The sequence below is a fragment of the Salvelinus namaycush genome, chromosome 12 (assembly GCF_016432855.1).
Source record: "Salvelinus namaycush isolate Seneca chromosome 12, SaNama_1.0, whole genome shotgun sequence".
NCBI classification, from domain to species: Eukaryota; Metazoa; Chordata; class Actinopteri; order Salmoniformes; family Salmonidae; genus Salvelinus; species Salvelinus namaycush.
Window position 1 is genome coordinate 50,268,877 of NC_052318.1, and position 220,736 is coordinate 50,489,612.

General features: G+C 43.0%; 2 protein-coding genes across 3 annotated transcripts; one reads left to right on the forward strand and one right to left on the reverse strand.

Moving 5' to 3' along the window:
- The first annotated feature begins 5,730 nt into the window (after positions 1-5,730).
- ruvbl2 (RuvB-like AAA ATPase 2) lies at positions 5,731-15,285 on the forward strand. The gene is made up of 14 exons (XM_039005996.1): positions 5,731-5,808; positions 6,361-6,415; positions 6,575-6,630; positions 6,795-6,936; positions 9,290-9,419; positions 9,620-9,686; positions 10,158-10,264; positions 10,560-10,653; positions 10,859-11,077; positions 11,281-11,399; positions 13,507-13,626; positions 13,828-13,957; positions 14,309-14,426; positions 14,783-15,285. Exons 1-14 carry the CDS (start codon positions 5,797-5,799, stop codon positions 14,803-14,805), a joined length of 1,392 nt encoding a protein of 463 aa, XP_038861924.1. The 5' UTR covers positions 5,731-5,796; the 3' UTR covers positions 14,806-15,285.
- A 21,906-nt stretch (positions 15,286-37,191) lies between these two features.
- Positions 37,192-167,919, reverse strand: spns2 (spinster homolog 2 (Drosophila)). Of its 2 annotated transcripts, XM_039005998.1 has the most exons (13): positions 167,468-167,919; positions 126,585-126,650; positions 97,574-97,710; positions 86,292-86,443; positions 78,082-78,148; positions 69,416-69,558; positions 68,949-69,101; positions 68,621-68,810; positions 65,479-65,544; positions 64,215-64,313; positions 59,017-59,180; positions 50,941-50,977; positions 37,192-40,489 (listed from the first exon to the last, which is right to left on the reverse strand). In XM_039005998.1, the coding sequence occupies exons 1-13, from the start codon at positions 167,697-167,699 to the stop codon at positions 40,481-40,483; spliced, it is 1,515 nt and encodes a 504-aa protein (XP_038861926.1). In that variant the 5' UTR covers positions 167,700-167,919; the 3' UTR covers positions 37,192-40,480. The 2 variants fall into 2 exon arrangements, with proteins under 2 accessions (XP_038861926.1, XP_038861925.1); XM_039005997.1 differs by lacking the exon at positions 50,941-50,977.
- Between the last annotated feature and the right edge of the window lie 52,817 nt (positions 167,920-220,736).

A 220,736-nucleotide genomic window follows, 5' to 3' on the forward strand; every position in this document is an offset into this window, starting at 1 on the left:
TTTTCTCAATATCAATTCCTGAGAGGGACACCAAAAGTAGTGTTGTACCTACGTTGTAATATGTTAAATGTATATTTAGGAACCATAATCACTACTACTGGATAATTGATAGGTAGTTAACTGAAGGGTTGTCCCAACTTGCTAAAATCATTATAATACTACTACTAATAATAGTTATAGCAGTGTTCCTTATCAGTCCAGAATTTGTATGCAGGTATTTGTATTTACAACCAGCAATACCAAGAAAGGCCAGTAGGTGGCAATGGTACTGTACACTGTATGGGTGCAGTTTTCGTAAATACATTGAGCATGGTGCGATCTCATCTAAAAGAATCTCCATTGAGAACCATCACAAAGTTGGTCTCAGTATTAAATGTACCTTTTTATTTGACTTTTTCTGATACATTTATATAGTCATTAAAAATGTGCCACTGGCCTGAGTCTACTACAATAGCTTTACAAAAACAAAAAGCTCAAAATAAGTACAGTTCTAAAAGCGAAAGAACTACTTCAATGAATAATCCAAATAAATCAAACAAAATATCCTTCAAAAATACTTATTCATACTTATTCTCAACTCTTCAAACAACAGCTATGGACAAGTATGTCACACAAAGTATGACATTTTAAATTAAATAAAATAAGATAAATAATTAGTAAGTGTACTGTCATGTACTAAAAACGGAAAACGACTAAACAAAAGAACAAATATCATACTATACACCAGGGGGTTCTCAAACAGGGGTCCGTGGTGTAATTGCAAGGGGTCCGTGAAATAAAAAGTGTAATGAACGTATTCAGTACCACATGGTTTCCAGTAACTTTACATATAATATAGAGGGGGTGGGGGTCCCTAAAGACCGCTCAAAACCTTGCCTGCCTTGCCTCAAAATATGCAGGGGTTCCAGTACCCAAAAAAGGTTGAGAACCACTGCTATACACACTACTGAACTAATGAACAAAAGAACCAAACATATATTTGCGGGTTTCAATGAATCCAACAAATTGCTGGCAGATATTTTCCCTCTTTATGTACATTACAGCCTCTCTTGGCCCATGCTAGCCCGTAGCCAAGTCTTCAACCTGCGGAGTGCACTGAAACTCCTCTCAGCCTCACATGAAGACACTGGCACCACAAACAAAATTCTGATCAGCACCTCAACTCGGTCAAACAACCCCGTACCTCTACTGGAAGCCTCCTGAGGACCCCTGCTTAACTCTCCACTGCTGCTACAGGGGTATTTCTTGCGAAAGAGAGGCAACTGCACTGAAAGAGAATCTATGTTCAGCTCAGGGTACTGATCTAGAGGCTCATCCAACTCCCCCGTGAGAAGTGTTCTTTCCAACTTTTGCAGGACGTTTAGACTATCTTGGTCAAAACGGTCGCCAAACTGAACCTCCACACCATCCAACATTTAAACAAATTATGCTCTGATCCACTGCTTTGCCAGCAAATCATCTTGAGTGTGTCTCAATAGATTCAATGGATTCAGTGGTCAGTCAATGTTGTTGCTTTCTCATACAGCGCAAGGTAGCTTTCGTAATTTCTCTTGCCCCTAAGAGATGACTGCACACACTCGACTGCAGCCTGCATACCAGAGACAGTCTGAGTTTTCTTCTGCAGTGAAATGTTTAGGCTTTCAAGCTCTCCAAGAACATGATAGGCAAGTGTGAGGCCCAACACAGTCTTGCCCTTGCTGAAGTGCTCAAATAAGCCACTGGCAGTTGAAGCTGTCTTGCATGCAGTTTTTGCCATCTCCTCTAGGCTGCTTAGTACCCGCTCATACTGCCCTAGCACAGCTCTAATAGCAGTATTCCGCACAGTCCACCTTGTTGGACATAGGGGTTTCAGGGTGGTCAGATGTGTATCTTCGGACATGGCAATTGATTCAAACATGCTCTTAAACTTTCCCGACTGGCCATAGAGGACACCTAACTGATGGACCCAAGAAAGGGAATCCCGGATCAGTGGGGAGGCTGAGCAGCCTTCCTGTGTAATCAGATTTACACAGTGTGCTCCACAATGCACATAGAGGGCTAATGGCTGCTGCCTCCTCACAATTGCCTGTGCACCTGTGTATTTTCCTGCCATGTTTGAGGCACCATCGTAACTCTGCCCACGTAAGCCAGACATGGGCAAATTGAGCCTCAACAACACATCAGTTGCCACTTTCGCAATGCCCTCGCCTGTTGTCTCCGACACCCTGTATGGCCCAATAAACTCTTCGTGAGGGACAAGGTCATGGTCAACGTAACGCAGGCAGACACTCTCCTGTTCAGCACCAGAGACATCTTGAGTACCATCAACAATTACTGAAAATTGTACAATCGCAAGAGATCTTATCTCAGCTGCAATGCCTCGAATGACTGTATTGGCCATGATGTTCAGAATTTCCTTCTGTGCTTTGGGGCCTGTGTACATTGTGGTACGCTCTGTTAACCACTTCAGTAAAAATGGGATCATCCTCTTCTGCCCTAAGTTTCAAAAGCTGGTATAAAATCCTACTGTCATCCGTGTGGCTTCTAAAGGCTTGTCCCTATCTTGCTACATACCGGACCAAACTAACAAGTTTCATCAAGCAATGCCTTGCGTCCTCCTGCTGTTTACCCCACGTGCTGGATAACTGAGCACTGATTGGATTTAGCTGGTGTGCTGTTACAGTTACGAAGTAGCGGTGGGTTTGGCGGTTTTGATGTGCTGTGAATTTGACAATGGCTTTTCTCCAGTTCCTAAATCCTGTACTAATGAAGGCAGCATCCGGTCTTTGGCCAAAAGATTGCTGGCTTGAAACCCCTTGGCTACAGGGAAAACACAACACTCCTTTGATGGATTATAATGTAGCCAGGGGAAATCGCGAAACCATTTCTCTTGAAACATCAACACACAGAGTTTGCGGTTCTATAAATTGTGGGTGTGGCTGATATGGTTTTGTGCCATCACTGAGGTAACTGGACAATGCTGTGCCACTGTCCCCTATACTGGTGCTGCTGGCAACAAGGTTGACACCTGGTTCTGTTGTGGCTGTGACACTGTCATCTGAAGTCTCTATCCCTGGCTCTTTCGCTTTCACCGCCCTCACTGACTCACAGTCTGTCTCCTAGAAAATAAATACGGTGTTTGCCGTACTCGTAACTACCGGTACCCAAAACTACACAATTAATCACAACAGTAATACCATTGCCGTAAACAAATCTTGATTCAGTCACCAGTTTAAGTTGAGAGTGGGGGAATCCATGGCATTGTCCAATTATGTCCCTATTTTACAAGTCTAAAAAAGAGAGAACCATAATGTTGCCAAACAAAGACTCAACAAACTTACCTGAGACTCCCTGTCTCTGCCAGTCTGTCCCTGTCTATCTGTTCACAGCTCTGCTGTCTGTTTGCCATCTGTTGCCTGCTCTGTCTAATGACATCATTATGAAACATTTCCATTAGCATTTCACTTCTTTCTTATGAACATTTTATCAACTAGTCTTTGAGATATTAGACTACTAGGGTTTGTTGCATTTTGGTCTACTAAAAAATGCTCTGATGTCCGTCTTTTTTATTTTTTCTGCCATTTTTCTACCTGGCTGCCTGGCTACACACACACACACACAGTGTGCAGGTTATTTACAGTAGGAGATGGGCTTCTATCATCTATTATCTTCTATCATTTTATAATGGGCTTCGATCTACCAGGTAGCTAGCTAGTCAGCTAGCAAATGTGAAACAGATTGCAGTGACAAGGGTTGACAGCTGTATGAGTTCACCATTTACACAATGTAAGCTGCAAACTTTTGTAATTTTAATATAGTTTATGTTTTCGTTTTATATTGGCTGGCTTCCCACAATAGCTGAATTTGCAGAGCTAGTGAGCACCAATTCCGTTTCTGTGGTGTTTGCTATAATATTTGCTATCGTCAGTTTATTCAGGTGCTTCAAAGTCCCCTAGCGACAATTTAGCTTTTGCTACGAGACCATTAAAGATAGTTAAGACAATGGTAGAAGAGTGTAGTTCTGTTCAGTTTGGAGTTCAGTTTATCGCTAACCTTATCACAGGGACTTCGAAGCACTACAGCTGCATGCTGATTGTGGAATAAACTGATGATAGCAAAGATAGATGCCCTAACCAACTTGCCAAAACAATAGTTTGTTAACAAGAAATTTGTGGAGTGGTTGAAAAACGAGTTTTACTGACTCAATCCTAAGTGTATGTAAACTTCCAACTTCAACTCTGTGTGTGTGTGTATATATTTATGTGTGTGTGTGTGTATATATGTATGTGTGTGTGTGTGTGTGACCAATACATGTTCACCCGTGACCAATACGTGTTCACCCGTATCCCAATTTGGCTAGAAAATCGCGAACATGGCAACACTGCCCTGAACTGGTTCCAACCCCTGACTTTAAGCATGTAGTGTGTAGGGGCGGAGCGTATGATTGACAGACACTGCTCCTCCTACCTCTGTGACTGTGCACTCCTCATAATGAAAAGCTCAACTTTTGAATTGAAGAGACACATTTGAGTCATTTAACAGATGCTCTTGTCCAGTGGTGGAAAAAGTAGACAATTGTCATACTTGAGTAAAAGTAAAGATACCTTAATAGAAAATGACTCAAGTAAAAGTGAGTCACCCAGTAAAATTCTACTTGAGTAAAAGTCTGAAAGTATTTGGTTTTAAATATACTTGTAATTAAATATACTTGTAACTAAGAGTACATGTTATTGCAAAAAATATACTAAAGTATCAAACGTAAAAGTAAAAGTATAAATAATTTCAAATTGCTTATATTAAGGGAACCAGACAGCACAATTGTTTGAATTTTCTTTTATGGATAGCCAGGGGCACAATCCAACACTCATTTTCTCATTTACAAACAAAGCATTTGTGTTTAAAGAGTCCGCCAGATGAGAGGCAGGGATGACCAGAGATTTTCTGTTGTTGAGTGTGTGAATTGGACCATTTTCCTGTCCTGCTAAGCATTCCAAATGTAATGAGTACTTTTGAGTGTCAGGAAAAATGTATGGAGTAAAAAGTACGTTGTTTTCTTTAGGAATGTAGTAAAGTAAAAGTTGTCAAAAATATAAATATTAAAGTACAGATACCCCAAAAAACTACTTAAGTAGTACTTTAAAGTACTTTTACATAAGTGCTTTACACCACTGCTCTTATCCAGAGCGTCTTATGGTGCTATTGCCACGTTAAAAAAAACTGGGAGCTCGGAAATCTCCGACATCCGACTTCAGTGCGTTCAAGACTGGCAACTCAGGAAAAACTATATTTTTTAAAGCATTGGAGTCGGAGTTTTCCGAGTTCCCAATTGTTTTGAACGCAGCATTAAAGTTGCGTGCATAAAAAAAAATAATCGTAGACTACATGAGGACGTTAACTCCCGAATATAAACCCCGTAGCTCGAATGTGATATGCGCAGCCACATAATCATTGGCATTATTAGCCTAGGCCCACTCAAGCAATGCGATTTTGGCATTCAAATTCAATTGTTATTGGTCACATACACGTGTTTAGCAGATGTTATTCGAGGTGTCTTTATGTTATTGTTATTAACTACAGAGCCCTTTACTTGCACCGACTCTTTATTATACGACGTGTGAATTATATAGTCGAAAATAGAATACAAAAAAATCATAGTATTTGGGTAATTTGTTATTCACTTAACAGTTTGAATTTTTTTTTTTTATCGCCTGCTCCAAATCGTGGTTATGCACGCGGAACCTTTCCCATCGATTCAGGTGGCACATCGGATGAATTTTCTCTGTGCACTCACTCAGCAAGCGCCGCATTTTTGCGAACATGGCAGCACAGGTGAGTCGGCATCATGCATTTGTCAAAATAATTAGCAATGTCATCCCCTCTTCTTGAGACTGTAAACTATAGCAATGTTACATTTATTATGCGAATATGTTAGACTTCTTCGCTTTCTCAGGTCCTGCCCTGAACAGGATGATAGTGTTGGGAAGTTATATGAATGAAGCTAGCTACCGTTAGCTAGCTAACGTGCAACCGTAAGCGTGCTAGCGCTTGCAAACGGTATTGTACCTTTTTAGGAGTCAACATAGGAAAAGTGTACTATTATAATGGCGCAGATAATGTTATTGCTGCAAAGTTGACTACCAGCTTGAGATGCAATGTAATGTTGACAGTTGGCTTAGCAAAGCTAATGTTAGTTATCATTGAAGGGCCAGCGGTTTACGGTTTGGGCGAACTTTGTTGTGGGTAGGTTATATCACTATGACAACCAATTGACCGACTGAACATATCTAGTTAAGCTCATCGTTTCTAAACTTCTCAGCGTTAGTTTACTTGCCCAAACTTACCTCAATAATCAGAACTCAAACGTTATCACAATTGTAACAGATGGCGACTACGAAGGTTCCAGAAGTCCGTGACATCACCAGGATTGAGAGAATCGGTAAGGGCCACGAAGTAACAACGTTAGTAAATTGAACTCTGCTAAGTCCAGAGATGTGTTTTGCATTGTATTTAGACAAGTATCTAAATCATTAACTCAATATTTCACCGTTTTTCCACCTCTTACCTGATGTGACTACATTTTTGTATTCCCCTTTAGGAGCTCATTCTCACATCCGTGGGCTTGGGTTGGATGATGCCTTGGAACCTCGTCAGGTAAACAACCAACAATCATAATCAGCCTTTCTCAAACTACTGTGACACCGCTCAGACACTGGCCCCATGTTTTGTTGTCCCCCTTACATCATCCGACCTGCTTCTCATTCTCTTCCTTCTCTCTCTCCCCCCCCCCCCCCCCCCCCCCCCCCCCCCTCCTCCAGGTGTCCCAGGGGATGGTTGGCCAGCTGGCATCCCGTCGTGCAGCTGGTCTCATCCTGGAGATGATTAAAGATGGCCACATCGCTGGCAGGGCTGTCCTGATTGCTGGCCAACCTGGCACTGGGAAAACTGCCATCGCTATGGGTACTGATGGATGGCTCATATTATTATGTTAACCTCTCTAGGGTACGTGAGACGGTAGCGTCCCACCTCTTCAACAGCCAGTGAAACTGCAGGGCGCCAAATTCAAAACAACAGAAATCCCATAATTAAAATTCCTCAAACATACATGTATTTTACACCATTTTAAAGATAGACTTGTTGTAAATCCAGCCACAGTGTCCGATTTCAAAAAGGCTTTACCACGAAGGCAAACCAAAGGATTATGTTAGGTCAGTGTTAGGTGAGTGCCTATTCACAGAATAACACAGCCATTTTCCAGCTAAAGAGTGGAGTCACAAAAAGCAGAATTAGAGAAAATTAATCACTAACCTTTGATCTTCATCAGATGACACTCATAGGACATCATGTTACACAATACATGTATGTTTTGTTCGGTAAAGTTCATATTTATATTTAAAAAATCTCAGTATACATTGGGCGCGTTATGTTCAGTAGATCCAAAAACATCCGGTCATTTTGCAGAGAGCCACATCAATTTACAGAAATACTCATCATAAATATTGATAAATACAAGTGTTATACATGGAATTAAAGATATTCTTCTCCTTAATGCAACTGCTGTGTCAGATTTCAAAAAAAAGCTTTACGGAAAAAGCAAACCATGCTATAATCTGAGAACGGTGCTCGGAGAACAAATACATATATCCGCCATGTTGGAGTCAACAGAAGTTAGAAATAACATTATAAATATTCACTTACCTTTGATCTTCATCAGAATGCACTCCCAGTTCCACAATAAATGTTTGATTTGTTCGATAATGTCCATTTATGTCCAAAGAGCTACTTTTGTTAGCGCGTTTGGTAATCAAAACTCACGAAGCGCGTTCACTGGTTGCAGACGAACTGTCAAAAAGTTCCGTTACGGGCAGTAGAAACTTGTTAAACGATGTATGGAATCAATCTTTAGGATGTTTTTAACATAAATCTTCAATAATATTCCAACCGGAGAATTCCTTTGTCTTGTAAAAGATAGTACCCTTGTAGTTAGAGGTAGTTCAACTTCTCGGGTGGTTCAAAGCCATGCCACTTTGAGGATTAGGGGCGAGGTGGGGGGAGGGATTTTCTGTTATAAATATGAACTTTATCAAACAAAACATGCATGTATTGTGTAACATGAAGTCCTATGAGTGTCATCTGATGAAGATAATCAAAGGTTAGTGATTAATTTTATCTCTATTTCTGCTTTTTCTGACTGCTATCTTTCGCTGGAAAAATGGCTGTGCTTATTGTGGTTTGATGGTGACCTAACATAATCGTTTGTAGTGCTTTCGCTGAAAAGCATATTTGAAATTGGACACTTTGGTGGGATTAACAACAAGAATACCTTTAAAATGATATAAGACACATGTATGTTTGAGGAATTTTAATGATGAGATTTCTGTTTTTTGAATTTGGCGCCCTGCACTTTATCTGGCTGCTGTCATATCGATCCCGGTAGCGGGATGCAGCCATAAGAAGTTTTGGCAGTGCTACCAAATACTAATTGAGTATGTAAACATCTGACCCACTGGGAATGTGATGAAAGAAATATAATCTGAAATAAATCATTCTCTACTATTATTCTAACATTTCACATTAGAATAAAGTGGTGATCCTAACTGACCCAAGACAGGGAATTTTTACTAGGATTAAATGTCAGGAATTGTGAAACTGAGTTTAAATGTATTTGGCTAAGGTGTATGTAAACTTCCGACTTCAACTGTGTGTGTTTGTATATGTTTAAGTCGAGCAGCACACACAATCTCGGTTTACCAACAACCTAACCAAACATTCGACCAGTCGACTAATTGGGGGCAGCCCTATTGCAGTTTTAAATCTCTCTTGATTACAGTTTTCTGATTTGATGTTTACTTCATCAACTGTTATTCAGTTCCTGGTTTTCTTTCTCATCATTCTAATGACTTTTTTTGTGTTTCATTAATGGGACTTGCGAAAGAGAAAGTCCCCACTTTAAATATTTTAATCATTTCTGACTTTACTGTTATTCAGCACACTACTCTTAAACCGTTTTAAGCTTTAAAACATTTAGACTGGTATTAAGTTACTATTATTCAACTTTTTTCACTGTCATTTTAACCACTTCCCCGTCAAGTTAGAGCGCATTAAATAGAGCGTTAAATCTTAGTCTGCTTTTCAAATTTGAAATCAGAACACTTCTTCCACTACCACAAATAATTTTATAAAGCTAACTCAAGTCCCAACATTTTTCTTCATGGTGGGTTAAGCATCATCAAATAGATTTTATAAATTATTTGGATTTACCTGTTTTATTTGACTGTTGTTGATGATGGTGATCCCTCTCCTGCCTGTCCAGGTATTGCCCAGTCCCTTGGCACAGACACCCCCTTCACAGCCATGGCCGGCAGTGAGATTTTCTCTCTGGAGATGAGCAAGACCGAGGCCCTCAGCCAGGCCTTCAGGAAAGCCATCGGAGTCAGGATCAAGTGAGTTTAGGCTTCTTCTCAGTTGACTTTATTGGCCTAATTTAGGAATTTGTCGTGTTTTTAAGTTAACAATCAACATTTATATACCACAGTGTGTGAGAACGAGGGAATGGAGTATACATTAGTATTTCGTTTTGGTATGTTTTTGTTCTCAAATTAATTGATAATCATGATGTGTGTGTGTGTGTGTGTGTTTGCAGAGAGGAGACTGAGATCATTGAAGGAGAAGTGGTGGAGATTCAGATTGACAGACCAGCCACTGGAACGGTGAGTTCTGACTCGGCTCAACTCTCTCGATGTGCTCTGTCTCTCTTTGTTTAGTTTGAGTCATACTCATAAGGTGTATATTGGAGAGATGTACTGATGGACCAATTGAATTTCAGTCTGTGATTGTCTTCTAATAAGACTCTATCCTTTAGAGAGACAGATTGGTGATAAGAGAGAGACGGGTCTGTTAGTATTTAATTTAACAGCAGCAGCCTTATTATAGATGCGTATCACAGTGAACGGATATTCATTTTAGGGAGTTGATAATATGATTTCTGGGTGGGATATTTTGGCTGCACTCAATGTTTCATAAGTTATTGAAACTTCAGTGTTCATTCGTTGCTCAATACATCACACAGCGCCAGAGTTTTTAGCACACCTGAGTTTAAAGTATCAAACTAAATGTTTTGTCACACATACCATCTTTCCCACTTCCCAGTACACTTTCTAACCTGTTGTTGCTGCTTGTAGGGTGCTAAAGTGGGTAAGCTGACCCTGAAGACTACAGAGATGGAGACTATCTATGACCTGGGCAGTAAGATGATCGAGAGCCTCAGTAAAGAACGAGTTCAGGCAGGGTGAGTTCTTCTAAGGTGTAGTGCACACTCAGCATCCAGTAAGGGCTGTAGTACACACTCATCACTAGGGGCTGACCATGGTCGTGCTCATTGAGACATAACAATTAAAACAGCGTTAGTTATTGGACAGGTCTGGGTAGACCCTTCTGGTTTCGGTCGGTTTTCCTTCACTTGGTGCCTAATAAACACGATAAAGATCTTTATTCTGCACGCTGTGGTAGTATGACTTTGAGTTCATTCAGCTCTATAAATCCAAAGACTTGACCTAATGTGCTGATCTCCCACTCTTTCCCAGGGATGTAATCACCATTGATAAAGCCACAGGGAAGATCAGCAAGCTGGGCCGCTCCTTCACCAGAGCCAGAGACTACGATGCTATGGGAGCACAGGTACACATTGGTCCTAGACACTTGTGTTTACAGTGGCGCGATACAACTGAACATTGAATTAAGCTCCACTGAGTTAGTCAGCAGCACTGCTACCATGACTTTCTCTGCATTAAAGTGAATTCACGATTGCCTAGGATTCATGTTTAATTATGGCTTCTGTGAGAGAATTTTTAAATAATCTACTGTTTGCTTTGTGCTCCTCCAGACACAGTTTGTCCAATGTCCTGAGGGGGAGCTACAGAAGAGGAAGGAGGTGGTGCACACAGTGTCCCTCCATGAGATAGATGTCATAAACAGCCGTACACAGGGGTTCCTGGCCCTGTTCTCTGGTGATACCGGAGAGATCAAGTCTGAGGTCCGCGAACAGATTAATGCCAAGGTGTCTGAGTGGAGGGAGGAGGGCAAGGCTGAGATCATCCCTGGGGTGAGTGTGTGTGTTTGGTGGTATCCCGGACACAGACTAAGCCTAGTCATGGACTTAAAAAGCTTGCTCAATTCTCCATTGACAGTGCTTTTTAGTCCAGGACTAGACTTAATCTATGTCTGGAAAACTGGCCCGACATGGTCAGTGTTTAATGTTCAATTCAAAGCCTTCCTTGAGTGAGTTCTTCATTTGTGTCATTCCAGGTGCTGTTCATCGACGAGGTGCACATGCTGGACATGGAGTGTTTCTCTTTCCTGAACCGAGCCCTGGAGAGTGACCTTTCACCTGTCCTCATCATGGCCACCAACAGAGGCATCACACGGTAATTTTCTACCCTACAGTCTTCGACTGCTCCCACTATCATCTGGGTGTGGTTATGGGTCTAAGAAAGAACATGATGTTGGTGGCATGTTTAGAACCAGCGTAAAGATAACATGTAATTTTGCCGGTAGTTTAAAGAAGCAATATGTGATTGGTTCATCCATTTTTTTAGAAGTTTAAATAATGATACTGTTTATACCATTGATTCTTGGAAGAATATAACTTAAGTCTAGCCTCATTAGTTTAGAACCCAAAATATAAGCTTGTTTTACTCCATAGTTTGTGAACAATGGGTCAATCATATATGATTTCAATCCATTTCTGACTGACACCCCTTTTGATTTGAACGAAACCTTCCATACATGTTTGCCCATGATAGAAGTGGTCAGAAAGTTACTTTTCTGACCTAAATGCCAAAACATTCAGGAGAGTGCTCAAAGTTGACCCATTTTGCATACCCCACCCTACCATGAGACATCCATGTCTTCATCACTGAAGAAGATAAACAGTTAGGTTTGATATAATTTGAAAGTTTTTGAACTGGGTAATCAAGACTATTTTAGATTTTTTATTTTAATTTTATTATTATCATTTTTATTTATTAAATTTTTAATTAACATCCATTATCTAAAACGTTCGTTCATATACAGTTCAGTGAAAAAGCATTTGCCCCCTTTCAGATTTTTTAAAATATTTTAGCATGCTTTTTACAGTGAATGTTATCAGATCTTCAACCAAAACCTAATATTAGATAAAGGGAACCTGAGTGATCAAATAACATAAACGTGATACTTAATAAACAAAGTTATGCAACATCCAATGCCCCTGTGTAAAAAGTAATTGCCCCCTTACATTCGATAACAGGTTTTAATGACTGCAACCAAACGCTTCCTGTAGTTGATCAGTCTCACATCGCTGTGGAGGAATTTTGTCCCACTCTTCCATGCAGAACTGCTTTAACTCAGACATTTGTTGGTTTTCGAGCTTGTTTCAGTTCCTGCCACGACATCTCCATCGGTTTAAGGTCTGGGCTTTGACTAGGCCCTTCCAAAATTTGAAATGTGTCTTTTTGGGCTTGTCTTTTGGATCATTGTCTTGCTGCGATTCAGCTACCGGACGGATGGCCTGACATTCTCTTTAAGAATTCTCTGATGCAGCCTCCCGAGTGGCGCAGAGGTCTAAGGCAATGCAATGCAATGCTAGAAGCGTCACTACAGACCCGGGTTCCATCCCAGGCTTTGTCCCAGCCGGTTGTGACCGGGAGACCCATGAGGCTGTACACAATTGGCCCAGCATCGTCCGTGTTAGGGGAGGGTTTGGTCGGCCGGGATGTCCTTGTCCCATCGCGCTTTAGCGACTCCTTGTGGCGGGCCGGGTGCACGCACACTAAATTTGGTCACCAGCTGTACGGTGTTTCCTCCAACACATTGGTGCGGCTGGCTTCCGGGTTAAGCGAGCAGTGTGTCAAGAAGCGGTGCGGCTTGGTAGGGTTGTGTTTCGGAGGACGCATGGCTCTCGACCTTCGCCTCTCCCAAGTCTGTACAGGAGTTGCAGCGATGGGACAAGACTGTAACTACCAATTGTATATCATGGGGTAAAGGGATACACATTTAAATAAAATTATTCTGATGCAGAGCAGAATTCATGATACCTTCAATGATGGAAAGTTTTCCAGAGGTAGCAAAGCATCTCCAAACCATGAGGTTTTTACTGTAGATTCAATGTTTGGTTTTCGCGAGACATAACGGGACCCATGTCGTCCAGTTCTAACACGGGCAAATATGTATGGAAGGTTTTGTTCAAATCAATAGGAAATTCATATAGAACGACCCCGATGAAATTATAAACAAACACTGTATAGCCTCAAACATGGTTAACTATGATATCATGGATGGTCCTTACATCGATAGCCCTGTCTATGAATTTGAGATTGATTACATTTCTCCAGCCCCATCCCTCAGCTGTTTACTGAAACAGAGGTGGGGTGGTGAACGCTTTATTGTTTGGACTGCAGATTGTCCGTTTTAAAGTAGTGCTTCTCAAGAACTTTCCTTGGCCTCAAACCGTATGTGTGGTAAATACTTTCTCTAACCCCTCTGTTCTGTCAGTATCCGAGGCACCAACTACCAGAGTCCCCATGGTATCCCCATAGATCTACTGGACCGCCTCCTCATCATTGCTACCTCCCCCTACACTGAGAAAGAGACACGGCAGATCCTCAAGATCCGGTGAGAATCACCCCTCTAACACTCCAAGCCTGTGCTTTAGCAAGCAAACAAGCTGCACCATGACTTACATGATTTAAGTTTGCAGACGGTCTGCATAGTGATTGAAAATTATGTTCACGGCTGATTCCGGATGAAAACCTATTCCCATATTGGACTGAAACACCATCTGAAATTATGTTTCTATTCTGTGTCCCTGTCCAGGTGTGAGGAGGAGGATGTGGAGCTGAGTGAGGAGGCTCACACTGTCCTGACACGTATCGGCCAGGAGACATCGCTGCGTTACGCCATCCAGCTCATCAGCACCGCAGGCCTGGTGTGTCGCAAGCGCAGGGTGAGTTTCAGCCAATTCATTCATATACACACTTACCTAGTGATGCACGGCATGAGCCAAGCCTCTCACATCCATACACACACTGATGTAAGAATTTCTCTGCATTCCAAACAGTCACATAGTATGCATTCTCATGTTTGTTTCTCCTTATATATCCTTATTTTACCTGCTTCATTGTTTAATGCAATTATATTCATTCAAGTCGAATTCATTTATTGAAAGACAGAACTAGCAGATATCTGGGCAGGGCACCCCTAGTCTCCTTGATTACTGCGTTCTTGCTGTGGAACCATTTCGATGTTGATGCTGGGAGTTGCCAGTGCGTGATAGATGTTTGTGCTTCTCTCTCAGGGAACGGAGGTGCAGGTGGAGGACATTAAGAGGGTCTACTCTCTCTTCCTGGACGAGTCCAGATCCTCACAGTACATGAAGGAGTACCAAGATTCCTTCCTTTTCAATGAAACAACACGTGAGTCTGCTGTTTATCTGTCTGTTTGTCATAGAGCCGTGTTTCTTAACCTTGGTCCTGGGGACCCAAAGGGGTGCACATTTGTTTTTTGCCCTGGCACTACACACCTGGTTCCACTCGGACCCAGTTCCAAAGCTGATGAAGTTCCTGTATTGTGTGAGGTGGACATTTTGATTCTTAAAGCAACTTTGATAGAAGTTGGGAGACGTTTTCACTGTAAGTTGATAAGGTCATAAACTGCTACTGCATGAGCCGATGCCTAACCTACATCTATGGGAAATGCACCTCTTAGATGTACTTTGAGGGCAGGTATAATGGGTGTAGTGACTCTTACTGTATCTCTCTTTGATTTTCAGAACCTACAATGGACACCTCTTAATTGATACGGACTGCAGATCATTTTTATAGCACGTTCTCCTGTGAAGTTCTTCTGTTTTGTTGCCATACTCCATTTCTCTGATACTGTGTTGACTTGGCTTTGTCTTTAAATGCCGTTTATTGTTTCATTGAATTTAAATGTACATGAAACCTACTTTTTGATTAGATGTTTTTTTTGTCATAGATTTTATGTAATTGCCTAAACTGTAGTGTTGTCGTGCATTGATTTACAACGCTTAACTTCATGAAACAAAGGCAATGTAGATGTTGGCAATGTTCTTTTAAAGAGTTGAGAAATGTTTTTGATTTGAAAGAAATACATTTTCTCTGTCACAAAGACCTCAAGTGCTATGTACAGTACATCCACCTTCTCCCTACTACAAAGCCAGCCTCATGGGGTACCCCTTTTGTTACATCAGGATGTGGTGTGCTTTTTATTTTTTGTTTATTTTTTGGAAATAAAATGAGTATCTCAAAGACCGAAGTTGGCACCGCCTCTTTCGTCTGTGCATCTCTGTACTGTAGATGGCAGTGAAGGACCATGTCTCATGTCCATCTTCCCGAAGCTCAAGGGGCCTCAATGGCTCGTTACAGGTTCTTCATTAGAGCTGGAAATTGCCACGGACCTCACAATATATTATCACAGTACTTGGGTGCTGATACCAGTGGTGGAAAAAGTACCCAATTGTCATACTTCAGTAAAATTAAAGATACGTTAATAGAAAACGACTCAAGTGAAAGTCACCCAGTAAAATACTAGAGTAAAAGTCTAAAGGTATTATTTTTTTTTTATATACTTAAGTATCAAAAGTAAATGTAATTCATAAAATGTACTTAAGTATCAAAAGTAAAAGTATAAATCCTTTCAAATTCCTTATTAAGCAAATCAGACGGCACCATTGCTTGTTTTTTTTAAAACAGTTACGGATAGCCAGGGGCACACTCCAACACTCAGACAATTTACAAACAAAGCATTTGTGTTTAGTGAGTCTGCCAGATCAGAGGCAGTAGGGATGACCAGCTAAGCATTCAAAATTTAAAAAAATTGGTGTCAGGGAAAATGTATGGTGTAAAATGTACATTATTTTCTTTAGGAATGTAGTGAAGTAAAAGTTATCTAAAAATATTAAAGTACAGATGGCAAAAAAAACTACGTAAGTAGTACTTGAAAGTATTTTTACTTAAGTACTTTACACCACATTTGATGTTCTGAACCTACTGCTCACTGTTTGCAGCAGAGAGATGAGAGCTCATGAGAAAATGTGTTTATCAGTCATGGAAATAAAAGTGCTAAAAAGGATGACAAATACTGAAGTTTTGGCGCAGGTAGAGCCGACTAGCGCTAGCTAATGCTACCTAGCAAAAAATATATATAAATATGTCCAAAAATAATAGGGTGTTATGTTACTATCGATTTTGTTTTATCACTATTCATTATAGGTGTTAATTGAAGTATATCCTTTGATTCATGTGTTGGCATTTAATTACTGATTAATTACATTAAGTGGATGGAGGTTAACTATATTTGGTTTATGTGTTGCAAAGCGCATAGTATCTACTGTGATATGAGAAAGACCATTCATAATGGGCCAAGACTAGCTAATATTCTAAAGGAAATAGCTTAAATTGAATTAAATCTGTACTAACTATGAAGTTAGTATTGAATGCATTATTTCATGTAATCCAGTTTGTAAAGGCAAGACATGATCTTAGTTGTGGTTTTGATCTTTGATTTGAGGTATATAAGGTTTTACCCATGCAGTTAAATTGACCCCCACTACCTTCAGCGATATTGTGGATTGATAGACGGACACAGGGATGCTTTAAGATGTTCCAACCGAGGATCATTTGGCTATTTTATTTAGAATTTTAGACCCTTGCAGGTATCCCCAAAAAGTTTTTTTGATGAAACATTGAATCTGGCCTTAACACTATAAGCCTATAGGAATGCATTGAATGACAGATTCATAAATCGAAAAACGGTCCAAAATAAAGAACTGTTTTGAAGTGTCTGTCCTATATCTAAAAGAAATAAGGTCATGATTTGTCTAATCTAATATAACTGGAATTACTATCCGTTTACCTTTGGACGTGGAAATGACCCATCCACTTCCATTCAATTTTCGGTCCGGTACCAGGTTACTTTCAAACGAGTCGAGTCCCTTGACACTTGTACAGTAAAATCGTACAGCAAAATGGAGACCACTCTTTCCATAGAAACACTACAGACATTTTCGTTAGAAGACCGATTTTCGGGATATCTCCTGGTCTAACTGCGCTGTGGAAGGCTGACATCGGTGGATTGAGACACCCTGCAAAAAAAAACGTCTCTAATTTAAACATATATTTTTTATGGGGATTTTTTTATGACGCTAATTAGATTTCCGCGGGGGCACGGATATCGAATATGGTGCCAAGTGTGTTAAAAAATAACCATGCGGAACAAAGGGCCATACTGCTTTGAACGGAAAGAGGAATTGTGTAAAAAAGATAATCCTGCAGCCTACACATTTATTGGGAGGGAGGGGGGCTTGCGGGAGACAGTGAAGGAAGGCATCTGACCGACAGGATGGCAGGGGGAGACACTGACAGGCTGGCTGCGAGGGAGGCAGAGGGGGGGGGGGGACAGTGGGTGGTGAATGGGTTTCAAGGATGAGGTAAGGGTAGGTCTTGGAGTGTGTAGTAAGCTATAGGGTTTCCCCAGTGTCACTGAGATAAGAGTACCTCTCTAAACCAACCATTAACGTTCCACAGTGAATGGCTCAGTCAGCAGTAACATGAATGGTAATGATGGGAATTATTTACAGAGAGAGAGGGATCTCCTGGTCAGGACTCAGAATAAAGAACATCAGTAAGAAAATAGTACACAGATAAGAGCATACTGAGTATGCAAAACATTAATAGCACCTGTTCTTTCCATGACATAAACTGCCCAGGTGTATCAAATTTAATTTGTCACATGCGCTGAGTACAACATGTGTAGACTTTACCGTGAAATGCTTACTTACAAGCTCTTAGCTCTTAACCAACAATGCAGTTCAAGAAGAAGAAAATATTTACCAAGTAGACTAAAATAAAAAAGTAACAATAACGAGGCTGTATACAGGGGGCACTGGTACCGAGTCAGTGTGCAGGGGTACAGGCTAGTTGAGGTAATCTGTACATGTAGGTGGGGGCGAAGTGGCTATGCATAGGTAACAAACAACCAGCGAGTAGCAGCAGTGTACAAAAGGGAGGGTGGGGTAAATTTTAATTATCCGGTGGCGATTTTATGAATTGTTAAGCAGTCTTATGGCTTGGGGTAGAAGCTGTTGAGGAGCCTTTTGGTCCTAGACTTGCCGCTCCGGTACAGCTTGCCAAGCGGTAGCAGAGAGTCTGACAATTTTATGGGCTTTCCTCTGACACTGCCTATTATATAGGTCCTGGATGGCAGGAAGCCTGGCCCCAGTGATGTACTGGGCCGTTCGCACTACCCTATGTAGCGCTTTACGCTCACATACTGAGCAGTTGCCATACCAGGCGGTGATGCAACCGGTCAGGATGCTCTCGATGGTGCAGCTGTAGAACCTTTTGAGGAACTGTGGACCCATGCCAAATCTTTTCAGTCTCCTGAGGGGGAAAAGGTTTTATCGTGCGACTGTCTTGGTGTATTTGGACCATGTTAGTTTGTTGGTGATGTGGACACCAAGGAACTTGAAACTCTCAACCCGCTCAACTACAGCCCAGTCGATGAGAATGGGGGCCTGTTCGGCCCGCCTTTTCCTGTAGTCCACGATCAGCTCCTTCGTCTTGCTCACATTGAGGGAGAGGTTGTTGTCCTGGCACCACACTGCCAGTTCTCTGACCTCCTCCCTATAGGCCGTCTCATCGTTGTCAGTGATCAGGCCTACCACTGTTGTGTCGTCAGCAAACTTAATGATGGTGTTGGAGTCGTGTTTGGCCACGCAGTTATGGGTGAACAGGGAGTACAGGAGGGGACTAAGTACACAACCCTGAGGGGCCCCAGTGTTAAGGATCAGCGTGGCAAACGTGGTGTTGCCTACTCTTACCACCTGGGGGTGGCCCATCAGGAAGTCCAGGATCCAGTTGCAAAGGGAAGTGTTTAGTCCCAGAGTCCTTAGCTTAGTGATCAGCTTCGTGGGCACTGTGGTGTTGAACACTGAGCTGTAGTCAATGAACAGCATTCTAACATAGGTGTTCCTTTTGTCCTGATGGAAAAGGGCAGTGTGGAGTGCAATAGAGATTGCGTTATCTGTGGATCTGCTGGGGCGGTATGCAAATTGGAGTGGGTCTAGGGTTTCTGGGATAATGGTGTTGATGTGAGCCAAGACCAGCCTTTCAAAGCACTTCATGGCTACAGACATGAGTGCTACAAGTCGGTATTCATTTAGGCAGGTTACCTTAGCATTCTTTGGCACAGGGACTATGGTGGTCTGCTTGAAACATGTTGGTATTGCAGACTCAGACAGAGAGAGGTTGAAAATGTCAGTGAAGACACTTGCCAGTTGGTCAGCGCATGCTCGGAGTACACGACCTGGTAATCCTTCTGGCCCGGCGGCCTTGTGAATGTTGACCCGTTTAAAGGTCTTACCCACATCGGCTGCGGAGAGCGTGATCACACAGTCGTCCGGAACAGCTGATGCTCTCATGCATGTTTCAGTGTTACTTGCCTCAAAGCGAGCATAGAAGTTATTTAGCTCATCTGGTAGGCTTGTGTCACTGGGCAACTCTCGGCTGTGCTTGCCTTGGTAGTCTGTAATAGTTTGCAAGCCCTGCCACATCGGTTAGGCCGGCTTTCTCACTGACTTGCACAGTTAAATAAAGGTTCAATACATTTTTATTTTTAATTTTTTTACATCCTATGAGCGTCGTAGCCAGTGTAGTACGGTTCAATCTTAGTCTTGTATTGATGCTTTGCCTGTTTAATGGTTTGTCTGAGGGCATAGCGGGATTTCTTATAAGCTTCCGGGTTAAAGTCCCGCTCCTTGAAAGCGGCAGCTCTACCCTTTAGATCAGTGAGGATGTTGCCTGTAATCCGTGGCTTCTGGTTGGGGTATGTACGTACGGTCACTGTGGGGATGACATCATCGATGCACTTATTGATCGGATGGGGCCACAGTGTCTCCTGACCCCTCCTGTCTCAGCCTCCAATATTTATGCTGCAGTAGTTTATGTGTCGGGGGGCTAGCGTCAGTTTGTTATATCTGGAGTACTTCTCCAGTCTTATCCGGTGTCGTGTGTGAATTTAAGTAAGCTCTCTCTAATTCTCTCTTTCACTCTTTCTTTCTCTCGGAGGAGGACCTGAGCCCTAGGACCATGCGTCAGGACTACCTGGCATGATGACTCCTTGCTGTCCCCAGTCCACCTGGCCGTGCTGCTGCTCCAGTTTCAACTGTTCTGCCTGCGGCTATGGAACCCTGACCTGTTCACCGGACGTGCTACCTGTCCCAGACCTGCTGTTTTCAACTCTCTAGAAACCGCAGGAGCGGTAGAGATACTCTTAATGATCGGCTATGAAAAGCCAACTGACATTTACTCCTGAAGTGCTGACTTGCTGCACTCTCGACAACTACTGTGATTATTATTATTTGACCATGCTGGTCATTTATGAACATTTGAACATCTTGGCCATGTTCTGTTATAATCTCCACCCGGCACAGCCAGAAGAGGACTGGCCACCCCTCATAGCCTGGTTCCTCTCTAGGTTTCTTCCTAGGTTTTGGCCTTTCTAGGGAGTTTTCCCTAGCCACCGTTCTTCTACACCTGCATTGCTTGCTGTTTGGGGTTTTAGGCTGGGTTTCTGTACAGCACTTTGAGATATCAGCTGATGTACGAAGGGCTATATAAATAAATTTGATTTGATTGTTGATTTGATTTGATGAAGTCAGTGACTGATGTGGTGTACTCCTCAATGCCATCGGAAGAATCCAGGAACATATTTCAGTCTGTGCTAGCAAAACAGTCCTGTAGCTTAGCATCTGCTTCATCTGACCACTTTTTGGTCATTGGTGTCATTGGTGCTTCCTGCTTTAATTTTTGCTTGTAAGCAGGAATCAGGATGATATAATTATGGTCAGATTTGCCAAATGGAGGGCGAGGGAGAGCTTTGTACGCGTCTCTGTGTGGAGTAAAGGTGGTCTAGAGTTTTTTCCCTCTGGTTGCACATTTAACATGCTCTTAGAAATTAGGTAAAATTGATTTAAGTTTCCCTGCATTAAAGTCCCCGGCCACTAGGAGTGCCACCTCTGGATGATAGTTTTCCTGTTTGCTTATGGCCGTATACAGCTCATTGAGTGCGGTCTCGGTTTGTGGTGCATCGGTTTGTGGTGTTAAATAGACAGCTACGAAGAATATAGATGAAAACTCTCTAGGTAGATAGTGTGGTCTACAGCTTATCATGAGATACTCTATGTCAGGCGAGCAAAACCTTGAGGCTTCCTTAGATATCGTGCTGTTCATACCAGCTTTTGTTTACAAATATACATAGACTGCCACCCCTTGTCTTACCAGAGGTTGCTGTTCTATCCTGCCGGTACAGTGTATAACCCGCCAGCTGTATGTTATTCATGTCGTCGTTCAGCCACGAATCGGTGAAACATAAGATATTACAGTTTTTAATGTCCCGTTGGTAGGATATACTTGCTTTTAGTTCATCCATTTTATTATCCAGCGATTGTACGTTGGCCAATAGTACCGATGGCAAAGGTAGATTAGCCACCCGTCGCCTGATCTTCAAAAGACACCACGATCTCCTTCCGCGAGACCTCTGTTTCTTTCTCCTGCGAATGACGGGGATGAGGGCCTTTTCCGGTGTCCGGCTGGGCCCCTCAAGGACATTCAGAGACTTGTCACGAAGCCACTCCTGTGTTGTCTTGGCTGGGTGCTTAGGGTTGTTGTTCTGTTGCAAGGTGAACCTTTGCACCAGACTGAGGTCCTCTGTACTTTGCTCCGTTCATCTTTGCCTCAATCCTGACTAGTCTCCCAGTCCATGCCACTGAAAAACATCCCCACAGTATGATGCTGCCACCACCATGCTTCACCATAGGGATGGTGCCAGGGTTCCTCCAGACGTGACGCTTTGCATTCTAGGAAGAGTCTTGGTGGTTCCAAACTTCTTCCATTAAGAATGATGGGGCCATTTTTTGGTACCCTTCCCCAGATCTGATCCTTGACACAATCCTGTCTCGGACAATTCCTTCAACCTCATGGATTGGTTTTTGCTCTGTCAACTGTGGGACAGGTGTGTGCCTTTTGAAATCATGTCGAATTAATTGAATTTACCACTGGTGAATTTAACAATGAAGTTGTAGAAACATCTCAAGGATGATCAATGGAAACAGGATTCACATGAGCTCAATTTCAAGTCTCGTAGCAAAGGGTCTGAATGTAAATAAGGTATTTTGATTTTTGATTTTTGATACATTTGCAAACATGTCTAAAAGCCTGTTTTCGCTTTGTCATTATGGGGATTGTGTAGATTGCTGAGGAAAATTAATTTTAGAATAAGGCTGTAACGTAACAAAATGTGTAAAAAGTCAAGGGGTTTGAATACTTTCCGAAGGTACTGTATGTCATTTAATTTAAAGGGTAAAAAATAACTGTAAAAATCATTGAGTGGACCTTTAACTTCTTATGGCTGGGGGGCAGTTTTGAGTAGCTGGATGAATAAGGTGCCCAGAGTAAACTGCCTGCTACTCAGGCCCAGAAGCTAAGATATGCATATTATTAGTAGATTTGGATAGAAAACACTCTGAAGTTTGTAAAACTGTTTGAATGATGTCTGTGAGTATAACAGAACTCATATGGCAGGCAAAAACCTGAGAAAAAATCCAACCAGGAAATGGGAAATCTGAGGTTTGTAGGTTTTCAAGTCTTTGCCTATCCAAGATAGTGTAAATTTGGTCCGATTACACTTTCTAAGGCTTCCACTAGATGTCAACAGTCTTTAGGCTACAGGCTTCTACTGTGAAGGGGGAGCGAATAAGAGCTGTTTGACTAAGAGGTCTGGCAGAATGCCATGAGCTCAGACATGCGCGCGGCCGTGAGAGCGAGCTGCGTTCCTTTTCATTTCTAAAGACAAAGGAATTGTCCGGTTGAAACATTATTGAATATTTATGTTAAAAACATCCTAAAGATTGATTATATACATCGTTTCACATGTTTCTACGAACTGTAATATAACTTTTTTTACTTTTCGTCTGGACTAAGTGCCTGCGCCTCGTGAATTTGGATTTGTGAACTAAATGTGAGAACAAAAAGGAGGTATTTGGACATAAATGATGGACTTTATCGAACAAAACAAACATTTATTGTGGAACTGGGATTCCTGGGAGTGCATTCTGATGAAGATCATCAAAGGTAAGTAAATATTTATAATGCTATTTCTGACTTCTGCTGACTCCACAACATGGCGGGTACCTGTATGTCTTGTTTTGGTGCCTGAGCGCTGTACTCAGATTATTGCATGGTGTGCTTTTCCAGTAAAGCTTTCTTGAAATCTGACACAGCGGTTGCATTAAGGAGAAGTATATCTTTAATTCCATGAGTAACGCTTTTATTTTCATCAACATTTTATGATGAGTATTTCTGCAAAATCACCGGATGTTTTTGAAGCAAAACATTACTGAACATAACACGCCAATGTAAACTGAGATTTTTGGGTATAAATATGAACTTTATCGAACAAAACATACATGTATTGTGTAACATGAAGTCCTATGAGTGTCATCTGATGAAGATCATCAAAGGTTAGTTATTCATTTTATCTCTATTTCTGCTTTTTGTGACTCTCTTTGGCTGGAAAAATGGCTGTGTTTTTCTGTGACTAGGCACTGACCTAACATAATTGCATGGTATGCTTTCGTCATAAAACCTTTTTGAAATCGGACACTGTGGTGGGATTAACAACAAGTGTATCTTTAAAATGGTATATAATACTTGTATGTTTGAGGAATTTTAATTATGAGATTTCTGTTGTTTGAATTTGGCGCCCTGCACTTTCACTGGCTGTTGTCAAATCGATCCCGTTAACGGGATTTCAGCCGTAAGAAGTTAAAGATGCCTATTATTTATTACCACAGCCAATTAGGATGTCACCAGCACTATCAATCCTTCTCTATTTGTGAGGGTGAAGTTTCAGAGGTTTCAGAGCCAAATGAGATCAGATTTCAAGATGCCAGTGTCCATTGGTAGGATCTGCCTGCCTGGTTGCTGTCGGCCTCCTACGGGATATGAATATTTAACACATCTGGTTATCTATGGTGGGAAGGTGTGTGTGTGTGTGTGTGTGTGTGTGTGTGTGTGTGTGTGTGTGTGTGTGTGTGTGTGTGTGTGTGTGTGTGTGTGTGTGTGTGTGTGTGTGTGTGTGTGTGTGTGTGTGTGTGTGTGTGTGTGTGTGTGTGTGTGTGTGTGTTATCGTGCGAGGATGGGTGCTTGGATTATCCAGATTGTCCACATCCCATAAATCCCCTTCCTACCCATGCTGCCTAAGTGTGGGCCGCTGCTCGCTGCCTGTCTCCCTCCCACTGGGGCCTGATGGATCCTCTGCTGCTCGCTCCCTCCCTCCAACCGATGCCTCCCTGGGTTTTGGGCACCAATGTCATGGGGGATACATTTAACTGGGAGAAAGATGATTGGATAGATGGGTGGGTTTTTACAGGGAGGGAGATGATTGGGCAGATGGGTAGATGGTGAGGTGCAGAATGGTAGAAAGATAGACTACTGCCCTCCCTTCCCTGGTGGGCTATATGCTGATTTGAATATTCAGAAGCCCTGTGCTATCATTTTAAAAGGAGCGCATCATGCAGAGCTGGAGCACTGTGACTGTTATGCAATGGTGTTGGTGTACAGTAGGCACAGTGTGTGTGTGTGTGTGGGAAGTAACGGGAGATGTCCAGTGGCTGTCCAGAAGGGAAACAAGCAATCTGTTCCTCTGCAGCATCGATCAATCTCGCTCTCTCTTGTTCTAGCGCTCACTCTCTCTCTCTCTCAATCACTCTCTCTCTGGCCTTTTCTCAATTGGATTTGTTCAACTCCTGCCTCCTCTCTGACCTTCTTTTGAAAAAGGTCAAAGGTGATCGAGGCGATACGGTGACGAGAGGGAAGGTGGATGAAAATGTGCTTGTATGAAAGGAGACTCAATCGCGTGTCATCAGGCAAATTACGTTTACAGGGTGGAATCCCAAAATAAATGTATAATTATGTGATAAAAACAAATGTAGCCAGTTGTGCAAGACATTTTAGAGATAAAAGGATAAGTAGCATATCGTGTTTAAATGTTTGCATGCTTTTCTCCTTCGAGAAGACAATAGCTGATTCCAAGGGGGTGCGTCAGATTTCAAAACCCTTCTGCAAAGGACTCATGTAGGATACATTTGTGCTTCCAAAAGGAGGCTATTGTGCTGCCAAAAGGAGGCTATTGAGGAGGAGAGGACCGTCTTCCGTTTGCCTACTAATGAATTGCCGCTCTCTTCGTCCACTAGACCATTTATCGGTTACCAGGTCACGGAGTAGAGAGTGCGGAGTAAAGTATGTGTACAGTGTATATGGAGTGCAGACAGTGTGATGCAGTTCAAAGCTCCGATATCTAACACTGCCTACCTCCGTCTCATGCTGAAGCTATATGTGTTGTGAATTTTAAACTGCATTTAGGATCTATGGTGCTTCTCTCTCTGCACATCCCCCCTGACTATCCCCCCCACTGCAACGTGCCAAGTTTAGTTTATTGATGGACTGGGGAAAGGAACGGAATTTCAATCAACGTTTTAAAAGGGCTATTAGGGAGCACAAAAAAAGATGGATACCTGCGTACTGTTGAATGCGCCTGCAGTTTTATTATTAAATGTTTTAGTTGAAAGTTTTCATCAGGCATCAAAAATGTTGGGAATATTATATGTTGAGGCCTTTCGTCTTTCATCCTCAAAAACCTGCATCTTCATATAAGTGTTCAGTGCCCTGCTGTCCTGGTTTTGGTAGTCACAAAGTAGTATGAGTGCTGATCTAGGATCAGTTTAGCCTTATAGATCATAATGAGTATGATTATATGGACGGAGGACCTGATCCTAGATCGTCGCTTTTGAATAGGGGCCCTGCTATGTTCTCCTCTTTGCCCTGTTATCCTGGATTTGGTCCAGACCTGAATATAGGCCCTGGTTATGATCCAGACCTGCTATGTTTAGCCAAGGCCAGGCCCAGGAGGCCAGTGGGCACCACCAGCCAGCCAACAACCCAGTCCATGTGTAGGCTGTAGATAGGAGCTGTGGCTGGACACCAAAATATTTGTGCCGCTGAGGGCTGCCTGTTTTTGTCACTGGAGCGAGAACTTTGTTTTTAGTGTGGGAAAGCAAACAACACCTTTTTGCACCATCAAAGGTGTGACTCCATGTCCATTTGTGGGCTTTTCTCTCCTCCTATAAGAGATGGTGAATAGGTGAAATGTTCCTCTGTCAGCTCCACGCGTGGAAACAACGTTGATTTGACCAGTGTGTGCCCAGTTGGAACCCACACGAGCCACAACCCCATGGTCTGAAAGCAAGTGTGATATTTTTTACATAAAAAAATACAGTAGATCCGCTCTTTAATCTGCCCAGACACACTATAACTGGACTGCTATTTTTACACACCAACTCCGAAACCCTTTGGGAGTGTGATGGTTTTCCATTGATAGTCACATTTCTGACATTGCCTGCTTATGGGGGTTTTAGGGTGTATCTCTTTGACATGGTAAGCCTCTCTCCCACCCTTCCATATCTCACACATCCTTACACCTGGGCTTGGGTCAAAAGGAGAAAGAGGGGCTGTGGTCAGATTAACTTCAAACACCTGAGAGTTGCATGAGAAGAGAGATGGGAGAGAAAGCTCACGGACACTTTACTCTCCTCTAGTCGGATCTTTCCCTCTCTTAATCTTCTTCTCTCATTGATCCTCCTGGCTCTCTGCACCTTTACACTTCAACACATTCTTCCCCCTCCAGATATCACAGTGGGGTGCCAAGATGTGGTGGAGCACAGTGTGAAGCTGAGCATATCTATCATATCCCTCACTATACAGAATAGGAGAGGGGTTGAGTAGGGATAAGAGCCACGAAATTATTGTTTAAATGAAACATATACTGAGCTATTTTCGATGTTGACATTTAAAAAGAATATACAGAACCATCAAAAGTTTGGACACACCTACTCATTGCAGGGTTTTTCTTTTTTATTATTTTCTACATTGTAGAATAATAGTGAATACATCACAACTATGAAATAACACATATGGAATCGTGTAGTAACCATAAAAGTGTTAAACAAATATATTTAAACACATATAAGTAGCCACTCTTTGCCTTGATGACGGCTGGCCCTCACTGGCTCCAGGTCATCTATAAGTCTTTGCTAGGTAAAGCTCCGCCTTATCTCAGCTCACTGGTCACCATAACAACACCCACCCGTAGCACGCGCTCCAGCAGGTATATCTCACTGGTCATCCCCAAAGCCAACACTTCTTTGGCCGCCTTTCCTTCCAGTTCTCTGCTGCCAATGACTGGAACGAATTACAAAAATAGTTGAAGTTGGAGACTTATATCTCCCTCATTTACTCTAAGCATCAGCTATCTGAGCATCTCACCGATCGCTGCAGCTGTACACAGCCCATCTGTAAATAGCCCATCCAACTACCTACCTCATCCCCATATTGTTTTAATTTACTTTTTTCCCCCTCTTTTGCAAGTATTTCTACTTGTACATCATCATCTGCACATCTATCACTCCAGTGTTAATTTGATAAATTGTAATTACTTTGCTAATATGGCCTATTTAATGTATTACCTCCTTACCTCATTTGCACACACTGTATATACATTTTTCTATTGTTATTGACTGTACTTTTGTTTATCCCACGTGTAACTCTGTGTTGTTGTTTTTTATCGCACTGCTTTGCTTTATCTTGGCCAGGTCGCAGTTGTAAATGATAACTTTTTCTCAACTGGCCTACCTGGTTAAATAAAGGTCAAATATATATATATTTTTTTAAATGACAGCTTTGCACGCTCTTGGCAAAGCTGAAGTGCTCAGAATATGTGCGAACTCCTTCAAGACTGTTGGAAAAGCATTCCAGGTGAAGCTGGTTGAGAGAATGCCAAGAGTGTGCAAAGCTGTCATCAAGTCAAAGGGTGGCTACTTTGAAGAATCTACATGATTCCCTATGTGTTATTTCATAGTTTTGATGTCTTCACTATTATTCTACAATGTAGAAATTTGTCAAAATAAAGAAAAACCCTTGAATGAGTTGTTGTGTCCAAACTTCTGACTGGTGCTGAATATATATTTTATACTAATGTCATGGAAATTCTACATAGGGACACTCAAAGTCAATCTTAAGTGAATCATTCTTTATTATCAGTGTGCTGGAGAGGTTCCAACCATGTGTACACATGTCAATCAGGATCTCTACCCGGGGCAGTCCCGTAAGTTCTCTTATATACAGACAAGTTATATTTGCATGGTTTATCTTATTCATCATTCATAATTAATGAATCATTAACGTTTGCTTCCTTCATGTGACCGACCAATACTGGGTCATGCATGTGACAGACCAATACCTCACGAGGCTTCTTCTCTCTAAGCTGAGAACTTGAAACTGAGATATCCTTTCTCAAAACAAGGTTCTGGGCATACTACCAAATTGCAGATACTGATAGTGAGAATTCGTTCAATCAGTTACTAGCATGAACACAGAAATTAGTTAATAGATAAGCCCACGAATAGAACACAGAAACATAACATGTTCCACCACACTAATGCTATTGTTCAGAGAAAAAAAATGTGTTTAACAAGTAATACAAAAAATACCAAAAAGATACATCGCTGAGCCTTTAAAACAAACGTGATAAATTAACCATTATTTTGTGGATTTGTGTGCTTGGGGTACTTGCAAGAAGATCCACTTGCAGCCAAGTTTCAGCCTCCTGGCAAGAGGCAACCAGGTTTTTGGCTAAAATGTCCTGGTACTGGGTAAAGTTCATGATGCTGTTGACCTTAACAAGGGCCCCAGGACCAGTGGAACCAAAATAGCTTCATAACATCAAAGATCCACCACCATATTTTACATTAAATATTGGGTACTTTGCATTCTTCTTTCAATGGCAAACCACCACTGGTGTGCGTGGCCAAAAAGCTATATTTTCATGTCATAGAGCTCTTTGGCCACGCACACCAGTGGATTGAATAGAACATAGTACTTTATAACAATTATTATACTGTATATCCATATGGGTTGAAAGGTTGTGGGGCTGTATGTACTCTTATCCACTGTCAACCCATGGGCTACAAGTGCTCAAAAACACTCAAATTCATTATAACATTCTGCCTGTTGTGCTGATTTTGGATGTCCCCATTGCCACGGTCTCTTTCCACCCCTCTCATGTTGTGGGGACATTTGATAGTTTGATCGTTTTTGACATGATTCTATGCCTCCCCATTTCTATTCTGGCAGAGGTCAACAGCCCACTGACGATGAACTCAGCTCTCTGCCTGTAGCCAGGGAACAAATTGTCAAAAGTTGGCAAGGGAATGCTATTTGTGCCGGCAGGGAAGGGTATTAATAATGTATTTTTAGTTAACATCCCTCCTTAATTTGACCCCTGTGTGTAGCCTGTAGCTCCTCTCCCACCCAGATCCCCTATAGGTTCTCTCCCCCACACCCCAGATTCCAGCGGAGCAGACCCACACACACGCCATGTCTGTCAAACAGAGCGAACAGGCCTCAGTGCTTTTTAATGGTTTATTTTGGGCCTGGTAAGCAAGGGAGGCCAAGGGAGGCTAGGACAGTCAGGAACCAGGGGTCAGTGGAGCCCTTCTCAGTATTGATACACAGGTCACAGGCCATTGGTCTCTCACAGCACTCTGATACCCCTCAGCTAAATGGGCACTGGACTAGTCTTTATCATGAGTTACGGTATGAGTTCCATTAGTTTAATGTGCTTTCCCCGGGATCAATTGTGATGTCGTAAAATGTATGATTTATTAATTGATTGAATGGATTGAGACATTTCCAACAGGAAGGAGGGATAGAGGTTGCTAACTTGTTCACCCTGGATTTGACCAAATTCCCAAGAGAATGATGAAGGTTTCTGGTAGAGAAGTGTTTTGTCATCACCAGGAGTTGACAGCCGATACCCAACTGGAATCTACCTAGACTGGAATCTCAACACTCATATTTCCCCACCACCTCAAGGCATTACACTACAAAACGTACAGTATCTCAGCTTGAAACCTGAGTATGCCCTTGTATTGTTTAGCTAGTTAGCTAGCTAGCGGGAGAACAGAACAGAGAATCCCTACAGGGAGATGAGCCCAGTGTTATGGTTATGTTATTCCTCTCAAGGTGATTACATTCTCAGCTCCACCACACCAGCCCAGCAAAATACGCACACGCACACGCACACGCACACGCACACGCACACGCACACACACACACACACACACACACACACACACACACACACACACACACACACACACACACACACACACACACACACACACACACCCCCCCCACAGATAATAATCTGTCATTCTGCCCCTGAACAAGGCAGTTAACCCACTGTTCCTAGGCTGTCATTGAAAATACGAATTTGTTCTTAACTGACTTGCCTAGTTAAATAAAGGTATAAATAACACTTGCTCTTGTCTCTTTTTCCTAGCACCGACTTCTCTGATATCTATATACTTTATTGAGGAAAAATGTACTTAAGCCTGTGATTTGTGGTTGTCTTGCCTAGCTAACTTGAATGCACTGAAGGCTACCAGCGGAATAACATCTGACTGTTATGAATACTATATACAGTACATACATTTGATATGCGTATCTGTGCGTATTTTACTGTGTATACTACTCATGGACATAAATCAGATACGTGTATCTATCTGATTTGGTGACCTTGTACACTATGTGAGCCAAATGTTTCAAGTTTGCATCTTAAAATGACATATTCTCTACGCTCTATGATGGCACAAGCAATTATAGACTGCCATCAGTCTGTAAGTGTATTTGTCTGTATTCGTTTACTGGTTACCAGGTGTCTGTATGTGTCTGTATTTGTATCACTCTGTCCCTGTGCTTGTATTTCTGGGTCAAGAGAGTGAGAGTGAAATGGAGGGAGGGATGAGGGGTTGGAAAGGACCCTAAATGTGGCGCGTGCAACCTCGAGCCTCTCGAGCCATCTACAAGTTGAACCCGGCTCAGCCCTCGGTGTAGAGCTGAGAAAAACAAGGGCTAATGCCAAATGTAAACAGGGAGGAGTGGGCCCAGTGGGAGCAGTGCTGTGAATGCTCTGTTTGTCTGTGTGTGTGCGTGCGTGTGTGCGTGCGTGTTTTCCGGGCGTAGAGGGATTTTCAAACTTCTTGTATCAAATTTGGAAAAAAAGGTCAGTGAGTGATTAAGAGCGTTGGTGATTAAGAGCGTTGGGCCAGTAACTGTAAGGTCGCTGGTTCAAATCCCTGAAACGACTAGGGGATAAATCTGTCAATGTACCCTTGATCAAGACACTTAACTGTAATTGCTCCTGTTAAATTACCCCAAAAAGTCAAAACATAGGGGTTCATAACCATAAGCATGAAAATACTTATCTAAAATACAGCCCTGGTGTCAAGTGCAGACATACTTTATTCCCTGACTCTGCCTGGGAGCTTCATACACACTGGAAGCAGAGGAGGATGATATATGCCAGGTGAGTAAACTCTTACATTCAGCTTAATTATGAGTCTACGACTGTCGAACAGGCAGACAAGAGCTGTGTTGTATTTTATAGAAGGGGGAAGTTAGTAATTACTCTAGGCGTTTGTAGCCTCGGAAAGAAGCTATTTCTTTAGCTGTTAAAGTGATGTCTACAGTCAGACAGGCATATCTCTCTATTGAGCCGACCATAGGATTATTTCTCTCCCACTAACACACATGCACGCACACACACTCTGAGAAGCCTTGTCAGAGTGACTTACATTGGGTCTAGATGGGGAACGCCACATGAATGATGGGGACCAGAGCAGTTACGAGATGATGAGGAAAGCAGGTGGCAGGAAAAGGGCTATGTTGATCATCTACGCACACTTATTCAGCGTTCTTATTAAGAATGCTAGTATAATTTGAAACAACAATAAAAAAAGTAAATCTTATCATATATCAAATGTGCTGCTCTGTTCTGGGCTAACTGCAGCTTAGCTTTGTCCTTCTTTGCAGTTCTTGGCCATATGACTGGACAATAATCAAGATAAGATCAAACTAGAGCCTGCAGGACTTGCTTTGCACAGTGTGGTGTCTCTTTATCATAGACAGACCTCTCCCCACCTTTAGAACCATTGAATCAATATGTTTTGACCATGACAGGTAACACCAAGTCATTTACTCTCCTCAACTTGCTCAATAGCCACACCATTCATGACCAGATGCCAGTGGCAGGTCATTTGTAAAAATAGAAAAGAGTAGAGGACCAAGAGACCTGCCATGCTGGGGTACACCACATTTGTACGTGTTTAACATTAGAGAAGCTTCCATGAAATAAATAACTGTGTTCTATTAGATAGATGGCTCTGAATCCACGATATGGCAGAGGTTGAAAAGCCATAACACATACGTTTTGTTCAACAACAGGTTATGGTCAATAATATCAAAGGCTGCACTGAAATCTTTTTATTATCAATTTCTTTCAACCAATCACCTGTCATTTGTGTCAGTGCAATACATGTTGAGTCCTCACTAGCTTTCCATCTAAGATTTCAATCCCAGTTTTGTCATTATTGCTCGATAACAATAATGTTGACTCGAAAAAGTACAAGTTCTTGGAAAAGCTTCTAAATTACAGTAACAAGAGTTTTTGTAAATTCGTTACTTCCATCCCTGGATTCATCTTATACTTCACCTGAGGTACTTGTGATAAAAAAATAGAATCTTCAGAGCTAATCTTCAGAGCCAACCAATAGAATTCACTTCTGACCGAGTCAAGAGTTCATTCAAACTCGATGTTCAAGCTCAGCGACGTTCATTCACATACAGTATCTATCCATCTCTTTCCACACAACACTGAACTCAAAGCAGCCTACAACCGAAAGGAACATTGATAAAACGGATTCATTAATTGGGCAGACAAAGAGACGCAGACTGTGAAGGGGAGGAGGAGGACATATTTTTCTGTCTTCCCACACATGTCCTGCATACATTAAGAATGCAGCAGTGACCACAGATGGAAGGGACCAGATAAGAGCAGAGTCAGCCGCTCGTTCATGCAGTGTCGACTGACAGTCACAGGCAGCACCTCTATGCCACATACTGTATGATAGTTGGTTGGTTCTTCAGGGTTTAATGCTCATCCACACCAGGCTGGATAGGAAGGTCATGACCCGCTGAATTGCTCAACTACTGTGCGTATGTATGGATACATAGCCTGCATCCTTTGTCTGGTGTGTGGTGGATCTACTCATTTTCTGTAGTACATCTCAGTATATCTCAGAGCACAAATAATCCTATATTTTCTACTCACAACATGCATTTATATATTATAACCTGGGTGGTTCGAGCTATATTATATAACTTGGCAAACACAAACAACAGTCAACTTGGTTACATATGAATAGCCTTCAGTATAGAAGTGTCTCTTCTCTATCCAACTAGGCATCTTAAATCATGATATTGTGAACTCATTTATCTCCTCGAAAGAATAACATTTGTCAAGACAGGCGTTATGCCATGGCTTGGTATACAGTAGCTTTACACAGATATTATGTGGGAGAAAAAAAAAATGTGGGAAAAGAAAAATGTGTGGAAAAATGTGGAAAATAAATAAATAAAACGGTATGAGGATTTGATTTGTACTGTAAATGTATAGCGTAGAATAAAAAGGGTTTGTTTTATTTTTGTTTTGTCATTTGGTTTTTCCAAGTTTTGTGAACTGGCCTGACATTGCCACAGGGGTTCCGTGATGAGAAATTACTCATCTGTCTTCTTGATTGTGACTTTTTTGGAATGAGAATGGCTGGAACCCATCACAATCCTTCCCCAACCTCTCGTCATCTCTTTCCTCAATGAACCTCCGGTGATATGTAGTGCTTTAAGTTCTGTTTTTGTATTTCATTCTGTTTTGTTTGTTTCTATTTTTAGACCTGCCCCTATGTTTGATGCTGCCTGTGAAGAGGGAGAGGGGGAAGTACTAACTGTGTCCTTTGTAATAGTGGAGAATTTATTCAGTTCATTTCCCTTTCTGATAACTCATACCGTATACTGTATGTGGGTCCTTCCATAAAAAACCTACTATCAGGGGTATTGGACTTTCCTCATGAAAAAACACACCAGTGTTATATTCTCATTCGTTTTTCAAGGCATAATTCAACTGAAACCTAGAAGGGCCTCCTACTATGTAATGTGAGGCTACAACAGGGCTTCAGGCTTTTCACCTGATTCCAGTCTCTTATTGTGAGTTATTAAGCTGTTGCTTGAGAACTGTATTGAATTGGACTTCATGTCTGAGAGCTCTCAGCATTATGTCTTAAAACAGCATGATGTTAAATCTTTCACAGCATTCAATGCACCACTCAATAAAACAACAATGAAATGAATGATTCAGATAACACTGACACATACTCTTCCGACACCCTATGGAATAGAAAACCAAATCACAGTAAAGGCCTGAGAAAGATCTATGTTAAATCTCGTTTAGACTCTCTTCTAAATGAATATGCGTAGGTTTGTTCTATAGGGCGCTATACGGTTTAGCAGAGGTGTGTTTGTTCTTTACTATAGGATCTATCTAGGTTCCCAGGAAGAGGTATATCCCTGTGCTCCTTAGCTGGGTTTATTTTTGGAGTGTGGAGCCTCAGCAGGTTCAGAGGAGACGAGCGGCAGCAGGGAGTGTGCCAACACATTCACAGTGGAGGTGTGATGATGGCAGAGGGCAGATACTACACCACCATACAGTATTACCCTGTCTCTACTGTATAGGAGGGGAGTGGATGGTCAGCAATACTCCTTTTCATATTTCTTTACGACCTTGGTCTTCTCTTTTCTTCTCTCCTCTTCTCTTCTCAAGGGGTTTTGTATCAATCATGAGATAATGATGCGTAATTAGGGTAATCTGTGATGCAGTATCTGTCCCTCACGTCTTCTGTGTAAAAGCAGGCTGGACGGCCCCTGGACCCGAGCTAGCTCTTACATTCAAGCCTGTTCTCTCAAACTATGGTCTGTGGATGAGAGGGAGGGACTGTGTGTTGGATTACAGGACTAGAGAGCTGTCACTCAACCTGTCCTCAAGTCTTTGTCTCCGGTCAGTTCTGTTATTGTGTCTGGTAAACACTCTCATTGGAAAATGTCAGTTGTGTAAAGTACTTAAGGAAACATTTTTTTATGTACTACTTAAGTAGTTTTTGGGGGGGTATCTGTACTTTACTATTTATATTTTTGACAACTTTTACTTTTATTTCACTACATTCCTAAAGAATATAATGTATTTTTTACTCCATACATTTTCCCTGACACCCAAAAGTAGTCATTAAATTTGGAATGCTTAGCAGGACTGGAAAATGGTAAAATTCACACACATCCCTGGTCATCTCTACTGCCTCTGATCTGGCAGATTCACTAAATACATACGGTTCATTTATAAATTGTGCCTGAGTGTTGGAGTCTGTCCCTGGCTATCCGTAAAAATAAAAACACAAATTATGCCGTCTGGTTTGCTTAATATAAGGAATTGTAAATTATTTATAGTTTTACTTTTAACACTAAGTATATTTTAGCAATTACATTTACTTTTAATACTATATTTAAAGTATATTTAAAACCAAATACTTTAAGACTTTTACTCAAGTAGTATTTTACTGGGTGACTTTCACTTTTACTTGAGTTATTTTCTATTAAAGTATCTTTACTTTTACTCAAGTATGATATTTAGGTATGTTTCCACCTCTGGAAAATGTTCTGTTATTCTTCCCAACCCTCAGGGATAATCCATACTATTAGCCTATTTGCTTACGGAAGCAAGCCACTAATGATTTTGCCTTAAGTCAGTATATGTAATTCTACAGACGTAATAATACATAATGTTATGTAATAAAATGAATAGACCTTTTTAAATTTGTTATGAGTGACCTACATTTCTGTTGGCACAAAGACATAAGACACATTCATTTTTAGCTTGGTAAATAAACAAATTGGAAATTCTGATCTTTTTTAAAACTTTTGGTATTTGCTCAGGCCTTTGACCACATCCATTCCATATTGGTGGAGTAAGCTATATATTGTATGTGTGGTAGTACACTTGTATTTGTTAGAGTCAGATGTGGACAAGGTGCACTGCACAGTACCTAAAATGACTCAGTCAAAGGATTCTATTCTGTAGGTTTCAGTGGAAAAGAACACATGGAATTTCCAGGAGAGCTGACTGGAGTGCTGTGTGTGTCTCTCTGTTTCCTGTCTACACCCTCATGTAGACAGGAAACCCATTGTAGCTATATGTCACCCTTAACTACCCTTCGGTCAAGGACATGTAAATACTATGGTTGAACGTCAACATTTTGACATATTTCTAATGAAATATGTCTGCAAATGATACAACACTGAACGGTTTGGCCTTTTACTCCCTCCCTTTCCAGGCAAATATTGTGTTTTGACACTGTATATGTATGTAGATCTGGGGGGAAAAAGTCTCTCTGTGTACACCAGGTTCACTTTCTGCGTTGTACCTCAGCTAGTGTGTCTCTGACTGAACCACACGGTATAGTGACCACAGGCTTACCTAAACTCACGAACCAAAGAATCTCTGTCAGTGTCGTAGCATAGAGCTGTGTTGCCTGGCTACATGGTTGGTACACCTCACGGAACAATACAAGGCTTCATTGATTCAATGCTCCAAACTCAGCCATACTCTCTCTCTCTTACCTAGTTGGCCATGATTAAAATCAAGCCTTTGTGAGTCTGTCTCCCACTAAAAAGAGAGGGGGAAAAAAATCACCCCATAGCAAAATAGGTTCCTTGGCCCACTCCCCTTCCTGGGGTCCTTTCTAAATGGGCCTATGCATTACCTTCCTTTCAGGTGTCCTGGCCGTCTACTCTTCCTTGTCTGGTGTGTGTTTCTAGATACACAACTGTGTGAGGGAGCCTGTAAAGGGTTCTGGGCTCTGTTCTGAATGTTGGCTCATACTAAATGGCGCCATGTAATCTAATTTGACTACTTCAAAAGAGAAATGACTCGTCGGCTCATGTGATTCAACTGATTCTTAATGGTGATACTGTTATTGTTTAGTCATCTGCCTTCGCAAGTCAAAGATATTTTGAAAGATGAAATATATCTTCAAAGATATATATATTTTTTTAGAAAAAGCAGGAAACACACGAGAATCAGATGCAAATGATGACGCTGTGATACACTTTGATTAAATACGTTTATTTGATCATTTACATATAGGTGTACATTTCATATCACCCCCTGAGGGAGTGTCACAGTTAAGTTCTAGAATAATTTTGTTGATCGCTTGTATTTTCTTTTTCACTTATTTTTAACACAGTTATTCTAAAAATAAAAATAACCTCTGTTTTCTGCTCAATATCAGAAATAGGCCTCTTTTTACATTATTCTTGTATGACAAGAAAGAGCACATTCTCAATACATCACTCCTGTGATTATTCAAATAGAATTACTCCATACAAATTATGTTTTTACTTCTAAAGGATATTTGATCTAAATGATATAAATTTGGAATTGTGTGAACCTCCATTCATAACCCATCCAAACAAAACAATGTGCCCCTCTACTGTTGTTCTAAGACAGAATGCCAGCATGAAAGTGTTCTGTGCTCGGTGGGAGAGTGTTCTACAGAGTTCTATAGAATGTGTGAAGTGGATTCTAGAACAACATGCCAGTTATGGGTTACAAATAAATCCCTGAATATCACCTTCTCAATCAAATGAAAATTAACGTGCAAAATACTTTGATTTGTTGGTCTAGAAAAAGAAGCGACACTTTTGAAAATACAAAATGAAGCATTGAGCAATAGAGCATAGAACAATACTTCGGTTATAAAACGGTTAACGACGCAGTTCCCTGTGTATGTGTTTGTGTGTGTCTGTGCGTTTGCGCGTGTGTGTGTGTGTGATATCCAATTCATGATCACAGTAAACACAAGGATTCTCAGTGATGTAAAAAGGTATTGTGTTGTTTCATTGCAATACAATATGAATATGATGAATGCAGATGTAGGAGCCTTTCTTAACCCAAAGAGACAATAAAGTGTATACTTAAGAGTATACTTAAAACATCAACTTCCCTTTACGGATTCTTCTTCAATCTACTTTTAACAAACAAATAAATACATTGCATCCAAGCCATCATTTACAATATATTAAAATCACTGCATAATATAGCTATATATCTCTATTGCAGTCATATATAAAACTAATTTGTATAAAAAGAAAGTCCACAAAAGAAAGAAAAGAAAGATAAGAAACTTGATTAAGATGATGTTGCCGAGTAAACAGATCAGGTCGGATAGAATCACATTCAGAGAGCTCTCCTCCTCACAGTTTATGCCTGCTTCTGAAATAATACCCTATAGAGTGCACTACCTTTGATCAGAGCCCTATGGGCCCTGGTCAAAAGTAGTGCACTTGATAGGGTACCATTTGGGTCACATATCTAGCGAGGGAAGCTGAGACAAATTAACTGGCAATAGAGACACATCCATCATCCCACGACACCCCCCCCCTACACACACACACCAAGCCAAGATGAGTCAGATCCATACGTTACTACACAATAACCATTTAAAAGCCTATCCAATGAATTCAATCTACCACAAAATTTCCACACATTTTCGCATCAAGTTCTACAAGGTGCTTTCCTTTCAATAGAAAATATGAAGCCACATATTCCTTCTGTAGAGTTGTGCGCTGGAGAAAAGTTGCTTTCGTTGCGTTGTAAAGTACAGAATTCGTCCTACAAATGATTATTGTCTTCCTCTTTGACATATTATGTTTGCATGATAGATTAGATTGCATGATATTGCATAAACTTGCCAAATATGATGCCCAAACTGATGCATAGAATGGTCTACTAGTATATGACATAGGCAGTAAAGGATAATCTCCATTGTGTACATAGTGAATCCGAGATAAAAATGCATTTCCTTCTGTATCCTATGAAAGCAGTGCTTTTTTCCAATGCCACAACTCCTAGTCCCCATTTGAGGGTGAATAAGGGTAAAAACTCCTCCAATTTAACCTGGGCAATATGATGCCTTTCGAAGGGTTTGATTTCTGTGGCTAATTAACTTATGACTACAACCGACTGAGGCTCCCTCTTTTAAGGGTCCTTTTCTTTCCTCAACTCCAGGAATGGGATATCCACAAGGGGTAAAATAATCCCTGTGTGTGCACAAAGACAGCTATTGTGACTAGTTGGGGATAGTGAATCTTATCCACCATTAAAAGGTGCCACTGTCACTCTCTTTCAATGTGGGTGGTGTATCCAGTCCGGAACCTCAAATCCAACCATCTGAGATAAATTTGTTAAAAAGGAACATTGTTCACAGATAGGGCCAATACATGCTAGGCTCCTTCTCCCGATGTATAGAATGCATCGCTCCCTTCAAAGCCGGGTAAAAACAAGTATATCGTTCACCCCTTCAAAACTGCTTCTATAGGTTAAAATGGAGCATTTACATATTTTTTTGAAATTTACATTAGAATAACTATAAAAGATGTACTACTCCAGTGTCCTTTCATCAATGAGCTGGGCAGGTCTCACCTTAAGCCTACTGAAACAATCATAGGCAATCAAGAATTAACCTCCAGTTTCATATCCAACATCACATAGTAGAATAAACAAAATCTTTGATCACTTACTGAGTATGGTACGGTGTGGCCGGCACTGTTTAAATATAAGTGCTAAAAAGACATAGAAACAAAATATAACATGGAAGGGGGGGATGAAAAGAAAATAAGAAACCTGCCTGCACTGTGTGTCATTAATGTATACGCTCAAAGTCTTAAGGCTGGCTGGATGGATCATCAGACGTGACTGTCATGGTGGATGGAGAGAGAGAAATGGGGTCACTGACTTTGTTCACTATTTATACATTTTTTTGGCCTTTATTAAGTGACTTCCTGGTTTTGATGGTTGTTATAGTGACGGCAGTCAGTGCAGAACCTCTGTGTGGTGGAATGTCATGATATTGCACTTGGTGCAGATTGACAGGCCATGTGACAGACAGACATATGGACGGACAGACAGATAGGGCAGGTCCATGTTCAGCATTCAGTAGTATAGCACTGGGGGAGGGGCCAGGTGGTTCTGTGACTCGCTCTTAGTAGACAACCCGAAAAGGTCAGAGGCCATCAGCTGCCGAGCCGATTGGCTGGCTTCAGCACACTGCTTTGTGTGATTGGCCAGTCCATGGAGTGGTGTGACAGAGGCTTCTATAGGGTTAAACAAAGCGCTCCCTCTTTCCAGTTATAAACAGTAACAGCCTCCACACAACATGTTAAATAAGAAAAGTGATGATGAGGGTGGTGATGAAGAGGACGAAGAAGTTAAAGGTGGATGGCTCGGGTATAAAGACGTGGATCAGCTGCCCCTCTCTCTCTCGCTCTCTTTCATCCTCCCTCGTTCAGCGCAGCATGCAGAGCCTCTGCTTCCTCCCAAGGACGGCCCCTCCTCAGGAGACCTGGAGAGACATAAAGAAAGAGAGAGCGAAGGAGAAAGAGAGAAGAGAGAGAGACAGAAAAGAGAGAGAGAGAGAGAGAAGAGGAAATGGAGAGTGTGGTTAGGCTCTGGCCTCCCCACAGGATGTTCCCATGTAATTAGTGCTCCAGTGCTCCTCGGCTCGGCCATCTGTCTGGTGGCTCTGCTCTGCCTGCCTGGCTCTGGGTCGGCCTGGCTCTGCTCCGATACACCAACCCCACTGGGAGCAGCTATGGAGCTATGGACCTCCACACTACTCCATATAAACCTAAACACCACAAACACTGTCTGGTGGCTCTGCCTGGCTCTGCTCTGATACACTCGCTGCCCGCTGGGAATGATCCAGCAATAATGGACCTCTCCTTCACACCAAAACACGGCCACACTTGGGACCAGATAACCAGCTGATAGATCTCTCCACAGTCTACGCTAAAACATGAACACACACAGGCGTTTGCGTTTACTCCCTCAATTCGTGCCACATCGACACCTTTAAACCTACTACACTGAAACAGATGTATTGGGGGGGATATAACACCTGTCTCACTCAGCCAAAATGTTTGTTGTTGTTGTTCCCTCCCTCCCCACTGAATTAGAGAAGTGTGTGTGTGTGTGTGGATGCTCCAGGGCTCTGCTGTGAACCACAATAGGATTAGAGCAGTGGAGCAGGGGGCTTGGCTGGTTGCTGTTCCACTGTTTCTCCCTCATAGTACCACCAGCCTCCCATCCACAACAAGAGTAATTACCTTAAACGCTGCAAGATTATAGGATTTCAGAGAACAATGTGTTTGTGTGTGTGTGTGTGTGTGCCACAAAGGCAAAAACTCTTAGTATTGCAGCTTTATTATGGTAATTATTTCCAATGATTGTCTTACACAAAAAGAGGTTGGCAATAACATTCCCTTGGAAAGAAAGGATGCTTTGAAAACTGATACTGGCAGACTAGCAGGTGTAAGATACGTTTGCATTAGACACCAGTGGAGGCTGCTGAGGGGAGGACGGCTCATAATAATGGCTGGAATGGAATGGCATCAAACACATGGAAACCGTTTCTCACCAACCGCCTCTGTTAGACACAGCCCCACTGAAGCAGGTCTGGAGTGGTGGAATTCTACAGCAGTATTGCAGAACTAGCACCTTCTCCAAAGCTCTTTTGGTTAACATCGGGGGGAAGTGACCAGGAGGAAGATTAAGCAAGGACACATAATGATCAGCCTGAGTGCTGCCCCCAAAAAATGCAATCAAACCAATTGGAGAGGGTGTTGCTCAGGAGGGAGGCTGCAAATCATGGCAAAGGGAGGTTGGGAGGCAGCAAATAGACACAGAAGGCCTTGACTTGGCTGGCTACAAGCATAGTTTGCATACACCCAGCATGGTTTGGCTAGGCTTGACTGGCTACAATACCCAGGTTGGCTTGCCTGGGACGAATGGATAGGCTGCACTACTTAGACCCACAAAACAGCTTGGTAGTCATGAGTATAGACAGACACATTATGAAAAGGCACACTAGGAGGGCAGTATCTTGGCACACAGAACCACATCTTGTGCATGTGCTGGCTTCTCTTTGGCTGCTACATTTAACAGTGTCAACAAGAGTCTAGGAGGGCAGAAATGTGGATCAAATTCACCTACCCACCCCCACATTAACTGGAAGGAAGAGCCCCTTCCATGGCCTCATGTCTGGTCTGGTGCCCGATGGAGGGTAGACCACACTGGGGTGGGTGTACTACTACGGTATGTGTGGTCTGTGGTTATGCCTCTCTCTGTACCTTCTGGACCCTAAACCCAACCAGTAGAACCCTGTTGAGTACTCAAGGCTTTTGTTGAATGGAGAAAAAGATAGTCTGGATTCACTGTCTACAGCTGCAAAAACAGGTTTGAATAGAGGGGACGTTTGGAGCTGCACTGAAAAATGGACCACCTGAATAAATGGTCAACCACAAGGTGGAACTGGGAGAGCGAATGCTGAAAAAACATCCTGCTGTCAAATCTAACAGTGACATTTTGACAGTTTATAACATGTATTCTTCTGTGGGTTAACAAGCGCTAGCTGTCGATGTGAACCCACAGCCCTCTGTGGTTATCGTCGTCCACACTACTTTACCCCAGTGTAGACATTAATTGGATCCATGCTTATTTGATCTCTAGTGTTGAGCGATGAACTGAAATGTCTGTTATTTTTCTTTTTTTAAACAACCAATTGACCGATGTCGCTTCAATTATTTGAATTCCATTTTGTTCAGGTTTTTTCGGAGCTCAACGTGCAGCTTCTCTAGCGAAAAATCGATTCTAGCCCGATGTAGTAGGGTGTTGTAGTTTCCAACAAGCCAATATTCTACATAGTTTAGCGCAGAAAACGTGGTAATAAACTTCAATGACCACAATTCATTGCGTTCCTTGGCCGATCTATGTGGGCACGAAGAACGAGAGAAGAGAAAATAACGTGCGATCAAGAGGGATAGAAAGCAGTTGCTTCGCCATACATCTCTACCTGAAAATACATGATCTATTCTAAGTGATTGATAGTTGGTATCCAGCATTCATAACATTATGCCTTATTTACTTTAAAGAACTACTAAAATAGTGATTTGTCAGACAGGATAGGCCGCAGCTCTATAGAGATGAGATGACTTGGAATTAAGTAATAAAGTAATCAAATAAAACAAATGTACACACACACAACTGAAATATTTTATTAAAGTAATATGAATAAAGTATGGTTAAAGATGCACTATGCAGAAATCGAAATATTTTTTCCATAACCAAAAATATTGTATTTTCAGCTGTTTGTGGATTGTGTATAAAACAGAAAGTAAAAGAGGCAAAAACGAAACTTAAGCATAAAAATAGCCCACACAGAAGAAATCTACCACTTCTTAAACAATGACAGATCAGGATCTCAGCGATCACTGCCTCATTGCCTGCATCCGCAATTGATCCGCGGTCAAACGGCCACCCTTCATCACTGTCAAACGCTCCCTAAAACACTTCTGCGAGCAGGCCTTTCTAATCGACCTGGCCTGGGTATCCTGGAAGGATATTGACCTCATCCCGTCGGTAGAGGATGCCTGGTCGTTCTTTAAAAGTAATTTCCTCACCATCTTAAATAAGCATGCCCCTTTCAAAAAATGTAGAACTAAGAACAGATACAGCCCTTGGTTCACTCCAGACCTGACTGCCCTCGACCAGCACAAAAACTTCCTGTGGTGGACTGCACTATCATCGAATAGTCCCCGCGATATGCAACTTTTCAGGGAAGTCAGGAACCAATACACGCAGTCAGTCAGGAAAGCAAAGGCTAGCTTTTTCAAACAGAAATTTGCATCCTGTAGCTCTAACTCCAAAATGTTTTGGGACACTGTAAAGTCCATGGAGAATAAGAGCACCTCCTCCCAGCTGCCCACTGCACTGAGGCTAGGAAACACTGTTACCACCGATAAATCCACGTTAATCGAGAATTTCAATAAGCTTTTCTCCTGGCTACCCCAACCCCGGCCAACAGCTCTGCACCCCCCACAACTACTTTACCAAACCTCTCCTTCACCAAAATCCAGAAAGCAGATGTTCTGAAAGAGCTGCAAAACCTGGACCCGTACAAATCAGCTGGGCTAGACAATCTGGACCCTCTCTTTCTAAAATTATCTGCCGCCATTGTTGCAACCCCTATTACCAGTCTGTTCAACCTCTCTTTCGTATCGTCCGAGATCCCTAAAGATTGGAAAGCTGCCGCGGTCATCCCCCTCTTCAAAGGGGGTGACACTCTAGACCGAAACGGTTACAAACCTATATCCATCCTGCCCTGCCTTTCTAAAGTCTTCGAAAGCCAAGTTAACAAACAGATCATGGACCATTTCGAATCCCACCGTACCTTCTCCGCTGTGCAATCCGGTTTCCGAGCGGGTCACGGTGCACATCAGCCACGCGCTCAAGGTATTAAACGATATCATAACCGCCATCGATAAAAGACAGTACTGTGCAGCCGTCTTCATCGACCTGGCCAAGGCTTTCGACTCTGTCAATCACCGTATTCTTTTCGGCAGACTCAACAGCCTTGGTTTCTCAAATGACTGCCTCGCCTGGTTCACCAACTACTTCTCAGATAGAGTTCAGTGTGTCAAATCGGAGGGCCTGTTGACCGGACCTCTGGCAGTCTCTATGGGGGTACCACAGGGTTCAATTCTCGGGCCGACTCTTTTCTCTGTATATATCAACGATGTCGCTCTTGCTGCTGGTGATTCCCTGATCCAACTCTACGTAGACGACACCATTCTGTATACATCTGGCCCTTCTTTGGATACTGTGTTCACAAACCTCCAAACGAATTTCAATGCCATGTATGTATGTATGCTGTAGCAGTCCTTCTGTGGCCTCCAACTGCTCTTAAACGCTAGTAAAACTAAATGCATGCTTTTCAACCGATCGCTGCCCGCACCTGCCCGCCCGACTAGCATCACTACTCTGGACGGTTCTGACTTAGAATATGTGGACAATTACAAATACCTAGGTGTCTGGCTAGACTGTAAACTCTCCTTCAAGACTCATATTAAACATCTCCAATCTAAAATTAAATCTAGAATCGGATTCCTATTTCGCAACAAAGCCTCCTTCATTCAGGCCGCCAAACATACCCTCGTAAAACTGACTATCCTACCAATCCTTGACTTCGGCGCTGTCATTTACAAAATAGCCTCCAACACTCTACTCAGCAAACTGGATGCAGTCTATCACAGTGCCATCTGTTTTGTCACCAAAGCCCCATACACCACCCACCACTGCGACCTGTATGCTCTCGTCGGCTGGTCCTCGCTACATATTCGTCGCCAGACCCACTGGCTCCAGGTCATCTATAAGTCCTTGCTAGGTAAAGCTCCGCCTTATCTCAGCTCACTGGTCACCTTAACAACACTCACCCATAGCACGCGCTCCAGCAGGTATATCTCACTGGTCATCCCCAAAGCCAACATCTACTTTGGCCGCCTTTCCTTCCAGTTCTCTGCTGCCAATGACTGGAACGAATTGCAAAAATCGCTGAAGTTGGAGACTTATATGTCCCTCACTAACTTTAAACATCAGCTATCTGAGCAGCTAACTGATCGCTGCAGCTGTACACAGCCCATCTGTAAATAGCCCATCCAATCTACCTACCTCATCCCCATATTGTTTTTATTTACTTTTTGCTCTTTTGTACACCAGTATTTCTACTTGCACATCATCATCTGCACATCTATCACGCCAGTGTTAATTTTCTTAATTAAGATGTGTAGTGTTAGGGCAAAAACCAAAACATGCACCCGTTGGGGTCCCGAGGACCGAGTTTGGGAAACGCTGGCTTAGGGACATCCTCATAGACAGGACTTTTAACATGCAATATTTTCAACTTACATATTTGACACACAATTACATTTAGCATGCATTTCTAAATACTATTGTACTCACTTGGGATTTGAACTCACAACCTCTTGGTTCACAGCATTCTGATCTTCCTGCTACACCACCATGTCTGTGTCAATTATCAGTTAATCTGACTATACTCGCCTCATTGATTGGATTTACTTGTTCCAGCAATTTTCTGTATAATTGTCTGATGTTGGTGGGGCATATTACTCTGTTTTAATGTTACTCCTTATTCACTATGAGTGTACTTTTAACAGAGATAAGATTGTAGCAGTGTAGTAGTGCAGGTGAAAACAGCCATTGACACAGACATGTTTGCGTAGCGGGAAGATCGGAATGCTGTGAGCCAAGAGGTTGTGGGTTCAAATCCCAGGTGTTGAAAAATAATGACTGTATTAAATGAACATGCACAATGTAATCATGTATGGCAAATATGTACGTTAAAAAGCACTGTGTGAATGGATTGGTGGTTTGCCTTGATGGACTCGGCAACAGTAGCGTCTAATGAAACAAGTGAAATTTTTTTGGGGAGTGGCTGTGGTTCCGAATGTTCTGGAAACCTGATTTGCCATTGCTAAAGATATTAGATTTCTGAGCAAGTGGAGGATTTTTTTTACAAAGCGGTTTCCCACTTCGCAGCATACATAGCTGCTGCTCGGTACTCTGCTGCCGCTTCCCCCTCCTTGATCTGCAATTTGTCTGGTGTAGCCGACAAAATTAATGTTGTAGACAAAAGACATGGACAACGTGTTCGAAATATTGCATTCGATGACTCAATAGGCTATTAAGCATGAGCATATTTTTTTCACAATTCCTGACATTTAATCAGAGTAAAAATTCCCTGTCTTAAGTCAGTTAAGATCACCACTTTATTTTAAGAATATGAAATGTTAGAATAATAGTAGAGAGAATTATTTATTTCAGCTTTTATTTCAGCTTTCACATTTCCAGTGGGTCAGAAGTTTACAAACACTCAATTAGTATTTGGTGCATTGCCTTTAAAATGTTTAACTTGGGTGAAATGTTTCGGGTAGCCTTCCACAAGCTTCCCACAATAAGTTGGGTGATTTTTGGCCCATTCCTCCTGACAGAGCTGGTGTAACTGAGTCAGGTTTGTAGGCCTCCTTGCTCGCACACACTTTTTCAGTTCTGCCCACAAATTTTCTATAGGATTGAGGTCAGGGCTTTGTGATGGCCACTCCAATACCTTGACTTTGTTGTCCTTACGCCATTTTGCCACAACTTTGTAAGTATGCTTGGGGTCATTGTCCATTTGGAAGACCCATTTGTGACCAAGCTTTATCTTCCTGACTGATGTCTTGAGATGTTGCTTCAATATATCCACATAATTTTCCTACCTCATGATGCCATCTATTTTGTGAAGTGCACCAGACCCTCCTGCAGCAAAGCACCCCCACAACGTGATGCTGCCACCCCCGTGCTTCATGGTTGGGATGGTGTTCTTCAGCTTGCAAGAGTCCCCCTTTTTCCTCCAAACATAACGATGTTCATTATGGCCAAACAATTATATTTTTGTTTCATCAGACCAGAGGACATTTCTCCAAAAAGTACGATCTTTGTCTCCATGTGCAGTTGCTAACCGTAGTCTGGCTTTTTTATGGCGGTTTTGGAACAGTGGCTCCTCCTTTGCCGAACGGCCTTTCAAGTTATGTCGATATAGGACTTGTTTTACTGTGGATATAGATACTTTTGTACCTGTTTCCTCCAGCATCTTCACAAGGTCCTTTGCTGTTGTTCTGGGATTGATTTGCACTTTTCGCAAGAAAGTACGTTCATCTCTAGCAGACAGAACACGTCTCCTTCCTGAGTGATATGATGGCTGCGTGGTCCCATGGTGTTTGTACTTGCGTACTATTGTTTGTACAGATGAACGTGGTACCTTCAGGTGTTTGGAAATTGCTCCCAAGAATGAACCAGACTTGTGGAGGTCCACAATTTTTTTCTGAGGTCTTGGCTGATGTCGTTTGATTTTCCCATAATGTCAAGCAAAGAGGCACTGAGTTTGAAGATAGGCCTTGAAAAACATCCACAGGTACACCTCCAATTGACTCAAATGATGTCAATTAGCCTATCAGAAGCTTCTAAAGACATGACATAATTTTCTGGAATTTTCCAAGCTGTTTAAAGGCACAGTCAACTTAGTGTATGTAAACTTCTTACCCACTGGAATTGTGATACAGTGAATTATAAGTGAAATAATCTGTCTGTAAACAATTGTTGGAAAAATTACTTAGATGTCCTAAAAGTAGATGTCCTAACCGACTTGCCAAAACTGTTAACAAGAAATTTGTGGAGTGGTTAAAAAAACGAGTTTTAATGACTCCAACCTAAGTGTATGTAAACTTCCGACTTCAACTGTATACATTTGACTGGAGCTAGTATCAAGCAAGCAAAGAGGTTAATTAGCCGAGACAGGAGCACAAAGGGATAGATACATTCTTGACCCCATGTATAAACACGATAACCTTGAAAAGCCAAGTCACAATAACATGAAACACAAATCTTTGCCAATCAGTGGGTCAAGGTTTAATCTTGTTATTTTTAGTCTGTTACTCCCAAACCTCCCCATTGTCCTGCTGTGGAGAGTTGGCAATGCAGAACATTTCCCCTGTGTGTGTGTGTGTTTATTTTTTGGTGGGACGGGACGGGGGATTTGATAATTCATGTGAGAGGCTGAGCGGTGTGTGTGTCTGAGTGTGATAAGGGGAGGAAGGAGGGAGGTGTGTGTGTGTGTGATAAAGAGAGGAAGGAGGGAGGGTACCAAGGCCAATAATGCCCTGACGACTCCTCGACGACATCCCGTAATATACACAATAGACCTAGGAACCAAGAGGTACATCAAAGATCAATACGACGACATAATTATGTTTATCACTTTAAACATGAATGTTATCGCCATTTAAAAGGTCTATGGAAACTAGGGGAAAGTGCTTTCTAAGTATAATTAAAGTCTCCAATATTCCCAGTTCTTTCAAAGACCATTGAATCAAAGTCTCCCACTTAAAGGGTGATTGTAGACCATTGAGACAGTGTCTTATGGGCACTACAACTTGTTGTTAGTTAGAAGGAAAAACTATTTTCTTACCGGAGATTGAAAGTTACTTCAATTTTTAAACAGTCAAACACATCTGGCGTTAAGCCAGCGCAATTGTAAAACACACACTCGTTTGCAATTTCGACCTGTTTAAAGCTGGCACTCTATTTTCAAACCCTAGTGCCAGAATTGGTCATTTACCTGTCTCATACGAGGTGGGAGGGGTGGCAATATTTAAGGTGTGTCCTAAAAAACGTGCACCAAAGTGTCAATTTCAGTATGCGCTGGTGGGGATATTTAAGACCAACCGAAAGCTGGTCTTAAGCAGTAACCCGGTTGGTTATGACATGGATTTTGACAACTGAAGTGCATCCTATCCACCTGTAGCTTCTGCCAAGTCCCCAACAACTGGATGTTCTGGGAAATGAAAAGAGAGCCAAACTTAACAAGACTTCCACTTCTGGACATTAACAAGGCAACACTCCATCTTAACTCCTCCTCCACATTTACTCGATTGGTTGAACAGTGTAGAAGAGAACCTCCCCCAACAGGTTTTTTTCCTTCTCATTAAGACCAGTGTGTAGGGGATCTAGTTTCAGGTGTTTCTTTTACGCATGTTACGTTAGGGTTAATCCACCCATAAGGCACAGTGCCCATACACACATGGAACAAGAGAGATGTGCTTTTTGTGCCGGTAAACCTTGTGTTTAGAAACATTAAAAAAAACATGTATTTTTCCCATTTCGTTTCATATGATTAAAAAACAAGCATACCCCACCCCCTCTCAGTGAAGACATTTTTTTTTTGTCCTGCCCAATGCATTTGCCAAGTAGTCAAGACTATCAATAAAGGGGTTGGCTCGCAAGACCGCTTTGAAATAAATCTTAATCACCAATAATATCAAGTTTAGGAGCAGCATCAAAACAGTGAGCGGACATCTCCCAATTTTTTTGTATGTAGGCTATTGTACATTATTTTTGCCAGCTCCTGTTATTATTTTGGATGCGTAAAACCCCCTAAATGTAGATATAATCCACTGATACTCGTATTTAGAAAAATGTTAGTTATTTTCCTGTAAAAATTGATTGTCTTGTTTAGTTTGATTTAAAAGAAATTGCCCTTAGTAGGTTACCATTACCCTACTATAACAAAAGCTGGTTCTACAGCAATGCGTCTGGTGCCTTTCTTATACTGACCATGCATTAGCCAAGTAACCTATACATAAAAGGTTTCTAATGGTCTACTTGTGAGGCATTTGCCACAATGCTTTGCATTATTCACATAGGCCTACCTGCAGTGCATACAAACATATATACAAATTTGTCAGTTCTACTGTATAGCGCCATATCAACGGTAGGCCTAGGCTATACAGTATTTGTGCGTCTGTAACCTTCTCAGTCATCATTATTCCTGATTCATTCAGGATTATCTGTAATCATGGATGTAGAAGTGTTTGCAAACATGTTATATTCTTACTTACAATAAAAGTGACTCCAAAATGACACAATACATTATTTACCATTCATTTCTGTTCGGCACAAAATAATCTGAAACACAACCAAAACAAACAGAAAATGCATCCAACAAATTTGTAGAGTCACAAGCTTGATGTAGTCATTGCGTGATATGAATATGGGACCAAATACTTAACTTTTTAGTACTTTAATACACATATGAGTGAATTTGTCCGAATACTTTTGGTGCCCTAAAATGGGGGGGGGGGGACGACTATGTACAAAAAGTGCTGTACTTTCTAAACGGTTCCCCCGATATGGATGAGAATTCACTCAATTTAAAGCTGACAGTCTGCACTTTAACCTCATAGTCATCGCTTGATTTAAAATCAAAACGTTTGGAGTATAGAGCCAATATAAGAACAAATGTTTCACTGTCCCAATAATTACGGATGATAAACTGAATTGACATCTAACCTCTTAAGTGGTAGATACACAAACTCAGAGTGATATAAACGTAACTTGTCATACCTTTACTGAGGAGGGTGGTCGCGTCATTGCTGCCAATCTGAGAACAGAACAGAGAAGACCGTCAGGAACGATCCACAGACTCCACACGTACAGCTCAGTGAAACATCCAGAGGTAGGCCAAAAAACATGTCAGTGTGTGTGTGTGTATGAGGATAAAACGGAGGACTAATATAACTACCCTTGCCACACTATGCTTCACTCTCTTTTGCTGGCCCTTTTATTTCATTTTTTTCCCTGTCTCTCACGCCTTCTTCTCACACTTTCTTTCCTCACATGCCCCCCTGTCTCCCTGATGTCTTTTGGAGTCTGCACCCTTTCTCCTCTCTTCAAAGCACACTTCATGACAAATCTGGTCTCTTGCCTCGTCAGGCGGTCGTCCCAGAAGTGAGTTAAGCCGGGCCCGTACTGTACTCGCGAGGAGTCACCGATGTGCCAAGCTACGCCAGGGCTAACCAGGGCAGAGGACATAGATGAGCTCTCACGCCATGTGTGTGTATTTGTGCACCTGCGTGTGTGTGTAAGTCTAAGTTAGTGAATAATGTGTGTATGTGAATGTGTGGGGGCATCTGTGTGCCTTAGCTGAGCTATTAATGGTCTCCCCTCAGCCAAAAAAAGCTAACAACCTAGACATAATAAGTCTAGGAATAGACAGAGTCTTGCTCCAGTGAGTACACTCCTTCTGCTTCTTGGCTTTTAAAAATATCCCAGAATATTTAAGGACAGACTCGTACAAGAAAAAGGGCTGCAATTGTCAAGTCAGGAGAAAATGTGTAAATCATGGGGCATTTGAGCGTGAACGGACTGTTATATATATAGCTTGTTTGTGAATGTGGAAAAGCTAGGGCTGACCCCATTTAGTCGACTGGTCGATTGTTTGGTCGATAGGCTGTTGGTCAACCGAGATTTCTTTAGTTGAGCAGTAGCACAAAAATAAAAAAATATATCACGGTGTACAAGGAACCTGTCTGATTCGCACCTGAGTGGACTAATCCATTGTGGAGGCCGTGGGGATGGCACAGTCCATCACTCTAAGACATGTGCTACTGAAATTGTATATGGTTGTATTACATAAGAACAATGGTGCAACACTAATGAAACTAATATTATTTTATAATAAATGTGCTTCTCCTGCGTTGGATTGTGGCCGCTGTCCGCGGTTCTGAAATAAATCAGTGTGTGATTGCACTGTTGAATTGGCGCCTTTTCCTAGACCATGTTGCTATGTGCCAAAAAAGCAAAGTTAACCTCAGCGAGATCGGTGTCCCCCACAGGATGGTTGAGCTAATGTAGGCAAGTAACAAGAACATTTCCCAGGACATAGACATATCTGATACGCGCAGAAAGCTTAAATTCTTGTTAATCTAATTACACTGTCCAAGTTACAGTAGCTATTACAGTGAAAGAATACCATGTTATTGTTTGAGGAGAGTGCACAGTTATGAACTTCAAAATGTATCAATAAACCAATTACACACATTTGGGCAGTCTTGATACACATTTTGAACAGAAATGCAGTGGTTCATTGAATCAGTCTAAAACTTTACACATACACTGCTGCCATCTAGTGGCCAAAATCTAAATTGCGCCTAACCTGGGATAGTACAGTATGGCCTTTCTCTTGCATTTCAAAGATGATGATTTTTTTTTTTAAACTTTGTATTATCTTTTACCAGATCTAATGTGTAATATTCTCCTATATTCAATTCACATTTCCACAAACTTCAAAAGTGTTTCCTTTCAAATGGTATCAAGAATATGCATATCCTTGCTTTAGGTCCTGAGCTACAGGCAGTTAGATTTGGGTATGTCATTTTAGGGGAAAATTGAAAAAAAGGGTGCGATCCTTAAGAGGTGTTAACCAGCATATTGGTGTTGAGCACAATGCAGCGGAGGCAGCAGCAGAGTTAGGAGACGAGAAAACAGCCCTTGCCTTATTGTATAAGAAAAGTGAGGAGATAGGAAAGCCCAATTTAATTAGGTCTATAATCAATAAATAGCTGTTAAGCTGTTAAATGTGCCTGGTTTTATAAATCATCCATATATGTCTACAGAAATAAGACAGATCCTGCTTCTATTGAAAAATAATATTTATAATAATACTAATAACGGCTCAATTTTCTTGATCTCCTTCTTATTGTTATTATTACTATTATTATTATGATCGTCATTATAATAATAAGTAATGTCATTATCATTAGTAGGCTTAGTATTGAAGCCTTGTATAACCACTACTGAGCTGTAGGCCTAAGAGAGCATCCTGTTAAGTCTTAATACCTTAACTTCCTTAGGCCTATATTTCAATACTTATATAGCCTGCTGTATATCAATCAATCATTTATTTGTTCATGTCATCACACAGCATACAAGTCATTCATTATTTGAAATGCAATCAAGTATTTTAGTTTTAAAATAAAATGAAGCGAGCCTTGAATAATTAGCTTAAACAATAAATAAGCCGTTCCATTTAGGAACACAAACGAATGTGACTATTTTTTGTCTTTGCTGTAATAAAAGTTTAAGAAAAAAATACATTACAACCGACTCTCTGGTACGCTTATCATTTATTTAGTGTTTAAATTGTTCCAAACGGTAAGAAAAATGACATTGTAATCTATACACCACCTGTTTAGCACACATAATATGCACGCAGCGCTTGCTCCTAACCTTATTTTTCTTGATCTCCAGATTTTTCCACAACTATTCCAACTATTCCAATTTATTCCACACACCTTTACCCCACGAGCAACCATTCCCCCGTTTCAAGTTTATTTTGTCACGTCCTCTGCATCCATTTTGCTGTTACGGTGTTCAGAGTTTGTTATAACCAATTCATTGATGGGATTATGATATCCTATAGGTCAGGCCCTATTGGTCATGCGCATGCGATGCATACATGTGTCACGTAATGAGAACAAGGGTTGAGGGAATAGGGAATGTTTTTCCTTAACAAATGAGGGATTTCAGTGACAGAACTTTTCAGTCAGAAACGGCTGTAATTATGTTTTAGCTCCTGCAACACGGACAGCGCGATTAACACTTTGATGTTCTGTGGTGGTCGCTACAGCAGGGAGGAGTGAGCGACAACGGGTGCTAGTCGGTCACTCGCTGTCTTTTTCTTTTTAAACACAGCACAGCAAGTCTGAGCCCGGCCCGGCACAATCAAATCAATTGCTGGTCGGACTCCCTCTAGTCATTTGTGTGTCTTAATTATTTAATCAAACAGTGTGCTTAAATAATCAGACAAGCTCAGTGAATATAGTTGATTTGATTAAAAGACCTAGGATGTGTCTATATATGGAAAAATACACATTTTGACAGGACAGACTACACTTGGTTGACCAAGATACATTTTGTCTGGGGACAGCCCTAGGAATAACCGAAGTCGTCGTTGTTTCTGAGGATCCTGTTGTTGTTATCTGTGTAGTGCTATTCGAAGAGTGTTCCATAAGAGTGCTGCTAAGTTTAGCAGTCAGAACCCCTCTGCACTGGTAAATCAATAGCCCTACTCTATAAAGCACGCTATACATATACTGTATACGATTCATGAATGAACTCTATTTACAATCTAAAGATTATATAGAGAGAGGCTTCTGCAGAACAGGGAGGCTATTTGTAACCTGTAACATGACGAGAGTTCTGAAGCACGGTGGTACACGGTGATGGTGGTGGGACAGTACATTCACTGTAGGTAGAGCTGCATATCATCCAAGTATGTCCCTGGACACAAGTAGTCCTTCTGTAATGGTGGCCTACAGTATACAGCAGGGTTGGGGTCAATTCATAGACAAGCATTGAGGAGAGAATTGGAAATGTAATTTCAGTTTACCTCCTGAATTGACTGAATTGAAATGGAATTGACCCCAGCCCTGGATGGACGTTGTCTAATTTAACTGGTACCATATTGAACCATGTTCCTAGAAAAGTCATTTTCCTCCTTACTACACCATGCCCAAACCGGATGAGGGCGTGCGTCCGCCATCGTGCGCAAATTGATTTTGTCCCCCTACACCAAACGCTATTACGACACGCAGGTTGAAATATCAAAACAAACTCTGAACCAATTATATTAATTTGGGGACAGGTCGAAAAGCATTAAACATTTATGGCAATTTAGCTAGCTAGCTTGCAGTTGCTAGCTAATTTGTCCTATTTAGCTAGCTTGCTGTTGCTACCTAATTTGTCCTGGGATATAAACGCAGAGTTTTATTTTACCTGAAATGCACAAGGTCCTCTACTCCGACAATTAATCCACACATAAAATGGTCAACCGAATCGTTTCTAGTCATCTCTCCTCCTTCCAGGCCTTTTCTTCTTTGGACTTTAAATGACGATTGGCATCTAACTTTCATCATAAGGTGTATAACCACAACCGACTCACTGACTGACCTCAGTTCAACTTTCAATCACCCACGTGGGTTTAACCAATGAGGAGATGGCACATGGGTATATGCTTCTATAAACCAATGAGGAGATGGGAGAGGCAGGACGTGCACCGCGTTCAGCGTCACAAATAGAACTGACTTCTATTTTAGCGCTTGGTAATGCAGACGCTCATTGGCGCGTGCAAGCAGTGTGTGTGCAATGATTGAATAACATGTATGTGTAAATGAATTTTTCAATGCTTGCGTGGTCACTGCTTGCGCGCCAACGAGCGCCTGCGTTGCCAAGCGCTAAAATAGAAGTCCGTTCTATTTTAGAGCAGCACCCGAAAAGAGTGGATGACTGTTTGTCTTGACCTTTTATGGGTATGAGATGCCACAGTGCTATGCCCTCAAGGTATGTGTGTGCTTGGTGTGTTTTTATTTGAAAAGAGAGTTGGAGAATTTGAATGCTTGGGCGTTACATACACGAGGGGTGGTAGCTAATGAAAGGCAAAGTAAGCTAAGTGTTATAATGTGATGGCTTGTGGAACAGCTTGGGTCAGCTCTGCTTCGGATGGACAGAGCACTTTGCTCTTTTAGCTGACAGGGTTGAGTGGAGGGCACTATAGCGACAGTGTTTCTATTGGCCAGGGGACTCTCAGGGGGAGACCTCAGCGGCGTAGCAGCCAAGAGTGTTGTGCCAGTAACCGAAAGGTTACTGGTTCAAATCCCAGAGCCAGCAAAGTGGGAAAATCTGCTGTTCTGACCCTAATAACTGCTCCCTGGATGCCGATGATGTTAATTAAGGCAGCCCCCCACATCTCTCTGATTCAGAGGGGTCGGATTAAATGGAGAAGACACATTTCAGTTGAATACATTCAGTTGTGCAACTGACTAGGTATTCCCGCTTTCTCTGGCTCTGCATCTCGTTTGACAGGCCTGGCATGGCCTTCAGGTTCAAGGTAAAGAGTTGCATCCTCTCCCTCCCAGCAAATGACTGCATATATGAATGGACAAAGCCATTGGTCACGTGACACCATTCGTTCCTATGTGAAGACTCAATAGCGAATTGAAGCCAAATGAAGTCGGTTGAGATGGCGTCTCATGGAGACATTACACGCGCAGTTTGAGCTATTCCAGGGAGTGAAATTGCAGGCTAGCTCAGTGCTGCCCCTTCTCACTGAGTAACTCAAGTTGAAGGCTGACCGGGTTACTGCGGGCTGCCATTATCCACTAAATTATCCTCATGTGGGAGTGAACGTTATTTATAATAAGGGTTACATGGAGAAAATTGGACCGATCTGAAATGGTCCGATTTCCCTTCAGCAAAATATATTTGATCTAAACCCTCCCTGAAGGCTTGAAAAAGAGACCCTCCTTATACCCAAAATAATAATTAAAACAAAGTGAATAGCAGAGAACATGTCTACCGTTTACACACATTTTCTGGACAGACCAGAGCCTTAGATATGCTGTTTTAGAAACTGTTCTTCGTCCTGTAAGCATTACATGGCAACGCAGGAATTTTGATAGCACACAGGGCTGCAGGCCAGAAGGTTGTGGGTTGTCCTTGGACCACCGTGGACGAGAGTAGGGATGGAAAGATCTCCTTTATAGTAAAAGCATTGAATGAATCTCTCATCGTATTTGCAGGTTCGAAGAAAGTATATATTTTGAAATAAAAATGTCATGCAGTTCTACATCTTTTTCCGTTTTTCTTTTGTCATACCTCATTGGCAAGAAACCTATTGTTTTTTAATCAAATCAATTATAGTAGTAGCAAGCTATCAAAGTTGGCCTCAGGTCCTCCTTCTCATCTTTGCACTCTCCTTTTCAAACTGAACATGACATAGCCTATAGGCTAGTCCGCGTACAAGAAAGTACAAAAAAACGACAAAATCGGAAGAAGCCTTTGACTCTCCTCCTGAACTGCCACCGTAGGCCTACACAGCACAGCCATTGGTTAGGCAGCACACAAAACAGTTTTTGATCAGTAAGAACAGAGTAGGCCGGGGCTCAGGGTTGGAATACCCATTGCAGTGTGTAATACAGCCTAGTTGTATTTACACCATCCCAGCAGCTATATTAGAAATATAACTTTACTCTGTGGTTCTGCTAGCATGCACTTTGTACACTATAGCCTATAGGCTTTGGATCATTTGATTGATAACACACTAAATGGTCTATAGGCGCACCTGATATTGCGCACCCTGCGGAGAATCAGCGATGAGGGGCAGCATCAGGCACGCATTGCCTAATAAACAACTCATTCTAAAACACTGATAGATATTCACATTTCCTCAATTGAATGACCCTCCCCTGGACTAGATTTAAAAAATACTAAACCCTCCCCTTGACTGAAATTGAAAAGCAAGACCCTCCCCTATTTCCCTCCAGGTAACCATTCTGTACATTTCAATCCAGCACTAACTTCTTCTGTGTGCGATTTAAAATTAACCGGTTCAAGGACATACAGTACCAGCCAAAAGTTTAGACACACCTACTATTTCCATGGTTTTTCTTTATTTTGACTATTTTCTACATTGTAGAATAATAGTGTAGACATCAAAACTATGAAATAACACACATGGAATCATGTAGTAACCAAAAAAGTGTTAACAAATCTAAATATATTTTATATTTGAGATTCTTCAAAGTAGCCACCCTTTGCCTTGATGACAGCTTTGCACACTCTTGGCATTCTCTCAACCTGCTTCACATGGAATGCTTTTCCAACAGTCTTGAAGGAGTTCCCACATATGCTGAGCACTTGTTGGCTGCTTTTCCTTCACTCTGCAGTCCAACTCATCCCAAACCATCTCAATTGGGTTGAGGTCAGGTGATTGTGGAGGCCAGGTCAAATAGTTTTGATGTCTTCACTATTATACTACAATGAAGAAAACAGTAAAAATAAAGAAAAACCCTTGAATGAGTAGGTGTGTCCACACTTTTGACTGGTACTGTACATCTGGTGTATTAGAAGCAGTTCTTGGTACCATGATTGACTTTATTTATTATTATATTTTTTTAGGTGAAGATTGACCACGAAGATCGTAATTTTTCCATTCACTATAATGGGGGATCGTTTTCTGCTAACAATGCCTGCAGTACCGCGGTTGACCTTAAACTTCCATTGCTTCAATGAGAGAGTCTAGTCGTTGTCTGCTGCTCCCAGCTGACTCGAGCCCTTTTTGTCAAGGATAAAGCCTGGAACAATCTCTTTCCCCTGACCCTGATCGCTTCGTCTCTGTTTACCTCTCTGGGCGATTCAAGCGTTACGGACTTTACATTTCCACGTGGAATCACAACTTGATTGTCTTACAGAATGGACAAACAAAATATAAATGAAACTTTTGATGTGTGTGTGTCTATTGTACCCCTTGTGGGGAGTGTATACCCCAAAAAGCAGACTTGACATGTTGGAGAAATAAAGCAACTAAGAAGAATTATGGATGGTACATGAATGGACATGTAAAACCTTGATGAAAGTGAGCTTCACTGAGAACGTTTCAAGATGATCAGATGTAACTTTTCCTAAAAACTTTTCCTCAAAAAACGTTATGGATTTACTAACTTGCAATGATCGTGATATGAGGTAGCTTTGCCTATTGTAGAAAGCACTGATTGTAAGTCGCTCTGGATAAGAGTGTCTACGAAATGCTTAAAATTTCAATGTACTCTAGGTTATACAGAAGCAGGGCGAAAAGAGACTCACTGTTTCTCTGCTTTGTCCCTGTCGTCGAGGAAGAAGAGGGCGGTTGCCAAGAAGAACATGCCACCCAGGACGATGACGAAGGGACAGAGCATGAGGGCATAACCCAAACTGAGGAACTGCCATAGCACCGACCTAGTGTAGCTCTTCTGGAGGGCGTCCGATATCTGGACGGACACACACACACACACAGAGAGAAAGAGAAAAACAATAGTAAAGGAATACGAATATGCTATAGACATTATGCACACTGTTGTGTCTTTCCAAGTCACCAATAGTGATCACTAATATTACTATTTGGGCCGGTTTCCCAGATCCAGAGAAGCCCTATTCCTGTACTTACAAAGCATTCTCAATGAAGAATCCCCATTTAATGTACTTTTTAGTCAAGGGCTTATCTGTGTCCAGGAAACCGGCATATAACGTTTCTGCATCAATTATAGTGCGTTGCATAATTACAGTGTGTGTGACTCATTTAGCAAGAGATTCATTTGACTCTTATGTAAATTTATCAAAGCAGAAAAAAGCTAATCTCTGGACAGCACGCTCAGATCCTGCAACAGAGGCTAAAGGCTACAGTAGTAGTGAGTTACATGAGCTCCTCTGACTGCTACAGGCTACAGGGCTAATCCATACATATCGTTTCCGATCCATTAGGCAAATCAATAATGTAAAATAACACACTTAACCAATTAATATTTCAAACACAAAAAGGAGGCAATGTTACAAAACACACACGCAACATATTTCTGTACACACACACACACACACCAATGTCTATAAGAGTAGATATTCCAAGCAGCGTATTCAGTAATTTCAAGGTTAGAGTAGAGTTCTCCAGAGCTGAGTGTTGCCCTGGTCCGTCACGCAATGTGCTAAAGAAAATAACAGCGGGGAGATAGTCTAACTAAAGTGCTGACACACACACACTGTGCGTGCAGGATGGCCAGTGTTCCTCAAAGTGCTGTGGAGAATGGCAGATGGGGAACACAGAACACTCACTCCTGCCCTGACAGCCCAGGTTCCCTGACTTGCCTTTCTTAATTTCCCCTGAGAGGATAAATAGTTAGATTGAATGGAAAAAGGTAAAGACAGACAGGCATGAGGCTGGTGGTTATTACAGAGACTAGATTAGTGCTGCTGACAGTGCTGAGGTATTCCCTGTGACGACTGACAGGCTCCTCTCTCTCTCTCTCTCTCTCTCTCTCTCTCTCTCTCTCTCTCTCTCTCTCTCTCTCTCTCTCTCTCTCTCTCTCTCTCTCTCTCTCTCTCTCTCTCTCTCTCTCTCTCTCTCTCTCTCTCTCTCTCTCTCTCTCTCTCTCTCTCTCTCTCTCTCTCTCTCTCTCTCTCTTCCCCCCTAGGGAGGGGAGAAGTGCTGACAGGAGTGAGTGAGTGAGGGAGGGCGAGAAAGAGTGTAGGTGGGTGTTATAAGAGTGTTCATGTGAGAGTGTATAACTGCACAAATGTATGTGTGGGCTAGAAATACATAGTGCATGTCAAATTATCCATTGCAAGGCATTTCTTGCAAGATTGCAGGGAGATTGTTCCTGACATTACATCGCCACCCACTCTGCCTCTGGCCATTTGCCACTCACTCACACATCTACTCACTCACACATCTACTCACTCACTCACACATCTACTCACTCACTCACACATCTACTCACTCACACATCCACTCACTCACACACACATCCACTCACTCACACACACATCCACTCACTCACTCACTCACTCACTCACTCACTCACTCACTCACTCACTCACTCACTCACTCACTCACACATCCACTCACTCACACACACACACATCCACACACACACACACACACACACACACACACACACACACACACACACACACACACACACACACACACACACACACACACACACACACACACACACACACACACACACTTACATGTGTCTTTACACTAGTTCATTATATTCCTCCCTGAAGCTATGGTTTGTATTTGTCAGCCACTCTGGCCTACGTGCTGGTACAAGCGGGACTATATACTGTGGATGAATGGCTTGTCACTCAATAAGAAGGACCAGTACTGCAGGATACAGTGGGAGCCCAGTTCATTTTAACACACAACCTCCATCAATATACAAAGGCAATGCACTGTGGCTGCTTCGGTTCACGATCCTCTGAGGGCACGTCTCTAATGCAGGTCTAATATTTGGAACTTGGGCAGCACAAGTACTTGTAAAAAACTAATTCTGCACCAAGTGGGTGGCTCAAGGCTGCTTTATTCTGTAGTTGCTAAGCGATGAACGGCTGACATGTTTTCCTGTGATTTCAGATCTGCAGACTCTGTTCATTCTTGTGGTGGGGGGGGCGGGTGTGGAGGCAGGAGGGTTGTGGGTTGGTAGAGTGCGTCATGATGAGCCCATCACACCGGCCTGCTAAACCTCCGGGCCAGTCAGAGATAGAGGAGTCGCTGCATGGTGACGCATTCAGGGCATTCTGGGCCTGGTCTCCTTGGTCTGGAGGTCGGCGACATTCAGGGAGGGATGAATCACAGCAACCTGGTCTCAGAGCACTTCGTATTATTCTTTACATAAATCCGAGACGCTCTGTGTGAATTAGTATGATGAGGTTACATTTCGCACGGCATGTATTACATTTTGGATGTCCATCATCCATTTCGTAGGATATGTTACGAATTTACAAAATGTACAACATGTTAGAATTTTCGAAACATATGACATGTTACAAATTAGCTAGGTTAGGGGTTAGGGGCTAGGTTAGGGGCTAGGGTTAAGGTTAGGAGTTAGGTTAAAATGAAGGCTAAACACCAGTCTCAACATCAACAGCGAAGAGGCTACTCCGGGATGCTGGCCTTCTAGGCAGAGTTCCTCTGCCCAGTGTCTGTGTTCTTTTGCCCATCTTAATCTTTTATTTTCATTGGCCAGTCTGAGATATGGCTTTTTCTTTGCAACTCTGCCTAGAAGGCCAGCATCCTGGAGTCGCCTCTTCACTGTTGATGTTGAGACTGGTGTTTTGCGGGTACTATTTAATGAAGCTGCCAGTTGAGGAATTGTGAGGCGTCTGTTTCTCAAACCAGACACTCTAATGTACTTGTCCTCTTGCTCAGTCGTGCACCGGGGCCTCCCACTCCTCTTTCTATTCTGGTTAGAGCCAGTTTGCACTGTTCTGCGAAGGGAGTAGTACACAGCGTTGTACGAGATCTTCAGTTTCTTGGCAATTTCTCGCATGGAATAGCCTTCATTTCTCAGAACAATAGTAGACTGACGAGTTTCAGAAGAAAGTACTTTGTTTCTGGCCATTTTGAGCCTGTAATCGAACCCATAAATGCTGATGCTTCAGATACTCAACTAGTCTAAAGAAGGCCAGTTTAATTGCTTCTTTAATCAGAACATAATTGCAAAAGGGTTTTCTAATGATCAACTAGCCTTTTAAAATGATAAACTTGGATTAGCTAACACAACGTGCCATTGGAACACAGGAGTGATGGTTGCTAAGTGGGCCTCTGTACGCCTATGTAGATATTCCATAAAACATCTGCAGTTTCCAGCTACAATAGTCATTTACAACATTAACAATGTCTACACTTTACTTCTGATCAATTTGATGTTGTTTTAACGGACATTTTTGGGGGATTTTCTTTAAAAAACAAGGACATTTCTAAGTGACCCCAAACTTTTGAACGGTAGTGTATATACTCCCCCCCCCCCCCCCTTCTTAAATAACTGCTGTATCTGCTGCTCCACAGCCCCGTCTGTCACTGTTCCGCCTGTCCCCAGTGAATCCCCAGGCCTGAGTTTAATTCTCTAATCAAGACCAATGTTACTTTCGCTGTTGGCTCTTACTGTACACTGAGCCTGAGGGAGGACGGTAGAACAACAATGTAAATATCTACCACTAAGTAGAACAAGCTTTAAGAGCACTTTCTTTTCTCTGAACCATTTGCTAAAGCCAAAGCGTGCATTAAACATGAACAACTACTGCAGGTTTAGAGGTACAGCTTTGAGTAGCACTATAACCATTTGAATATTGTGTGAGAGATTCAGTACGGGAGATAACGGAACTCTGGTGAAACCACCTCACTTCATGGCATAAGGTCAAATGAAGCTTTGGAAGCACATCTTTGGCTAATAGTATATTGCGTAAGTTATTCCGTATTGGAGGAGATAAGGAACTTATTCATACCGAGATAGGCTACTCAGGGCAGTCCACCTCACCCTTTACCCCCTGCCACACGTATTTAGGCATGTGGTCATTGAGTGGGTATAACCTCCCAGCTCCAGGGCTCTCTCCCAGGTCGACCACAGTACAGCATACCATGCCGAGTAGAGGGGCACTTCCATTGGGTTACTGTTTAACTTGGAAAGTGCTCCTTCGATGCTTTCTCTCCGGAATGACTGGAATGCCAGTTGGCGGGTAGGGGTGAAATGTGTTTCCCCCCCCCCTTCTGTAATGGACCTGGAACGGTATAGTAATGTCATGGACGCTTGGCATATCTCTTTCATCTTGGTGAAACGTTCAGAAAACACGCCTGGAACTAGTGTCATCATGGCCACTGATAGGATGGTATAGGAGCGGGGCCGAAGCTATTGTCTATGCAAGGATGCAGTGGAAGGCCAGGCATTTAGGAGACCAGAGGGAACACTTAGAGAGCAGTGTGTGTCCTTGAGAATGTGAGTGCCAGTAAGAGCCATGTTCTCTGGTTCTGACTGCTAGTCATAATGGTGTCCCCGTGGGAACTGGGCTTACTGGAAAGTGGGTTGGCAGAAATTAGCGAACGACTGGCAAAGTGAAGTCACACCTCTGTTCACTACTCGTCCCAACGGGAGGTTTGTTAAAAGCTGTTGTGGTACCAACCTCGTTTAACCTTGCAATGGCATAGTTAGACAAAGGCTACTAAAAAGCATCAAGTGATGAGTGAATAGAGTGAACGTGTTACGATACATATGCAGTATTGCATGTAACGACCTATTCATTCACGCTACGGGACTATGGATCCCAAGTAACTGTCACACACAGTACTCGCATATAAATGTACACACACGCAAACGCATGCATACACACAAGTACACACACACTAGTACACACACACACACACACACACACACACACACACACACACACACACACACACACACACACACACACACACACACACACACACACACACACACACAAAGAGAGTGAGAGTAGAGTAGTCTTACCAGGCCTATGAGGTATGGGCTTCCAGCATCCCCCAGGAGATGGGAAGTGAAGCCCTGGAAGGCAACCGCTGTGGCCCTCCGAGTCGGGATGACAACATACTGCAGAGAGATGATAAGATCAGATGAGACTTGACTTGACTGACTTTTCGAGCAGACATTTATTTAGCTTCACTGTCACGTAGAAAAAAAAATATCGTCAAGGTCCGAATTCAATCACATACGATATAACACATCATCACGTGACAGAGAGAGATGGAGAGCGAGTTGAAACGAGGGCAGAAGTGGTGACTAGGGATGTAGAAGGAAGGATCTATCCATCACAGGAGGTTGGTAGGCACATTAATTGGGGAGGACGGGCTTGTGGTAAGGTCTGGAGCGGTACAGGTGGAATGGTCTCAAATACATCAAACACATGGTTTCCAGGTGTTTGATGCCATTCCATTTGCTCTGTTCCAGACGTTATTATGAGCCGTCCTCCCCTCAACAGCCTCCACTGCTATCCATACGTCCATCCATAGTAAAACAACAACAACTTCAGGAGACCTCAATTATGCAAGTTCAGTCCACCTCACTGCCAAAGACCTCCAGGCTTGTCATCTCCAGTTAGATTAGAACTGTGTGTGTGCGTGTGTGTCTAAAACAGTAGTCCAGTAAGTGCTGTATGGGCCTCTGCTCTGCAGCTGACTCTCCTCTCCCCTCCCCTCTGCAAGCTAACTCACCAGTGTGTCTATTCTAACTGGCAGATTCATGAGTCTGGCTGGTCCTTTCACTTCACAGGAAGTCCCATTTCATTTGGCTCACACGTGCAAACAAGTTCTAAGCTACCCTCCTCGATCATTGCTTGGGACTTGGGTTCAAATGCTATTTGATACCTTTTCGAATAAGTGTGGTGTTAACATTTAGCCTGCCTGGAGTTCCAGATGGGTTGATTTGCAGTTCTGCGACGATTGTATTGGCTCCATTGCACCAGGAAAGCTCAATTAAGTAGTATTTGGCCTGTCCGAAAAAGAGCTCTCCCATGCATTTTGTCTTTCCACGAGTGGTGTATGCGGCATGCATGGTCAAGGGCATAATTACGACGACTGAGCCCCATCCGATATATACAAGCTCCCCGTCCCTGTTACAGTCACGCATTTCATAACTCAAAATAAGAAACTCAAATGGCACCAGAAGAGATAACCACCATTTATTACAGTAGTGTAGTATTAGAAGATGCCAGTGGTAGGCAACAGAGGATAAGTGTCGTTTTTTTCTCAGTACGTACCATTAAAATGTCCGCCGTGATGGCCCAGTTCAGAAAGAGCAGCGTTTCCCCTATGAAGATACAGACCTGAAAAAGAGAGAGAGAAAGAAAGAAAGAAAGAGGGATATTAAATACCAACCATTAGGACTGTCTGATCTGAGTTTCACACTGCACGGACTAGGCCACAGCCAACGAGAGTGGAAAAAAGCGAAAGTCGAAAGGTGTCTCTTCTCTTGCAGATATCGGAAAAACACAGGGAATTAAAATGCTCCAGTTGCTGTGGTCTGTCTGAAAACATGCTATTACGCTCTGCTCACATTATACAGGAATGGACTGCTTCATTCTCTGCCATTGAACTGGGGTTAAGTATAAAATTGCACCCTATTCACTATATTGGGAATAGTGTGCCATTTGGGATGCGAGCCTAGGTGTTTGACCTCTGAGCAGGGAACCAGTGCAGAATGGTATGGAGAAAGTGGTTGCATCACGAATGGCACCCTATTCACTTTATAGTGCACTACTTTTGGCCAGAGCCTTACGGGCCCTGGTCAAAAGTAGTGCCGTATTTAGGGAGTACACTCTTACAAAAAAGGGTTCCAAAAGGGTTCCCCGCCTGTGCCCATAGGAGAACCCTTTTTGGTTCCATGTAGAACCCTCTGTGGAAAGGGTTCTACATGGAACCGAAAAGGGCTCTATCTGGAACCAAAAGGGGTTCAACCGGGAACCAAAAAGGGTTCTGCAAAGGGTTCTCCTATGGGGACAGCCGAAGAACCGTTTAGGTTCTAGATAATACTTATTTTTTTCTAGGAATGTAGGAATCTACTTGGGACACAGCCAGTCTCTGTAAATGTCTGTCAGCGAGGCTAGTGTATATTCCTCAAGTGGACAAAATGTTCTCACTCTTCTGGTCTCACAACAACAGATCAACTCAACAAGGGCTCTCACAAATTAACAACCATCGAGTCCATATCCCTGGCTCTCACTTTGTAACGATAACTTAAAATACAGATATTGAATAACATAGAGGGACTTGACATTCAGGAGAATGAGTACATAGTCTCCTGACGTCTGTAATCAAAGCAAGCCCTGAGCAGCTGGCAAGGCTGTGTGGCGACACAAACGCTTTCTAGTAATGGATCCAGAGAGATTTGGTTGCGATAGAATCCAATGTATCGCGGTGGGCAATGGAGGACTGGAGGATCTATGTCCAACTGACACACACACACACACACACACACACACACACACACACACACACACACACACACACACACACACACACACACACACACACACACACACACACACGCACACACACACACACACACACACACACACACACACACGGGTTTAGATTGACACTCTGGGTCTGGAAGTAGTGCAGACTGTTAAACTGCCATTCAGACACCGTGACTGACACACAGCCTCCTGGGAAACAGAAACAGAACCTCAAACGAACTCTCCTCAGATCGGCCGGCCAGCCTGCCTGTGAGGCAACAGTTGTCTGGATCTAGACTCCAAATCACACCCCAAACAGACAGAGAGACAGACATGGCTGCTGTGTCCTGCCTCACACCACTGGGGTGTCACTATCTTCAACACCACATCTGTCAGTGCTTAGCAATGTAACTTGAGTTGTCACAGTAACAGCCAGCATTAAACAAGAGGATATTTAATATGTACAGTTGTCTGGATATATCAGCCATGAATACTGCCCTGAACTCCAAGCCTGTATCATACCTCTCTACTGCTGTTTGTCTGGCTGCCCTGCTGCCAAGGTGTCCTCATATCTCCCTGAAATATGCTACCTCTCTATGGAGGCCTGACACATAAAAATGTAGGGCAGACCTGCTCCTGACCTGTAAAAGTGAACTCCTGTTGGGATTGTTGACTTCATATGAACCCACACAGGGCCCAGTAAATGGGCAGGAGGCACCTAGCCAGGCAAAGAGGCACACTGGTCTGTAAATAATGAATAGTCTAGGTTACTCTGGGATGGCTGTCCTCAGAAAGAAGCCATCTCTTAGCCTAGGCCCAGATCAGTTTGCGCTGTCTTGCCAACTCATATGCGTAACACTGGCCATAGGGGTCGGCAAGACAGTACACAAAGATCTGGGACCAGGCTAGCCATCTTTGTCAAGGCCAGGGGTTTATACTGTGTCTCTCAGGTCAAAAGGAAACGGACCCACAGGCCAGGGGCCCGCGGTGGGAATGCACAGGGTGTTTGCGTGTTTAATTGCCATGTAAAGCAGGAAAGAGTGCAGCTTTTAACAATCGCCGCTCCGGACAGGAACAATGCACTGTGGCATTTTTTGTGTGTGTGACTCACGGAGAACACATTTTTCGCTCTTATCGGAGACAAAAGAGTAGGAACTGACTTTCAACAACCTGAGCAATAATAATGACGGAGATGGAAAATATCCCTATTCCCATAAACAGGTTGGTTTGCACAGTCTTCCAGACAGAGAATGTGACCCTGTGTGCTACTGGAATGTCTGGCCCTGTATTCACAAAGAGTCTCGGAGTAGGAGTGCTGATCTGGGCTCATAGGGGTATACTACAAAGCAGGTTCAATCAGTTAGCCAGCTAACTTTGATCGACAACCAGCACTATTGATTTTCCCGGTTTATTAAGAAAGCTAAACTTAGAAGATGTGTTTTTGGTTGTTCAAACAATTAGACCATGCCCATTTCAAGCTTACCTTTCAACAATATAAGACGTTTCTTTTCTAGAATATTTTGGCAAGTTAGCTGGTCGATCCTGCTTTGTAGTATAACCCTCAGGTCTCCTCTGTCCATATAACCGTATTCATGATCATCGGAAAAGGTGGAACTGATCAAGTCGAATGTATTAAGTAAGGTATTTTTACATCAGTAGATGTCACAAAGTGCTTATACAGAAAACCAGCCTAAAACCCCAAACAGTAAGTGTAGAAGCACAGTGGCTAGAAAAAACTCTGTAGATCAGAACTCCTACTCTGAAACGCTTTATGAATACAGGCCCAGGCAGTAATGGTATGATGCATATTTGAAGCGATGACAGTAATGGTATGATACATATTTGAAGCGATGACAGTAATGGTATGATACATGTTTGAAGCGAAGACAGTAATGGCGTGATACATGTTTGTGAGTAAAGACAGATTTGTAACTAGACCACTCACATAAGCTCCTATGATGCTCTTCTTGGCCACAACGAAGATGAGGCAGACAAAGATGGCTGAGCCCAGCATGCTGACGGCACACACCAGGGGGTCCGCCCGCTCCGTCTTCTGACGACACAGGCGGGTGGTGGCCGCCCCGATCACCACCCCCAACAGCCCCGTAACACACGTGATCGCACCAAAGATCAGACTGCACAGAGACCAGGGAGAGAGGTGAGAGAGAAGAATACATTTCAGATCACTGTAACAAATTGTTATTGGACAGCAAGAGGTTATAAATGAATCAGGTCAGGTGAATAAAACGGAGAACTCAAGAGTAAACTCTGACCTGTCCTTGCTGCTGCAGATGTCTTTAGTGCAGGCCTCTGCTGTCTTCTGTACCACCTGAGCCCTGAACAGGTAGAGAGGGATCCACATGCCAAATGCCCCCGTGGCAAACGACACGGCAGCAGACGCCAGGGAGGAGAAGACATAGCTACGGCTAGAAGGGAGGAACACACACAACACCCTTTAGATAGTTATTTATTTACCTGCAGTATGCAATCTCAGATGCTGAAGGACAAAAGGAAAGCCTAAACAAATATTTTTTAAATCTGATCTAGCAGTATTTCTCTCACTCACACACACACACACACACACACACACACACACACACACACACACACACACACACACACACACACACACACACACACACACACACACACACACACACACACACACACACACACAGATAGATAGATAGATAGATAAGTAAAGGTACAGCAGATGAATGGAGGTTAACTGAGGTTTTACTTCTTGGCCAGGGCCTTCATGTCACAGAGCCAGGAGGTGCGATGTTTGATGCGCCCTCCTAGCTGGTCAGCATGGCCTCTCTTTGGCTCAGGCACGAAGAACAGGATCAGGGTCCCTGCTGTCATCCCCAGCACTGGAGATACCTATAGACACAACACAGTGGCTTATGAGGACAGGCATCCCATACTGAAACCTACAGACACACAACACAGTGGCTTATGAGGACAGGCATCCCATACTGAAACCTACAGACACACAACACAGTGGCTTATGAGGAAGTTACTGTGCCTGTAAGAATACCAGACGCATATAAAAGGCACAGATACAGGATAGCTCTGTAAGGAAATGTGGGAGGGATGTCTGGTACCTACTTTGCAATGTCAAAATAACAAGCGCTTTTATAAGTGCATGTTGAGTGACTGCAGAGCGGTCCTATTGTGTCTTGCGATATGCTTGGTGTCCTGTACAAGCCCTCTAGGTCTGATAGTGTTCTGTGTGTGTTTAGGGGAGGGAGTCTTTTTCCACTCTGAGAGCTCAGTTCTTTGTGTGATATGTGCCGTTGCAGCTACTAGTCTCTCTGGCAAGCCTCTATTTTCTCCATCATCTTTTATAAGACTCACTGCAGTGAGCAAACGCACACAGACAGAGAGAGAGAGAGAGAGAGAGAGAGAGAGAGAGAGAGAGAGAGAGAGAGAGTGTGTGTTTGTGGGAGTTGTTTGTCATTAGGCTGGGTTGCCCACATGAAAGAGGTGATAATACACGCAGTATTCATGGAAGAAAAACCAATTCTGTCTGCCAGATTAAATCCACCGCAATATTTTTTTTACGGCTTGTTGTAGAGGCACATCTGTATTCGGAACCAGCCGGCCGATGCAGTATGTGTGTGTGTGTGTTTGTGCGCCTGCCTGTGTGCATGCCCGAGCACGAGTGCATGAGCATGTTTTCGTAGGATTTTTTCATGTTCTCCAAATATATAACATCTGCAGCAGCCTTACCGCATAATTCAGTATAGAGGACTGTATCACTGCCTACTGAGGTGTTAGCAGTAATAAATACGGTTTCCTCTGCTCTGTCACATGAGAGTGTTCCATCTAATGCTATGATACATCCTCAGTGCCACAGCCAGTCCTGTAGCGCCTCAGCGGATAGCATGAAGCAGTAAAGTACAACACAGACAGACAGAATCTCAAATAACAGGTTGTTTTTCACGTGCACGTGCACATTCTTGTCTTGTTATCATATGATAATTGATTGAGATGAAAGCGGGGCCTTGTAAGTCACTATGGCCTCCGACCCTGACGCTATGCCAGTGGAATACCTCGCTGTAATCAAGAGGTCAAGGGTCAGGTTGCAGGTCCTAGTAGGTCTTTCCTGCCGAGTGTGGGAGGGTTAGCTGTCTAGCAACTATCTTCCTCCCTCCTTTCATCCATTTTTCCTGCCAAGAGTGTGAGGGTTGGGAGGGTTAGGCCCAGTGTATGAGGGTTAGCTGTCTCCGCCACTACTCCTAAATCCTCTCTATCCATCCATCTTGAGGGTTAGAGGGTAACTATTCAGAAACTCTCTCTCACTATAGTACTGTACATACCTTAACCACACACCCCTTTCCTGCCCAGTATGTGAAGGTACGTGGGTTAACTATTGAGCAACGCCGCTATCTATCTCTCCCTCCCTGCTAGTTCTCTACCTTCTCTATATCCCCCTCCCTCCCTCCCTCCCTCCACACCTCCAGGAAGGCGGCCAGTCCTGAGCAGCTCCGGGGAGTGGAAAACAAGCGGAAAGCGGTGCAAAGTGTTTTTTCCTCAAAGCAGGATATGGCTTCTGGTAAGAAAGGCTTTTCATGTGTTTGTTGTTTTTCTCTGTCCGAGCAATGGAGGACTGGAGGTGATTAATCTTTTTTTTCTCTCTCTCTCTCTCTCTCTCTCTCTCTCTCTCTCTCTCTCTCTCTCTCTCTCTCTCTCTCTCTCTCTCTCGTTTTATTGGAGGGTCAGCGTGACAACTTCGACTGGAACAATCCTCATGTCCCTCCATCCCCACGACACTTAGTTTTCCAGACATGTTCCTACTCCCTCAAAGCAACGGGACAAATGGATTTCCCGTTTACCCAAGGCAATAGAGCTGTCATGTCAAACAATATTTTATATGTTGGTGTTCTGGAAGGGATGGTTAATGCCCTCCTTAAATTTTTCCACGTAACATTCGGTCCTTGGTGATTGTTTTCAATGTCAGGCGACCTATAAATGTTAATGTGAGGAGGAGCTGTCACGTAAGGACTTTAACTGCTCAGACTCATGGCAGAGGCCTCCTCCAGGACTACTGGTATGGGCTGTTGTAGGATCTGTTAACTGTGCTATCTGACTGTTAAAATGTTATGGTAAGAGTCCTAAAGTGTTTCTATGCAATACAATTATGGGAATAGGAGTTCTAGGGCTCGAACGAACATAACACAATAGTAAACCTTAGCGCTGGCGGTAGTATTATAGGTTTGGGGGTGTGTCAGAAATATTGTAGCTATTTTCAGAAACAGAATTATGGGCGCAGTAGCTGGCGGTGGCACGAAAGGGCTGGGTGTTGATGAATAAACAAGTTGTGGGTGTGTCGAGGCCCCTCACTGGCCAATCAGAACGTGCTCCATGGCTAAATATGTGGTTGCTTCAAGTTGTGTATTCACAGTCTTTTATGTACTGCATTGTCATCAACTCCAATTCGAATGTTAGCCTATTATAGCATTTTTACATTGACATTTTAGTAATTTAGCAGATGCTCTTATCCATCGCGAGATACAGTTAGTGAATGAATCTTAAGACAGCTAGGTGAGACAACCACATACCGCAAGTAAGTCTATTCTCCCTCAATCAAGAAGTTATCGGCAAAGTCAGTGCTAGTAGGAAAAGTCAAGAAAGTAGATGGCCCTAGCTAGCAAAAGACAGTACTAGACAAACTTGTTTTATAGTTAACACTCCTGGAGAGAGCAGGGGTCCTCTAGCTACAGATTATAGTCTAGTTCGCTAAATAGCCTGCCCCATATTAGCTAAATATGATATGTTTTCAGTCCACATTGTTCTAATTGCATTGCTTCAATATGGAAATACATTGTTAAACATACAGTGCAGTGCATTCAGAAAGTATTCAGACCCCTTGACTTTTCCCACATTTTGTTACGTTACAGCCTTATTCTAAAATGGATTAAATTTATTTTTTCCCTCATCAATCTGCAAACAATACCCCATAATGACAAAGCGAAAACAGGTTTTAGAAATGTTTGCAAATGTATGAAATATAAAAAACATATGTGTTCATACCTTTTGCTATGAGACTCGAAATTGAGCTCAGGTGAATGCTGTTTCCATTGATCATCCTTGAGATGTTTCTACAACTTGATTGGAGTCCACCTGTGGTAAATTCAATTGATTGGACAACCAGGCACACACCTGTCTATATAAGGTCCATGTCAGTACATGTCAGAGCAAAAACCAAGACATGAGGTCAAAGGAATTGTCCGTAGAGCTCAGAGACAGGATTGTGTCGAGGCACAGATCTGGCGAAGGGTACTAAAAAATGAACACAGTGGCCTTTATCATTCTTAAATGGAAGAAGTTTGGAACCACCGAGACTCCTCCTAGAGCTAGCTGCCCGGGCAAACTGAGCAATCGGGGGAGAAGGGCCTTGGTCAGGGAGGTGACCAAGAACCCGATGGTCACTCTGACAGAGCTCCAGCGTTCCTCTGTGGAGATAGAAGAAACTTCCAGAAGGACAACCATCTCTGCATCACTCCACCAATCAGGTCTTTATGGTAGAGTGGCGGGACAGAAGCCACTCCTCAGTAAAAGGCACATGACAGCCCGCTTGGAGTTTGCCAAAAGGCACCTAAAGGACACTCAGACCATGAGAAACACGATTCACTGGTCTGATGAAACCAAGATTGAACTATCTGGCCTGAATGCCAAGTGTCACGTCTGGTGGAAACCTGGCACCATCCCTATGGTGAAGCATGGTGGTGGCAGCATCATGCTGTGGGGATGTTTTTCAGCGGCAGGGACTGGGAGACTAGTCAGGATCGAGGGAAAGATGAACGGAGCAAAGTACAGAGATGAATGATGAAAACCTGCTCCAGAGCTCTCGGTACCTCAGACTGGGGCGAAGGTTCACCTTCCAACAGGACAACGAACCTAAGGACACAGCCAAGACAACACAGAAGTGGCTTTGCGACAAGTCTCTGAATATCCTTGAGTGGCCCAGCCAGAGCCCGGACTTGAACCCGATAGAACATCTCTGGAGAGACCTGAAAATAGCTGTGCAGCAACGCTCCCCATCCAACCTGATAGACCTTGAGAGGATCTGTAGAGAAGAATGGGAGAAACTCCCCAAATGTGTGCCAAGTTTGTAGCGTCATACTCAAGAAGACTTGAGGCTGTAATCGCTGCCAAAGGTGCTTCAACAAAGTACTGTGTAAAGGGTCTAAATACTTATATAAATGTGATATTTCTGTTTTTTATTGAATAAATTTACAAACATTTCTAAAAACCCGTTTTTGCTTTGTCATATGGGGTATTGTGTGTAGATTGATGAGGAATAAAACTATTTTAAGCAATTTTAGAATAAGGCTGTAACGTAACAAAATGTGGAAAAAGTCAAGGGGTCTGAATACTTACTGAATGCACTGTAGGCTGTAGCATTCACACTGATATGCGGGCTAGGCCTACTGTAAATTGCAGTCTGGACATGGACACGCCAAACATAGCAAGATTAAATTCATTAGGCTATTGATGAGGCCTAAAAAGATGTAAGTGTATCATTTGAATTAAATTCTAGTAAAAACTAAACAACAACTTGTTTTAAATAGGATAAATATATGTCTAAATATAGTTACAGGCACTATAATTGCTCCCCGTGGGAATATAATACAGACAAGGCAACTTAGTATGTAAGGTTTTACGCACATCCAAACTGTTCACAGTAGCTGGGTAAAGATCCAGCAAAAAACGATCAATCTGTTTTTTTAAACAAAGAAGAACATTTCTAAATAGGATTGGGTCACAACCACGGTATCATAAATTGCATTTCTCGTTTCATGAGCATAAGGCACTGTGTGCATACGTAGGCCTAAGGGCTCTTCAGCATGAGGCATGGTTGTTTGTTCTATCCATTGAAGATAGTTTATTAGTACACACTAACCCTACAATAGGCCTAGCTATAACAAACATGTAGCCAATTTAGTTCTTTTTTTATTGGCTTCAACAACAATATTCATCTACACACATTGCATTCGCATTTCGAAAAATGAACTGCATGTTCGAGTCATTGCCAATTGGACATTGCACAAACGTTATAATAAGATTATCCTAATATCACCTTGATATGGCCTGTTAGTGCCTTTATCACGTGAAAGGTAAACAAACGAACAGGCAAATAGCTTAGGCTACAAGCAGATTCAGCACCAAGGACAGCAATGCGGAATTCCCGTGATTTGACAGTTCGGTCCAACAGATGAAAGTTGAAGATGCATTTTTTTTTTATGATAAAGGAAAAATAATAAGCAGGCTATTGTAATAACTTGATATTCCTAAACAGACTTCCTACAGGTCACTGACACCTTTCATTCAATGGCATCGCACATAGGCCTAATGAGTCCAAACTTTTCATAGACGCTGTGTGGCCAAAAATAACATCCAATATATATATATAAAAATGGGAATGTCTGTTGACTGCTTTGCTGCTCATGATATTTATATTATAGATTGTCCTGTGTTTTATATACTTTTCCACACTATAAGGTTAGAATAATAATGTGAAATTGTGAACGATGATAATACCCTTTTAGTGTAAGAGCTGTTTGAAAAGACCGCCTGAAATTTCTGCCTGTTTTGGTGGGAGGGAGTTTTGGCCTTCCATGTTGACATATCCATGCGGTAAATTACTTAATAGACCAATAAGAAAGAGAGTTCCAAACCTCTCTGCCAATAACAGCAATTTTTGCGTTTTCCCATTCTCACTCAGACCACGCCCAGACAGTCCTACTAAAATTCTTGCTTGAGAAATTGCTCTTTGCTAAGAAGCTATTTTTGTTTATTTTTTTTAATTATTATTATTATTATTATTTTTTTAATTTTATCCCATTTTCTCCCCAATTTTTCGTGGTATCCAATCGCTAGTAATTACTATCTTGTCTCATCGCTACAACTCCCGTACGGGCTCGGGAGAGACGAAGGTCGAAAGCCATGCGTCCTCCGAAGCACAACCCAACCAAGCCGCACTGCTTCTTAACACAGCGCGCCTCCAACCCGGAAGCCAGCCGCACCAATGTGTCGGAGGAAACACCGTGTACCTGGCCCCCTTGGTTAGCGCGCACTGCGCCCGGCCCGCCACAGGAGTCGCTGGAGCGCGATGAGACAAGGATATCCCTACCGGCCAAACCCTCCCTAACCCGGACAACGCTATGCCAATTGTGCGTCGCCCCACGGACCTCCCGGTCGCGGCCGGCTGCGACAGAGCCTGGGCGCGAACCCAGAGACTCTGGTGGCGCAGTTAACACTGCGATGCAGTGCCCTAGACCACTGCGCCACCCGGGAGGCCCCATTTTTGTTTATTTTTGACCATCACAATTGAAAACAATCACAGTAAGGTACTTAATTGTTACCCAGAAATGATTTGATATTGAGATAAAAAACGGCCACATTGAACTTTTAATAAAACATTGGTTGTAGGCTACTGATTAGGCTACTGCGCCTCAGCTGGCAAAACGTATACCATAACCAATTACGTTACCGCGAAAACCAGCATTTGGCGAGTCTTAAATATCACCAGTAGCACTGCTTGAAATTGGCACATTGGCACACGTTTTAAGGACACACCTCAAATATATCCACACCTCCCTCAGCACAAGCGAGCTGATATAAGACAGGAGAATAGCAGAGCGCTGGCTTTTACAAGTCGAAATTGCTAAGGGACATGCGTTTGACACTAGCACCGCCTTAACAGAGCCCCTAGTGTTTCAATGGTGGTGATGTAGCAATAAAGAAGCGCCATGACAAGAGATCTTCCCTGGTTAAATACATAATATGCACATGTATGCCAAGAGGAAAAATCATTTCCTCTTTATGACATGGCTCATTAAGGTACATCATTCCAGTTAAATCCAACAAATTCAGTCAGATGAATTAGCTCATGTTGCTAAAATGAGCTTTTGATTTAACAGTATACAGTTTGCTATTATTGGAGTTCCATAGGGTATTCGGTGGGCCAAATACCTGAAACAAGTGTCTCTTTGTGGCAGGCCAAACCTCCCCCAATGCACCTCCTCCCTACAAAGAACCCACTAAGAAAGAGACTGTGGCCAGGTTAGAGAGACCCTGTTATGTCATTAGAGTGGGATTTCATATGTCACTGGTAGGAAGGACCCCAGGGACCCAGAGGGTAATGGAACATTAACGTGTTTTCAGTCACTGAGATCAGGGTCAGGAGCTTCTATAAGCTTTGGGGTTTTGTCCCAAATGGCACCTTTTTCCCCATTAAGTGCACTACTTTTGACCAAAACCATATGGAACCTGGTCAAAAGTAGTGCACTAAATAGGGACGAGGTTGCCATTTGGGACACACTAACCTTGAACTACCATAAAAATCAACCCTCTCATTTTCTAGTGTCAGCGTTGGTCGTCATCTTTCACTCATCCATTCAGGGTTTCATTAAGTCAAGCGATGCCTTATCAGGAGTAACCAAGGTGGCCAAGGCAGATAAACAGAGGCATGATGTGTTTGTGTGAGTGAGTGGGTGTGTATACAGTATGTGCACGAGTGTATGTGCATTTCCTTAAGCCCCCCTTCTCTGTCACTGATGTCACTAGTAAACCCCCTCACCCCTGCCCTATACTATAGGCTCCCTGCAGAAGTGTGTGCGTCAGGAGAGGACTTGACGATGATGATGATGACGACAATAAGGAGGATGATGAGGGATAATGTCATGATGATGATGCTCTTACCCTGCCCCATACTGCAAACCCCCATCTAGCGTGTGGCGGGGGAGAACATGTAACGTGCTTACCAGAACGCTCGCGCGCTTGGATTTTGTCCCTCCACACCAGACGCGATCAGGACACGCAGGTTGAAATATCAAAACGAACTCTGAACTAACTGTATTCATTTGGGGACAGGTCGAAAAGCACTAAACATGTATGGCAATTCAGCTAGCTAGCTTGCTGTTGCAAGCTAATTTGTCCTGGGATATAAACATTGGGTTGTTATTTTACCTGAAATGCACAAGGTCCTCTACTCCGACAATCAATCCATAGATAAAAGGGTAAACTGAGTTTGTTTCTAGTAATCTCTTCTCCTTCAGGCTTCTTCTTCTTCTTCGGACTTTATATGGCGGTTGGCAACCAACTTTAAGGTGCATTACCACTACCAACTGGACTGGAGTGTGGACCTCAGTTCATCTTTCAATCACCCACGTGGGTATATGCTCCTAAAAACCAATGAGGAGATGGGAGAGGCGGGACTTGCAGCACGTCAAGCATCACAAATAGAACCAAGTTCTATTTTAGCGCCTGTATACGCAGACGCTCGTTGACGCACGCGAGCGGTGCAATGATTGAATAACATGCATGTGTACATTTATTTTGCAACGCGAGCGGTGTGGTCAGTATGCAAGGATGAGGTGATGATGGTGGTCTTACCCTCAATGCCCAGTGCCAGTCTCCTGCAGCCTCCTTTGCACTGGAGCCCAGGATGTAGCCTAGCCCGCTGGAGGACACAAAGAGGAGACAATAGGTTAGACATCTCTGCCTGGATAAAGAATAAGAACAATCCAATAAAACCAACCACAATCTACACTATAGCATTCAATAGACCTTTTCTTTCATCGATTTTTGATCACGCTCTCTAACAAAAAGGCTGAGGAGAGTCATAGGAATTCACGATTTACTCCAGAATGACCCACTAAGGTAGACAGATAGATAGCCCTTGCACTTGATAGCAGAGCAGGTTGGATGTTGGATGGCCAGACACACAGAGAGAGCGAGAGAGACAGAGACAGAGACAGAGACAGAGACAGAGAGAGAGAGAGAGAGAGAGAGAATTCAAATAGGGATGAGTTTCAGAAGGAGCAGAGCACACACACACATTCAAAGATAATGGATTAATACCAATGATGAAATGTCATACAACGTACTCTTCCTGATACACTTTTTTCCCTACTTTTCCTGGCATTGTTATCTGTTTTGGCTGCTGTCTGTTGACTTGCCGGAGGTAAATTATTAACAAGCCCCCATGTTGAGATGATGACCTCAGCCCATGACTTGGTGAGAGGCTGTCTGAGTGGGGAAGTGTCTGACTTTCTGCCTGACTATGTCTCTCTGCACTGTAAAAAATATATGTACAGTACCAGTCAAAAGTTTGGACACACCTACTCATTCAAGGGGTTTTCTTTATTTTTTACTATTTTCTACATTGTAGAATAATAGTGAATACATTGAAACTATGAAATATTACATATGGAATCATGTAGTAACCAAAAAAGTGTTAAACAAATCAAAATATATTAAATATTTGAGATTCTTCAAAGTAGCCACCCTTTGCCTTGATGACAGCTTCGCAAACTCTTGGCATTCTCTCAACCAGCTTCATGAGGTAGTCACCTGGAATGCATTTCAATTAACAAGTGTGCCTTGTTAAGAGTTCATTTGTTGAATTTCTTTCCTTCTTAATGCATTTTAGCCAGTCAGTTGTGTTGTGACACGGTAGGGGTGGTATACAGAAGATAGCTCTATTTGGTAAAAGACCAAGTCCATATTATGGCAAGAACAGCTCAAATAAGCAAAGAGAAACGACAGTCCATCATTACTTTAAGACATGAAGGTCAGTCAATGCTGAAAATTTCAAGAACTTTGAACGTTTCTTCAAGTGCAGTAGCAAAAACCATCAAGCGCTATGAAGAAACTGGCTTTCATGAGGACCGACACCGGAAAGGAAGACACAGAGTTACCTCTGCTGCAGAGTATAAGTTCATTAGAGTTACCAGCCTCAGAAATTGCAGCCAGAATAAATGCTTCACAGAGTTCAAGTAACAGATACATCTCAACATCAACTGTCGACTACGTGAATCAGGCCTTCATGGTCGAATTGCTGCAAAGAAACCACTACAAAAGGACACCAATAAGAAGAAGAGACTTGCTTTGGCCAAGAAACATGAGGGACATTAGTGGAAATCTGTATTTTGGTCTGATGAGTCCAAATTTTAGATTTTTGGATTCAATTGCCATGTCTTTGTGAGATGCTGAGTAGGTGAACAGATGATCTCCACATGTGTGGTTCCCACCGTGAAGCATGGAGGAGGTGTGATGGTTTGGGGGTGCTTTGCTAGTGAAACTGCCAGTGATTTATTTAGAATTCTAGGCACACTTAACCAGCATGGCTACCACAGTATTCTGCAGCGATACGCCATCCCATCAGGTGTGTGCTTAGCGGGACTATCATTTGTTTTTCAACAGGACAATGACCCAACACACCTCCAGGCTGTGCAATGGCTATTGGACCATGAAGGAGAGTGATGGAGTGCTGCATCAGATGACCTGAGTATTTAAAGCTGTCAAGACAAAGGGTGGCTACTTTGAAGAATCTAAAATATATTTTGATTTGTTTAACACTTTTTTGGTTAGTACATGATTCCATATGTGTTATTTCCTAGTTTTGATGTCTTCACAATTATTCTACAATGGAGAAAATAGTAAACAAAGAAAAACCCTTGAATGAGCAGGTGTGTCCAAACTTTTGACTGGTACTGTATGTTGATTCAATATAGGCTAACCAGCTGCAATAGGATTGTGAGTTTGCACAACACAATTTTAACACAGCGTTTTTGTTGAGCAAACTCACAACTCTATTGCAGCGTTTTGCCTTACAATTGTATGTTGAAGCAACCAATTATTTTTCCATAGTGTGTATGACTGTCTCTCTGTCTGTCTGATTCTCTTTCTCTGTCTGACTCCGTCTCTCTCTCCGAGACGTCAGCAGTGGGGAAGTAGTCTCGAAAATCTAGACCTAGGCAACAGCAGTGACTACGTCTGGGATTAATGACGGACACTCTTGCTAACGTCGAAAAAGGAGGGGGGAAAAATGTCATGGGGACGGTCCTCTCCAGACAGACAACTCCCCCGACAAATTACAGGTTTGGGTAGGAGGGGCTTAAAATGTCCGGGGGATGTTTACGCAGTGGTGTAGGGAAGCTGGATATCCCAACTCCGCCTTTTCCTCTACGCCAAACTGACGTTGTTTACATACAGACGTGTAAGCCAAGAACACTGGTACATTGCGGGAGGCAACCCATCTGTGTAGAGAGTTGTACTCTGCTGGTATGTCTGAACTGTCTATGGTCCCTCTAGGACACCTCTGTCAGGATGGCTGTCCTCACTTGTGAGTCATCAGGATGTCTGCATTTGTCTTCCACGTGAGACACACTCACGTACTGGGTGGAAAAGAAACATTCTTCTTGTGGTATGAATACATTCAGAACTGATGACTCAGAATCAGACTGCTGGATACTGTCACTAAGTGACCTAAAGCTCTATTGTCTTTTGTTTCACTCTCAGCCTCTGTATATCATGTTTATTCTCTGTTAAGAGGCTTAATGAGTGTGTCGTGTTAGATTGGGTTTGGGTCCTTGATGTGGACGGGATATGATGCTCGAAGCTCCAGTAGCTGCTTGTCTATCAATCTGTCACTGTGTGTGTGTGTGAGTGCGTACGTGCGTGCGGTTGTGTGTTTACAATTCCCGTCGGGATAACAAGCAGCCCATTTCTCATGATGCCTTGTGTCTCTGACGTTTGTCACTACTACACAACACACAGACAGGTAATACTAACTACATGCTATTATTCACCCAGTCACACCTCTGTCACTCTATTTATAAATGTTAATCAGAGCCCAGGCTGGTTTCTGCATCGGTCATTATTCTAGGTGTGTTTTTCAAGGAAGGGCGTGCTTCTTTAACATACAGTACACATCAATATGTATCTTTCATTAGTCAGCACCTCACCAGAATGTGTGATCCCACCTGAAGAATGTACTTCATTGACTTGATCAACACATGTCATCAGACAGGAGGTGTTCTGCCTGTTCTATCCGTTCCACAGTAGAATATTAACCATAACCACATGTTCTGAAGGAATTGACCCTAGATCAGATTAGATTACATCAAACCCCCTCTACTCCGAGCTAAACCCTTCAATAGCAGATACGTGCGCGCACACACGCGCCAAACTAATCCCTTCAGTAGCAGATAACATCGCCGTATTTCAAGGACAAAGACAAGAGGGCTCAATTTTCGGCTGCCGTTAAACCAGCGCAATTGTCAAAAGCACGCTTGTTTGCAATTTCGACCTGTTAAAGCTGGCGCTCTCCCCTAGCACCAGGATTGGTAATTGACTTGTTTTATAAGAGCTTGCTTGCGCTGAGGTGGGAGGGGTGACAAATATCTGAGGTGCCAATTTCAGTATGCGCTGGTTGGGATATTTATGACCACCCGAAATTTGGTTTTAGTGGTAACACGGTTGGTTATCGGATGGAAACGGAAGCGTAGCCAATCCAATGTCAAACAAGAGAGATGTGCCCGTAAACCTATTTAGAAATTTAGAAACATTAAAATAACCTATGTTCGTTTAATTTGATAAAGAAAATCAAGCACAGCGTCCCCTCCTCTCAATTGCAGTTCTTTTCTGTCATGCCCAATGCATTTGCAAAGTAGTCAAGACTATCGATAATGTCACGCCCTGACCTTAGAGAGACTTTTTTATTCTCTATTTGGTTAGGTCAGGGTGTGACTTGGGTGGGCAAATCTATGTGTTCTATTTCTTTGTTGGCCGGGTATGGTTCCCAATCAGACGCAGCTGTCTATGTTGTCTCTGATTGGGGATCATACTTAGGCAGCCTGTTTTCCACCTGAGTTTGTGGGATCTTGTTTTTTGTACTGTTACTGTGTAGCCTGCAGAACGTTACGGTCGTTTATCTATTTTTTTTATTTTTTTTTTATTTTTTGGTGTTCATCTAAATAAAGTAAGATGTACGCTTACCACGCTGCGCCTTGGTTTCCTCATTCTAACGACGGACGTAACAGATAAAGGGCTTGGCTTGTGAGACCGCTTTGAAATAAATCTTAAAAGATCAAGTTTGGCAGCAGCAAAACAGTGAGCAGACATCCTCTTGTTATCTATGTATGCTGTACATTATTTTAGCCATCTCCTGTTATTATATTGTAGGCTATATGCCTATCATGGAAAGAGAGATGAGATAATCAAGTGACACTTGTATTTACTGTAGAAATATTTCAGTTATTTTCCTGTAACAATTGCTTGTTTTTCATTTGATTTAAAAACAAGCCCTTATAGTAAGCTACCCATACCATACTATCACGAAAGCTGGTTCTACAGCAATGGGTCTGGTGTCTTTCTTCTCCTGGCCATGCATTAGCCAAGTAGCCTATCCATAAAATGTTACAAAATGGTCTACTCTTGTGGCTTTTGCAGACATGCTTTTTGCATTATTCACATAGGCCTACCTGCAGTGCATGCTCCATTCGGCTTGTATCATTCCCATTTCCAAAGAGCGCTTGTCTGGTTAACAAAGACGAGCTGCTCCAAAAAAAACTCAAATTTGTCAGTCCTATAACGCCATATCAACAGTAGGCCTAGGTTAAATCTGGCTTATTGAGAACGTGTCTCACACATACAATACATTTCACAGGAGTCTAGTATTTTTTTCAAGGAGAAGTGCAATGCGTAAAGGCCTTAAAGCTAACTACAACAATGTTGACTGTCAACATTCCAAACATACTGAGCAAACACAATGTTTATTTTTTATTTTTTTACTGTTGCTATCACTCGTTACTGTAGCCTATGCTATTTAATAAAATCCACAATGGACTAGCACAAAAATATTGATGACAACACATTTACATTACATTTAAGTCATTTAGCAGATGCTCTTATCCAGAGCGAACACAAAGATTGTCAATAACCTACAGAATTTGAGACAAACGCATGCAGTATTAAGCCATGGAACGCCTTGATTGGGTAGTTAGTGGCCAAGCCCTCGTCACAACTACAACTTGCTTATTCATCAAAACCCAGCCCTTTCACGCCACCGCCAGCTTTTGCGCTCATAATAACGGCTGTGAAAATAGCTAAAATATTTCTGTTACACCAACAAAACCTATAGCGTTTCTGTCAGCGCTTAGATTTACCATTGCGTTAGGTTTGATAAAATAAAGCCCAGAGGGTATAGAGAGGGAAGATAATCAATGAGGGCCAGACAGGGCTGTTCTGATTGACAGGTTTAGATGGGGAGATTATCTGATAAAACAGCCAATAGGATCATGATTAGCTGAAGTGGATGACCCCTTCAGATGTCCATGTTAGACCATTTTGTCCCCATTTCTCCAGCTTTGAAAAAAAGTAAATTTAGGCCTAAGGATGATGAGTTACTGATGAAATAAGGATGTCCCCTTGTTGTCAATATCTGATATCAATATCAAATATGTTTGAACAGTGGTCCACCTATTGCTGTCTTATTGGAAGTGTAGGAAGTCTAAGTTTATACTGGTCCGGACATGTTGGTACCCCGCTCGTCCCATAAAACCAGAATTGGGCATCCGCCATCTTTCTACTGTATCGGGCTCCTTGACTTGGGCGTTTCTCCCCGACCCAACATTCCATGTCACGCACACTTTCTACTTCCTGTGTTCCCAGAGCTCCTTGGGCCAGCCGGGCCAGCCTGTCTGTCTGTAGTGTACCACAGGACCATGGGCCGGACAGGAGACTGTGTGTTGACGATTAAGACCATTAGGAGGGATAGATTGATGGATGGTCTGGAGCAGCCAACAGGGCCATACAATGGGGTTCTTATCAGCATATTAGGCTTTCAAAAGGTTATGAGAGATTCAGTGGGCCTCTCTGTCTGGAGGGAGTGCAGACTCACGCAAACATAGGTGCGCGCATACACGCACACAGAGGGACAGGACGGGGACTAGGGGGGGAAACAGTCTACATTGTGCTAAACTGATTAGTGCTCCAGAAATAACAGTGGAACAGGCTCAGGCAGTACATTTTATTTCCACTGAGTGACTGCTAGCTAGATCATTTTTATCAGAGTCCACCCAGAGAGTGTTTGGAAAATTGAACACCACCACTAAAACTCATACAGGCATGAAAAATACTATCACCCCTCTAGCTCTGGCGAGGTAGGGTAGGACACCCAGGTTGTCACTAATGGCACCCTATGCTCTGGTCAAAAGTAGTGCACTATATAGGGAATAGGGTGCCATTTTGGACGCATCCCTATACTCTTCATAGGCCAAGTTTATAGATTAGGCTATTATGGTTAACTTGAGGGGTTTTACTGAGGGGTGAACCCATTTCCTGTAAACCCTGAGGTCACTTCCTGGAAACGGTCACAACAACCCTGGTAAAGATAAACAATCAGGGGGAGAGTGCTATAGGATGTTTGGGGGCTCTTCACTGAGGCCCGACTCTTTCACCTCCTATTGTTTCTGTTGCCGAGCGATATCAAAAGGCTCAGCATACCAGAACTCCTCAGGGGAAACATTTATGTTCTTTCCTGTCTGTCTCTCCAACTGCATTCAATCTGCCATCGATACTATTAGTTGACTGCATGTAATGTCATATTGGCATTTCCATAATAAAGGCTGATAGTGTTGCTGGTATTTGCTGGTTTCTCTTTCAAGCACTTCAATGACAGAGCAAGTTCAGTAACTGGGAACTTTTCCTATGAAATGTTGATGCAGAACAAACCGAACATTATATAGCAGTGGTATTATGTTAGCTACATTTGTATCCATCTTAAAATGCAGGTTCATTGACACATCATATGAACTAATAGGGCGATGTAGGTAATGCTTCAGGTGGACAAAAGTAAAATGATTGAAAGGACTGCAGCCAGAGATAGCCTAGCAATGGCCTGGCTCTGTGCGACTCTGTGCGACTGCAGTGTGTTTCTCATTCACATAGCGTCTCTCGGTGTGTCTGACTGTAGCTGCTTCTGTGTGAGATGGGAACAAAACAGTGTGCTGCCGCATCATTCAGCCGCATCTCCAGCAGAGGTTCTGAAGCAGTGCACTGTGGGGACTCTCCACAGTAAATAAGCCTAAACTCTGGGTGCCGCTCTGCTCTGCACCACATCCATCCATCCTTCCACCGACCGGGACTGAAAAGGCCAGAGATTTTTTAGCACTCCTCTGCTTTGTTTGTTTTCTTCCCCCTCTCTGTTTTTTCCAACTGAATGAACTGAAAAGGCCAGAGCTTTGTGCTTAATACCCCTTACTATCTAAAAAAAAAAAGACTCCCTCCGTCCCTTCCCCTCTGAGAACGTCTCTCAGCTATTTCATAATCTCTTCTTTATTTAAATCGCTCTCTTCTATTTCGTCCCTTGTTTGCCTGGGTGGGTTTTGTGTCTGTCTGGGTGGGTAGAGACAGACACAAAGAGGCAGACTGGCTAGATGGGGATGTCTGCTGACCTTCAGAGAGAAAGGACGATTTCACTGATAAACTTTCCGTCGAATTCTATTCGCCATGCCTTCCTCTCCTCGATTCCTCTCCCCTAAATGTCTGCGAGCTGACTGTCTGTCTCAGAGAGCTCAGCGATTGATATTCAGCATGCATTGGAATTCAAAGGGGGAAAAGACAATGCCCAACTGACATATTCTACATTGAATAGAAAATATTTATTTCAAAGACAGACCATCATCACTATCATCATCACTATCACCATTCACCTCCATTTCCTGTGACAGGTGAGGCCATAGAGATGTTATTATCACCATATTGTGACCATAATCTTATGTTTGGGGGTGGGGGGGTTGTTCTAAGGGACCACTTACCTTCCCAGGGGGATAGCCAGGTAGAAGACAGAGAGCATCATGGTTCGGCTATTATTGGTGAAGAGGTCTCCGATGATTGTAGGAGAGATGGAGGAGTAGCTGGATTCACCTATCCCCACCAGGCCTCGGGACAGGACGAACAGCCAGTAATACTGCAGAGCGAAGAGAGCAGTACGAGGTTAAGGAAAGATATACAGATCTATCTATACAGAGATGTTGCTTCATAACGGAACACGGACCTGGAGATAGCATGAAGTTTTGGGCTTCAATGTGCCTTAAGCATCATTTACTCGGGGGTACGCTAATAGTATGGATGACCCTGTGAAACACCTTTCACTGCACCTATCCAGTGTACTGTTTCTGACAATACAACATATCTTATTTTTTATGTTATGCGCTGTGTCATGTTATGCTACTAATTATTTTTTTTAAAGGAAAATAAAACATTTTAGACACAGAGGAAAACCACTCAGATTCACTCCGAGCCACATCACAGAAGAACACAGCTTCCTCCATGTTGTCGTCGAATAGATTTGTTCCTCTCTTCCACACTTCCCTTTCCCCCCTGAATGCTTACTCAGCAGTGTAGCATGTTCATAAATCTGTCCGTGTTGCTGTTAAAATCACGCTTACCAAACAAAGAGAACATCAACAAGATATATAGGGTGGCGATATGGGCTTTAGAGGCTCTGGAACAACCCTGAGTTCCTTTTAAAAAGGTACCGACACTGTGCCAAAATTATATTAAATTAGAAAGACACCTGCGCTATTTTTCAGGGTCACTAAAATGTGGGAGCTAACCTTTGCCCTCGGTTAGCTGTTTTATAGTAGGCGGAGACAGGAAGACAGAATGACACCCTGCCTTTCCCTCTGAACCTGGATTAAAACGTTGATATAAATAGCCATCTGACACGTTGTTAAAAATGTTCCTGTAGTCACATCCTTTAGTGATGCTCCGTGATAGAAATAAGAGTCATCCAACACAGACTATCTCCCCTGAGAGACTTTCATATAATTCCTATGACTCTCGTTCTGTTTATATCCTCCTCTCTGTCTCACTCGCTCTCTCTCTCTCTCTATTTCTCACACTCTCCGTCTTTATTTTTCACTCACACATTTTATCCTTGCTTTATCCTCCCTATCTACACATAGTGGGTCCACTAAGAGGGGATGTGTGGGTGCAGTACGGTTATTAACACTGGTGATGGGAGAATACGCTCAGAGGGGATCCCAGATGATGGGATTAGTGTCTGATGCAGCATGGAGAGAAAGATTGGAGAAAGAGGGAGAAGAGGAGAGGGGGAAAGAGAGAGGAGGGAGAGGGGGATGGGTATAGAAGGAGGAGAGAGAGAAAGGTGGATAAAGAGACAATTATGGATAGAAATGGAAAGAGAAAGAAATGCAGGGAGAGAAATGCAGGGAAAGAGAAAGAGAGTGAGAGAAAAATGGTTTGGGGTGACAATGGATTGGGGAGAGACCGTGTTTTATCAGAAATTTCAAATTTGGTTACACTTTCTGCGGAGCGCTCCGGTGCCTGTCAGTATTCTGACACAGAGACATGCTGTGAAAGCATTAGTCCACTTGGCACAGCCTGTCTACCCTGTCTGTCTCTCTTGTTATTGTGTCCTGTATTCAGCCAGTCAAATCTGCTCGCACATCCTGTCAAGACCAGCACCTGTGAAATGTCACCTACTGCGATATCTTTACACTGACTGACTGGAGGCTTTTCTGCCCCAACACTGGAATCAGCCTAGCAACAAGAACCACAACTCAATATATAAATATCAAGAAAAGAAAGCTTTTATCAGAAGGGTAATGCTGTTATTTCTGTCAAATAATGCATCTAAGTACAGTACACAGCAAGGGAGAAGAAAATACCAGAAATGTCAGCAAGCGTGAGGGGGTAAAAGGAGGGAAGGACGTTCTTTTCACGCTTGATAAAAGAGGACTATAGCATCGTGCCCTACGTTATACACCCACATTCCATTAGCACTTATTCTTCTCTCTCTCCCTACTTGAGTTTTCGGAAAGACTTTACTGTAGGTGCCATTATGCATGCATTGGATTCAGAAAGCCTTTATAACATCTATAAAACACATAACAGTTGTCATCAGCTGTCATAAGTAGTTTGGCATTAGATGTTATAAAACCGGTTATAATGTGTGTTAAAAATGTCTGTTCATATGCTCTAATGTCAACGGCTAATTACAAGTACTATCATACAGTCTGCATTACAACTTATTACATGCTACATAAGAGTACATAGCAGATGTTATAACATGGTCACTTACTAACCTGTGTCACATTATTACAATGAATGGAATGATGGGCTCCACAACCATGTCATATGCCCTTTTAAAGTGCACAGACACCTGAAGTAAAGTGACATTCATTTCAGATGTTATAAAACAGTTAAACCACGGGATGAGTTGAAAGTATCACAACACTTTACCATTCAAATGATTACCAAGAAACATGGGGAAATTGGAGCACAGATGTACGATTTGTTTTATTAAAAAAATGACACATTATAATACCAACAAGTTGCCAAGAAAATACAAACATGTTGAAACGAAATGGAAGCAAAAATAAGTTTACACAACTAAATCAACGTTACTGGGGCACAACAGGATTTGTGGCTGCTATATTATACAAAAAATGGGTAGGTAGTTATCTAATTAGCTAGCTAGTTAGTTAGGTAACTAGGAACTGGGTTGGAGAGCCCTGCTCTACACAGTCCAAACAATGTGTTTTGTTTGACGGTATACTTGAGAGTAGCTAGCTAGCCATTCACACCATAGTGGCATGACAGCACAAGCAGTGCCCCCATCGATGCATAGCTAGCTAGTTTGCTACCTAAAGGAGGAATTCTGAATTATAAAGCTTACTTTGCAGCATATCACATTGTTTAACTCAATCTAAATAACGTTAACATTATCCATGTGCTATTGGTTTGCAATGACGTGAACCTTTCGCTTCTGTGTTGTTGTTATGTTGGTAAGTCCCACCTTTCTTCTTCTGATTGCAGCGATATGATTCGCTGACACAAGAGCGCTCAATAACTTTTCATTGGATCGGCAAACTGTCTATTTGCTTCAGCAAATCATATAGCTGAAATGTCTTTAACAGTTTTGAGATCAAATGAAACTTTATTGAGAGTTCTTGTGCCAGTGAATCATATCGCTGAAATTGGAAGAAGGGTTCGGATTAATATAAGATGGTAGAAGAGAAGAGATGTCAGATCATCATGTGGAAAACCTAGCTAGCTAAAGCAAATAACATGGATAATAATAACATTAGTTAGTTTGAGTTAAATAACATGTATTAAAAGGTGGACTATGCACAAATCGCTCCGCCATTTCCTGGTTGCTAAAATTCGAATAGTTTGCCTAATTTCAGTTTATGTGACAAAACAAGTAAGTATAGTGTAGAGAATCATTCTACCATCCAAACCGCTGTGAAAAATCTTTTATTTTCAGCTTTCTGAAGCTGGTGTACAAAACCGAAAGTAAAAGATGCAAAAACAAAACTTAAGAACGGGAAGCATAGAAGTTGCGCACATAGAACAGGGACGGCAGGTAGTCAGGCGGGTAAGAGCGTTGGGCCAGTAACCAAAAGGTTGCTGGATCGAATCCCTGAGCTGACAAGTTAAAAATATGTTGTTCTGCCCCTGAGCAAGGCAGTTTAACCCACTGTTCCTGACTAGGTATCCCCCTTTACCACTTCTTAGCCTTGCTTTCAATGAGATGACAGATCTATTATTTATATTTCTATGTGAATCTGGTCAGGTTGGCCAAAAAAGTTACATATTGCAGCTTTAAGATGAAAAGGTAATTGCATTTAAAGTGCAAGTGAAAGAGGATGTTATAGGCCCAGTAGTACTGAGCAATTAACTGACATTTTGGTTATTTTCCTATTTTTAAAACAACTAATTGACCAATGTCAACTTCGAAATACCGAAATCGCAAACCGTGATTCTTTTTTAATAACTTGAACTGAAACAGAACTGACCTCAAAAAGCACTTATCGATCAGAACTAAGGCCCAGGGCAGTCACAAACGTGATTTTCCTGTGTTTTATATATATTTCCACACTATGAGGTTAGATAATACTTTTAGTAATAATGCCCTTTTAGTGTAAGAGCTGTTTGAAAAGCCCTCCGTGAAATTTCAACCCTATTTTGGTGGGATGGAGTTTTGGCCTACCTGGTGACATCACCAGGTGGTACATTTGTTAATATACCAGAAAAGAAAGAGTTCCAAATCTCTCTGTCCTGCCAATAATAACTACTGTAGTTTTCAGTTTTTCCCCTCACCACTCAGACCACTCCCAGACAGTCCTAGCAAAATTCTTGCTTGAGAAATTGCTCTTTTTTACCCTTATATTAAAAAGGTACATAATTATTACCCAGAAATGATTTTATATTGAGATAAAAGCGGATTGGACCTTTAATACGCTACTGAGAATGTTTTTTTTTATTCTACCTGTTGCTACTGAAGTTAGCTAGCTAGCGCAAAGCAGATTCATCAGTGGGCCAATGAAATGTTGCATTTGCAACATCAACTAGCTATTTATTTCATAACATAGCTGTCTGTCATTGTTACTGCATATCTTTCCTTTTTCACAGCTGTCACAAATCTTGTTGTGCCCCATCAATATTGATTTTGTTGTCTGTTTTTTTTAATTTTTTTAATTATGTGTTTTCGTAGCAAGTTGTTGGTATTGTGTGTCCTTAAATCAATACAAATCCTAAGTACATCTGTGCTCCCATTTGCCCATGTTTCTTGGAGATACTGTGAATGGCAAAGTTTTGTGATACTCTCAGCTAATCCTGTGGTATAAGCACATTCATAACCATTTTATAATTCATCAAATGATTGTCACTCTACTAAAGGTGTCTGTGCACACTCTATAAGGGCATATGACATGGTTATGACGCCCATCATTCCATTCAATGTAATAATGTGACACAGAGGTTGGTAAATAACATAAGACCATGTTATAACACCTGGTATGTAAGACTCTTATGCAGCATGTAATAACATATGACATAAGTTGTCATACAGTCTGTGTAATATCAAATCAAATTTTATTTGTCACATGCGCCGAATACAATAAGTGTAGACTTTACCGTGAAATGCTTACTTACAAGCCCTTAACCAACAGTGCAGTTCAAGAAGAAGAAAATATTCTCCAAGTAGACTAAAATAATAGCCATTGTGTCATTAACAGTTGACATGAGAGCATGTGACAATAGGATGAAAAGCCATTTTGAACACCCATTATAAACGGTTTAATAACATCCCATACAGTGACTCATAACTGAGTTGAGTTGTATCTTGTTATTACTGTTTTTATGACCCTTATCTAATGTAACAGAAGATTCTCTATGTCTCTCTCTCTCTCTGCATCTATAACTGCTGTCCCGAGGAGGCATTAGTGTGTGTGTCACGTGTGTGTGTGTGTTTGTGCCTGTGTGCGTGTGATCCTGCATGTGTGTGTATGTTCCTGCATATGTGTGTGTGTGTGTGTGTCGGGGGGTTGCCCTCTGTAGTGACAGCTCTGTGCATGGATTAATAAAAGGCAGTGAGCAAGGGATAGCGGGGTAAAACCCTTACCCCTAGGGTGACCTGTGTCTCATACTGCTGTCACACTCTGATCCAGGTGGATGACAAGCCACAGCACGGGGTCAAGCACACACACACACACACACATACTCACACACACAAGCTTTGGAACGCACACAATACACACACACTCTGGAGCATACAAAGCACAAAACATCATGTCAGCGATGAAATATGCTAGGGTTGAGTGGTATCCAGATTATCATACCGTTTCTCAGTCACCCAGTAAAATTCCACTTGAGTACAATTCTAAAAGTATTTGGTTTAAAATATACTTAAGTATCAAAACTAAATGTAATTACTAAAATATACTCAAAAGTAAAAGTATAAATGATTTCAAATTCAAACCAGACGGCACCAATTTCTTATTTATTTACTTTACAGATAGCCAGAGGCCCACTCCAACATCATTTACAAACAAAGCATGTGTGTTTAGTGAGTCCGCCAGATCAGAGGCAGTAGGAATGACCAGGGATGTTCTGTTGATAAGTGCGTGAATTGGACCATTTTCCTGTCCTGCTAAGCATTCAAAATGTAACGAGTACTTTGGGTGTCAAGGGAAATGTATGGAGTAAAAAGTACATTATTTTCATTAGGAATGTAGTGAAGTAAAAGTAGTCAAAAATATAGATAGTAAAGTACAGGTACCCCAAAAAACTACTTAAGTAGTACTTTCAAGTATTTTTACTTAAGTACTTTACACCACTGCCGTTTCTGTACCATCCCAGTGGACACTGTATTCCCGAATGTGCACACAAGGGGTGCTATTTCAAAAGAAAATATATATTTATAAGCAAGAAGCTTGATCTTGACATCTAGCCACTTACATGCTGACCAGACCGCACGCGTGCATGTTGATTTTGTCCACCCACACCAGACACGATCAGGACACGCAGGTTGAAATATCAAAACAAACTCTGAACTAACTGTATTAATTTGGGGACAGCTCGAAAAGCATGAAACATTTATGGCAATTTAGCTAGCGAGCTTGCTGTTGCTAGCTAATTTGTCATGGGGTATAAACATTGGGTTGTTATTTTACCTGAAATGCACAAGGTCCTCTACTCCGACAATTAATCCACAGATAAAAGGGTAAACCAAGTTTGTTTCTAGTAATCTCTCCTCCTTCAGGCTTCTTCATCTTCTTCTTTGGACTTTATATGGTGGTTGGCAACCAACTTTAAGGTGCATTACAACTGGACTGGAGTGTGGGCCTCTGTTCATCTTTCAATCACCCACGTGGGTACAGTTGAAGTCGGAAGATTGTATACACCTTAGCCAAATACATTTAAACTCAGTTTTTCACAGTTCCTGACATGTAATCCTAGAAACAATTCCCTGTCTTAGGTCAGTTAGGACCACCACATTATTTTAAGAATGTGAAATGTCAGAATAATAATAGAGAGAATTATCTATTTCTGCTTTTATTTCTTTCATCACATTCCAAGTGGGTCAGAAGTTTACATACACTCAATTCGTATTTGGTAGCATTGCCTTTAAATTGTTTAATTTAACTTGGGTCAAACGTTTCGGGTAGCCTTCCACAAGCTTCCCACAATAAGTTGGGTGAATTGTCTCACTCCTGGTGTAACTGAGTCAGGTTTGTAGGCCTCCTTGCTCGCACACGCTTTCTATCCACAAATGTTCTTTGTGATGGCCACTCCAATACCTTGACTTTGTTGTCATTAAGCCATTTTGCCACAACTTTGGAAGACCCATTTGCGACCAAGCTTTAACTTCCTGACTGAGGTCTTGAGATGTTGCTTCAATATATCCACATAATTTTCCACCCTCATGATGCCATCTATTTTGTGAAGTGCACCAGTCCCTCCTGCAGCAAAGCACCCCCACAACATGATGCTGCCACCCCCGTGCTTCACGGTTGGGATGGTGTTCTTCGGCTTGCAAGCCTCCCCCTTTTTCCTCCAAACATAACTATGCTCATTATGGCCAAATAGTTCTATTTTTATTTCATTAGACCAGAGGACATTTCTCCAAAGAGTACGATCTTTGTCCCAATGTGCAGTTGCAAACCGTAGCCTGGCTTTTTTTATGGCGGTTTTGGAGCAGTGGCTTCTTCGTTGCTGAGCGGCCTTTCGGGTTATCTTCACAAGGTCCTTTTGCTGTTGTTCTGGGATTGATTTGCACTTTTCGCATCAAAGTAAGTTAATCTCTAGGAGACAGAACGCGTCTCCTTCCTGAGATGTATGACGGCTGCGTGGTCCCATGGTGTTTATACTTGTGTACTATTGTTTGTAGAGATGAACGTGGTACCTTCAGGCATTTGGAAATTGCTCCCAAGGATGAAACAGACTTGTAGAGGTCTACAATTTTTTTTCTGTGGTCTTGGCTGATTTCTTTTGATTTTCCCATGATGTCAATTAGGCACTGAGTTTGAAGGTAGGCCTTGAAAAACATCGACAGGTACATCTCCAATTGAGTCAAATGATGTCAATTAGCCTATCAGAAGCTTCTAAAGCCATGACATCATTTTCTGGAATTTTCCAAGTTGTTTAAAGGCACAGTCAACTTAATGTATGTAAACTTCTGACCCATTGGAATTGTGATACAGTGAATTGTAAGTGAAATAATCTGTCTGTAAACAATTGTTGGAAAAATGACTTGTGTCATGCACAAAGTAGATGTCCTAACCGACTTGCCAAAACTATCATTTTTAACAAAAAATTTGTGGAGTGGTTGAAAAACAAGTTTTAATGACTCCAACCTAAGTGTATGTAAACTTCCGACTTCAACTGTATATGCTCCTAAAAACCAATGAGTAGATGTGAGAGGCGGGACTCTATTTTAGCACCTGGCTACACAGACGCTCGTTTACGCACACGAGCAGTGTGGGTGCAATGATTGAATAACATGTATATGTACATTTATTTTGCGCACACGACGCGAGCGGTGTGGTCAGCATGTTAGCTAGCAAGTTAGCAAACCAAATTAATGACAGTCCCATTCTTATGCATTGGACTGTAACAGTAGCCACATGCAGTGTTGTTTTGAATGAATTATGACTATGGTTACATCATTGTTATCTGTTGGACTGTTACAGTATGCAGTGTTGTTTTGAAATGAATCCCTGTACAGCAGAGCTATGTATTCCTCTTCTTAAAAGGGAAACTTCTGAACTTGTGGAAACCATTTGTATGTCTCTGCACGCAGTATGAAGGAAGTTAGACTTCCTAACTAGTGTTAGCGCAACGCTAACTAGTGTTAGCGCAACTACTGGAAGTCTACACTAGTTAGCAACTTCCTTCAAACTGAACGCAGAGACATAACACTGGTATCCACGAGTTCATCTGACTCTGGAGAAGTAGACAAAGTATCCCTTTAAGGGCGTGTCATTTAGTAGTGGATAATTATCCTCATATTGTTTTTTTGTGTGTGGTTGCTATACCGTGAGTGCTCCTTGGTTTAAATGAGGCAGTCATCGCAGCAGCAGCAAAAACAACAACATCAACACTTATCCTTGCATTCTGTCCCCCAGTCTAGGTTTATGAGATCAAAACTGAATGAAATGTAAAATAAAAAATAAAAAAAATAAAAAATCCTCTTCCTCTGGGACCAAATGAAAAATAAAAGATGCATTTCTGTAATACCAACATGTGCATAATTGGCGTCGCTCGCAGCACCCTGAGACATTTAGGCTTTTTGGTTTCCTGTCAGAGGCCGTAAAGGGATTAGGTTGGATTTGAAAGAGAGAATCCCTCTAATGACAAGACTTTGTTAATTAATAAATGAACTAACGAGGAACATTAACATGCTGTCTAATTTGAAGTCATCCTAGAAGTAATCCTTTGACGATGATAATTGGGAAACACCTCACAGTCATGCTTTCTATGGCAGCGGACAGCACACATAATTACTCAGGGAAAGCTACTATCAGCAGACATATATACCAGCTACATATGTCAAAACGGTCCGGCAGACTATCACGGCTCTGTGACTGTGGACTATAAATTCGGCTTTTGAGCTCTACACAGCCAAACTGACTATTTCCACTTATATACATTCCAAATGTAATTTTGGTTTTAAAAGCTTCCCGAAAATAAATACATCCAAAATGCCCAGAGTGGGTTTAATAAATGGCTAATGATTAGCATCAGTTGTGAGTGGTATTAATGTTGTATCTCGTGGTCTCTGCACTGGAGGCTGTTACGTAACAGACCACTGTGGTTCAGTTTGATTGACAGATTAGGGGACATCTCTGGAGATAAATTTGATGAGGGAGGGAGGGGAAGAGTGGAGATGAAGGGTGTGTGTGTGTGTGTGTGTGTGCGTGCGCTGGAGAAACCGCCCGATAACCTCATCAGGGATGGCCTTTATGGCATGATGTGTCAGAGGGAGATGGGCCAATGGGTGATGGTGGCTGGCTTTTCCTGTCAGCTCAGCCTTAGCAGTGACAGCAGAGAGCAGAGAGAGCCAGGCTGTATTCCCCCAGGGGCAGCTGGCGGCCATCGCAGCTCCATGGAGCAGGGCTACATATGAGATTAGTGTAGTCAGACTGTGGCCCCATGGGGCCATCAACCTAGGACAAACATACCTAAGCTGTCAGTCCTCTCCACTGATAACAGCTCTGGGCTGAACTAGCGCTCTAATTAACACTCATACCACTGGATCTCTGGATCTGAAAACTCTGGAGCACACATAGGGCCTAGATATACATCCACAGCCCTGACCTGAACTCATACACATGGACACAGACAAAGGTACACAAATTCAAACGAATACACTCCACAGATATACATGCACGCACGCACGCACGCACGCACACACAGTCAGCTGAATAAGACCCGTATATCTGATGGAAGGAGCCCCTCTTCCCCCCAAATCAGCTAGAGGTTAACCCCCCACAACACATAGCATGAGGCCAAACCAGAGAGGAATCAGACCACATGGCCTGCAGGCCATATCCTCTGATGCTCCATGATGCACTCGACTCTGTCCGCTATATAATACTGTAGTGACTCTCGTTCTCTCTCTCTCTGTCAGGTGCTTATTTTAGCCGATTGCCTAATGCCAATTTTAACTTCCATTTTCTGAGAGAGAGAGAGAGAGAGAAAGATAGAGGGGGCGGGAAAGAGAGAGAGAGGCAAAGAGAGAGGAGAAAGAAGACAGGCTGCCCCATAGAGACAAAGTGAGGGAGACAGAGCGAGAGAGAGAGAAAGAAAGAGAGTGTGGGAGAGAGAGAGAGAGAGAGGGAGAGAGACAGCGAGAGCCATTATAGAATGTCTACAAAGGCTGTGAAGTCAGCGTCACGCTAAATGAGCATGTCATCTAATCTACATTAGCAAGACAACTTTGTTTTGGCTGCACAGTACACGTCAGTGCACTTCAAACTGTGGTGCTGTGCGGTCACTAACCTTCATGTGCCGGAGATTATAACAAAACAGTTAGCCCACTCAGTGAAACGGCCCCTGGAGTTTCTCTCTTCTACTTACTTCTGATGTGTTGTACATCAAAGCATCAAACCTTCCCTCATAGGGGTCATTGTGGGTAATGATAGTAGAACTAAACTCCTGGATAATGCTTTTGTCTGTTCTTGAATTAGGTCTACAATTTGAGCAGTGGTCCTCTCTTACTGAAGAGGTTTTGGATATATGACTTCCTGTGTACTTCCTGTATGTAGAGGAAGTGGCATCATACCTCTTTGGTGATGAAGGAGCTGGAGAGGGTGACGGCGGACCAGAAGAAGATGCCACAGCTCAGGATGATCTTCCTGTTGAAACGGTCGCCCAGGTAACCGAAGATGGGCGCTGCCACCATGAAACTGCAGATGAAAACTGTGGAAGACAAAGAGGCCAAATGTTAAAATCACTGTAGCTTCAGTAGGCTATCACCACCCTTTTCTTTCCTCGCACAAAAGTAAATAAATATCATTGTGTGAGAACGTTGAGCGTCGCCGCACTGATGTGTTATTTTGTAATGATGAAATTGTCATAATTCCAATGACAATGAAGTAGGCAAAAGCACAAACAGATCTGGGACCAGGCTAGTAGTCTCCCTGGTTGGTATTGATAACGAGCCAGGCACTCGGGCATCCTGTGAAGGACTGCCAAAGGTCACCCAACCTTACCTCAGACCATGCAGGATCCCATTATACAGTCACATATTAAAGTGATATCACAGAGACAATGGAAGTCTATTAAAGAGCGGGTTATTTCAGCTCTCTCTGATAGCATTAGAAGAATGATGTCGTTATGCGAGTTACGCCGTTATACTATCACGTCTTCAGCATTAGCCTGTTATTGCCTCTGATCTGATTTGATGTAATATGTATCATCTAAGCTGGCCGAGCAATAAAAACAACGGTTGTTTTCTCTCTTTTACAGTCGTAGTAATCCTCTCACTGACATTGAGCATGAACCTCACTGAAGTACAGTAGGTTACAGTACATGAGTGGGTGGCTGAAAGTGCGCTTCACTAATCCTCTCACTGCTGACTTTATAAAAACAAAATCCGCGGGGGGCTTATGGCAGTATCTATCTATGAGAAAGAACACCCTCCCTAAACATCGTTGAATATTTAATGTTATCGGACAGAGGTGTATTTCTCCGCAGATATAAAGGGCAGAGGGATTACACTTGACAGCAGTACAGTCTGACAACAGGGCTTCGGAAGACGGGCACTCTCCAAGAGTGTTTTGACACTTCATCAGCATAAAGCTATCCTGGGGGGGGGGGGGTTATATAACATTAAAGGGGTCTGCAGCATCATCGAGAAACAGCCTGATAGGGAAGAGCAGAATGCTGACCTCAGTGTCTCTTTAACACTATACAGTATATTACCAAGGAAATATATTCCCTTGGCTGACAAAGAATTCAAAATCACAGTGCTATCCAATGTGGCCTAGCCAAAGGATGACCCAAGGGTGACGTAGCCAAAGGATGACCCAAGGGTGACGTGGCCAAAGAATGACCCGAGGGTGACGTAGCCAAAGGATGACCCAAGGGTGACGTGGCCAAAGGATGACCCAAGGGTGACGTAGCCAAAGGATGACCCAAGGGTGACGTGGCCAAAGCAGAAGCAAAAACATAACTAGATGGGGGGTTCCCCACACAGAGTATAGGCAACTGGGTTTGTCCTGCTATCATTGCCTCGACTGAACCAGGGGCTCCATTGTACAGAATATATACTGTAGTAGTAGATGGTGCAGTTGAGATATCACAGGGTTCCCTGCCAGATATCGATGCCCTCATCTTGATATTTAATAACTTCCAATTATAGGGGAAGAGAAAACGCTGAGGCAGCTTCATTATGGGATGTTACTGTTGGCACTGTTTCCAAGCCGACCGCTCTGCTCCTGTAACAGAGGAGGTGCTTCTCTCTGGAGCCACACCAAGCCTGTTAGGAAATCAACAGAATCATTTGGTACACCGAAACAAATTAGGGCTATTTCATAACTAATACTTGTTCTGTTTTATGGAGATTTATCTTTTGTAGGACCTACCGGGGACTTTGCTTTTATGATGATTTATAATTCATGTTGGGTATTTGTTTTGTCTGTGGCCAGGCTAAGGAGCTGACATCAATGTACTATTATATCAGGTTTTACCTGAGTCACAACCTATGTATTCTAAGTACAATGGATTGTAGCTAGATACATATAATACCTGTTGAGGGATGGGAACACACACAGGCACTCAAAATATTCACTCAAACACACACTCAGACACACACACACACACTCAGAACTGCCACTCGCCCATGCAGATCAAACACACCCTGCTAAAGAATGGTTGAACAATTCCTCTGTCAAGCTGATCTATTTGGGGAGATTTTGGTTTGGCACATCTTTCTCCCTCTGACATCATGATGAGTTTAGTAATTAGTTGAATAAACACACAGACTGGGTGGTTGCATCACTGAGGCATCCTCTACCAACCATTACCAGATAATGGCGCTTTGGTCTCTGTAGTCAGGTCTGTCAGGTTAGTCCCCCCCCCCCCCCTCTCTCAATTCAATTTAAGTGCTTTATTGGCATGGGAAACATATGTTTATATTGCCAGAGCAAGTAAAATAGACAATAAACAATAAAAAATGTACTGTAAACATTACACTTACAAAAGTTCAAAAAGAATAAAGACATTTCAAATGTCATATTACTCTCACACACACACACACACACACACACACACACACACACACACACACACACACACACACACACACACACACACACACACACACACACACACACACACACACTACTAACTAACGGCAGGGTGTCATACACAGAGATAAGATGGGGAGAGGCCCACAATCAGCCTCCGCCAGCAGCTGTACATGGGTTTAAATAGACAATCTCTCAGGGGTGATGGTGCTCGACAGAGAGCTGCCCCAGCCATATGAACTCAAAGTAGCAAGACGCCTGTCTGCTAACTAAGCAATTAAGAAGGAGACCACACATGGACAATCCTCTCCTCTCTCTCCCCCTGTTTCCTGTGAAATTGTGATTTATTTCTAAATTAACTGTGTTTGTTTTTACAGTGGCATCATTATCATCTCTCCTCTATTCAAAGCACCTTGGAGTGGAAGCTTTGTACTGTATGTGTGCGTGTGTGCGCGCGCATTCGTGCATGAGGGCTTATTCAGCGTGAGCCAATTAACCCCTAATTCACCCCAGTGTGTGTTTGAATTCCGGGCTAAGTTCTCTGTTAGCGCTAGTGATAATGATTGAACTCCCTGGGCAGTAGCACAGAGTTTACCTTCAGTTTAAACAAAAAGGAAAAGATTAAGGGGAAAATACCCAAGATATAGTACAAGGCGGTGCGTGTCTGCGTTTTGCGTGTGTGTGTGAGTACACGCCTGTGTGTGTGTGTGTGTGTGTGTGTGTGTGTGTGTGTGTGTGTGTGTGTGTGTGTGTGTGTGTGTGCGCCAATGAGGGCTATGAAACATTCAAGCCAGTATATTTCCATAATTAACTATGCATAATGAAAGGTGCTCTGGCGACACACACATTAGCGCTTAGATTGACTAGAATCTATTCCCCATGAGTATGAATGAGGCATTAGCCTGACACAATCAGTTAACTGGAACGGTTATATAGATTCCAGTGGAATTCCAGTGGAATGCAGTTGGCCCAAACACCTACTGGGTAGGTGTTCTAGTCAGCTAGTGTATGTCTATGGTACAGAGCAGGTGCAGTTATAACGTCTATGGTGACTAGTGAACACTGCCTCTGGCTATTTCCCCAGGCCCGGTTAGATTCCTTAAGATGTTGACTGTCACGAAACCATAAACAGATGAATTATGTCTGTTTTGTTTTTGTTAGAGATTGTCTTTGGTGGTTGAACAGGGGGACAGAAAGGCACGATTGGTTGTTTAGCCAAAATAGCCACACCTTTCCTTTCCATAGAATCAGAAACACCCACAGAATAAAATACTGTAGAACACTAATACATTGCATCTATATGGCCCACCCTTCCAACCACTGAATCAGGGCTGGTGAGTTCTGAGTTCCGCTAGCTGATCTAGGTTTTGTTCTCTATGTCTGTGGTTCCGTTTCTGGTTATCTACAATGACACACTACTCAATTTGAATAGGAGACAGGCGAAAAAGGCTTAATTTGGGGCAAAATTGAGTTCAAGACAATTCCCTTGGGCCCAATAAAAGGAAGCTGATACATATATTGGATTTATGATTTTTTTTGTATCCTCCTCCCAAAAAGCCTTATTATAGACTGTTGTTATCCATCTTCCTATAAAAACTGAACTGAAGGCACACGTGCCTTCAGAAAGTATTCGTACCTCTTGACTTATCCACATTTTATTGTGTTACAGCCTGAATTCTTTTTTTCTCCCCCATCTACACACAATCCCCCATAATGACAAACTGAAAACGTTATTTTTTTAAACATTTTTGCAATTTTATTGAAAATCAAATACAGAAATATCTCATTTACGTAAGTATTCACACCCTTGAGTCAATAGAAGCAGCTTCGGCAACGATTACAGCTGTGAGTCTTCCTATGAGAGCTTTTTATACTTGGATTGTACATTTGCCCATTATTCTTTTCAAAATTCTTCAAACTCTGTCAAATTGGTCTCTGCCAAATTTCAGGTCTTGCCATAGATTTTTAAGTCAAAACTGTAACTCGACGACTCATTGCGCTATTTCTATGCTTCCCGTTTCTAAGTTTTGTTTTTACTTTCGGTTTTGTATACCAGCTTCAAACAGCTGAAAATACAATATTTTGGGTTATGGGAAATATACACTGCTCAAAAAAATAAAGGGAACACTTAAACAACACAATGTAACTCCAAGTAAATCACACTTCTGTGAAATCAAACTGTCCACTTAGGAAGCAACACTGATTGACAATACATTTCACATGCTGTTGTGCAAATGGAATAGACAAAAGGTGGAAATTATAGGCAATTAGCAAGACACCCCCAATAAAGGAGTGATTCTGCAGGTGGTGACCACAGACCACTTCTCAGTTCCTATGCTTCCTGGCTGATGTTTTGGTCACTTTTGAATGCTGGCGGTGCTCTCACTCTAGTGGTAGCATGAGACGGAGTCTACAACCCACACAAGTGGCTCAGGTAGTGCAGCTCATCCAGGATGGCACATCAATGCGAGCTGTGGCAAGAAGGTTTGCTGTGTCTGTCAGCGTAGTGTCCAGAGCATGGAGGCGCTACCAGGAGACAGGCCAGTACATCAGGAGACGTGGAGGAGGCCGTAGGAGGGCAACAACCCAGCAGCAGGACCGCTACCTCCGCCTTTGTGCAAGGTGGAGCACTGCCTGAGCCCTGCAAAATGACCTCCAGCAGGCCACAAATATTTCACAGCGGTTTAGATGGTACAATGATTCTCTACACTATACTTGCTTGTTTTGTCACAAACTGAAATTAGGCGAACTATTTGAATTTTACCAGGAAATGGCGGAGCATTTTCTGCATAGTGCATGGTCAAAGGGACCATGCGGGTGTCTGGGAAATGTATTTATAAAGCCCTTCTTACATCAGCTGATATCTCAAAGTGATATCCAGAAATGTCTGCTTTTTTTTACCTATCTACCAATAGGTGCCCTTCTTCGCGAGGAATTGGAAAACGTCCATCTATGTGCACATTGATTGATTAATTGATCAAATACTATACAAAGATAATTAACTTACATTTTTCTAAACTAATCCAATCCGTAAGATGGTTATTAAGATGGTTGTTCCAGTTTAGATGGTTTAGGTAGTCTTGTTTGTCAAGTCCTTCACCATTCTTAAATGCAGGTTGTGGGTGATAAAATATTACATTTGTTGGATATAGTACCTCTGTCTGGATTCCGATAGGAATTACTAATCACTTCACAAACCAGATTATTGTGACTTGCAGATCTGATGTGGTCCATGAGACAAGGTTTTCAGACCACAATGTTGAGGACAACTAGGTCATAACTACCGGTCCTTATAAAATGTACTGTATAATAAATGGTCATAAAGGGTTTCCTTTTCATTCAAACACATTCACTTAGGTAGCCACTTGGGGAAGGCTTCAGGGCTAGAAATGATTGAATGCGACAACCATGACTCTGTCACTAACAAACAGAGTTAGGCATGAAGGGAGCTCAGCTGAGGTATTAAGCTTCCATAGAATCCTTTCTCTACCACTCACATTCCAAGGCTGAGCACCATTGTCCAGATGTATCTTTGTGATCGTCTCTCTCTCTCCACTTGTTGTTTATGGTCTGACGCAGCATGGGGCAAAACCATAGACATTGCATTATTGTATCTGAACCATTATGGTGTCTGTGAGAGCATGGGCAGCACCGTTGAGGCCGTCTCCATTTTGAAGTAGTCCATTTTCTTCTTCTACTACTTCTATGAGTTGCATACTGCCACCTAGAGTGTGTTGTTTGAACAGGTATAAAGCCAAGGTTGCCGATTTACTGCCACCTACAGTTGTGGATTGTTTGCTCACAAGTATAATTCATTGGCTGATCCCTCCCGATGACCTGGATGGAATATGAAGTCCCACCCAGTTGACTACTTCAAAATGGAGAAAGCCCTCAATGGCGCTGCCCATGCTAAAACAAGCTTTTGGGCACTAAAGTCTATTTTTGTTTATGCATTTTGTTTATGCTTTGCAATGATGGGAAGGAAATGTCTTTGATGAGATAATTTATAGGACAATGGGTTAGCTCTGACCACTAACATCTCTGACTGACTTTCCCTCTAAACAAGGTCAAGCCAGAGAGAGTTATAAGAGCCAGTCAATCCATATCTCCAGTGGAGTATAACACAGAGTGTATACTATGGGCTGACCTCTAACGAGTGGTGTTATACACACAAGCATGCACACATGCACACTAGCACACCTGCATGCACATACACATCGTGAGATTATGAATGCTTGAAAGGAACAATGGTGATTGACACACATCTGTGTGTTTTTTTGTCCTTAAAAGGGAAGCCACATTGAATGTCTTTATTGTAATGCCAAGTATTTGAGGCTATAACCGTAAGAACTTACAGAACAATCAGTGCAGTGGGTGAATGAATGAAATCTACAGACAGTTAATCAGTACCATACACTCTCCTTGTGTCAATCTTTATCAGGTCAGACCATGAGATGAATGGGCCCATCGGCTGAGTAGACCTAGCTACTTTACTGATGCTGCATGTTTGTGATAGCTGTCAGTGATAATGGAGTCCAAACACAGATATTTGTGACACACACACACACACACACACACACACACACACACACACACACACACAGTTGATACACCACCAATCAAACACACTGCTTCCCAATTCTTGTCATTAGAATTATGTAAGCTGTTTCCTTTTATTCGCCTATAGCCTGGTCCCACCCCATCTACTCTGACAAACACAGATCTCCATCTTTAAAGTCATTTAGTTGGTCATGATTGTGTGCCTTTTGTCCATTAACCTAATTACCAGTCATGTCTGTGGGATTCTGTTTGAATCACAATAGATTATGCGACGAAAGTCTCATTACTTTTTAACTCTTTTACATGAGTACATATTCTCTCTGGGGATGACCCATAGACTAATGACAAGGACATGGTTTCTGGATCAAAACATCATCTGCTTTCTTTCATAATGGATACTGCTTCACAGAGTCAAGAGTCGACTTAACCTCACAGAGAGGCCTTTTAATCAAGGAGATTGATGTCGACCGCTCGTCTCTCAGGGGAGATCTAGGCCTTTGAGGCCAGGCGAGGAGGAGCATTCTGACTTGTAGCCTATCTCACGTACGGTTTATGTTCTGTAGACTGAACGGATTATTCTTACTCAACTCTCATTTGTTCTCATTCAGACAACCTTGTGTGTGGAGTTGGTGTGTGTGGAGTGTGCAGTGCCTCGGGCACTCATAAAAACAGTCTTATAGTCTCTCCCGAACTCGCTTATTCTCTGTGTAGTTTGGCGAGGATTGCAACAGATGAAAGATAAGTCCATATTCCCATACTGGGTCCATATCCCCATATTGGGTAGACCTGTATGGCTACTGATGTTTTCATTTCAAACACCTATTCACGTGCCAAACCTAGACTGAAGATTCCTCAAATTCCTCATCGAATTCTCTTCGTGCCTGTCAGGTGAGCACCAGGCCAGGCCAGTTTGTCTCTCAAGGTGCATATTACCATCAATTACCGGGATTAGCTGCATTAGGACATTCCTTGGACGACAGGAGAACAAAGGCTGGGTGACAACCGGATAAAACAATAGCCTCTATTTTAGTGTCTGTTCTTGACTCACAGTAACCTGTGAAGTGAGTCTAGCAGACTGTAGCTAGTTTCGCTGTGCTGTTCTCAAGCTTGAGGCTGTTGAAACACACGTAATAATACACTTCCCATAGGCTACGTGGTAACCTCACTCAGACAAGGCTTAAGATGACGCCGATGAGGGGACTGCCCACCTCTCAGTGATGAGACATACTGTAAAACATGAGAGTGTTGGATGGATGTGAGGGGGCGGCACACCGCCACAGAGACTCCCTCTGACTAGGCATGCCGGACTGCTTTTGGCTGACCGTCATGGTGCCTGAGCTGCTAGCTAGCTAACCCATGGAGAGAGATGGAGACACAGTACAGTATACGCCTCCACTTTAAGATCTCAGTGTGTCCGTGAGATATACAGTGCAAAGTATTCAGACGCTTTCCCCCTTTCCACTTTTTGATACGTTACAGCCTTATTCTAAAATTGATTAAATACACTGTTTTGCTCATCAATCTACACACAATACCCCATAATAACAAAGCAAAAACTGTTTTTTCAGATATTTTTGCACATTTATTAAATATAAAAACAGAGATACCATATTTACACAAGTATTCAGACCTTTTGCTGTAAGACTAAAAATTGAGCTCTGGTGCATCCTGTTTCCATTGATCATCCTTTGAAATGTTTCTCCAACTTGACTGGAGTCCATCTGTGGTAAACTCAATTGATTGGACATGATTTGGAAAGGCACACTCGTCTATTTAAGGTCCCACAGTTGACAGTGCATGTCAGAGCAAAAACCAAGCCATGAGTTGGAAGGAATTGTCCGTACAGCTTGAAGACAGGATTGTGTTGAGGCACACATCTGGGGAAGGGTACGCAAACATTTCTGCAGCATTGAAGATCCCCAAGAACACAGTGGCCTCCATCATTCTTAAATGGAAGAAGTTTGGAACCACCAAGACTCTTCCTAGAGCTGGCCGCCCAGCCAAACTGAGCAATCAGGGGAGAAGGGCCTTGGTCTGGGAGGTGACCAAGAACCTGATGGTTACTCTGACAGAGCTCCAGAGTTCATCTGTGGAGATGGGAGTACCTTCCAGAAGGACAACCATCTCTGCATCACTCCACCAATCAGGCCTTTATGGTAGAGTGGCCAGACGGAAGCCACTCTTCGGTAAAAGACACATGACAGCCCGCTTGGAGTTTGCCAAAAGGCACGTAAAGGACTCATAGACCATAGGAAACAAGATTCTATGGTCTGATGAAACCAAGATTGAACTCTTTTGCCTGAATGCCAAGTGTCACGTCTGGAGGAAACCTGGCACCATCCCTAAGGTGAAGCATGGTGGTGGCAGCATCATGCTGTGGGGATGTTTTTCAGCGGCAGGGACTGGGAGACTATTCAGGATCAATGGAAAGATAAACGGAGCAAAGTACAGAGAGATCCTTGATGAAAACCTGCTCCAGAGCGCTCAGGTCCTCAGACTGGGGCGAAGGTTCACCTTCCAACAGGACAACGACCCTAAATACACAGCCAAGACAACACAGTAGTGGCTTGGGACAAGTCTCTGAATGTCCTTGAGTGGCCCAGCCAGAGCCCGGACTTGAACATCTCTGAAGAGACCTGAAAATAGCTGTGTAGCGACGCTCCACATCCAACCTGACAGAGCATGAGAGGATCTGCAGAGAAGAATGAGAGAAACTCCCCAAATACAGGTGTGCAAAACTTTTAGCTTTGTCATTATGGCGTATTCAGTGTATATGGATGAGGGAAAAAACTATTTAATTCATTGTAACGTAACAAAATGTGTAAAAAGTCAAGGATTCTGAATATTTTCCGAATACACTGTATTACAGTACTTCTACAGAGCACACAATATGTCTGGATATCACTTACATAGAGGTGGTGAAAACAGGGGAGGACAGAGAATGTGGTCACTGACAAACACTACTCATTCAAGGGTACATAGACATTTAATTGAGTTCTACTGAGTGGGCAAATGGAGGGATTGTCAATAGAAAGCACATGCAGTTGTCTGTTTACCACTGATGTATGTCCCAAAGCGAGTCACTCCTCACTAGCAGGTAATGGGCATAGTTCAGTTAAAGTACAATATCTACTGTAATATAGAGTGAAGATAGATATACAGTACCAGTCAAAAGTTTGGACACACCTACTCATTCAAGGGTTTTTCTATATATTGACTATTTTCTACATTGTAGAATGATAGTGAAGACATCAACACTATTAAATAACACATATGGAATCATGTAGTAACCAAAAAGGTGTTAAACAAATCAACATTTATTTTATATTTGAGATTCTTCAAAGTAGCCACCCTTTGCCTTGATGACAGCTTTGCACACTTTCTCATATCCAGCTTTACCTGGAATGCTTTTCCAAAAGTCTTGAAGGAGTTCCCACATATGCTGAGCACTTGTTGGCTGCTTTTCCTTCACTCTGCGGTCCAACTCATCCCAAACCATCTCAATTGGGTTGAGGTTGGGTGATTGTGGAGGCCAGGTCATCTAATGCAGCACTCCATCACTCTCCTTCTTGGTCAAATAGCCCTTACACAAGCTGGAGGTTTGTTTTGGGTCATTGTCTTGTGGAAAAACAAATGATAGTCCCACTAAGCGCAAATCAGATGGGATGGCGTATCGCTGCAGAAGGCTGTCGTAGCCACGCTGGTTAAGTGTGCCATAAATTCGAAATAAATCACAGACAGTGTCACCAGCAAAGCACCCCGCACACCATCACACCTCCTCCTCCATGCTTCACTGTGGGAACCACACATGCAGAGATCATCCGTTCACGTACTCTGCGTCTCACAAAGACATGGCGATTTGAACCAAAAATCTCAAATTTGAACTCATCAGACCAAAGGACAGATTTCAACCGGTCTCATGTCCATTGCTCGTGTTTCTTGGCCCAAGCAAGTCTCTTCTTCTTATTGGTGTCCCTTTAGTAGTGGTTTCTTTGCAGCAATTCGACCATGAAGGCCTGATTCACGCAGTGTTCTCTGAACAGTTGATGTTGAGATGTGTCTGTTACTTGAACTCTGTGAAGCATTTATTTGGGCTGCAATCTGAGGTGCAGTTAACTCTAATGAACTTATAGTCTGCAGCAGAGATAACTCTGTGTCTTCCTTTCCTGTGGCAGTCCTCATGAGAGCCAGTTTCATATTTCTTGAAATATTCTGTACTGACTGACCTTAATGTCTTAAAGACTGTCATTTCTCTTTGCTTATTTGAGCTGTTCTTGCCATAATATGGACTTGGTCTTTTACCAAATAGGGCTATCTTCTGCATACCATTCCTACCTTGTCACAACACAACTGATTGGCTGAAACGCATTAAGGAAATAAATTCCACAAATTAACTTTTACCAAGGCACATCTGTTAATTGAAATACATTCCAGGTGACTACTGCATGAAGCTGGTTGAGAGAATGCCAAGTGTGAAAAGCTGTCATCAAGGCAAAGGGAATAATCTCAAATATAATATATATTTTGATTTGTTTAACACTTTTTTGGTTACTACATGATTCCATATGCGTTATTTCATAGTTTTGATGTCTTCACTATTTTTCTACAATGAAGAAAATAGTAAAAATAAAGAAAAACCCTGAAATGAGCAGGTGTGTCCAAACGTTTGACTGGGTCTGTATACTGTACACACCTCCGCAGAGCAGAGCTCCTAGTCTTTAGAAAAGCTCCTGTCCTCTGACTCATCAGCACATGGCACCCCCGGACATCCCTTAGAATGTACAGAGATATTCCCCCCTCCCTAGGGACAATAGGAACACCCTGATGGGCATCCTGCCTACAGTGCCAGGCCTTTGATAAGGGGAAAGGAAGAATCCCCTCTGCCTGGCTGCTTCGCTAGGGAATGAGTCAACCAATGATTCAAATACGCTTTTCTATCTATTCCTATGAATAAAACATGTTGTATGGGGTATGTCTGTGTGTGATTGATATTCACTCAGTCTGTATGGATGATACATTTCCCTATGAAACAGCTTCCTACCCAACAGACCAGAGAACAGAGCACCTGCAAGGGACTGCTTTGTGTGCGTCCCCAATGGCACCATATTTCCTATACAGTGCACTACTTCTGATTGGGGCCCATAGGGCTCTGGTCAAAAGTACTACAGTATATAGGAAATAGGGTGCCATTGGGAACGCACACACACGATAGTGCACTATATAAGGACTAGGATGCCAGTTGGGACGCAGTCATGAATACGGCTTTGGGATGAGGGATACCAAACGCACAGCGGAGTGTGTTTGATCTTTTTCCTTTATCGACAGCAACTCGTTCGTATACTCCCGTGTATGTATTTTAATTGAGATAACAATGTTTTTTTATTTTTTATTATTCCCAAGTACTGTCCCTGTCTTGTGGCCCATGTGTTAGGGGGTGAAATGGTTGGAGGGGCTGGTGTAAAGGTGTTGGAAGGACGTTGAACATATTGGGATATTACCCCCTGCTAACACACACACACACACACACACACACACACACACACACACACACACACACACACACACACACACACACACACACACACACACACACACACACACAAATAGACAAACACGCAGACAGGCACGCAGACAGACACACACACACAGCTTGTCTGCTCTCTCCGTCCTTTCTGTCACTGCCAAGGTTATCTGGCCGGTGAAAGGGCTGCATGAGGTCCGGAGAGCCAACTAGCTATGATTCATTCTGATACATATGGAAATCAGATTACTGGTTTTCAACCCTCACTGTGATTTTCTTCAGCCAGCCCAGTATTATATAATTAAGTTGAAAATATATTTATTGACATTTGTGCAGAGGAATTGGCCTGATATAGTTTTGGTTGTTTGTTATTATATTTTATCTAATGGAATAATACATTTATTTCATTAGATACTTGATCTAATGACATCTCTGTAGACTGTTCGGTGAGTAACCTGCTGAGATGTCTGTCAGTTGCAGTTAAGACGTCGTTCATTTGTCGTTCTTCCTCTTCCAAACATATTTGATGTTTTATGTTTTATTTAGTACCTAGCACTAGGAGTGTCAATCTAAAACTCTCGTTACGTCTCATAACTCCAGAATGGGATTTGTTTGATATGACATGCTTAGATGATCTGGATAGAGTGCAAAGTTAGTCTGTTTACAGGGAGAAACCCAGTTGTACGTTTTCTCTCACTCAATCTCACTGGAATTAATAGCACTGAAGAAGCACAGCGGCTACACAAACAAACGCTGTGCTACTGTTCTGTGTCGCGCTGTGATTTTCTGAGAGGAACTGTAGCTACCTGGAGACATTAAACTCGGATGATCACACAATGTTGGCGAAACACTTCAGCTCAAAAGAAAAACCTTGAGATGTTATTACAGTTTCGACAGACCTCAAAGTCATCACGGTGACTCACCTTCTCGCTAACACGGGACTGTGGTCTACCTCACGGCAGACATTTTGTCACGCAAACCTTAAGACAATCGAAATAAAACAATACTCTCCCGATAGGCCCATTGGCAGCCACACCTACAAGAGGTTACAGGTTTGAACGCAGGGTGAGATCACCAGAAGGGTACACCAATAGCAATGTAGTGTGGAGGAAAGGAAACTCGCCCCAACAAGATGCCTCACACTAAAGCATCCGCTGCAGAAACAGAGAATATGTAAGGCAACTGTGTAAACTGTGAATGTCAGTCCGGCTACACACACACACACAAAAAAGGTGTTATCTAGAACCTTAAAGGGTTCTTCGGCTGTCCCCATAGGAGAACCCTTTGAAGAACCATTTTTGGTTGCAAATAGAACCCTTTTTTCTAGGAGTGTAGGCCACCAAAAGAAAGATAATACCACCACCTCTCTCATGCAGGAGTATTTGTTCCTAACACTTTGACATTTCGTCTACCTACGAAGAGACACGTAAGAGTCTCTGAAGAACAGAGAAAGACCAAAGACATTATGAAAGAAGCCAGAAGCATGAACCCAGTGCCAACTGAAGCTCAAACAGGAAACTTAGTGACGTATGACGTGACAATGCAGTGTTTTCAGGTATCTCCGGGCAAGCTTAAGCTCTCATTATGTCACACTAAAAACAGCCCGTAGACTGTGAATGGATTTGAGTTTCTGGTTGGTATTGGGTCTGTTGGAAAATGCATACAGTATATCGAGGAGCGGAAAGAAAGAAAGAATAACCCACAAAGCAAACAGATTAGCAGAGCAAAGAACTCACGATCAGGAGGAAGTTTAGCACTGTGTTAAGCTTGTGAATGGAGGAAGGAAAGAAGAGTACATAGAAGCATCCAGTGTCTTTTGTGTAGTACCATTCATTCAACATACATGTCAGAAAGAGGCAGAAACCAACTGCTATCTAAGCCTCACCTGGCTCTCCCTTCAGAAACCAATGGGCTCCCCATTCAAACTGGTTCTATGCATTTAATCGACTTCTCCACTACTTCAAAAGTATTCAGAGTTTCCACTGAGAATCTTTAAAGTAGCATCTCTCGTCTTGACAGACTTTCTAGCCAGGTAGGTAGCGCGAGACTTTCGCTACGTCTGAAATGGCACCGCACTCCGTCCATAGTGCACTGTTTTTAACCAGCCATTGATTACGGCTCGTGAGATGACTCGAACAGAGACAAACCTTTTCCTAGTGAGGTCTCAATGGATGCTGCCATGATGGTGCCAGAATCCCAATCAGATCATATCGCGGAAGGAAGAGGATGGAAGACACAGTGGTTTATATAACACTGTGGAAACTGGAACGGCTCCAGAGTGTCAATCTGAAACGCCATCCGGGTATAATCAGTTATCTATTGTTCTCTCCAGGTAAGAGAGTGGTGAGCTCAACATCTGGAAATGGCTGTGTGAATCATGGTGCATTGTGGCTTTGGGTGGAGGGTGGTGGCCCCTAATACCATAATTAGTCTACATTATTGCAATGTTGAGTGCAAATTGCCATGATGAGGAAGCCAACATACACAACACAGCTTGGCAGAGGGAGAGAGGAATTTCCTGGATTTTTTTGTGCAACACACATAGACGACCACACGAGAGGATATCTACTGTGTGTCTGTCTTTGTGTGTACATTTTTTTGTGGGGGGGGATAACAAATACACCAAAACAATGTGCTTACCAAGACAATACAAGGATAATTCTGTTATTTTGCGCTTGTGGAAAAGTTTTTTTCCCTCTGCCTCTCAGAAAGCCAATTTTACTGATTGGCTTACAGAGTGATGCCTTTTATCAAAATGTATTCGAGAGGGAAAGAGGGAGTGAGAGAGAGGGGGAGCGAGGAAATGAGAAAATGGGGTAAATTGCTACGAGACTCTCCCATTGGCTCACAAAGACTAAAGGTGAGAGCCCAGGGGAAAACATCTAAAATTAGCTCAGAGGGAAGTAGCAAAATGGGTCATGTAGGTTTTTACCAAACATCTGTGTTTGTGAGTGTGTAATTATAAAACATACAAAGAGAGAGAGTGAGAAGAGGAGGAGCAGGGTAAGAGGATTAGCAATGGTAGATGAAGGCTTTTCCCCTCAGGACCAGAGTAAAGACACAAAGCAGACAGACAACACACCAGTGTCATGTTCAGAAGGCACGAAACAGAAGAAAAAGTCTGAAAACGGTGTGAAACAGGGGAAGTATCGTCTTAACTTGGCCATTTTGTTTTCAAAACATTTTGTTACAGTTTTCCCGAATGAACATGACCCAGGCCTATACTAGGGATCTAATAGAGTTTGGGTGAGAGGTCTACTCCACAGTCACATTTAATAATGTTTCCGTATCTAGCATTACTCATCTCATATGTATAAACTGCACTCCACACTATTCTACGGTATCTTAGTCACTCACTTTTAAATTGTGTTTACATATTGCATCACCCATTTCATATGTATATACTGTATTGTGTTCTATACTGCACCACTGACTGTTAAACAGCCATCTCCAGCACATCAGAGGCTGCTGCCTATAGACATAGATTAGGAATCACTGGCCACTTTAAGGAAATGAATCACTAGCCACAGGGGTGCAACTCAATATTAGGAAGGTGTTCCAAATGTTTGGTATACTCGGTATATAGTCTCTCCTCTCCTCTAACCACAGTGACCTGTGCACTCTCGCTATCCCCCTGTATTGTGACAGAAGTGCACCTGTGTCACTACAAACAGTAGTGTGTTGTGTTGTTCTCTGTCTCTCAGGTGTAGAGTTGTGGTAGCCTACTGTAGGTGTGCCAGCCAGGTTAACACACTTAGACATGCTGTGGTTGTTGTTGTCCCCTTCTCTCCTTCAATGATGCCTGTTCCTACCTGGCTGCCTGAGGAGGGTGTGACACTGTGGTGACATAGCAGAGCTATGATCTGGAAACTGGTCTGGATAGGCCACCTCACCTTACTGTATTGTACCTCATACATTCCTTCATTCTCCCTCAATCTTTCATTCTTACTCCCTCCCTCCCTCCCCAGTATTGCCCTTCCAAACCGATACTAAGCTACACACTCATGCTTTCGGGTGAAGCTCCAAACATCCCCTACATTCCTCACATTTTTATGTTCACCGTCCAAAACGTTCCAGAAATCAAACAGCTCAGACTCCTTCCTCCTTCAGAAGTGTCGTGTTACTCTTACCGCCGTCTTGCCTATCATTTGATAAGTGCATTCCGCGCTCCGCGGCCTGGAAGCATGAGAGCTGCCCATGTAGGATTGTAGCCTGTTTAGGTGCAGAGGAATGCAGCGGTTGAGGATCTATGTGAAAGGCAGTGGAATGGAGAACGTGTGGAGCTGCCAAGTTCGGGGTTGAAACCCCCATGGTTTTCAGTGGACCAATCTGGAGTGCTGGGGAGTACTGATGGGAGTTAGCGCTCTCCTTGTGTGCATCCCAAATGACACCCTAATCCCTATGTGGTGCACTAGTTTTGACCCGCGCCCTATGGGCCCTGGTCAAAAGCAGTGCACTATGTAGAGAATAGGGTGCCATTCGGGACGTATTCCTTGTCACCAGGAGTGGCTTTGCTGCCTGTTAGCCTTGAGTTCCCCTCTCTGGCCTTTCACCAGGCTCTAGATTGAAGATGAGGGACCGGGGCTCTAAAGAGCCCTGCTGAAATCTGAGGCCTGGGCAGGGTGCTCTCCAGCTGGGCAGGATTAGCGACTGCTGCTGCCCGCTGGCACTGGGATGGAGTACGGAGAGTGTGTAGTACGAACCACAGACATACAGGATGCATATACATATGGTTCCAATGGGACTTACGTGGTGCTTAAAACACCAGGGATTGGTTCCCAAATGGGCCACGTACAGTACTTGATGTATGTGTTAACTAAGTCACTTGAGATAGTGTCTGCTAAATCCCCATGCATATTATATAAAAATACACATGACTATACAGCACTTTCAGTGCATTTGCATGCACAAAAACACTTACTAGAAATAGTCACACACACAAATATCCTCATTCTCCGTGGGCTCAGACTGAAATGTAAACTACGGTGTAGTAAGCTATCCTGTCATTTTCTTCTTGGGACACTTTCCCTTAGTTAGTGGCTTGTCTGTCACTGCTGTGGGATCTGACCGGCGACATATTTGTGTAGGGCGAGGAGTTTTTCTTTCCTGCCATTTTCCTGCCATAACTACAGGAGCAGGGGACTTAATGACAGGACATGGCTGAAATGACAGAGAACAAATAAAATGTGTCCTCGTTTGAGGGTGTTTGTGTGTTTGTGTGTGCTGCCAGCCATTGATGTGTTGGACACTGGAACAAAATAACTGTGGCACACATACAAACACAGTCACACACAGTCACACACAGTCACACACAGTCACACACAGTCACACACACACACACACACACTTGCCCAAGTAAATAACCATCCCTTTTCATGGGAATGAAAGTCGAGGCAAATGCATACACTACCCTCTATATCTCTGACCTTGACGATCTGAACACGTATGTAGCCTATGTAAATAGAGCATGGCTGTTTGACTGGAGGCTTGGAGTATTTTTTTCTGTGTTCCAAATAGCAATCTAATCCCTACATAGGGGAATGCAGAGGAATGCAGCGGTTGAAGTTCTATATAAAAGGCTGTGCACTACATTTGACCCTGGTCAAAAGTAGTGCACTAAATAGGGAAAAGGGTGCCATGTGGGATGCAACATATCTCTGTGTTCCTTATTGATCTGTTGATGTCAGTCAGAGCAGAAGAATAAACCAATCCGGCTCCCAGGGGCCCGGCCGTGTGTGTGTGTGTGTGTGTGTGTGTGTGTGTGTGTGTGTGTGTGTGTGTGTGTGTGTGTGTGTGTGTTTGTATACCCAGGTCTTCAGTCAGGCAGGCAGGCTGCAGGGGTATTGATCTAGTTCGAGCTCAAGGCTCAAGGACTGGAGAGGGAAAATATCACAACGTCTGTCAATTAGCATAAACAGAAGCTCCATCACTCCTCCGATGACGGAAGGGTAGAAGTAATCAGGGATGAAATAGAAATAGTCTGGTCCTATTTCCAGCCCAGCTGCCTCGGAGTAACATTTCCCAGTGATAGGCATACTCCTTAGAGTGGCATGGAAGCATATGGCAGGAGAGGGGCACACAGCAGACTTATACAGCAAATAGTTGTATTTTATTAGAAAATACCAACTTTTCAAATACTTGAGGCAGGCGAATATAGTTTATATAGAGTTAACTCAAAGGCAACTATTGTATTTGATATTCAAATACAGGTCTCTGAAAGCCAATAATATTTGAACGTATTTTGAACACCTCTCAGAAAACCAAATAATATTTGACGGTATTTGAATATATGCAAGTTATTTGAAAAAATATATATATATTTGACGGCTGACATATATTTGACGAAGAACCAAAAACTACAACAGTTAGTTGAATTAGTGTAAATATATGATCATTAGCACATGGTTTGGAGGGCTCTGAGATATGAATCTTAATATAGCCTATAGCCTAGAATTAAATACACGAGGGACATGGAACCGCCTCAACATTAGAGTGGACCACTTTTGCAGCTTCTAAATGACTAACATATATATTTGCATAATAAGTGAGACATAAGGTTATACTGTAACAAGTTCTCATAGGAATTTGGAAATTGCTTTATAATTGTATAATAATGGAGTTATTACATAAATGGAATAAGGAACAGTCACTATTCCTTTTGTGTACAGTAGTTACAAAACTCTCAGCTCATTGCTATGTAATTGGTACAATGCAATTACCAAAGTATTATGGAACAACAAAATAAAATGTTGCCACAAAGGTAATTACAGTTTTATTACAGACACAAGAACAATTTAATTTGAAGTGTTACTGAGAATGCTAACAGTAACAAAATATGGCTACTAAAAGGGATTCTCCCGGTACTTTTATATACTTTGTAGCCAGTAGTTCTAAAAGTAGCGTTCACGAGCCAAAAGTGGTCCCCAAAAATTGCGTCCTACGCCACATACGTGCAGACATGTTCACCACGTCATTGCTCTTTCTTTCTCACTCTGCTGTGGGCGCATCATGTGCATCTTGCATCAGCTGACACTCGTACAGCAAGGAGCTGAAGCTCAATAGTTGACCTCTAATTGCTACGAGGCTGGCCCACGTGGGGGGAAATGTAGGGAAAATGGCACAGCACAGCTTCCAGAAAAACTGTTATTTTCAAACTAGGGATTGTGTGGCTAATTGAGGTAAGACAGTAATTCTGCTCATTGATTAGGCATGTATGAACCACACATTGACACATCCAGCCCAAAGCGGGAGGTTTAACTTTTTTTTTGTGTGATATCCAATTGGTAGTTATTGTCTTGTCCCATCACAGCAACTGCCGTACGGACTCAGGAAAGGCAAAGGTCGAGAGCCATGCGTCCTCCGAAATACAACCCTGCCAAGCCGCACTGCTTCTTGACACACTGCTTGCTTAACCCGGAAGTCAGCCGCACCAATGTGTTGGAGGAAACACCATACAACTGGCAACCGAAGTCAGCGTGCACTGCGCCGTGCCCGCCACAAGGAGTCGCTAGAGCACGATGGGACAAGGACATTCCGGCAGGCCAAACCCTCCCCTAACCCGGATGACACTGGGCCAATTATATGCTGCCACATGGGTCTCCCGGTCGCGGCCGGCTGCGACACAGCCTGGGTTCGAACCCGGTTCTGTAGTGACGCCTTAGACATCTGCGCCACTCTGCAGTCGCCAAAGTTATGGAGAATGTATTTCAGTGTCGAAAGGAAACGATATCCAAAGACTGCCTTCTTGAATAAACTACAGCCAAGGTAGGTGGAAAATCAAGTTAGATTGTATTAGGATGAAACGATCCCTTTAAATATCTTATAGTGCGTGTTTTAAACAACAACATTTTCTCTCAGACGGACAAAGAGGTTAAACGTTTTTTTTTCAGGTATCATAAAAGGTATCGCAGCTTTTAACCTTTTCAGTAGCATGTTGAAAGAGCCGTACAGTAGTTGAGCGTCACAACTTATTTATAATTATCTGTATAAAATAGAAATGTTTCCTTGATTTGACTTGATTATGTACACCTGGGGCAATGGACATTCGGGGAGTATAGACAGAAATGGATTGTGAAGATGAAATATGACTGTTAGGTAGATTGGAATAGTGTAGAACATTGTGTGCGCTCTATTCATTTGATTTACACTTTGAAGATCCAGGTACAGCCCTGCCATTAGTTGAAATCAGCCAATCCAATAGTTTCTTAAAAGGAGTAATTTCCTTAAAAGTAGTTACTGTCTGAGATCTGTATTCAAACACACACACACACACACACACACACACACACACACACACACACACACACACACACACACACACACACACACACACACACACACACACACACACACACACGAGAGAACGAGAGAATGAGAGAACAATCGGCCACTATGTGAGCTCCTCTGCCCGCTTTCTCTCCTTGGCAACTTCCACCCACACCTGGTAGTCCAAACTGCCAACGTAGGTCATTGGTGGGGGGAGGGTTGTGGGTGTGTGTGGGGTGGGGGGAAAACTGATAGGGCATTTGCCACAGGTCAGATCTAGAGGATTTCCGCCCAGTGGCTCTTCATCGTGCCCTTGTTTTAATTGGCTCTGATCTCCTGATTGGATTGGCAGCCACTCCGTGAGAGAGAGTTTTGGCTCGGGGACAGGAAATGAAGGGAGAGGGAGGGGGGCGAGAGCGTAGGAGGGGTGCCAATCATCTTCTGGCAGCTCCCCTCCTCGGAGACATGGCCTGGTAAGAGAGCCGCAGAGGGATGGACAAGAGGAAGAGAGAGAGAGAGAGAGAGAGAGAGAGAGACAGAGAGAGAGAGACAGAGACAGAGACAGAGACAGAGAGAGACAGAGAGACACAGAGAGAGAGAGACAGAGAGACAGACAGAGAGACAGACAGAGAGACAGACAGAGAGACAGACAGAGAGAGAGAGAGAGACAGAAAGAGAGACAGAGAGACAGAGAGAGACAGAAAGAGACAGAGAGAGAGAGAGAGAGAGAGAGAGAGAGAGAGCCCTAAGGGGAGAAATCAAAGGGGAGAAAGACCATGTCAGTATGTAGGGTTGCACAATATACCGAAACTAGAACATGAAAAACAGTTCAGTAGTAGACTTTGTGTTACTTTCAGTACTTCTGTCAAATGTGTCTCACGTTGTCTCCTGATTGAGATTGGATGACATCTATCGATCAGCGCAGCCAATGTCCCTTTATAGCGCGTGCGCACCGTTCATGCCTCTTGCCTACTCTTCCACATTACTAAATAGCCTTCCATGAGGAACCACTGAACTCACCGGGAGTCCGGGCTGCATCACCATTCAGTTGAAACTGTGTGTAAATGACATCATGGGTCTTAAAGAGACAGCGCACACTTTTATCAAATTAGAGATCGCTTCTTCTAGGCAAATGTGGTTGATCAGTACAATAAAATAGAAGGTAAACAGATTGTTTTTCTTCTGTAGCCCCATGAAATCAGCCAAAACACGCTCAATTCACCTGTATTGTGAATAGGCCGAGGCCACATCTTGACTTAACCAGTTTATCAATAGAGATTTACGATTCAAATAAAGGATTACCATTTTGTTGTTAGGTAGTTAGATTGTAAAAGAAAAAAAAGGATAATTGATTGTGTGATTGTATAATTGATTTGTTAATGCATACAATAAAAATAAAAACATTTCAATGTAATTCATGATAATGAACTCAAAATATGTTTCTGGACAAAGTGCAAATCTGTGATTTCTTTTTGTTGCCTTGGTATGATTTTGGTATCAAGTATCGTGATGGTGTTGAGTATAGTGTTACTAAATCTGGTATCGAAGTCAAAATTGTGTTATCGTGACAACAATAAGGCTTGCAAACACTGCCAAACAGAGACACTGAACCTCCATAGAGCTGCTATGAAGTACAGTGAGTGTACAAAACATTAAGAACATGACAGACCGACCAGTGAATCCAGGTGAAGGCTATGATCCCTTATGAAGAGGCTGAATGGGCAAGATGAAAGATTTAGGTGCCTTCGAACGGAGTATAGGTAATACGTGCCTGGCACACCGGATTGTGTCAAGACTTGCAATACTGCTGGGTTTTTCACGCTCGACCGTTTCTCATGTGTATTAAGAATGGTCGACCACCCAAAGGACATCCAGCCAACTTGACACAACTACGGCAAGCACTGGAGTCAACATGGGCCAGCAGCACTGTGGAGCGCTTTCGACACCTTGTCGAGTCAATGCCCTGACGAATTGAGGCTGTTCTGAGGGCAAAAGGGGTGGGGTTCAACTCAATATTAGAAAGGTGTTCTTCATGTTTTGTATACTCAGTGTAGATATATGGTGTTTTTATAAATTTTACCCCCTTTTCTCCCCAATTTTCATGGTATCCAATCGCTAGTAATTACTATCTTGTCTCATTGCTACAACTCCCGTACGGGTTCGGGAGTGACGAAGGTCGAAAGCCATGCGTCCTCCGAAGCACAACCCAACCAAGCCGCACTGCTTCTTAACACAGCGCGCCTCCAACCCGGAAGCCAGCCGCACCAATGTGTCGGAGGAAACACCGTGCACCTGGCCCCCTTGGTTAGCACGCACTGCGCCCGGCCCGCCACAGGAGTCGCTGGAGCGCGATGAGACAAGGATATCCCTACCGGCCAAACCCTCCCTAACCCGGACGACGCTAGGCCATTTGTGCGTCGCCCCACGGACCTCCCGGTCGCGGCCGACTGCGACAGAGCCTGGGCGCGAACCCAGAGACTCTGGTGGCACAGCTAGCGCTGCGATGCAGTGCCCTAGACCACTGCGCCACCCGGGAGGCGATATATGGTGTTTTTACCGAGCTATTCCTTAGCTGTCTCAGTCGGGGCCAGAGCCATTGAACTCCAGATAAATGCTTTTGTTTTCATCTGGGAATCAATACTGTGCTGGGTGATTAAATCTCACAGCTCGCAGCCATGCAGGTGTCACCATTTATTTTACTTTCTTTACCCTCTCCTCCCTTTGTCTTTCACACCTCTTTCTTGTCTTTCATACCTCTTTCTTGTCTTTCATACCTCTTTCTTGTCTTTCTCTCTCCATCTCTGTGTCGGTCTTTCCCTCCTTCCCTCCCTCCCTCCCTCCTTCCCTCTCTCTCTCTGCCTTTCTCCCCCTCCATCGGGAATCTGAATCCCTCTCTGCTGTTGCCACAGACTCCTTTTCTGTGAGGTGTCCATCAGAGTGACAGCAGAGCAGCAACAGCTGCCAACCAGAGCTGAGAGGACAGCATGTCTTTTCATGCATAATCCCTTGCAGACAGACCACGGCAGGGAGAGAAGGATGGACAGAGTGAGACACCATCCCCCCCCAAAAAACGTGAAATGTGCAGCTTAAAATGTAAAACATTTTGTTTCACATGTGAAATGGCTGTTTTCACGTGTTGAGGTTAAACTTCACGTGAAAACATATTTTCTCATTTATTAAATTTTGAGTTCCCCACCTTTTCTCATGTGAGGAAAATAACATGTTTCACCTCACATGTGAATTGAAGTTTCACATGTGGAATTGCACGTTCAAAATCACATTGGCAGTTTCACATGTAAGAAAATTCCACATGTGCAAATATCACTTTCCCATGTGGAATTGCAAGTTCACATGTGGGGGTGAAATAGTGTTATTTTCCTCACATGTGAAAAGCAGGTGTTAACATGTTGCAGTAGCAAATTCTGTAATGCCATTCTGTAAAAAGGTTACTTAGCCTACCTGAGTATAATAGTACGTTAAAAATAGTTATTTCTTATTTCTGAGTCCTCCACTCCATTAGTATTAACAAAATCAGTGTCAATATTTTTTTTTAAATACAAAAATCTTAAATTACTGCTCAATTTGAGCAAATTAATCCAGTGATTAACCCGATAAAAAACCCCCAAAAATGTTTGTCCTCCGTATTTTGAATTGAACAGTCAATATTCTTAGATTGGGTTTCTTTTCCAATGTACATTTATTATTATTTTCACTCAGTGTCAGGTCTTTGGTCTAATGGTCAAGACAATGGCTTCTCCCATGGGAGACCTGGGTTCTAATCCCACCAGTTACAAAGCACATGTGAAGTTTAGAATAACACATGTGAAATGTTGGGAAACCATGTGAAAAACATGCATTAAAATCCACGCGAAACTTCACGTGTTCTAAAGCCAAGTTCATATAGTGTACGTGTCCGAAAAACATATTTTTTCCCCCACATTATTTTTGTCCTGTATGTTTTTAGTAAGGGACAGAGTGGGAGAGGAAAAAGAGATAGGGAAGAGGGAGTGAGAGAGAGGACTGCAGAGTTAAAGAGGGAGCGAACGAGAGAGGGGAGAGAGAGAGAGAGAGAGAGAGAGAGAGAGAGAGACTAAAGACAGAGAGAGGAGAAAGAAGGGATATAGGGAGAGAGAGCGAAAGTGGGGGGGGACACAGCAAACGAGGGAACGAAAGAGTGGAACGAAGGTATAGAGAGAGACACCGGAAAGCGAGAGCAGCTGTGAGGCAGCCGACAGACAGCACAGCTGATCAAGCACTGATAGCTTTACCAGAGTCCTATAACCATCTCCATTATAGAGTAACTCAAGCCTGTGACAAACACTGTCCATAAACATAGAAAGTTGGCCACACTTGCGACAGCCCCAGTTGCTAAGGGGTTTCAGGGTCAGAGCCACAACTCTAAGCCTCAGATCCTAAATCTTTATCCTCTCTTATCCACAAGAAAATCACAGGCATTAAATGTAAGTCCAGAAACGGGATATTGAGAAAATCTCCTGACAGAGAGAGAGAGACATAGAGAGAGAGAGGCAGAGAGGTGAGAAGACTGTATGTGGGTTAGGATCGGACGAGAGATTTTTTTAAAAACAAAAAAACTGTGAGCTGTATGTATGACATGAGTGTGTTAGTTAGTGGGGCTCAGAGAGCTGAGGGACTTCACAGCTCCAATGAATGGAAGGACTTCCCAGTTCCACCTGTGGCCCCATTCCTCAGTAAGTGTCTGGCCAGGCTGACACTCTGGTAAGGCTGGCTGGGCCTGGCTGTGTGTGTGTGTGTGGGTGTCGTGTTGCAAACCGAGACAGGACTGGGGTGGGCAGCCGGGCAGGGGACAGACGGAGGGAGCAGGGCACAGACACAGTCAACCCGACAGAGGTTGTGTCCCAAATGGCACCCTATTCCCTTCATAGTGCACTACTTTTGACCAGGGCCCATAAGGTTCGGGCCAAAAGTAGTGCGCTTTCTAGGGATTAGAGTGCCAATTGGGACGCAAGAAAAACAGTCTGTCTGCAACCTGGCAGTGATGAATGGAGGACAGCCTGCAAAACCAGGACGGACACTGGTCGGCTCCACCACACATCCATCCACCCAAGATGTATCCCGACTGAATATAAAACCTGCCCACATAAAAGATCAGTAATAATTAGTGGTTGCAGTCTGGAGAAACTGGACCGACACTAACCAGCTCCTTATTCACCCACCCAACCCATCTCACCACTTTTTAAAACCCTGCCAATATACTCGACTATTCATAATGGACAATAACAACACATCTACACAAAGCACACGTTCCTCTGTCTGCAGGCTCACCAACCAACCAACAGAGCCCTCCAGGCTCCTTCCAAACCTGTAGAAGGTGTAACATCACCCATGACCAAAGAGCCACAGGTCGTTCTCCCGCTCGCAGCACTCGGTCTTCATTTGGCCACAACCTCAGACTCATTAGCAAGGAGCCCTAAAAGAGGCCTGTCATATCCAATGGGAGCTTCCCCTTTGATCTGACAGGTCTTCTCCTCTCATCAGGAATGACAGTTCGTGTCAGATCTGCTCTGCTCTTTCTATGTGTGCAGTACATTCCTGGGGGCTGATCTGATGGACAGGCGTGAGCACCTGGGGCCAGAACACATGCCGTACTACCATACATCACCTGAGTGAAATCAACAGAGACCTGATCCTCTTACACGGGGCCTCTCCACTCTCTTTGGGCCTCACCCCTCAGGGAGTTACGTCACACACACCTATTAAAGGTGTGAACGTACGCACACGCACACACACACACACACACACCTCTAAATGTTTTGCTTTGTGTAATACCATTTTAACTTTGGTGTTGCCCCATAACTTAAGAAAGGTTACACCTTTCCATACGTTGAGTTGTGTGTGAACTTTAAAAACACAATTACAGACATAACCGCATGTAAAAAATTGCAAACGCTGTCGGGAACTTCTGCGGGTTTAAAGAGCAGCTCTAGTGACCAGTGAGGCCACTCTTGTCTCCAGAGTGGGCACAAAGAGTGGGCACAAAGCAATCTAGGAAAACCAGCCATAGTTCCAATACTCCAGACTTTGTCAGCCCAGGGATAACCCAAAGCCCCTCATCCACAGCCAAAGAAAAAGGCGAAGCAGAACCGAACCAGAACTCAAACAGAACTCTTATAAATAGACCAGTCAGTAACACTAGTGCAGGTGTGAGAAGTGACCGTAGCAGTACGTGGTCACTGCTCTCTGAGGTATGAATATAGTGAAGGTGAGCTGGGATCAGAGAGAGGCTGAATCAACTCCTCACACATCGCCCACTTACCACTACTTGCCCACCTACGTTGGCAGTTTGGACTACCAGGTGTGGGTGGAAGTTGCCAAGGAGAGAAAGCGGGCAGAGCCTGGATGCAGAAGCTCACATAGTGGGCGATTGTTCTCTTGTTCTCTCTGGTGTGTGTGTGTGTGTGTGTGTGTGTGTGTGTGTGTGTGTGTGTGTGTGTGAGAGAGAGAGAGAGAAATAAAGAGATGTAGGGGGTGAGGGGGGGGGGGGGGGGGGGGGTTGAGGATATAACAGCACACATGGACACCTACATGTGATCACCTGCCAACCCCCTAGCGCAGTTGTTCGCAAACCTCTCCTCAGGACCCCCAGTCATTCCATGTATTTGATCTATTCCAGAGCTCGCACACCTGATTCAACTTGTCAGCTAATCACCAAGCCCTTGACTAGGCAGGGGTCCCTGAGGGGAGATTTGAGAACCACTGCCCTAGCCAGCCGTTCACACGTAGGTTCCCAGTCTGGTCATGGCTGCTCTCAGCGGTCAGAGCTTCGGGCCGGCTGCATTCCTCAGGCCAGCGAGAGACTGGGGTCAGCTGGAGATCAGGGAACATGCCACACCACGCAGTCTGGCCCAAGACAGGACAGGACAGGCACACCACACACAGGCACATACTGCACGCACACACACAGGCACATACTGCTTTTAGCCCCAGCTACAGACAGCAGACAGGGGCAGAGGGCAGCTGTGGGTGCCATTCCACTTACTGACTGCCTGTGGGAGTGAGAGTCTGTTTGCATTATGTGCTGTGTGTTCTGCATGTGTATATGGGTTTTGTTTATTCAGCAACGCCAAAACGGCAACAACAAGCGCAACTGGGATTGGATTTCCTGTTTGCTATGTCAAGTCTTTTGAGAGATGGGTGAAACGCTATCAACCATGCACACTTCATCAAACACGACTTCACTTACGGGCGCATAAATCAGTTCACAGTTATCTTTGAGGAATCCGATCGTTCACCCCGTCACCTGAGAGATAATGGACATGTGGGTACCACCGTGAGATTTTCGAACTCAAAATCCATGACATTCAGCTTCAGGAAATACAGAACGTGCTAGGTCCCAGCAGCCTTGGCGTTGAAAGGTCAACTCAAAACTCCAGAAAGTGCCAGCCCTCCTTCTGATGCCAAACTAATAGACATGCACCTTTCCCTCACAAAAGTTTGGATTCAGTAAGGTCTATAGAGCGGGAAACCCTGCCCCATAGCCCTCAGACTCAGCCTCTAACCCACTGCCGCTCAACACCGTTTTCATTTTCACCAGGCTGCCTACTGGTGGAACTCACAGTATGAACGGGTTATTTCTGCGCTCCGTCTTAACCATCTACAACCTACAATCACTGGAACAGATCCATTGCGACTAGGTTACTGACCATGCAAAATGTTGCTTGAAATGTCAGACCCTAAGGATAAAATAATTTTTTAATTCATAAAGCTTGCATTCGCTAAATTGCAATATTTGGTTCATGTTTATTACTCCACGTGCATTATAACTTTTGTGATACTTTCTACCCGTCTAGTCAAGGAGAGCCTTTTGGCTGTCTGTCAATGAGCAAGGCAGAAGGGGCATGAGCCACCATCCCAAAAACAAGCCAGTGTGTCTGTTGTTGACTCAGTCAGTCTTCCGGTTTAGTTACAGTCAATTGCACAGGCTGCAGGGAGGAGGAGGAGGAGGGAGGATGAGGTATAGGGGGGAGGACAGGGAGGAGAGGGCTGGAGGCAGTAGGGGACTTTTATCCTTTTGTTGTCCCAATCTAAGAGGCCTAAGAGCAGCTTAGCGTGGACAGGTAATGGGCCTGTCGTGAGAGGAGGAGGAGGGTTTGAGTGGATGTTTGAGCTTTGCTAATCGTTGCTACATATGTGCCATTAAGGGATCAGGAGAGACTTACCTGTTTGCAACAAGCCCACTCCACTGTCCGATACATTGAAGTGTCTCTGGATGTCGAGCAAAACCCCTGCACAACAGAGAGAGAAGAAAGAGAGAGGGGAGGACAGCGATTAGTATTGTGTGGCAATGGTTGCGGTACAATAACCATACACGTTGTCATGAATATTTCATTGTTTTAATAACAGTTGAATGAATTAGGTTTTTGTGGCCTTGCGGTGGTTCTCTTTTATAGCTGCCGCAAGAATACTGTATTAAGGAGAGTAATACAGTATTAAGTGCTCTCTTGGCTGGCAGACAGACAGCACTAAACACTAAGATGGTGTTGCCTGCAGGGGGTTAGTGAAGGTGGCCAGGTGCCCTTTTAAAATCCCAAAAGCACCACACACACACACACACACACACACACACACACACACACACACACACACACACACACACACACACACACACACACACACACCACACACACACACACACACAGTAGTTTTTTTCCTTCTCTGTAACCGGAGGACAGTTATGCACACCAGTATGGAGGAAAGGAAATTCGAGAGAGAGGATCACGAACAGAACAGACCTCTTAGTCTATAGTGAGAACTTAACGAGGTGCAAGGCACTCTGTGGGGATTGAACGACTGAGCTCAAGACATGTGAGCAGCTGAATCCTGTCGTCATAACATTACCAAGACACCGCTTGTATCTCTGTAACCAATGGCGAGATTGAGATATTCACCTGTAGACCAGAGAAAATAAAGATGGATGTTGTGCGACCCGCAATATGACAGCTAGCACATTTGTTGATTGTATAGTCAAAAAAAAAAAGGTGTCCTGCTACTGCCCGTTCAATAACATAGAAATCTTTCTCAAAATAATTATCCTCGCATGAATTCCTTATCACAAATCGTTCATATCCTCCTGAGCCTCTCCCTACACATAACACACTACAGTGCTGTGTTCGGGCTCAGCGTGTGAGACCGACTGACAGGCTGGTCTGAGCAGAGCAGAACTCATGAATATAGAGTAGCAGTAACAGCAGCATCCCCAACATCCTAACAGCAGCAGCCACTGGCCCGGTATTATAACATGATGCATATCTTTCTTGCAAAAGAGATGCTTATAAAAAAGAAAGTTTTTAAACTAGGCAAGTCAGTTAAGAACAAATTCTTATTTACAATGACAGCCTACCCCGGCCAAACCCGGACAACGCCGGAGACAATTGGGCGCCGCCCTATGGGACTCCAGTCGCGGCTGGGTGTGATAAGCCTGGAATCAAACCGGGGACTGTAGTGACACTGCGATGCAGTGCCTTATACCGATGCGCCACTTGGGAGCCCTAGAAACTAATACCAGGTTGTATTTAATTATGCACTGTAGACCTCATCTGAACTCAAAGTCAGAGCGGCTCTCTCATAAATAGAATGAGATTCTACTAATATGGTCTCTCTACCCAAACTGTCTGCACTACAGTAACACTCAAACTATATTTAAAATGCTGTGTGTTTTGACAATATTAATGTACTCCAAAAAAATGGAGAGGGAGGAAGACTAAAAGAGAAGTGACAACTAAGCACATTCTTAAAGTATATTACTTTATTAATTTGATTGAGTGGCCACGTTTGAGGTTTCTATCCTCGGGCATTGTCATCACTCCATTCAGTCGTCAACAGATATAGTATAGGGCACATTTCAAAGGCAGCGAGGAGCGAGGTCTGGGCAGGTGCAGCTGGGGCTCTGAGCAGAGCAGGGACATAAGTGCCATTCCTGTCACATGAGACAAGCCACCTGCTCCCGTTCTCACACTTCAGGTTGCATTCCTGCACCACTGCAACACCAACAAGCCACAGCACTGAGGCTGGGTTCGCTCTAGGTTGGAACGACACACACATCAGGACTTCCATATCAATGCAGCATGGTTAAACTACTGCCTGGTTGGTGCATGGTAAAACTGGGAGAGGATTTAAATTAGGCTAACAACCCATTTCCCTTCAACATTGAACGACGCACACACAGAGGCCGAGACAGGGGCAGGCAGACACACACACACACACTGGCCGTTTGCTCTATTCTGGTTCAGTACAGACAGGTCGGCTCTCCCTTGTCTAGCCTGTCAAACATCGCCACGGTGACAGAGCTGTCACTCCGCTGAGGCTGTGCTCCAATTAGCCTGCCGGAAACACACACACTCAGTGTGCCCGCTGGGAGGGGGATCCCTGTGCCAGATGGTGGAACGTCCCTCCCGAGCAGATTCAGCACCTGCCTGCCTGGTACCACGCCCTGCCCGTCCCCTCTCGCTCGCACGATTACTGAACACCCTCCTACTAACCCTGCCCCCCCCCATTACACCACCACCTCACTGGGGTGACTGAGTGCAGGACCAATTTAGTCTCTATGTGGGTGTACATGTGCATACAAGTGTGACCGACTTTGCCCTACATGCTCCCTAATAGATTGCTGTGAAAATGTATATTTCAGTCTTTTGGGGCCAACTCACATGGAAGTGACATATTTTCTTTCTGATATGCAACAGTCACTATTATGTAAATGTTGTGTAAATACAGACCATATTCCCTAATTTGTGTTTATAACAATCAACCCGACTGTTCAGGTGGGCAAGTGTTTGACCCAAATGTCTTCAGATAAAAGCACACCATCCATTAAATTGTGTAATGTTGTATGATGTTGTGAAGTAATTGTTGTATTGTATTGAGTGCAGGTATACAGGTGTAATGCTCTATGTTATGGGCTGTCTTAATCTACGAGATTACAGACAGAAGGCTGCAGTGTGTCTGTGCAGCAGCATATCAGGCTAAACGTATATCTTCACTCTCAACGGGAGCTTTCAGTTTTACGGGCAGCTTCATGGCTTCAGACTGCGTATTTGAGGTTTGCCCTTGCCCTCAATTCAATCTCTCTTTCTCTCCTTCCAGCATTCCTCTCTCCTTATCCTCACCTTCCTTTCTCTCTCTCTGTCATCATCCTCCTCTCGTCCTTCCTCTTTTCTTCTTTGCTCATTATCGCCCTGTATAACCGGACCACCCTGTATCTATCTGTGTTTGGCGGGCACTGACACGGCTCTGACCAAAATCACCTAAAATACCACAAAAACATTGTCTGAGATGTTTAATTTCTATACAAGACACTAGTATTCGTCCTACATTAGCCGAAGGAGTCGTGATGAAATATATTTGACTGAGGTGCCACTGACAGCCCGCCAGTCTCTACCCGTCTCCCGCCTTAGTGGCGCCAGGGCTAGAGTTGCCATGGTAACGCCGCGTGGGCACACAAGGAGGAAAGGTCAAGAGACGGCGGCAAGAGGATGTCAGCTTGCGAAATCCGGAGGATTTACAAATCACCAGCCTCTTCCCTCTCCTCTCACTCTGTCTCTCTCCGTCTGCCTCCTGTGCTCTAGGCCTATATTTGACTGCATCTATATCTATTGTTGTCTGGCTTGGGTTCACTCTTTCTCTCTCTCTCCAGGTGTTTGTGTGAGGAGAATATACTGTATCCTACCACCGTGCTCAGTGAAATTACACTACATGAAGTCAATAACTTGCTTGTAACAGATGACATTCATACTCTGACTATCTCTGAAACTCACATAAACAATACCTTTGATGATACAGTGGTGATAACATCTACCGAAAAGACAGAAATGCCAGAGGCGGTGTTGCGGTCTACATTCAGAACCACATTCCTGTAAAGCTTAGAGACGATCTAATGTTAAATACTGTTGAAGTAATGTGGCTACAGGTTCATCTGCCTCGCCTAAAGCCCATTCTTGTGGGAAGCTACTATAGACCACCAAGTGCTAACAGTCAGTATTTGGATAACATGTGTGAAATGCTTGATAATGTATGTGGTATCAACAGAGAAGTATATTTTCTGAGTGATTTAAATAGACTGGCTATCATCAAGCTGCCCACTCAGGAAAAAAATGCAAACTGTAACCAGTGCCTGCAACGTGGATCAGGTTGTCAGTCAACCTACCAGGGTAGTTACAAACAGCACAGGAATTAAATCAACATGTATTGATCACATTTTTACTAACGCTGCAGATATTTGCTTTAAAGCAGTATCCAAATCCATAGGATGTAGTGATCACAATATAATAGCCATATCTAGGAAAGCCAAAGTTCTAATATAGTGTATAAGAGGTCATACAAGAAGAAGTTTTGTCGTGATTCATATGTTGATGATGTAAAGAATATTTGCTGGTCTGTGGTGTGTATCAAGGAGCAACCAGACGCTGCACTTGACGCATTTATGAAACTACTTATTCCAGTTACTAATAAGCATGCATCCATTAAGAAAATGACTGAAAAAAACTGTTAAATCCCTTTGGATTAATGGGGAATTTAAAAATTGTATGGTTGAAGAGGGATGAGGCAAAAGGTATGGCAATTAAGTCTGGCAGCCCAAATGATTGGCAAACATACTGCACATTAAGAAATCATGTGTCTAAACTAAATAAAAAGAAACTACACTACGAAACAAAGATGAATTATATAAAGAATGATAGTAAAAAGCTTTGCGGCACCTTAAATGACATTTTTTCGGCTCCTTTATTTATTGAATCAGATGGCTCATTTATCACAAAGCCCACTGATATCGCAAACTACTTTAATGACATTTTCATTGGCAAGATAAGCAAACTTAGGGATGACATGCCAGCAACAAACGCTGACACTACACATACAAGTATATCGGACCAAATTATGAAAACAAGAATTGTACTTTTGAATTCTGTAAAGTCAGTGTGGAAGAGGTGAAATGTTTATTGTTGTCTATCAACAACGACAAGCCACCGTGGTCTGACAATCTAGATGGAAGATTGTTCAATTTGGTTTAAATAATGCAAAAACACAGTGTTGGAGAAGAAAGTAAAAGTGCAATATGTGCCTTGTAAAAAAAACATTTAAGTTCCTTCCTCAGAACATGAGAACATATGAAAGCTGGTGGTTCCTTTTAACATGAGTCTTCAATATTCCCACTTAAGAAGTTTTAGGTTGTAGTTATTTTAGGAATTATAGGACTATTTCTCTCTATAACGTTCGTATTTCATATACCTTTGACTGTTGGATGCTCTTATAGGCACTTTAGTATTGCCAGCCTAATCTCGGGAGTTGATAGGCTTGAAGTCATAAACAGCGCTGTGCTTCAAGCATTGCGAAGAGCTGCTGGCATACGCAGTAAAGTGCTGTTTGAATGAATGCTTACGAGCCTGCTGCTGCCTACCACTGCTCAGTCAGACTGCTCTATCAAATCATAGACTTACTTATAATATAATAACACACAGAAATACGAGCCTTAGGTCATTAATATGGTCAAATCCGGAAACTATCATTTCGAAAACAAAATGTTTATTCTTTCAGTGAAATACGGAACCGTTCCATATTTTATTGAATGGGCGGCAACCCTAAGTCTAAATATTGCTGTTACATTGCACAACCTTCAATGTTATGTCATAATTATGTAAAATGATGGCAAATTAATTACGGTCTTTGTTAGGAAGAAATGGTCTTCACACAGTTCGCAACGAGCCAGGCGGCCCAAACTGCTGCATATACCCTGACGCGAATGCGCTTTTGTTAAATCATCACCCGTTTGGCGAAGTAGGCTGTGATTCGATGATAAATTAACAGGCACCGCATTGATTATATGCAACGCAGGACAAGCTAGTTAAACTAGTAATATCATCAACCATGTGTAGTTAACTAGTGATTATGTTAATATGGATTGATTGTTTTTATAAGATAAGTTTAATGCTAGCTAGCAACTTACCTTGGCTCTTTACTGCACTCGCGTAACAGGTGGTCAGCCTGCCACGCAGTCTCCTCGTGGATTGCAATGTAATTGGCCATAATCGGCGTCCAAAAATGCAGCTTAATCAGTCGATCTCTAATACACACACATGTATTTAGTACTGTAGATATGTGGTAGTGGTGGAGTAGGGGCCTGAGGGCACACAGTGTGTTGTGAAATCTGTGAATGTATTGTAATGTTTTAAAATTGTATAAACCGCCTTAATATTGCTGGACCCAGGAAGAGTAATGGGGATCCATAAGAAATACAAACTATTTCTACAAAAATACAAAATACAAACAATGGGATTAATTTTGCTCAATACAAAACGATAACCAACTCATCGCAGTGCTGCCACAAAAGTGGCAATTACTTTAAAGAAAAAGTTATGAATTAGTATGTCTGCCACCAATAAAATGTATTAATGTCTTAAAATTACTCATTTAAATGGTAAAATGTGTCAGTTACACTATGACAACTATACCGCATAAAATTCAAGATATTTGGGAACATGATTTCGATGTCCCGATACCATGGCATCGGGTTCATGAACTGATACACAAAACAACAAGTTAAGACATTATATAAAAGTCTCGCTACAAAAATAATGCTCAGTGTATGGGGCATTGAACAGTCAGAGCAGTTCAGACTGCCACGTGGAAACAGAATCAACAGAGCACATTTTAAGTACTTGTTCATCAGTGGCTTGTTTTTGGAGTCTGCTCCAGGAGTGGTTATGCCATAATATCAGGGCGAGGTTGGACCCACAAACTGTATTGTTGGGGGTTTTGGAGGACCACAGTCAGTCAATAGGAAATATCATTGTGCTCTTGGGTCAGTAAAAAAAAAATTTGGGGCAATTTCGGCAGAAATGTTGCAGACGGGGAGGTTCAAGACCCTGCCAGCGTCTCAGGTCGCCGCCACCGACCAGAGCGCCCACTGATGGGAGCAACCATTTGTATTGTCTTTGTATTATATTGTTGCTGTTTTAATAAAAAAATAACAATGGGATTCATTTCACGGAAAAAACGCAGCTCAGCTAGGTCAACTCTCCATGGGCTGTTTTCAGTCTATACTTGGGTGCATTTAATACAATTGCCTCAATGCAACATTCACAGGTGTCAGGCCTCCAGGGCCCTGTGTATTTAATGTACTGTGCCAGTCCAGTGACACTGCTGGCATAGGGGTATGGCAGGAATGCAGAAGTTCCCGATAACACATCATCCACTTCCAGCTAAACTAGAGTCAGGTTCTCACGAAGCTGCTGCAGATGAGAGCCTGCAGCAATACCTCAGTATTGTACTCTAAAAGCTTCTTTGTAGGCCACTCCCTCTGAGAAATAAGACTTCATAGACACACATACAAGCAGGCACGCACACACACACACACACACAGACATAATGAACAAGCCTAAGGGACAACAAACACAAAGTTTGGGACGTTTCAGAAGTAAAGTTTTTTCCTGGTGCAATCTGTCATGTTGGCTCTGTAGTTGTCCATAGGGAATTCCCCGCCTGATCATTTCAGGTGTAACAAATAAGCTCTCTGATAAAAAAAATGTCTTGTTTAATGCAGAGGACTAAAATAATTAAAGGACTACATGTGTACTGTATCGAACAGATAGAAGACACGTTGCTGTCAAGGAAACTAATACATTTTCGTCGGGGAACCCAATTACGGATGAAGACGCCGGAAGTTTACTGGAGTTGCCTGTGACATAGACAGGATGCTATATGTCTCTACTGATAGGATATTGTGACTACTGAGACGGCCCTGTCTGTGTGCAGCGTAGAGCTGACACTTATTCAGACCTTCTATAATGGATGCCTTCATGAGTGCTGCTTTGAATGGAGCTATATAGGCGTTACAACAGTCTCACAGACTGTCACAGAAAGAAAAACATGAAGAGTGAACAGCGAAGAGTTTATTTTGAAATGTGCTATAAATATCTACATTTAATATATTAGGAATGTTTTACACATTATACAGCGTTTGGTTCTACAAATAAGTGGCCTCCCTCACTATCGTATTGAGAATAACAGCAAGAGAGGTTAGTTAGGTGAGTTGAGGTCAGGCAGTTTCGATTTTCTAGATGTCTATCGTGTTCATTGGAGGTGGTGTTGTAAATGTTGATTTGCCTGTTTTGCATAGAAACCTGATTTGTTCACCTACAATTTTGTTCACCCTCAAATTGTTAGAATTCTTTGAAACCAATATACAGTAGCGGAATGCAGAACTCAAATCCAGATGAGATTTGAGAAGAGTTTACTATATGTACTGTATGTAATGCAGCTCTGTGAGGACTATGTTTTTGGGGGGTGTGAGTCATACACTGCCAGTCCTAAATGGTCCTTTGGGACACCTTACACACACACCAGAGGAGGCTGATGGGAGGAATATAGGAGGACGGGCTTATTGTAATGGCTGGAATGAATTAAATGGAACAAACATGTGGTTTCCATCCAGATATGTTTGATACCATTCCAGTTATTCCATTTCAGCCATTACAATGAGCCCGTCCTTCTATAGCTCATCCCACCAGCCTCCTCTGACACACACACACACACACACGAAAACAAGCACGCATGCACACGCTCACACATTTTCTTTCTCCCCACACACACACACACACACACACAAATAAAACCAGCCCATCAGCTTGCAGACCTACTTCATTTTCCAATCCCCACCAGGGACCCATGGATCTCCAGCCCCACGCTTCTATTTCCGACACTCTGGAACTAGGCTACGAGGAGGATGGGAAAAGAGACCCATTTAGCAACGCAGAGTGAAGTGTAGTGTGTGTGTGTCTGTTTTTGTCTGTAGAGAGAAGTGTGTAAAAGAGAAGAGTTGAAGAAGGAGAGGATAGAGGGGGGAGAGAGGTGGCTACATCAGGTCAGGCAGAACTCAAAACCTCTCTTGCCAAGCCTATATTTCCATAGTGTGTGTAACGCTACTCCTCGTGGTAATGTCTTACTTCCCCTTTCACTCAATATTCCTTATTTTCCCTGAGTGAGCTGCTCCGTCTGTGAGCTCTGGATGGAAGTAACTCATTCTCCCCACTGTTACAAGGGATACGTTCCAAACTGCACCCTATACAGTGCACTACTGTTGACCAGGGCCCATACGGCTCTGGTCAATATGCACTATAATAGGGAATAGGGTGCCAATTGGGAGGCAAGCAGGCAGGGTGGTGAACTGCTACTGTATGCTCTGCTGACGAGGGTCAATCCTGCTTCATGTGTCACCGCAAGGATCAATATAAATAGGCACAGCTCTGGGAAAAAACAGAAAGGGAGTTCTCTCTCTGGGATACACAGTAAGTGTGTTTTTGTGTCTGTCTGTGCGTGTGTGGAGGTGTGTGTGGTGGAGAGAGAGAAAGTGCATGCATGTGTATGTGTGATTGGGGAAAGCCAGGGCCACAGCAGAGGCAGAGAAAGGGCTGGTTGACCACAAATATGTCCGACTGCAGCCGGCCCGGCGGGCGCTCTCCTCCCGCTGGCTCGCCTTGCGGCTAGCGCCACTCTGCTCTAACAGACCAGGCAGGGGACGCTCTCTTTTTCCATGTGACTGTGCCCAATGTGTATTTGTGTGGTGTGTTTCTATGTGTACGTCTCTATTAATATGTTCTATGTGAATATGTATGTGAGTGTATCCAATGTCCTTTAGGGTCAAGTTGAATCACAGCCCTCTAATAACTATGACCTCATTTGTTTCCTAACTGACGGGAGGGAAACAGCCCAGATGAAAACGGAGCTCTATTGACACTCCAGAAGGATGCTCGACTGGGGGACTGAAACACACTAAAGCAGTGGCCATCTGAGAGGTGAAGCCAGACAATTTTACAGCAAAATAATCTGTGTCTATATTTATATTCAGCGTCATGTGGCTGGGCAAACATCTGATTCATCAAGGCACTGCCATCTAGGCTTTCTGTCGCCACCGCTGGGTCTCTCTGTCTGTCTAGGTGGCTGTGTACCTCTCCTGTTGACTCTCTGAAAACAGCAAACAACATGACTGCGTGACTCACATTGAAGGTGAGGTAGAAAGAGGTGGGGTGAGAAGAGGGGGCAGAAAGAGAAAGAGAAAGAGAGAGAGAGAGAGAGAGAGAGACAGAGAGAGAAAGAGCGAGAGAGAGAAAAAGACAGAAAGATATAAAGAAAGAAATAGGGAAGAGGAGAGAGAGAGAGAGAGACTGATAGAGAGAGAGAGATGTACGCTTGATGTACATCTCTCTGAGGGCTGCTGTACATCTCACCCAGCTAGCCAATAAGTGTTACATATTTCATAGCATTGGCGAGGATCCCTACAGCAGCTAATCAATAATAGATACTGTACAGCCCATTAGATGTATGGGTTGCATCCTAAATGGCACCCTATTCCCTATAAAGTGCACTACTTTTTAATATAATAGGGAATAGGGTGCCAAGTCATAAAATCTGTTTTTAAACCTAATCGTAACCTTAAAAACATTGCTAACCATAATGCCTAACCTTAACCTTAAATTTATTTACCAAAAAGCAAAAGAAATGTCATGAATATTTACAATATAGACAGTTTTGACTTTGCAGCTGGCCCATTTAGCGTTAAACACTCAGTTCTGGCTCCAGGGCAAGACTCATGAGAATAAAGGTGAACCTGCGTGCCACACAGGGAGAGAAACATGCACGCACAGTCATTGTACAACATTGTTAATGCAGTCGAGGAAAAACATACCTTTGAAAGCAGTTTTGATGGACATCGTTGAAAGTGGAGGATCACAACTTTTAACTTCTCACCTTCCGAAAATGAGTGAATTGCTTTTAGCAGCATTGTGGTTTATGCACAATAGCGCTCGCTAATGGCGTTGAATGGATAGGGGACACCGGGGCTAAATGTTACACGAATCAAGACTAACTGGTAGGCCTACATTATATTCACAGTACATGATCCTTGACTGAGTGCCAGTGGAACGTTTTTTGGGGATAATCAAGTCACCAATATGTTGCTAACTAGAAACAAGATCATGTTTAGAGTTTGTGATCTAGCTAATGATTAGGCTAATGGGGTAAATGCTGGAGCCTATTTATTTATAGCCACTATGCTGCATCAGTTGGGCTACAGTAGGTGATAATGCTTATTGCTAAATAGCACACCTGTCTGATAATATGGACCAATATGTTATTGGGTTCATTAAAAAAAATATATATATATAAAAAAAAAAAATGTAAAAAAAAAAAATGTATGTAAACATAATTCTATTTTCAATTATTTTGGAGTAGTGTCCTTTTTAAATAGTCACCAGAACTGACCTTCTCACAGTCATTCTACCCTCCAAAAATGTTTAGGTCCCTCCACGACCTGTAGTATGCTGTGATACAGCATGTGCTTATGTCAGTATATACTGTTCAGGCTAGTATATCATCGCACACCAGTGCGCCCCCAAACTAGGGACCCCACCCCCCCACACCTCCCAAAATAACCACTGCTCCCAACAATTCAGCACCACCATACTGTATGTCGACGCCAGGGACAAACACTCTCCATGCTCTCTTTCTAAATCGTGCAACCGCTCCCTGAATTCACTCTGGCCGCATCCCGCTGTGTGTGTCAGTGTGTGATGTACAACCAGTCGACCACACTGACAGCTACCATATAGCGTACCTGTCTCTCTGTCTCTCGGCACATGTGAAATTGAAAAGTCCCGTTGGTGGTAATCCTCTGCTTTTTTACATAACACAGCAAGGCAAAGGGATTAGAGTCATTATGTAGTGATTTTATTTTAATGACATTTCCTCTCTCTCTCTCTCTCTCTCTCTCTCTCTCTCTCTCTCTCTCTCTCTCTCTCTCTCTCTCTCTCTCTCTCTCTCTCTCTCTCTCTCTCTCTCTCTCTCTCTCTCTCTCTCTCTCTCTCTCTCTCTCTCTCTCTCTCTCTCTCTCTCTCTCTCTCTCTCTCTCTCTCTCTCTCTCTCTCTCTCTCTCTCTCTCTCTCTCTCTCTCTCTCTCTCTCTCTCTCTCTCTCTCTCTCTCTCTCTCTCTCTCTCTCTCTCTCTCTCTCTCTCTCTCTCTCTCTCTCTCTCTCTCTCTCTGGGATTCACTAAGGGGTCAATGATACTGACTAGCAGCATAATTAGCTCACACACAATCCGACCCGTGTAGTTTGACTATCTTAATTAGGGTCATGTACACACGAAGAGTTTCTTGGTATGCTTCTCTAACTACTCAGGGTTTCCAAGAAAGGGGCATAGTAATGTCTAATGGTAACGCTATTACACTACACACGATAACGTGTGCTGCCATCCAGAATATTACACTACACCAGATAACTGGTGTTGCCATACAGAATGTACAGGATATTACACTACACCAGATAACTGGTGCTGCCATACAGAATGTACAGAATATTACACTACACCAGATAACTGGTGCTGCCATACAGAATGTACAGAATATTACACTACACCAGATAACTGGTGCTGCCATACAGAATGTACAGAATATTACACTACACCAGATAACTGGTGTTGCCATACAGAATGTACAGAATATTACACTACACCAGATAACTGGTGTTGCCATACAGAACATTACACTACACCAGATAACTGGTTGTGCCATAGAGAATGTACAGAATATTACACTACACCAGATAACTGGTTGTGCCATAGAGAATGTACAGAATATTACACTACACCAGATAACTGGTGCTGCCATAGAGAATGTACAGAATATTACACTACACCAGATAACTGGTTGTGCCATAGAGAGTGTACTGAACTCCCTGGACGGGCCTGAACCGCCCAACCCCATCCCTCCTTCTCTTTGATTCCAACATGACTGAGCAGTGAAGCAGAACAATCAATACCCTTTTCAAACAGAATAGGAAGGAAGGCTATCTCCAGCCTTCACTCTCTGGAGATAAAAAAAGAAGGAGAGAGAGTAGAGAAAGAAACAGAGCGAAACAGAAGAGAGAGAAAAAGGCTAGCTCCGAGCGTGCCAGCCAGGTGCGTGAAAGCAGTAGAGAAAAATTGGTCTGGACTGGTGTTTCAAGCTCAATTCAGCATCAACAAGCTGCAGCAGTGCTAGCCTGTCATGCAGACCACAGAGCTTATAGACCCAAAACAATTGAGAGAGGTAGAAAGAGCGAGATAGAGAGAGAAAGACAGAGACAGAGTGTCTCTCTCTCTCTCTCTCAGAGAGGGGCAACTGGAGGCCTCTAAGTGAGGGGTTACGTAGATAACCTAACCCAATGGTGCGGAACAGAGAACACATAACACCAATACTCAATCACTAGGAACCCAGGTTGACAGGAAAAGAGGAGTTCAGAAGGCAGCCATTTTGTCTACTCCTTTCTTTGGCACGCCTGCCTGTGTAGTGATAGTGATAGTAATACACCTCAGCTGCAGCACTGGGCTGATAGAAGGAGAAGAGTAAAGCGGTATAGCTAGCTAATAATGACTGCTGAAGAGAAACGGGGCTCTCACAGGCTGTGTCTCAAATGGAACCCTATAGCGTTCTATTTTTTGACCATGGCTAGTAGTGCATTATATAGGGAATAGAATTATACTGGGACACAGGCACAATCTCACATCACACAACAGGAAACATCTGTCATAATTCCCCTTAAAGTCCACTATCTTAATGCACTCTAGTCCATGGGCCAGAGGGACACATTTCACATTCACTATATATACACAAAAGTATGTGGACACCCCTTCAAATTAGTGCATTCGGCTATCTCAGCCACACCCGTTGCGGAAAGGTGTATCAAATTGAGCACACATCCATGCAATCTCCATAGACAAACATTGGCAGTAGAATGGCCTTACTGAAGAGCTCAGAGACTTTCAACGTGGAACCAGCATAGGATGCCATCTTTCCATCAAGTCAGTTCGTCAAATATCTGCCCTGCTAGAGCTGCTCCGGTCAACTGTAAAAGGGCTCTTATTGTGAAGTGGAAATGTCTAGGGGCAACAACGGCTCAGCCGCAAATTGGTGGGCCACACAAGCACACAGAACGGGACCGCCGAGTGCTGAATCTCGCAGCGCGTAAAAATCGTCTGTTCTCGGTTGCAACATTCACGACCGAGTTCCAAACTACCTCTGGAAGCAACGTCAGCACAAGAACTGTTCAGGAGCTTCATGAAATTGGTTTCCATGGCCGAGCACCCGCGCGCACTCAACCTAGTCCCCATAGCCGTTTCAAATATACTACATTAAAACACAAAATGTTTTAGAAGCATTCACTGACATCTATTGATTAAAATGATATGCAATGCGATTCTATAATTTGTCTTAACATCAAGAAATGTGATGTGAACTCTGCCCTGTACATTCCACCCGATATGAAATCCCATTGGATTTACGTCCTGCAAAGTGCCTTCTTTATGAATGCACCACCTTTACATAATGCTAGGAAAAGTCTAAACGATGATGCCTAGCTATCTATTGCTGATTGAACCATAGGGTACACGTTTCAATATGGCCGCCAACAGGATTGTTCTGGCATTGATACAACTCTTTCAAAAACAGGTGGAATATGCCTAACGATAATTTAAAAAATATATTATAGTTATGCAGATAGCAAAACCAATTTAGCCAGGTTTGCAAAATATATAATCTTCGTAAAATATTACCAAAATTGTTTTAAAAAAATGTCAAAATTACTATTCGGCAAAAGTTGCTAAATAGATGGATTTTTTTCTAAACACCAATTGCAAAACTTCAATTATGTTTGACAACTAGCCACTGAACTAATGGCTACACAATTATTAGGTAACATATAGTATTTCATGAAATAACATTTTAAGATCACGATGGTCAGGGACAGAAGAACATACAATCACCAATGTTCCCTTTATGAAGAGACAATGCGTTTACCTAAATATCCGTGTTAACTTGCTGGGAAAACTCAACAAACGACAAACCACACCTTTCGTCCTAGCATGCGGAGTATTGCTATACAACAGACTATTATAGGTGGCAACTATAAAGCTAACATGCTACCAGATTTGGATCTCTTGGACTTCCCAGTGTGACCAATTTCCCTACAACAGATATGTAGTTCTGCTATTTGTAACATTGTTGTTTCAATGATGAGTCAGTCTATGTAAACCATTAGATCTGATCGAAAAAAATATATATATAAAAAATTCCATAGTTTTTAAGATGAGATCCACCCAATAGAATGTTCCATTGTTGTTTGATCCTGCGAACATTCCATTGCATAGACTCCAATACAACAAGAAATATACTTTTTTGGAGAGGTTATATTTCAATTTGACCAGAGGCTTGTGGGGAACATTTTAATACCATTCAAACCTTTGCTACCCCAAAGTGGACACATTTTCCCCACTGGCCTATGGACTACTCCATAGCGGCAGGAAGCCTACTGGTTAAAGTGTCGGCCAGTAACAAGTGACATCAATAAGAGTTCATAGCTTTCACTTGGATTCACCCGGTCAGCCTACATATGTCATGGATGTCATATTGTACACTCATATGTCATATATTGTACACTCGGTATATACAGTATATAAGTTCCATGCTATGATCAATCACAATTCCCTACAGTACAATATACTCCCAATAGGACAATAATGGAATACATCTGTCACATTTCCCCATACAGTAGATTTACATTAGAGATATGTCCTAATTGCCTATACTCAGTACTTTATGTACAGTATACTATTTTCTCCTAGTTCTCCCTATAACAGCTTATAATCTCAGCTCCATTATGAGTCCAGGGAGGGAGTTTACTGTATATACAGTGCCTTCGGAAAGTAGTCAGACCCCTTGACTTTTTCCACATTTTGTTACGTTATAGTCTTATTCTAAAATGGATATAAAAGAAAAAAAAATCCTCAGCAATCTACACACAATACCCCATAATGACAAAGCAAAAACAAGTTTTAAGACATTTGTTGAAAAAACTGAAATATCACATTTACACAAGTATTCAGACCCTTTGCTATGAGACTCGAAATTGAGCTTGAGTGGCCCAGCCAGAGCCCGGACTTGAACCTGATCGAACATCTCTGGAGAGACCTGAAAATAGCTGTGCAGCAACGCTCCCCATCCAACCTGACAGAGCTTGAGAGTATATGCGGAGAAGAATGGGAGAAACTCCGCAAATACAAGTGTGCCAAGCTTGTAGCGTCATACCCAAGAAGACTCGAGGCTGTAATTGCTGCCAAAGGTGCTTCAACAAAGTACTGAGTAAAGGGTCAGAATACTTATGTAAATGTGATATTTTTATGAACATTTAATTTTTTGCTAATTATTTTTTTTAAACAGTTTTTGCTTTGTCGTAATTGGGTAGTGTGTGTAGATTGATGAGGGGCATTTAAAAAAAAATCTGTTTTAGAATAAGGCTGTAATGTGGAATGTGGAAAAAGTCAAGGGGTCTGAATATTTTCCAAAGGCATATGAGTGACTGTCATAAAAGACTTTCCCATCCATAACCCATTTCCTGAACCCATTTCCTGAATTCCCTGCAGAGCTAAATGAAGGGGATGTTGGCCTGCTGTGAGTGAGGGGTGTGTACTGTGGGTGAAGGACAATCCAACATGTAATGGCCATTTCCTGGATGTTTATGGCTGTCATGCACATGGCCAATTCACAACATGAGCTCTTCCTCCTACCAGGCTGTCAACAATGGCTACTACACCCATAACCCCATGTCATCCACAAATCTTTCCTCCTCTTCCTCATCTTCAATCTCCTCCCCATCAACAACACAGGTCATCCACACATCCTCATTTTCAGAGACACAGATACTGGACTGGAGACTAAGAACTATTTTCAGACTTTGCACTCTTTTTTTGGGGAGAGTTCAGCCAAGGCTCTCAAATCCATTTATTTTTTTCATTCCTTATGAATAAGATATGCATCTAATTTCTTCTCTGGGTGATTTAATACACCACTCTGTGACTGAGATGGAGACCCAAATGTGTATTTTAATAATAAAAACGAATGACAAACGATCTCTGAGACTTGCTCGGCTTAATTTCATTTCATCCTCCACTAGTCTTGTCCTTATAAGTCACGAGTCAGCATAGGTAAGAGCCCCACATTGGTTAACTGTGGGTTAATAGTGGGTTAACTGCCTTGTTCAGGGGCAGAACAACAGATTTTTACCTTGTCAGCTTGGGGGATTCAATCCACCAACCTTTCGGTTACTGGCCCAACGCTCTAACCACTAGGCTACCTGCCGCCCCCGGAACTAAAGTTTTGCGTAATTTGTCAGCTGCTCAATTAAGTTCTGGGTCCATATGTGTTATTGCTGGGATCAAGAGATGCTAGAACAAGGAGCAGAACCGGAATCCACTCTCTTTGCAAGTTACGGGCTGAATGTCCCCCTCCCCTTCTGAAATTCGAATCGTGATTTGTCCAAATAACCAGTGATGAAAAACCCAAACACCAGAACTACTTCTGCTCGTTATCCCATGAATCACATTCCTTCCCGACAGATTCTATGGTACCAGTTATGTTTGCGTAGATCTGTCCATAAGAGATCATTCACTCGCTTACCCTCATATACACTGTACATATTAGCTGGATGTTTTTACTAGTTATGCTAGCTAGCTCCACATGCTCAAGGCCAGCCACAGCCTCAAACATACAATTCCGTCCATACATATCAGATGAATTCCACTGTCACCACCACATTAATGCAGATGAGTGTAAGCCTCATATTCAAACAATCTCTAAATGTACAGATGCTTCATTCCATATAAGTCAAGATGAATGCCATTGTTGAGTACTTTAATTTAGGTGAGCATATATTCACATTTCTGTAAGGTACTGATGCTTGTTAGTGAGATGCCCTATGAAGATTTGCCTGGATCAAAGGGCAAGGTGGTGATGAAGTTATTTAATTATGAAGTGGGTGTTAGATGATGGCGTAGGAAAACAAAACAGTCCTGTTTCCTCATTCCTCTCCTCTCTACCACGTCTGCATTCCTGCTCTGTCTTCATTAAGGGACAGGGACAGGGACAGGGACACACACACACACACACACACACACACACACACACACACACACACACACACACACACACACACACACCCCTGGGAGGTGAGGTGGAACCACCCACACACAAACACATATACACTCTGGTGCAACAACACCCTGCAGAAACAACACCGAAAGCCCAGCCTGTTAGTCCACTCCTAGTCCTAACCCCAACGCTCCTTTACATACCTGCATACAGTACCTATGTGGGTTGGGCTATTCCCTCCACTTCCAGGCAGAAAACACTAAAACAATGACACATTCTGACAGGTCTCTTCTTACAGCAGATACACTGTATCTGCGCGCACACGGCCCTCGGGACCGTTGATTATTTACTCTATCACATGTGAATGAGAGTAAAAGATGACACGTTTCCCTCCAGAAGAAAGACCTGGTGCGTGTCCCAAATGGCACCTTACTCCCTTTACAGTGCACTACCTTCGACGAGATAAAGGATATAGGGTGTCATTTGGGCTCGGGCCCCAGTAAACACAGAGCTGCTGTAAATAAGCAGTGTGAATGTTATTGTAGCCGTAGTGGAGGGCTTCCAGGAGTTGCTCTAAGGGGAGAGTTAATATTGCTGTAAACCGTGGGTCAGTGGGAGCGGGGGTCTGGTTTCCGGCCGACAACAGGCCCTGTGTGTGTGTCTTTGGCCCTGGGATCACAAACCAAACCAGGATGGAGGCTGAGGCTGCTGCAGCTGGGGCGCTATATATCTGATATGTAAATCCTGTGTAAATCCCATCACCGCCGCAATCTCATCTAATCTAATCTAGGAGGCGTTGATGTCACAGAGAAATATCCATTACGGAATACTGTGCTGTATTGTCATTAACCGTGTGGCTGATTCTGCTCTCTTCCTCTGTTTCTATATACAGTTCTGTACATCAAACAGCAAAAGTGTGTATTAATCTGCCAGTGAGGGGAAACATACACACACTCTCACATGTTCACACACACACAAACACACCCTCTCACAATGAGTGTGCCTCTAATGCATGTGTCAGCAGCCGGAACCAAAGCTCTGACAGGCATTTGAATATGACCTTCACAGAAGAGCTGTTGTCTCCAAAAACACTGGGTTTCATTTCCCCTTGGATGTGTGTGTGTGTGTGTGCGTGCGCGCGCCTGTGTGTGTGTGTGTGTGTGTGTGCGCGCGCGAGTGCATGTGCGCGTGCATGTGTGTGGAAATGTCACATTTTTGGGTCTAAATGGGGACATGACACAGGGTGAATGGCAGTCTTTGACACGCCTCCTCACAGCCATACTGCTCTACTACTACACCCTCTGTGTGGATCGGACCCACTATGAGACTCTAGTGTAGAAAATACCTTGATCAAAGCGACCACTGTGAAAATAGTGGGAAAGGGTAGAAGGGGAACTGAAGGGTGGTAGGAACTAGCAATGAGATAAGACGAGATTAGACGAGATAGGTTTGAATTATCTGTTTAAACATACATTTATTTCGCAACTTTTAAAAATGCAAAAACTGAATGCAGGGGGTATGTGGGAAATGACTGAGTAAAGAGCAAATTCCGTTTCTGCAATACGGGGGAGTGAGTTGTTATTTGACAGGGAGGCATCATCATCATAACACAGGAGTTTGTGACGTGTTCAGAGCACCTTTAAATCCCTCTCTCCTATACTTTCGGTAATGCTCCGGTGTCTTTCTGTACCTCTGTGAGGGAGTTTCAGGTCATTCAGGTAAACCCAGTTTAATCCCTTCAAACAACGAGAGGCACAGCTGATAAGGGAATCATTAGCTACAGCATGAGAGAGAGTAATCCTGCTGCTTATGGGACGGTTTGGAGGTTTGACTGGGATAGTCCCTAGCTATTAAAAGGCTGGGATAGTACCGACATACTATCTTAAAAGCCCATTCCCTAACACTAAAACCAAGAAGATGGCAATTCCGCCACTTGGTTTGCTGTGAAACTGAAGGATGGGGCTGCAGATACGTAAGCACAACTTTCAAATTCATACTTAAGGCTGGGGTATTCCCTCTCTATGATGCATTTTGTTGCCATCCAGAGTCAACAAACCATGGTGGTGTCCTTCTAGTACTGCTGTTTCCTGTCCACCACACCAATCCTTATACCTGAGAACTATAATCTAAAAGACAAACCATATAAGTAGAAGGGACAACACCCTCTCCTCCCTCTCCTTATTTCTACTTAGGTCCATTCCTCATCTCTCCCTTTGTGGGACTGTTTGAACAGGCATCAGAAGTGGCCACAAATGACATGGAACATGGACAGGGTGACTGATTATGACAAGGAAGGAAGGACTCTGTGTTAATGTGTCACGTTGAGATGAATAGAAACGTGTTGATTAGAGCCATGACAACATGATCAAACAGATTGGTCTCTTACTACTCATGATCTGTTTCCTGTTGTAAGAAAACAAAGGCTTATTTTTTAAACAATCCCTTTGTACTCAACCTCATCCTATTGACAGGTAGCTCTACCCATCACCACAGTTTAAAGTACACTGAACAAAAATACAAACACAACATGCAAAGGATTAGTCCCATGTCTCGTGAGCTGAAATAAAAAGGTCTCAGAAATGTTCCATACATACAAAAAAGCATATTTCTCTCAACTTTTGTGACTTCTGTTTACAACCCTGTCAGTGAGCATTTCTCCTTTGCCAAGATAATCCATCCACCTGACATGTGTGACATATCAAGAAGCATGATCATCACACAGGTGCTCCTCGTGCTGGGGAAAATGAAAGGCCACTCGAAAATGCCGTTTTGTCACAGAACACAATCCCACAGATGTTTCAAGTTTTGAGGGAGCGTTTAAATTGGCATGCTGAAGGCAGGAATGTCCATCAGAGCTGTTGCCAGAGAATTTTATGTTCATTTCTCTAACATAAGCTACCTCCTACGTCATTACAGAGAATTAGGCAGTACGTCCAACTGGCCTCACAACCGCAGACCAACCAAGGCCTCCACATCCGGCTTCTTCACCTGTAGGATCATCTGAGACCAGCCACTCAGACAGCTGATGAAACTTTGGATTTGCATAACAGTCAGAAACTGTCTCAGGGAAGTTCATCTGCTCGTCGTCCTACCCAGGGTGCAGTTTGGCGTCGTAACCGACTTCAGTGGGCAAATGCTCACCTTCGATGGCCACTGGCACACTGGAGAAGTGTGCTCTTCACGGATGAATCCCGGTTTCAACTGAACCGGGCAGATGGCGTGTATGGCGTCGTGTGGGAGAGCGGTTTTCTGATGTCAACGTTGTGAAAAGACTGCCCCGTGGTGGCAGTGGGGTTATGGTATGAGAAGGCATAAGCGTCGGACAACGAACGCAATGACATTTTATCGATAGCAATTCGAATGCACAGAGATACCGTGACGAGATCCTGTGGCCCATTAAGGTGCCATTCAGGTGCATGATAACGCACGGCCTCATGGGATGCTCTGGATCTACGTGTATGACAGCGTATTCCAGCTCCCGCCAATATCCGGCTACTTCGCACAGCCATTGAAGAGGAGTGGGAAAACATTCCACAGGTCACAATCAACAGCCTGATCAACTCTAAGCGAATGAGATGTGTCGTGCTGCATGAAGCAAATGGTGGTCACACCAGATACTGACTGGTTTTCTGATCCACACCCCTACCTTTACTTTTAAGGTATCTTTGACCAACAGACACATATCTGTATTCCCAGTCATGTGAAATCCATAGATTAGGGTTTTTATTTCAATTGACTGATTTCCTGATTTTACTGTAACTCAGTAAAACCTTTGAAATTGTTGCATGTTGCGTTTAAATATTTGTTCAGTATATACAGTGCCTTTGGAAAGTATTCAGACCCCTTGACTTTTTCAACATTTTGTTACGTTACAGCCTTGTTCAAAATGTTATTTGTATTTTTTAAATCCTCAGCAATCTACACACAATACCCCATAATGACAAAATGAAAACAGGTTTTTAGACATTTTTAGGCAAATGTATGAATGTATGTTTAAAAAAAACAGTAATATCACATAAGTATTCAGAACCTTTTCTATGAGACACGAAATTGAGGTCAAGTGCCTACTATTTCCATTGATCATCCTTGAGATGTTTCTACAAATTGATTGGAGTCTACCTGTGTTCAGTTGATTGGACATGATATGGAAAGGCACACTCGTGTCTATATAAAGGTCCCACAGTTGACAGTGCATGTCAAACCGTACAGCTCCGAGACAGGAATGTGTCGAGGCACAGATCTGGGGAAGGGTACCAAACATTTCTGCAGCATTGAAGGTCCCCAAGAACGCAGTCATTCTTAAATGGAAGAAGTTTGAAACAACCAAGACTGTTGCAATCGGGGGAGAAGGGCCTTGGTCAAGGAAGTGACCAAGAACCTGATTGTCACTCTGACAGAGCTCCAGAGTTCCTCTGTGGAGATGGGAGAAACTCCCAGAAGGACAACCATCTCTGCAGCACTCCACCAATCAAGCCTTTATGGTAGAGTGGCCAGACGGAAGCCTCTCCTCAGTAAAAGGCACATGACAACCCGCTTAGAGTTTGCCAAAAGGCACCTAAAGGACTCTTAGACCATGAGAAATAAGATTGGAGACCTGAAAATAGCTGTGCAGCAACGCTCCCCATCCAACCTGACAGAGCTTGAGAGGATCTGCAGAGAAGAATGGGAGAAACTCCACAAATACATGAGCGCCAAGCTTGTAGCGTCATACCCAAGAAGACTCGAAGCTGTAATCGCTGCCAAAGCTGCTTCAACAAAGTACTGAGTAAAGGGTCTGAATACTTATGTACATTTTACTTTTAATAAAAACATTTATACATTTGCTAAAATTTCTAAAAATCTGTCTTTGCTTCGTTATTATGGGGTATTGTGTGTAGATTGATGACGGAAAAAAACTATTTAATACATTTTAGAATAAGGCTGTAACCTAACAAAATGTGGAAAAAGTCAAGGGGTCTGAATACTTTCCGAAGGCACTGTAAATATCTATACTAGAATGTTACACCACGTACTACTGGCCTATTGTTGTGGTGAGGAATGCAAAATACCAGGTCAATGCTAAAATAACACAGACCCATTATTACACCAATGTCCCCCAGAGTCAACCCTCACCCCTCTGTGACCAAAACAAGAGGGCATGAGGTCGGATCATACTTAGGGAGCAAGGGGTGAGGGGTGATGGGGTGACTTGACCACATGAAAGCTTCGGTGGCTGACAGAGGAAGAGGCGGTGTGTAATTCCACTGCTTACTATTACAGACGTCGGCTAAATCTGAGCCCTAAAGAACACAGACTGTTTTCCCTCCGCAAAGGGAATCGCACGCTAGCAAGTGGGCTTTAACAGAACCCAGGGAAAACCAACTCGGGGAAAAAGAGCTCTGGCAGGAAATCAAACATTTTATCAAAACACAACTAGGCCTACTGTGTCTACTGTACAGCCTTTCTATCTGATTGTCTACAGTGAAAAAAGGTGCCTTGGATATCCACTAAGACATATTTTCCACTCAAATCCTATGCACGAAATGCTAGATTAACCCAATGTATAAATAGTGTTTCATACAATATAGTCTGTCACGAGAGACTATATCCCATATAATGGTGATGTACAGTGTGGCTTTTCTAACTCTTAGACCAACTCTGAGAGCCGAGCCACTCCCAAGCAGATGGAAAAAACCACTGTGGAGAGAGAAGGAGAGAGCGAGAGAGAGAGAGAGAGACAAGTCTATAAACAAAATTACTAGAGCTTTTTTCCATCTCTTTAATGCTTCTGTTGTTGTTTTGGGAGCCTTTAATGTGAACACTATAAAAAGAGAGGGAAGGAGAGAGAGGAGGACAGGAGGGAGATGACAGACAACAGCCAAGTCTGATGTGGCGGAGTCGGGCGGAGGCGGGGAGGCCTACCCCCAAACTTTCATTTAGTAGCATGACGTCCAATTTGTACAAGGCTTCTTCAGAGATACCAGACTTTGACACTTTGGGTTCTCTGTGACTGGTCTATAGAGGAAATCTGAAATAACACATTAGGATCCTCAGACGAGAAAATGTCACAAAAAACGTCCTCCATTTTAAGTTGTATGGCACTGAAATGGTTACGTGGTTCCATCTACTTTTTCTATGCTTAGGATTTGGACTATCTAAATGTAGTGCTACTGACAGGAACCTACAGAGCTACACCATGTTATGTGTTCTCTTTGGAATCTCTCTGAGGAGTTTTAAAATGGTGGATCATTTGGCCATGTTAAGATGGAGATGGACACACACAGGAGTAACAGAGCAACGGACACCCCGCAGCAATGTCTGGGAGGGTGTCTCGCCCAGACCTGCAAGACCCCCCCCCCCCCCCCCCCCCCCCGAAGGACCTGCACCGAGAGAATCCACAACAAGAGGACCTACACCCAGACCACAGCATCACCAGCCACACCCCAACCAGCTGAGACCACCCCAAGCAAACCCTGGCCACACCCATATAGGCCCCCATATCAGACCTACGCCCTATCTGCCCACCCCATGCACACCGCCCCTGCAGCAAGGACCTCAACATGACAGCAGGACATATGCCCAGGCTGTGAGCAGAGCAACAGGCCCAACCCCCACTATTACACCCGCCCAAGCCCCATCCTGTGACCTTAGAGGTATGTATCAGAGGCTCAACATGCTCTGCTCACACCTACTGTGATGGTCCGGGCCTAAACCACACAAAAACAACTCTAGACACTATGGAACACAAATGTTTACGATCTCATCTCAGAATTTACAAGGTCAGAGGTCATCTGCCATTGGCCTAAAGAGCAGGAACCCAGACTTCATCAAAGAAATTGGAAATACAGACATTGTCATCCTACAAGAAACATGGTATAAAGGAGATGGTTGCCCTCTAGCTGACAGAGAGCTGGTAGTCCCATCCACCAAACTACCAGGTGTGAAACAGGGAAGAGACTCAGGGGGGTATGCTAATTTGGTATAGAGCAGACCTAACCCACTTTATTAAATTAGTCAAAACAGGAACATTTTACATCGGGCTAGAAATTAATAAGGAAATTATCTCAACAGAGAAAGTATAAACTCATGTGTGCTACCTATATTCCCCCAATAGGATCCCCATACCCCATACCCCATAACAATAACAGCTTCTCCATCCTAGAGGGGAAGATCAACCATTTCTAGGCTCAGGGACATGTACTAGTCTGTGGCGACCTAAATGCCAGAACTGGACGAGAACCCGACACCCTCAGCACACATGGGGACAAACACCTACCTGGAGGTGACAGCAGTCGCTCCCCCATATGCCCCCTAGACACGACTACGACAACATAGCCAACAAAAACTCCTGTAGCTCTGTTGGATGCTGGGTATGTACATAGTCAACGGTAGGCTTTGAGGGGACTCCTATGGTAGAAGTACCTATAGCTCATCTCTTGGCAGTAGTACTGTCGACTACTTTATCACTGACCTCAACCCAGAGTATTTTAGAGTGTTCACGGTCAGTCCACTGACAATAAAACAATAGAGAAATACACAATGGAAAAAGGAGCAACACATCAGAAATCAGCTGAATTGTATTGAAGAATCCATAGAATGTAACCACTTCTGGGAAAATTGGAAAACTAAACAAACGACAACACGAAGAGTTATCTATCCAAAACGGATATGTAATGGTTAACCACTTCTCCAATCTTTTTGGCTCTAAAACAAAGAACAAAAAGCAAAAACATATACATGATCAAATACAAATATTTAAATAAACTATTAAAAGACTACCAGAACCCACTGGATTCTCCAATTACATTGAATGAACTATAGGACAAAATACCAACCCTCCAACCCAAAAAGGCCTGTGGGGTTGATGGCATCCTAGATGAAATGATAAAATATACAGACCACAAATTCCAATTGGCTACACTTAAACTCTTTAACATCATCCTCAGCTCTGGCATCTTTCCGAATATTTGGAACCAAGGACTGATCACCCCAATCCACAAAAGTGGAGACAAATTTGACCCCAATAACTACCGGGGGATATGCGTCAACAGCAACCTTGGGAAAATCCTCTGCGTTATCATTAACAGCAGACTCGTACATTTCCTCAGCGAAAACAATGTCCTGAGGAAATGTCAAATTGGCTTTTTTATCAAATTAGCGTACGACAGACCATGTATTCCCCCTGCACACCCTAATTGACAAACAAACAAACAAAAACAAAGGCAAAGTCTTCTCATGCTTTGTTGATTTCAAAAAACCTTTTGATTCAATTTGTCATGAGGGTCTGCTATACAAATTGATGGAAAGTGGTGTTGGGGGAAAAACAAATGACATTATAGAATCCATGTACACAAACAACAAGATTGAGGGTGTAAAATAGGCAAAAAAAACACACATTTCTTTCCACATGGCTATGGGGTGAGACAGGGATGCAGCTTAAGCCCCAACCTCTTCAACATATTTATCAACGAATTGGTAACGGCACTAGAACAGTCTGCAGCATCCGGCCTCACCCTACTAGAATCTGAAGTCAAATGTCTACTGTTTGCTGATGATCTGGTGCTTCTGTCCCCAACCAAGGAGGGTCTACAGCAGCACCTAGATCTTCTGCACAGACTCTGTTAGACCTGGGCCCTGACAGTAAATCTCATTAGGACAAAAATAATGGTGTTCCAAAAAAGGTCCAGTTGCCAGGACCACGAATACAAGTTCCATCTAGACACCGTTGCCCTAGAGCACACAAAAAAACTATACATATCTCGGCCTAAACATCAGCGCCACAGGTAACTTCCACAAAGGCCTTCGATGCCATCAAAAGGAACATCAAATTCGACATAACAATTAGAATCTGGCTAAAAATACTTGAATTAGTTATGGAACCCATTGCCCTTTATGGTTGTGAGGTCTGGGATCCGCTCACCAACCAATATTTCACAAAATGGGACAAACACCAAATTGAGACTATGCATGAAGAATTCTGCAAAACGATCCTCCGTGTACAACGTAAAACACATAATGCATGCAGTGCAGAATAACCGCAAATTATCAAAATCCAGAAAAGAGACGATAAATTCTACAACCACCTAAAAGGAAGCGATTCCCAAACCTTCCACAACAAAGCCATCACCTACAGAGAAATGAACCTGGAGGAGAGCCCCCTAATCAAGCTGGTCCTGGGGCTCTGTTCACAAACACAAACAGAGCACCAGGACAGCAACACAATTAGACCCAACCAAATCATGAGAAAACAAAAAGATAATTACTTGACAAATTTGGAAAGAATTTCCAAATAACCAGAGCAAACTAGAACGCTATTTGGCCCTAAACAGACAGTACATAGTGGCAGAATACCTGACCACTGTAACTGACCCAAAAGCTGCACTTCCTAACCTCCTGCCAAATGTATGACCATATTAGAGAAACATATTTCCCTCAGATTACACAGACCTACAAAGAATTTGAAAACAAATCCAATTTTGATAAACTCCCATATCTATTGGGTGAAATATCACAGTGTGCAATCACAGCAGAAAGATTTGTGACCTGTTGCCACAAGAAACGGGCAACCAGTGAAGAACAAACACCATTGTAAATACAACCTATATTTATGTTTATTTATTTCCCCTTTTGTACTTCAACTATTTGCACATCGTTACAACACTGTAAATAGACATAATATGACATTTGAAATGTCTTTATTCTTTTGGAACATTTGTGAGTGTAATGTTTACTGTTCATTTTTTATTGTTTATTTCACTTTAGTTTATTATCCATTTCACTTGCTTTGGCAATGTAAACATGTTTCCCATTCCAATAAAGCCCCTTAAATTGACATTGAATTGAGAGAGAGAGAGAGGGGAGAGAATAGAGAGAAGAGACAGACAGAGAGCGAGCGAGAGATACAGTAGGCCTACAGTACAGTAACAGTATGTTGCCACAGCCCAGGCCACTGTAGGTCTCTACTGACAGCTGGGTCAGTGAGGACCAGCCACTGAGAACCAGCCAGCAGCCACAGCCACAGGGGTCAAACCAGCAACTCCAGGGGTGGACAGGCAGGAAGAAGCAGAGCCTGTCAGACTGGCTCACCCAGTCCCCTGTGGCTGTCCCAACTCCCCTGAGTGGATCACCCTCACACAATGGCTGGCCCTCTCTTAGACCAATTAGACAGTGTCATAAACAGGTTATCTTAAAGAGGATTATTACCGTACAGTCATCTAAATGCCACCCTGCGTGTGTGTGCAAGGGTAAAATTGAGATTTGAGAGGTGAGGCGGCCCTACACCAGTGGCGAGCCGGGATGGGTGGGGAAGATGGGAGAGTTGGACATGGATCTATAATTGCATTTTCGTAGTGGCATAGAGTAGAGCAGAGGTATTTCTAGGATTTGGGCTATACACGAGGCACAGGTTTTAGAATTGCATGCAATTCTACGTGCAATTCTACGTATACTCCTACACAAAACGTTTTTTTCATGAGCACCAACAAGTGACGTTCAGAGCAGCATACAGCGCCTTCAGAAAGTATTCACACCCCTTGACTTTTTCCACATTTCGTTGTGTTACAATCTGAATTTAAAATGGATACAATTGAGATTTTTTTTGGTCACTGGCCTACACACAATACCCCATAATGTCAAAATGGAATTATGTTTTTCAAAATGTTGACGAATTAATTTAAAAAAGGAAAAGCTGAAATGTCTTAAAATCAATAAGTATTCAAACCCTTTGTTATGGCGAGCCTGAATAAGTTCAGGAGTAAACATTTGCTTAACAAGCCACATAATAAGTTGCATGGACTTATTATTACATGGACTTGTGTGCACTAATAGTGTTGAACATGATTTTTGAATGGCCACATCATCTCTGTACCCCACGCATACTATTACCTGTAAAATCCCTCAGTCGAGCAATGAATATCAAACACAGATTTAACCACAAAGACCAAGGCACCTACTGGTAGATAGATTTAAAAAAAGGATGCATTACATATCCCTTTTAGCATGGTGAAATGTATTAATTACACTTTAGATGGTGTATCAATACACCCAGTCACTACAAAGATACACGTGTCCTTCCTAGGGCTGCGGCGGTCACAAAATTGTGTCAGCCGGTGATTGTCAAGCAAATAACTGCCGGTCTCACGGTAATTGACCGTTTATGAACATAAACACATTTAGCATCAACTGGCTTCCACACATAGCCTACAAGCCACTGATGCTGACCTCTGGAACATTTACTGTAACCAGCATCCTCACCCAGTGAGCACTGACTGACAACCGGACGTCCACGGACGTTGAAAAGGAGTTGACATTTTGTCAGTCCACCCTGGCCTTTGTGTTAACGTCCAAATCTGAACCTATCATAGACATATTTCACAAATGTGTATAGGACAGTACAAGTGAGTAGAGCACAGTAGAGTACAGTACAATATGCGAGACCGAGTTAAGACCAAGGGGTCCGAGACCGAGTCGAGACCGAGACCAGAAAAATGCGAGTCCAGTTCAAGACCACGATTGCAATTGTGTCAAATCGCCACCATAACGAGTTCAAAATGATCATATTTCAGAAGAACATTCACGTATGGATACTTAAGACATTCAGAATGGTGGAAAAAAATACATGCTGAGGTCAATAGAGAGCTACTCTACAAATTATAGCTAACCCAAACAGGTCTATAAATAGATAAAAAGATCAAATAAGTTACAACTTCCTCCGGGCCCCCCTTACTAATAGTGAGGGCGCAACAATTTCGCAAACAATTTCCCCCACAAGGAAATTCTGATGAGTGCGACAAAGTTTGACGATATTTATCCAGTGAAAGTAAAGGACAGTAATGTTACCAGTAAAGTAGGAAGCCCAAGTTTCAATAGGCGATAAGAAATAAATGTGTCGTGAAAGTAGTGTGGATATTTAGCCTGGCGAAGCGTTTGTATGCACTGACTGAATGGGAGACCAAGTCATTATCCGAAACCGAGTCAAGACCGAGTAAAAATGTATCATAACACCGAGACAAGACCAAGACACTCAATATGTGGTCTCGTGACCGGGCTCGAGTACTACAACAAATCAAATCAAATGTATTTATATAGCCCTTCTTACATCAGCTGATATCTCAAAGTGCTGCACAGAAACCCAGCCTAAAACCCCAAACAGCAAGCAACGCAGGTGTAGAAGCACAACACTGCTGTTTAGTATAGATCAGGGACCCATGATGTAATTTCGTCACCGTAATTCCGTTACAGGGTGTAAATCCACTTCACTTACTGTAGTTCAATAACCAAAAGAGATCGATTCCAAACTCAAGGTGCCAGGTCATAGCTGAAACCCCATTGTTTCTGCAGACATCTTTGAATCTTAAAGGTGCTACACATATGATTTCTTAGAATGTTTGCATTGTAATTTAGTGTAGGGAAATATATTTTCAAAAAATATATATATATTTTTTACAGATACTGTATTTGAAGCTGGCAGACCAAAACTGAAAGTTACTTTTGGTTTTGGTCCACCAGCTTCAAAAAGCTGTAAAAACAATATTTTGTGTTATTGAAAAGATATTTCACACCGACTTGGATGGTACAATGATTTCCTACACTATTCAGTGCTTATTTTCTCACATGATCTGAAATTGAGCGAACAGTGTAACATTTTTGCAACCAGGAAATGAGAGCTATTTCCACTAGAAAACACAGCCACAAATTCAGAACAGCTTTCCCATTTTGACAACAGATGCCGCTCCGGAGAGAGAAATCAATAGGTGACTAACACCCAATCACAACAGTAACGGGTCATTCCACTATTACTGCAGATATATTATGGACATTTTCTGAAATTACAATGCAAAGATTATAACAAATCCTATGTTTAGCACCTTCAAATCGGAGCAAATATTTAACCGTTTTTGGAAAACATGGTCGCATAAATACCTGAGAGAGATTTTACCATAATTCCGTTACCAAAGTTTGTATCTGCACAGTTCTTCCAATAGCTTTTGTAAATGTTTCAGTGAAAATGTTTTAAAGTATTTCTTGTGCATAGACTTGTATGGTTTGGTAAACTTTGAAATCAAAGCGTAATTCCGCTAACATGGAATTGCCCTGTAGGCAAAATTTGCATAACCAAAGGTACTGGGGCTCAGCCCCCCTGGCTCTCGTTTGGATCACAGGTGCCGGTGAACAGCCCTGGCCCGGCACTGGCCCAAATGAATCTGTATGTGTGTGTGTGTGTGTGTGTGTGTGTGTGTGTGTGTGTGTGTGTGTGTGTGTGTGTGTGTGTGTGTGTGTGTGTGTGTGTGTATCCTGATCTGAATCTCTTCCTCTCCAGTCAACCCCTCTCCCCTGCAGCCTTCCTGCCAAGTCTGATGATACTGGACTGGGGCATTATTTAAGTCTCCAGGGGGTCCTTCAAGGTGCTAGATTATCCCCCATCATCACAGGCCCCTAATTAACAGTTTGACTGAGACTAAATAGAACCCGATGCCTTGAGAAAAACACTAATAATCTATCTGCCGAAACCCAGATTAGGCTGTTCAAAGGCCCCTCCAACCTGGCTGGGTTTGGGGTGAGGACAGAGCATCTAAATGGCTACTGGGGGGTGACACACACATATTTCAAATAAGTTTAAGTGCAGCCCAGCCGTCTGCCCCCCCCCCCCCCCCCCCCCCTCCTGGACCCCCATATTCCCCTAAACAGCTAATCCAGTCTTTATCATAATCTGCTGGGGAGCTTGGACTGTCTGCTAGGGGAATAGAGGAAAGACCACCGCTATGATTCTGGGTCTGAGAGCGTTGAGAGCGACGACGGCTAATTAAATCTAATTTAATGGGTCCTACACTCTCAGAGAGCACTCTAAATCCTAGTCTCCTAAAAACCAAGAGGCATAGAAACGTCTGGTGCTACAGTAGAATGGCTCCATCAGGACCCATAAACTCTGGACAGACTGTACAGAGTGACCTGAGACTGGCCATCGTAACTCATCTGGCTCTTACTCTCAAGGGGTAGGTCCCAAAGGGCACTCTATTCTCTACGTAGTACCCTTCTTTTTTTGGTAGTGCACTAAAGTAGTAGGGAATAGGGTGCCATTTGGGAGACAACCCTAGACTCCTCCACTCCAATCCCCTTCTCACTAATAGTCCTGTTGTATTCAGAATGATAACTCCGTGACAGTGTCACAAAGTAGATCACAAATCAACTAACTCTAAATTACAGAACAGAGCAATCAACCACAGCTTGCATCCCAAATGGAACCCTTTTACCTTTGTAGTGCCCTACTTATAGTGCCTTACTTTTGACCTGAGCCCTATGGGCTCATTTCAAACTCATGTTCTACAAATATACAGCGCTGCTGCCCCTTCACAGCCTTCTGTAAATAAAGTAGGAAGGGAACAACCACATCACAGGCTAAGAAATCAACCACAGTCAAGGATGCACACACACACACATCACAGACTGCTGTGTTTTTACCCAACAACACTCAAACCGTAACGGGCTTCCAGAGCGAGGTGGGCGGTGTTGCTCGTCGGTCTGGGTTTGAGTTACGGCTGAGAGAAAGACATAGACGACCCAGAACTTCCCAAAACAGTTGAGGCCTCACAGCCTAGAAGGCAGCAGGGTCAGCTGGCACCCTCCTCCTCTCCACCACCTCACAGCGAGACAGGGTGTGTCTGAACATTTTACTAGCTGTCAAATCCTTTCAAAAGTTCATTGGACGAAAGGTTCCAAGGTCCCTCCGTCGGACCTCCTCCTCCAATTTGCATTGAGAGGAATCGAGGTAGTAAGGACGTAGGAGGCAAGGATTTGACGGCGAGTACATTTTTCAGACGCAGCCGCAGACACATGGCAGGCCCGGGCCTTTGAGCATTTCTACATCACACGTGGTTTTGGCTCCTCACTCTGCCTGACTCAAAACAGATTACCATAACCGACCAACGTGTCTGCTTACAGACAGCCGGGAGAGCAAATAGTGGAGGTCACAGAAATTATAACTGTGTCCCAAATGGCACCATATTCCCTATATAGTGCATACATTTTGACCAGGGCCCATATGTAGGGTGCACTATGTAAGGAATAGAGTGTCATTTGGGACACAGCCCTGTGTGCTCCGCAGCACTCGCTCTAGTTCCCAGCATGTATTTCAATTAAACACAGAGCAGTGGGAAATTACAGAGCATTAACAAGAACGGAGGGAAACGGATATTATAAACATATATAATATAATAAATATTTATATCATACACATTTCAGGGAGGATTTTTTGATGTTGCATGGTCTAAATTTGAAGGCTGGAAAATATGAATTGATTGGATGGATGGGTGGGTTTGGTGATTCCAGTGGACGCAAATGTTTTTCCAGGGTATTAAGAGTGTTTTATATTATTATTATAATTAGAATCTAATTTTACGAGGCTGGGACATCTAAAATTCCCATGAGAAGGTATGTTGTTTTCTGTCGGCTCAGTAAGCCTATGTAAATGTGCTTTTCATTGCAAACCTGGACCAGTAGTATTCAGATCTAGAAATTCCTTTTTAAAACCTAACAGTTCCATTCGTTCTAATTGTGCTGTTCCAGGGCTGTCGGTCCTTGTTAACTGGCCACATTGGGTTGAAACGGCTTCTATAAAGAATATTGGCAGTAAAAGACATGACTTTGTTAAATTACTCAATCAAATCCAGTAGAGAACATCTGGCGACAGCAATCAACAAAAGCAGAAGTTTTCTTTCTTCTGTTCATGTTGGCAAGAGGTATATAATGAATAGCAGTTGGCTTACTGTGTTTGTTTTTGTACATACGTGTGACTTTGACTGAAACTGTACATGATGTGTGTGTGTGTGTGTGTGTGTGTGTGTGTGTGTGTGTGTGTGTGTGTGTGTGTGTGTGTGTGTGTGTGTGTGCCAGTCATTTTCTGATCATTGATGCAGAAAGAGGAGAATCAGGCGATGTGATGGGTGGCAGGCGCCAGGCAGCCCTCCGTCAGCCTGAGAGACAATGCAGCAGTGATAAAACAACAGAGAGCCCACTACAGTAATGTAATGGCTGGGAGCACAAGGACCTTTTGATGGAGGGGCAGGCAGGAGGAAGCTATGGCTAAACGCAGCCTGCATTCTGCTCTGTTTCCGCTCTCCTTTGACACCTCACCACTCAGCTACCGCTATACTGCAGTCAGCCCCTCCCTCACACAGCCACACTTGAAATGAGGGGAAAACCCCGAGTGTGTGTATGTATGGGGTGGGATACAGTACAATGGGCACCTGACACGAGGAGAGGGGGATTTAAGGGAGGGATAGATGGAGGGAAAAGGAAGGGAGTGGAGGAAGTGAGAGGAAGGGAGTGAAAGAGGGCGACTGGAAAATAATGGTCATCATGTGTCGCCGTTTCCAGGGCTGTTGTGTCCTCTGTACTGATCCATCCTACTTGGTCACACAATGGCAAAAGAGAGCGAGAGATGCTGTGGAGAGAGGGTGGCGGCATATACAGTCAGGAGTGAACCACACAACATTAACCACAGTACCCCTCCCCCTGGACACTTTACTACCAGCACCGAAGGCGTACAGCACACACTAATTACCCTAACACCAACACCATCAACCATCTCTGTCAGAACACAGCAGGAGAGGAGAGGAACTTTGGTGACGGTCCTTTTAGGTAAAGGCGGAGAGAGTATACGTTTCTGTTGTGTTCAGTAAATCAGCCCAGCCAGGTCACTGCGTCCTGCTCCCCTCCTTGCTCCCCCTCTTCTCCCTGCCTCTCTCTCTCCGAGGGTCTCGTGCACATGCTGCCCATGCATAATGCATCAGGCAGTGGTCAGGTGCAGTGAAGGGAACCCCTCTCCCTCTGCAGCACATGCACTCAATGGAGAGGAGACCCCCTCTGCACCACATACTGCACTCACCGATGCAGCTTCCCAACCAACAAGGGTTGGTTAGTGCTGAAATCCACCTGCAGCCCCTTCCCTCCATCTCTTCAATCTCTTTTTCTCTCTCTCTTCTCCTTCCTTCCTTCCCTCCCTCTATCCATCTCTCTCCATCTCTCTTCTGCTCCTGTCAGGGCACTAGAAGTGCCTCCCCAGTATTCATCTACAATATACTGTAGTGTCTGGGAAGAAAATTAAATTGTTTGATATTCACCTCGCCAATCATTATGTTCTCTACAGCACTGAAAGCGCAACGACCGGATGCACATGATGGAGGAAGGAGCGGAGTCACAAAAGCCAAATTGAGATGTTTTCCAGTCCACTAATCAAGTGTTTGTCATGAAAATCACATGTGCAGTTTCACATGTGAGAAAACTCCACATCTCAAAATTTCTATTTCACATGTGGAATTGCAGGTTCACTTTTTTTTTTTACAAACGAGGGCTCATATTGAGTGTATTTGCATATGTACATATGGACCGCGCTAATGGTTTAGAAGGTTACTTTTTATGAAATGTTTATCCAATGGCCTCACGCTAATTTCTAACTGCTAGCTAGCTTAGTGATTGGCGATATCTAGCCTTCCATTTCGTCCTAGCTAGCTATTTTTAGCTTCTGTCCATTGGTTTATGCTACATGTAATACACAGGACTAAAAAGGGATTTAAATAATGTTTTTGAAAATGTATGAATGTGTTTGCTGGAATTAATGTAAACTGATTCAACAATGCGATGTAAAAACAAATGGACATTGTGAGGTTAAAGAAAGTTTTGCGTCACTTAATGCAAAACCCCCGACTTCGGCGATGTCATTTACAAAATAGCCTCCAACACTCTACTCAACAAATTGGATGCAGTCTATCACAGTGCCATCCGTTTTATCACCAAAACCCCATATACCACCCACCACTGCAACCTGAACGCTCTCGTTGGCTGGCCCTCGCTTCATACTCGTCGACAAACCCACGGGCTCCAGGTCATCTACAAGTCTCTGCTGGGTAAAGCCCCGCCTTATCTCAGCTCACTGGTCACCATAGCAGCACCCACCCGTAGCACGCGCTCCAGCAGGTATATCTCACTGGTCACCCCCAAAGCCAATTCTTCCTTTGGCCGCCTCTCATTCCAGTTCTCTGCTGCCAATGACTGGAACGAACTGCAAAAATCACTAAAGCTGGAGACTCTTACCTCCCTCACTAGCTTTAACTGCAGTGACAGCACCAGCTGTCAGTGCAGCTCACAGATCACTGCACCTGTACATAGCTCATCTGTAAATAGCCCATCCAATCTACCTCAGCCCCATACTGTATTTATTTATTTATCTTGCTCCTTTGCACCCCAGTATCTCTACTTGCACATTCATCTTCTGCACATTCTACCATTCCAGTGATTAATTACTATATTGTAATTACTTCGCCACCATGGCCTATTTATTGCCTTACCTCCCTTATCCTACTTCATTTGCACATGCTGTATATAGACTTTTCTACTGTATTATTGATTGTATGTTTGTTTATTCCATGTGTAACTGTGTGTTGTTGTATGTGTCGAACTGCTTTGCTTTATCTTGGCCAGGTCGCAGTTGCAAATGAGAACTTGTTCTCAACTAGCCTACCTGGTTAAATAAAGGTGAAATTAAAAATAACATCCTGCCAGCCGTATATCTGCCTGCTTGAATGGCGAATAGATCAGATACACATGAAAACGTGAAATGACCGCGGGAATCGATAAAACATAGTTTAGAGAGGCATAAAAACAATTCATTCAAAATAGGTGAATCTTTCCTTTAAACCTCATACACTACCAACTTGGGGTCATTTTGACCCCAGAGGCATATTTGCTATCCTAGCCCAAAGGTGGTTTATTCAATGATTTTCCATTTTCATGACTTTGTCAATCAACTTGGCCTTAAAAAAATCTAAATCATTGTTTAGTGTTTCTGTATCAAAATGTACTTTGGGTTCATTTGACCCCAACCAAAAACACCTAATCCCACCTATAGTAAATTGATGGATAAGGCCTTTATTTAAATCAAGGTTTCTCTTCTCTGGAGACATAATAACAAGTTATCCATACCACCAGAGGGTGGAGGGGGACTAGTATCAGTGATTTTGCCCAGATACACAGTGCACCTGCAGAGATGGAGCCCCGTATGTACTTGCCAATGGTTATGACTGGTTATAACTAGGTATGATCATGTACAAAATCTAAATGATCTTACATATATGCTTAGTTGCAGTCAAAACGGCTCATAAAAGTCTGTCAGTGGTATGAATACTTGGTAGAACTGTAATATAGACACCAGCTACTCTCTGAATGTACACATAGTGCTGAATTGGTGTGTATTCCCCCCCGCCCAAAATAGTTATTCCTATAATTTCCTCCAATATTATATATGTGCAACTTGTTATGGTATTTGGGTTGCTCTAACATTTGGTTTGAAGTGACATTGAAGCTTTTTGAAGCATTTAGTCCTTTTTTTGTAAGGGCAGGAGAGGGAGGTGTGAATAGAAAACAGCTATGATGATCCGCTCACTCACTCCCATTGTTATTGTACTAGAACTATGTTTTACCTCTTAAGAGAAGATTGACAAGGATGTGGATTTCCAAACGACCTGCATTGTGTTTGAATGGTGCTTCCATATGCTGAGGTTAGATATGCAACTGTACATCGACACATTCTTGGCACAGGGAAGGAAGAGGCTACCTCGGCTAACTCTCTCTCCCATTGAGAATAGATCATTCAGAAGCTCGCCTTTGTTGTTCTGTCTCCAGTGGTGATATCTATCTAGCGTAAAATCAAAGGCAGAACCGCCTCTTAAACAATAACCCAACTGAGAAGAGATCCCCCCCTCGGTGTGAATCTGAATTTGATGATATATCCTTTGACAGAAGCCCTACATACTCACACCTACCTACTGACAATCTCCCTCCATCTGGTACACTTTGAAGACACGTGTTCACAGTAAAGCATAAGCCTTCATCTGTACATTTTGTTCTATCTGAACTGGTTGTCAACTGAAATACCTGGGCTACTAAATGTGAACGTGTTTGAATATAAAACACACTAAATATTATGCAAATTAATATCTAAATATATTATAAAATAGATGATATGGATGATATATTTAGTCAATGCAGTACTTTACTCTACAGTAGGCTACACAATATCACTCTCTCTACTATTGTATGTCCTCCTCGCAATGAACAGACTGCTCTCCTTGCTGAGTGCTGCGGCAGTATGTTTAGCCCCTTCCATACAAACCAACAAAGTCCTGCACGTGGTTCGGAAGAGATGCGTAAAGCTGAATTCTATTAGCATCTCCTTCACTTCCATTATGGAATAGAATGCGCAGGTCCAGCGATTGATTTTGCGCAATATGAGGACGACATTTGCACACCGCGCAATCTGCAGTGACAAACAACACATAATATAATCACAGCCTCATTACTAATGCATATACGTGTCAAAATGAATCTAACAATCCACATGGTGATATAACACGCCACTGCTATACTGTATCTGCTATAATTGATTATATTGGGGGGGACATCTCTTCTCCTATAGTCCACGGAAAAGGTACAGTGGAAACATCTGCAACATAATAAGATGGAGAGGATAGCTGTGCCAAAAATACTATCAACCTACAAATTAAACTCCCAACAAATAATGGATTCTTCAGACTTCATCTGATATTATAATGATGTTAAAAAAATGTACCTTAAATTTGGGGATTTTGGAGAGCCAGTTACGAGACGCATTCATTTTGATCATTTTAATTACTTTAATTACGTTCTATTAGTCACTGATGAAAACAATGAGAGTAAGACACTTCAAGGCCATTAGCAAACTGAAAATGACATCCTGATAATCATCCCAAGATTTATGTTAATATCTTCTTTTACACCTGAATAACTTAAGAGTCACAGTATTGCATTATTTTTGGACAGCTCATTGTAATATGCATCCTTTCACAAAGTAGTATTCCAGCACTTACTATAAGGAGGTGTATCATGCGTCAAATTTAATTGAGCACTCAAAGGAATGTATTGGTTAACTGCAGTGTGGTTTCTATGGAAACGTGGTAGGTCCAACCAGAGGCAGGGAGGGTTAGATTAAAGTAACTGTCCAGTGAAAATCTCATTTTTAAATTCTCATATCCGGCTTGCTCATACCAAATTAATGTTGTTGACTTTCCTTGTAGTTGTGGCCAAAGCATAAATTAGAGAAAAAAACACTCAATAAAACCCCATCTCAAACTTGTTTTTGAAACAAACTGTAAAAATAAAAAATAAATTTAAAAAAAGCTTGAAATTTGGAAGGAACATGATATCCTCTTTGGCCAAGACAGGCCTGTGATTGGTCCAGCAGCTTTTTCCTTTTTTTCCAAATTCTCTGGTGGGGAGAAGGATCTTTCTCGAGAATAGGGAAGACACAGGCTCGGAAGTGTGCACTCACTTCACACAAGCAAGCTAGCTAGCAAGCCACAGCTGGTGTTAGCAAAAAGGACAGAGCCAATGGAACAACTACTGTATCTCGCCAGTCACTTCTATCTCAAATGACGTGGTTTGTAAGAGTTGGCCTGCTGGCAATTTACAAGCAGTTTGCTAACGTTAGCTATCGTGACTAACTTAGCTTGCTGGCAAGCCAACAAGAAAGCAGGTCCTCCACACACCAACCATCTCATCACCATTCCCGTCTATTTTAAATCTTATTTGTAGGTAAAAGTTATATGTCAAGAGGAAACCTAATTAGCTGTTGTTGACTCATATAGGCAGCAGAAGTAGCTTCACGACTAGCAAGTTAGGTAGCTAACAACCAAAATATCAGGAATATAGTGATAAAGCAAAGGACAGAAATGAGTCTGCATTTATTGCTGTTCTAGTATAGTGTCCTAGTAGTTTCATTGTGCGTTTCCAAATCCTGAATCCATCCATACTATTTTACTTGGTGCAGCCGGGCTCGGGCAGGATGCCCCAGTAGCTCCATGTTGTAGCTAATTTGAATATCCAAGTGTATGTGTGTCTCATTGACTGAGCTGTGAAATCAAATATTTGTGCCCCAAGCAGGGGCACAGAGCAAAGCTGCTTTTGAACATCCTTAATTAACATTTCTTGCAAGTACATTTATTTAATTCATATTGTAACAAACTTGAAGGTAATATTTCATAGAAATCTGGAACACTTTAAAGTCTCATAGTAGGATTTGTTAATTATTCAAAAGTGTTTTTCAAAAGTATTGGTCTCGTGTGAAAACGCCAGCAGGGAAATCATGATCATATGCATAGGGAAGGCAACACTCTAGGAGAGAGAGGGTGCTTCACATTTCCAAGGAAGAGTATTTTCTTCCCCACATCTGATGTGACAGTTGTGGATGAATAAACACACACATTTTTCATAACTTTGATTAAAATGCAGCAAAGTTTAAAACACTTTCAGTGTGAGAAAACGCCATCTTGGGCTCTTTACGCAATAGATAAGACCTTTTTTTCAGTATTGTTGGTGCAACTAAAAGACACTAAATGGGCCAGAGACATAACATATGGACATCCTCTGGAAGGGTCATCAGAGAGAGAGGGAGCATATCAGAAACGCGGTAGGCTATGTGCACCTCTTTGTATATTTATCTATTTCGATATACACAACCTTGTAATTATAACCCTATTAATAATTAGCATGGGTGCTTTGGGTCTTATAGCGGGTATGCTCTCCCCCCTAATTCCAAAGCGCTTCAAATCCTCTGAACAGTAGCAACCGCACAACAGCAGCCTCCCTGAGTGTCACAAGGCGATGTGCGATTATTTAGGACAGTGCCAATCAATATCTTAAGGCCCCTGCTCTTTCCTGCCTGATACCCCACAAATAAAAGGAACTGATATATTTGATTGAATCACCTTTCACCATATCCTGCCAATAAACGATCTATGTGAGAATAGCCAATATTGAATATGGAGACTACATTGTTGCTTCTTTGTACAGTGAATAGCCACGACTGCCCACTGCGCGTGGGCAATCGAGTCATTGTTCGATTGCTCTCATTGGAGAGAGCAGGGTTTACACAAAGTAGGCTAATGTAGCCTGTGTTCTAATTTCACTGTACATGGGCTGTATAGAAGAAGAAGAAAAACATACAATAAACAACATTAATTCCACACTTGCGCGATGGTCCCTCATTGGGATGTGATAATTGCATTTACACAAAGATAAATGTTGGCCTCTTACCTGCCACAGTGTATCTGTCCATGTAATTGAGCACATTCCCAAAACTGAGAATCCCAGCCGCAGCGGCCGGAGACCGGCATCTGAGCAGCGCGGCTCGGAATTTCTGCCCGGGCTTGCAGGGATGGAGGTCCGGGTTGGATTTCAGTCCAGGACTCATGCTGCCCGAGAGAGTGTGCACCTCGTCAGAACTGCTGCAGCCCTCTATCTCGCATCCATCGCTCTCCACACACATCTTCTGACACGACAGATCCAGCGCAACAGAGAATCAGCCACAGCGCACAGAAGGAACAATTGATCAACGTTAGGTAGCCGAGTAAACGGTTAGAAATTCGCCAGCTGTGATAACTCGCAATACAAGATTAGACGCGTTGAAGATGTCGTCTTGTTAAGTGTTTGAGAGGGAGTCGCGTCTCGATCTGGTTCATTTTACCAGCACACTGACAGCACTGACCGGCTCTTGCACTCCTCAGGTTTTTCCCTGAGTACCATGAAGTCCTAGTGGAGGGGGTGTGACCTGGCTTAAAAACTCCGCCTCCTTGAGCCCCGCAGCGAATGAACATATTGGCACCTGATGTGTGGCGATAATGCGGGGAATTGCAATTTCAGTGAGGTGTAATTTCCAGTGGCGATTTTAGCATGTAAATCTTGGTGAGGCAAAAAAAACGCAACACTAAACAATACATTAATTGCACTATAACAGTGACCACAAACTGTTAGGGCCTACATAAAGCTGTCGCAACTGCAGTCCCAACACCTTACCACTGCTACAGTTCATTCAGCCTCATTTACTGCCTTTAAAAAAAAACATAGCTGATATGGCTGACATGCTTAAACAAATGTGGTTTCTACTGACAATTGAGATGTACAAACTATGGCATAAGGAGACGACAAGCGGATAAGAGGCAATCCGTCATTTCGATTAAGACAATGAGTGAGAGACGACAGACGTAGTCAATATAACTATTTGTTCAGCACGTTTGAAATGTACAGCGACAGAATGCAGAACATGGGACGTTCTTAGATTTAAACAGACAATGAAAGCTCTTACAATATTCGATGATTACATTTCTCTAAAACAGGTTATAGGGAAACAAGCACACTCCGGCAATGAACGATGTGTTTACAATATCGCCTTAGTGAAAATAGACTAAATTATTAGGGTGAGGCACATGGGCTACTAACAGCTTACTTCTCAACATACACTTAGTATTACTTTCTTAGCTACGGTATACATATCTCTCTGGCAAGTTCCCAGTTGTCTTGAACTCAGTTAGCCACTGATTCCTTCCCAAACCACTCATTGTTGAATTTGCGATTTCCAACTTGTGTAATATTTATGTCCAATGGCCGATGAGCACAGATACGTTTTGTCTCTAATTTCTCTTCATATGACTAGGATTGAAAACGATTTGACATAACCTGATTCATGGTTATGCTTGCTAGCTAAGATTTTGAAAGTATGATGTTGACATACTGCTGCAGCATCAGTCCAATCAAAGCTACTGTAGATATAACGTGATTTGATGTCATTCTATCTGTGGCCAATGACCTTGAGTCTTCTTGGATGGGCACTTCTAATATAACTCTATGGCAGAACCCAAGGGGCTAAAATTTTCGAGCTCTAACCTTAGAATTGGGGATGATGTACTGTCTCATGAGTGATAGAAAACTGAGCCAATCATCACAAAAAACTGAGCCAATCAGGCACAATTCTCTGTATGCTACTCTCTGTTATTATCTATGCATAGCCACTTTAATGACCCTACCTGCATGTACATAATTACCTCAATTACCTCGACCTGCCACATTGACACATTGACTCTGAACCTGTACCCCCTGTATATAGCCCCGCTATTGTTATTTACTGCTGCTCCTTAATTGTTTGTTTTTCTTATCTCTTACTTTTTTAAGGTATTTTCTTAAAACTGCATTGATGGTTAAGGGCTTGTAAGTAAGCATTTCACTGTAAGGTTGTATTCTGAATACCTGTTGTATTCGGCGCATGTGACAAATACAATTTGATTTGATTAGATTTATATTCTGCTGGCTAGCCCCACCACCACAGAAAGCACTGAGCTAGGCTGAAACTCCTGCATTTTGGAGCTGCCTTACTCAAGAAAGCAAAAAAACTTAGCATTGCAGACTGCTCCAATGACAATGAATGACTTCCTTCGGAACGCAAAGAGATTGATGCATCTGGTGGACAACATGATGCGGCAAAGAGACTGGTTGCATCATTACATTGCCGTAGTCTTCTCAATCCAACAAAAATAATCATGATACACTTTAGCGACTTCTTCAGTGGTTTATTTATTTACACAGGTGCCACACGCCACAAGCTAGTCCGGGAGAAATTTAAATTGTTGCTGGCATCCGGTCCGCTAATACAGGTCTAGTAAAGGTCCAGTGCACTACTTTTGTGAGATTTCTTTTTTTTGTTGTAATTATTATTTTGGGGTGATTCATATTTCTTTTTTTATTTATTTCAGGGGGTGCTGCAGCACCCTCAGCACCCCTACTTCCCGCGGCTATGGTTGCAGACTTGCAGATTGCCTCTCAATTAGAGGCTTTTGAGGTGTTCGGCAACAGAATGGAGCTGTTAGCCTTCAGGCATCTAATGTGGCAACAATGTAAAATGTGCTAGAATCAGTGACACACTACAGGTTTACTCGGGTTATACCAGCTGCAGTGGAGGCTTCTCAGAGGAGGAAGGGGAGGACCATCCTCCTCAGTGAATTTCAGAAAAATCTAAATAGTGAAACATTTAAAAAGTTATCCTTTTTGGATTAAACTATACAAAATATATTCACGTCACCAAATAATTGATTAAAACACACTGTTTTGCAATGAAGGTCTACAGTAGCCTCAACAGCACCATGGTGTAGCCGGAGGACAGCTAGTTTCCGCCCTCCTCTGGACACATTGGATTCATTACAAAATCTAGGAGGCTCATGATTCTCACCCCCTTCCATAGATTTACAAAGTAATTATGACAATTTCCGGAAGACGTCCTTCAACCTATCAGAACTCTTGCAGCATGAACTGACATGTTGTCCACCCAATTAAAGGATCAGAGAATGTAATACTGAATGCATACGCTACAGGTAGCTAGGACTGCAGTGCATAAAATGTGGTGAGTAGTTGACTCAAAGAGAGAGAAATACAATAGTTGAACAGTTTTGAACAAACTCATTTCTTTAAAAATTAAGGAGAAGCAAGAGAGAGAGAGCGAGAGAGAGCTAAATATATTTAATTTTGTTTTTACTGTCACTTACATAGCTGGCGAATGCAGCTATCTAGTTTAGCCTACTCAAACACCCGGCTTAAACAGAGAGGGATGCTATGTTACCTAGCTGGCTATGGCTATCCAACACTGAAACTCTTCCAAGACAAGGTAAGCTTTTGGTTTTATTAATTTATTGCAACCGGAGCCCACCGATGTAACTACTAAACTGCTTGCTAACTCTACACTGTACTGTATGATTGCAGAGGGATTACTAATGCGTTCTAGTAGCTATGTTGACTTGAAGTTAGCTAATATGGTGACAACAATGTAGGCTGTGTGTAGCGGTTATAATATGAAGGTTTGGCTTGGAAAGGTTTTTTCACCTGGTCACAGACAGCTGATGTGTTATGCACTGAAGTCCACAAGCGAAGGGAAAAGGTGAGAGGAGTAGAGCGCGCGTAGATGCAAGAAGCAATTATCCAATGATCATAGGGCTCTGTTTGTATGTGGCTGCTATGAAAGTGAAATGTGTTTGCATGTGATCAGGGGTGTATTCATTCCGCCAATTCTGTTGAAAAAAGTTTTTAAACAGATGCAAACAGAATGAAACCGGGATAAACATACCTGCATTTGTCCAATATAAACTCTTGTTTGAAACTTTTAGACTAATGATTACACCCTAGATCAGCTAGATGCAGGCAAGGTTGTGCAAGGCGGTATTGAATATGTCAATGTCTATCACCTTGATTACACAAATTTCTCTTAACCTGTGCACCTACTATATGTTGTAGACTTTAATTCATAGGCTAGGTTGTAGAAACCTCATGATGGGTATAGGGGAAATTCTAGCATCATATTAACCCTTAACCTATTGATGTTACATTGACCTTGATGAATGGAATATGAATGACATCCAAGGCAATGCTCATTAAAAAAATTATCATCCTCCCTCATCTTAAACTGTATCGACCGCCACTGGCCTGATGTCCACCAGAAGCATATGCATTTTGTTTTGCCGGATGTCTAGTCCCCATTTTCCATACTTAACGAACATGTGCTTTGTTTTTCAACTAGTTAAAAACTAGCTAGTAGGAGTCTGTGTGTGTTTGTACCAATGCACGAGCAATGCACGAGTTGAAAATATTGAGCGCACACGGTATACAGAATGCACCGCTGCTCTCGTGCAGCAGCCCCCAGCGTAGCATTGCAGACTGCTCCAATGACAATTAATGACTTCCTTCGGAACGCAAAGAGATTGATGCATCTGGTGGACCTCATGATGCGGCAAAGAGACTGGTTGCATCATTACATTGCCGTAGTCTTCTCAATCCAAGCGCCACATCACAACAAAAATAATCATGATACACTTTAGCGACTTCTTCAGTGGTTTATTTATTTACACAGGTGCCACACGCCACAAGCTAGTCCACACCGCAAGCTAGTCTGGGAAAAAATAAAATAGTCTTGCTGGCATCCGGTCCGCTAATACAGGTCTAGTAAAGGCCCAGTGCACTACTTTTGTGAGATTTCTTTTTTTGTTGTAATTCTTATTTTGGGGTGATTCAAATTTCTTTTTTATTTCAGGGGGTGCTGCAGCACCCTCAGCACCCCTACTTCCCGCGGCTATGGTTGCAGACTTGCAGATTGCCTCCCAATTAAAGAGGCTTCTGAGGTGTTCGGCCACAGAATGGAGCTGGGAGCTTTCAGGCATCTACGCACATTTACGCCTCGATCAGACCAACAGCATTATTGCATCAATGCTGTGTATTCAATTCTGCAGTCAAACTTTCTAATTATGTAATCCAACATTTCTACTGGATATGTGTGCAACAAAAGTTCAACATTCACCTTTTGCTACTATTTCTGTCAAGTCTAAATATACAATTTGTTACATATGTTGGATGTATCCAAAGTCTCCAAGTACGTATGCACCACATAGAACACAGAACACACTGAAACTGCATCTGCAATGCTGCAAGGCGAGCAAGTACTTCTGGTGTACCAAAACGCAATGATGCTGTTGTGTGAACAAGGCGTTATTACATGTAATTGTAGTTCTTTGTTAAAGCTGATGAGAAAGAATACTGATGATGTTTTGCACTGATAACATAGCCCAGCGATTAGGCTTTTCTATCACCAGTGTGTAGGACCTTGGACTTTGAGATAAGCTTAGGCTATAGTCATTTTGCCATGGAGTGGAGAGAAATGTTTTGCGGTCTTAAAGCTAATTTCCTGCAATTCTACACATTTTGCCATGACTTATGCCATGTTAATATGATATCTGAGTGAGAATGAATAACAAAGTCAATGGGGGCCTCCTGGAAGTTATGGCCCCTGGGCACGTGCCCAGTCGGTATTCGGCCATGATTGCTACATGTTTGGATAGCTGGCTAGACTAACTAGCAATCACATTTTGTATTGCTGACATGGCTAATTAAGTGACTGTCAGTGACTGACAATAACAAAAGAAAAACTGATGATGCACAACTACATTGCACCTGGTGTAATTACTCACAATAGTACGTTGAGACCCAGACTGAGTTCCTGGAAAAATATATAATACTTACATTTGTGGCTTTTTCACACGATTTTTCACACGATATCTAACAGTGTTAATAATGTACCGTAAAGTCACTCCACAGCTGAAATGTCGCTAATGGAGCTATCCAAGAGGTACCTTTTGTATTGCGCATTGTCAAGAAATGTCACATACAGCCTTTCAATATTCAGTTACACAGTTGTTGAAACACACAAAGTATGTACCAGTGGCTGTTTTGTTATTCTTTTGATAAAGGTCCAGTATAGTAGCCCATGCGAACCCATTTGTAAAAACATTAAATCCATCAAAATGTACATTGTGTGTTGCACACGTGATGCAGGGTTGAGATGGTGTGTTCAGCACACTGGACAGCTCTTGTGTGATCTAGATTTTTTTTAAAGACAAATGATATTCTCACAGTTGACATAAGGAAGATCTTCTTAGACACATTTTTCCTAAACCACTGTTATGTTTTCATTGATCTTGTTGATTCCACAACATACAGAATATCAATTTCGAACATTATCCACCCACGTGGTTTCGACTGATGTCGTTTTTTCATGTTGAGGAGATCAGAGGCGCTCACCCCATGTTAACTTTCTCCCAATATGCATAATATAGACAGCTTTAAAGGATACAACCGTTCGATTGTGAGATCAAATCTCTTTCGATGGAGCTAATCGATTCACAATTATCATCAAAGCCCTTTCAAAAATTGAAACGATCAATTGAATATTAGCTATACATGAACATAGTTTGATCTCTTTTATATTAGCTACTGATTTTTAGAAAGGTACGGATCATGTCCATGCTGTCTTGTCTCTAATTTCAATATATATATATTTTTTTTGTATTAGGCTAATTCAGTATATTATTATTATGAATTTAAATCAATCTCCAACTGTCACTTGACTCTTTCCTTTGTCAGACAGACATTGGTGTTTTAGGCCCCTTGCCACCTATTCAATTCAGATTTCCCAATGGCTTACAAGAGCAACAGTAAAGTTATCAGGGACCATTGTGTCTGTGTGTGTGTTGCATCATTGATAAGAGTGTATGTTGGTGCACGCCAATGGTGGGTCAAGGGTTGTCTGTGTGTGTGTGTGTGTGTGTGTGTGTGTGTGTGTGCGTGCGTGTGTGTGTTCAGGGGTTACAACAGTCCCATCCTGCATTATTATCAGAGGAAGCCGTATTTCCATTCACAACACATCATTTATAAGGCAGACACACACACAAGGAGACAGAGGGGGACATTGACATGCAGACAGTTTCATGCATTGACAGGCACACACAGACAGATGGACAGACATTTTTGAGGAGGAAAGAAATGTGATTGCAATTTATTTTAGAGAATTTGTACAACCCTCAGGGATGGTATATATCAGGGGTATTCAAATTTGATCCTTCGAGGTTGGGACTAAAGCTGGTTTTCTGTTCTACCTGATAATTAATTGTACCCCCTTACAAAGAAAACAACATCAAAAATCATATGTGTCAAGAACACAAACCTAGACTTTTCCACATTTTGTTGTGTTACAGCCTGAATTGAAATGTGATTAAATTGAGATTTTTAGGAGTCAGTGGCCTACACACACTACCATAATGTCAAAGTGGAATCATGTTTTTCAAAGATTTGATAAATTAATAAAAAATGAAAAAAGTATACAATCCCTTTCTTATGGCAAGCCTAAATAAGTTCAGGAGTAATAATGTGCATAACAAGTCACATAATAAGTTGCATGGACTAACTCTGTGTGCAGTAATAGTGTTCAATTCTTATAAGTCTAAAAGTCTAATTCTTAAAAGGTACGAAGTTGCATATGGAATTGTTTTAAGAAGGACATACCATCGTTTAGATATTTGATTTAGAATTTTAGGAGCCCTTTAGGTATCCCCCCCCAAAAAATAAAAAGAATATTAGATAAAATATTGAATTTGGCCTTTACTACTACAGCCCACAGAAATGCATTAAATAACACATTCATGGGCCTCCCGGGTGGCGCAGTGGTCTAGGGCACTGCATCGCAGTGCTAACTGCGCCACCAGAGTCTCTGGGTTCGCGCCCAGGCTCTGTCGCAGCCGGCCGCGACCGGGAGGTCCGTGGGGCGACGCACAATTGGGCTAGCGTCGTCCGGGTTAGGGAGGGTTTGGCCGGTAGGGATATCCTTGTCTCATCACGCTCCAGCGACTCCTGTGGCGGGCCGGGCGCAGTGCGCGCTAACCAAGGGGGCCAGGTGCACGGTGTTTCCTCCGACACATTGGTGCGGCTGGCTTCCGGGTTGGAGGCGCGCTGTGTTAAACAAGCAGTGCGGCTTGGTTGGGTTGTGCTTCGGAGGACGCATGGCTTTCGACCTTCGTCTCTCCCGAGCCCGTACGGGAGTTGTAGCGATGAGACAAGATAGTAATTACTAGCGATTGGATACCACGAAAATTGGGGAGAAAAGGTGATAAAATTTAAAAAAAAATAAAAAAAAAATAAAAAAAAATAACACATTCATAAATGGCTAAAATGTATCATAAGAAATAAGGTTTTGAAGTGTCTTTCCTATATCTAGGAGATAAAAGAAAGCTCAAGAAATATATTTTACTTTTTTTTACCATATTTAACCCCTTATTTTTGTTGGTACAAAACTACCTCTATTCATTTGTATGGTTTACCTTTAGATGAATCCCGTGACACTTGTCACTTCACTTCACTTCACTTCACTTGTCGTGAGTCTCCCCTTTCTACAGTGGGGTCATATTAGTTTGTAGCTCAAACGGTTTGGACACTACAGACAAAAGTTGGCACATTAGTGTTACCGACTTCAGGATGTATCCTGGTCTGACAAACAGCACTGTACTGTAGCTCTGCCACTTTCCACCGTAGATGTAGAAGGGCGACATTGAGTTGCAGATATCTCTAGCTTAAACGTTTGGATTTTGATGGGGATTTAGATTTACTTAGATTGACGCACCGGTGTGTCAATAGACTCTAATTTACATGCTTTTTGAATGACTACCTCATCTCTGTACCCCACACATCAGTCGAACAGTGAATTTCAAACACAGATTGAACCACAAAGACCAGGAAGGTTTTCCAATGCCTCGCAGAGAAGGGCACCTATTGGTACATGGGTAAAAGATGTTTAAAGTAGACTTTGAATAATCCTTTGATAATGTTGAAGTTATTTATTACACTTTGGATGGTATATCAATACACCCAGTCATTATAATGATACAGGCGTCCTTCCTAACTCAGTTCCCGGAGAGGAAGGAAACCGTTCAGAGATTTCACCATGAGGCCAATGGTGACTTTAAAACAGTTACAGAGTTTAATGGCTGTGATAGGAGAAAACTGAGGATGGATCAACAACATTGTAGTTACCCCACATTACTAACTTAATTGACAGAGAGAAAATAAGGATGCCTGTACAGAATAAAAATATTCCAAAACATATATCCTGTTTGCAACAAGTAATACTGCAAAAAACATGGCAAAGCAATTCTCTTTTTGTCCTGAATACAAAGTGTTATGTTTGGGGCAAAACCATTACAACACATTACTGAGTACCACTCTCCATATTTTAAAGCATACTGGTGGCTGCATCATGTTATGGGTATGCTTGTAATCATTTTAGACTGGGGAGATAAAAAAATGAATGGAGCTAAGCACTGGCAAAATCATGGAGAAAAACTGGTTTCAGTCTGCTTTCCAACAGACACTGTTCGGGCGGCGTTCGGGGGTCGACGTCACCAGTCTTCTAGCCAGCGTCGCTCCACCTTTCATTCTCCATTTGTTTTGTCTTGTTTTCCCGCACACCTGGTATCCTCTGTTCCCCCCATGTCTGTGTGTGGTATTGTTCGTTCGTTACGTGTGTGACGCTTCAGGTTGGTTTTGCACCGGGTATTGTTTTAACCCGTGGTTTTGTTATTTTGTACCTATTTGTGTGATTTGTGCGCTATCGCTTTATCCTTGGGCCGGAGTGTTGTGACGCAGTTGCGTCCGGCTGTTTTCCCCTGCCTGATTAAAGTGTGCCTGTTCACTCATCTCTGCTCTCCTGCACCCGACTTCCTTCGACCAGTTGCGCACACTCTGACAGACTGGGACATTAATTCACCTTTCAGCAGGAGAATAAGCCAAAACACAAGGCCAAAGTTACATACCATACATCATTCAGCTACTGTAGCTGCCTACCTAACATCAACAGGCAGCACCAGTAGCGCAACAATTAAAAATAGACACCAAAAGTAAAGTTCCTGGCGATCATAGCGATCTGACTCCCCCCTTCTGTCTGAACTTGGAATATTCCTGTTCCCGGGCTTTGGCCACTGACCTTCAACCTGGTTGTTCTGTTCTGCGTTGTGTACTATTCTAATAATTTGAAGATTGATGGAATAACCATTTTAAATCTACTACATACAAAAGGTTAATTTGAGTTAACTGATTAATTCAGTTAATTTTAACATGTTAAAGAAGATAAATAAGGAGACACTGAGTGATAGCTTCTCAGTTTTTTCACTGGCCTTCCAACGGTCACTGACCAACATACGAAGAAGAGAGGCGCCTGCAGCAGTAACACTCCTTGGATGGCTCAGAAATAAGAAATAATTATTTTTAACACACGTGAATTATTATACTCAGGTAGGCCTTCACCTTTGTACGTAATGGCATTACAGAATTTGCAAATCCATATGTGGCAACATTGCGACAGCAACATGTTAACACCACCTTTTCACTAGGAGAAGAATAACACTGCAATTCCACATATGAAAGTTTGATTTTCACATGTGAATGTTTCTTACATATGAACTTGCAATTTCCCACGTGGAAGTGAGTTTTCATACATGTGAAACAGCAAATGGGATTTTGACATGTGATTGTTTTTCCCTCGTGAAACCGCTAATTTCACATGTGCAACTGCTATTCACATGTGAGTTGAAAACATGTTTTTCTTCTCACATGTGAAAAGGTGGTGTTAACATGTGAATTCTAAATGTAATACATGAGAAAATATGCTGTCATGTGAAATTTAAGCTCCACATGTGAAAGATAGCTATAAATGCAGATTTCACATGTTTTTTGTTGTTGTAAGGGATCACCTGGCATCCCAGGTCTAAATCAGTCCCAGATTAGAGCAGTGAAACTGGTGTATACAGTGCATTCAGTAAGTATTCAGACCCCATCCCTTTTTCCACATTTTGTTACGTTACAGCCTTATTTTAAAATCCTAATCCATCTACACACAATACCCCATAATGATAATGTGAATTTTTTTTGTTGCTATTTGCATACAAATAAAAAAATACCTTATATACATAAGCATTCAGATCCTTTGCTATGAGCCTCGAAATTGAGCTCAGGTACATTGATCAACCTTGAGCTGTTTCTACAACTTGATTAGAGTCCGCCTGTGGTAAATTCAATTGATTGGACATGATTTGGATATGCCACTGGCTTTGAGTGATTTGGACATGCCACTGGTTTTGAGTAAAGCCAGTGTGTCTATGTATGTGGATGACTTAATACTATACATGTCAGCTACTACAGCGACTGAAATGGCTGCAACACTTAACAAAGAGCTGCAGTTAGTTTCAGAGTGGGTGGCAAGGAATAAGTTAATATTAAATATTTCTAAAACTAAAAGCATTGTATTTGGGACAAATCATTCACTAAACCATACACCTCAACTAAATCTTGTAATAAATGATGTGGAAATTGAGCAAGTTGAGGTGACTAAACTGCTTGGAGTAACCCTAGACTGAACTGTCATGGTCAAAACATATTGATACAACAGTAGCTAAGATGTGGAGAAGTCTGTCCATAATAAAGCGCTGCTCTACCTTATCAACAAGGCAGGTCCTACAGGCCCTAGTTTTATCGCAGCTTGACTACTGTTCAGTCGTGTGGTCAAAAAAGGACTTAGAAAAATTGCAATTGGCTCAGAACAGGGCAGCACGGCTGGCCCTTGGATGTACACAGAGAGCTAATATTAATAATATGCATGTCAATCTCTCATGGCTCAAAGTGGAGGAGAGATTGACTTCATCACTGCTTTTATTTATGAGAGGTACATGTTGAATGCACCGAGCTGTCTGTTTGAACTACTGGCGCACAGCTCAGACACCCATGCATACCCCACAAGACATGCCACAAGAGGTCTCTTCACAGTCCCCAAGTCCAGAACAGACTATGGGAGGTGCACAGTCATACATAGAGTCATGACTACATGGAACTCTATTCCACATCAAGTAACTGATGCAAGCAGTAATATTAGATGGGAAAAAACAGATAAAAAATACCCCTTATGGAACAGCGGGGACTGTGAAGCAACACAACATAGACACAGACACATGCATACACACACACAATAACATATGTAGTATGTGGTAGTGGTGGAGTAGGGCCCTGAGGGCACACAGTGTGTTGTGAAATCTATGAATGTATTGTAATATTTTTTTTTTTAATAAACTGCCTTAATTTTGCCGGACCCCTGGAAGAGTAGCTGCTGCCTTGGCAATAGCAAATGGGGTTCCATAATAAATACAAATACACATTTGGAAAGACACACACCTGTCTATATAAGGTCCCACAGTTGACAGTTTATGTCAGAGCAAAAACCAAGCCATCAAGTTGAACAAATTGTCCGTAGAGCTCCAAGACAGGATTGTGTCGAGGCACAGATCTGGGGAAGGGTAACAAAACATTTCTGCAGCATTGAAGGTCCTCAAGAACAAAGTGGCCTCCATCATTCTTAAATGGAAGAAGTTTGGAACCACCAAGACTCTTCCTAGAGCTGGACTCCCAGCCAAGAGGTGACCAAGAACCCGATGGTCACTTTGACAAAGCTCCAGTTCCTCTGTGGAGATGGGAGAACCTTCCAGAAGGTCAACTATCTCTGCAGCACTCCACCAACTAGGCCTTTATGGTAGCGTGGCCAGACGGAAGTCACTCCTCAGTAAAAGGCACATGACAGCCCTCTTGCAGTTTGCCAAAAGGCACCTAAAGGACTCTCAGACCATGAGAAACGAGATTCTCTGTGCTGATGAAACCAAGATTGAACTCTTTGGCCTGAATGCCAAGCTTCACATCTGGAGGAAACCTGGCACCATCCCTATGGTGAAGCATGGTGGTGGCAGCATCATGCTGTGGGGATGTTTTTCAGAGGCAGGGACTGGGAGACTAGTCAGGATCGAGGGAAAAATTGATGGAGCAAAGTACAGAGAGATCCTTGATGAGAACCTTCTCCAGAGCGCTCAGGACCTCAGACAACAGGACAACGACCCTAAGCACACAGCCAAGACATCGCAGGAGTGGCTTCGGGGCAAGTCTCTGAACGTCCTTGAGTGGCCCAATCAGAGCCCGGACTTGAACCTGATCTCTGGAGAGACCTGAAAATAGTTGTGCAGCGAAGCTCCACGTCCACATTGGTGTGCCAAGCTTGTAACATCATGCTCAAGAAGAATCGAGGCTGTAATCACTGCCAAAGGTGCTTCAACAAAGTACTGAGTAAAGGGTCTGAATACTTACTGTATGTAAATGTTATCTTTCAGTTTTTATTTTTAATACATTTGCATTTCTAAAAACCTGTTTTTGCTTTGTCGTTTTGGGGTATTGTGTGTAGACTGATGAGAAAACGTAACAACATGTGGAAAAAGTCAAGGGGTGTGAATACTTTCCGAATGCACTGTATGTAGCAAACATTTTAGTTTTTTTACAAGGCCACTGTTACTGTATCTGTGTCTGTCCATCCCTTTGGGGGATGATTCAGAAAGCCAGACACTGTATTTTTACTGTTGCTGTCTCAAAGAGCATCTCAGCTAGAAATTACAGTCCCAGCATCACACAAAGGACTAATAAGCCAGAAATGACTGTCCTTGATACAAAATCAATGCTGTGACATATCACAACAGAGAAAACGAATACATGCACATACCGGGGGAAAAAGGCTTTGTTGCCTTGGAGATAACCATTATGGTGTGTTGTCAAGGGCATCTTGGCCATCTCCAATAGATGCTCTGAAAAGAAAATTGGAGTTAGACAACCACCCACCCATCCATTTTCAGTTCACTCCTCACTCTCTCCCATACGGGGACATGCAGGACCAATAGCCCGCAGAGCCTTTAAAGGAGCCATGATTCACCGAGACAACATGCGGGGAGCCTATCAGTAGGCCTAAACGCTGGCACAACTCCTGCATCAAAGAGAGAGGAGAAAGGAGGGAGAGAGGGAGGGAGGGAGGAAAATAAGGAGAGAGGGAGACAGATAAAGCTGTGTTGTACTCCTGCTAGCCTTGGCGTGCTGGGGTCCATGCTGATAGTAGACAAAACAGCATGCCCCATTGATGGCTGTTGCCTCACTGAGAAATAGGAGAGCTACACAGTATTGTGGCCTCTCCCCCTTCACAAGGCCAGAACATAGAACCCAAGCCACAGCTGGGTGGTTAAAGAGAGGGAGATAGGGCTTGGCGTGAAGGGCTAGGGTGGGATTGTCACCACCTGTCACCTTCACAATATCTCCGTACAGCCAAGCACCTCAACTCCAGGCAGGCCCGGTGGGCCCTCCTGTTCAACAGATTTAACTTCACCATCTCCTACTGCCCAGGGTCAAAGAATGTGAACCCTGATGCCCTCTCCCGCCTATACAGTTCCATTCTCCCTAAGGCATGCATTGCTGCCACTGTAGATTGGGGTATTGAGAACCTGGTCCGCGAGGCACAACGCTCCCAGCCTGGACCTGAAGGGGGCCCGGCTAACCGTCTGTTTGTCCCTAATCCAGTCCGGTCCCGGGTTCTGGAATGGGCTCATTCCTCCAGGCTGACCTGTCATCCAGGTCCCCGTCGTACACTAGCCTTCCTTCGACAACGTTTCTGGTGGCCCACAATGAATGAGCCCTGATGTCTCTGCCTTTGTCACTGTGCTCAAAACAAGACTCCACGGCAAGCTCCTTCTGGCCTCCTGCAGCCACTACCGGTCCCTCATCGTCCCTGGTCTCATACATCTCTGGACTTTGTCACTGGGCTCCCTCCGTCTGATGGCAACACTGTCATTCTGACGGTAGTCGACCTGTTCTCCAAGGCCGCCCATTTCATCCCTCTCCCCAAACTACCTTCTGCCAAGGAGATGGCCCAGCTTATGGTGCAGCATGTCTTCCGGATCCATGGACTCCCGGTAGACATGGTCTCCGATTGGGGTTCTCGTCTCAGTTATGGAAGGCATTCTGCACCCTTATTGGGTCGTCGGCCAGCCTGTTATCCGGATTCCATCCCCAAACTAACGATCAGTCGGAGCGAGCCAACCAAGACCTGGAGACCACCTTAAGGTGCCTGGTCTCAACCAACCCCACTACCTGAAGCCGTCAACTGGCCTGGGTGGAGTATGCCTGGAACACTCTTCCCAGTTCTGCCGCAGGACTCTCCCCTTCCGAGTGCTCCATGGGGTATCAGCCTCCACTCTTCACTGAACAAGAGCAGGAGGTCAGCGTACCTTCGGCTCAGATGTTTGTCCGCCACTGTCGACGTACCTGGAGAAGAGCCATTCTCAAGACCAACTCCAGGTATCGTCAACAAGCGGACCGTCGCCGGACCCCAGCTCCCAGCTACCGCATTGTGGCAGAGGGTATGGTTGTCCACACGGGACCTGCCCCTTCGGGTAGAGTCCCGCAAACTGTCCCCTCGTTTCATTGGTCCTTTTCTCATCTCCAGAGTCCTGAGTTCCACTGCTGTCCGTCTTGTGTTACCCCGTACCCTCCGTATTCACCCTACCTTCCATGTGTCTAAGATTAAGCCCGTGTTTCACTGTTCTTTGTCTGCTGCCCCCCCCCCCCCCCCCCGTGTCATTGATGGCCATCTGGCCTACACGGTAAAACGTCTCCTGGGTGTTCGAACGGGGCAGGGGCTTCCGGTACCTGGTTGACTGGAAGGTTTACGGCCCGGAGGTAAGGTGCTGGGTTCCCGCTAGAGACATCCTGGATCCAACCCTCATCACCGACTTCCACCACCGACACCGCGGTCAACCAGGTAGGATGCCAGGTGGCGTCCCTAAAGGGGGGGTTACTGTCACACCCTGATCTGTTTCACCTGTCCTCGTTATTGTCTCCACCCCCTCCAGGTGTTGCTTGTTTTCCCCAGTGTATTTATCCCTGTGTTTCCTGTCTCTCTGTGCCAGGTTGTCTTGTATGTTTCCAAGTCAACCAGCGGTTTTCCTGTTCTCCTGCTTTTTGCATTCTCCTTTTTCTAGTCCTCCCGGTTTTGACCCTTGCCTGTTCTGGACTTTGTACCCACCTGCCTGACCATTCTGCCTGCCTTGACCACGAGCCTGTCTACCACTCTGTACCTCCTGGACTCTGATCTGGTTTTCACCTTTTTGCCTGTCCACGACCATTCTCTTGCCTACCCCTTTGGATTAATAAACATTGTAAGACTCCAACCATCTGCATCTGGGTCTCGCCTTGTGCCTTGATAGGGATTGGCCGTAAAGGTCTGCATGGATACAGAACATGTTGAGGGACGCACTGTCATCCCACACTGTCATCCAGAGCTCTGTGAGATGCCATAGGATGGAGGTCAGAAGAGCTAGGGTTGTGGTCAAGACTCAAGAGCTGTTCTGCCTAGGTATCAAAGCATTGTGTGATTTAAGAAATTGTTTTAAACAATTACTTTCTAAATATTTATACTGGGGATTATAGAGTGTGATGTGGGGGAGGCTGGTATAGGAAAACGTAATAAGTGTAGTGCGCAGTGTATAACACGCTGTATGAAAAAGTGGTGGGTATGTAGAGGGGGAGCTCACAACAAGTGTAGCTGGATGTCAAGTCAAGGCAGCCAACAGACGACATGAGCCAAATGGCTTTGTCTAATTTGGAGATGAACTGTGTATGTGTAAACTGTGTAAAAGAAGACTCTGTTAAGGTTAGGTTCGATAATACTTCACTGGTTAAACAAACTAAGAACATTAAGGTCTCTGAGTTAAAGCTGTAAAAAGTTCTCATGAAGAATATGCTAATCAGAGTAAAGGATAATGAGAGACTATACCTCTTTCAGACACAGACAAATGTACCACTAATATACTATGCCTGCTTTTATTACCTGCATTTAGGTACAGTTGAAGTCGGAAGTTTACATACACTTAGGTTGGAGTCATTAAAACTAGTTTTTCAATCACTCCACAAATTTCTTGTTAACAAACTATAGTTTGGCAAGTCGGTTAGGACATCTACTTTGCATGACACAAGTCATTTTTCCAACAATTGTTTAGACAGACTATTTACCTTTTATTTCACTTATAATTCACTGTATCACAATTCCAGTGGGTCAGAAATTTACATACACTAAGTTGACTGTGCCTGTAAACCGCTTGGAAAATTCCAGAAAATGATGCCATGGCTTTAGAAGCTTCTGACAGGCTAACTGACATTTGAGTCAATTGGAGGTGTACCTGTGGATGTATTTCAAGGCCTACCTTCAAACTCAGTGCCTCTGCTTGGCATCATGGGAAAATCAAAAGAAATCAGCCAAGACCTCAGAAAAAAAATGTAGACCTCTGCAAGTCTGATTCATCCTTGGGAGCAATTTCCAAATGCCTGAAGGTACCACGTTCATCTGTACAAACAATAGTACACAAGTATAAACACCATGGGACCACGCAGCCATCGTACCGCTCAGGAAGGAGACGTGTTCTGTCTCCTAGAGATGAACGTACTTTGGTACGAAAAGTGCAAATCAATCCCAGGACAACAGAAAAGGACCTTGTGAAGATGCTGGAGGAAACAGGTACAAAAGTATCTATATCCACAGTAAAACAAGTCCTATATCGACATAACCTGAAAGGCCACTCAGCAAGGAAGAAGCAATTGTTCCAAAATTGCCACAAAAAAGCCAGACTACGGTTTGCAACTGCACATGGGGACAAAGATCGTACTTTTTGGAGAAATGTCCTCTGGTCTGATGAAACAAAAATAGAACCCCTTGGCCATAAAGACCATCGTTATGTTTGGAGGAAAAAGGGGGAGGCTTGCAAGCCGAAGAACACCATCCCAACCGTGAAGCACGGGGGTGGCAGCATCATGTTGTGGGGGTGTTTTGCTGCAGGAGGGACTGGTGCACTTCACAAAATAGATGGCATCATGAGGCAGGAAAATTATGTGGATATATTGAAGCAACATCTCAAGACATCAGTCAGGAAGTTAAAGCTTGGTCGCAAATGGGTCTTCCAAATGGACAATGACCCCAAGCATACTTCCAAAGTTGTGGTAAAATGGCTTAAGGACAACAAAGTCAAGGTATTGGAGTGGCCATCACAAAGCCCTGACCTCAATCCTATAGAAAACTTGTGGGCAGAACTGAAAAAGCATGTGCGAGCATGGAGGCCTACGAACCTGACCCAGTTACACCAGCTCTGTCAGGAGGAATGGGCCAAAATTCACCCAACTTATTGTGGAAGCTTGTGGAAGGCTACCCGAAACGTTTGACCCAAGTTATTAAACAATTTAAAAGGCAGTGCCACTAAATACTAATTGAGTGTATGTAAACTTCTGACCCACTGGGAATGTGATGAAAGAAAAAAAAGCTGAAATAAATTATTCTCTCTACTATTATTCTGACATTTCACATTCTTAAAACTTCTTATGGCTGGGGACAGTATTGAGTAGCTTGGATGAATAAGGTGCCCAGAGTAAACTGCCTGCTACTCAGTCCCAGAAGCTAAGATATGCATATTATTATTAGATTTGGATAGATAACACTCTGACGTTTCTAAAACTGTTTGAATGATGTCTGTGAGTATAACAGAACTCATATGGCAGGCAAACACCTGAGAAAAAAATCAAACCAGGAAGTGGGAAATCTGAGGTTTGTAGGTTTGCCTATCCAATATACAGTGTCTTTGGGGTCATATTGCACTTCCTATGGCTTCCACTAGATGTCAACAGTCTTTAGAACCTTGTTTGATGCTTCTACTGTGAAGAATGAGGGAAGGAGAGCTCTTTGAGTCAGGTGTCTGGCATGAGCTGATCATGCGCTCTCCCGTGAGAGCGACCTGCGTTCCATCGCATTTCTGAAGACAAAGGAATTCTCCGGTTGAAACATTATTGAAGATTTATGTTAAAAACATCCTAAAGATTGATTCTATACATTGTTTGACATGTTTCTACGAACTGTAATGACATTTTTTGACCTTTCGTCTGACCTCCGCATCATCAATTTGGATTATGGAACTAAACGCGCGAACAAAAAGGAGGTATTTGGACATAAATTATGGACGTTATCGAACAAAACAAACATTTATTGTGGAACTGGGATTCCTGGGAGTGCATTCTGATGAAGATCATCAAAGGTAAGTGAATATTTATAATACTATTTCTGACTTCTGTTGACTCCACAACATGGCGGATATCTGTATGGCTTGTTTGGGCTCTGAGCGCTGTACTCAGATTATAGCATGGTGTGCTTTTTCCGTAAAGTTTTTTTGAAATCTGAGACAGCGGTTGCATTAAGGAGAAGTTTATCTAAAATTCCATGTATAATACTTGTATCTTTTATCAATGTTTATTATGAGTATTTCTGTAAATTGATGTGGCTCTCTGCAAAATCACCGGATGTTTTGGAGGCAAAACAGAAACCACTGAACATAATGCGCCAATGTAAACTAAGATTTTTGGATATAAATATGAACTTTATCGAACAAAGCATACATGTATTGTGTAACATGAAGTCCTCTGAGTGTCATCTGATGAAGATCATCAAAGGTTAGTGATTCATTTTGTCTCTATTTCTGCTTTTTGTGACTCCTCTCTTTGGCTGGAAAAATGGCTGTGTTTTTCTGTGACTAGGTACTGACCTAACATAATCGTTTGGTGTGCTTTCGCCGTACAGCCTTTTTGAAATCGGACACTGTGGCTGGATTTACAAGAAGTTTATCTTTAAAATGGTGTAAAATACTTGTATGTTTGAGGAATTTTAATTATGAGATTTCTGTTGTTTGAATTTGGCGCCCTGCACTTTCACTGGCTGTTGTCAAGTCGATCCCGTTAACGGGATCTCAGCCATAAGAAGTTAAAATAAAGTGGTGATCCTAACTGGCCTAAGACAGAGAATTTACAAGGATTAAATGTCAGGAATTGTAAAAAAAAAACTGAGTTTAAATGTATTTAGCTAAGGTGTATGTAAACTTCCGACTTCAACTTTATATATGAAAGGGGTATTAAAAGCCACCTAAAGACCTAGTCATGATTCCTGCTATTTTACAGACCCTGTAACCAAAATACAGGTATTAGGCTGGGTGAATGGTTCTCTGCTTTTTTACAGGTAAATTCATTAACCGATTTGTTCCCAAATTTAGACCCCAGTTTCTTTCCCAATACACCTCATCCCTGTTACTTGCCTATCTCAGCCCTGTATTCTCCAAGTCACCAACTGTAACCTATGTCCAGTTATTCGCTGCACACCACAACCCTGTTATTTGCATATCTTAGTCCTGTCACCACTGACCTGTATGCTAATCATTTCATAGATAAACTCATAGAAGTACAGTGGTATAACACATGAGCCCCATTCACTTTTTTCCTACTACAAACAGAAAGGAATTGAATGGGCAATAGTTGTCCATCCAGACCCATGACCAGTATGAACATTGTGTATCCCTACACCCCATTACTCATATAAACCAGGTCAATCCATAGGTATAATAATATAAAACAAGTCTACCCCAGTGTCCAAGCCTCAACATTTATACAAACCAGGTCTACACTTGTACTTCAGCCCCAATATTCTTACAGACCAGATGTACACCTGCTCGTCTAAACCAATGCAGATTTTTTTTTTAAAACAGGTCTCCAGCTACATGTCAGCCCCAATTGTCATAAAAATAGTTGTACTTCTGCATTTCAGCCCCAACTTTCATACAAACCAGGTCTACACTTGTACTTCATCTCCAATGTGCGTACCTTCAAAGTCTGCACCTGAGCTTGAACCCAATTAGTCAACTAAGCCAGGTCTAAATGTGTCAAAGAATAAATACTCATAAACTGTAAACCAGGTCTACCCCTGCACCTCAGCTCCAGTACTCCTACAAACCAGGTCTACACATTTGACTTATAACCCAAAATTATATAAACCAGATCTACACCTGCATATCTGAGTGCAAATATCCAACTAAAACAGGTTTACACTTGTGGCTCTGTCCCAATACTCTGATTAACCATGTCTACCCTTGTGAACATTGAGCAAAACTCATATCAACCAGGTTTGCCATTGCGCAAGAGACTCTAAACAAATCTGTTGACATTGAATATTTGTAAAGTTATTACAATAATTCAGTTTAAGGGTCTATACCTGGTCAATTCCCCCTGAAATAACAAAATATGACGTTTTACAGTCTTCTGAAAAAAGAAATAATTGATACCCCTTGATTTATTTCACATTTTGCTGTGTTAAAGCTTGAATTTAAAATGGATTCAATTGATTTTTGTTTCTCACCCATCTACACGCAATACCCGATAATGGCAAAGTGAAAACATGTTTTTAGAAATGTTTCCAAATGTATTGAAAATAAAATGTAGAAATATCTCATTTACATAAGTATTCACATCCCTACTTTGCCATTACTTTGTAGAAGCACATTTGGCAGCGATTACAGCTTTGAGTCCTTCTGGGTAAGTCTCTAAGAGTTTTACACACCTAAATTGTGCAACATTTCCCATTTATTATTTTCAAAATTCTTCAAGCTATGTCAAATTGGTTGTTGATAATTGCTAGACAACCATTTCCAGTCTTGCTATAGATTTTCAAGTAGATTTAAGTCAAAACTGTAAATCGGCCACTCAGGAACATTACTGTCTTCTTGGTAAGCAACTCCAGTGTAGATTTGGCCTTGTGTTTTAGGTTATGGTCCTGCTGAAAGGTGAATTTATCTCCCAGTGTCTGGTGGAAGCAGACTGAACCAGGTTTTCCTCTAGGATTTTGCCTGTGCTTTTGCCTGTCCGTTTCCACAAAACTTCCCAGTCCTTAACAATTTCAAGCATACCCAGAACATAATGCAGCCACCACTATGCTTTAAAATATGGAAAGTGGTACTCATTAATGTGCTGTATTGGATTTGCCCCAAACATAACACTTTGTGTTCAGGACAAAAAGTGAATTGCTTAGCCACATTCTTTGCAGTATTCATTTAGTGCCTTGTTGCAAACAGGATGCATGTTTGGAATATTTGTATCCTGTCCAGTTTTCCTTCTTTTCACTCTGTCATTTAGGTTGGTATTATGGAGTAACTACAATGTTGTTGATCCATCCTCAGTTTTATCCTATCTCAGCCATTCAACTCTGTAACTGTTTTAAAGTACCACCATTGGCCTCATGGTGAAATCCGTGAACCGTTTCCTTCCTCTCCAGCAATTGAGTTAGGAAATACGGCTGTATCTTTGTTGTGACTGGGTGTATTGATACACCATCCAAAATGAAATTAATAACTTCACCATGCTCAAAGGGATATTCCATATATGTTTTTTTCCCCAATGTAGCAATAGGTGCCCATCTTTGCGAGGCATCGGAAACCTCCCTGGTCTTTTGGTTGAATCTGTGATTGAAATTCACTGCTCGACTGAGAACCTTACAGATGTGTGGGGTATAGAGATGAGGTAGTCATTCAAAAATCATGTTAAACACTATTATTGCACACAGTCCATGCAACTTATTATGTGACTTGTTAAGCATATTTTTACTGGACTTATTTAGGCTTGCCATATTGAAGCGGTTGAATACTTATTGACTAAAGAAATGAAGCTTTTAATTTCCAATTCATTTGTAAAACTACTGAAAGACATAATTCCACTTTGACATTACAGGGTGTTGTGTGAAGGCCAGTGACAAAAACATCGAAATGTAATACATTTTTTAATTCAGGTTGTAACAAAATGTGAAAAATGTCAAGCGGTTTGAATAAAGGCAAAGAATATAATAAGTTTGAGCCACTGTATTTTCCCATTGGTCACAAATGTGACCGCCAAGATATTTTCATATATCATGAGCATCATGGATTCAACGTATATTAAATTAAGGCACATATGTAAACTACATCCTTTAAACATTATATTTACAAAGAAAATATTTCAACATTTCAACAATGTATTTGTTTTCTAAGCTGCACTTTTGGTGCCAAATTCATCTGTAAAAGTACACCTTGAAGATTTATGCTTTTGGTCTTGTGGCAATTTTGAGAATTCATATAAAACTTCTCAGTTACCCACCGAGATGTATAAAAGGACCTGCAAGAAAGGGGTAAATAAGAGGCTGTTTGAAAGGGGGTCATATTGTGTAAACATTGCCTTATATATTTTTTTTACAGGAAATATACCACATTTTCTGTCTGAAATGGGTAGGGGAGAGGGGAGTGGAGCTGAGGCTGAGTCCTGGCATCATTGAGGGGTATTGCTGGGGAGTTTTCCTGGCTCTGTTCTGGAGGTCTTGGCTGTGTGTCTGTGTATGTCAGGGGGTTGAGGCCTGAATAAGCTCTGACTCTGTGTGTAACATTTACATTTGACATTTTAGTAATTTAGCAGATGCTCTTATCCAGAGCGACTTACTGTAGTGAGTGCATACATTTTCATATTTGTTTGTACTGGTCCAAGAGGCAATAGAGGGACAGAGGACGGAGGCAGAGATGACTAGGGGGCTAATTTGGCAGGTTTAGGGGGTCCTTTCTCTCTCTCGCTTTCTCTCTCTCTCTCAATTCAATTAAAATGGCTTTATTGGGATGGGAAGCATGTGTTTACATTGCCAAAGCAAGTGAAGTAGATCATAAACAAAAGTGAAATAAACAATATAAAATTAACAGTAAACGTTACACTCACAAAAGTTCCAAAGGAATAGAGACATTTCAAATGTCCTATTATGACTATATACAGTGTTGTAATAATGTGCAAATAGTTGAAGTACAAAAGGGAAAATAAATAAGCATAAATATGGGTTGTATTTACTATGGTGTTTGTTCTTCACTGGTTGCCCTATTCTTGTGGCAACAGGTCACAAATCTTTCTGCTGTATCTCTCTCTATCTCTCTCTTGCTCTATCCCTTCTCTCTCACCCTCTCTTTCTTTGTCATTAACTTTCTGTTTCCCAATCTGTCTCTATCTCTTTCCTCCCACTTTCTCTCTCCCTTTATGCTTCTCTCTCTCTCTCTCTCTCTCTCTCTCTCTCTCTCTCTCTCTCTCTCTCTCTCTCTCTCTCTCTCTCTCTCTCTCTCTCTCTCTCTCTCTCTCTCTCTCTCTCTCTCTCTCTCTCTCTCTATCTATCTGTCTCTGCGAGGTGTTTGTCATGCAGTTGGTGTCTCTGGGTTTCTGTGTGTTTTTCCACAATGCTGGTCTGGTCTGGGTCTGGGCCGCTGCAGCCAGGTCACCCTCCTGGGGGCCGACAAAAGAGTCTCCCTTTAAAACATACACAGACATAAGGCTGCCAATGAAAGCTTAAATCCCCTCTGCCACATGTAGATGTCAGCTGGGAGTTCTCTGTGGTAAACAAAAACTCCACACCCATTCTGCTACTGTCACGCGTTTTTTGGGGGGGGGGCATAGTCTGAATTTGAAAGCCAAGCACATTCAATTTGTAATACATTTTGGCCTGTTTTGATCAAGTGCCAAGCTCTCTCTCTCTCTCTCAGTTATATTACTGAATGTGAATAGGACTATCATTATCTTTCCTTCTAGTCATTGAGAAACACACTTTACTGCAGAGTTCTTAAAGGCTTGCACATCATAAATTATACTAATCTGTTGCTGTTTTCCTGAACTTTCTTGACATATGTACACTGAGTTCCCTTCCTTTGGTTCAGTAACCTAGGAAAAATTCAGCCAACCCCTGTCCTCCCAGCTGGCCCTGAACTCTCTCTCTTTCTGTATGTACAGTATGGATCCGGTAGAGCAAAATCTTGCTTACTGAAATGGAATGAGAGGAACAAACCAGTTGGATGGTTGCATTTTCCTCTATGGAGTAGAGACCAGGTGGGTGGAAGGACTTCTAAGACAGACAGGTCTAGTTCCACATTCCTGAACACTGCCTGGGGTGGGACTTACTGTATCTGGTCGCACAGTTCCTCAAAAACAGTCTACGGACAGAGGACCCTCAGCCTCGCTGTCGGGACCAAGTTCCTGTTAAAAGAATAGAGCTATGTCCTGGAACCAAACATGTGTTTAAAAGATAATTGATAAAGCTGTCAGTTCTTGTCCATGTCTTTGTTTAAAGTGGCCTTGGCTTGGAGGTATGTCCTCTCTCACTTCTGGTGTAGATCTCTCTCACAGTGTGTCTTTTCATGGTACAGATGATTCAAGGTTTGAGAGAGCATATGTGCAGCTGGGAACACATTTTACACACTTTTATGGGTCATAACGTAGTACTAGATATCTTCATTGTGACAAAAAACAACCTTTTGTTGTACTTAGTCTATTTTAGGCACAGTATAATTTAACAATCTATGTTATACAACATGTAAATAAGGGGATGTTTAAAAGGGGGTCATACTGTATAAACATTGTCTTTCTTTAAAAAAATTTTTTTTTTACAGTTAATACACCACATTTTCTGTCTGAAATGGGTAGGGGAGAGGGGATGGGAGGGGAGCTGAGGCTGAGTCCTGGCATCATTGAGGGGTATTGCTGGGGAGTTTTCCTGGCTCTGTTATGGAGGTCTTTGGCTGTGTGTCTGTGTATGTCAGGGGGTTGAGGCCTGAATAGGCTCTGACTCAGCTGAATCTGTGTGTGTAACAAGAGGCAATAGAGGGACAGAGGACAGAGGCAGAGCCGACTAGGGAGCTCATTTGGCAGGCTTAGGGGGTCCCCCAGAGCAAGATGCTGTTTTTCTCACTATCTCCCTCTCTCTCTTGCATTCTCCCTTTGCTCTATCCCCTCTCTCTCTCACCCACTCTCTATCTTTGTCATTAACTCTCTCTCTGTTTCTCTCTCTCTCTCTCTATCTCTCTCTCTGTGAGGTGTTTGTCATGCAGTTGGTGCCTCTGGGTTCCTGTGTTTTTCCAAAACGCTGGTCTAGGTCTGGGTGGCTGCAGACAGGCCCTTTCTGTCCCTTTGGCAGGAGCCGCTGCAACCCTGGATCCACTGCCCCGGCCTTCCTTCCTGTCTTCAGGGCCCCCAGGCCCTGAAGCACCGCTGCAGGATAGGAGATAGCCTCCTAATCTCTGGGCCCTGCCTCCTGGGGGCCGATAAAAGAGGCTCCCTTTAAAACAGAGACTTACATAAGGCTGCCAGTAAAAGTTTAAATACCCCCTGCCACGTGTAGCTGTCAGCTGGGAATTCTCTGTGGTAAACAACAACACCACACCCATTCTGCTACTTTCATGCATTTTTTGTTTTTTGGCATAGTCCAAATTTGAAAGACAAGCACATGCAATTTCTAATTGTGATCAAGTGCCAAGCTCTCTCTCCGTTCTATTAATGCATGTGAATATGACTATTATCAACTGTCCTTTGAGTAATTAGGAAACACACTTGACTGTGGAGTTATCATAGGCTTGCACATCATTCATTTAGAACAGACAATGCATTGCGTAAATAGTGTACAGTATTACTCATCTGTTGTTGTTTTCCTGAACATTCATGTCATACAGTATGTACACTGTGTTCACTTCCTGTGGTTCAGTAACCTATGGAACATTTAGCCAACCCTTGTTTACCCAGTTGGCACTGAACTCTCTCTCTCTCTCACACACACACACACACACACACACACACACACACACACACACACACACACACACACACACACACACACACACACACACACACACACACACACACACACACACACACACACACACACACACACACACACACACATTATGGATCCTGTAGGGGAGAATCTTGCTTACTGTAATGGAATGAGAGGAACAAACCAGTTGAATGGTTGTATTTTTCTCTATGGATTAGAGAGGCCAGATGGGTGGAAGGACTTATAAGACTTATCTGTTCACACAGTTCCTCAAAAACAGGCTATGGACAGAGGTGCCTCACTTTTTAAAGATAATTGATAAAGCTGTCAGTTCTTGTCCATGTCTTTGTTTAAAGGGGCCTTGGCTTGGATGTCCTCTCTCACTTCTGGTGTAGATCTCTCTCACAGTGTGTCTTTTCATGGCACAGATGACTCAAGGTTTGAGAGAGGATATGTACAGAGAATACATTTTACACACTTTATGGGTCATAAAGTAGTACCAGATATATTCATTGTGACAACAACCAACTGTTTGTTGTACTTAGTCTATTTTAGGCACAGTATAATTTAACAATCTATGTTATACAACATGTGCAAGACAGATCTATACAGTGTTTTCTAGCTGTATTCTAAATGCCTTTGAGGAGGCACATTTGTGAAATGTGGACCGTGTGATTCTAGCTAGCCGAGGCTGAGGTTGGTATTATAATGACATGTATACCATGTGCTTTTATGTATTTAGCACTCCTGTTCCGGAGCCCTGTTGGCCACTGTGACGGATGGGGAGCACTAGTTAACATGGGCACGCACGCACGCGCACACATACACACAGAGAGAGAGAGAGAGAATGGTAATTACTAAGGCCCCGTCTCTAAAAATACTGGCCTGCCAGAGGAGCAACGATCTGGTTTCACTTGTACCCAACATCAGTTCTGACTCCTAACCTATATCTGTCTAATAACCTAATAACTCTCTACCGAAATGAGATCAAGAATACTGTTGGGGTGACCTGAGATCATACCAGCACATACATGCTTGTGCACACACACACACTTGTGCACACACACACACACACACACTCCCCCTCTCTCAAGATAAATATGCTGATAACGTTTCCATGCCAGGAAGATAATATTTTGATCTGACCATGAAGAAGTGAAAACATGCATTTTCTGCGTACATCTGGACACCACATAATTCACAACACCTCCTGGCCCATCCCATTATCAGAGCCCTGGCAGACAGGTGCTAGACCGTGAGTCTGGCATAGAGACAGGTACTGTAACGTCTTTGAGTCTCTTTTAAGTTACAGGAAGACAGAAGCACAACTGGTGCCAAAACGTCAGCCCTCTGAGTCTTCTCAGTGAGAGTTCCATAGCACGCAGACAGACGACCTGTACTATACCATAAGTCTCTGAAGTTTGAGAATGGAGTACCGGAGAATTGGAGCGAAAACCTCTCAGTGAGGGCAGGTTTTGGGGAAGTTGGAGCATAATTTTACCAGTAAAGTGTTTGTAAGTTGCTGATGATATAAACAATTACTAAATTGTTGGGAAATTATAAAAATACAATGATAGATTTTTTTAAATATCATAATTGTTTGATATTATTATTGAGAAACAATTTAGAATGAAGGCCTGGTCTGTCTTTTTTTCATAAAATGTATTCCCTGTTTTCTGAATTGGCAGGAGTGGTAATAAAATGACTCCAGGTTCTAAAACTTGGTGCCATTACATAGAACACTGCGTTATCGTTTGTGTTCAGAATCCAGACTTTGCTGTGTGCTTCCCCAGTCAATAACTATAAATCGTCAGGGCAAAACAAAGGAAGGGTTCGGAAGATCAATAAATATGACAATTATGTTGTCACAATTGGTCTAAAAATATGACACTGTGGGCAACTGAGAATAATGGCACCATAGGTGTCCTGTAAAGAGGAAACATTTCATTCTGTATAAAGTTTTGTGTTGGGTGTGAGAGTGTGTGGTGGTGTAATGTGAGTATGTGTTTTGGGAGGATAGTGGTTCAAAGTTTCAGATAAGAGTGACACGAGATTAATCGTCACAGCCACAAACAAACTCCAGGAACACATTTTTGTGGGTGATTATTTTAGAGAACTTTTGCAAGACTTTTTCATGAGAGAGAGTTGTCATGGCTAATAACTACATTTTTACTACAGCCTGTGTCCGTAGCATTCAGCTATATATCTTGTGTATGTGTGATAACGATGATGAAAGGGCATAACATATTCAGGTCTCAGTAGAGTTCTGTGGACACAGTCACACAGAGGAAGGGCTGGCATGGTTAGCAGGTAACTGTTATCTTTTTCCTACTGGCTGTGCCCGAACTCCGTACCATTCCGGGCTGTATATGTTTTATGTGTGTTCATGCTAATGTTGATGAAGGAAGGGTCATATTCAGGCCTCACTGACCACAGTGAGAAAGTGACCCTATATCCTAGAAAACAGCAGGAGGAGGGGTCAGGAGGATACAGAGGTCAGGGGTCAGCAGCAGTGGCAGAGCCCACACCTACAGTCTGGCTTCAGTGTTCGTGTGTGTGTGTGTGTGTGTGTGTGTGTGTGTGTGTGTGTGTGTGTGTGTGTGTGTGTGTGTGTGTGTGTGTGTGTGTGTGTGTGTGTGTGTGTGTGTGTGTGTGTGCGTGCGTGTGTGTGTGTGTGTGTGGTGGTCGTGGGGCTGAGGACATAGGGTGGTCACTGACTGTCTCAGACGGAGCTGCTCTTGACACAGACAGACATTGGCAGGGGGCATGTTCTCAAGGTTGACCCGTGTAACACAGTTTGTGACGTGCTGATGATAACAGTAGGAAAAGATAAGGCCAACTACATGTTTTCTGACAAGGCTACATGCATATTTCTCATTGGTTTTTCCAAAAGCTGTAGCCGACTGTTAGAAAGGACTGTTACAGAGCCAGTTTGCTTTAAAAGCTTGACTGTTTAAGGCTTTAATTAAGGGTCTTTTTTGGGGGGTTCAATGTATTACGCTTTCCACAGAGTGTTCTACAAGGAACGAAAAAGGGTTTTTACCTTGAACCAAAAAGGGTTCTTCAAAGGGTTCTCCTGTGGGGACAGCCGAAAACCCCTTTTAGGTTTTAGATAGCACCTTTTTGAGAACAGCAATGAGAAGAGCATTACATCAGTAGAAAAGAAGAGAAGCAGTACTGTATATCTAAATATTGTAGATTGATCTAGTTTCAAGTCCAAAAATGTGCTTCAGAAAATATGACTGGACCCACAATAAAATTGCCATATCCTGTCCATTTGTTTTCTCTATACATTGTGACTGTATCTAATAATACTCCAGGCCTATTTGCATTTGCTGTCACATAAACCTAACTTTAATTATCACCCAGAAATCAACAGTCCAATCAACACATATCAACTAATTATAAGGGAGTGTGTAACTGGCTGCAGGGAAGTCAGGCGCAGGAGAGCAGAAATGGGTAGCAAACGGAGCCCTTTATTGAGGCGAACAAACATGGTACTCAGAAAACTAAACACACACGGGTTACAATAACCTGGCACAAACCAGCCTGGAGTACACATACATTTACACATAACAATTCCGCACACAGACATGGGAGGGAAACAGAGGGTTATATGCAAGACGAGTAATGAGGGAATGCAAACCAGGTGTGCGGGAAAACAAGGCAAAACAAATGGAAAATGAAAGGTGGATCGGCGATGGCTAGAAGACCGGTGACGTCGACAGCCGAACGCCGCACGAACAAGGAGAGGGACCGACCTCGGCGGAAGTCGTGACACTAATTCCTATAGCACAACATGCAATATAGCTAGCTGTGCTGTGTAGCTGTGCTGTGTAGCTGTGGTGTGTAGCTGTGCTGTGTAGCTGTGCTGTGTAGCTGTGCTGTGCATACAATGATGCTGATTATTTCTTTTGACAGTATTCCATTTTTATTAAGAGTGAAATGAAGTGTATCTGGAATCTGTAGCAATGTAATATTGCAAGGAAATAAACTTGAACACAGCCATTTTTTTAAAATCTATCCCTCATTTGACCCATACTGCTCTTCATACTTATTGACACAATGACACAAACCAAACTGCTTGTCACGTTCGTTGTATGGAGGAAGAGAGGAGGACCAAGGCGCAGCGTGATACGAATACATTATTCTATTTATTAATAACGAAACGAAGAACACTTAAACAAACTAATCAAAACAACAAAACGAACGTGAAGCTATATATATAGAGTGCAGACACAAGCAACAAATACATAGACAATAACCCACGAAATCCCTAAAGAATATGGCTGATTAAATATGGTTCCCAATCAGAGACAATGATAAACAGCTGCCTCTAATTGAGAACCAATCTAGGCAACCATAGACATACAAACACCTAGACTAGAAAACACCCCATAAACATACAAAACCCCTAGACTAGACAAAACACATAAATCCCCCATGTCACACCCTGACCTAACCAAAATAATAAAGAAAACAAAGATAACTAAGGCCAGGACGTGACAGTACCCCCCCCCCCCCAAAGGTGCGGACTCCGGCCGCAAAACCTGACACAGAATGGGAGGGTCCGGGTGGGCCTTCTTACGGCGGCGGCTCGGGTGCGGTACGTGGACCCCACTCTCTCGCAGCGGGTCCAGGACTGAAGACCATCGTAGAGAGCGCCACTGGACGGAGGGGCGCCTCTGGACTGAGGGGCAGCTCCGGACTGAGGGGCAGCTCCGGACTGAGGGGCAGCTCCGGACTGAAGGGCAGCTCCGGACTGAGGGGCAGCTCCGGCCTGAGGGGTAGCTCCGGACTGAGGGGCAGCTCAGGACTGAAAGGCAGCTCCGGACTGAAAGGCAGCTCCGGACTGAGGGGTAGCTCAGGACTGAGGGGTAACTCAGGACTGAAAGGCAGCTCCGGACTGACGGGCAGCTCCGGACTGACGGGCAGCTCCGGACTGACGGGCAGCTCCGGACTGAAGGGCAGCTCCGGACTGAGGGACAGCTCAGGACTGAGGGGTAACTCAGGACTGAGGGGCAGCTCCGGACTTACTGGCAGCTCCGGACTGGCGGGCGGCTCCGGACTGGCGGGCGGCTCTGGCGGCTCCTGACTGGCGGGAGGCTCTGGCGGCTCCTGACTGGGGGGCGGTTCTGGCGGCTCCTGACTGGCAGGCGGCTCTGGCGGCTCCTGACTGGCGGACGGCTCTAGCGGCTCCTGACTGACGGGCGGCTCTAGCGGCTCAGGACAGACGGGCGGCTCTAGCGGCTCAGGACAGACGGGCGGCTCTAGCGGCTCAGGACAGACGGGCGGCTCTAGCGGCTCAGGACAGACGGGCGGCTCTGACGGCTCTGGACAGACGGGCGGCTCTGACGGCTCTGGACAGACGGGCGGCTCTGACGGCTCTGGACAGACGGGTGGCTCAGGCGGCGCTGGACAGACGGGCGGCTCAGGCGGCGCTAGACAGACGGGCGGCTCAGGCGGCGCTGGACAGACGGGCAGCTCAGGCGGCGCTGGACAGACGGGCAGCTCAGGCGGCGCTGGACAGACGGGCAGCTCAGGCGGCGCTGGACAGACAGGCAGCTCAGGCGGCGCTGGACAGACAGGCAGCTCAGGCTTGCCGAGGCGCACTGTAGGCCTGGTGCGTGGTGCCGGCACTGGTGGTACCGGGCTGGGGGCACGCACCTCAGGGCGAGTGCGAGGAGTAGTAACAGGGAGTACTGGATCCTGGAGACGCACAGGAAGCCTGGTGCGTGGTGCCGGAACTGGTGGTACCGGACTGGGAACATGCACCTCAGGGCTAGTGCGGGGAGGAGGAACAGGGCGTACAGGGCTCTGGAGACGCACAGGAAGCCTGGTGCGTGGTGTTGGCACTGGTGGTACTGGGCTGGGGACACGTACCTCAAGGCGAGTGCGGGGTGCTGGAACTGGAGGCCTGGTTCGTGGCGCCGGCACCGGAGGACTGGTGCGAGGGGCTGCCACAGGAGAGCTGGTGCGTGGGGCTGCCACAGGAGAGCTAGTACGTGGGGCTGCCACAGGAGGTGCAGGACTAGGGAGGAAGCCTGGTGCGTGGGACTGGCACTGTCATTACCAGACGGTTAGCACGCACCTCAGGACGAGTATGGAGAGCTGACTCAGGCAACATCAAATCCCGGACACGCTCCGTCGGCGGATGTCGTGTCTCATGCACCAACACAGCAACTCCCTCATTTCACTCTCCTCCAATTTCCCCATTAATTCCTTCACTGTCTCTGTTTCACTCCCCTTGCTCACCTCCAATTCCACCCCGACTGGCTCCGGTTCCATCTTCGGCTCCTCACGGTAAGCACGGGAAGTTGGCGCAGGTCTCCTACCTGAACTCGCCACACTCCCCGTGTGCCCCTCCCAATACATTTTTGGGGCTGCCTCTCAGGCTTCCAGCCGCGCTGCCGAGCTAGCTCCTCATAATGCCGCCTCTCGGCTTTCGCTGCCTCCAGCTCTGCCTTGGGGTGGCGATATTCACCCGGCTGTTCCCATGGTCCCTTGCCGTCTAATATTTCCTCCCAAGTCCATTGCTCCACAAAGCGCTGTTCCTTCCTTTCACGCTGCTTAGTCCGGTTGTGGTGGGTTATTCTGTCACGTTCGTTGTATGGAGGAAGAGAGGAGGACCAAGGCGCAGCGTGATACGAATACATTATTCTATTTATTAATAACGAAACGAAGAACACTTAAACAAACTAATCAAAACAACAAAACGAACGTGAAGCTATATATATAAAGTGCAGACACAAGCAACAAATACATAGACAATAACCCACAAAATCCCTAAAGAATATGGCTGCCTAAATATGGTTCCCAATCAGAGACAATGGTAAACAGCTGCCTCTAATTGAGAACCAATCTAGGTGTAGCAGTATAACTTTAGACCGTCCCCTCGCCCCGACCCGGGCGCGAACCAGGGACCCTCTGCACACATCAACAACAGTCACCCACGAAGCATCGTTACCCATCGCTCCACAAAAGCCGCGGCCCTTGCAGAGCAAGGGGAACCACTACTTCTAGGTTTCAGAGCAAGTGACGTAACCGACTGAAAGGCTGCTAGCGTGCACCACCGCTAACTAGCTAGCCATTTCACATCCGTTACACTCACCCCCCTTTCGACCTCCTCCTTTTCAGCAGCAACCAGTGATCCGGGTCAACAGCATCCATGTAACAGTATAACTTTAGACCGTCCCCTCGCCCCGACCCGGGCGCGAACCAGGGACCCTCTGCACACATCAACAACAGTCACCCACGAAGCATCGTTACCCATCGCTCCACAAAAGCCGCGGCCCTTGCAGAGCAAGGGGAACCACTACTTCTAAGTTTCAGAGCAAGTGACGTAACCGACTGAAAGGCTGCTAGCGCGCACCACCGCTAACTAGCTAGCCATTTCACATCCGTTACATAGGCAACCATAGACATACAAACACCTAGACTAGAAAACACCCCATAAACATACAAAACCCCTAGACTAGACAAAACACATACATCCCCCATGTCACACCCTGACCTAACCAAAATAATAAAGAAAACAAAGATAACTAAGGCCAGGGCGTGACACTGCTAAATAGATACCCAGGCTGGCACAGATAGGCACACACACGTTCATGCACGCACACACTCAGTCACGGCAGAGTTCTAGGAAAGGGACAGTAGGGGAGACTGGGGACAATTGTAAAATGTTTTGTCTTTTACTCTATTGTCCAGAGACAACTCGGTCTTATGTAACACCTAAACAATTAACCTAATAGAATTACCGAACTTCAAAAACATTAATGCTTACGAATGATCCTATTATCATAAACATATGTAATGATTTTGCAAGAAATCTAAGTATTTTTATGTACATAACATTATTTACAGTAACACCCCTGTTATGGCCATTCTGTTCCTCTCAAAACATCTGAATAGTCTGATGCTCCCCAGAATGTACAGTACTAGTCAAAAGTTTGGACACACCTACTCATTCCAGGTTTTTTCTTTATTTTTTACTATTTTCTACATTGTAGAATAATATTAAAGACATCAAAACTATGAAATAACACATATGGAAACATGTAGTAACCAAAAAAATCTTGAACAAATCAAAATATATTTTAGATTTGAGATTCTTCAAAGTAGCCACCCTTTGCCTTGATGACAGCTTTGCATCTTGGCATTCTCTCAACCAGCTTCACCTGGAATGCTTTTCCAACAGTATTGAAGGAGTTCCCACATATGCTGAGCACTTGTTGGCTGTTTTTCCTTCAAGCTGTTGTCCAACTCATCCCAAACCATCTCAATTGGGTTGAGGTCGGTTGATTGTGGAGGCCAGGTCATCTGATGCAGCACTCCATCACTCTCCTTCTTGGTCAAGTAGCCCTTACACAGCCTGGAGGTGTGTTGGAGCATTGTTCAAATGATAGTCCCACTAAGCACAAATCAGCTGGGATGGCGTATCACTGCAGAATGTTGTGGTAGACATGCTGGTTAAGTGTGCCTTGAATTCTAAATAACTCACCAACAGTGTCACCAGGTAAAGCACCCCCACACCATCACACCTCCTCCTCCATGCTTCACTGTGGGAACCACACATGCAGAGATCCTCCGTTCACCTACTCTGCATCTCACAAAGACACAGCGGTTGGAATCAAAAATCTAAAATTTGGACTCCACCGGTCTAATGTCCGTTGCTCATGTTTCTTGGCCCAAACAAGTCTCTTCTTCTTATTAATGTCCTTTAGTAGTGGTTTCTTTGCAGGAATTCGACCATGAAGGCCTAATTCACGCAGTGTCCTCTGAACAATTGATGTTGACGTGTCTGTTACTTGAACTCTGTGAAGCATTTATTTGGGCTGCAATCTGAGGTGCAGTTAACTCTAATGAACTTATCCTCTGCAGCAGAGGTAACTCTCGGTCTTCCTTTCTTGTAGCGGTACTCATGAGAGCCAGTTTCATCATAGCGCTGGATGGTTTTTGCGACTGTACTTGAATAAACTTTCAAAGTTATATCTTCTGTATACCACCCCTACCTTGTCACACTGATTGGCTCAAATGCATTAAAAATGAAATAAATTCAACAAATTAACTTTTACCAAAGCACCCCTGTTAATTGAAATGCATCCCAGGTGACTACCTCATGAACCTGGTTTAGAGAATGCCAAGTGTGCAAAGCTGTCATCAAGGCAAAGGGTGGCTAATTTGGAGAATCTCAAATATAAAATAGATGTTGATTTAACACTTTCTTGCTAACTATATGATTCCATATGTGTTGTTTCATAGTTTTGATGTCTTCACTACTATTCTACAATGTAGAAAATAGTAAAAAATAAAGAAAACCCCTTGAATGAGCAGGTGTGTCCAAACTTTTGACTGGTAATATATATTTGTACAACTTCTTTGGCACTCTACATTATTCCAAGGCTATTTAAATGTAGTATTTGTATAATTAATGTATAATTCATACAATCTTAAAGTTAAAATAACTTGTTTTCATATTTTAGCTGCTTTCATTTTAACACTGCGTTACAATTGCCCCAAACCCAGCAGTCCTGACAAAACCTCATGTGCCCAGCAAGAGACAACAATAGTAACACATCATTCATGTCAATGTTTAGCCAACATATAGTGATAAAAAAGATCCTAGTTAAAATGATTGGACATTAACATTCAGGACAGTATAAGAAAAACACAGCCGATAGAAAGCATTTTTTTTTTTAAATAGTGAGATATTTTTGCTGAAACCTTTTCAAGCAGGGGCAGAACCTAAAATGGGCATGTACTCTGTTCCGAGAACTTCAAGGTGTTACCATTGCCCCTGGTCTCCCCTATGATGTAACTATGTGGGCATATGAAGGAAGGGAAGAGCCCAGCAGCACAGAAAGTGGGTGGAGGGGAGAAGGAGCTCTCTCTATGATGTCACATCACCCTCACCAGCTGGTGGGAGATAAGGAAGGGAGGGCAACTTCACATCCCCAAACGTGGTGAGGTGCCTTATCAACAAGGGCCCTCTCACTCAGACTGGGATGGTTGAGAATGACAGGGGGGATGTAGTGCAGAACACCACAGCTCGGTACAGTAAAGTATAGTAAAGTACAGCACAGCATAGCATAGCACAGCACAGCCGGCACAGCTCAGCACAGCACAGTTTCGTTCAGCTCAGTGTTATATAATGGTTTAGCCATACAAATAAAAATGAGTTCATCTTAGTTCTGTGGGTTTAGCACTTCAAGGAAATGGAACATTATGCAGATTTCAGCAAATATAGAACAGATAGCTAGAGATTAACTACAGTTCTCTAAATAGAATGGGGAAAAAATACATGTTTATCCTATTGTACCCTCTGAGAACAATGTAATCTGAGTGCATTTGTGTGTTTCATGCAGAAGTCATTGTCTATAATGTGTGTCTCTCGTGTGTATGTGTGTGTGTTTGCGTGGATATGTGCGTGGGTGCTTGTGCGTGTTTGTATTTTTCCATGTGACTGTGTCAAGGCTTTATTAATATGCTTCACTGTGGAATGTGCCCTGTCCCCGTGTAAACATTTGAGCATGTCCGCTCTACCTCCCCTTGACTCCCCTTCTTTCCCCCTAACTACTGGTTCCCTCCATTGATCGCCCTGGACAATTTATTAGCCATTGTTACAGTTTCCTGTATGGTCCGGGCAAACGGGAAACTAAGCAGTGCTTAGATTAAGTCTCTAGAAAAGGGGTGCATAGTACCCGAGGTGTTTTAACTGCTGGTTGAACTATTACAACTCGAATGTTTTCCGCAAAAGAGAGATTGTGTGTGTGTGTGTGTGTGTGTGCGTGTGTTTGCAGGTACGTACCCACATATCCCGAACTGTGTGGTGTCTATCCTGAACAAAAGTGTGTGGTGATGCTCAACTCGCTACAGCACAAATATCTCCCACAGGAAACCCTTTAAACAACATCCAAGATGCCGCCAGATCCCCCCCCCCCCGGCTGTCATATGTGTAAGGAGTGCGTACTGGCGGCAGAGAAGTCAGACGCAGGAGAACAAAAACGGTGTTTCCAAACGGCGTAGTTTAATAACAAAACTCACCGGAAAACAGAACAATCAAAAATAATGGGTACATAACCCGACGCACACCAGGACAGGCGTGCACAAGCACTTACAATAAACAATCACCGACAAGGACATGAGGGGGAACAAAGGGTTAAATACACAACATATAATGAATGGGATTGGAACCAGGTGTGATGGAAGACAAGACAAAACCAAAGAAAAATGAAAAGAGGATCAGCGATGGCTAGACGGTCGGTGACTTCGACCGCCGAACGCCGCCCGAACAAGGAGAGGGACCAACTTCTGCGGAAGTCGTGACGATATGCCAGAGAAATAGCCTCCACAATCCAGTAGGAGAGACGCTGCTTAGAAAGCTTCTACCACGAGCCGGATTATCAAATCAGACAAAAGTGGGTCATACAAAATGGACACCCTTGGTCCGCTCAATGTACATGCATAAGGCTCGTACCGGACACAAGGCATGTAACCTCCGCTGCTCCTCAGATGCAAATGGAGGAGGTGAAAAGGGAAAAAGCTCAAAAGCTATAGGACATAGTCATGACCTTAGGAGCGAAGGCCGCATTAGGACGCAACGTCACCTTAGAGTCGCCAAAGAGTGAAACTCATACAGGAAGGGTGAACGGATAACGCGTAGATATCTCCAACACTTTTAGCTGAGGCCAAAGCCATGAGCAGGGCTGTCTTGTAGGAAAGGATCTTCAGATCCACAGACTCCCTTGGTTCAAAGGGAGCCTCACACAGCACATTCTAATCCAAAGCCAAATCCCAAGTGGGTGCAATAAGCTTTGAAACCGGCCTGACCTGCCACATACACTGAGTGTACAAAACATTAACTCCTCGGGGCATGGACTCTACAAGGTGTCAAAAATGTTCCACAGGGATGCTGGCCCATGTTGACTCCAATGCTTCCCACAGTTGTGTCAAGTTGTCTGGATGTCCTTTGGGTGGTGGACCATTCTTGATACACGCGGGTAACTGTTGAGCGTGAACAACCCAGCAGCATTGCAGTTCTTGACACAAACTGGTGCGCCTGGCACCTACTACCATACCCTGTTCAAAGACACTTAAATCTATTGTCTTTCCCATTCACCCTCTGAATGGCACACATACACAATCCATGTCTCAACTGATTCATGGCTTAAAAATGCTTCTTTAACCTCTCCTCCCGTTCATCTACACTGTTTGAAGTGGATTTAACAAGCGACATCAATAAGGGATCATAGCTTTCACCTGGTCAGTCTATGTCATGGAAAGAGCATGTTTTGTACACTTAGTGTACACCTTCAGGGAGGTGAATGAACGGCCCTGCTAAAAAAAGAAAATGTAGGAATATTGAAATGTCCAATACCCACCACTTATCCATACAACGCTCTCACGGAGGGAGCCCTTGCAGACTCTATAGTAGCAATAACGTTCAGAGGTAAACCCCTTGCCATCAGATTGGACCTTTCAGTCCAATCTGGTTCCAAATCTCTGGCCGCAGGTGCCTGACCTGCCCGTGCGCCTGGGACAACAGAAGGCAAATGATCTCCTCGAATGCTGGCCTGGCAAATCATAACATATTGTACAAATTGCAATTCGTAACATATCATCCGAATTGTAATTTGTAACATACTATCCATACTACAATTCTTATTACATTGTACGACCGCTATTACATGCAAATGTAATGTAACCTAATGTAACATATCATATTAAATGGAGTGGCATCTATTTATTGTAACATATAATACGTTTTGCTCTGAGACCAGGTTGGCCTCCACAACTTTGTTGAAAGTGGGAAGCAAGAGGGTAAGCCCAAAAGGGAGGACCAGAGTAGGCTACAGCCTTGAAATGTTTGCGTCCTTCAGGTCGATGAAGGTGAACCAATCGCTTGGGCGCACTGACAAAAGCTATTCGTGAGCATTCATAATTTCTAGCACCTGCGAGTCAACCAAAGGTGCTGCTGCTCCGCTAGGGTAGCCCCCAAGCTCCTCCCGAGTGCAGAGACAGTACAATGCGCAAGAAGAAATCTTCACGAATATCATCTAGGAGCCCTGCGTGGAGCTCCCCAGCAGCCAGAACCGTGGCCAGGTCAGCCAACAGTTCAGTCTGGTAAACCTGCAGTATTGTGACTGTGTTCAAGAACTGGGCCACCACCCCCTGGGCTCGGTACACCTTGTCAAGCTATGCCCCCGAAAAACGACAGTGCTTATTCGGGAGCCACGGGTTGGGGTTAGACATCCCTTTGTTAGCCAACGGGGCTTCGTAGTCAGCTAGCTTCTTATGGCTGAGATCCCGTTAACGGGATCGACTTGACAACAGCCAGTGAAAGTGCAGGGCGCCAAATTCAAACAACAGAAATCTCATAATTAAAATTCCTCAAACATACAAGTATTTTTTATTTTGAAAACTCTGTTTATTAAGTTTTACACACACACAGACAAGACAAAGCAATATAAATAATATACTCAACTAGAAAAAAATACAAATAATACATATAAAAAAAATAACTTTAAAGATACCATACTTTAGACAAGTTAAACACACCAGGCAGAAGGCTACAAAAGGTTAAAGGGCAATCTATAGTATAGGGACAGAGCAAACACCTCACCATTGTTCCTGTAAACAGTCAAGGGATGGGGTGGAGAAATGCAACCACTCACAGACAGTCAAGGCCACAGACCAACCATCCACTGGACCAAAAATAAAAAGTTTACAATGCTTTAAAATAAAAAATGAATAATAATAATTTTATGTAGGCGTGAACAGAATTAAAAAATAAAAATAACTGGGAAAAACAAGCTCACACCTTAGTCTCTGCCCGGGCAAGATGAACAAGGCATCCGCAGGTCACAATCAATAAGCACATCAACCTTAATGCCCCCCACCCCCACCCCAGAAAAAAACACAGAGAAATGCTCATCCAACCTCTAAGTCACAGGGGGGTCAAATACAGACTTATTTTGGTTTTAATAGGAATGCCATCAGAGGATGGACTGTTTAAAGTAAGACCGGAATGGAGCCCAAGCCTCATTAAACAGTTTGGGGTTCCCACGTGAATTGAATTTAATTTTTTTCTAGTTTCAGAGAGCACAACACATCTCTCACCCAATATTTATAAGATGGGGGAGCTGCCATCTTCCAGTTCTGTAGTATTAGCCGTCTAGCTAAAAGAGTTGTATAAGCAACAGTGTCCGACTGGATTCTTGACAGGGGGGTGCCTATGGGCAGTACTCCAAAAAGGGCTGTAAGGGGAGAGGGATCTATAACAGTGTTATATATATCAGAGAAACATTTAAATATTAATTTCCAGAAACCTGACAGTTTATGACAGCCCCAGAACATATGCAACAGTGTGGCTGGTTCAATTTTACATCTGACACAGGTAGGATCAAAATCAGAGAATATTCTTCCAAGTCTGGCCCCAGACCAGTGGATACGGTGAACCACCTTGAATTGAATGAGGCTGTGTCTAGTGCTAAAAGAGGACGAATGCACCCTGCGCAGCACAGATTCCCAGGTGTCTTCCCCAAGTTCCTCCCCCAAATCCTTTTCCCATCGAGTCTTTAAAGGCACCAAAGAAGGGTTCTGTAAGTCATGAATGATTGCATATACATCTGAAATTGCGCCCCTAGGAAGCTTGTTCAGCTCCAGGATGCTCTCTATAGCTGTATTCACAGGCCTATGGGGAAATTCAGGTGTGTTAGCTCTGACAAAGTTCCTAGTCTGGAGATAGCGGAAAAAGTGGGATTGGGGGAGGTTGAACCTTTCCTGTAGCTGAGCAAAAGAGGCAAATGTATCATCAAAGAATAATTGGGCTAGTGAGGAGAGGCCTAGTGAGTGCCAGATGCCAAAAGCCCCATCATTCAAAGATGGAGGAAATAAAATGTTCTGATTGATTGGGCCTGATAGAGAAAAGCCTCGGAGGCCAAAGGCTAAACGGAACTGATTCCAAATTTTAAGAGACTGCTCTACAATTGGGTTGACACACCTTTTGCCTAGGGACACTGGGAGAGACGAGCACAACACAGAAGAAAGTGCAGCAGGTTTACACGATTCAGACTCCATCTGGACCCAGATTGGTCTAGGGCCAGTAGGATCAGTCTGCAGCCAGTACAGAAGGGCTCTGAAATTTGCAGCCCAATAGTATGTCTGAAAATTTGGTAGAGCTAAACCCCCCAATGACTTAGGCTTCTGTAAATGTTTTCTACCAATCCGTGGTACCTTGCCATCCCAAATAAAATGCATGAATGTTTGATCCAGTGAAATAAAAAAAGATTTTGGAATAAAAATGGGTAAACATTGAAATAAATATAGAAATTTGGGCAACACACTCATTTTAATGACATTAATCCTTCCGATAAGAGAAAGAGGTAGCGCATTCCAAAAAGTAAAAGATTGTTTCAAACTGTCTGCTAGAGCAACCAAGTTTTCCTGAAACAGATTTGAATATTTCCTTGTCACTTTAACTCCCAAGTAGGTGAATTGATCCCGGACAATCCTAAACTGAGAACTTGTAAAAGAGCACTTTAAAGCAGCCTTGTTTACAGGAAAAAGCTCACTCTTGCCTAGATTCAGCTTGTACCCTGAGATTGATCCAAACCTTTTAAGAACAGATAAGGCGCGTGGCAATGAGGTATCAGGGTTAGAGATAAACAAAAGGAGGTCATCCGCATATAGCGAGACTTTCTGCTCTGAGCCCGTCCGGATTATTCCTTGAATGGCATCATTAGAGCGTAGTGCAATGGCGAGAGGTTCGATTGCCAAAGCAAACAACAAGGGGGAGAGTGGACAGCCCTGTCTGGATCCGCGGTGCAAGGGAAAATAGTCAGAGGACAAGTTGTTAGTCCGTACCGAAGCCATGGGGGAAAAATAAAGAATCTTTATCCACGCAATGAATTTGGGGCCAAAGCCAAATCTATAAAGGGTAGCTGTTAGGTAATCCCACTCAACGCGGTCAAATGCTTTTTCTGCATCAAGTGAGACCACCACCTCTGGGTCCTCCGACGCAGGGGAGTACAGTATATTCATAAGGCGCCTAATATTGAAAAACAAATGCCTATTTCTCACAAAGCCAGTCTGGTCAGAGTGTATTACTTGATGCAGCGAGCCTTCCATACGGATGGCTAAAAGCTTGGCTAGTATTTTGTAATCACAGTTTAAAAGCGAGATTGGGCGATAGGATCCACATTCCAGGGGGTCTTTGTTTTTCTTTAATAGTAATGAAATTGAAGCCTGATAAAGACTAGGCGGTAGCTTTGAGGTATTAAGGCACTCTGCAAATAGTCGAGACAAGAATGGGCAAAGCAGACCAGAAAACGTCCTGTAAAATTCGGTTGGAAAACCATCCGGACCCGGTGATTTACCACTTTTCATTGCGGACACTGCTGTTGCAATCTCCTCAGGTGTAAATTCTTCTTCTAGACAGTCATGGGTGTCTGTATCAATTGAAGGCATATTCAGGCCATTAAAGAAGGAATCAATCAGCAAAGGGTCTTGAGGGGATTCAGAGGTGTATAGCGCAGAATAAAATTGTTTGAATTGATCATTGATCTCTTTATGTATAACTGTGGTGGCACCAGACGGGGTCCTTATTTGTGGGATTAAACGTGAGGCCTCAGATTTACGGATCTGATGTGCAAGGAGTTTACTGGCCTTGTCGCCTTGTTCATACACTCTGTACCGAGCTCGCAAGAGTAACTGTTCAGCTTGCCTGGTAGAAAGCTCATCAAATTCAGATTGGAGTAGTTGGCGCTCTTTATGCAGATCAGAGGAAGGAACCGTGGCATACTTCTCATCCAATGTGGCTATGGATTCGCTCAGGTCCCGAAGTCGCTGAGAGCGAACTCTGTTTTGGTTGGCTGTATAAGAAATAATTTGGCCACGTAGGTATGCTTTGAGAGACTCCCATATGGTAGAGCAGGACATACCTGGTGTTGAATTAGTTTCTAGGAATAAGGTGATTTCAGAAGAAATGAAATTGACAAACTCCTTATCTGAGAGTAAAATGGGGTTAAGACGCCATTGATAACACATAGGAGGTCGCTGGGGAAACTCTAGTTCAAGCACTAATGGTGAATGGTCAGAAATAACAATACTCTTGTAAGTACACTGCCGAAGGTTAGGCAGAAGTTTTTTGTCCAAAAAGAAGTAATCAATCCGGGAGTATGTTTGATGAACATGAGAATAAAAGGAATACTGTCTATCTGTAGGATGTAGGAAACGCCAGGCCTCAAACATGGCATATTTCTGAAGAAAGGCTTGAATAAGTAGGGCACATTTAGATGGGCCTGTAGTTGTTCGTGAGGACTTGTCAAGAACTGGGGACATTTTGCAGTTGAAATCCCCCCCTAAAATCAACAAATGAGAATCTAAATTGGGTATAGCAGACAAAAAGGAAGAAATGAAACTTGTGTCATCCCAATTGGGAGCATAAACACTAGCCAAAACAAGAGGGGTAGAAAACAGTTTACCGGTTACTATGACGTATCGTCCCTTAGGATCAGCGATAACCTCAGAAGCTACAAAGGGAGTGGCTTTATCAACCAAAATGGCAGCCCCTCTTGATTTACTATGAAAGTTAGAGTGGAACACTTGACCAACCCAGTCCCTACGCATCCTAAAGTGCTCACCAGTCCTCAAGTGAGTCTCTTGTAGAAATGCAACATTTGCATTCAAACCCTTTAAGTGTGTCAACACCCTCTTACGCTTCACTGGGTTATTAACCCCTTTGGTGTTCCACGAAATGTACTTGATCGCATTGTTTCGGCCCCTCTGGGCATTCCCGTTATACAACCCTGTCATTAGAGCATAGAATGGAAAAGCAATGAGCGCCCAAAAACCCCAGAATAACTTGTCTCAGAGTAATAATGTACGGTGGTAGATGTTTGGAAAAAGTACAGAAAAAAAAAAAAAAAAGACAGAATGACAACATTAGAACTGAACAATTCAACCCCTCCCCCCACCCCCTCCCCCCATCCCAGACAGTACCTCCCCAAACGAGGTACAAGCCTAAATAGAACATGTTCTCTTCGCACAGTATGTCTGTGAGAGTGCGGTCTTAAACCTAAACCCACAGTCCCGCTCTTTAAAGTCGTGTTTTGTTAGTGGATCAAACAGCAAAAAGAGATAATCATTTTTTAAATAAAAAAAATTAAAGTGAATCCCTTGTGCAGACGAAATTACAAAAGCACCACTTGTAGATGTATATAATTATATTCCCAGTCTTATAACAGGCATTTGAGAGAGAAAATAAAGAAAATAAATAGAATGTATAAAGGCTCTCAGCCGAAAACCTAATTTGAAGTAAGGAAATCGTAGTAAGACAATCAAAAATAATAATAATTATTATTATTATAATAGTTGTCTAGTTGAATGCTGAGACAGCTTACAACCAAGACCAAAAAACTACGTGTGCGCAACGTTGAACGCTTGCTGGGCATAAATGACGCTCAGAACTTTTAAAATTTAAGTGAAGACCCCAAAAAACGTGTCGCCTCGGGAAGCATTTACTGTTTACTGGGTCAATGCAAACGGATGCAGTAAGCAAATAACCAAGAATATTTTGAGTCACTGAGACACTATGTAAACAAACTGAATAGGTGAGCAAGACAGCCTAGAAAACACAGGAGTATAGTAAAACCGCAATACAATGAAATTAAAATGACTGAATGCTTGTAAGGCAAGCACACTAGATGATCAAAACATTAGATCACATCAAATAAGCCTGAATGGGTACGCCAACTCCCCAACTATACAAAATTAGCATGTTGTAGCTAAACATAATTGTACCACAGGTGGGTTACTTACTATCCACAGTTCGCAAGCAACAGTTGCTGAACTATGAGCAAGTTCAAGACTTCTTGATGTGACGTTGAATGTGAGAGAGAGCCTCATCCGGAGATTCAAATGTGTAGTCTTTACCATCATGAGATAGCCATAAACGGGCCGGGAATCGCAGTCCGTACTTCACACCTGGATGGTCCCGAAGTAGTCGTTTGGCCTGTCCGAAAGCTGCGCGCTGCCTGGAAACAGTGGGGGAGTAGTCCTGGTAGATGGAGAAGCTCTGTCCTTGAAAGCTCAGAGTGGTATTGCGGGCTCGTCGGAGAATCTCCATCTTCTCATGGAAAAAGTGCACTCGAAGAATTATGTCACGGGGCCTCTCCCCATCCCGGGGCTTTGGGCGCAGCGACCGGTGGGCACGATCAATCAGGGGCTTTTCATCTAAGGCAAGAACATCCTTCAGCAGCCCAGAAACGAAATCCGTGGCGCGAGGCATTTCCGCTGACTCTGGGACTGATACAAGTCTCAGGTTATTGCGGCGAGAGAATCCCTCCAAACTTACACAGCTCTCCTTCACCTTTTTCAAATCCGCAGCTAGGCGTTTCACGTCAGCCTCCAGGGATGTAGTTAAGTCGGAGACATTTGTAGCGAAGGTCTCCAGTGCTGCAATCGTTGTAGTGTGCGACTCCATTGTTGTTTTGAGTGATGCGATTGCCGGCACCGTCTCGTTCCGCAGGATGGTTAGATCTGCTTTTAAAGTATCAGAAACCTCCTTTATTCGGGCCTCAATCGTAGCAACCACCTCCGTTTTCATTTCAACTATCTCAGAGCGTAGTAGTTTGATGGCCTCGAGAATGTTCACTTCAGCGCCGCCAGGCCAAGCCGCCCCCCCGGGTAAAGTATCAGTCCCCGGGCCGTCAGGCTCAGGGGAGGGCGGTGATGAGAGTGTGTCTTGTAGGCCGGGTTTTCTCAAAGTCATGCTTTTGGCCTTATGTTTCGTCGACATGCTGATATTTGGAAGTAAAGTAGTCTTGGTTTTTACGGGAAGGGATCACCAAAATAATATATGAAAATAAATACGGTTCTGCTGCAAAATTCACATAAACTTTAAAAATACCACGGGAGCAAACGGAAAACACGTCAGTCGCACATGGCGTCCCTCCAATCCCCCTCAAACATACAAGTATTTTACACCATTTTAAAGATAAACTTGTTGTTAATCCCACCACAGTGTCCGATTTCAAAAAGGCTTTACGACGAAAGCACACCATCTGATTATGTTAGGTCAGTACCTAGTCACCGAAAAGCACAGCCATTTTTCCAGCCAAAGAGAGGAGTCACAAAAAGCAGAAATAGAGACAAAATTAATCACTAACCTTTGATGATCTTCATCAGATGACACTCATAGGACTTCATGTTACACAATACATGTATGCTTTGTTCGATAAAGTTCATATTTATATCCAAAAATCTTAGTTTACATTGGCGCGTTATGTTCAGTAATGTTTTGCCTCCAAAACATCCGGTGATTTTGCAGAGAGCCACATCAATTTACAGAAATACTCATAATAAACATTGATAAAATATACAAGTATTATACATGGAACTTTAGATAAAATTCTCCTTAATGCAACCGCTGTGTCAGATTTCCACTTTACGGAAAAAGCACACCATGCTATAATCTGAGTACAGCGCTCAGAGACCAAAACAAGCCATACAGATATCCGCCATGTTGTGGAGTCAACAGAAGTCAGAAATAGTATTATAAATATTCACTTACCTTTAATGATCTTCATCAGAATGCACTCCCAAGATTCCCAGTTTCACAATAAATGTTTGTTTTGTTCGATAACGTCCATAATTTATGTCCAAATACCTCCTTTTTGTTCGCGCGTTTAGTTCCAAAATCCAAATTGATGACGCACAGGCCAGACGAAAAGTAAAAAAAAATCCATTACAGTCCGTAGAAACATGTCAAACGATATATAGAATCAATCTTTAGGATGTTTTTAACATAAATCTTCAATAATGTTTCAAACGGAGAATTCCTTTGTCTTCAGAAATGCGATGGAATGCAGCTAACTCTCACGGTGGTGCGCCTGAGTGAGCTCGTGGCACTCTGCCAGAGCCCTGACTCAAACAGCTCTCATCCCCCCCTCCTTCACAGTAGAAGCATCAAACAAGGTTATAAAGACTGTTGACATCTAGTGGAAGCCTTAGGAAGTGGAATATGACCCCATAGACACTGTATATTGGATAGGCAAACCTACAAACCTCAGATTTCCCACTTCCTGGTTGGATTTTTTCCTCAGGTGTTTGCCTTCCATATGAGTTCTGTTATACTCACAGACATCATTCAAACAGTTTTAGAAACTTCAGAGTGTTTTCTATCCAAATATACTAATAATATGCATATCTTAGCTTCTGGGACTGAGTAGCAGGCAGTTTACTCTGGTCACCTTATTCATCCAAGCTACTCAATACTGCCCCCAGCCATAAGAAGCTAGCTTCCCATCCACCGGAGGCGTGTGGACAAGCCACGCACCCTTCATCCCCTCCACGAAGTGGGAATATCCATGCAACATCAGCTTGGCTGAATGCGGCTGGGCCCAGGTCCTCTTAAGCTCATCGAAGTCTTGAAAAAGTCTTGAAAAAGAGGCAAGCGGTGCTTGACTGCAGCTGGCGCCGGTGGGAGGTATTTCCCAACAAACCTGGACGCCTTTCACTGCGGGGGGGGGACCAAGATCTCAGCCGGCTCTATTTTGCCATGCTGGGAGGATAGCTCCATGTGATCCGACCATGAGCCCAGATCCACCCCTCTATCCTGCAACTCAGGATCAGCACGCCCTCCTTAAGTGTAACAGTTAAGTTGAAGTAAAGACTGATACATTTCGCGTTCCAATTAATTGTGAATTGTTCTGCTAAGCTCTAGGTGAAGAGTGGAAGAATTTAATAAATGAATCAGGCATGATTCTAATATTCTTCAGCAGAGGGTGCTAGCATGCAAACTCCCCATAGCTGAAAGGGAACTGACAGACAATTGAGAGAATTTCCAATGAAGTGGCAGTTTCATTTCTCCAAAATAAATGTCCTGTTGTCATGAATGAAATCTACAAGACGGCATCAAAAGCACTTTTTCTTATTACTCTCATTTTAAATAACCTTTTTACTTCTCCAATAGGTTGCATTATAACAGTGAGAGTGAATCTCAATTGTATTTCCTTGATTCCTCATGTCCTCCCTCCTCGTTTCCCTCTCAAAACAAATTGGAGAACAAGATCTGATGTTCGTCAACTTGGATCTTCTCTTCAAGTGTGTGTTGAGAAGGAGACAAGGAGATAGGACATGAGGAATCAAGATAATACAATTGAGATTCACCCTGAGTGACGTGATCTGCCATGCAGCTAATCCCATAGCACCACTTCTGTGACCTTCCCTCTGGGCCAACAGTAGCCCTGGATGATGAGGACATGTGATGACACGCCAGGCATCGTCCGAGCAGAGCAGAGCAGGCCAGGTGACATCAGACACCTCTGTACCTGGACGGTTTAGGTCTTTGATTGACAGCTCCCTGTCACTTCAGGCAGGGATTCCATCATCCCGTCATCCCGTCATCATCCCATCATGCGCACACACACACACACACACACGCACACATGCATACACGCACTGTGTTCGGTCTGTGGTGTGTGAGCACAGCAAACTTGCAGGCCCCAGGTGAAGGTGAGGAATGCTCAAGCCCAGGTTCAGGTTCCATGACGAACCCAGCACAGTTCAGAGGTCACAATCCTCCCAGCCTGTCAGGGTTGAGCTGTGGGGTTCACTGGCTGTCAAAGAAGAACACACATATAGAAACAGGAACACAGGATTTCAAAATAGTATATTTGGTAATGCCATTTGACTTATTACTGTAATCAGGAATTGACATATTACAGTGATAAGTCATATACGGCATTACAGAATATCCCATATCATAAGAGGAAACTTTAACATTCTACATGTACATTCTATCTGACAGGAAATTACATATATCACAAATGTTCTGCTTCCTTTTTAAGCATAGCCACACATATACCACCAGTATGTCAACAAATATGTCCATTTGTGGGACAGTACCATAATGAGTACAAAAACACTTTTTTCTCATTCTAATGAGGAATAGATGGGACAGTAGCATCTTCAATGTTGGTAAATGGAATGACCTCTAATAAGCTCTGCTTATTAGTCAGGTGGTGGAGGGCACCTAGCTTATTAATAATTAGTGCCCAGAACACAGAGGGACATTAACATCCCATTAAGTCTCCACATGGCTGGCATGCTGCACACTGTCATGACAGATGATAAATGTAGCTAATATCTGCTCAATACTCAAGGAGCCTCCCCAATGGTAGACTACTAGCTTTACATTGACACATTATAGGCCTGTTCAATAGTTAAACTGTCTGAAAACTTTACTTTATTGTATATGTACAATATATTTTCCACTGTTTCACTTAATTCCTGCTCAGTTCAAACTGAACTGTGCTATAGCCAGTGTGGCGATCTGATTCTGTATAATTGCAGTTGTTTTCCTGATGAAACACCGCCATCTAGTGGAACATGATTAGATTGCACACTCATCCAACGGACGCTCAAAGAGCACCCCACTGGGCACAGGCGTCAGTTCATCGTCTGCCTTTGGTTTACATTTGAATGAGTTGTCAACTAATGTGAATTCAACGTGAAATCCCCCAAAAATCACCATGTCATTGGATTGAGGTTAAACGTTGGGTGAAAAAAAGACGAGATACCCTTACGTTGATGACTTATTTCATATCCAATTAGTTTTCCACATTTGTTCAATGTCGTCACATAGATTTTTGGGGTTGAAATACAAGGGAAAAATGTTGATTCAACCAGTTTTTGCCTAGTGGGACTGGACAAGGCTACACCACATGTTTTTACTTAGATAGAAACACACACTTGCAAAACTCAAATATATATATTCATTCTCAACAACAGCAACTAAACTCCACATTTCTTTACCACTCCTTATTCCCATAATGATGTAGTTATTTTCATTGGTGGATTGACCAGGCTGGAGAATAGTGAGAATTGGCAGTGAACTCCCTTGCACACTGTGAGGTGGAGCGGAGAAGTCTCCATCTCAAACCCAGGTTCTCCTGCTGCCCAGCCCAACCCAGCCCCCCTATGCCCCCCTACTGTGCTCATTAGCAAGAAGCAGCTGGCGGCTGGGTGTGAGAGGGAATCTTGGGCCTTTTATTTTATTTTCAATCGGGTTCAATCCGGAAAATTGTATAAAATGGCTGGGTTGGCAGCCAAATGTTTAAAAAATGTGTAAGTGCTGCTGGTTGTTCCCCATAGTAATTGGGTTGTTCACAGGTCAGTTTGAATTTAAAGGGGGAATGGTCACTACAAGGTGTATTTAGTAGTAGTAGCTAGTGGTTTAATAATATTATTACATCTATGCTGTACTTGGCAGCTAAAAGTTGAATTGCAGAACATAGCACATAAGTAATTTGAACCAAAAATAACTTTTTAAAAATCAGCAAGTCAGTCGTCAGGACGGTGCCTACTGGGCACACACCACATCATTTCAACGTGGACACTTGGGTAATATTTGTTTGAGACGTTGATCAATGAGATTACAACGATATTCACCCACTCAAAAAGACCAAAAACCAAAAGTTTGTTGAATTTCCATTGTGTTATCCTTATGCTTTCAACGATCTGAAAGCACAACCAAATTCCAATGAAAAACAATGTCAGATTTTTTGTTTATTTATACATCAGATTAATATGTTATGACTGTGCTTCATTTGATAGCTGAACCAAACTATCTGGATTGCAGTTGAAATGACATTACAAATCAAATCAAATATTTGCCACATACACATGGTTAGCAGATGTTAATGCGAGTGTAGCGAAATGCTTGTGCTTCTAGTTCCTGGTGTACATGGTGCAAGTGATCAATGCCGTTTGAGATTCTGCACAGATTATTACAGCAATTGTGAACATCTCCACAGACCTGCAACGACCTACAGTATGCATGCTATCTTGAACATGCAAGCTTTATATGATTACATAAGAAGAAATGCATAGTTACAGTAACTTCAATGTGGCCATGGATGTGATACTCATTTTAAAATTGAATGTTACATTAGTTTGTACATTTTCTTAACTTTAGGTTATTTACTGTATTACAAAAGTAATATTGAATTGTGTTTGGTTGACAAAGCAAGTAAATATAAACATTTAAAGGAGACGTACCTACTGCTCGGATAGTTCCATCTGAGCAACTGGCTTAATCCCGTTCTTTATCTTTTATTTTTGGTTGAGTTGGAGACGTAAATCCAACATATCATTTCTTAACTTGTGGTCAATGCTATTTATTGTATTTCAAACGTGATATTGAATTGTGTTTGGAATTAAGCCAGACTAAGGCAGCAGTACAAATGGAACTAACCAAGCAGAAGATACATCTACTTCAAATGATGATGATATTTGGTCGTGTTGACAACCAAAGAAAATTTTATTTCACTAAATATCATAACATTTTAAATCAACCAGAGCTTGAAACACTAGGTCTATTGGGGGTTGAATTGAAACAATATCTGTTAAATACTTACGCCTATACTTTACGCCTATACTGCAAAACAGTATAGGCGTTAAAAGCATCATTGATGATGAGTGATAAAGTAGGGTCACATTTCATTTGCTCTTTTAACTTTTTACAGCAGAAAGAAGAGACAGAGGGCTGCGAGACAGAGGTTTAAGCCTGGATACATGAAACGTGGGATGTATACGAAGGGTGCGAGGCAACAGAAGACGTACAGCAGAGGGGCTAAGGATCTTGGAGATGGGGAAAGGGCCGATAAAACGGGGGGAAAGTTCGCGGGATTCTACCCGGAGAGGCAGATCCCGAGCAGACAGCCATACCCTCTGCCCGAGACGATAGCGGGGAGCCGGGGGTCCGGTGGCGGTCCGCCTGTTGACGATACTTGGAGGTGGTCTTGAGAAGAGTGGACCGAGCTCTCTTCCAGGTACGCCGACAGCGGTGACCGTGTTGCTGGCCTGGTTTGAAAGAACTCTTGAATAAATATGTTAGCACTGTCAGAAATGCCACAAAAAGGTAACACATTGTTGTTTCTTAATGGACAGAAATGTAAATGTGAGAGTGATAAATTATACATTTAATGAAAACTGTTGCACCTTCAAATTGAGTCAATCCGTCATTTCTTTAATTTAATGGTCACTTTATGGACGCTACAGTTTCGTTTTAATCCGATGTCTAGAATTTTATCTAGATAGACTCAAGAAATACTCTTAAATAAATTGCTAACAATCCTGTAAAAAAATCTAGATGTGTTTCTTTGTAACAGAGGACAGCTCATGACGTTGTGTACCTCCAATGAAGTTGGTATTATGCATTTTCATTGTGATTGGTGTCATATTGGCTTAGATATGATGGTAGGGAAATATGAATTTAACAGTGAGCTTCAACCAATAGCTATATAGACAGATTGACCAAACTCCATTACTCCAAACTTACAGGACTTGTTAGAGTAAGTAATGGATAAGAATTGTGATGATGTTTAATGCTTTATAACGTAATCTCAGCAAAAAAAGAAATGCCCCTTTTTTCAGGACCCTGTCTTTCAAAGATAATTTGTAAAAATCCAAATAACTTCACAGATCTTCATTGTAAAGGGTTTAAACACGGTTTCCCATGCTTGTTCAATGAACCATAAACAATTAATGAACACGCACCTGAGGAATGGTCGTTAAGACACTAACAGCTTACAGACGGTAGGCAATTAAGGTCACAGTTATGAAAACTTAGGACACTAAAGAGGCCTTTCTACTGACTATGAAAAACACCAAAAGCAAGATGCCCAGGGTTCCTGCTCATCTGCGTGAATGTGCCTTAGGCATGCTGCAAGGAAGCATGAGGACTGTAGATGTGGCCAGGGCAATAAATTGCAATGTCTGTGCTGTGAGACGCCTAAGACAGTGCTACATGGA

Coding starts and splice junctions, on each gene's coding strand:
- spns2 (XM_039005997.1), bottom strand. CDS start 167,699: ATGTGTGTGGAGAGCGATGGATGCGAGATAGAGGGCTGCAGCAGTTCT. Junction 78,149..86,291: donor CTGGCTATCCCCCTGGGAAG/GTAAGTGGTCCC, acceptor TGTGTCCTCCAG/CGGGCTAGGCTACATCCTGG. Junction 64,314..65,478: donor TCACGGCGGACATTTTAATG/GTACGTACTGAG, acceptor ATCTCTCTGCAG/TATGTTGTCATCCCGACTCG.
- ruvbl2 (XM_039005996.1), top strand. Junction 11,400..13,506: donor ACCAACAGAGGCATCACACG/GTAATTTTCTAC, acceptor CTGTTCTGTCAG/TATCCGAGGCACCAACTACC. Junction 13,958..14,308: donor TGGTGTGTCGCAAGCGCAGG/GTGAGTTTCAGC, acceptor CTTCTCTCTCAG/GGAACGGAGGTGCAGGTGGA.